The sequence below is a fragment of the Pseudophryne corroboree genome, chromosome 7 (assembly GCF_028390025.1).
Source record: "Pseudophryne corroboree isolate aPseCor3 chromosome 7, aPseCor3.hap2, whole genome shotgun sequence".
NCBI lineage: Eukaryota > Metazoa > Chordata > Amphibia > Anura > Myobatrachidae > Pseudophryne > Pseudophryne corroboree.
This window is the reverse complement of record NC_086450.1, coordinates 27,452,485-27,715,309: the sequence shown is the minus strand read 5'-3', so window position 1 is coordinate 27,715,309 and position 262,825 is coordinate 27,452,485. Positions and strand designations below refer to the sequence as shown.

Genomic DNA, 262,825 nt, shown 5'->3' with positions numbered 1-262,825 from the left:
GGGGTTGTGGCGTGATATGCGGTGGTCAGAATACCGACCAGGTTGGTTTTGCCCTTTAAATGATTGCTGCTTTAAGAAAAATGGGCAGATTTTAGGAAAAATTTAACCTGCTGCTAGAAAAAAAGCGGTTCATTTCTATAGAAATGACTGCGGCTCATTTTCTCGCATGCAGTTGAATAGGAAAAATCCAGCGCTTTGGGGGTTTCCAATTCCATATATAGATAAATACAGGCACAGACACATATAATAATAATAATAATAATAATAATAGTAATAATGTTTATATAGCACTTGTGTTCAAAAGGACTCAAAGAGACGTATTTAGCATAATCTGCATTTAAAATTCGCATTGCAAAATTAGGAAATATCACTTAAAAGTATCAAAAATCACTTGCAGACTCAGGAGGTAATTCCAAGTTGATCGCAGCAGGAATTCTGTTAGCAATTGGGCAAAACCATGTGCACTGCAGGGGGGGGGGGGCATATGTAACATGTGCAGAGAGAGTTAGATTTGGGTGTGGTGTGTTCAATCTGCAATCTAATTTGCAGTGTAAAAATAAAGCAGCCAGAATTTACCCTGCACAGAAACAAAATAACCCACCCAAATCTAACGCTCTCTGCACATGTTATATCTGCCTCCCCTGCAGTGCACATGGTTTTGCCCAACTGCTAAAAAATTTCCTGCTGCGATCAACTCAGAATTACCCCCTCTGTTCCGGTGAATCCCTTCAGCACAATTATCACTGTATTTTTCTCCGCTACCCCACCTGTAGAACAGCCCCACTACCTACCCCTGCTGCACCCTCCCCCCCCCCCGTCCCCCCATACCCCCGTCCCCCCCAAGCACCTACTGCTGCCCAGCTCTATTTCCACTGCAGCCTGGCTACCTGTCCCCGCTGCCCACTCTGCATGCTCTGGCTCTGCCCTAGCCCACCTGCTGCTGCACGGCCTCCTCTCCTATCCCTGGTGTAAAAAAGAAATACAATGATACATATCCACCAGACTGCTGCTGACCGGTGACCTCCTCAGCTGATGTGTGCAGTAAGCTGGGGTGCCTGTCAGCACTTTCACAGCCTCTCAGCTGACCATACACATCAGCTGATCGGGTCACCAATCACCGGTCCCTGCAGGCGAGATTTATTTTATTTATTTTCTATCCTCCACCTGTGTCATCAGCCTGTGGTCTATTTAGATGCACTAGGCTGATCACATGTACTGGGTCCGTCAGATGTCAGGCAGAGTAGAGAAGGAGTCCAGGAACCAGAGGAAGCACTGATAATGCTATCTGAAGATAGTGTTATTATCGCAGGGCTCCCTCCGGTATTTCTTTACTATTCAACATTAGTAAATTCGGGCAGATCACATTTCCCATTACAAGTCTAGGAAATGCAATTTTATTACTAAAAATGGGCCAGATGTACTAAGCTTGAAAAGTGATAAATATCACTGTGATAAAGCACCAGCCAATCGGCTCCTAACTGTCATTTTTCAAACACAGCCTGTGACATGGCAGTTAGGAGCCGATTGGATGGTGCTTTATCACAGTGATATTTATCACTTTTCAGGCTTAGTACATCTCCCCCTCTGGCTGAACTTGTACATTATTTTATAGCAGCAAACATTTACAAGGCAAAATCTGGTTGGTTTTGCCTTGTAAACATTTGCTGCTTTAAAAAAAACGTACGAGTTCAGCCAGAGTCTCAGAGCTCCGGCCGTCTCGCAAGCCATTACATCCCGCCCCATTTGTTGTTTTTCCTACTCACAAGCGTACCAGGCGCGGCAGCCATATTGAACCATACTTATCTTTCTCCGCTTCAGGAGAGGAGATTAGGGCGACCACTCTGGGGATGGGAACTCACTCTTCACGTCAGTCACATCATATTGGCCACGCCCCCTCCTTATAGATCCACGATTCTCTCCTCCCCCCTCTGAGTGTAGTAGGGGCCTTGTTGGTTTGTGTGTGCGTAGTCCCTGACAGTCGGTGTGGACTGTGGAGACACAGGTGTAATAGAGGTGACTGAAGTGATAGTAGGGCATTGGCCAGAGGAGGACATGAGGTCTTCATGCTTAACATAACATACTGAGATACGAATCAAAGGCATGGGGGGAAATGCATCAAACCTTTTAGAGAGATAAAGTACCAACCAATCAGCTTCTGAATGCCAGTTTACAGGCTGCGTTTGAAAAATGATAGGATCAGATTAATTGGTACTGTAGAGGACATGTACTAAGCAGTGGTAAAAGTTCAGTGGAGAAGTTGCCCATGGCAACCAGTCAGCTGCTCTGTAGACTTTTATAGTATGCAAATTATAAATGTTACGTCAATGCTGATTGGTTGCCATGGGCAACTTCTCCACTGACTCACTTCTCCACTTTTATCACTGCTTAGTACATCTCCCCCAATCTCTTGCAACTTTATCTTTCTCCAAGCTTTGATACATCTCTCTTGGTCTTAAATAGGAGACACTGAATCAGCTGGTACGCGGGAGTGTTTGGTCAGTGAATGCGGCAAGCTCATTAACTTTGCATATTAAAGTAAATTGAGTATAAACATCTGTCGTCCCTTATAAAAATCAAATGGGATTCATCTTAGCTGCTCTAATGCAAATATCAATAGAGTAACAGATGGCCCCAAATTCATATAATATACCAGCCACACTTGTTACATATGTACAGAGCCTCCAGACACAATCAGCCAATAAGAAACAGCTGCCAATTATAATCATCGTCCTCAGCGATAGAACAAGGATAGAACTCTAGTAAGGTATACACCTCCTGACAGTATAATCCAGTGACCAGGAAGGAAGGAGGGTTCCAGTTGCCCGGAAACCCCCCTCCTCTTGGCCAGTATGACAATAGCAATAGTATATTACGATTACCACAGCTGCTGCCACAACATGCAGAAGGGACAGTGCATGGCTGCTGCACATGCGCAGTGGTTGCCGCTCCTTATACCATTTGCTGTGTGTGTGGATCTCAATCACTAGAGAGCAGCTGCCTGGAAGAAGAGACAGGAGCCTAACCATGAGGTGGGAGAACGTGTGCTTAGACAATGCGGTTCTGTTTCCTACTAGTTCTCTAATGTTTGTGTAATTTATTCATTATGGGATGGTTAACATTTTCCTGACCAGTTATTTTATTTCTATTAGTTAAATGTATGACACAGCCTATACTATAGACCATCTATAGTGTTAAATATTAATACTGTATTCAATACAGTATCCAGTGTATAAAAAGACCACTGTGTACATTAATGTCCAGGGTCTTCTACCGCTTCAAACTCCCACATACGCTCCAATGTTCTGCAAAGCGGGGTACTGTAGATTGCATTTGGAACCCCCCCCTCCCCCGAAATCCTGCTTTTGCCACTGACCTTGGTTGCATTCCCTGACTGTACTTGCTCTATATTTGCATGCGCTTTTCAATTTCAACCCCTTTATGTCTCTCTAGGGGGTGATGTATTATACCTTGGAGAGGGATAGAGTGGAGTAGTTGCCCAAAACAACCTGGTTCTTTATAACTTTATTATTTTGCAGTGAAAAAAGCTTTTTAGAGGCTGATTCAATTTCGAGTGATGTTAGTAACTTGTTATCAGAACGCTCATATCAGAGGCACGTTGTGGCAGCAGCATTGTTCATTTCAGCATTGTTCATTTCGCCTAGCACCCCCCTAGGGGTGCACAGAAGAAATGAGTTATATTGCTGTTTTGTAATCCCAATTAATGTGCACAACCACACATCGCATCCGCCCGCACGTCACTCAGAATTTAATTGGCCCATAAGAACTATTTTCACTGCAAAAGAATAGTTATGTAAAGTACTCATCAAAAGCACATTTTTGAGATGACTCAAAAGGAAAATAAGTTTTTATTATTACGAAGACAGCACTTTAATATAAACAAATCATCTAGTACCATCTGAAGTGACTATAACACTGACATTTCTGTACACCGCACTCACTGCACCCATTTCTCCTATACTTACCATTCCGGAGTCCATCGCTGACTGTGTGTGGGCCCCTCCTCTCCCGTAGCCGTTGCGCCGCTGCTAGCGCACTGACCACTAGAGACTCTGGCACAGTGCCAGAGTATACAGCGCATGCGCAGGACTCAAAAAAAATGGCGCAGCGGCTACGGGAGAGGAGGGGCCCACACACGGAGTCTGCACATGGGTCTTCTCCTCTCTAGAGATGCTCCTGTTTCTTAGGGTGGTATTTATCAAGGAATGGAGAGATAAAGCACTAACCAGTCAGCTCCTAATTGTCATTTTTCAAACACAGCCTGTAAAGGAGAGTTAGAAGCTGATTGTTTAGTGCATTATCCCTCTCCACGCTTAATAAATACCCACTTTAATATGACGTCATCTTCTCGACGATCCTCAATTGCACGGATGTAACTATTTCCAGTGAGAGGAAGTAGACAGTTTATCAGAACCTCCGACACGCTCGGAGCAACACTGAGTGATCGTGATATTTTACCGACATATTGTAGCCACACTCTTATTTTATTAAATGTACTTTTTACTATTGAAGATAATAAATCTCCTGATTTGTTATGTAACCTGCAGTGGGTAGGGGTAAAAGCTGGGAATCTGCTATATTAGACGCACCCCGCATCTGCGGCGATAATAACATTTACTGATCGACTCTCACAGGGATCGCGCTTTCCACAAGCCGGGTGTTCTCGATAAATAAATGTGCTTCTAGTTTATAGACCTCTTTATCAGTACGGCCTCATCTATAATACTCGGCCGGCAATTCTTTCTTCTTCATTCATTTCCTGTTCATCTAGTTTATAGTTCTGCAGTAAAGGACCTGTATACAGCAATCACCGGAAATTAAGGGAGTTTATAGGAAAGAGCTGCCCTGCTGAGTATTATAGATGAGGCCATACTGATAAAGAAGTCTATAAACTCCAACACAAAATATTATCCCAAAGAGACCGTCCTTTATTTACAGCTATAATAGACACTGATTTTCTATACAGAAACACCAGTTATAGTCAGTTCAGATGACACTAGAAGTATTATTAATATTAAAGTGCTGTCTTTGTCATAATGCAATTTATTTTAATTTTATTCACCTTTAATTATGGAGAACTTATAGAACAGGGGGCCTAATTCTGAGTTGATCGCAGCAGTAAATTTGTTAGCAGTTGGGCAAAACCATGTGCACTGCAGGGGGGGAAGATATAACATGTGCAGAGAGAGTTAGATTTGGGTGTGGTGTATTCAAACTGAAATCTAAATTGCAGTGTAAAAATAAAGCAGCCAGTATTTACCCTGCACAGAAACAAAATAAACCACCCAACTCTAACTCTCTCTACACATGTTACATCTGCCCCCCCCTGCAGTGCACATGGTTTTGCCCAATTGCTAACAAACTTGGTGCTGCGATCAACTCAGAATTACCCCCAGTTTTCGGTGAGCACTTTAAATATATTTCTTTATATCGGTGTAATATCACTTATGCCCTATAGGGGGCATGGACCTTCCATTTAACACCTCCTGTATTATAGGGCTTGGACGTACTAGATTATGGTGATATGTGTACATTATATCATCTCATCCTTATAATTATCCAGCTAGATATTTATACATTCATCTGGAATACAGGATGTTTCAGGTTGATTCTCCAATATTTACAATGCTTGTGACCAAAAATATTTTGGATATCGGATTTTTACATATTTTGTAAAATTTGCATACCACAATGAAATATATATAGATATATACACACACACACACACACACACACACACACACACACACACACACACACACACACACACACACACACACACACACACACACACACACACACACACACACACACACACACACACACACACACACACACACACACACACACACCACTCATACGTCTAGCAAATGAGCACAGGATCCCGGTATGTGGTCAATGTTTCAGAATTTTTACTCCAATTCTTTTTTCAGGATCCTGACATGCGCTCCCGAAAAAGGGGCGTGGCCTATGGAAAAGGGGGCGTGGCCTCACGGGAGGACCCGCGATCGCGAGCCACGCCCCCGATTTCGTCATTGAGGGGGCATGCCCAGCGCTCCGTGAGCTGCTGGCATGCCCTCTCTCCCTCTGTCTGGACTGAATAGATGTCTATTCATCGCTGCTCTGCTAAGCAGAGCAGCGCGTGCAGGAGCCTCCCAACTGCCCCCCCCCCCCCCCACCGCGGGACACTGCGGCCCGCGGGTGGGACAGCGGGACAGTCCCCAAAAAACGGGACTGTCCCGCGAAAATCGGGACAGTTGGGAGGTATGGTATTAGCAGGCCCGGCAACATGCAGATGTGAAGAGTACAGCCATGTTCTGAGGCTCAGGGGCCCCAAAGTTCTGACCCCACCCCTCTGTTCTATGTCTGCTGCAGCATACATGATCTATGAGGAGCAGGAGGAACACTGGGGGTAATTCAGAGTTGATCGTAGATGTGCAAAATGTAGCACAGCTACGATCATTTACTCTGACATTCGGGGGGACCGCCCTGCACAGGCCCTGCCCCCCCCCCCCCCGCACAGGTACAGAACATCGCACGGCGGTGATGCTTTTGTACCTGGCAAGTAGCTCCCTGCCTGTACAACTACGCCTCTCCCCCATTGGCATGCCCCCTTCTGCCCCACGACCGCCTCTGCCTGTCAATCAGGCAAAGGCGTTCGGAGCTAGTGACATGCTAATTAAATTGATTAGGGCCGGCGCTGGGCATAATGTGAATGTTCGGCTCAACGTGGCATAATGTGAATTTCGGCTGATACTGTGTGGCATAATATATATTTTGGCTCATACCTTGTGGCATAATGTTTTTTCGGCTCATACGGTGTGACATAATGTGAATTTGGCTCATACCGTGTGGCACAATGTGAAATATGGGCACTACTGTCAGTAGCTGGTGAGCATGGGGACATGTATGACAAATGCTGATGTCCTGCAGAGGAGGAGTGTGATGGCATATGTGTATATTTTAAACGTTACTTTTGTTATATTTAAACTCAAATGTTCGGCCCCCTAAATCTCCTGTACTTCTCAGAATGTCCCACTCAAGATTAGGGTGTAGGTGCTTAGGGGCGTGGTGTGTGTGCAAGGGGTGGGGGGTGGGGAGGAGAATGCATATGCACCTATGCCCACCACTCTCTAGTTCCGCCACTGGGTCAGGGATAGGTTGGGGAAGTGTAAGCAGCGATAGGCTGCAGCGGCAGCTAGCACTCAGGATTATGCCATAGCGGACAGTCAGTACCGGCCGGTGGTCGCACCATTATATTTCATTTTATTTCTCTGGGGTGTATTATATCTACTTTATTATTAGGAACTAGGGAGAACTAGGGAGAAATTAGATTAAGCCATGTGATTTTACTGCTAGAATGTAACATAGTGCCAGACACGCCCCTCCTGCGGTGCACCCCCTAATAAAATTAGCTGCGCACGCCTCTGGTTGCACTGCAGATGGGGCAGATGCAAGGACGGACTGGGGCCACAAATCGGCCCTGGAATCCGTGAACGCGCATGTGCTGAAGGCACGGGGGGCACGTGCACGGCAGGGGGGGGTCGCATGGGCATGGAGCACGGGGGCGTGCCACGAGTCAGGGAGCGTGGACTCATGGCACGCTCCAAGTTTTATTGAATTTCAAACAATGGGCGGGCGGCTGAGGTGCGCAGAAATGGTGCACGGGGGCGTGTTGCGAGTCAGGGGGCGTGGACCCGCGGAACGCCACCATATTTCAAAGAGAGCCAGGAGCTGAGCTGCGCGTGGCCTTCCCGGTTATCTGTGTGACCAGACCTGCCCACCAGCCCTTCTGTGCCAGATGGGCAGTCCGTCCCCGGGCAGGTGTAACATGTGCAGAGAGAGAGGTAGATTTGGGTGGGGTGTGTTCAAACAGACATCTAAATTGCAGTGTAATGATAAAGCGGACAGTATTTGCCCTGCACAGAAACAATATAACCCACCAAAATCTAACTCTCTCTGCACATGTTACATCTGCAACCCCCCCAACCCCCCCCCCCCCCCCGCAGTGCACATGGTTTTGCCCAATTGCTAACATTTTTGGTTTACTAACAACTCTGAATAACCCCCGTAGTCTGAAGGCAATTTTATACAATATTTGTAATAATCTTGTGCACTAAACAGTCTGCATGCACTGAACCATCAGAAAGTAAATGTGCCGCTATTTCAGTCTCGCTCAAAAATATTCCATATTTCCACATTTTGGATATGGGAGACTCAACCTGTTTTCTTTTCCAGATTTGTTGTAGACACTTAGGCAATGATAACGCAAGCCAGGAGTGATTTTATGAGCTGCTATATCTAAGCAAGACTTGGCACGCTGAATTCTTATGGTCCTTAAAGTCAGATGAAGAAAATGAGGCTTACCAAACGTACCTTTCATTACCCCTTAGCATCTGCTCTACGTCTTGAGGCGTGAGACGGGAACGTTGTTGTGACAGAGGAAACAAATATACGCGGCGTGATAGCTGCTCCACTGTGGTCCTGGATGCGAGGATGCATCAAATCTGAGCTGAAAGGGGTTCTATGAGCGGGATGTAGTCGGTATCCCGACGTACCGGCGCCACAATCCTGACAGCTGTCAGAATGCCGACGCCGGAATCCCAACAGCCAGAATCCCGAACGTAAGTATGCTGGGGAGGGTTAGGTTTAGGTTGCGGGAGGAGAGGGATAGGGGTAGGAGCAGGGTTAGTTGACTTGCGGTCACCTGTCGGGATTTGGCCAGTCAGGATGCCGGGACGGAGGAGGTTGGCTGCCGGTGCCCCGCTCTACAGCATGTATACCATTTTATAACATTTATTAATAGGGGCTGTGGCCAGATATCTAGATGATAGGTCTACTGTGGCTAGGATGACATGCATTAGGTCAGCAGGTGCAAAAGGTCGACGTGACGATGGTCGATACACAAACGGTGTACCTGTCAACCTTTCACCTTTTGTACCCGTCGACATAATGCACGTCGACCATATGGGGTTGACCTATTGACTGTCTAACTAGACACTGTAGATGTGTAGTAGCTCCCCTGTGTGAGCGAGTGCAATCGTACCTGCTTTCTTCAATCGACGCCTGCGGCTCTAAGACTTCTCCCGACTTCTTCTTTGGGAGCCTGTGGCAGAAGAATGATCACCCCCAGGAGGACCCCACCCATAAAAGGAAGGCAAATGGGCGGTAACAACACGTTTATTTAAGCAAAAAGGACAACCACCTTTCAATTAACTCGCGTGTCGGCTAGCGCGTCAATTGTACTTCAGAAGGCGCACTGCGGCACTTCGCATAACATTTGCATAATGAGCATAGGCGTTATCACATATCATTCGCATAATGGGCATAGGTATTATCACATATCATTTGCATAATGAGCAAAGGTATTATCACATATCATTTGCATAATGAGCGTCAGTGCTCTTTAGAACTCAGAATGAAATAAAACCATAACATGATACACAATCCGGAGAAGTCCATCGATATACGTTTAAATGAACCACCAGTCACCTTTTATATAGGGGTCAGTTGTATATACCCAGAGTGGTAGCTGGCATGAGTCAAACAAAACCAACACTGTGGGCGAGTACTGACCGGGTTATTATGTCCCTGTTTGGTCTCCCTTTTAATTGGTCCTGGTGTTTGCTACGGCACTATTTGTGCTGGGTATGCCGGGAGTCCTTGACCTTATTAGGGCCCATGGGCGGGGAATGAGGGCTTAGCCGGCTTGGGTCTCAGTACGTGGGGTATTCCCCTGGTTTACCCCGAGTCTTAGACAGGCAGGTGGCTCTAAGCTTGCGGCTGCAGCGTCCGCCCGGCAGGGCTCCTTGCTGTAGCCTCTCCTGTCTGCTGCGTAGTGATGCCTGACACTGTGGGGAAACCCCTGCTCCTCTGCGTCGTTCCTGAGGGGACCCCGGCTCCTATGACAAGGGGCAGAGGTGGTTCACCTTTCCCTGAGCAGCTAAGTGGCCCTTCAGAATGTGTGTCCCAGCAGCCTCATTGATCCGGACTTCCCCAGTTATAATACAGATTGTGAGGGTACTTTAGGGTAAGGAATGCAGCAGCCTCTCTGGTGTATCAGTCTATTAGAGTGGGGATAGGTGAGGGTACCTGCTGTTACGTCCCCGCACGCTGCCTCCCTGCTCCACGACTCCGTTCTCTTTCCATGCAGCGGCTCCCCGCCGCGCTCGTCACCCCCGTCTCCTTCTCCTCTAGCGGCAGCGGCGGCTCCTGACAGCGCTGGTCCCCGTCGCGTCTCTCCCGCACTCCTGCAGCACAGCGCTCCCGTCTGCGCCTTTCAGCAGTGACTCTCCCCGGCGGCGGCTGGCGGCTCCCGGCACAAAAGCGGTCCTCCTCTCCGTCAGTGCAGCGGGCGGCGTGTGGCAGCGCAGGGCTCTCGGATGGGTCACCTCCCTCACAGCGTCTTGCTACCGCTCTCCACAGTGGCTTCTCCTCACGCAGGTCTGTCCCACTTCACCTGGTAGCGCGGCAACTCTTCTTTTAAAAGACCCCCTCCTCCTCTCTTTGCCGTGTCTCGCCCTCCAATCAGGCGACTCTCAGGCTTTCCCGCTCTGCAGGGACAGGGTCAGTTGTCTCTGGGTCCCAGAGCCATCCTAGTTTCCCCCCGGCGCTGTGGTTGCCTAGCAACCGGGATGAGGAGATTAACCCCCGCAGTCTCTTCCCTGAGGGCGCCTCAGTAGGCTGCTCTGGTGTCCATGGTGGCTCAAATAATTACATTAGGGGTACCCCAAAGGCAGGGTACCACAGATGTTCTATATCACACCCGTGGCCACACCTCCGGATTGGCCACTCTCCGGAGCCCGGAGCCGCTCACGACGGCCCTGCCCACAAGTCTCATTAAATAAGCATGTAATGATCATGGGCCTGTTGCGAGATGGGGAGGAGGTGTGGCCAGTGGTGTGTGGGTGTGGCCAGTGGTGTGTGGGTGTGGCCATTGCCATGTGGGTGTGTCTACATTATCATCCCCAAAGTCTCCCTTCATACATAAAATGTAGAAACATTGAGTCTTTTTGTGAGAAAATAGAAATACAACTGTAATACTTGTGATTGGCCACGTGATCATGTTTATCCTCTCATGGTTATGGGCCTATTTTTATGTGTAGGCCTGGAGCTGTAGTCCTATGCACCCCATTGATAGTCAGCAGTAATCGATGGTCAAAATACAGACAACAACTGACCGATGGTCAAAATCCCGGCAAGGTCAAAATACCGATATTTAAAATACAGACAAGGTCAAAACACCGACATTTAAAATGTTGACAATGTCAAAATGACGACACAAGTTTTTCAATTTTTTTGTGTGCAAGTTGATATTGGTCGGCATGGACACCGTATAAGTGTACCGACATGGTCAAAATACCGACATTTAAAATACCAACAAGGTCAAAATTCCATAATTTAAAATGTCGACAGGCAAAAAAGTCGACACAAGTTTTTCATTGGTTTTTTTGTGTGTGCATGACGACATATGTTGGCATGTACACCCATATAAGTGTACCGCGTCCCCACTGGGATGGTAAACTATAAACACTTCGGTTTCAATGAAAAAATCATGAAAAACTCATGTTGGTATTTTGACCTTGTCTGTATTTTAAATGTCGGTATTTTGACCTTGTCGGGATTTTGATCGACGGTCAATGGTTGTCGTTATTTTAACCGCTGGGATTTTGATTGTAAATTGACCGCATCCCTTTAACTAAATGCAATTGCCCTGCAAGGAAAAGCTCTTCTGCCGGAGGACAGCGGTATAAACACAGCGATTTCACTACATAAATGCCGGTGCAGCAAGTAAATAGCAGTAAATCACGTCTGCAGGAGAGTGTGAAACATCAGCACATAACCCGTCTGTCTCCTCACAGCGGCCTGAGACACCCTGAGCCCGGATTCATTGCACGTACAGATTGGCGATGGACATCGATGGCTGATGTTTTATCACCATCAATGTCTTTCTATCAGTGCTACTGGTTTCACCATTCAATGGTGGCTTTCTAATGACAGCCACAATCGAATGCTGGGGAAGCGTTGGCCATCCGATGTTTAAATACAGCTGCTTAACACCAAGAGCTGTTGCTATTGCCTTTGGGCCTAATTCAGATCTGATCGCAGCAGCAAATTTGTTAGCTAATCGGCAAAACTATGGCCCTCATTCCGAGTTGTTCGCTCGCTAGCTGCTCTTAGCAGCATTGTACACGCTAGGCCGCCGCCCTCTGGGAGTGTATCTTAGCTTAGCAGAATAGCGAACGAAAGATTAGCAGAATTGCGAATAAATAATTCTTAGCAGTTTCTGAGTAGCTCGAGACCTACTCCTACACTGCGATCACCTCAGCCCCTTTCGTTCCTGTTTTGACGTCACAAACACGCTCTGCGTTCGGCCAGCCACTCCCCCGTTTCTCCAGACACTCCCGCGTTTTATCCTGGCACGCCTGCGTTTTTCCGCACACTCCCAGAAAACGGTCAGTTTCCGCCCAAATGACCCCCATGGTTTTGCCCATTAGCTAACAAATTTGCTGCTGCAATCAGGTCTGAATTAGGGCCAATGTCATAACTTGTTTTTCTGCACATAGGCACACACCGGAACTTGCTGCTTCATGCCGCTTCTGATAAGTTACAGCTATGGCTCTGTGCTGTGAGACTTTTGGAACTGCATTGGTGTGCTGGCCTCTGCTTGCCCTTGTGGAGCTGCAGATACAATATGCTATTAATGCCTTATAACCGAGCTCCCTCCTTATATTGCTGAGGTGTGTGCAGCTGCATGCTGCATTTTCTCTCTCTCTCTATGGTGGTCATTCCGAGTTGTTCGCTCGCTAGCAGTTTTTAGCAGCCGTGCAAACTTTATGCCGCCGCCCACTGGGAGTGTATTTTAGCTTAGCAGAAGTGCGAATGAAAAGGATATCAGAGCGGCGGCAAAGTTTTTCTGTGCAGTTTTAGAGTAGCTCAATACATACTCAGCGCTTGCGCTCACTTCAGACTGTTCAGTTCCAGATTTGATGTCACAAACAGGCCCTGCGTTCGCCCAACCACGCCTGCGTTTTCCCTGGCACGCCTGCGTTTTTTCAAACACTCCCTGAAAACGGTCAGTTGACACCCAGAAACGCCCACTTCATGTCAATCACTCTGCAGCCAGCAGTGCGAGTGAAAAGCTTCGCTAGACCCTGTGTGACACTACTTTGTTCGTTGTAATAGTACGTCGCGCGTGTACATTGCGCCGCATACGCATGCGCAGAAGTGCCTTTTTTTGCCTCATCGCTGCACTGCGAACGAATGCAGCTAGCGATCAACTCGGAATGACCCCCTATGTACAGTATATATAAGCAAAGAGGAGAGGTATATTGAAGTGGTTGAAGATAGCAACCAGCTATGACCTCTCCACGGTGCTACCCACACCCCCTGTGGGTAATCCCCCTCACAGTACTGGTCACACCGGCACGTCACTGGTCACACCATCTGCAGCGGCACACAATAGGCTGTTTGTAAATGCCACTTCCATGCCCGTATGGATCTTTACTCATAGCCTCCAACATTGGCTCATGTTGGTGATTTTGATACTGATGTCAGTAAATCGATCAACCTATCGGATATTCTCTTCTATTCAGACAAGCCTTCTTGATTATAATGTCCTGTCAGCAGCCATTGTTATGTATTTTTATGTCAATTAAAGGATCCTTATACGGTTCACACTATGTTGGTCTGTTACGGCTTCGTCCAATGTTAGGCAAGCTTGGAACAGATTGGATCTACAACGGGACATTGGTTAGTATTGGATGATATGCTGTTATGTTACAATATTGCATGTACGTGGGGGGGGGGAATTGTTCTGAATCAACAACATTACACTGAGTGGGCTATCCTATTAGCTGCCATAACGCGTTTTCACGATAAATTCTCGCAAATTCCATCATTCGGTATCTTATTACCGGCAATAAATCTTTATGGGGTTTATGGCGGATTTTTCTTCACCACCTCAGAGCTGGCGGTAAGTAGTGCAAAATCCCCATTTTAAGCTAAAAATGTTGGGGTTTTGCTCAGAACCGCTGGGACACCCCCCTGAATGACTAATTAGGCACTTATACGTTTTAATTATTTTTAATTAGCTAAGAATTTTTGGGGTAAAAAAATGCAAAGTGATGGAAATTGGGGTACAAGGTGTAAGAGTATGGGACAGGTATATTTGGGTGCGTTATGAGTGGGACAAGTGTTTTTAGGCTCGCAGGTGGGAGTAATCGTCCGTTTCCACTTTTTTTTTAACGTCCCCTAAATAATCCAAATATTTACTTATACCCATTTTTATGCACCCCAAATTTAATAAGAGCACTTAATTTTGCTGAAAAAAATTGCTATCATTTCAAAAAAATAAAATGTAAAATGCATATAACAGCCATTTGACCTAATTTAGTTACATCAAATAGTTTTATTATAACCAATAATTCTATAATGTTTTCCTATAAAAGTCTTGCTTTTTGGGGCGTACAGGCAGATTTCCCCATTTTCTCCTATACTTATCTCTGGTTTTGCCGGCTAGAATTATCGTGCAAATCCCGTTATCGCCGTTTTGTAATTGGATATGTGCGATAAACAGGAGCGCGCAGGGTGTGATAACCCCATTTTCCGGGAGGTAGCTGTGAACATAGATTGCACTATCACGGCTAATAGGATACCCCCCCCCCCCTCCCTATATGTACACTCTGGGGGCCGGATGTTTTCTTTAAAGGGGCAATCGTGTACAAGGCAAAACAGCGCCGTGTAAATGATTACCCGTTTAAAAAAAAACTCCTCATTATGGGCCTAATTCAGAGTTGATCGCAGCAGCAAGTTTGTTAGCAGTTGGGTAAAACCATGAGGGGTAATTCCAAGTTGATCGCAGCAGGACATTTTTTAGCAGTTGGGCAAAACCATGTGCACTGCAGGGGGGAGGGGGGGGCAGATATAACATTTGCAGAGAGAGTTAGATTTGAGTGGGTTATTTTGTTTCTGTGCAGGGTAAATACTGGCTGCTTTATTTTTACACTGCAATTTAGATTTCAGTTTGAACACACCCCACCCAAATCGAAGTTTCTCTGCACATGTTACATCTGCCCCACCTGCAGTGCACATGGGGGGTAATTCCAAGTTGATCGCAGCAGGAATTTTTTTAGCAGTTGGGCAAAACCATGTGCACTGCAGGGGAGGCAGATATAACATGTGCAGAGAGAGTTAGATTTGGGTGGGTTATTTTGTTTCTGTGCAGGGTAAATACTGGCTACTTTATTTTTACACTGCAATTTAGATTGCAGATTGAACTCACCACACCCAAATCTAACTCTATCTGCACATGTTATATCTGCCTCCCCTGCAGTGCACATGGTTTTGCCCAACTGCCAATGGTGGGAACTTTGTGGTCAGCGGTTGACCGAAAGTGACCTCACCGCTGACCACAAAGTTCCCACCATTGGTTACAATGGAGCGCATAGGCGCTACATTGTATCACTGCCGTGTGCTGCCTGACAGACACTACAGGAGCACACAGCCAATCAGGAGGGTGACACGACGTGGCACTCCCTGATTGGCTGAAGGAACCCTCTTAGACAGAAGTCAGGGAGGGGGGGGGGGTTCCTGGCAATCGGGGAAAGGGGTCCCATGTGAAAACATGGGGCCCCTTTCAGTGCGTGGTCAGGTGTCCGTTTTTTTATTTTGCAAAGTACGTGGATTACAAAAAGAACAGAAGAGGACCGATCTACACTGGATTATGTGAGTATAATTTTTCCCACAGGTACCCCATGGATTCTACATGGAGAAGAGGACCGACCCTCGTGTGAACATAGGTAAGTATGTATGTTTGGAGGTGTGGATGTATGTAATAAACGTTTACTTTCAAGGTGTGTGTCTCCTGTTTTTATAGGGGTATTTTTTTAGTAGTAGTACTACAGGTACCAGCGGGCCTGGTTTTCCTCCGCATGCTGGTACTTGTGGTTCTCCAAGTACCAGCTTGTGGGGGAGGCTTGCTGGGACTTGTAGTACTGCTACTAAAAACAATATTCACATTTTGACAAAAAGGCTATCAGCCCCCCATCCGCCGCCCTTGGATGGGGGGGGACAGCCTCGGGCTTCACCCCTGGCCCTTGGGTGGCTGGAGGGGGGGGACCCCTTGATTTAAGGGGTTCCCACTCCTCCAGGGTACCCCGGCCAGGGGTGACTAGTTGGGTATGTAATGCCAGGGCTGCAGGGACCAATATAAAAGTGTCCCCCGGCTGTGGCATTATGTACCTGGCTAGTGGAGCCCGGTGCTGGTTTCAAAAATACGGGGGACCCCTATGCTTTTTGTCCCCCGTATTTTTGGAACCAGGACCAGGCGCAGAGCCCGGTGCTGGTTGATTAAATATGGGGGAACCCCTGTCATTTTTCCCCCCATATTTTTTCAACCAGGACCGGCTCAAAGAGCCCGAGGCTGGTTTTACTTAGGAGGGGGGACCCTACGCATTTTTCCCCCACAAATTAAACACTTTCCCACCCCTTCCCACTGATAAACATGCACGGATCTCATGGATCCGTGCATACCTATCAAAACACGGTAAAAAAAAGCAGGTCTGTTTTATTTTAGCACTTTTTTACGATTTGTATTTTTTCACGGCAGTGTTTGGCTATTGCCGGCAGTGTTTGTGAATTACACTTTTTAGTAAATTACCGAGTTCTACCAAATAACAGGCGTATTTGACCGATGGTGTATTCATTCGTAATTTTTTTCTTTGAGTTCCAAAAAAATACGAATGCCCTCATCACTGCCGTGATTTGAGTTTAGTAAATTCCCGAGATGACACTGAAGAAATAACACCATCTCGGTCAAAATCGTGAGCTTAGTAAATTTCCCTATGGGTATAGGCCAAGGCTCTGGTCTGGCAATGGGCACCCAAACGGATCAGTCCGACCGCTCTTTATGGTACAGAGCATGCGCTGTCGGTGTTTGCTTTCTACCCAGCATCCGCAGCTTCAGAACCCCCGGAGTTTCATGTGCCTTTGGAGTAGCGTCCAATTAACCCTCAGTCAGGCGCAGCTGGCCTGACAGGCGCTGTAAAGCTGTTCTCGCTCCCCTCTCCGCCCCAAGGGGTCCAGCGGCCTGTCCCTCCTAGTACCTTCCTATCTCTAGGTGCTGTTCGAATATGTAGGTTTGTCCAGGGTGGCCTCTCAGGGACACTGCGCCCAAACTCCTCCGACTTTAGAAGGTTCGTTTTTCCTTTTATTTTCATCTATTAATTGTTTATTTTGCTAATTTTATGAATGAAAATGACAAAGGTTGTGGATATTTTGCGGAAATGTGTAGGTTTGTCCAGGGTGGCCCCTCAGGCACACTGCGCCCAAACTTATACTCATGTCCCTGTTTTCTCTTTTTTGCTTCAGATTTTCTGCTGAAATGGGCGGTAAAACCTACGATTTCTCTCTTTGTACGTCCTAATGAAGGTCAATGATCACTTTAAGAGCGTTAGAATTGAGTTAATTAGGTGCTAATGACAATTTTCTAACAGGCGCCTGTCAGGACGATTAATAGATAGACAAAACACCACGGCTCCAGATTCAGAGTTCTGCACTATTTTGGGTGAATTGTGTGCTCAGAAATGGATGTGGCTCTTCACCAATCAGAGCTGCACAGATCTATGCGGCTGTACCGCCCCCATCGGCCACCCATGAAAGTAGCTGTCATCACTATCAGCGCCGCACCTTTACACCAGCCCGATACATGGAATCAGATGGATCTCTGCTTATGCTTCCACTCTGATAAGCCCACAACTGCGACTACAGAACACGTATCGTGAGTTGAAACGCTCAGTTGTCCCCCGAGTACACAAGTGGAGGGGAAGCTGACACGCTTAAGACTCTGAATCATCCATAGTTGATCTACGTTGCGTATACAGGCTACGGCACAGCTGTGGGAGGTTCATGGGCCATGATGCAAACCTCCTGCCGCGCATGTGTTGTCAGGCGCTTATATTGCTCCGCTCACTCGCACCTTCAAGCCGCCAATGAGTGACGGTCCTGGAACACAGGTTGGACATGGATATGGAGCAGGAGACAAAATCCTGATTTCCAAACCCTGCAAAGAAAAACAGATGAGCTAAGGCTACATGACATCCACTGGGTTCACTTGGTGGTCATCATTGGCACTTTTGGTCTCAGGATAAAAGCCAGGATGCACTTATTCAAATTGCCTGACAAAGGAAAGGCAAACAGGACACAGATGACGCTCATCGAGGGTACTGTCATCATCAGCTTGCTAGATGGTTGGTCAGGACCTCGGTACCTGCAAATAATAACAAAGGAACAGGCCCCCCACAATACTGTACTACACTGCCGCCCTCAACACTCTGACTACAGCATACATACCAGGGCCTTACAGTACTAAATGACCTGGTGAACCACCAACAATAACCACAGGCTGAGTGTAGTGCATCTCCTAACAAACTGATACTATACTCCCAAATGATACAATCTCACACTTACGCAATGACTAGGGCCTAATGCCCAATATGACTCAGGCTTAGTGCCCACAGGTGGCTTTGGCCTAGTGCCGGAAGGTGCCTCTGACCTAGTGCCTATCAATGGGACCTGCACAGGGGCTCGGGCCTAGTGCCTGCAGGTGCCTCGGGCCTAGTTCCCGCTTATCAATGGGGGTGGTCCCTGGGGTTTTGGGCCTTATGCCCATGGTGTCCTACCACTGGGCTCCTACCAGCTCCTGTGTCTACTGCTGCACCTCTCTTAGTACAGCCAAGGCCTTTCAAGTAGTGTTCACCTCTCTCACTGTATCAAGGCTTCCGGCAGTGTTCACCTCAGGTGGGCCAATCTTCACCACCTCAGGACTTTCAGCATCTGCGGTTTTGGTCTTCACTTGCAGAGTAATGGCTTGCTTAAGCTTTTTAGCAAAGGCCACTACTTCACCAGGACTTCCGGTGACATCGCTGACACTTCTTCTGTCTTCTATCTTCACCTTGGTAGAGGCATGGTTATGGTATTTTACGTGGGCCGCCATTATCCCAGGGCTTTCATCGTCTTCTGCACCTCTTCCATCATCTTCTCTGGCTTCCATGGTCTTAAGGAGCTCTTCACTTTTCCCTCTTCACCGTTGAACTTGCTTGTGCCGGCATAATATAAGCCAACACCAGGGGGGGGGAGGGGGGGGGGCAATAATGCAGCTCACCGTGGCCATCTTGTATTTGGCCCATGGAGAGCCGTAATTGGATTGCTCATGGCACCATTTCAATAAGCACTGCTGTGGTTGGTGGGGCCTGAATTCCTCACCAGCCATCATGCTGAAGGCCTTTGCTGGGCCCTGCTGCATCGGTGGATGGGCCCAGACTAAAATTGCAAGATCTATTGGGAAAGCAGTGTTGCATGCAGTTCTGAATCAAGCCCTATATATGGGACGTGCAAAGCTTTGGCCACCCTTCCACATACTTTGTAAATATTTTTAGGGCGCGCCCAAACTTTAGTGATTTATCAGACCTCAAATGAAACAGTAGCAGAGCTGAATAAACAGTTTCTCCGGATTTTATGTCTACTCTCAACAACCTTCTTAGCGTATCTGACATGGAAATAAATGATAACGGTTATAAAGCATGAAAGGTTATAAAAAGATTTTATAAGCAGCACAGAGTCTCCTCTGTCAGAGACGTGAATAACAAATGGACGTTAAAGGGGAATTGTCAAAGTCAAGGCAGATCTGGAAAAAATAGGATTTTAGTTACCTACCGGTAAAACCTTTTCTCATAGTCCGTAGGGGATACTGGGAATCCATTTAGTACCATGGGGTATAGACAGGTCCACTTGGAGCAATGTGCACTATAGAAGTTTGATAACATGTGCTGGCTCCTCCCTCTATGCCCCTCCTACCAGACTCCGTCTAGGAAACTGTGCCCGAGGCGATGGACATACTTTGAGAGAAGGATATAGATAAGGAAAGTGGTGAGATTTCAAACCAGCACAACCAGAACAAGAAGAAAGCCATGCTAACCAAACTTGAAAACCAAAACAGCAACAGCTGAACCAAACAACAGTAGTTAAACAAGTAACCGTGCAGGAAGAACGAAGCACCGGGCGGGCGCCCAGTATCCCCTACAGACTATGAGAAAAGGATTTACCGGTAGGTAATTAAAATCCTATTTTCTCTTACGTCCTAGGGGATACTGGGAATCCATTTAGTACCATGGGGAAGTACCAAAGCTCCCAAACCGGGTGGGAGAGTGCTGAGGCTCCTCCAGAACTGACTGACCAAACTGAAGGTCTTTAGAGGCCAAGGTATCGAACTTGTAAAACTTAGCAAACGTGTTTGAACCCTACCAAGTAGCTGCTCGGCAGAGCTGTAATGCCGAGACACCCTGGGCAGATGCCCAAGAGAAACCCACGGACCTAGTAGAGTGGGTCTGTACAGATTTTGGAATCGCCAAGCCTGCCGTGGAATTAGCATGCTGGATAGCGAGCCTGATCCAGCGAGCAATTGACTGCTTTGAAGCAGGACACCCAATCTTGTTGGCATCATATCGACCGAACAGGGAGTCCGATTTCCTGTGATGAGCAGTTCGCTTTACATATACCTTCAAAGCCCTTACAACGTCCAAGGACTTTGAAGTAGCAAAGGTGTCAGTAACAACCGGGACCACAATTGGTCGGTTGATGTGAACCGCCAACACCACCTTAGGAAGGAATTGCTGACGAGTCCTGGGTTCAGCTCTGTCCTCATGGAAAATCAAGTAGGGGCTCTTGAAAGACAACGCCCCCAGCTCCGACATCCGCCTTTTCCGAAGCCAAGGCTAACAGCGTGACGGACTTCCATATAAGACACTTGGCGTCTACCTCCTGTAACGGTTCAAACCAGTCCGATTGGAGGAATGTCAGAACCAAATTGAGATCCCATGGTGCCATGGGAGGCACAAAGGGAGGTTGGATGTGCAGAATACCTTTCAAGAACGTCTGGATCTCATGGAGTGAAGCCAATTGTTTCTGAAAGAAAATAGACAAGGCCGAAATATGAACTTTTAAGGAGCCTAGGCTTAGGACCACGTCACCTCCCGACTGCAGAAAAAGCAGGAAACGTCCCAGATGAAATTCCACCGTAGAATATTGTCTGCTCTCACACCAAGAGACATATTTCTTCCAGATAAGATGGTAATATTTTGACGTTACCCCCTTCCTGGCTTGGATCATAGTCGGGATAACCTTGTCAGGAATCCCGCTCCTGGCTAGAATCAGCAGTTCAACTTCCATGCCGTCAAATGTAGCCATGATAAGTCTTGATAGACAAATGGGCCCTGTTGCAGAAGATCCTCTCAAAGAGGCAGAGGCCACGGATCTTCGATTAGCATCTCGAGAAGATCCGCATACCAGGCCCTTCGCGGCCTGTCCGGAGCAATGAGAATTGCTTGAACTCTTTCCCTTTTTATTCTTTTGAGAACTTTTGGGATCAGAGGAATGGGAGGAAACACGCACACCAGCTGGTAGACCCACGGAGTTGTCAGGGCGTCGACCGCTACAGCTTGTGGGTCCCTCGACCTGTAACAATACCGCTTGAGCTTCTTGTTGAGTCGAGAGGCCATCATGTAAATTTTTGGATAACCCCACCAACATGTCAGTCAGTGGAACACCTCCGGGTTGTCTTCTCCCGGAATGAAGATCGCCCACAATGCCACGGCGTGTTTTTCCGCCCAGAGGAAAATTTTTGACACCTCTGACATTGCAGCCCTGCTTTTCGTTCCGCCCTGTTGGTTGATGTAAGACACCGCTGTCACATTGTCTGACTGAACTTGAATGGCCTAATTCTGAAGAAGAGATGAGGCCTGCAGAAGGGCATTATAGATAGCCCTGAGTTCCGGGATGTTTATCGGAAGAATGATTTCCTGACTTGACCATCTTCCTTGGAACTGCACCCCCTGGGTGATGTTTTGTTCATATGTTTGTAAATCCAGTCATAAGGATACAGAGACATGTGAGTTCACTGCTGTGCTGTTTATTCCATCACCAACTCAAGACACACTGCACACTTGACCACCCACTTCCCAGCATCCCCCTGGTCTGAGGGACCATCACTGAAGATTCAGGCTTACACAGATTAGTAAGGGAGTGTCTACAAATATTAAGCATTCTAATACACTAACATCACATCCTCTTTTCTTTAAAGATAAGCCCTATACGCTTCAATGCAACAATTAACAACGTCATATTAAGAACATCATCTAACACGTTTCAATGAGTCTCTCAGGTCTGCGTATTTCCCTTTTGGGTCTTTCATACACAGTCTGTGTTTCATCGACCATGTTGGACTTTTCTAGAATCGTGGTTGGTTCACCATTATCAGGATCATCATACATGTCAGATGAAGGGTATTCTTCAGTCATGTTGTCTTCATTATGGTTAGGTTGAGATCTTAAATCCACCCGATTTCTTCTTACTTCCGTTCCACGCTCTGTACGTATAGTATAAGATCTTGGTGCTACTTGTGCTTGCACAATACCTTTCTGCACCCAAATACCTTTCTCGTGATCTCTGAGATGGACTTGGTCACCCGATTTTAGATCAGATAAGCTTTTTGTTTGTCTGTCATGGAACAGTTTCTGTTTCGCCTGTTGACGTTCCTTACTCAGTCTGACCAACGCTAAATTATGTGTATTAAGCAGTTCATCATGTATCGGGAGATTTGCTCTAATCCTCCTTCCCATCAGCATTTGTGCAGGAGAAAGTCCATTCTGTAAAGGTGTACTGCAGTAGATTAAAAGACTTTTGTAGAAATCTTCTTTACCTTCTTGAGCTTTTTTCATGAGACTCTTTACAGTTTTTACTGAACTTTCCACCAACCCATTTGAGCGTGGATAGTGGGGACTTGACGTAGTATGGACAAATTCCCACTCAGCAAATTGTCTAAATTCAGCACTGGAAAACTGAGGACCATTGTCAGTGAACACTTCCATAGGAACACCATGCCTTGCAAAGATTGACTTCATGCAATTGATTATGGCTATACTAGTAGTTGTATGTAGTGTCTTCACCTCAGGGTAGCTAGAGTAATAATCAGTCACGACAATGTACGTTTTCCCATTACAATCAAACAAATCAGCGCCAACTTTCTGGTACGGTCTCTCTGGCACTGCGTGAGGACTCAGTGGCTCGACTTGTTGTTTCGGTCTATATGTAAGACATTATTCACATGTAGCTGTAGTCTGTGCTATGTCTTGGTTCATTCTTGGCCAATACATAACTTTACGCGCTCTCCGCTTACATTTTTCTTCTCCTAAGTGGCCTTCATCTATCTTGCACAGCATAGTTTTTCTTAGTCGTGCAGGTATGACAAACCTATTGCCTTTGTAAATAATACCATCAACAACTGTAAGGTCACTGCGGTACATCCAATAATCATGGATAGACAGCGGGCACGCATGTTTTTCTGCTGGCCAACCTTTCAGAATGATATCTTTCAACACTTTCATTGTGTCATCTGTCTCAGTTTCTTTCCTAATCTGTTCTTGTCTTGCAAGAGACACTGGTAGAGAAGCTACGATCAAATTAACATAGGCTTCTATCTCTTCATCCATCAGACTTTTGGAACCTTCACTTTTGTCCACAGCACGAGAAAGTGTATCAGCAATGTACATGTATTTGCCGGGACAGTACAGCAAGTGTACATCATATTTCTGTAGTCTGATAAGCATTCGTTGAATTCTCATGGGACAGTCATGTAATGATTTAGTCATGATAGCTACCAATGGCTTGTGGTCAGTTTCCACTGTAAATGTTTGACCATACACAAACTGATGAAATCGCTCACATGCATATGTGATCGCTTGTTACGCACACCAGTGCTAACAGGAGTATACCGGTGTATGAACAGAGAGGGAAGCGAAGCAAACGAACTCACAGACAGTATAACATAACATACACAGGAGGTGATGGAATAACTAATAAACACAAAGTGAACGGAGAAGCCCAAAGGCTCAGGAATTGGGTGTCTCCCTAGTGTCAGGAATGCTCAGATGGAATAGAGCGGACAATGAAGCGATGTGTAGTGATTTAACATGTGGAGCACCTGAAATGATGTTGCTAAGAGCAACAGAAAAAACCCCAAAGGGTTACCAACGGGTGTGGGAATAAACTCCTTGCTCAGAGATAGAAATATAGACACAAGGAGAGTATCCACAATCCTAACCCCCACTTGCAGGGCACAGGTTCAGCTTACTGCCACTAAACTGACACCTGGACGCCCTGCACAGTGAGGGAGGATTAAGCAAGCAGGTATGAGAGTACAGCCGCAAACCTGCTGGGTTCACAGAATAGCAAAAGAACCCCGGCAGGTCAAACAACTGACTCCAGTCTTACTGCTAGGTCCGGATTGGCAGAATGAAGTACCGAATCCCAAGGCCTATTCGCAGTAAGCAACAAGTAAATACAAAGTCACACAGTACTAGCTAACTCTCTGGAACTGAGTAACAAACAAAGATTCAGCAGCATTTGCCTAGCCTGAGAGGATGGTTTATATAGCAGGTGCTGTCCACGCCCCACTCAGACCTCACAGACTGTGAGCACAAAACCAGCGCCGGATTCCCTGCCGTGCACAGAGCCTGTAACCACTACACAGTAAAAACCCGGACCGGAGTATCAGCTGCGCTCAGGTTACTTCGCTAACACTTGCCTCCCGGTTGCCATGGCGACGTGGCAGCACAGAGCAGGAGATCCTAACAGTACCTCCCCCTCTGACGAGGGGTCAAAGAACCCCTACCACCGGGTTTATCGGGGAACTGCGAGAAGAAAGAGCGTATCAGTCTAGGGGCATGAAGATCACAACTGCGCACCCACGACCGCTCCTCTGGGCCATACCCCTTCCAGTGCACCAAAAATGACAGCCGACCCCGAACCATCTTGGAGTCAAGAACCCTTTCAACCACAAACTCCCTCTGACCCCGTATCAGAAGAGGAGAAGGTCTTCCACTGGAAGAAGGATTACTAACCGCCAGTTTTAAAAGGGAACAATGAAATGTTTTATTGATACCCAATGAACGGGGCAGATCTAACTGAAATGCCAATGGATTGATAACCCTGGTGATCTTATAAGGGCCGATGAACCGGGGGCCAAGCTTATGAGATGGCTGTCTCAACTTCAAATTCTTGGTGGACAACCAGACGAAGTCTCCTAATTTGAAGCTGCAGGGTCTTCTCCGCTTATCAAAAACCCTTTTGGTCACTAATGACACAGACACAAGGGCTTTCTTCACTTTCCTCCAAATACCCCTAAGGACCGAAACAACAGAGGAACCACCAGACGTGGACTCCAGGGGGTCAAAAGAATTGGCCTTAGGATGATGCCCATACACACAAAGGAAGGGAGAGATCCCTGTAGCAGAGTGAGCCGCGTTGTTATAGGCAAACTCCGCCATGGACAGATGAGCAACCCAGTCAGTATGACACTTGGAGACATAACACCTGAGGAACTGCTCCAAGGACTGGTTCACCCTCTCAGTCTGCCCATTAGACTGTGGATGGTAGCCTGACGACAAGCTCACAGAAATCTGGAGATCAGAACAAAATGCCCTCCAGAATTTGGCCACAAACTGGGATCCACGGTCAGAGACCACATCAAGTGGCAACCCGTGGAGGCGCACAACATGCTGCATAAATAATTCAGACAGGCGTCTGGCTGATGGCAACCCAACCAGTGGAACGAAATGCGCCATCTTCGAAAACCTGTCAACGACAACCCAAATGGCTGTCATCCCCGAGGATTTGGGCAAGTCCACCACAAAATCCATGGAAATGTGGGTCCATGGCTTAGACGGAATAGAGAGTGGATGTAATGGGCCGACAGGAACCCCTCTAGGAGTTTTATTTCGGGCACAAACGTCACATGCCCGAACCCACTGATCCACATCCCTAGCCACCGAGGGCCACCACACCGCCCTAGACAGCAACTCCCGAGTTCTGGCAATACCCGGATGCCCTGCCGACCTCTTGGCATAGAATTCCAGGAACACTCGCTGTCTTAACCTAGGAGGCACAAACAAGAGACCTACCGGAAGGTCTGGAGGAGCCTGCTCCTATGCTCTAAGGACTAATGACAAGAGGTCCTGGGTAATGCCCACTTTAATACATGAAGGGGACACAATGGGCAATGGCTCCTCGGTGGTCTCTTGAACTGGAGCAAAACTCCGCGAGAGCGCATCAGCCTTGATGTTTTTTGACCCAGGGCGATATGTTATCAAAAAATTAAAGCGAGCAAAAAACAAAGCCCATCGTGCCTGCCTGGCATTGAGCTGCTTCGCTGACTCTAAATATGCCAGATTCTTATGGTCGGTGAGAATTGAGACCACAAACTTAGCCCCCTCAAGCCAGTGTCTCCACTCCCCGAGTGCATCCTTTATAGGCAACAATTCCCGGTTACCCACATCATAATTCATCTCGGCAGACGAAAATTTACGGGAAAAGTAAACACAGGGATGAAGGCGATTATCAGACACCCCCATCTGAGAGAGCACTGCCCCAATACCTATCTCAGAGGCATCCACTTCTACAACAAAAGGACGCTCTGGATCTGGGTGTCGCAGCACCTTGGCCGAGACAAATGCCCTTTTGAGACGGGCAAAGGCCGCTTTGGCCTCACAAGACCAGTGAGCAACATCCGCCCCTTTCTTAGTGAGTGCCACCAAGGGGGCCACTATAGACGAAAATCCAGCGATAAACCGTCTATAAAAATTCGCAAAGCCCAGAAAACGCTGAAGCGCCTTCAAACTAGTGGGCTGCACCCAATCCAGGACTGCCTGTACCTTAGAACCCTCCATTTGGAAACCTTCTGAGGAGATAATATACCCTAGAAATGCGATTTGCTGGACTTCAAACTCGCACTTCTCCAGCTTCGCCCCAAGCTGGTGGTCTCTGAGTTTCTGGAGGACTAAGCGTACATGCTTCCGATGTTCCTCCAGGGAATGAGAGAAGATTAGGATGTCATCTAGATAAACAACTAAGAATCTATCCAAATATTCCCTGAGCACATCGTTCATGAATTCCTGGAAGACTGCCGGGGCATTAGAGAGCCCAAAAGGCATCACCAAATATTCATAATGCCCTGAGTGGGTATTAAAGGCAGTCTTCCATTCATCCCCCTCTCTTATTCGGATTAGATTGTAAGCACCGCGTAGGTCAATCTTAGAAAAAATGGTGGCAGTACGAAGCTGGTCAAACAAAACCGAAATGAGAGGCAGTGGGTACGAGTTTTTAATCGTGATACGGTTCAATTCCCTGAAGTCGATGCAGGGTCGCAACGAACCGTCCTTTTTACCCACGAAAAAGAACCCCGACCCAACTGGGGACTGTGAGGGTCTGATAAATCCCTTAGCCAAGTTCTCCTGAATGTACTCTGCCATAGCCTGAGTCTCAGGACGTGACAGGGAGTACAACCTGCTCTTGGGAAGCTTAGCATCCGGCAACAAATCAATGGCACAGTCATAGGGGCGATGGGGAGGTAGTACCTCCGCAATTTTTTTAGAGAACACATCCGCAAAATCTGCATAACATCCTGTCAATCCTGGCAAACTTAGCTGCGAGAGCCTGACTGGAAGGCTCAAGCAACTCCTGAAACAATCACTACTCCAACTAAGAATCTTCCCAGAGACCCAGTCAAATTGAGGGTTATGGGCCCTTAACCAGGGTAACCCCAAAACCAATGGGGCAAAAGAACAGACAGTCACATAAAAAGACAATTTTTCAGAGTGTGTGGCTCCAATAAACAAAGGAATTTGGCTGGTGCAGGAGGTAATTTTACCCTGGGACAATGGTTCCCCGTTTAACCCACAGATCTCAATCTCTGATGCCAAAGGTACTGAGGGAACAGAGTGTTCCAGGGCGAATTGACGGTCCATGAAAACCCCATCGGCTCCACTGTCAACAAAGGCCTCAGTCTTGACAGTTTGACCGAGGATCTCCAAAGTCACCGGAATGAGAAAAGTCTTTTTAGGAAATTCTGACTTCTGGCCTGACAGGATATTTCCCATCACCCTCAGGCCCTGAAGTTTTCCGGTTTTTCTGGGCATGATACTACAACATGACCTTTATTCCCACTGTACAAACACAAACCCTGCTGTCTCCTCCGCGTCTTCTCACGCGAGGAGAGGCGGGTAGCCCCAATCTGCATAGGCTCCTCGGAATATTCCTCAGAGTCTGAGGTTCCCTTGGGAAAAAAGGAAACTGCGGTCTCCCTTTCAAGCCTACGCTCTCTCAGCCGTCTATCCACCCGGATGGATAACTGCATGAGCTGATCTAAGCTATCAGGCGAGGGATATTGTACCAGTTGGTCCTTTATCTGGTCAGAAAGGCCCCTTCGGTACTGGTTTCTCAGGGCTGGGTCATTCCACTGGGTATCATGAGCCAACCTCCGAAACTCCGTACTATAAACCTCAGCTGGCCGTCGCCCTTGCTTAAGAACCGTAATCTGAGCCTCGGCTGAAGCCATCTTGTCAGGGTCATCATACAAAATGCCCAGTGCCGTAAAAAAAGCATCAACACTTTTAAGCGACGGACAGTCAGGCTGTAACCCATATGCCCAGACCAGTGGGTCTCCTTGTAGCAAGGAAATCACCATGCCCACCCGCTGAATCTCCGACCCAGAAGACTGGGGCCTAAGCCTGAAATATAGCTTACAGCTCTCCTTGAAACAAAAGAACTGCGAGCGATCTCCAGAAAAACGATCCGGGAGATTTACTTTCGGCTCCTTAACCCCTGAACTTGCCGCTGCTGCTGCGGGAGCTCCGCTAGCGGCCTGCGGGGTGTTCATTTTAATGGACATCTCATTAAATTGTCGAGTCAGGACCTGCACCTGATCGACCACCTGTTGCAAAGTATTTTGAGGGGTATGCTCCATATTCCCACAAAATTTCAACAGGAGTAGGGCTGCTGAATATGTTACGCACACCAGTGCTAACAGGAGTATACCGGTGTATGAACAGAGAGGGAAGCGAAGCAAACGAACTCACAGACAGTATAACATAACATACACAGGAGGTGATGGAATAACTAATAAACACAAAGTGAACGGAGAAGCCCAAAGGCTCAGGAATTGGGTGTCTCCCTAGTGTCAGGAATGCTCAGATGGAATAGAGCGGACAATGAAGCGATGTGTAGTGATTTAACATGTGGAGCACCTGAAATGATGTTGCTAAGAGCAACAGAAAAAACCCCAAAGGGTTACCAACGGGTGTGGGTATAAACTCCTTGGTCAGAGATAGAAATATAGACACAAGGAGAGTATCCACAATCCTAACCCCCACTTGCAGGGCACAGGTTCAGCTTACTGCCACTAAACTGACACCTGGACGCCCTGCACAGTGAGGGAGGATTAAGCAAGCAGGTCTGAGAGTACAGCCGCAAACCTGCTGGGTTCACAGAATAGCAAAAGAACCCCGGCAGGTCAAACAACTGACTCCAGTCTTACTGCTATGTCCGGATTGGCAGAATGAAGTACCGAATCCCAAGGCCTATTCGCAGTAAGCAACAAGTAAATACAAAGTCACACAGTACTAGCTAACTCTCTGGAACGGAGTAACAAACAAAGATTCAGCAGCATTTGCCTAGCCTGAGAGGATGGTTTATATAGCAGGTGCTGTCCACGCCCCACTCAGACCTCACAGACTGTGAGCACAAAACCAGCGCCGGATTCCCTGCCGTGCACAGAGCCTGTAACCACTACACAGTAAAAACCCGGACCGGAGTATCAGCTGTGCTCAGGTTACTTCGCTAACACTTGCCTCCCGGTTGCCATGGCGACGTGGCAGCACAGAGCAGGAGATCCTAACATCGCTAGAAGTTCTTTTTCTATCTGAGCATACCTTGTTTCAGCACTTGTCAGTGCTCTTGATGCATAGATTACTGGTTGCCATGTATCCTCATGTTCTTGTAACAGCACTGAGCCTAGGCCAAATTGCGAATCATCTGCTGAAATTCTTATTCTTTTCGCAGGATCAAAGAATTTTAGCACTGGTTGCTCTGTAATGATCTGTTTCAAGTTTTGCCAACTTTCTTCTTGTTCATGTGACCACATCCACTCGTTATCTTTGTCCAACAACCATCTAAGAGAGGCTGTTCGTTCAGAGAGTTGAGAAATAAACTTTCCTAAGTAAGTAATCATTCCTAGGAATCTTTTGACGTCGTCTTTGTTTTTAGGACGTTCCATGTTCACTATGGCTGATATTTTCCTTGGGTCTGGTTTTACACCTTGATCCGAGACCAGGTCGCCCATAAAGGTAAGTGTATTCACGCCAAATTCACATCTGTCCTTGTTTAGCTTTAGATTCACTTTCTTGACAAGTTCCATTACTTGTCTCAATCTAGAATCATGTTCTTCCTTTGTAGATCCCCAGACAATAATGTCATCCATCATTGTTTCAACACCTGGAATATAGTCAAAAATCATGTGTATCTTTTTGTGATATACTTCTGGAGCAGACAATATTCCATATGGTAGTCGAAGAAATCTGTATCGACCTTCTGGTGTATTAAATGTACAAAGCTTTGAGCTGGCCTCATCTAGCTTCATTTGCCAGAATCCTGAAGATGCGTCCAATTTAGTGAAACATTTTGCTCCCACAAATTGCGACATGATTTCATCTCTGGTTGGTAGTTTGAAATGTTCTCGTTTAATAGCTTTGTTTAAATCTCTGGGGTCTAGACATATTCTGAGTTGTCCATTTTTCTTTTCAACAATTACTAAGGAGCTTACCCATTCAGTAGGCTCATCAACTTTCTGTATCACACCCAAGGCTTCCATGCGATTTAACTCTTGTTTTAGTTTTTCTCTCCGTGCAAACGGCACTTTTCTACAGGGGTGTATCACTGAAGAAACTTGCGTGTCTATATTTATTTTATGCTCTCCAGGCAAACAACCTAGACCTTCAAACAAGTCTCTGTATTCTGTAAACATCAATTTGCAGTCATCTTCTACTTGTGATGTCACCATAAAAACTTTCTTTAGCAAGCTTAGTTTCTCACAGGAACTTAATCCTAGAATCGGTTGCACATTTTTATCCACAATCAGTAGAGATGTTTTAAACTGTTGTCCCTTATATTTCAGTGTCACTAAGCATGTACCTTTCACAGGAATTTCCTCCCCAGTGTACCCTGTAACTTTCACTTTGGCTGGATGAATTTTAGGTTTTACTTTAAAAATGTTATAGTATTGAAACGATATTAAATTCACCTGCGCGCCAGTATCAACCTTAAAGGGAATGACAATCTTGTTCACAGTTAAAGGGAATACACAAAATGGAAAGCTGCTCAATCAGACTGTAAAGTCACTCAGGTGCTAAAAGGGAGGGGTAATTATGTGTAGGAAAAAACTGTGTTCCCTAATGCACACCGAGTGAAAAATATTACTACATAATAGTCAGATAATACGGAGATCTTAGTTGCGTATATCTGCAGATATAGGGTTAAGCCCCCAGGCCGATCGATAAGGCTTCTCCGTCACTGGGGGTCCCTAATACTAGGTATGGGTCCGGGGTGCAGGACCCCACGATGTCGGCACAGGTCGGCCACCCCAGGTCAGCACACAGGTGAAAATTAATAGGGGTTAATAAGAAGCACAGAAGTGCTATGTAAGTGGTGTTATTAAAATAATATATACAAAGTGATAGGGAAAATCATAAGTGTTAATAAAGTGTTAGGGTGTGCCGACCTGAAGCAGCCCAGCCATACCGACACAGGGGCCACCGCACCCCACACCCACCCCATGAATAATTACAAATATGTCTGGGTTAAATTCCCAGTGTAAGGCCACATGGTAATGGCTCCTACAGCATCTGAGAGCCAGCTTACCTGGGGATACCCCTGGCTTCCCCTATGGCACTCGGGAGTCAGCAATCCCTCCTAATGCTGACCCATCTATGCCTCTCTAAATACAATACAGAAAATGGAAAGCTGCTCAATCAGACTGTAAATGCACTCAGGTGCTAAAAGGAAGGGGTAATTCTGTGTAGGAAAAAACTGTGTTCCCTAATGCACACCGAGTGAAAAATATTACTACATAATAGTCAGATAATACGGAGATCTTAGTTGCGTATATCTGCAGATATAGGGTTAAGCCCCCAGGCCGATCGACAAGGCTTCTCCGTCACTGGGGGTCCCTAATACTAGGTATGGGTCCGGGGTGCAGGACCCCACGATGTCGGCACAGGTCGGCCACCCCAGATTTTCCCTATCACTTTGTATATATTATTTTCATCACACCACTTACATAGCACTTCTGTGCTTCTTATTAACCCCTATTAATTTTCACCTGTGTGCTGACCTGGGGTGGCCGACCTGTGCCGACATCGTGGGGTCCTGCACCCCGGACCCATACCTAGTATTAGGGACCCCCAGTGACGGAGAAGCCTTGTCGATCGGCCTTGGGGCTTAACCCTATATCTGCAGATATACGCAACTAAGATCTCCGTATTATCTGACTATTATGTAGTAATATTTTTCACTCGGTGTGCATTAGGGAACACAGTTTTTTCCTTCACAGTTAAAGGGACAATCCATTCTTTCTTATCTGCACTGCAAAATTCAATGCAATTCACAAAGAATTCCTCTGTTTGTTTAACAGCATGCACATTGGTTGTTTCCCTTTTCATTTTACAGCATTTGGCAAAGTGATTGTCTACAACATTTCATGCAGGTTTTACCATAAGCAGGGCACATTTTAGGATTGTGAGCATTTCCACATCTACTACACATTTCCTTATTAGACTGTGGCTTAGACTGCTTCATTCTTGAGACTGGAGGTTTGCTTGGCTCTGTTTTCTGTACTACATGGACAGCAGCATCAACTTCCTTGTGTAACTTTTTGGCTTGAAATCTAGTTATTTCTGCAGATCTGCACATAGTCACTGCCCTTTCTAGTGTTAGGTCTTGCTCTCTCAGCAATCTCTCTCTGAGTCCATTATCAGGCATTCCACAGACAATACGATCTCTAATCAGTGAATCCTTTAAATCACCAAACTCACAGGTTTTACTGAGTGATTGCAGCTCTGTAACATACTGATCAAATCCATCTCCAGACTTCTGATCACATGTGAAAAACTTATATCTTTCATATGTCACATTTTTCCTTGGCACAAAGTAATCTTCAAACTTTTGCATTATAGAAGATAGCACCATATTCTGCCCCTCATCAAACTGAAAACTATTATAAATGTCCAGCACATCCTCTCCTATCACATGGAGGAAAATTGATGCCTTCGTTTTGTCAGCCTCTGTATCAGCTCCACATGCAGCAAGATATATATTAAACCTTTGCTTAAATCTTTTCCAGTTTTCAGACAAGTTACCAGACATCAGCATGCCGGTTGGAGGAGCCAGTTTATCCATGGTTACTCACTGTTTGAAGAGAGGAGCACACGGCAGGCTTTGCAGACACTGAGTATCGCAGCCTTACAGACTTCTACAAGACTCTTTCACACTCTGAGAGCACTAGCAGTCCAAGTTAAACTTCTTCTGACACCATGGGGGTAATTCCAAGTTGATCGCAGCAGGATTTTTGATAGCAATTGGGCAAAACTATGTGCACTGCAGGGGAGGCAGATATAACATGTGCAGAAAGAGTTAGATTTGGGTGGGTTATTTTATTTCTGTGCAGGGTAAATACTGGCTGCTTTATTTTTACACTGCAAATTAGATTGCAGATTGAACACACCACACCCAAATCTAACTCTCTCTGCACATGTTATATCTGCCTCCCCTGCAGTGCACATGGTTTTGCCCAATTGCTAACAAAAATCCTGCTGCGATCAACTTGGAATTACCCCCCATGTTTTGTTCATATGTTTGTAAATCCAGTCATAAGTATACAGAGACATGTGAGTTCACTGCTGTGCTGTTTATTCCATCACCAACTCCAGACACACTGCACACTGGACCACCCACTTCCCAGCATCCCCCTGGTCCTAGGGACCATCACTGAAGATTCAGGCTTACACAGATTAGTAAGGGAGTTTCTACAAATATTAAGCATTCTAATACACTAACATCACAGGTGACTGCACCCCAAGCTCTGAGGCTTGCGTCTGTGGTTAGAAGAATCAAATTCTGAATCCCGAACCTTCGACCGTCCACTAGGTGAGAGGTTTGTAACCACCACAGGAGGGATATCCTGGCTTTTGGCGACAGATGAATCCGCTGATGCATGTGAAGATGCGATGCGGACCATTTATCCATCGGATCCAGCTGGAAGGCCCTCACATGAAACCTTCCGTACTTAATTGCTTCGTAAGATGCCACCATTTTCCTAAGAAGGCAGATGCACAGATGTACTGAGATTCGGGTCGGCTTCAAGACTCTGTGTCCAGTATCATTCCCAGGAATTGAAGCTTTTGCCTTGGTTCTAGGTGAGATTTTGGTAAGTTCAGAATCCACCCATGATCCAGGAGTAATCTGGTTGTGAGACCAATGTTCTCCAACAACTGCTCCCTGGACGCAGCCTTTATCAGAAGATCGTCCAGGTAAGGAATTACGTTTACTCCCTGTCTGTGGAGTAACATCATTATCTCTGCCATCACTTTGGTGAACACTCTCGGTGCCGTGGAGAGACCAAATGGCATGGCCTGAAACTGGTAGTGGCAGTCCTGCAGTGCAAATCGTAGATAAGCCTGATAAGGCGGCCAGATCGGAATGTGAAGGTACGCATCTCAATGACTTGAGATTCAGAATCGGCATCACCGAACCGTCCGGTTTTGGAACTACAAACAAGCTGGAATAGTATCCCTTGTTTTGTAGACGAGGTGGAACTGGAACAATGATCTGGGTCTGTAACAGTTTTTGAATAGCTTCTTGTAAAGTTACTCTTGCTTCTTGTGAAACTGGTAAGCCTGATTTGAAGAATCTGTGAGGTGGGAGATCCTGGAACTCCAGCCTGTAGCACTGGGATATAAGGTCTATGACCCAGGGATCCTGGCAAGATCTTGTCAAGGTGTGACTGAAGAATTGTAGCCGGCCTCCCACCTGCCTGTCTCCCAGGCATCGCGGTCCACCGTCATGCGGAAAGTTTTGAGGAGGCAGAGCCTGAGCTCTGTTCCTGTGAACCCGCAGTCGCTGGTTTGCGTGGTTTACCTCTAGCACCCCTGGCGGTGGTAGAAGAACCTCTGGCCCTGCCCCTAAACTTTGCATTCCAAAAGGACTGTAAATTGGGTCCTGAGTAGGCCTTCCTGGCTGGCGGAGCTGCAGAAGGTAGATAAGTGGACTTCTTGGAGTCCGCGTCAGCAGTGCACTGACGTTGCCGTAATCCCCTGCGTGCCGACACTGCCATAGCTGTAGTGCGTGCAGTAAGCAAACCTATCTCCTAAATGGCTTCCACCATAAAGTTCGCAGAGTCCTGTATATGTTACAGGAGTAACACAATTTCCTCTTGAGGTAAGGTGTCTAACCCCTCAATTAAATTCCCACACCATTTAGCAATGGCTCGAGTAATCCACCCATATGCTATCGTGGGTCTCTGGGCCACCACTGCAGCTGTATACAAAGATTTGAGTGTAGTCTCAATCTTACGAACAGCTGTATCCTTTAGGGAGGCTGCACCAGGCACAGGTAGTACTATTTTACGTGAGAGCCTGGAGACTGATGTGTCCACTATTGGTGGATTTTCCTATTTTTTCCTATCCTCAGGAGGAAAAGGAAAAGATGATAATAACCGCCTAGGAATTTGACATTTCTTATCTGGATTAACCCACGGTTCTTCAAACAAATTTAGTTCCTTTGATACGGGAAGTGTGTCTGAGGATTTTTTCTTTATATTAAAGTAAGATTCCTCACACTCCTCTGTCACCTTATCAGGGATATTTAGGATGTCTCTGATAGAATCTATGAGAGCCTCTACACCCTGTGACAGAGTACCCTCCCCGGAAGGCTAAAAGATCTTAACATGTATAGTATGGAGGAGAGAAGGGAAAGGGGAGACATGATAGAAACTTTCAAATATACCAAAGGTTTTAACAAAGTTCAGGAGGGAAACATTCTTCAAAGGTAGATAAGTATTAGAACTCGAGGACATAAACTGAAACTGGAGGGAGGCAGGTTCAGGGGAAATTTAAGGAAAAATTATTTCACAGAAAGGGTAGTGGATAAGTGGAATAGCCTCCCATCAGAGGTGGTAGAGGCTAAGACTGTAGAGCAATTTAAACATTCTTGGGATAGGCATATGAATAGCCTTACAAAGAATTAAGGTTCAAAAAGGGTTGAGATTACCTAAAGGATAAAAAAAGGGTCAGACTAGATGGGCCAAGTGGTTCTTATCTGCCGTCAAATTCTATGTTTCTATGTTTCCACGTTATTTCAATGTCCACCTCACCTTCCCCTATTTCTGACCCTTCATTATCAGAGTCAGAATGCAGGATATGGGCCAAAGTACGTTTTTGCGGACAAATGGTAGAGGACTGAGATGCTGGTCCGAGTACTGAGTCCTTTTGCATAAACTCAGCCATAGACTGTCTTAAGTATTGCGTCTCATTACGAGATAATTTCGTTGAGATGGTAGAAATCATCCCCCTAATGGAGTCCAGCCATGCTGGCTCTGCCCCACTAGCCTGAGAAGGGATACTACACTAGGGAAACCCCTGGAGAAGAGGAACACTGTGCCTTACATGAAACACACTCTTTGCCTGACATACTGCAGCAATAACAGCAAACACACAGGAAAAGGTTCCCGAGAGACACAGAGAGGATAGAACCAGCACAGGGCACCCTTATTGCTAAAGCCAAGCTTAGCCGGGTCGCAGACTAAGTACCTAGATTAGGGAGTTAGTACACTAGCATATAGCTCTCCCCTGCTATGACCCCCTGGTACCGCTGAGGTAATCTGGAGGCTCTCCAGAGGAGTTGCGCGTCCATGTCAGTCAGCATCTGTGTCAGCTGCAGTAGGGTCAAATGGCGCCTGTGAGCTGCTGGATCCGCTCATAGTGAAGCCTCGCCCCTTCAATGGTGCACGGTCTTCCCGCTCTTCTTTATACTGGCTTTATGTGTCTGAGTGCATAAAATGGAGGCAGCCCCATTTTATGGCTGTATTGCCAGTCTGGGTACTGTGTACATTACAGTGTACTAAGTCTGAGGACTCATTCCGCCCCGTGTAGAAGCCGCGCGTCTCCGTACCCTCATGCCGCCATAATGGCCGGCGACACGCTAACCGGGACGCTGGCTTAGTACTCACCACTCTTCTTTCTCCTGGTTCTGTTAGGGGTGGCGGCGTGCTGCGGGAATGTACGCTCGCCGTGGTGGGGCTTGCGAATAGTTCCCTCAGGAGCTCAGTGTCCTGTCAGCGGGGAATGGGACCATTAACCCTTAGTGGGGTTGGGCCGTCCCCCCCCCACACACACACACACGAAGCAGGCAGGCTGGTGCCATCCAGCCCTGCCTAAAAAATAACAAACTTTGAAAATAAATGCAGAAAACTCTTCAGGAGCTTCCAGAGTCGTGCCCGGCTCCTCCGGGCACATGTTCTAAACTAAGTCTGGTAGGAGGGGCGTAGAGGAAGGAGCCAGCACACACATTCAAACTTCTATAGTGCCCAAGGCTCCTAGTGGACCCGTCTATACCCCATGGTACTAAATGGATTCCCAGTATCCCCTAGGACGTAAATAAGAATTTACTCACCGGTAATTCTATTTCTCGTAGACCATAGTGGATGCTGGGCACTCCGTAAGGACCATGGGGAATAGACGAGCTCCGCAGGAGACTGGGCACTCTAAAAGAAAGATTAGGTACTATATCTGGTGTGCACTGGCTCCTCCCTCTATGCCCCTCCTCCAGACCTTAGTTAGGCAAACTGTGCCCGGAAGAGCTGACACAACAAGGAAAGGATTTGGAATCCAGGGTAAGACTCATACCAGCCACACCAATCACACCGTACAACTTGTGATAACTATACCCAGTTAACAGTATGAATAACAACTGAGCCTCACTGAACAGATGGCTCATAACAATAACCCTTTAGTTAAGCAATAACTACATACATGTATTGCAGAGAGTCCGCACTTGGGACGGGCGCCCAGCATCCACTATGGACTACGAGAAATAGAATTACCGGTGAGTAAATTCTTATTTTCTCTGACGTCCTAGTGGATGCTGGGAACTCCGTAAGGACCATGGGGATTATACCAAAGCTCCCAAACGGGCGAAAGAGTGCGGATAACTCTGCAGCACCGCATGAGCAAACTCAAGTTCCTCCCCAACCAGGGTTTCAAACTTGTAGAACTTAGCAAACTTGTTTGACCCCGACCAAGTAGCAGCTCGGCAAAGCTGTAAAGCCGAGACCCCTCGGGCAGCCGCCCAAGAAGAGCCCACCTTCCTTGTGAATGGGCTTTCACCGATTTTGGATGCGGCAATCCAGCCGCAGAGTGAACCAGCTGAATCGTGCTATAGATCCAGCGAGCAATAGTCTGCTTCGAAGCAGGAGCGCCAACCTTGTTGGCTGCATACAGAATAAACAGCGAGTCAGACTTTCTGACTCCCGCCGTTCTGGAAACATACATTTTCAAAGCCCGGACTACGTCCAGCAACTTGGAATCCTCCAAGTCCCTAGTAGCCGCAGGCACCACAATAGGCTGGTTCAAATGAAACGATGATACCACCCTAGGGAGAAATTGGGGACGAGTCCTCAATTCTGCCCTGTCCATATGGAAGATCAGATAAGGGCTTTCACATGACAAAACCGCCAAATCTGACACACGCCTAGCCAAAGCTAAGGCCAATAGCATGACCACTTTCCACGTGAGATATTTTAGCTCCACGGTCTTAAGTGGCTCAAACCAGTGGGATTTCAAGAAATCCAACACAACGTTAAGATCCCAAGGTGCCACCGGTGGCACAAAAGGAGGTTGAATATGCAGCACACCCGGAACAACGTCTGAACTTCAGGCAGTGAAGCCAGTTCTTTTTGAGAGAAAATGGATAGGGCCGAAATCTTGACCTTTATGGATCCTAATTTTAGGCCCATAGTCACTCCTGACTGTAGGAAGTGCAGGAATCGACCCCGCTGGAATTCCTCTGTAGGGCCTTCCCGGCCTCACACCAAGCAACCTATTTTCGCTATATACAGTGAAAAAGTCTTGCTGTCACGTCTTTCCTAGCCTTTATCAGCGTAGGAATAACTGCATCCGGAATGCCCTTTTCCGCTATGATCCGGTGTTCAACCGCCATGCCGTCAAATGCAGCCGCGGTAAGTCTTGGAACAGACAGGGCCCCTGTTGCAACATGTCCTGTCTGAGAGGCAGAAGCCCTGAGTCCTCTGAGAGCATTTCTTGCAGCTCCGGGTACCGAGTCCTTCTTGGCCAATTCGGAGCAAAGAATATTATTCTCACTCCTCCTTTTATTACAATTCTCAGCCCTTGGGTATGAGAGGAAGAGGAGGGAATACATAGACCGACTGGAACACCCACGGTGTTACTAGTGCGACCACAGCTATCACCTGAGGGTCCCTTGACCCGGCGTAAAACCTTTTTTAGCTTTTTATTGAGGTGGGACGCCATCTAGTCCACTTGAGGCAGTTCCTATCAATTTGCAAACTGCGTGAAGACTTCCTGATGAAGTCCCCACTTTCCCGGGTGGAGGTCGTGCCTGCTGAGGAAGTCTGCTTCCCAGTTGTCCACTCCCGGAATGAACACTGCTGACAGTGCGCTTACTTGATTCTCCGCCCAGCGAAGAATTCTGGTGGCTTCTACCCTCGCCACCCTGCTCCTTGTGCCGCCTTGGCGGTTTACATGAACCCCTGCGGTCTGACTGGATCAGAACCGGTTGGTCGCGAAGCAGGATCTCCGCTTGACTTAGGGCGTTGTATATGGCCCTTAGTTCCAGGATTGATGTGAAGGCAAGTCTGTTGACTTGACCACAGACCTTGGAAATTTCTTCCCTGTGTAACTGCCCCCCACCCTCGGAGGCTTGCATCCGTGGTCACCATGATCCAGTCCTGAATGCCGAATCTGCGGCCCTCGAGAAGGTGAGCACTCTGCAGCCACCACAGGAGAGACACCCTGGCCCTGGGGGATAGGGTGATTAACCGATGCATCTGAAGAGGTGATCCGGACCACTTGTCCAGTAAGTCCCATTGGAAGGTCCTCGCATGGAACCTGCCTAAGGGGATGGCCTCGTATGATGCCACCATCCTTCCCAGGACTCGAGTGCAGTGATGCACTGACACCTGTTTTGGTTTTAATAGAATCCTGAACAGTGTCATGAGCTCCTGAGCTCTCTCTATCGGGAGATAAACCCTTTTCTGGTCTGTGTCTAGGATCGTGCCTAGGAGAGGCAGATGAGCTGTAGGAACCAACTGCGACTTTGGAATATATAGAATCCAGCCGTGTTGCCGTTACACTTCCAGAGAAAGTGATACGCTGTTCAGCAACTGCTCTCTTGATCTCGCTTGTATGAGGAGATCGCCCAAGTACGTGATAATAGTGACACCTTGCTTCCGCAGGAGCACAATCATATCCGCCATTACCTTGGTTATGACAATCCCGTACCGCAATTCTGAGGTACGCCTAATGAGGTGGATAAATGGGGACATGAAGGTATGCATCCCTTATGACCCGATTCACGATAAAATCTCCCTCTTTTTAGGCTTGCCCCGACCGCTCTTAGCGATTCCATCTTGAACTTGAACCTTCTCAGGTATATGTTCAGGGATTTTTAATTCAATATGGGTCTGACCGAACCGTCTGGTTTCGGGATTACAACATGGTCGAATAATAACACCCTCTTGTTGAAGGAGGGGACCCTTGACCACCACCTGTTAAAGATACAATTTGTGAATTGCAGTTAACACTGGCTCCCTCTCTTGGGGGGAAGCCCGCAGGGCCGTCGGTGCGGGGGCATCTTCTCACAGTCCAGCTTGTATCCCTGAGACACAATATCTATTGCCCAGGGACCTAACAGGGAGTGAACCCACTTGTGGCTGAACTTACGAAGTCGTGTCCCCACCGGGCCTAGCTCCGCCTGTGGAGCCCCAGCGGCATAGGTGGATTTTTGTAGGGGCCGGGGAGGACTTCTGTTCCTGGGAACTAGCTGTGTTGATCCCGGCTCTGACAAGAAAGGACGCACCTCAGACTTTCTTGTTTCTTTATTCGAAAGGCTGCATTTAATAATGTCGTGCTTTCTTAGGCTGTGCAGGAATATAAGGCAAACTAGCAGAATTACCAGCTATAGCTGTGGAGACCAGGCCCGAGAACCCTTCTCCACACAATCCTCAGCCTTCCATATGCCTCTTAAGTCGGCATCATCTGTCCAATGCATATTCTACAGGACACGTCAAGCAGAGATCGACATAGCTTTGACTCTAGGACCCAGTATACTCATGTCCCTTTGGGCATGCTTTATAACTATATATCTATCACTTAAGACATCATCTTTAATATATTTACTAGGGTCTTAATCTATGCTGATAAGGTACCTGTCCACGCTGCAACAGCGCTATAAACCCATGCCGACACAATCGCCGGTCTGGGTAGTATACTAGAATGTGCATGCTATCTGCAGGATCCCTGAGAATAGCAAGTGCTACCGTCTGTGCAAACAGGACACCCTAGGGGAAGATTCTCAACACATCCTGGCCCTAGTGGGGAAAGGAAACAGCCTGAGAATTCTCTTGTGGGAAGCTGCCGTCTCTTGTCTGGAGATTCCCGCTCTTTTTCCTCATGAGAGGAGGGAAATTTACCTCAGCATTCTTCCCCTTAAACATGTGTACTCTCGTGTCAGGGACAGATGAGTCATCAGTGATATGCAAATCATCTTTTATTTCAATAATCATATATTGAATACTTTCTAGCCATCTTGGCTGTAACTTTGCATTATCGTAGTCGACACTGGAGTTAAACTCCATGTCGACACCAGTGTTTGTTATTTGGATAGTGAGCATTGTGAGACTCTGAAGGTCTCTGTGACAAAGGGACAGACATGGGTAGATTTCCTGTCTGTTCCCTAACCATTTGTGCAATAAATTCACCTTAGCACTTGTACATATCCAAACAGGTGTCGGCGTTGTCGACGGAGACACCATCTCACACACATATCCGCTCTATCACCTCCTTAGAGGAGCCTTTTACCTCAGACATGTCGACACACGCGTACCGACACACCACACACACAGGGGATGCTCTATTTGAGGACAGTTCCCCCACAAGGCCCTTTGGAGAGACAAAGAGAGAGTATGCCAGCACACACCCCAGCGCTATATAACCCAGGGATTACACTACAACTCAGTGTTTACCCAGTAGCTGCTGTATATACAATTTTTGCGCCTAAATTTATGTGCCCCCCCCTTCTCTTTTCACCCTTTGTGTACCAGGATACTGCAGGGGAGAGCCTGGGGAGCTTCCTTCCAGCGGAGCTGTGAAGAGAAAATGGCGCTGGTGTGCTGAGGAAGAAGGACCCGCCCCCTCAGCGGCGGGCTTCTGTCCTGTTTCTGACTAAAAATGGCGGGGGTTTTACACATATACAGTCACAGACTGTATTATGTGTATTTTTATGCCAAAGGTATTTTTATTGCTGCCCAGGGCACCCCCCCCCCCCCCCCCCCAGCGCCCTGCACCCTACAGTGACCGGAGTGTGTGGTGTGCTGTGGGAGCAATGGCGCACAGCTGCGGTGCTGTGCGCTACCTTAATGAAGACAGGAGTCTTCTGCCGCCGATTTCATCGCTTCTCTTCTGTCTTCTGGCTCTGCAAGGGGGACGGCGGCGCGGCTCCGGGATAGGACGATCGAGGTCAGGCCCTGTGTTCGAACCCTCTGGAGCTAATGGTGTCCAGTAGCCTAAGAAGCACAAGCTAGCTGCAAGCAGGTAGGTTTGCTTCTCTCCCCTCAGTCCCACATAGCAGTGAGTCTGTTGCCAGCAGATCTCACTGATAATAAAAAACCTTATAAATACTTTCTTTCTAGCAAGCTCAGGAGAGCCCACTAGGAGCACCCAGCTCTGGCCGGGCACAGATTCTAACTGAGGTCTGGAGGAGGGGCATAGAGGGAGGAGCCAGTGCACACCAGATAGTACCTAATCTTTCTTTTAGAGTGCCCAGTCTCCTGCGGAGCCCGTCTATTCCCCATGGTCCTTACGGAGTTCCCAGCATCCACTAGGACGTCAGAGAAAGAGAAAATAGATTACAGAGTGATTTGCGCATGCGCACTGTAAATGTCCACTGCACGCGGGTCCCCTCCCCTCCCAAAATGCCCCTGCGCACGGCATATTTACGATCAGGAGCTGGTAGTCAGAATTTCCAGCATCGGCATTGAGAGGGATTTTGGGTATTTTAGCGCCGGTGTTCTGGCCGCGGGCCGGGATTCCAGTGCCGGATTTCGAGTGCCGGCATCCCTACTGCAGGTATGTCACCATAATCCCCCCTTATATACCATTATACTTTTTGTATAACATCACCACCATATCACTGTTTTGATAGAGGCGGACCACGCAAATTTGTTGCCCGGGGGCCCACATAGGCCTTAATATGGCCCTGTATACATACGTGAGACATGAATCTCATACATGTATCACATACAGTACTTATGCTGCGTACATGGAAGCAGTAGCGACAGCGCTAATATGATAATGCAACGGGGGGTGTCACACCTCCTGCTGCATTACTGGTCTGAGCTGCTTCCTAGGCTGTAGCATCGGATCAACTGCGACACCATCGGTCAGCTACGTGACCCATGTGATCACGCAAGCCGACCGCTGCAGTTCCAACAAAGAGTCCAGGAAATCTATGTCTTCCGCCGCAGATCCTGGCCTCGTCACTCCCCACAACAGTGTTAGTCCATCGGGACCTAAATCCGGACCCATATGTAACACACAAACAACGCTAACGTCATAGTAAAACTCTGAGATAAATAATTAAAAATTAAAACGTAAGTAAAACGATAAACTATGAATAATGATTCACTGAGTTGGATCTAAAATTGGCTTACGTGGTGATAATAACCTAAATGCTATTCTAAGAACAAAATCTCCTAATACTAAATGCAACGCCTCACAAAGCAGGAAAGAGGTATGGGGGCACAGGTAGGAAGGATGAGGGCACAGGTAGGAGGGGGCACAGGTAGGAAGGATGAGGGCACAGGTAGGAGGGGGCACAGGTAGGAAGGATGAGGGCACAGGTAGGAGGGGGCACAGGTAGGAGTGATGAGGACACAGGTAGGAAGGATAAGGACACAGGTAGGAAGGATGAGGACACAGGTAGGAAGGATGAGGGCACAGGTAGGAAGGATAAGGACACAGGTAGGTAGGATAAAGGCACAGGTAGGAGGGATGAGGGCACAGGTAGGAAGGATGAGGGCACAGATAGGAGGGGGCACAGGTAGGAGGGATAAGGACACAGGTAAAAAGGATGAGGGCACAGGTAGGAGGTATGAGGACACAGGTAGGAAGGATAAGGACACAGGTAGGAGGGATAAGGACACAGGTAGGAGGGATAAGGACACAGGTAGGAGGGATGAGGACACAGGTAGGAAGGATAAGGACACAGGTAGGAGGGATAAGGACACAGGTAGGAAGGATAGGGACACAGGTAGGAGGGATAAGGACACAGGTAGGAGGGATAAGGACACAGGTAGGAAGGATAAGGACACAGGTAGGAGGGATAAGGACACAGGTAGGAGGGATAAGGACACAGGTAGGAGGGATAAGGGCACAGGTAGGAGGGATGAGAGAACAGGTAGGAGGGATAAGGACACAGGTAGGAAGGATGAGGACACAGGTAGGAAGGATGAGGGCACAGGTAGGAGGGATAAGGACACAGGTAGGAAGGATAAGGACACAGGTAGGAAGGATAAGGACACAGGTAGGAGGGATAAGGACACAGGTAGAAAGGATGAGGGCACAGGTAGGAAGGATGAGGACACAGGTAGGTAGGATAAAGGCACAGGTAGAAAGGATGAGGGCACAGGTAGGAAGGATAAGGAAACAGGTAGGAAGGATAAGGACACAGGTAGGAGGGATAAGGACACAGGTAGAAAGGATGAGGGCACAGGTAGGAAGGATGAGGGCACAGGTAGGAAGGATAAGGACACAGGTAGGAGGGATAAGGACACAGGTAGAAAGGATAAGGACACAGGTAGGAAGGATAAGGACACAGGTAGGAGGGATAAGGACACAGGTAGGAAGGATGAGGGCACAGGTAGGAAGGATAAGGAAACAGGTAGGAAGGATAAGGACACAGGTAGGAGGGATAAGGACACAGGTAGAAAGGATGAGGGCACAGGTAGGAAGGATGAGGGCACAGGTAGGAAGGATAAGGACACAGGTAGGAGGGATAAGGACACAGGTAGAAAGAATAAGGACACAGGTAGGAAGGATAAGGACACAGGTAGGAGGGATAAGGACACAGGTAGAAAGGATAAGGACACAGGTAGGAAGGATGAGGACACAGGTAGGTAGGATAAAGGCACAGGTAGAAAGGATGAGGGCACAGGTAGAAAGGATGAGGGCACAGGTAGGAAGGATAAGGAAACAGGTAGGAAGGATGAGGACACAGGTAGGTAGGATAAAGGCACAGGTAGGAGGGATAAGGACACAGGTAGGAGGGATGAGGACACAGGTAGGAAGGATGAGGACACAGGTAGGAAGGATAAGGAAACAGGTAGGAAGGATGAGGGCACAGGTAGGAAGGATGAGGGCACAGGTAGGAAGGATGAGGGCACAGGTAGGAAGGATAAGGACACAGGTAGGAGGGATGAGGACACAGGTAGGAAGGATGAGGACACAGGTAGGAAGGATGAGGGCACAGGTAGGAAGGATAAGGACACAGGTAGGAGGGATAAGGGCACAGGTAGGAGGGATAAGGACACAGGTAGGAAGGATAAGGACACAGGTAGGAGGGATAAGGACACAGGTAGGAGGAATAAGGACACAGGTAGGAAGGATAAGGACACAGGTAGGAGGGATGAGGGCACAGGTAGGAAGGATAAGGACACAGGTAGGAGGGATAAGGACACAGGTAGGAGGAATAAGGACACAGGTAGGAAGGATAAGGACACAGGTAGGAGGGATAAGGACACAGGTAGGAAGGATAAGGACACAGGTAGGAGGGATAAGGACACAGGTAGGAAGGATAAGGACACAGGTAGGAAGGATGAGGACACAGGTAGGAGGGATAAGGGCACAGGTAGGAGGGATAAGGACACAGGTAGGAGGGATAAGGACACAGGTAGGAAGGATAAGGACACAGGTAGGAGGGATAAGGACACAGGTAGGAAGGATAAGGACACAGGTAGGAAGGATAAGGACACAGGTAGGAGGGATAAGGACACAGGTAGGAAGGATAAGGACACAGGTAGGAGGGATAAGGACACAGGTAGGAAGGATAAGGACACAGGTAGGAGGGATAAGGACACAGGTAGGAAGGATAAGGGCACAGGTAGGAAGGATAAGGGCACAGGTAGGAGGGATAAGGACACAGGTTGGAAGGATAAGGACACAGGTAGGAGGGATAAGGACACAGGTAGGAAGGATAAGGACACAGGTAGGAGGGATAAGGACACAGGTAGGAAGGATAAGGACACAGGTAGGAAGGATAAGGACACAGGTAGGAGGGATAAGGACACAGGTAGGAAGGATAAGGGCACAGGTAGGAAGGATGAGAGAACAAGTAGAAAAGATGAGGGCATACGGATGAGGACACAGGTAAGAAGGATGAGGGCACAGGTAGGAAGGATAAGGACACAGGTAGGAGGGATAAGGACACAGGTAGGAGGGATAAGGACACAGGTAGGAGGGATAAGGACACAGGTAGGAGGGATAAGGACACAGGTAGGAAGGATGAGGGCACAGGTAGTAGGGATAAGGACACAGGTAGGAGGGATAAGGACACAGGTAGGAAGGATAAGGGCACAGGTAGGAAGGATGAGAGAACAAGTAGAAAAGATGAGGGCATACGGATGAGGACACAGGTAAGAAGGATGAGGGCACAGGTAGGAAGGATAAGGACACAGGTAGGAGGGATAAGGACACAGGTAGGAGGGATAAGGACACAGGTAGGAAGGATAAGGACACAGGTAGGAGGGATAAGGACACAGGTAGGAAGGATAAGGACACAGGTAGGAGGGATAAGGACACAGGTAGGAGGGATAAGGACACAGGTAGGAAGGATAAGGGCACAGGTAGGAAGGATGAGAGAACAAGTAGAAAAGATGAGGGCATACGGATGAGGACACAGGTAAGAAGGATGAGGGCACAGGTAGGAAGGATAAGGACACAGGTAGGAGGGATAAGGACACAGGTAGGAGGGATAAGGACACAGCTAGGAGGGATAAGGTCACAGGTAGGAGGGATAAGGTCACAGGTAGGAGGGATAAGGACACAGGTAGGAAGGATGAGGGCACAGGTAGTAGGGATAAGGACACAGGTAGGAGGGATAAGGACACAGGTAGGAGGGATAAGGACACAGGTAGAAAGGATGAGGGCACAGGTAGGAAGGATGAGGGCACAGGTAGGAGTGATGAGGGCACAGGTAGGAGGGATAAGGACACAGGTAAGAAGGATAAGAACACAGGTAGGAGGGATAAGGACACAGGTAGGAGGGATAAGGACACAGGATAAGGACACAGGTAGGAGGGATAAGGACACAGGTAGGAAGGATAAGGACACAGGTAGGAAGGATAAGGACACAGGTAGGAAGGATAAGGACACAGGTAGGAGGGATAAGGACACAGGTAGGAGGGATAAGGACACAGGTAGGAGGGATGAGGACACAGGTAGGAAGGATGAGGACACAGGTAGGAAGAATGAGAGAACAGGTAGGAAGGATAAGGACACAGGTAGGAGGGATAAGGGCACAGGTAGGAAGGATAAGGATACAGGTAGGAGGGATAAGGACACAGGTAGGAGGGATAAGGACACAGGTAGGAAGGATAAGGACACAGGTAGGAGGGATAAGGACACAGGTAGGAGGGATAAGGACACAGGTAGGAAGGATAAGGACACAGGTAGGAAGGATAAGGACACAGGTAGGAAGGATAAGGACACAGGTAGGAGGGATAAGGACACAGGTAGGAGGGATAAGGACACAGGTAGGAAGGATGAGGGCATAGGTAGGAGTGATGAGGGCACAGGTAGGAGGGATAAGGACACAGGTAAGAAGGATAAGGACACAGGTAGGAGGGATAAGGACACAGGTAGGAGGGATAAGGACACAGGTAGGAAGGATAAGGACACAGGTAGGAGGGATAAGGACACAGGTAGGAAGGATAAGGGCACAGGTAGGAAGGATAAGGACACAGGTAGGAGGGATAAGGACACAGGTAGGAGGGATAAGGACACAGGTAGGAAGGATAAGGACACAGGTAGGAAGGATAAGGACACAGGTAGGAGTGATGAGGGCACAGGTAGGAGGATGAGGACACAGGTAGGAAGGATAAGGACACAGGTAGGAGGGATAAGGACACAGGTAGGAAGGATAAGGACACAGGTAGGAAGGATAAGGACACAGGTAGGAGGGATAAGGACACAGGTAGGAAGGATAAGGACACAGGTAGGAGGGATAAGGACACAGGTAGGAAGGATAAGGACACAGGTAGGAGGGATAAGGACACAGGTAGGAAGGATAAGGGCACAGGTAGGAAGGATGAGAGAACAAGTAGAAAAGATGAGGGCATACGGATGAGGACACAGGTAAGAAGGATGAGGGCACAGGTAGGAAGGATAAGGACACAGGTAGGAGGGATAAGGACACAGGTAGGAGGGATAAGGACACAGGTAGGAGGGATAAGGACACAGGTAGGAAGGATGAGGGCACAGGTAGTAGGGATAAGGACACAGGTAGGAGGGATAAGGACACAGGTAGAAAGGATGAGGGCACAGGTAGGAAGGATGAGGGCACAGGTAGGAGTGATGAGGGCACAGGTAGGAGGGATAAGGACACAGGTAAGAAGGATAAGAACACAGGTAGGAGGGATAAGGACACAGGTAGGAGGGATAAGGACACAAGATAAGGACACAGGTAGGAGGGATAAGGACACAGGTAGGAAGGATAAGGACACAGGTAGGAGGATAAGGACACAGGTAGGAAGGATAAGGACACAGGTAGGAGGGATAAGGACACAGGTAGGAGGGATAAGGACACAGGTAGGAGGGATGAGGACACAGGTAGGAAGGATGAGGACACAAGTAGGAAGGATGAGAGAACAGGTAGGAAGGATAAGGGCACAGGTAGGAAGGATAAGGACACAGGTAGGAGGGATAAGGACACAGGTAGGAAGGATAAGGGCACAGGTAGGAAGGATAAGGACACAGGTAGGAGGGATAAGGACACAGGTAGGAGGGATAAGGACACAGGTAGGAAGGATAAGGACACAGGTAGGAAGGATGAGGGCACAGGTAGGAGTGATGAGGGCACAGGTAGGAGGGATAAGGACACAGGTAAGAAGGATAAGGACACAGGTAGGAGGGATAAGGACACAGGTAGGAGGGATAAGGACACAGGTAGGAAGGATAAGGACACAGGTAGGAGGGATAAGGACACAGGTAGGAAGGATAAGGGCACAGGTAGGAAGGATAAGGACACAGGTAGGAGGGATAAGGACACAGGTAGGAGGGATAAGGACACAGGTAGGAAGGATAAGGACACAGGTAGGAAGGATAAGGACACAGGTAGGAGGGATAAGGACACAGGTAGGAGGGATAAGGACACAGGTAGGAAGGATAAGGACACAGGTAGGAAGGATGAGGGCACAGGTAGAAAGGATGAGGACACAGGTAGGAGGGATGAGGGCACAGGTAGAAAGGATGAGGGCACAGGTAGAAAGGATGAGGGCACAGGTAGGTAGGATGAGGGCACAGGTAGGTAGGATGAGGGCACAGGTAGTTAGGTAGGTAGGATAAAGACACCGGTAGGAAGGATGAGGGCACAGGTAGGTAGGATGAGGACACAGGTAGGTAGGATGAGGGCACAGGTAGGTAGGATGAGGGCACAGGTATTTAGGTAAGAAGGCTAAAGACACCGGTAGGAAGGATGAGGGCACAGGTAGTTAGGTAGGTAGGAAAAAGACACCGGTAGGTAGGATGAGGGCACAGGTAGTTAGGTAGGTAGGATAAAGACACCGGTAGGTAGGATGAGGGCACAGGTAGTTAGGTAGGTAGGATAAAGACACCGGTAAGAAGGATGAGGACACAGGTAGAAGGGATAAGGACACAGGTAGGTAGGAGGGGGCACAGGTAGGAAGGATGAGGGCACAGGTAGTTAGGTAGGTAGGATAAAGACACCGGTAAGAAGGATGAGGGCACAGGTAGTTAGGTAGGTAGGATAAAGACACCGGTAAGAAGGATGAGGGCACAGGTAGTTAGGTAGGTAGGATAAAGACACCGGTAAGAAGGATGAGGGCACAGGTAGGAAGGATGAGGGCACAGGTAGGAAGGATGAGGGCACAGGTAGGAAGGATGAGGGCACAGGTAGGAAGGATGAGGGCACAGGTAGGTAGGATGAGGGCACAGGTAGGAAGGATGAGGGCACAGGTAGAAAGGATGAGGACACAGGTAGGAGGGATGAGGGCACAGGTAGAAAGGATGAGGGCACAGGTAGGAAGGATGAGGGCACAGGTAGAAAGGATGAGGGCACAGGTAGGTAGGATGAGGGCACAGGTAGTTAGGTAGGTAGGATAAAGACACCGGTAGGAAGGATGAGGGCACAGGTAGGTAGGGTGAGGACACAGGTAGGTAGGATGAGGGCACAGGTAGGTAGGTAAGAAGGATAAAGACACCGGTAGGAAGGATGAGGGCACAGGTAGTTAGGTAGGTAGGATAAAGACACCGGTAGGTAGGATGAGGGCACAGGTAGTTAGGTAGGTAGGATAAAGACACCGGTAGGTAGGATGAGGACACAGGTAGGAAGGTAAGAAGGATAAAGACACAGGTAGGTAGGATGAGGGCACAGGTAGTTAGGTAGGTAGGATAAAGACACCGGTAAGAAGGATGAGGACACAGGTAGGAGGGATAAGGACACAGGTAGGTAGGAGGGGGCACAGGTAGGAAGGATGAGGGCACAGGTAGGAAGGAAGAGGGCACAGGTAGTTAGGTAGGTAGGATAAAGACACCGGTAAGAAGGATGAGGGCACAGGTAGTTAGGTAGGTAGGATAAAGACACCGGTAGGTAGGATGAGGGCACAGGTAGTTAGGTAGGTAGGATAAAGACACCGGTAAGAAGGATGAGGGCACAGGTAGTTAGGTAGGTAGGATAAAGACACCGGTAAGAAGGATGAGGACACAGGTAGGTAGGTAAGAAGGATAAAGACACAGGTAGGTAGGATGAGGGCACAGGTAGGTAGGTAAGAAGGATAAAGACACAGGTAGGTAGGATGAGGGCACAGGTAGTTAGGTAGGCAGGATAAAGACACCGGTAAGAAGGATGAGGACACAGGTAGGAGGGATAAGGACACAGGTAGGTAGGAGGGGGCACAGGTAGGAAGGATGAGGGCACAGGTAGTTAGGTAGGTAGGATAAAGACACCGGTAAGAAGGATGAGGGCACAGGTAGTTAGGTAGGTAGGATAAAGACACCGGTAGGTAGGATGAGGGCACAGGTAGTTAGGTAGGTAGGATAAAGACACCGGTAAGAAGGATGAGGGCACAGGTAGTTAGGTAGGTAGGATAAAGACACCGGTAAGAAGGATGAGGACACAGGTAGGAGGGATAAGGACACAGGTAGGTAGGAGGGGGCACAGGTAGGAAGGATGAGGGCACAGGTAGGAAGGATGAGGGCACAGGTAGTTAGGTAGGTAGGATAAAGACACCGGTAAGAAGGATGAGGGCACAGGTAGTTAGGTAGGTAGGATAAAGACACAGGTAGGTAGGATGAGGGCACAGGTAGTTAGGTAGGTAGGATAAAGACACCGGTAAGAAGGATGAGGGCACAGGTAGTTAGGTAGGTAGGATAAAGACACCGGTAAGAAGGATGAGGACACAGGTAGGAGGGATAAGGACACAGGTAGGTAGGAGGGGGCACAGGTAGGAAGGATGAGGGCACAGGTAGGAAGGATGAGGGCACAGGTAGTTAGGTAGGTAGGATAAAGACACCGGTAAGAAGGATGAGGGCACAGGTAGTTAGGTAGGTAGGATAAAGACACAGGTAGGAAGGATGAGGGCACAGGTAGGTAGGAGGGGGCACAGGTAGGAAGGATGAGGGCACAGGTAGGAAGGATGAGGGCACAGGTAGTTAGGTAGGTAGGATAAAGACACAGGTAGGAGGGATGAGGGCACAGGTAGTTAGGTAGGTAGGATAAAGACACAGGTAGGAAGGATGAGGGCACAGGTAGGTAGGAGGGGGCACAGGTAGGAAGGATGAGGGCACAGGTAGGAAGGATGAGGGCACAGGTAGTTAGGTAGGTAGGATAAAGACACCGGTAAGAAGGATGAGGGCACAGGTAGGTAGGTAAGAAGGATAAAGACACAGGTAGGTAGGATGAGGGCACAGGTAGGTAGGATAAAGACACAGGTAGGAAGGATGAGGGCACAGGTAGGTAGGAGGGGGCACAGGTAGGAAGGATGAGGGCACAGGTAGGTAGGAGGGGGCACAGGTAGGAAGGATGAGGGCACAGGTAGGAAGGATGAGGGCACAGGTAGTTAGGTAGGTAGGATAAAGACACCGGTAAGAAGGATGAGGGCACAGGTAGGTAGGTAAGAAGGATAAAGACACAGGTAGGTAGGATGAGGGCACAGGTAGGTAGGATAAAGACACAGGTAGGTAGGATGAGGGCACAGGTAGGTAGGATAAAGACACAGGTAGGAAGGATGAGGGCACAGGTAGGTAGGATAAAGACACAGGTAGAAGTCATCAGGGTATAGGTAGAAAGGATGGGGGGCACAGGGATGAGGGGGAGGCACAAGGATGGGGGCACTGGGATGAGGGGAGACACAATTATGAGGGAACACAGGTGAGGGGAGGCACAGGGATGGGGGCACTGGGATGAGGGGAGACACGAGGATGAGCTGACAGGGATGAGGGGAGGCAGATGGATGAGGGCACATAGATGAAGGGAAGCAGAATGATGAGGGCACACGGGTGAGGGGAGGCACAGTGATTAGAGGAGGCACAAGGATGCGGTTACAGGGATGTCAGGAGGCACATGAACAAAGGATGTGCAGCTAGTGACTGACGTGTTACAATGTAAGTGTGCTGGGTACAGCTCCGGGCACAGCCCCTTACTATAACTGCTGCCGCCAGAGGTAAGTGCTCCCGCAGCTCCCCCTCTCACATGGTCTCTCCCAGCAGCAGCAGCACTCCCTCCTCCAGCGCGCACTAGGTACAGTCCGACTTCCGCTGTCACCATAGCAACGCGTCCTTATAGGCGCCGAGAAGGGGAGAGGAGACACCCGGAGAATGTCACCCGAATAGTGACCCGCAGCTCCAGTATGTTATATATTTGCTTTATAAACACTGTACACCCGTATACGCAAGACACCCGTATGCACACTGTGTGTTATACACATACACCCATATACACATACATCCATATACACTGTACACCCATATACATTGTATACACATACCCTCCAACATGACCCGCCCCACTAGGTACAAAATGCTCTGTTTCTGGACTTCCCTCTTAATTTATTATTGCCATCACCTGTGAAGAAACAGCTTTCTTATCATTTAACTAGTTCAACACAGGTGATGGAAATCATAAATTAAGAGGGAAGTCCAGAAACAGAGCATTTTGTACCTAGTGGGGCGGGTCATGTTGGAGGGTCTGTATACACTGTACACCCATATACATTGTATACCTGTATACACTGTACACCCATATACATTGTATACCTGTATACACTGTACACCCATATACATTGTATACCTGTATACACTGTACACCCATATACATTGTATACCTGTATACACTGTACACCCATATACATTGTATACCTGTATACACTGTACACCCATATACATTGTATACCTGTATACACTGTACACCCATATACATTTATACCTGTATACACTGTACACTCATATACACATACATCCATATACACTGTACACCTATATACACACACATACACCCATATACACTGTACACCCATATACACTGTACACCCATATACATTGTATACCCGTATACACTGTACACCCATATGCACTGTACACCCATATACATTGTATACCTGTGTACACTGTACACCCATATACACATACATCCATATACACTGTACACCTATATACACACATACACCAATATACACTGTACACCCATATACATTGTATACCTGTATACACTGTACACCCATATACACATACATCCATATACACTGTACACCTATATACACACACATACACCCATATACACTGTACACCCATATACATTGTATACCCGTATACACTGTACACCCATATACATTGTATACCTGTATACACTGTACACCCATATACACATACATCCATATACACTGTACACCCATATACACATCCATCCATATACACTGTACACCTATATACACACATACACCCATATACATTGTATACCTGTATACACTGTACACCCATATACACATACATCCATATACACTGTACACCTATATACACACATGCACCCATATACACTGTACACCCATATACATTGTATACACTGTACACCCATATACACTGTACACCCATATACACATACACCCAGGGGCGTCAGAACGTTTTTCAGTTGGGGGGGGCAAGATAAAATCTCAGTTTGGCGCCCCTAAATTATGGCCACCTTAGACAGGTCACTAGTACCTGTACGAAACTCTATGGAGTAGCAGTGAGTGAGTGACCCTGTATATACATTATGTCTGGTAGCTCCCTTACAATAGGCCCGGTAAAGGGCCTAATTCAGATCTGATCGTAGATGTGCTAAATTTAGCACATCTACGATCAGTTTCTCAGACATGCGGGGGGACGTCCAGCACAGGTCCAGTCCACCCAGCATGTCTGGCTCCCCCCCCCCCCCCCCCCCCCGCACGGGTGTGAAAGCATCGCATAGTAGTGATGATTTTGCACCTGGATAATATCTCCCTTCCAACGCAGCCGCCGCGGCCCGCCCCCGCAACGGACCGGACACACCTGCGTTGTCTGGACCGCACCCAGCCAGCGGTGTTCTTACGCCGTTGGCACGCCCTCTCCTGCCCCGCAACCACCTCTTTCTCTCAATCAGGCAGAGGTGATCGCAGCCCAGAGATGCTGTCAGCATCTCACTGGGCTACCGGGGTGCGTGCGCACTCCACAAAAGGGATTCAGACTGCGATCACTGCCGCTGCAGCAATCCAGTCTGAATTACCCCCAAAGCCCCTTATATACATTATGTCTGGTAGAGCCTCTTACACACATTATGCCTGACAGAGCCCATTCTATACACTGTAGAGTGTCCCCAGTGCCAGATATACATATGCCCCCAGAGCCAGTTATACATATGCCCCCAGAGCCAGATATACATAATCATATATGACCCCAGAGCCAGATATACATATATGACCCCAGTGCCAGATATACATATATGACCCCAGTGCCAGATATACATATATGACCCCAGAGCCAGATATACATATATGCCCCCAGAGCCAGATATACATATGACCCCAGAGCCAGATATACATATATGACCCCAGTGCCAGATATACATATATGCCCCCAGAGCCAGTTATACATATGCCCCCAGAGCCAGATATACATAAATGCCCCCAGAGCCAGATATACATATGCCCCCAGAGCCAGATATACATATGACCCCAGAGCCAGATATACATATATGCCCCCAGAGCCAGATATACATATGACCCCAGAGCCAGATATACATATATGACCCCAGAGCCAGATATACATATATGACCCCAGAGCCAGATATACATATATGCCCCCAGTGCCAGTTATACATATATGCCCTTAGTGCCAGTTATACATATATACCCCCAGAGCCAGATATACATATATGCCCCCAGAGCTAGCTATACATATGTCCCCAGAGCCAGATATACATATATGCGCCCAGTGCCAGTTATACATATTTCCCCAGTGCCAGATATACATATATACCCCAAAGCTAGATATACATACAGTATATGCCCCCAGAGCCAGTTATACATACATGCCCACTGCACACATCACTGATATATGCCCCTATATATATATATATATATATATATATATATATATATATGTCAATAAAATGCTGCGCATCAGACACACTTTCCTTTTGACGTATTAGTCGATTTATAGTGTCCTGTGTCCCGTTCTTTTTGATGTATGCTGCCGCTTCCTCCGTTTAGGAATTAGAGCCACTAATTCCAATGCACATGTAACGAAAGAAGAGTGGAGGGGGCAGGTATGAATAAAAAGTTTACAATTCCATTTATTAAGAACAAATGCTCACATACATCTCAGTTTAAAATGGTGAGTTCCGTCCTCCATATATCAGTCGAGCCTCGGAACCGCTCTCTCCCATAACCGATCGTCCGTCTATTTATCAGGAATCACGGGTGCTGCTCGTTCTTTCACCGGGATCAAGACAAAGGGGGTAATTCCAAGTTGATCGCAGCAGGAAATTTTTTAGCAGTTGTGCAAAACCATGTGCACTGCGGGGGGGGGCAGATATAACATTTGCAGAGAGAGTTAGATTTGGGTGGGTTATTTTACTTCTGTGCAGGGTAAATACTGTCTGCTTTATTTTTACACTGCAATTTAGATTGCAGATTGAACTCACCACACCCAAATCTAACTCTCTCTGCACATGTTATATCTGCCCCCCCTGCAGTGCACATGGTTTTGCCCAACTGCTAAAAAATTTCCTGCTGCGATCAACTTGGAATTACCCCCAAAGTTCTGACAATCTGTCTCTAGCTCCACAAGTCCGTCACTTGATCCACTGTCATCACTGTGTGGGCGCGGCGGAGGTGCGGGCGGCGGAGGTGCGGGTGGCAGAACGCGGCGGAGGTGATAGTATTAGTGGCAGGCAGGGATACGAGATCCCTGCTTGCCATTCTGCAGAATTTCTCCTTCATCCACTAGGGGCCACTGGAGCGTAGTTACAATGGGGAAATAGGCAGTAATTGGGAGCTGGCACTTTAAAAATTCTCACACTGTGGCTAGCTCCTCCCCTACTATCTCCCCTCCAAGCCAGTCTTAGTTAGTGCCCGAGGTAGCTGGTTCACTTGGGTTTAGCTGAAGAAATTTTTTCTTTTTTCTGTATTATTTTATTTTTCTTCACACACACGCACGGACTGGCAGCTCTGCCACTACCAGTCTGCACCGCGGGAGCTGCCGGCGGGGTCCCATCGCAGCTGCGTGCGGCTCGGGATGGGCCCCGGCTGAGGGAGACACTGAGCTCTCCTGAGTTGGCGGACACCGCTGCGTGCGGCGCGTGTCGGGACCACTCCATCCAGCAGAAGATTCCGGCAGCTGGGCAGCAGTAAGTATATGCGGCCGGACACCGCTGCGTGCGGCGCGTGTCGGGGCCGATCCACCAAGAACAGCAGCAGTGGTGAGTGAGCTGTACTTTATTTGTGGTGGATTTATGTGTTTAGAGCAATGCACTGTTTATTGTTGTACAACCCACTCCAGAAGGGCTCTCTGGGGCTGTAATGTACTGAGTGTTTCATTGTATCCTTACCTGTTCCTCCTTATGGAGAAACAGACATGATGAATGGGGGAGGCTGAGTATGTGATATACAGATCCCCTGCAACCCTGACTGACAACGGAGTGTGTGTCATTCTGATACCATGATCATAATGGGGCATTGTCTGTAAATTGGTGCGGCCCCCCCCTCCGCTCCCCCAGCTCCCCACACCCCCCGCATGGATCCCCGCTCAGCGCGACTCACAGAGCCGGCACAGGGATCCCGCTGGAGCGCAAAGCAATTTTTAAATTTGGCGCCTTGTACGGAGGGGGCGGAGCTAAGTCCCGCTCTGTAGAGCGGGCTCAGCGCTCCCTGCTCCCCGGCGGCGACTCGCGCTCTGTACAGCGCAACACTCCCCGGCGGCGGCTCGCAGATACAGGGCTCTACTAGCTCTGTATAGCGGGCTCAACGCTCCCCGCTCCCCGGCGGTGACTCGCAGGTCCAGCGGAGGGTACAGGGCGCTTGCCGCTTCGTTAGATATAGGTTTTCAATAAGGCGCCATAACCGGGGGGCGGAGCTAACTCCCGCTCTGTACAGCGGGCTCAGCGCTCTCCGCTCCCCGGCCACTGTTATAGTGTAGTGGCCATTTATCTGAGTTTAATGCACAGCTCAGACAGGTGGTGCTGGTGAGAGTGTAATATATACTATGCAGTCAGAGTGGCTCAGCACTAATCTCAGGTCTCCGCTGCTCCAGAAAGTTTATTTGAATCGTGTCGGTCACACATTATAGTGCAGACCTTACATAGGGCTGTGTTTATTTAACCCACCTTTTCTCCTTTCATTTGTCTCACCTGGGATAGTCAAAGAATTCCCTCTTAGGTGTAAAGTATGCGGTGGAGCCATCTGCTTAACCCTCCACGCACCTGCAGGACACTCCTGTTTGAACAGCTCAGATTATGCAGGTAATGTCACTCTTAACCAGAGACCTTGTACGTCATTTCACCTCTCCAGGTTTCTAAAGGAACCTTGCTAACCTTCCATGTTACAATACTGATGATGTCTGTTTTCTGTGGAGTCTGAACCAGTGTCTCAGAATATCCAGGTGCATTATACAGCAGTTCGTCTGATACTGCAGGTAAAGGAGGCGGACACGTCAAGTCCATCAGGGTACAACGCCGATGACGAAATGACAGCGACTGGTCCAGTATCGGATGAGCTGGGCAGGCTCCGGTAGACACCCGAATACACAATTTCAGGTATCAAACAATGTTTGTTTTCCTATCCTTTCCCCGCAGACGGCAGGAAATGGTATCAGTACCTCTCCAGGGTATACCCCTCGATGTATCGCCGGTCCAACAAGCTGCCGTTTTTTCCTGAGGCAACCTTGCTCAGGCATCCATCGAACGCACATATACGGCAGCGCGGTTCTACCTTGTCCGGAGCAGGTAGGTTGTGGAACAATTGTCCTCTAGGTTACAGGATGTTTCGCATCAGGATCAATTGATACTTTGGTACGGGTCAGAATCACGATTCTGCTTTATGTTCTTTGGAGGTCTTCACGTCTGCAGACTCGGAACCTGCATCTTCGCTTGGGCTGTCTTAACCCGACGACCTCTGGGGCTGCGACAGTGACAGGTGAACATGAAATCCTACGGGGCAGATGGTTCAGGGGAAGGAATTTTCTGCAGGATTTCTTGAACCATTGGAGGTAAGTCCACTTTGCTTTCTCCTACTACTGCCCCAGCTCCAAGACAGACCTTTACCGGTCTTTCCTTTAGATTTTTCCGTGCCCTTTCAAGCTTTCGACTCCACACGGGCGATATCTCCGTCGCCAGGGGATCTCAGGGCAAAAAGCTGAAGCAGAGGTTCAGCATCCTCGGTCCAGTCTGACTTTAAGTCATCCTATACACCTACTACAGGTCAAACCTTCCTACCACCTGGAGGGTCCCAGGGTAGGCGCATGTCGGGGTCCTACGGAGAGTACTGAGAAGGCTTGGGCGGTTACAGACTAAATTTTGGAGTACAACCGTCTCAGGAGTCAAGAGAGTCATACTGCAGTCGGCGCTCCATATGCTTCTAACCGCAAAGGAGGTTGATCCCTGTTTTTCAGATATCATTTGAATCGGGACAGTTCTCAGGCCTTTGTTTTCTTTTCACGTTCCGAAGCCTGTGGGCTCGGCCAGGCCTATTCTGGCCTTAGAATCCTTTCAGTCTGTGATTGCTAGTTTTGGACAAGATAGGGAGTTTTACGTGTCCCGTGTCTGCAGGGAGGCCTGTTTACTGATTTCCGTTGGGTTTCCTCAACGGGCTTTTCTCAGATTCGCATTACAGGATACTCATTTTCACTGTCAGTCCACTTCCATTCGGTCTCTCTTCCACTCACACAGGGTTCAGGAAGATCACAGAATAAATCTTTCCCAAGGGCAGGAAGTACGTTGGTCCCCTAATGGGACAATCTACTACTACTATCCCACTTTGTACATTAGGTGGCTTCTGAATATCCGGAGGATCCAGGAGCTTCTGGTTCGTCACGGATCCAAAATTATGCTCCTCGTAGACATTTCTCAACACGGTCCGTCGGAGGATTTTTCCTTCCTCGGCAGCAGGTACTCTATTTCTTCAGTCAAGCTGCGACGCAATGAGTGGTCGCCTACATTCCCCTCTGAGCGGGGGGCAACAATCTTCTTTCCAGGTCAAGCCGCCAGGTCAGACTCCCGGGTGAGGGGACATTCCCCGGAGTTTTGTCAACTGGTCCGCTGTTGGCGGAGATTTCGGATCGACCTCAGGGCGTTCTGACTGACTCTTTAACCCTTTCCTACTCTCGAACGTGAGCTCTGGCGGCAGTAGCCGAGGATGCCCTCAGGGCTCCTGGGAGTTTTCTGGTTATTCTATCCTGCCTCCTTTTCTATTTCTACCTCTCTTTCGGTAACACAGGAGGGAAATATGCGTGCTAGTCCTCTCGGTGGCTCCGGTTGGGCCACGCATGACTTGAAGATACAGCTACACCTGTTGTCAGTAGAGGAGCCTTGGCTCCTACCTCGACTGGACTGTCTACTTCAACAGGGCCCTTTTCTTTATTCAATTTTACACTGTTTTCATTTAACCGTGTGACTGTTCACGAGACCTCAGAAGGGACGAGTTCCCTAGTTCGGTTAGGCCTACTGGGCCCCGATTTCAGAAGTCTGTTACCTCTTCTCGCTTTTGCCACTTTTGGAAAACTGTATGGGACATACAAAGGATAAAAGGGGTTTTCCCCTTCTTTCAGTTACCATTCAGCCGTCATCTTTGGTTTCTCTGGGAGTTTTTGCTCCGCTGCGCTTCAAACCACAGTGACCTGAATTTTAGGTCTCTGCCTTTTTCGGTTTTCTTCCAAAAGAGATTAGCCTGGCGGCCGTAAGTTCGGGCTCTCTTTCAGGGAGTTCTCTATTGGCAACTCCCCCGGCTGAGCTTCGGCCTCAGCGGTCGTTTCTTCCAAAGGGGATGTCCGTTTTTCATATAAATCTGACACTAGTGTTTTTCGGTCCTCTTTGACTATTGTCAGGGCTCGCCGACTCTCTCTACAGCGGTCTTAGGCTATTCGACGAAGGGCTTTTCTTCTTTGTTCTGTACGATGCTCCCGTACTAAATAGCCGGGGTCCCAGCATATGCTGGGCTGTTGGATACATCTGACCATCAGACAGTCTTCTTGGCGGTTGCTCAGGAGCCTCCGTTTTCCATTTCAGCGCACTTTACGCGCGTTGTGGGACCTTCGTGGGCAGCTGCCCGTGGGGTCTCCATGAATACTTTATGTCGGGCGGACCGCCATTCGTTTTGTCAAATTCTACAAGTTTGACACTTTTGCGGCCTCTGCATCACAGTTGGCCGAGCGGTTTTACAGGACTCTCAGCGCTCTCCCACCCGTTCTGGGAGCTCTGGGACGTCCCCATTGTAACTACGCTCCAGTGGCCCCTAGTGGATGAAGGAGAAATCAGGATTTTGGTACTTACCGATAAATCCCTTTCTCCGATTCCACAGGGGCCACTGGACGCCCGCCCAGCGCTGTTCCTCCTTGTTTTTTGCTTAACGGTTTGCAGATCACCATATGACTGCTTGTTGAGTTCGGGCTAGCCGGTTGTTTGTTAGGTTCTGTTCCAGGTTTGGTCTGTGTTATCCTGGTTTACAGGGCTTCATTAACCTCCTCTACCTTACGGCTGTTTATTCCAGCTCTCCTCGGGCACAGTTTTACGTAGACTGGCTTGGAGGGGAGATAGTAGGGGAGGAGCTAGCCACAGTGTGAGAATTTTTAAAGTGCCAGCTCCCAATTACTGCCTACTAATTCCCCATTGTAACTACGCTCCAGTGGCCCCTGTGGAATCGGAGAAAGGGATTTATCGGTAAGTACCAAAATCCTGATTTAGCAGCGGAGCGGTACCAGTTTCAAAAATGGCACCTCAGCGTCATTTTTGAAATTCAAGATGGCCACAGCGAGCCAATCACGGCTCGCTGCGTCATCGCCCTGCCCCCTCTGTCTGACTTATACAAGTCAGTGCGAGGCAGCGGCGTCTGTCCGACAGCGGAGGAGGAGCAGTGAAGAGCTCCTGAAGAAAGAAGACGCCGTGGAAGTCCTGGATGGGCGGTGGCTATGCGAAAGAGCTTAACAGCCGCCGCCCACCAGGTGAAGACGCCGGAAGCCCTGGGAAGGTGGTGGCCATGCAAAAGAGCTTAAAGGCCGCCGCCCCCCAGGTGAAGACGCCGGAAGGCCTGGGGAGGCGGCGGCCCCCCAGGTCAAGAAGCCGGAAGCCCTGGGAAGGAGGTGACCATGCAAAAGAGCTTAAAGGCCGCTGCCCCCCAGGTGAAGATGCCGGAAGCCCTTGGAAGGAGGCAGCCATGCAAAAGAGCTTAAAGGTTGCCGCCTTCTAGGTGAAGACGCCGGAGGAAGACGCCGGAAGCCCTGGGGAGGCGGCGGTCCCCCAGGTGAAGACGCCGGAAGCCCTGGGAAGGTGGTGGCCATGCAAAAGAGCTTAAAGGCCACCGCCCCAGGTGAAGACCCTGACTAATAAAACTTTTTTTTTAAGATGGTGTGGTGTTTTAGTTTAATATTTTCTTTACAGGTGGACTACAGGTGCCAGCGGGCCCTTTTTGTCCGAGCATGCTGGCACTTGTGGTTCTCCAAGAGCCAGCATGCTGGGGCAGGCATGCTGGGACCTGTAGGCCACCTGTCAAGAGCAAAATTAACATACAATGAACTCCGCACCCACCGGCACCAGGAGTGCGGGGCATAGCATACACCCATATACACTGCGCATTATACACAGTACACCTGTATACACAGCGCGTTATACACAGTACATTCATATACACTGCGCGTAATACACAGTACACCCATATACACTGCACATTATACACAGTTCACCCATATACACTGCGCGTTATACACAGTACATTCGTATACACTGCGCGTTATACACATACACCCATATACACTGCGCGTTATACACAGTACACCCATATACACTGCGCGTTATACACAGTACACCCATATACACTGCGCGTTATACACAGTACACCCATATACACTGCGCTATATACACATACACCCGTATACAATGCGCTTTATACACCGTACACCCATATACATTGCTTGTTATACACAGTACACCTGTATACACTGCGCGTTATACACAGTACACCCATATACACTGCATGTTATAGACAGTACAACCGTATACACTGCGCGTTATACACAGTACACCCGTATACACTGCGCGTTATACACAGTACACCCGTATACACTGCGCGTTATACACAGTACACCTGTATACACTGCATGTTATAGACAGTACATCCGTATATACTGCATGTTATACACAGTACACTCATATACATTGCTCGCTATACACCGTACACCTGTATACACTGCATGTTATATATACACAGTACACCCATATACACTGAGCGTTATACACAGTACATCCGTATACACTGTGTGTTATACACAGCACACCCATATACACTGTGCGTTATACACATTACACCCGTATACACTGCATGTTATAGACAGTACAACCGTATACACTGCATGTTGGGGGTAATTCCAAGTTGATCGCAGCAGGATTTATTTTAGCAGTTGGGCAAAACCATGTGCACTGCAGGTGTGGCAGATATAACATGTGCAGAGAGAGTTATATTTGGGTGGGTTATTTTGTTTCTGTGCAGGGTAAATACTGGCTGCTTTATTTTTACACTGCAAATTAGATTGCAGATTGAACACACCCCACCCAAATCTAACTCTCTCTGCACATGTTATATCTGCCTCCCCTGCAGTGCACATGGTTTTGCCCAATTGCTAACAAAAATCCTGCTGCGATCAACTTGGAATTACCCCCTTTATACACAGTACACTCATATACACTATGCATTATACACAGTAAACTCATAAACATTGCTCGTTATACACAGTACACCTGTATACACTGCGCGTTATACACAGTACACCTATATACACTGTGCGTTATACACAGTACACCTGTATACACTGCGCGTTATACAGTACACCCGTATACACTGCATGTTATACACAGTACACTCATATACACTGCATGTTATACACAGTACACCTGTATACACTGAGCGTTATACACAGTACACCCATATACACTGCGTGTTATACACAGTACACCCGTATACACTGCGTGTTATACACAGTACACTCATATACACTGCGCATTATACACAGTACACTCATATACACTGCATGTTATACACAGTACACCCATATACACTGCATGTTATACACAGTACACCCATATACACTGAGCGCGTTATACACAGTACACCCATATACACTGCGTGTTATACACAGTACACCCATATACACTGCAGGTTATACACAGTGCACCCATATACACTGCGTGTAATACACAGTACACCCATATACACTGTGCGTTATACACAGTACACCCATATACACTGCATGTTATACACAGTACACCCGTATACACTGCATGTTATACACAGTACACCCATATACACTGCGTGTTATACACAGTACACCCGTATACACTGCGCGTTATACACAGTACACTAATATACACTGCGTGTTATACACAGTACACCCGTATACACTGCAGGTTATACACAGTACACCCATATACACTGTGCGTTATACACAGTACACCCATATACACTGTGCGTTATACACAGTACACCCATATACACTGCATGTTATACACAGTACACCCGTATACACTGCATGTTATACACAGTACACCCATATACACTGCGTGTTATACACAGTACACCCGTATACACTGCGCGTTATACACAGTACACCCATATACACTGCATGTTATAGACAGTACAACCGTATACACTGCGCGTTATACACAGTACACCCGTATACACTGCGCGTTATACACAGTACACCCGTATACACTGCGCGTTATACACAGTACACCTGTATACACTGCATGTTATAGACAGTACATCCGTATATACTGCATGTTATACACAGTACACTCATATACATTGCTCGCTATACACCGTACACCTGTATACACTGCATGTTATATATACACAGTACACCCATATACACTGCGCGTTATACACAGTACATCCGTATACACTGTGTGTTATACACAGCACACCCATATACACTGTGCGTTATACACATTACACCCGTATACACTGCATGTTATAGACAGTACAACCGTATACACTGCATGTTGGGGGTAATTCCAAGTTGATCGCAGCAGGATTTATTTTAGCAGTTGGGCAAAACCATGTGCACTGCAGGTGTGGCAGATATAACATGTGCAGAGAGAGTTATATTTGGGTGGGTTATTTTGTTTCTGTGCAGGGTAAATACTGGCTGCTTTATTTTTACACTGCAAATTAGATTGCAGATTGAACACACCCCACCCAAATCTAACTCTCTCTGCACATGTTATATCTGCCTCCCCTGCAGTGCACATGGTTTTGCCCAATTGCTAACAAAAATCCTGCTGCGATCAACTTGGAATTACCCCCTTTATACACAGTACACTCATATACACTATGCATTATACACAGTAAACTCATAAACATTGCTCGTTATACACAGTACACCTGTATACACTGCGCGTTATACACAGTACACCTATATACACTGTGCGTTATACACAGTACACCTGTATACACTGCGCGTTATACAGTACACCCGTATACACTGCATGTTATACACAGTACACTCATATACACTGCATGTTATACACAGTACACCTGTATACACTGAGCGTTATACACAGTACACCCATATACACTGCGTGTTATACACAGTACACCCGTATACACTGCGTGTTATACACAGTACACTCATATACACTGCGCATTATACACAGTACACTCATATACACTGCATGTTATACACAGTACACCCATATACACTGCATGTTATACACAGTACACCCATATACACTGAGCGCGTTATACACAGTACACCCATATACACTGCGTGTTATACACAGTACACCCATATACACTGCAGGTTATACACAGTGCACCCATATACACTGCGTGTAATACACAGTACACCCATATACACTGTGCGTTATACACAGTACACCCATATACACTGCATGTTATACACAGTACACCCGTATACACTGCATGTTATACACAGTACACCCATATACACTGCGTGTTATACACAGTACACCCGTATACACTGCGCGTTATACACAGTACACTAATATACACTGCGTGTTATACACAGTACACCCGTATACACTGCAGGTTATACACAGTACACCCATATACACTGTGCGTTATACACAGTACACCCATATACACTGTGCGTTATACACAGTACACCCATATACACTGCATGTTATACACAGTACACCCGTATACACTGCATGTTATACACAGTACACCCATATACACTGCGTGTTATACACAGTACACCCGTATACACTGCGCGTTATACACAGTACACTAATATACACTGCGTGTTATACACAGTACACCCGTATACACTGCAGGTTATACACAGTACACCCATATACACTGTGCGTTATACACAGTACACCCATATACACTGCATGTTATACACAGTACACCGTATACACTGCATGTTATACACAGTACACCCAAATACACTGCATGTTATACACAGTACACCCATATACACTGCATGTTATACACAGTACACCCGTATACACTGCATGTTATACACAGTACACCCATATACACTGCAGGTTATACACAGTACATCCGTATACACTGTGCGTTGTACTGTATACCATATATATTCTAACCAGTGACTGATCTCCTGCGCCAATCTAATGTTATAGGATATGTTATAGTACATGTATATCCAGTGTATATTCTAGGCAGTTAATGTATTTTATATAATAAACATTTCTCTGACGTCCTAGTGGATGCTGGGAACTCCGTAAGGACCATGGGGAATAGACGGGCTCCGCAGGAGACTGGGCACTCTAAAAGAAAGATTTGGTACTATCTGGTGTGCACTGGCTCCTCCCTCTATGCCCCTCCTCCAGACCTAAGTTAGATTTCTGTGCCCGGCCGAGCTGGATGCACACTAGGGGCTCACCTGAGCCCCTAGAAAGAAAGTATATGTTAGGTTTTTTATTTTACAGAGACCTGCTGGCAACAGGCTCACTGCAACGAGGGACTAAGGGGAGAAGAAGCGAACCTACCTGCTTGCAGCTAGCTTGGGCTTCTTAGGCTACTGGACACCATTAGCTCCAGAGGGATCGACCGCAGGACCCGTCCTTGGTGTTCGTTCCCGGAGCCGCGCCGCCGTCCCCCTTACAGAGCCAGAAGCATGAAGATGGTCCGGAAAATCGGCGGCAGAAGACTTCAGTCTTCACCAAGGTAGCGCACAGCACTGCAGCTGTGCGCCATTGCTCCTCATACACACTTCACACTCCGGTCACTGAGGGTGCAGGGCGCTGGGGGGGGGCGCCCTGAGCAGCAATAAAAACACCTTGGCTGGCAAAATAACCACAATATATAGCCCCAGAGGCTATATATGTGGTAATTACCCCTGCCAGAATCCATAAAAAGGCGGGAGAAAAGTCAGCCGAAAAAGGGGCGGAGCCATCTCCCTCAGCACACTGGCGCCATTTCTCCCTCACAGTTCCGCTGGAAGGAAGCTCCCTGGCTCTCCCCTGCAGTCTGCACTACAGAAAGGGTAAAAAAGAGAGGGGGGGGCACGAAATTTAGGCGCAGTATAACTTATAGCAGCTATAAGGGGACATAATTCAGTTAGTCTCTGCATTATATAGCGCTCTGGTGTGTGCTGGCATACTCTCTCTCTCTGTCTCCCCAAAGGGCTTTTGTGGGGTCCTGTCTCCTTTAAGAGCATTCCCTGTGTGTGTGCGGTGTGTCGGTACGGCTGTGTCGACATGTTTGATGAGGAGGCTTATGTGGAGGCAGAGCAGATGCCTATAAATGTGATGTCACCCCCTGCGGGGCAGACACCGGAGTGGATGGACTTATGGAAGGAATTACGTGCAAGTGTCGACTCCTTACATAAAAAATTTGACGACATGCCAAATGCGGGACAGCCGGCTTCTCAGCTCGTGCCTGCCCAGACAACTCAAAGGCCATCAGGGGCTCTAAAGCGCCCACTACCTCAGATGGCAGACACAGATGTCGACACGGATACTGATACCAGTGTCGACGACGATGAGTCAAATTTAATGTCCACTAGGGCCATTCGTTGCATGATTGAGGCAATGAAAGAGGTATTACACATTTCTGATATAAACCCAGGTACCTCAAAAAAAGGTATTATGTTTGGGGAGAAAAAACTACCAATAGTTTTTCCCCCATCTGAAGAATTAAATGAAGTGTGTGAAGAAGCGTGGGCTTTCCCCGATAAAAAATTGGTAATTTAAAAAAAATTACTAATGGCGTTCCCTTTCTCGCCAGAGGATAGGTCATGTTGGGAAACTCCCCCTAGGGTGGATAAAGCGCTCACACGTTTGTCAAAAAAGGTGGCACTACCGTCTCCGGATACGGCCGCCCTAAAGGAACCTGCTGGTAGAAAGCAGGAGGCTATCCTGAAGTCTATATATACACACACTGGTGTTATACTGAGACCAGCTATTGCTTCAGCGTGGATGTGCAGTGCTGCTGCTGCATGGTCAGATTCCCTGTCGGAAAATATTGACACCCTAGACAGGGACACTATATTGCTAACCGTAGAGCATATAAAAGACTCAGTCTTATACATGAGAGATGCACAGAGGGAGATCTGCCGGCTGGCATCTAGAATAAGTGCATTGTCCATTTCTGCTAGGAGAGGCTTATGGACTCGGCAGTGGACAGGGGATGCAGATTCAAAAAGGCACATGGAAGTTTTGCCTTATAAGGGTGAGGAGTTATTCGGGGATGGTCTCTCAGACCTTGTTTCCACAGCAACAGCTGGGAAGTCAGCATTTTTGCCCCATGTCCCCTCACAGCCTAAGAAAGCGCCGTATTATCAGGTACAGTCCTTTCGACCCCAGAAAAACAGGCGGGGAAAAGGCGGGTCCTTTCTGTCTAGAGGCAGAGGAAGGGGAAAAAAGCTGCAACAAACAGCAGGTTCCCAGGAACAAAAGTCCTCCCCCGCTTCTTCCAAATCCGCCGCATGACGGTGGGGCTCCACAGGCGGAGCCAGGTACGGTGGGGGGCCGCCTCAAAAATGTCAGCGATCAGTGGGTTCGCTCACGGGTGGATCCCTGGATCCTTCAAGTAGTATCTCAGGGGTACAAGCTGGAATTCGAGGCGTCTCCCCCCCGCCGTTTCCTCAAATCTGCCTTGCCGACAACTCCCTCGGGCAGGGAGGCTGTGCTAGAGGCAATTCACAAGCTGTATTCCCAGCAGGTGATAGTCAAGGTACCCCTACTTCAACAAGGACGGGGTTACTATTCCACACTGTTTGTGGTACCGAAACCGGACGGTTCGGTGAGACCCATTTTAAATTTGAAATCCTTGAACACATACATAAAAAAATTCAAGTTCAAGATGGAATCGCTCAGGGCGGTTATTGCAAGCCTGGACGAGGGGGATTACATGGTATCCCTGGACATCAAGGATGCTTACCTGCATGTCCCCATTTACCTTCCTCACCAGGAGTACCTCAGATTTGTGGGACAGGATTGCCATTACCAATTCCAGACACTGCCGTTTGGACTGTCCACGGCACCGAGGGTGTTTACCAAGGTAATGGCAGAAATGATGATACTCCTTCGAAAAAAGGGAGTTTTAATTATCCCGTACTTGGACGATCTCCTAATAAAGGCGAGGTCCAAGGAGCAGTTGCTGGTCGGAGTAGCACTATCTCGGGAAGTGCTACAACAGCATGGCTGGATTCTAAACATTCCAAAGTCACAGCTGGTTCCTTCCACACGCCTACTGTTCCTGGGGATGGTTCTGGACACAGAACAGAAAAAAGTGTTTCTCCTGCAGGAGAAAGCCAAGGAGCTGTCATCTCTAGTTAGAGACCTCCTGAAACCAAAACGGGTATCGGTGCATCACTGCACACGAGTCCTGGGAAAAATGGTGGCTTCATACGAAGCAATTCCATTCGGCAGGTTCCATGCAAGGACCTTCCAGTGGGACCTCTTGGACAAGTGGTCGGGATCGCATCTTCAGATGCATCGACTGATAACCCTGTCTCCAAGGACCAGGGTGTCTCTACTGTGGTGGCTGCAGAGTGCTCATCTTCTAGAGGGCCGCAGATTCGGCATACAGGACTGGGTCCTGGTGACCATGGATGCCAGCCTTCGAGGCTGGGGGGCAGTCACACAGGGAAGAAATTTCCAGGGACTTTGGTCAAGTCAGGAGTCGTCCCTACACATAAATATTCTGGAACTGAGGGCCATTTACAATGCCCTAAGTCAGGCAAGGCCCCTGCTTCAAAACCAGCCGGTACTGATCCAATCAGACAACATCATGGCAGTCGCCCATGTAAACCGACAGGGCGGCACAAGAAGCAGGATGGCGATGGCAGAAGCCACAAGGATTCTCCGATGGGCGGAAAATCACGTACTAGCACTGTCAGCAGTGTTCATTCCGGGAGTGGACAACTGGGAAGCAGACTTCCTCAGCAGACACGACCTACACCCGGGAGAGTGGGGACTTCATCCAGAAGTCTTCCAACTGTTGGTAAACCGTTGGGAAAGGCCACAGGTGGACATGATGGCGTCCCGCCTCAACAAAAAGCTAAAGAGATATTGCGCCAGGTCAAGGGACCCTCAGGCGATAGCTGTGGACGCTCTAGTGACACCGTGGGTGTACCAGTCGGTTTATGTGTTCCCTCCTCTGCCTCTCATACCAAAGGTACTGAGAATAATAAGAAGGCGAGGAGTAAGAACGATACTCGTGGTTCCGGATTGGCCAAGAAGAGCTTGGTACCCAGAACTTCAAGAAATGATATCAGAGGACCCATGGCCTCTACCGCTCAGACAGGATCTGCTACAGCAGGGGCCCTGTCTGTTCCAAGACTTACCGCGGCTGCGTTTGACGGCATGGCGGTTGAATTCCGGATCCTAAAGGAAAAGGGCATTCCAGAGGAAGTCATTCCTACGCTGATAAAAGCCAGGAAAGAAGTAACCGCAAACCATTATCACCGTATTTGGCGAAAATATGTTGCGTGGTGTGAGGCCAGGAAGGCCCCTACAGAGCAATTTCAGCTGGGTCGTTTTCTGCACTTCCTACAGTCGGGAGTGACTATGGGCCTAAAATTGGGTTGCATTAAGGTCCAGATTTCGGCTCTATCGATTTTCTTCCAGAAAGAACTGGCTTCACTGCCTGAAGTTCAGACTTTTGTAAAGGGAGTGCTTCATATTCAGCCCTCTTTTGTGCCTCCTGTGGCACCTTGGGATCTCAATGTGGTGTTGAGTTTCCTGAAATCACATTGGTTTGAGCCACTTAAAACTGTGGATTTGAAATATCTCACGTGGAAAGTGGTCATGTTATTGGCCTTGGCTTCGGCCAGGCGGGTGTCAGAATTGGCGGCTTTGTCATGTAAAAGCCCTTATCTGATTTTCCATATGGATAGGGCAGAATTGAGGACTCGTCCCCAGTTTCTCCCTAAGGTGGTATCAGCTTTTCACTTGAACCAACCTATTGTAGTGCCTGCGGCTACTAGGGACTTGGAAGATTCCAAGTTACTGGACGTAGTCAGGGCCTTGAAAATTTATGTTTCCAGGACGGCTGGAGTCAGGAAAACTGACTCGTTTTTTATCCTGTATGCACCCAACAAAATCGGTGCTCCTGCTTCTAAGCAGACTATTGCTCGCTGGATTTGTAGCACAATTCAGCTGGCGCATTCTGCGGCTGGATTGCCGCATCCTAAATCAGTAAAAGCCCATTCCACAAGGAAAGTGGGCTCATCTTGGGCGGCTGCCCGAGGGGTCTCGGCTTTACAACTTTGCCGAGCTGCTACTTGGTCAGGGACAAACACGTTTGCAAAATTCTACAAATTTGATACCCTGGTTGAGGAGGACCTTGAGTTCTCTCATTCGGTGCTGCAGAGTCATCCGCACTCTCCCGCCCGTTTGGGAGCTTTGGTATAATCCCCATGGTCCTTACGGAGTTCCCAGCATCCACTAGGACGTCAGAGAAAATAAGATTTTACTCACCGGTAAATCTATTTCTCGCAGTCGGTAGTGGATGCTGGGCGCCCATCCCAAGTGCGGATTGTCTGCAATACTTGTATATAGTTATTGCCTAACTAAAGGGTTATTGTTGAGCCATCTGTTGAGAGGCTCAGTTATATTTCATACTGTTAACTGGGTATAGTATCACGAGTTATACGGTGTGATTGGTGTGGCTGGTATGAGTCTTACCCGGGATTCAAAATCCTTCCTTATTGTGTCAGCTCTTCCGGGCACAGTATCCTAACTGAGGTCTGGAGGAGGGGCATAGAGGGAAGAGCCAGTGCACACCAGATAGTACCAAATCTTTCTTTTAGAGTGCCCAGTCTCCTGCGGAGCCCGTCTATTCCCCATGGTCCTTACGGAGTTCCCAGCATCCACTACGGACTACGAGAAATAGATTTACCGGTGAGTAAAATCTTATTTTTTTATTTCTGTGTAATCTGCTGAGCATTATAGACTGCACCCCCTGATGTTGTGTGTCATGTCACCAGATACCTCTTCCCCATCCGCCGCGCTGACTCCCGCGTTATGGAGGTCGCCCAGCCGCCTGCAATGGACCTAAAGCTTGGGAAGCAGTCGCCTCTTTTCCTGGATAGCCTGGTGCGAGAGCCCCAGAGGAGACCGGTCCCCAACCACCTGCTGGAATCAAGTATGTAGCACCTATGTATGCCTGATAAATGTATGATCAGCCATCCATTGCTTCTGCCTAGGCCTGGCCCACTCAGGAGTAATTATTAGGCATGATTTTATATATTTGCAGAGATTTATGCCAAGCTCGTCAGGAACGGGTCAGTGGAGGCGGAGCCTGGCGTTCTTCACTTTGGGGGATATAAAATTGGCAAATGTCACCAGCAGACCCTAGTAAGTCTCATTTCTGTTGCTGCGGACACCTTGCACTATGAGAGCAGATGCATGATTGTATGTAAGTGTTATTGGCTAAGTGAACGACCAGCATTAGGTACAATATAATGTAACTTGGTTCCTGCCCAGCCATTAGACAGAGATTACAGTGTGTAAGACTGGACTTACACCACTGATAATGGCGACAGAATAACATGAGGGCTGGTAGTGGAAGAGGAGTCTACTTACAATAGTGCAGAGCAATGGGAAAACTTCCAGCACATATGGAATGGGATGAACGGGATGCGTAGTGCATTCCCAGATGTGAAGTCTGGCAGTACTGCCCCTATACAAGACACATCGGAAGGGGAAGATTGTGGTCACGTGTGACTGTACAGTGGTACGCTCTTGTTTCCCATCATCGGGGTCCTCAGTGGTGAAGCCGGATCTAGAAAATGGGTGTTATTACCTGGTGTAACATTGGGAAGTGCAAATAGTGCTAGAAGAGATCAATATGCCTTTGTACAGAATTGCGGTGTCTCTGGTGAATCAGTTCCTGATCCTCTGGGGTAGTAGACAGACACTGGCACACTGTGTAAATGAGGGACACCCAGCCTATTGAAAGTGAGGGTTTCCGCCATGTGTGTCTCAGGCCTTTACCACTTGAATGACGCGTTTTGTTCTTGCCAAAAATGTCATAAAAAATGGTTGTTTTTTTTAATTTACTATTTAATTTAAAAATACATTTTTAAAACTGTCTCCTATATAATAGCCCAGGGTGACTGTGTATAACACTAGGCGTGGCTAGGAGCTCTCATTGGATTAGCGGCAGGTCTATCACACCCAGTCAACAGCTGATTGGGCGAGAAACGCCCTCCCACACAGGTTACATCCAATGGGCGGCTCTGCCCTTTGGCCGTATGTTCCCAGAGCAGGATTAACTATGGGGCTGATGGAGCTGCAGCTCCAGGTCCACACCCCAAAATAGACCCACTGCATCTGCAGCAACATACCCTCCAGTAGCGCACGCAGGGGGGGTTTCTGAGTACCTAGAAACCCCCCCTGACGGACCGTTTTTTTTCTTCAGAGGCAGAGACACCATTGTCTCCGTCTCTGCACCAGCCCAGGGCTCCCAGTCACAAACCGAGCTGCCCGGCGATAGCCGGTTACTGCTATTTGCGCTTCCGCGTCAGGTGGCTTTCTTGTCCATTACCACCTGATGCGAAGCACCCATAACTAAACATGCCGCGGGCAGGCAGCTCCAGCGCGCCGCAATTACAGTGCCTTCCAGCTTGTAGAGAGATAGAGAGGGGACCACGCCACCCGGCAGGGTCATGGAGGATGGAATCTCTGCATATACTGTATGTTGCTTGGTGATTCTACACATTGGGGGTCATTCCGAGTTGTTCGCTCGTTGCCGATTTTCGCTATGCTGCGATTTGTTGCTAATTGCGCATGCGCAAGGCACGCAGGGCGCATGCGCTTAGTTATTTAACTAAAAACTTAGCAGATTTGCTGTGGATCCTGCGGCACTTTTCAGTCGCACTGCTGATTGGTAAATGATTGACAGGAAAGGGGCGTTTCTAGGTGGTAACTGAGCGTTTTCCGGGAGTGTGCTAAAAAACACAGGCGTGTCAGGGAAAAACATGGGAGTGTCTGGAGAAACGGGGGAATGGCTGGCCGAATGCAGGGCGTGTTTGTGACATCAAACTAGGAACTAAACGGACTGAGCTGATCGCAATCTGTGAGTAGGTCCGGAGCTACTCAGAAACTGCAAGAAAATATTTATTAGTAGTTCTGCTAATCTGTCGTTCGCTATTCTGCTAAGCTATGATACACTCCCAGAGGGCGGCGGCCTAGCGTGTGCACTGCTGCTAAAAGCAGCTAGCGAGCGAATAACTCGGAATGAGGGCCACTGTTTGTGCTGATCTTGAAAAAGGTCCTTAGGGACCGAAACGTCAACATAACTACCGACATGCTGCTATTGAGTGCCATCATCTGTTACCTGTAAGGTAAAATAAACGTGTTGAAGCAAACTGGTGAGTGCCTGTACAATTGGATTTTATATATATAAAACACTTTAAAAATAATCAGGTGCGCTCAGGAAGAGAAATTGAATGTATAATAAACAGTCTTTGTCCACAAGACATAAAACCACTGCTCCTGTACACTGAAGGGAGCGGTTGCACTAGTGTCTCTCTTTATACAGGACCGCTGCTCCCCGCCGTCACAAATAGCCCAGAATTCCACGGGAGAAAGACATCTAGGAAAAGATGTCCGTAATGCAGTATCAATTCAATTCATAAAAGCACAACAATCTTGTTAAAATCACAACGCTGATGCTCGTACCATGGAACACTACGCTGTGGGCTTAATACCTCCTGATTTGAAACATGAATCCGTGGCAACACTCCAAACCTCAGGTAGTCGTTCAGGATGGGACCACAAACCCGTCCCGCTGGGCCGCTAACAACAGCCGCCGCACGTCGGGACACTGTCATTGACCGGTACCAGGGAAGGCAGGAGGGGGCTTGATCGCATATGTCAGCAGGCCACGCTCCTACGCGTTTCGTCACAGACTTCGTCAGAGGGCTGACCTGCTGATTGTGCATCACTCCTTTTAAGAACGGCTATCGCCAATCAGCTACATTATTACAAACATCAGTCACATTCCAACAATGGGGTATATTTACTAAAAATCGTATTTTCCCATTTGAGGTCAAAGTTCAATCACGAATGACATCGAAAGTGTAAAGTTGCAACTTTTTGAATTTAGTACGACTAATTTACTAAGCTGCCGTATTCTGCATTTTCGGTTTTACCGATGTCGATGTCATTCGTTTTTTTTGGCAGTGTTTTACGTGAGTGACTTGTAAAACACTGCCGACTTTAATACAATGAATCTCGGCCGGATCTGAGAGATCCGTGCTGGGCTTCATTGTGCACCTTGTAAATAAAAAAAATCAGTGTTAAAATAAAAAAAAAATTGCGTGGGGTCCCCCCTCCTAAGCCAAACCAGCCTCTGGCTCTTTGAGCCGATCCTGGTTGCAAAAATATGGGGGGGAAAATGATAGAGGTTCCCCCATATTTAAACAACCAGCACTGGGCTCTGCGCCTGGTCCTGGTTCAAAAAATACGGGGGACAAAAAGCATAGGGGTCCCCCGTATTTCTGAAACCAGCACCGGGCTCCACTAGCCAGATACATAATGCCACAGCCGGGGGACACTTTTATATAGGTCCCGGTGGCCCTGGCATTACATAACCAATTAGTCACCCCTGGCCGGGGTACCCTGGAGGAGTGAGGACCCCTTCAATCAAGGGGTCCCCCCCCCCAGCCACCCAAGGACCAGGGGTGAAGCCCGAGGCTGTCCCCCCCATCCAAGGGCTGCGGATGGGAGGCTGATAGCCGTTTTGTAAAAAAATGAATATTGTTTTTAGTAGCAGTACTACAAGTCCCAGCAAGCCTCCCCCGCAAGCTGGTACTTGGAGAACCACAAGTACCAGCATGCGGAGGAAAACCGGGCCCGCTGGTACCTGTAGTACTACTACTAAAAAAATACCCCAATAAAAACATAAGACACACACCTTGAAAGTATAACTTTAATGCATACATCCACACCTCCATCTCCTATATAATAGCCCTATTCTGTGACCTTGTGATTCATTTGCTAACGCTGGGCGGAGTCACAACAGTGGGCGGAGTTATTCAAATGAGTCACAGAGATCTGGCCAAATCTACAGGAGACTAGGAGCAGAAGCAGATAGCATGGGCATTGGGCATGTCACAGGCAGGGGTGCATACCTCCCAGCTTTCTGCAGGAGCTTTCTCCAGGCAGAAGGAGGGAAACACACTCGGCGAAAAGGGGGCGTGGCTTCACGGGAGGGCCCCCGTTTTCGTCAGTGAGGGGGCTTGCCCAGCGCTCTGTGAGCTGCTGGCATGCCCCCAGGGGCTGATTATGAGTCCGGGGGGCACAGGGCACTTGAGGCAGGGGAGCCCTATCTCATTGCTGTGCCTGCTGTGAGTTGGGGGCGTGGCCTAATCGCGCCCCGCGCGGCCACGCCCCCTTATGCAAATTCCGATTTTTATTTTTATTTTTTTTATGGGATTTTGGCCCCTCAGCTAGGGCTAAATCCAGAGGAGGTGGTCGCTCCCCCCTACACACCCGCACAGGGAGAAGAAAGCAGGGAGACTGCTGCCTCCCTGCAACACCACAGACCTGCCAATATGCAGCAGCGTGTGCTGACTGTAGCACAATGCTGCCGCTGTTGCTGGCAGGACGGGGGGAGCTTCTGAGCTGGGACAGAGCTACTCCAGCCGGGGGGCCCCCTAAAACTGTGGGGCCAACGGTACGTATCCCCTGGCCACCCCCCCCTTAATCCGGCTCTGCTGCTGGAACCCCCCCCGTAATCCGTACCCCCTGATGCCCCCTCTCCCTCTGTCTCCACTATTCACCGCTGCTCTGCTAAGCAGAACAGCGAGTACAGGAGCTTTCCAACTGCCCCCCCCCCCACCGTCGGACACTGCGACCCGCGAGTGGGACAGCGGGACAGACCCCAAAAAATGGGACTGTCCCGCGAAAATCGGGACATTTGGGAGGTATGGTATGCTTGACCCCCCACATCGGCATACTCAGCAGGGTCTCTCTGGTGCGGAGGAGCGTCACTTTCTGACACACTCCACTCTTCTTAGCTGCAGTTTAGTGGGGCACCTGCCGCTGTGCAGGTTCCATACTGCCTCTGTTATCTCCAGCCCCGGCAACCCCACCGCTAGCTGCAGCGCTGCCACCCGCAGTGGAGTGCGCCCAGCTCATTCACACACTTTAGCTGGCGGGTAGCGCTGCAGAAATCCGAGCTGCTTGCAGGCTCTGACCCACTCCTCCCTCCAGCCGCAGCGTCTCCTGGGAGCTAACCAGTCACTCCCAGTCTCCCCTTACCACAGTGCCCGGAAGCCGTGAGGTCCGCGCCTCGTGCATGCTATGACCCCCTCCTCCCTCCAGCCGCAGCATCTCCTGGGGGCTAACCAGTCATTTCCAGTCTCACCTTACCACAGTGCCCGGCAGCTGCGCGAGGTCTGCGGTGTGTGACTGAGGAGGGGGGGAGGGATGCGGACTGGCAGAGAAAGCAGGACTCCAGCCTGAGAGAGTCAGCCATGCCAAGTCTCCAGCAGCAGCAGATCCCAACAGGTTGGAATGGAACAGCAGCAGCCAGCAGCAGTGACTCCGGTAAGACACATCTGTCTGTCACCACTGTTTTGTCCCTAATACCAATCTGTGGTGTTCTGTCATGTCCCTGTCACCCCTGGCCTTGCCCTGCCACCCTTATTCTGGCCCTTTCACCCTTATCCTGGCCCTTTCACCCTTATCCTGGCCCTGTCACCCTTATCCTGGCCCTGTCACCCCTGTGATTGCCCTGTCAACCCTATACTGGCCCCGTCACCCCTGTCCTGGTCCTGCCGCCCCTACCCTGGCCCTGTCACCCCTATCCTGTCCCTATCATTTCTGTCCTGGCCCTGTCACCCCTGTCCTGGCCCCGTCACCCCTGTCCTGGCCCCGTCACCCCTGTCCTGGCCCCGTCAACCCTTTACTGACCCTGTCACCCCTGTCCTGGCCCTGTTACTGCATACCCTCCAACTACCTTTTATGGCATGTACAGTACCCGCAGCGCCTCCAGACCTCTCCCCAATGCACTACACCTCCGCACCTTCCCCTCCACCACATGCGGCACTCCACCCCTCCCCCACATGCTGTGCCTCCAGACCCCCTACACCACCCGTGGCTCCCACTCCTCCACCCCTTCACCACCCACAGCACCTCCAGGCCCCTTCCACCATTCACCCCCCTTATACGTCTCCCCCCACACCTGCCCCCCTCCACCCGCAGCATCTGCAGACACCCTCCTCCATCAGCGGTCCCCCCTCACCCACCCCTCCCCCACCAATGGCACCCCCGCACCTGCCCCTCCACCACCTGCAGCACCTCCGGACCTCCTTTCCCATCCGCCGCAACACCCGTACCTGCCCCTACCCTACCCATGGTGCCTGCGGTCCCCTACCCAACCCCCGGCACACCCATCCCACAGCACCTCCGGAACCCTTCACCCATCCACAACATCCCCACACCTGCCCCTCTCCCACCCGTGGCACCCCTGCCCCTCCCCCACCTGCAGTGCCTCCGGAACCCTCCCCCATCTGCATCCCCCACTCCTCTGCCCCTCCCCCACGCGCAGCACCTCCCGAACCTTCCCCATCCGGGCCCCACCCCCACTTCTGCCTCCCCTCCACCCGCAGCATCTACAGACACCATCCGCAGTCCCCTCCGCACCCGCTACATTCTGTACATCGTGCCCTGCAGGTGCTGTTCACGCCGTCGCAAGGGGCTGCGCCTCCTTCACCATCGCACGCCCTTTCATTGTGCAATATTTAACCACTAACAAAGGAATGCAGGTAATACTCCATATAATACAAATATTAAACCCCAGAAAGGCATGCAAGGGTTAAGGGGGCGTAGCCCCTTGCGACGGTGTGAAGAGCGCCCGTAGGGCGCGATGAAGCACCTAGTATACACATACTTTCCTTATGTTCACACGAGGGTCGGTCCTCTTCTCCATGTAGAATCCATGGTGTACCTGTTGAAAAAATTATACTCACAAAATCCAGGGTAGAAGGCTCTTCTTGTAATCCATTTGTAATCCAGGTACTTGTCAAAATAAAAAAACGGACACCCGACCTCGCACTGAAAGGGGCCCCATGTTTTCACATGGGACCCCTTTCCCCGAATGCCAAAAAACCCCTCTGACTTATGTCTAAGAGGGTTCCATCAGCCAATCAGGGAGCGCCACATTGTGGCACCCTCCTGATTGGCTGTGTGCTCCTGTAGTGTATGACAGGCAGCACACGGCAGTGTTACAATGTAGCGCCTATGCGCTCCATTGTAACCAATGGTGGGAACTTTGTGGTCAGCGGTTGACCGAAAGTAACCTCACCGCTGACCACAAAGTTCCCACCATTGGTTATAATGGAGCGCATAGGCGCTACATTGTAACACTGCCGGGTGCCGCCTGTCATACAGTACAGGAGCACACAGCCAATCAGGAGGGTGCCACAATGTGGCTCTCCCTGATTGGCTGATGGAACCCTCTTAGACATAAGTCAGAGGGGGTTTCTGGCATTCGGGGAAAGGGGTCCCATGTGAAAACATGGGGCCCCTTTCAGTGCGAGGTCGGGTGTCCGTTTTTTTATTTTGACAAGTACCTGGATTACAAATGGATTACAAGAAGAGCCTTCTACCCTGGATTTTGTGAGTATAATTTTTTCAACAGGTGCACCATGGATTCTACATGGAGAAGAGGACCGACCCTCGTGTGAACATAGGTAAGTATGTGTATATGGAGGTGTGGATGTATGCATTAAAATTTCTCTGACGTCCTAGTGGATGCTGGGACTTCCGTAAGGACCATGGGGAATAGCGGCTCCGCAGGAGACTGGGCACAAAAGTAAAAGCTTTAGACTAGCTGGTGTGCACTGGCTCCTCCCCCTATGACCCTCCTCCAAGCCTCAGTTAGATTTTTGTGCCCGAAGAGAAGGGTGCAATCTAGGTGGCTCTCCTGAGCTGCTTAGAAGTAAAAGTTTAAATAGGTTTTTTATTTTCAGTGAGTCCTGCTGGCAACAGGCTCACTGCATCGTGGGACTAAGGGGAGAAGAAGCGAACTCACCTGCGTGCAGAGTGGATTGGGCTTCTTGGCTACTGGACATTAGCTCCAGAGGGACGATCACAGGTTCAGAGCCAGAAGAGCGAAGAGGTCCGGAGAAATCGGCGGCAGAAGACGTTCCTGTCTTCAGATAAGGTAGCGCACAGCACTGCTGCTGTGCGCCATTGCTCTCAGCACACTTCACACTCCGGTCACTGAGGGTGCAGGGCGCTGGGGGGGAGCGCCCTGAGACGCAATAAAACACTATAAAAACCTTATATGGCTAAAGAAATGCATCACATATAGCTCCTGGGCTATATGGATGCATTTAACCCCTGCCAGTTTTCCTGAAAAAAGCGGGAGAAAAGGCCGCCGTGAAGGGGGCGGAGCCTTTCTCCTCAGCACACAAGCGCCATTTTCTTTCACAGCTCCGCTGGAAGGATGGCTCCCTGACTCTCCCCTGCAGTCCTGCTACAAGAATCAGGGTAAAACAAGAGAGGGGGGGCACTATTGGCAGCTAATATAAAACAGCAGCTATAAAGGGAGTAACACTTACATAAGGTTATCCCTGTATATATATAGCGCTCTGGTGTGTGCTGGCAAACTCTCCCTCTGTCTCCCCAAAGGGCTCGTGGGGTCCTGTCCTCTTTCAGAGCATTCCCTGTGTGTGTGCTGGGTGTCGGTACGATTGTGTCGACATGTATGAGGAGGAAAATGATGTGGAAGCAGAGCAATTGCCTGTGTTAGTGATGTCACCCCCTAGGGAGTCGACACCTGACTGGATGGTCGTATTTAAAGAATTACGTGACAGTGTCAGCACTTTGCAAAAAACTGTTGACGACATGAGACAGCCGGCAAATCAATTAGTGCCTGTTCAGGCGTCTCAGACACCGTCGGGGGCGCTAAAACGCCCGTTACCTCAGATGGTCGACACAGACCCAGACACGGATACTGAATCCAGTGTCGACGGTGAGGAGACAAACGTAATGTCCAGTAGGGCCACACGTTACATGATCACGGCAATGAAGGAGGCATTGAATATTTCTGACACTACAAGTACCACAAAAAAGGGTATTATGTGGGGTGTGAAAAAACTACCAGTAGTTTTTCCTGAATCAGATGAATTAAATGAGGTGTGTGATAAAGCGTGGTTTTCCCCCGATAAAAAACTGCTGATTTCTAATAAATTATTGGCACTATACCCTTTCCCGCCAGAGGTTAGGGCACGTTGGGAAACACCTCCTAGGGTAGATAAGGCGCTCACACGCTTATCAAAACAAGTGGCGTTACCGTCTCCCGATACGGCCGCCCTTAAGGAACCAGCTGATAGAAGGCTGGAAAATATCCTAAAAGGTATATACACACATACTGGTGTTATACTGCGACCAGCAATCGCCTCAGCCTGGATGTGCAGCGCTGGAGTGGCTTGGTCGGATTCCCTGACTGAAAATATTGATACCCTGGATAGGGACAGTATATTATTAACTATAGAGCATTTAAAGGATGCATTACTTTATATGCGAGATGCACAGAGGGATATTTGCACCCTGGTATCTAGAGTGAGTGCGATGTCCATTTCTGCCAGAAGAGCGTTATGGACGCGACAGTGGTCAGGTGATGCGGATTCCAAACGACATATGGAAGTATTGCCGTATAAAGGGGAGGAGTTATTTGGGGTCGGTCTATCGGACCTGGTGGCCACGGCAACGGCTGGAAAATCCACCTTTTTACCCCAGGTCACCTCTCAGCAGAAAAAGACACCGTCTTTTCAAACTCAGTCCTTTCGTTCCCATAAGGGCAAGCGGGCAAAAGGCCACTCATTTCTGCCCCGGGGCAGAGGAAGGGGAAAAAGACTGCACCAGGCAGCCTCTTCCCAGGAGCAGAAGCCCTCCCCCGCTTCTGCCAAGTCTTCAGCATGACGCGGGGGCTCTACAAGCGGACTCAGGCACGGTGGGGGGCCATCTCAAGAATTTCAGCGCGCAGTGGGCTCACTCGCAAGTGGACCCCTGGATCCTGCAGGTAGTATCACAGGGGTACAAATTGGAATTCGAGACGTCTCCCCCTCGCCGGTTCCTGAAGTCTGCTCTACCAACGTCTCCCTCCGACAGGGAGGCGGTAGTGGAAGCTATTCACAAGCTGTATTCCCAGCAGGTGATAATCAAGGTACCCCTCCTACAACAGGGAAAGGGGTATTATTCCACGCTGTTTGTGGTACCGAAGCCGGACGGCTCGGTGAGACCAATTTTAAATCTAAAATCCTTGAACACTTACATAAAAAGGTTCAAATTCAAGATGGAGTCACTCAGAGCAGTGATAGCGAACCTGGAAGAAGGGGACTATATGGTATCTCTAGACATCAAAGATGCTTATCTCCATGTCCCAATCTACCCTTCTCACCAAGGGTACCTCAGGTTTGTGGTACAAAACTGTCATTATCCGTTTCAGACGCTGCCGTTTGGATTGTCCACGGCACCACGGGTCTTTACCAAGGTAATGGCCGAAATGATGATTCTTCTTCGAAGAAAAGGCGTCTTAATTATCCCTTACTTGGACGATCTCCTGATAAGGGCAAGGTCCAGGGAACAGTTAGAGGTCGGAGTAGCACTATCTCAGGTAGTGCTACGTCAGCACGGGTGGATCCTAAATATCCCAAAATCACAGCTGATTCCAACAACACGTATACTGTTCCTGGGGATGATTCTGGACACAGTCCAGAAAAAGGTGTTTCTCCCGGAGGAGAAGGCCAGGGAGTTATCCGAGCTAGTCAGGAAACTCCTAAAACCAGGCCAAGTGTCAGTGCATCAATGCACGAGAGTCCTGGGAAAAATGGTGGCTTCTTACGAAGCGATTCCATTCGGAAGATTCCATGCAAGAACTTTTCAGTGGGATCTGCTGGACAAATGGTCCGGATCGCATCTTCAGATGCATCAGCGGATAACCCTATCTCCAAGGACAAGGGTGTCTCTCCTGTGGTGGTTACAGAGTGCTCATCTTCTAGAGGGCCGCAGATTCGGCATTCAGGATTGGATGCTGGTGACCACAGATGCCAGCCTGAGAGGCTGGGGAGCAGTCACACAGGGAAGAAATTTCCAGGGCTTGTGGTCAAGCATGGAAACGTCTCTTCACATAAATATCCTGGAACTAAGGGCCATTTACAATGCCCTAAGTCAAGCAAGGCCTCTGCTTCAGGGTCAGTCCGTATTGATCCAATCGGACAACATCACGGCAGTCGCCCACGTCAACAGACAGGGCGGCACAAGAAGCAGGAGGGCAATGGCAGAAGCTGCAAGGATTCTTCGCTGGGCGGAAAATCATGTGGTGGCACTGTCAGCAGTGTTCATTCCGGGAGTGGACAACTGGGAAGCAGACTTCCTCAGCAGACACGACCTCCACCCGGGGGAGTGGGGACTTCACCCAGAAGTCTTTCAAGTGATTGTAAACCGTTGGGAAAAACCAAAGGTGGACATGATGGCGTCCCGTCTCAACAAAAAACTGGACAGATATTGCGCCAGGTCAAGGGACCCTCAGGCAATAGCGGTGGACGCTCTGGTAACACCGTGGGTGTACCAGTCGGTGTATGTGTTCCCTCCTCTGCCTCTCATACCAAAAGTACTGAGAATCATAAGAAGGAGAGGAGTAAAGACTATACTCGTGGCTCCGGATTGGCCAAGAAGAACTTGGTACCCGGAACTGCAAGAGATGCTCACGGAGGACCCGTGGCCTCTACCTCTAAGAAAGGACCTGCTCCAGCAGGGACCTTGTCTGTTCCAAGACTTACCGCGGCTGCATTTGACGGCATGGCGGTTGAACGCCGGATCCTGATGGAAAAAGGCATTCCAGATGAAGTCATCCCTACCCTGATCAAAGCCAGGAAGGATGTAACCGCGAAACATTATCACCGCATTTGGCGAAAATATGTTGCCTGGTGTGAGGCCAAAAAGGCCCCCACAGAGGAATTTCAACTGGGTCGTTTCCTGCATTTCCTGCAAGCAGGACTGTCTATGGGCCTAAAATTAGGATCCATTAAGGTTCAAATTTCGACCCTGTCGATCTTCTTCCAGAAAGAACTGGCTTCAGTGCCTGAAGTTCAGACGTTTGTCAAGGGGGTACTGCATATACAGCCTCCTTTTGTGCCACCAGTGGCACCTTGGGATCTCAATGTAGTTTTAGGGTTCCTAAAATCACATTGGTTTGAACCACTCACCACTGTGGAATTAAAATATCTCACATGGAAGGTGGTCATGCTGTTAGCTCTGGCGTCAGCCAGGCGTGTCTCAGAATTGGCGGCTTTGTCATATAAAAGCCCTTACCTAATTTTTCATTCAGACAGGGCAGAATTGAGGACTCATCCTCAATTTCTCCCTAAGGTGGTTTCAGCGTTTCACATGAACCAACCTATTGTGGTGCCTGCGGCTACTAGGGACTTGGAGGACTCCAAGTTGTTGGACGTAGTCAGGGCCCTGAAAATATATGTTTCCAGGACGGCTGGAGTCAGAAAATCTGACTCGCTGTTTATCCTGTATGCACCCAACAAGCTGGGTGCTCCTGCTTCTAAGCAGACGATTGCTCGTTGGATTTGTAGTACAATTCAGCTTGCACATTCTGTGGCAGGACTGCCACAGCCAAAATCTGTTAAAGCCCATTCCACAAGGAAAGTGGGCTCATCTTGGGCGGCTGCCCGAGGGGTCTCGGCTTTACAACTTTGCCGAGCAGCTACTTGGTCAGGGGCAAACACGTTTGCAAAATTTTACAAATTCGATACCCTGGCTGAGGAGGACCTGGAGTTCTCTCATTCGGTGCTGCAGAGTCATCCGCACTCTCCCGCCCGTTTGGGAGCTTTGGTATAATCCCCATGGTCCTTACGGAAGTCCCAGCATCCACTAGGACGTCAGAGAAAATAAGAATTTACTTACCGATAATGCTATTTCTCATAGTCCGTAGTGGATGCTGGGCGCCCATCCCAAGTGCGGATTGTCTGCAATACTTGTATATAGTTATTGTTACAAAAAAATCGGGTTGTTTATTGTTGTGAGCCATCTTTTCAGAGGCTCCTACGTTTATCATACTGTTAACTGGGTTCAGATCACAGGTTGTACAGTGTGATTGGTGTGGCTGGTATGAGTCTTACCCGGGATTCAAAATCCTTCCTTATTATGTACGCTCGTCCGGGCACAGTATAATAACTGAGGCTTGGAGGAGGGTCATAGGGGGAGGAGCCAGTGCACACCAGCTAGTCTAAAGCTTTTACTTTTGTGCCCAGTCTCCTGCGGAGCCGCTATTCCCCATGGTCCTTACGGAAGTCCCAGCATCCACTACGGACTATGAGAAATAGAATTATCGGTAAGTAAATTCTTATTTTTACTTTCAAGGTGTGTGTCTTATGTTTTTATTGGGGTATTTTTTTAGTAGTAGTACTACAGGTACCAGCGGGCCCGGTTTTTCTCCGCATGCTGGTACTTGTGGTTCTCCAAGTACCAGCTTGTGGGAGGCTTGCTGGGACTTGTAGTACTGCTACTAAAAACAATATTCATTTTTTTACAAAACGGCTATCAGCCTCCCATCCGCAGCCCTTGGATGGGGGGGACAGCCTCGGGCTTCACTCCTGGTCCTTGGGTGGCTGGAGGGGGGGGACCCCTTGATTGAAGGGGTCCCCACTCCTCCAGGGTACCCCGGCCAGGGGTGACTAGTTGGTTATGTAATGCCAGGGCCGCCGGGACCTATATAAAAGTGTCCCCCGGCTGTGGCATTATGTATCTGGCTAGTGGAACCCGGTGCTGGTTTCAGAAATACGGGGGACCCCTACGCTTTTTGTCCCCCGTATTTTTGCAACCAGGACCGGCTCAAAGAGCCCGAGGCTGGTTTTGCTTAGGAGGGGGGACCCCACGCAATTTTTTTTCTAAAAATAAACACTTTCCCATCCCCTTCCCACTGATAAACATGCACGGATCTCATGGATCCATGCATGCCTATCCAAACACGGGATAAAAAAGCAGGTCTGTTTTTTTTTAGCACTTTTTCACGAATTGTATTTCAGCACGGCAGTGTTTGGCTATTGTCGGCAGTGTTTGTGATTTGCACTTTTTAGTAAATTACCGATTTCTTCCAAATTGCAGGCGTATTTGACCGATGGTGTATTGATTCGTGATTTTTTCCTAGGACTTCCAAAATATTCCGAATGCCCTCATCACTGCCGAGATTTTTGCTTAGTAAATTACCGAAATGACACTTTGAAGAAAAAACGGCATCTCGGTCAAAATCGGGACCTTAGTAAATATACCCCAATGTATCCATAGTAAACTGCTATTCTTATATTGTTATTTATTTATATTCTGAAGACGTTTGCCTTATCTAGTCCTCGTTTCTTATTCTAATGTCCAGAAAATGGACATTTAATCCATACATATTAAGGATACCTCCCATTAATAATTATTCCGCACTCGCTACATATAATTAGCTCATACGTGCTAAACGAGTATACAAGATAAACAGTCCCGGCACTCCCTCTCTGAAAATCAATGTGCTGCGGTGCCCTCCTTGAGAGACTAAGCAAGTCCTCTATGTAGTAGGTTGAAACAGGCGGCACTCAGGCAGACTCATAAGAGATACAGAGGGAAAAGGTAGCAGGTGCACTATCTCACACCAGCTCAACCTGTAGTAACCAGAGGCACTTAGCATATTCCTGGCCAGGGCTATGAGCTTACCCACCGCATCAAGGTAGCCTCTCATTGGGTAAGTCCCTAACACTAACTATAGGGGTTCAGGTCCGGGGGGCAGGACACCCCAGAGCCACCCAGCCAGACAACCCCAGGGCATTGCAGGAGTGATAAAAAATATAGGGTTAAAGAGGTAGGAGCAGCTGTTGCTGCATGTGTGAATAATGTGAGGAGTAAGAGAAAATTATGTGAAGGTGTTACATATATATAAAACAAACTATAACTGCCATGGAGTGATGAAATAGTGTTAAATTGCGATGCCCCAGGGACACCCAGCCACGGCAGGCACAGGGAGCCCCGCACCCCAGAGAATTCCCCCCATTATGGACTGCCATATTAAACAAAATGTAGGAGTCTTACCTCAGTGTGCTCATTCCAAATGTAAAGGCTAGAGTGTTGGACTATTTAAAATCAGAGGGGTGGGTGGGGCAGGGTGATAAATTAGGGTGAAGGTGTCTCCTACCTTCAAAAATGTATGAATACATCAGTTACAGAGGGAAAAGGGCCCTAATTTGCACACCTTAATTAGGTAGTGAGGTGCTACTCTGCTTGAGACTTAGTAAAGTGTACAGAGGGAAAAGGTAGCAGGTGCACTATCTCACACTAGCTCAACCTGTAGTAACCAGAGGCACTTGGCATATTCCTGGCCAGGGCTATGAGCTTACCCAACGCATCAAGGTAGCCTCTCATTGGGTAAGTCCCTAACACTAACTATAGGGGTTCAGGTCCGGGGGGCAGGACACCTCAGAGCCACCCAGCCTTATCTAGTCCTCGTTTCTTATTCTAACGTCCAGAAAATGGACATTTAATCCATACATATTAAGGATACCTCCCATTAATAATTATTCCGCACTCGCTACATATAATTAGCTCATACGTGCTAAACGAGTATACAAGATAAACAGTCCCGGCACTCCATCTCCGAAAATCAATGTGCTGCGGTGCCCTCCTTGAGAGACAAAGCAAGTCCTCTATGTAGTAGGTTGAAACAGGCGGCACTCAGGCAGACTCATAAGAGATGAAGAAAAGCGGTCCGTTTATTATACCGACATGTTTCGGGGAATACCCCGTCCTCAGGGCCTAACCAGAGTATATATATATATATATATATATATAAATACCATACTCGTTTAGAATAAGACACAAGGACTAGAAAAAGGTCCAGCTGGAGAGTATGCCACTGCATCTGCAGCAAGTCTTTGCACTGTAGATAGGGGGGGGGGGGGGGAATCCTTTTACTGCAGCGTTCTATGTCCTGCTGCCAGTCCGCCTGCCCCCTCCAGCATCAACAATCCCCACTCCCTAGCCGCGTCGCAGGTGGAACAAAAGCTGCTGCGGCCACCGGCATAGATGTGTATGAAAGCGGCGCAGCGGTAGGCTTTCGTGGCCCTCCCTGCGCTGCATACTGTCTGAGCCCCGAAGCCTCCTCTGCGCGTGATATCACAGAAGTGCCTCCTCTCCACAGCCGCGCCCAGATCCCCAGAGGCCCTGACTCCACAACACAGCACCTGGGCTGCCGGCCTGGAAGCCCCGAGATGGCTAATGTAACGGATAGAGAGGGTGATATCGCGGAGGGTAATGTCTGGTCGCTGAATCAATGTAAAAGGTGACAGTGCTGTGCAGTGCAGTGGGTGTGCAGTGTCACTGACACTGCACAGCACTCTCACCTTTTACATTGATTCAGCGAGTCAGTCAGTTCTGCCAGCCAGTCACTATTGTTATCGCCGGTGTCCCAACGCGCCGCATTACAGGGAAGTAGACACTAAATAAACTACAGCTCCCAGCAGCCCTTAGCGTTGAAACATTCCGGCTCCAAGGCCTGCTGGGAGCTGTAGTTTATTGAGTGCATCTTCTTCCCTGTAATGCGGCGCGTTGGGACACCGGCGCTAACAATAGTGACTGGCTGCTGTGCGAGTGTCCGGGAGAGCCACTGCCAAAGGGAGGACAGCAGCGTAGCTGCTTCCAGGAGGAGAAGCAGGAGAAGCATTACCCGCCCCTCCCCCACTTGCAGTACCTCCAGGCCCCATCCGCGGCACCCCCACACCCCCCTCCACCACCCGCAGTGGCTCCGGACCCCTTCCCCACCTGCAGCAAAAACGCATGTGTAGCCGAGCGGTACAAACAGACTTTGTGCACTCTCTGCGCAGCCCAGGACTTACTCAGCCGCTGCGATCACATCAGCCTGTCCGGGACCGGAACTGACGTCAGACACCCTCCCTGCAAACGCTTGGACGCGCCTGCGTTTTTCCAAACACTCCCTGGAAACAGTCAGTTGCCACCCACAAACGCCCTCTTCCTATCAATCTCCTTGCGATCACCCGTGCAAACGGATCCTTCGCACAAACCCAACGCTGAGCGGTGATCCACGTTGTACCCGTGCGACGCACCTGCGCATTGCGGTGCATATGCATGCGCAGTTTAGACCTGATTGCCCGCTGTATGAAAACGCAGCCTAGCGATCAGGTCTGAATTAGCCCCAAAGTAAGAAAGAGCAAGTAACTGCACCTGAACAAGCCATGTTGTAATGCAAGGGGTGCAGATACATACATGTGTTTGCATGCCGGATAAATACTGGCTGCTTCTGCATGTAGCCCACACATGCTGGACACTTTTATGTTTGCACTGCTAACAGTTTGGACACGCCCCTCCCAAATCTAAATCTCCCTGCACATGTTACATCTGCCCCACCTGCAGTGCAGCATGGTGTTACCCAGGTGCACATGTTACACGGCATGGTGTTACCAAGATGCACTGTTACTGGCTCTTTCTTATTTTATACCCAACTCAGAATCAGGTCCATACTGCGGTGTATCCTCAAACAGCACGGGCGATGGACTACTGAGCAGTGGAAGGTGATCTCGGTAGATAAATGATCCTTGTACTTGACAAACAGTGAACAAGAGTTGAGCAGCTCTAGGGACACATTCGATTGTGCGTTCGTTTTTCTTGCAGCCGCAGGGTCTTTCCTATTCAATTAAAGGAGAGAAAATGAGAAAATGCAGGGATTTCTATAGAGCTAGTCTGATTTTGGCCTAAAAATGGTTATTTGCAGGAAAAATTAGCGGTGCTTGCTCTGGCATCTCTGCGGCACACCCCCTAATGACTAATTAAGCTATTGGAAGTGTCCAGTCAGCTTAATTAGTTCTTAATTACTCACCTACCGAAGCAATGTCTTCTTCCTCCGGATTCCGACAGACTGGTCTTCTGCAGCAGAGGTGTGTGTAAGTACAGTGTGTTGTGTGTGTGTGTGTGTGTGTGTGTGTGTGTGTGTGTGTGTGTGTGTGTGTGTGAGACCTCCCCGTGTGGCCGGCGGCAGCAGCATGGATAACTACATCTTCCAGCAGCTCCCTCGTCTTCCAGTAGCCACCTCCCAGCGGAAGTGGAAATTGGAAATATGGAGGGGAGATGACCAGGAGCTGCGGAGCTGCAGCGACCGCCGGACCGGTAAGTGTGTGTTTTTGTTTTTTCTTGTACCGATGGGTTTTCTAAGCAGAAATATTGATAAAATTAGATACCAGCGGTAATCCAAAATTGGGCGCGAGATCCGCTAGTTTTTTGTGAGACAAACCTCGCACCCAGTTGGATACCCCACTAAAGTGCTTGTTTCCAACACTGTAGTGTTTTGGAGCACAATGTCCTGCATCGTTTGGGTGCAGTCATTCCTCTCTGTTATATGGAGGTTTGCTTTGCTGAAATGAGGTTGGCACTTTTGGCATTATAGGGTGGGGACAGCAGCCCTGCTTGTACAGTGGGGAAAGTTCTGTAGCAGAGCTGTACAAACAGATCTTGGCCCTCATTCCGAGTTGTTCGCTCGCTAGCTGCTTTTAGCAGCATTGCACACGCTAGGCCGCCGCCCTCTGGGAGTGTATCTAAGCATAGCAGAATAGCGAATGAAAGATTAGCAGAACTGCTAATAAATAATTCTTAGCAGTTTCTGAGTAGCTCCAGACTTACTCCTACACTGCGATCAGCTCAGTCCGTTTAGTTCCTGGTTTGACGTCACAAACACGCCCTGCGTTCGGCCAGCCACTCCCCCGTTTCTCCAGATACTCCCGCGTTTTTCCCTGACACGCCTGCGTTTTTTAGCACACTCCCGGAAAACGCTCAGTTACCACCCAGAAAACACCCACTTCCTGTCAATCATTCACCGATCAGCAGAGCGCCTGTAAAGCGCCGCAGGATCCACAGCAAAACTGCTAAGTTTTTAGTTAAATAACTAAGCGCATGCGCCCTGCGTGCCTTGCGCATGCGCAATTAGCAACAAATTGCAGCATAGCGAAAATCGGCAACGAGCGAACAACTCGGAATGACCCCCCTTGTGCAGTCTCTGCGCAGCCCAGGACTTACTCAGCCGCTGCGATCACATCAGCCTGTCCAGGATCGGAATTGACGTCAGGAACCCGCCCTGCAAATGCTTGGACGCGCCTGCGTTTCCTCAACCACTCCCAGAAAACGGTCAGTTGCCACCCACAAACGCCCTCTTCCTGTCAATCTCCTTGCGAATACCCGTGCAAAACGGATTCTTCGCACAAACCCATCGCTGAGCGGCGATCCGCTTTGTATCGGTGCGACGCGCCGGCGCATTGCGGTGTATGCGCAGTTTAGACCTGATCGCTCGCTGTACGAAAACGCACCCTAGCGATCAGATCTGCATTAACCCCATAGTGCCACCACTGCAGCAGCTGCTATAGAGTCTATCTATGTGACATGTGTACACAATGTAATGATATCTGTTATGTGTTTTCCAGAGACTGGTGAATATCTCCACTGATGTCAGCAACCTGCACATCATCCCCCCGCAGAGCAAGCACTTCACAATAAGCTACAGGAAGGCCGTGAGTGTCACTTCCCCATTTGTGTCTGTAGTGATTGGTCCCCTCCTTCAGTGGCGTGTCCACACCGCACTACATGCACCAGAGTAGACCCTAAAGTGTGGCGATTTTTACACTTCACCCAACTGAGGGGTCTATTCAATTAGCGTCGGATCCATTCCGACATGTATTTGCCGGAATGGATCCGCCAACCCCTATTCAAATCTCATCTCAATTCGACATTTCAAGTCGAATTGAGATGAGGGACCCAGAGGAGGAGATGGGGGGGAGCCGCAGGTAGACCAGCAAGGACAGCCGCCGGCAGACGGAGGAGATCAGCGCTACAATAGCACACAGCCGCCCGACCTCACGGCAGTGTCCACCCGGCTCCAGCAAGCGTGACCTCACTTGCTGGAGCCGGGTGGACGCTGCTGTGAGCGGCGCGGCTGTGTGTCATCCTGCTGCAGCGCTGTGCCCTGTATGCCCGCGGCTGTCCCCCGTCTCCCTGCGGCTCTCACCACTCTCCTCCTCTGGGTCCCACATCTCAGTCCGACATTTTTTTATGTCGGACTGAGATGGTCGAAAAGGGGGCCAAAACTTGTCGGTTTTGGCCCCATTTTCGACACAAGCACGTGCTTTTCGACAGACGGCAGCTTTCGACTTCAATTGAATATACCCCTGAATGAGAAAGCGTTCCCTGGCAGTATCATGTATACATAGAGAGGGTTCACTTCATGGGGTTATTTTATAGATTGAAATAACAAAAATAATGTAAAGTAGAATGAAGTCTGACAAGACCCTCTATTCATAACTCATCAGTAAAGTGGGATTATTCGGTGCCCTTAATTCCATAGCGCTGGACCGTCATCATACAAATACAATTACACTACATGAATACGAACGAGTGTATGTCATGCCAGAGTAATGACGGGAATCACTAATACAGGCACAAGTTCTGTACGTACAGCCCAGCAATCATCATTTACTGATAGAATCATACAGAAATATCCAGCAGGCCACATCAGGATGGGAACAGTAATCAGAGTATAATAGAACAAATCACATAACCTCCAGAAAGAATGACACTGACAGACGGGGACAACACATGGGAATATGGCGCTCACATAGGCCGTACGCAGACGGAGGAGCTGCTTCTGCCATATGGCTGCTGGCGATGGTGCAACCATTGGTACGTCTAAATACGACCAGGTGGTATCCCATACGTCCAGCACGCCCTGCTTCTTCCCCGTCTGCTATGGAGGAAATGAGGGTGGAGGCTCTGCCACAGGGATCTATTACCGCTGGGGGGCGGGGCTTGATAATGCTGGGGATCCTTTTCCACTGGGGAGGGTTATTTTTGATTGGGTATTTTTTTTTTTAAGTCATTTCACAATGGGGACCTATGGACAAAGGGGATTGAGGGAGGGAATGCAAAACACCCCCTAGGTCTGCGGTTCAGTATGGTATACTGCTTGTTGGGATGCTGGAGGTCACATGACCAACACCGGCATCCCGACATGAAGATTTCGATTTTATTCTAACCTTAACCTTAACTCTTCATGGGTGGCGGCTAGGGCTAACTTCCCCCTAGTGCCTAAACCCCCCCCCCCAGTGCCTAATCCTAATCCTCCCCCCACACATGGGCCCTAACACGGGTATGGGTGACCGGCAGCTGGGATCCCGACCGCCAAATTGCCGGCAGGGGGGAGAGCGCAACGAAGCCCCTTGCAGGCACGCTGCGCTAGCCACGAGTGGGAATAGCCCTCGGCCCCCTGCCGGCATTCTGGTGGACAGGAACCTGGCGTCGGTATGCTGACCACTGGGATTCTGAATTTAACCGAAACGTTCTTTTTCTTTTTTTAAATGATTTCTCATTTTCTATTGTGTATCGGGTGGTTAATAATAAATTCAGGCTGGGTTAAGGGGCTAATCAGCAGAATTTGCTATCCTTTTGGTTGCATGCTGGGGGTTGCCCATCGCTGAGCAAGACCACCCAGCATACTGACCGGCGCCTCCCCCCTGTAACAAGCAGAAATTACCATCGCTTCACAATTTCTGCTTCTCAGCAGAAACTAAAGATGACTCCTGCTGGCGCAGCTTAGCTGCGGCCGCAGGAGTCCCGGCGACATCTTACCTGTCACGGCGGCTGCGTGTGATGTCATGCAACCGCCGTGGCTATGCCTCCGTTCGTGCAGCACCGCCCACCGTTCGGGTCGCCCCGCCCCCGTAATGCTTCGTCTCCTACCTGGTCGCGATTTGCGATCCAACCTGAATTAGCCCCTAAATTCCTTTATAATAATGTAGAAGTTAGAATAGCCGTGCGTGTGACTTTCCCGGATACTGTTTACAGATCAAATGTCAAAGAAAATAAATCGTCTCCGTTAGAAACAAAGTCCCAATATGACGACTGTGATCCAAAAATACATAGTAACCCTTCTGTATGGCAGAATCCAATAGACTTTTATGTGTTTGTCTCATGTATGTTTGGGTAATTGCATTTACATCCTGTCATGTTATATCATACAGAACAGACTGGTTCCAGGCCTGGCCTTTACAATCCATGTTCGATTCATTCCTGATGAGTGGAGGTATTACTACGATTGTATTCGTGTTCACTGCAAGGTAAGGCTATATGGAGGGAGGGTGACTGTATGGGAGATGCATGGGGTATATATGGGTTATATATAGGGGAAGTGTGGCGAATGTATTGGAGGTGTGCAGGTGTATTGGCTACATATGGGGGATTTGTGGAGGATGTATTGAGGGTGTGCAGGTGTATGGGGGATATATGGGCTGTGTGTGGAGGATGTATTGGGGGTGTGCAGGTGTATGGGGGATATATGGGCTGTGTGTGGAGGATGTATTGAGGGTGTGCAGGTGTATGGGGGATATATGGGCTGTGTGTGGAGGATGTATTGGGGGTGTGCAGGTGTATGGGGGATATATGGGCTGTGTGTGGAGGATGTATTGGGGGTGTGCAGGTGTATGGGGGATATATGGGTTGTGTGTGGAGGATGTATTGGGGGTGTGCAGGTGTATGGGGGATATATGGGGGATGTGTGGAGGACGTATTGGGGGTGTGCAGGTGCATGGGGGATATATGGGGGATGTGTGGAGGATGTATTGGGGGTGTGCAGGTGTATGGGGGATATATGGGTTGTGTGTGGAGGATGTATTGGGGGTGTGCAGGTGTATGGGGGATATATGGGGGATGTGTGGAGGACGTATTGGGGGTGTGCAGGTGTATGGGGGATATATGGGCTATGTGTGGAGGACATATTGGGGGGTGTGCAGGTGTATGGGGGATATATGGACTGTGTGTGGAGGATGTATTGGGGGTGTGCAGGTGTATGGGGGATATATGGACTGTGTGTGGAGGATGTATTGGGGGTGTGCAGGTGTATGGGGGATATATGGGCTGTGTGTGGAGGACGTATTGGGGGTGTGCAGGTGTATGGGGGATATATGGGGGATGTGTGGAGGACGTATTGGGGGTGTGCAGGTGTATGGGGGATATATGGGGGATGTGTGGAGGACGTATTGGGGGTATGCAGGTGTATGGGGGATATATGGGCTGTGTGTGGAGGATGTATTGGGGGTGTGCAGGTGTATGGGGGGATATATGGGTTGTGTGTGGAGGACATATTAGGGGTGTGCAGGTGTGTGGGGGATATATGGGGGATGTGTGGAGGATGTATTGGGGGTGTGCAGGTGTATGGGGGATATATGGGCTGTGTGTGGAGGACGTATTGGGGGTGTGCAGGTGTATGGGGGATATATGGGCTGTGTGTGGAGGACATATTGGGGGTGTGCAGGTGTATGGGGGATATATGGGTTGTGTGTGGATGATGTATTGGGGGTGTGCAGGTGTATGGGGGATATATGGGCTGTGTGTGGAGGACGTATTGGGGGTGTGCAGGTGTATGGGGGATATATGGGCTATGTGTGGAGGATGTATTGGGGGTGTGCAGGTGTATGGGGGATATATGGGCTGTGTGTGGAGGACGTATTGGGGGTGTGCAGGTGTATGGGGGATATATGGGCTATGTGTGGAGGACGTATTGGGGGTGTGCAGGTGTATGGGGGATATATGGGGGATGTGTGGAGGACGTATTGGGGGTATGCAGGTGTATGGGGGATATATGGGCTGTGTGTGGAGGATGTATTGGGGGTGTGCAGGTGTATGGGGGGATATATGGGTTGTGTGTGGAGGACATATTAGGGGTGTGCAGGTGTGTGGGGGATATATGGGGGATGTGTGGAGGATGTATTGGGGGTGTGCAGGTGTATGGGGGATATATGGGCTGTGTGTGGAGGACGTATTGGGGGTGTGCAGGTGTATGGGGGATATATGGGCTGTGTGTGGAGGACATATTGGGGGTGTGCAGGTGTATGGGGGATATATGGGTTGTGTGTGGATGATGTATTGGGGGTGTGCAGGTGTATGGGGGATATATGGGCTGTGTGTGGAGGACGTATTGGGGGTGTGCAGGTGTATGGGGGATATATGGGCTATGTGTGGAGGATGTATTGGGGGTGTGCAGGTGTATGGGGGATATATGGGCTGTGTGTGGAGGACATATTGGGGGTGTGCAGGTGTATGGGGGATATATGGGCTATGTGTGGAGGATGTATTGGGGGGGTGCAGGTGTATGGGGGATATATGGGGGATGTGTGGAGGACATATTAGGGGTGTGCAGGTGTATGGGGGATATATGGGCTGTGTGTGGAGGATGTATTGGGGGTGTGCAGGTGTATGGGGGGATATATGGGTTGTGTGTGGAGGACATATTAGGGGTGTGCAGGTGTGTGGGGGATATATGGGGGATGTGTGGAGGATGTATTGGGGGTGTGCAGGTGTATGGGGGATATATGGGCTGTGTGTGGAGGACGTATTGGGGGTGTGCAGGTGTATGGGGGATATATGGGCTGTGTGTGGAGGACATATTGGGGGTGTGCAGGTGTATGGGGGATATATGGGTTGTGTGTGGATGATGTATTGGGGGTGTGCAGGTGTATGGGGGATATATGGGCTGTGTGTGGAGGACGTATTGGGGGTGTGCAGGTGTATGGGGGATATATGGGCTATGTGTGGAGGATGTATTGGGGGTGTGCAGGTGTATGGGGGATATATGGGCTGTGTGTGGAGGACGTATTGGGGGTGTGCAGGTGTATGGGGGATATATGGGCTATGTGTGGAGGACGTATTGGGGGTGTGCAGGTGTATGGGGGATATATGGGGGATGTGTGGAGGACGTATTGGGGGTATGCAGGTGTATGGGGGATATATGGGCTGTGTGTGGAGGATGTATTGGGGGTGTGCAGGTGTATGGGGGGATATATGGGTTGTGTGTGGAGGACATATTAGGGGTGTGCAGGTGTGTGGGGGATATATGGGGGATGTGTGGAGGATGTATTGGGGGTGTGCAGGTGTATGGGGGATATATGGGCTGTGTGTGGAGGACGTATTGGGGGTGTGCAGGTGTATGGGGGATATATGGGCTGTGTGTGGAGGACATATTGGGGGTGTGCAGGTGTATGGGGGATATATGGGTTGTGTGTGGATGATGTATTGGGGGTGTGCAGGTGTATGGGGGATATATGGGCTGTGTGTGGAGGACGTATTGGGGGTGTGCAGGTGTATGGGGGATATATGGGCTATGTGTGGAGGATGTATTGGGGGTGTGCAGGTGTATGGGGGATATATGGGCTGTGTGTGGAGGACATATTGGGGGTGTGCAGGTGTATGGGGGATATATGGGCTATGTGTGGAGGATGTATTGGGGGGGTGCAGGTGTATGGGGGATATATGGGGGATGTGTGGAGGACATATTAGGGGTGTGCAGGTGTATGGGGGATATATGGGCTATGTGTGGAGGACGTATTGGGGGTGTGCAGGTGTATGGGGGATATATGGGCTATGTGTGGAGGACATATTGGGGGTGTGCAGGTGTATGGGGGATATATGGGCTGTGTGTGGAGGACGTATTGGGGGTGTGCAGGTGTATGGGGGGATATATGGGTTGTATGTGGAGGACATATTGGGGGTGTGCAGGTGTGTGGGGGATATATGGGGGATGTGTGGAGGAAGTATTGGGAGTATGCAGGTGTATGGGGAATATATGGGCTGTGTGTGGAGGACATATTGGGGGTGTGCAGGTGTATGGGGGATATATGGGGGATGTGTGGAGGACATATTGGGGGTGTGCAGGTGTATGGGGGATATATGGGGGATGTGTGGAGGACATATTGGGGGTGTGCAGGTGTATGGGGGATATATGGGTTGTGTGTGGATGATGTATTGGGGGTGTGCAGGTGTATGGGGGATATATGGGCTGTGTGTGGAGGACGTATTGGGGGTGTGCAGGTGTATGGGGGATATATGGGCTATGTGTGGAGGATGTATTGGGGGTGTGCAGGTGTATGGGGGATATATGGGCTGTGTGTGGAGGACATATTGGGGGTGTGCAGGTGTATGGGGGATATATGGGCTATGTGTGGAGGATGTATTGGGGGGGTGCAGGTGTATGGGGGATATATGGGGGATGTGTGGAGGACATATTAGGGGTGTGCAGGTGTGTGGGGGATATATGGGGGATGTGTGGAGGACATATTAGGGGTGTGCAGGTGTATGGGGGATATATGGGCTGTGTGTGGAGGACATATTAGGGGTGTGCAGGTGTATGGGGGATATATGGGCTATGTGTGGAGGATGTATTGGGGGGGTGCAGGTGTATGGGGGATATATGGGGGATGTGTGGAGGACATATTGGGGGTGTGCAGGTGTATGGGGGATATATGGGCTATGTGTGGAGGACGTATTGGGGGTGTGCAGGTGTATGGGGGATATATGGGCTATGTGTGGAGGACATATTGGGGGTGTGCAGGTGTATGGGGGATATATGGGCTGTGTGTGGAGGACGTATTGGGGGTGTGCAGGTGTATGGGGGGATATATGGGTTGTGTGTGGAGGACATATTGGGGGTGTGCAGGTGTGTGGGGGATATATGGGGGATGTGTGGAGGAAGTATTGGGAGTATGCAGGTGTATGGGGAATATATGGGCTGTGTGTGGAGGACATATTGGGGGTGTGCAGGTGTATGGGGGATATATGGGGGATGTGTGGAGGACATATTGGGGGTGTGCAGGTGTGTGGGGGATATATGGGCGATGTGTGGAGGACGTATTGGGGGTGTGCAGGTGTGTGGGGGATATATGGGGGATGTGTGGAGGATGTATTGGGGGTGTGCAGGTGTATGGGGGATATATGGGCTATGTGTGGAGGATGTATTGGGGGGGTGCAGGTGTATGGGGGATATATGGGCTATGTGTGGAGGATGTATTGGGGGTGTGCAGGTGTATGGGGGATATATGGGCTATGTGTGGAGGATGTATTGGGGGGGTGCAGGTGTATGGGGGATGTGTGGAGGACGTGTTGGGGGTGTGCAGGTGTGTGGGGGATATATGGGGGATGTGTGGAGGACGTATTGGGGGTGTGCAGGTGTATGGGGATATATTGCAGATGTGTTGGGTATATATGGGCGATGTGTGGAGGACGTGTTGGGCGTGTGCAGTTGTATAGGAGATGCGCTGCAGATCCCTTATGGTGCCATATAAAGGATAATAAGAAAGATAATAGTGTGGTAAGTGCGTGGGGAATGTGAGGCGGACGTGTCGTAGGTGTGCCACTTCCATCTCTCTATATCCTGTCTCACCCCAGTGTTCCTGTTCCCAGGGTGACGAGACTCTGCTGGTTCCCCTGCACGCCTATCCAGCCATAAACCTGACGGACTTTCCATCTCACGTGAACTTATCTGATGTTGCACTCGGGCAGAGGTGAGTTCCAGACTCTGTCACAGGATCAAATTGAATGACAAATATTGATTTTGTGTTTAGTGTTTTCCTGTTTACACAGTACGGAGATGGGAGGTTGCACTGCAGTATGTGCTGCAGGGAGCCGCTATGTACACGTGCGCAGCGGGTAATTGCAGGATGTGCGCTTCGGAGGAAATTCAAGCCTAAAAGCCTCAGACAATAGACCGTTATGGAGGGTCAGTAAACAGATCCTCTCAGGAGGAGATTGGGTTACTTGTGATTACACAAACTTTCTCCTTCTAGAACAGAAATGAGATTTCAGCCCTAAATAATGTGAAATACTGACTGCAATGAGATGACATCGGAGCCTGATAAATCTGCTGTCTGTTTAATAGACTCCTGAGGCCGGGAAGTCAGGCGCAGATGTTGTCTTGTGATTACAGTAATGCTTTTAGGTGTTTAAGAATCCAGGTTGTGAAAGTTATGGGACAAGCGCTGTCTCACAGGCGGGATGAAGCCATTCGTTTTGTCTCTGGAAGGGCTGTTTATAGAGTCCTGAGCATGTTTGAAGCATTGGCCAGAGCCCATGTAGTGACAAGTGCTGGATTTAATGCCATGAAGTGTTTGATGTGTTTATATGTTGACGTAGATCGTCCTTCTAAGTGCACGGAGTTATATACGGATAACTGACCTAAAATACAATCTCTGTCATACTACCGTCTGCCATCTGCAGCCAATCACTGATGGTGTGTGTCATGTAACACCAAATCCTGGTTCTGCTTTCATCCGGCTCAGATTAGGGTTTCTATAAAGTGGGCAATTCATACGTCTTATATCACAGCAGAACCTGGAGCAGTTCTTTCAGAGTGTTGCCAGTTACTGAGGCGCCGGATATTACAGTGACGGGGAGGCTCCAAAAGTGGAAAGTTGGAGACCTCAGGGGATTTTTAGTTTAGTTAAAATGAACATATTGGCAGGGAGCAAGCAGACGGCAACTGGAGATGGAGCAGAGGCCAGAGAGGACCAGTGCATTAGCTGGGAGATGACGTCCGCTGGGAGGGACTATAGGCGAAAGTAAGAGAGGAGTGTAGAGAGCCAGTGTCATCAGGGCTGTAGATGGGGATGGTGAGAATGAGAGTGGGCAGGTAAGTGGATGGGAGGGAAGATAAGCAGGCCGTTAAGTTATGAAGGTATTGGGAGAGTCAGCCTGGCGGGTCGATACGTGATAAGTGGATGGGATGTAGGATATGCAGGCCGCAAAGTTATGAAGATATTGGGCGACTCAGCCTGGCGGGTCGATAAATGATAACTGGATGAGAGGTAAGATAGGCAGGCCGCAATGTAATGAAGGTATTGGGAGACTCAGCCTGGTGGGTTGATAAATGATAAGTGGATGGGAGGTAAGATAGGCAGGCCGCAATGTAATGAAGGTATTGGGAGACTCAGCCTGGTGGGTTGATAAATGATAAGTGGATGGGAGGTAAGATAGGCAGGCCGCAATGTAATGAAGGTATTGGGAGACTCAGCCTGGTGGGTTGATAAATGATAAGTGGATGGGAGGTAAGATAGGCAGGCCGCAATGTAATAAAGGTATTGGAAGACTCAGCCTGGCGGGCCGATAAATGATAAGTGGATGGGAGGTAAGATAGGCAGGCCGCAATGTAATGAAGGTATTGGGAGACTCAGCCTGGTGGGTCGATACATGATAAGTGGATGGGATGTAAGATATGCAGGCCGCAAAGTTATGAAGATATTGGGAGACTCAGCCTGGTGGGTTGATAAATGATAAGTTGATGGGATGTATGATAGGCAGGCCGGGAGACTCAGCCTGGCGGATCGATAAATGATAACTGGATGAGAAGTAAGATAGGCAGGCCGCAATGTAATGAAGGTATTGGGAGACTCAGCCTGGTGGGTCGATACATGATAAGTGGATGGATGTAGGCTATGTAGACCAAACAGTTATGAAGGTATTGGGAGAGTCAGCCTGGTGGGTCGATACATGATAAGTGGATGGGATGTAAGATATGCAGGCCGCAAAGTTATGAAGGGATTGGAAGACTCATTCTGGAGGGTTGGTATATGATAAGTGGATGGGAGGTAAGATATGCAGGCCGCAATGTAATAAAGGTATTGGAAGACTCAGCCTGGCGGGCCGATAAATGATAAGTGGATGGGAGGTAAGATAGGCAGGCCGCAAAGGTAAGGTTACAGAGGTGAAAGGTGGTTTTTTTTTCACCTCTAACACTTTTTAATACATAGCTTTTTGATTATTTCTTAACACTCATTAACACCATAGTTTCTTTTATGTCCTAGAGGATGCTGGGGTCCACATTAGTACCATGGGTCCACCAGGAGCCATTGGCACTTTAAGAGTTTGAGAGTGTGGGCTGGCTCCTCCCTCTATGCCCCTCCTACCAGACTCAGTTTAGAAAATGTGCCCGGAGGAGCCGGTCACAGCTAGGGGAGCTCTACTGAGCTTTTCTAGAAAGGTTTAACTTTAGAGTTGTTGCCAGCAGCCTCCCTGCAGCGTGGGACTAAGGGGGAGAGCAGTGTCCGCCCTGCGGGGTCTGAGCCACTGTCTCCGCTGACTGGACACTGAGCTCCAGAGCGGTTTGATCATTCTCTGCCACAGGGAACCGCTCGCCCCAGCAGCATGCCGCCAACCCCTTACAGAGCTGAAGAAGTGGTGAGTGAGACACCGACCCCCCTAGCAAGCGGGGGGCCGGTGTGAAGATGGCGGCAGCAGGGAGGGAGCGCATGATTAACTGCGCTCCTGGGAAGGCTCAGAGGCACATGGTGCGGCGCTGTGAGGGGCGCCCTGGGCCAGCGCTTACCCCCACACTGGTCCAGAAGCCTGTCGGGGTCCTCGGATCTCAGCCAGTACAATTTCCTCAGGCCAGTATAATCCATGAAGAGTGAGAAGACAGCGCCATTAAGGGGGCGGAGCTTCCCCTCAGAGCGGACCCAGCAGCGTTTCATCACCATTTTCCTGCCTTCACAGCGCTGAGAAAGAGAACTGGTCCCTCCACAGCAACTCCAGCTATCTGTACACGGTACCAGGGGGTTGTAGAAGGGAGGAGGGAGGCTGTAATAAGACTGTGTGTACTATTAAGGTGCACAGTCAGCGCTGACAAGGGGTCTCCCTTTGATAGGAGCGCTGTGTGTGGGTTGGCTCCAATCTCTGTGTCTCTCTTGCCATTCTTGGGGGGGAAACTCTGTCTGCCCTCACCTGTGTGTGTGTGTGGAGTGTTTGGTGGTCTCCTTTAGCTATGTTCAGGGACACTGTGTCATATGCTGCAGAGGAATTATCCTCCCAGGAAGATCCCATTCCATGTAATCAGGATAGCACTGGTTTAGCACAGATTCCAGCAAGGGAACCTGAGTGATTTTCCTCTATCAAATCTTGGATTTCTCAGATTTCTGACAGGGTTGCAAGTAATAAAGCTGCAACCCAGGTATTGCAGAGCTCTATGGCAGTATGGCCAGCTTCTGGTACCTCAGGACGCCCCGCTATATACCCCCACAAACGTACGCTTGTGCATGTCACACAAGACGACACGGATATTGATTCTGACACCACAGACGGTGATGGGGATTTGTTGCGGGGGTCCGCATCTCTTGCAAAGGGGGTGCAATTGTTGATAGAGGCTATCCGGGATGTGTTGAATGTTAATGATACCACACCTGAGCAGGTTGAGGAGGCTTTTTTCACTTAAGATAAAAAAGCCTCGCTAACCTTCCCTGCTCCAAAAGAATTGAATGCTATATTTGAGAAAGCATGGGAAAACCCTAAGAAAAAATTCCAGGTCCCTAAAAGGGCCCAGGTGGCGTTTCCTTTCCTTGAGGAGGATAGGAGAAAATGGGAAAACCCGCCGATTGTTGACGCATCTGTGTCCAGACTCTCAAAGAAGGTGGTGTTGCCTGTTCTAGGATCTACCGCCTTAAAGGAGCCGGCTGATAGGAAAATTGATAACACGCTTAAATCAATGTACACTGCTTCAGGGGCCATATTACGTCCCACTATTGCTTCGGCGTGGATTGCAAAGGCAATAGCAAAGTGGTCGGCTACCTTACTTGAGGATTTGGATATGATGGATAGGGATGATGTTGCATTGTATTTACGCTACATACATGATTCAGCAGGTTTTATGGTAGAATCCATGAAAGACCTGGATTCCATGGCTGCGGGAATATCTTCCATGTCTGTTTCAGCTCGTCGGGGACTGTGGCTGCGCAAGTGGTCGGCCGATGTGGAATCCAGAAAAAGTGTGGAGTCCCTACCCTATACAGGTCAGGCTCTCTTTGGGGAAGCTCTAGACGCGTGGATATCCACGGCTACAGAGGGTAAGTCTCCGTTTCTTCACTTAGCAGCACCTGCTCCGAAGAAATCCTTCTCTTCATCAGCATCACAGTCCTTTCGGCCTAGCAAGCCTAGAAAGGCCAGACCGTCCAATACCTTCTTTAGGGGAGGTCGAGTTAAGTCCAAGAAACTTGCCGCTGCAGGTTCCCAGGAACAAAAGCCTGCTTCGGGTACGCCAAAGTCCTCCACATGACGGTGGACCGCACAGCCTGGAGGTGGGGCCGGTGGGAGCGAGACTCAGACACTTCAGTCACGTCTGGGTATCATCCGGCCTGCATCCCTGGGTGATAGAGATTGTATCCCAGGGATACAGGCTGGAATTTCAAAGTCTCCCTCCTCATCGTTTTTTCAAATCAGGCTTACCAACTCTGTTGGCAGACAGCACTGTACTACAAGAAGCTGTCCAGAAGTTGGTGGAGGCACAGGTTATTGTGCCAGTGCCACCTCACATGCAGAACAAAGGTTACTATTCGAACCTTTTCGTGATACCGAAACCAGATGGTTCGGTCAGGCCCATTCTGAACCTAAAATCATTGAATCCCTTTCTAAAGGAGTTCAAGTTCAAGATGGAGTCGCCCAGGGTGGTGATATCAGGTCAGGAAGAGGGGGAATTCCTGGTATCACTGGATATCAAGGATGCGTACCTCCACATTCCGATATGGCTGCTGCATCAAGCTTATCTCCGTTTCGCATTGCTGGACTGTCATTTCCAGTTCCAGGCCCTGCCAGTCGGCCTCTCCACAGCACCAAGGGTGTTTACCAAGGTGATGGCAGAAATGATGGTTCTCCTCCGCAAACAAGGGGTGAACATCATTCCATATCTGGACGATCTGCTGATAAAGGCATCGTCCAAGGAGAAGCTGATGCAGTCCATTGTTCTCACAACAAGCCTCCTCAGGAGTTATGGTTGGATTCTGAACCTTCCAAAGTTACACTTGGAACCAACCCAGAGGTTGTCCTTCCTGGGAATGATCCTGGACACAGAAGTGTAGAAGGTGTTTCTTCCGCAGGAAAAGGCATTGGTGATACAAACTATGGTCCGGGATGTCCTGAAGCCAGCCCGGGTGTCTGTTCATCAATGCATTCGCCTGTTGGGAAAGATGGTAGCCTCTTACGAGGCTCTCCCGTATGGGAGGTTCAACGCTCAGACCTTTCAACTGGATCTTCTGGACAAGTGGTCGGGATCTCATCTCCACATGCACCAGAGAATTCGTTTGTCGCCGAGGGCCAGGTTTTCGCTCCTCTGGTGGTTACAATTACCTCACCTTCTGGAGGGCCACAGGTTCGGGATTCAGGATTGGGTGCTTCTAACAACGTATGCGAGCTTCGGGGCTGGGGAGCAGTCACTCAAGGAGTAACCTTCCAAGGTTGGTGGTCAAGCCTGGAAGCAGGACTGCCCATCAACATCCTGGAACTAAGAGCCGTCTACAACGGTCTTCTTCAGGCGGCCCCTCTTCTAAGAAATCGGGCCATTCAAGTGCAGTCGGACAATGTAACGACAGTAGCAGAGTGGCAATGTCAGAGGTGACAAGAATACTCCTCTGTACAGAAAAGCACAGGTTGGCGCTGTCAGCCATCTTCATTCCGGGAGTAGACAACTGGGAAGCAGACTTCCTCAGCAGACACGATCTCCATCCAGAGGAGTGGGGTCTCCATCCGGAGGTGTTCAAGTAAATAACAGACCTTTGGGGATTACCCCAAATAGACATGATGGCCTCTCGTCTCAACAAGAAGCTTCAGCGTTATTGTTCCAGGTCGCGGGACCCACAGGCAGTGGCAGTGGACGCTCTGGTGTCTCCGTGGGTGTTCCGGCAGTGTACATGTTCCCACCACTCCCACTCATCCCCAGAGTCCTAAAGCTCGTAAGGAGAACAAGGGTTCAAGCAATTCTCATTGCCCCAGACTGGCCAAGAAGGGCTTGGTACGCGGACCTTCTGAATCTACTGCAAGAAGAGCCGAGGCCTCTTCCTCTTTGGGAGGACCTGCTGCAGCAGGGGCCGTTTGCCTATCAAGACTTACCATGGCTACGTTTGACGGCATGGAAGTTGAGCGCCTGATACTTGCTCGGAAGGGCATTCCGAAGAAGGTCATTCCTACCCTGATACAGGCTAGGAAAGGGGTAATCGTATTTGGAAGAAATATGTCTCTTGGTGTGAAACCAAGAATTTTCCTACGGTGGAGTTTCAACTAGGACGTTTTCTCCTCTTCCTACAAGCAGGTGTGGATATGGGCCTGAGGTTGGGTTCTGTGAAGGTCCAGATTTCGGCCCTATCCATTTTCTTCCAGAAACAATTGGCTGCCCTCCCTGAGGTTCACACTTTTTTGAAGGGAGTTCTGCACATCCAACCTCCCTTTGTACCGCCTACGGTGCCTTGGGACCTTAATGTGGTGTTGCAGTTCCTCCAGTCGGATTGGTTTGAGCCTCTACAGGAGGTTGAGGTCAAATTTCTTACATGGAAGGCAGTCACGGTGTTGGCCTTAGCTTCTGCTAGACGCGTGTCCGAATTGGGGGCTTTATCCTGTAAAGCCCTTACTTGATCTTCCACGAAGATAGAGCTGAGCTCCGGACACGTCAGCAGTTTCTTCCGAAGGTTGTGTCGGCAACCTATTATGGTGCCAGTGGCTACTGACTCCTCAATTACATCAAAGTCCTTGGATGTTGTAAGGGCTCTGAAGATATATGTTAAGAGAACTTCTCGTCACAGAAAGTCGGACTCTCTGTTTGTCCTATATGATCCCAAGAAATTTGGGTGTCCTGCTTCTAAGCAGACTATTTCTCGCTGGATTAGGTTCACTATCCAGCGCGCTTATTCTACGGCAGGACTGCCGTGTCCAAAATCTGTTAAGGCCCACTCTACTCGTAAGGTGGGGTCTTCCTGGGCAGCTGCCCGGGGTGTCTCGGCGTTACAACTTTGCAGAGCGGCAACTTGGTCTGGGTCGAACACGTTTGCTAAGTTCTACGAGTTCGATATTTTGGCCTCTGATGATCTGAAGTTCAGTCAATCAGTTCTGCAGGAGCCTCCGCGCTCTCCCTCCCGTTCTGGGAGCTTTGGTACATGACCATGGTACTAATGTGGACCCCAGCATCCTCTAGGACATAAGAGAAAATAGGATTTTGGTTACCTACCGGTAAATCCTTTTCTCGTAGTCCGTAGAGGATGCTGGGCGCCCGCCCAGTGCTTTGTTTTCCTGCAAATGTTATTTGGTTCAGTACAACTTCGTTTTAGTTGATTACTGCATTGTTACTTGGTAAGTAATGTTTCAGCAGTTGCTGAGTAGTTCAAGCTAGTTAGCTTGACGTGCCTTGTATGTGTGAGCTGGTATGACTCTCGCCACTATCTGTGTATAATCCTTCTCTCGAAGATGTCCGTCTCCTCGGGCACAGTTTCTATACTGAGTCTGGTAGGAGGGTCATAGAGGGAGAAGCCAGCCCACACTCTCAAACTCTTAAAGTGCCAATGGCTCCTGGTGGACCCGTCTATACCCCATGGTACTAATGTGGCCCCAGCATCCTCTACGGACTACGAGAAAAGGATTTACCGGTAGGTAGTCAAAATCCTATTTTTTTCACTGGTGTGCTGTCCTGGTGGTGACTGGCTCTTGCTGTCTTGTTGGAGTCCCGTGCTCAGGATTCAAACTTAGTGTTAGGGACCCACCAGAGGCAAGGTCACCTCAGTGCTGGTTGGTGGACTAATATTTTTTGGGCAAAAAGTATACCAAGAACCTGGAATTTAGACTGCAGAGTTTACTATAATTCTCACTAGCAGTTCTTGGTACGGTGGATTGTATTTTCTTTATTTGAAGAGGAGAAGGAGGAAACTACAGTAAATCCCTCTCTTTGGTTCTGCTGTCAGCTATTTGTCTACAGGACATTGTACAGCTTATGAGACTTACCATGGTGATTATTACTACAGTTAGAAACAAAGGGGTAGGTGTAAGAATGTGCGCTATGTGCATTTAGCACATACCGTACGTTATTTCCAGTTGTTACCGCTTCCCCTGAATGCATGACTGTTGGTTTGGCACTTGCTTATGGGGCGCGCATAACGGCAATTGCATTACAGATTATGCCATCTGCATGTGTAGGGAGCCACTGCTGTACCTTATGTATCATCGGGGACACCGCGATATCCGAGTTATTATGCCTCCCTGCTCTCTTCGTCACCTCCTCTCTGTCATTGCTTGTTTCTCTAACGTCCTAGTGGATGCTGGGGACTCCGTCAGGACCATGGGGATTAGCGGCTCCGCAGGAGACAGGGCACAAAAATAAAGCTTTAGGATCAGGTGGTGTGCACTGGCTCCTCCCCCTATGACCCTCCTCCAAGCCTCAGTTAGGTTTTTGTGCCCGTCCGAGCAGGGTGCAATCTAGGTGGCTCTCCTAAAGAGCTGCTTAGAAAAAGTTTTTTAGGTTTTTTATTTTCAGTGAGTCCTGCTGGCAACAGGCTCACTGCATCGAGGGACTTAGGGGAGAGAAGTGAACTCACCTGCGTGCAGGATGGATTGGCTTCTTAGGCTACTGGACACCATTAGCTCCAGAGGGAGTCGGAACACAGGTCTCACCCTGGGGTTCGTCCCGGAGCCGCGCCGCCGACCCCCCTTACAGATGCCGAAGATGGAAGAGGTCCAGAAGCAGGCGGCAGAAGACTTTTCAGTCTTCCTGAGGTAGCGCACAGCACTGCAGCTGTGCGCCATTGTTGTCAGCACACTTCACACAGCGGTCACGGAGGGTGCAGGGCGTTGGGGGGGGCGCCCTGGGCAGCAATGTATTATACCTTTTTATGGCTAAAAATACATCACATATAGCCCTTTGAGGCTATATGGATGTATTTAACCCCTGCCAGATCTCACAGATTCCGGAGAAGAGCCCGCCGAAATAGGGGGCGGGGCTTATTCTCCTCAGCACACAGCGCCATTTTCCTGCTCAGCTCCGCTGTGAGGAAGGCTCCCAGGACTCTCCCCTGCACTGCACTACAGAAACAGGGTAAAACAGAGAGGGGGGGCACTTTTTTGGCGATATAAATATATTTAAGCTGCTATAAGGATACAACACTTATATAGGGTTGTTCCCATATATATTATAGCGCTTGGGTGTGTGCTGGCAAACTCTCCCTCTGTCTCCCCAAAGGGCTAGTGGGGTCCTGTCCTCTATCAGAGCATTCCCTGTGTGTGTGCTGTGTGTCGGTACGTGTGTGTCGACATGTATGAGGACGATATTGGTGTGGAGGCGGAGCAATTGCCGGTAATGGTGATGTCACCCCCTAGGGAGTCGACACCTGAATGGATGGCTTTGTTTATGGAATTACGTGATAATGTCAGCACATTACAAAAATCAGTTGACGACATGAGACGGCCGTCAAACCAGTTGGTACCTGCCCAGGCGTCTCAGACACCGTCAGGGGCTGTAAAACGCCCTTTACCTCAGTCGGTCGATACAGACCCAGACACGGACACTGAATCTAGTGTCGACGGTGAAGAAACAAACGTATTTTCCAGTAGGGCCACACGTTATATGATCACGGCAATAAAGGAGACTTTGCATATCTCTGATACTACAAGTACCACAAAAAGGGGTATTATGTGGGGGGTGAAAAAACTACCTGTAGTTTTTCCTGAATCAGAGGAATTGAATGATGTATGTGATGAAGCGTGGGTTAACCCAGATAGAAAAGGGCTAATTTCAAAAAAGTTATTGGCATTATACCCTTTCCCGCCAGAGGTTAGGGCGCGCTGGGAAACACCCCCTAGGGTGGATAAGGCGCTCACACGCTTATCAAAACAAGTGGCGTTACCGTCCCCTGATACGGCCGCCCTCAAGGATCCAGCTGATAGGAGGCTGGAAACTACCCTAAAAAGTATATACACACATACTGGTGTTATACTGCGACCAGCCATCGCCTCAGCCTGGATGTGCAGTGCTGGGGTGGTCTGGTCGGATTCCCTGACTGAAAATATTGATACCCTGGATAGGGACAGTATTTTACAGACTTTAGAGCAATTAAAGGATGCTTTTCTTTATATGCGAGATGCTCAGAGGGATATTTGCACTCTGGCATCGAGAGTAAGTGCGATGTCCATATCTGCCAGAAGAAGTTTATGGACACGACAGTGGTCAGGTGATGCGGATTCCAAACGGCATATGGAAGTATTGCCGTATAAAGGGGAGGAATTATTTGGCGTCGGTCTATCGGATCTGGTGGCCACGGCAACGGCCGGGAAATCCACCTTTTTACCTCAGACCCCCTCCCAACAGAAAAAGACACCGTCTTTTCAGCCGCAGTCCTTTCGGTCCTATAAGAACAAGCGGGCAAAAGGACAGTCATATCTGCCCCGAGGCAGAGGAAAGGGTAAGAGAGGGCAGCAAGCAGCTCCTTCCCAGGAACAGAAGCCCTCCGCGGGTTCTGCAAAGCCCTCAGCATGACGCTGGGGCTTTACAAGCGGACTCAGAAACGGTGGGGGGTCGACTCAAGAATTTCAGCGCGCAGTGGGCTTGCTCACAGGTGGACCCCTGGATCCTGCAGATAATATCTCAGGGTTACAGGTTGGAATTCGAGAAGTCTCCCCCTCGCCGGTTCCTAAAGTCTGCTCTGCCAACGTCTCCCTCAGACAGGGCGACGGTATTGGAAGCCATTCACAAGCTGTATTCTCAGCAGGTGATAGTCAAGGTACCCCTCCTACAACAGGGAAAGGGGTATTATTCCACACTATTTGTGGTACCGAAGCCGGACGGCTCGGTAAGACCTATTCTAAATCTGAAATCTTTGAACCTGTACATACAAAAATTCAAGTTCAAGATGGAGTCACTCAGAGCAGTGATAGCGAATCTGGAAGAAGGGGACTTTATGGTGTCCCTGGACATCAAGGATGCTTACCTGCTTATCCCAATTTGCCCTTCACATCAAGGGTACCTCAGGTTCGTGGTGCAAAACTGTCATTATCAGTTTCAGACGCTGCCGTTTGGATTGTCCACGGCACCTCGGGTCTTTACCAAGGTAATGGCCGAAATGATGTTTCTTCTACGAAGAAAAGGCGTATTAATTATCCCTTACTTGGACGATCTCCTGATAAGGGCAAGGTCCAGAGAACAGCTGGAGGACGGAGTAGCACTAACCCAAGTAGTGCTGCAACAACACGGGTGGATTCTGAATTTCCCAAAATCTCAGTTGACCCCGACAACACGTCTGCTGTTCCTGGGAATGATTCTGGACACGGTTAAAAAAAAAGGTGTTTCTTCCGGAGGAGAAAGCCAGGGAGTTATCCGAACTTGTCAGGAACCTCCTAAAACCAGGAAAAGTGTCTGTGCATCAATGCACAAGAGTCCTGGGAAAGATGGTGGCTTCTTACGAAGCAATCCCATTCGGCAGATTCCACGCACGAACTTTTCAGTGGGATCTGCTGGACAAATGGTCCGGATCGCATCTGCAGATGCATCAGCGGATAACCTTATCGCCACGGACAAGGGTGTCTCTTCTGTGGTGGTTACAGAGTGCTCATCTGTTAGAAGGACGCAGATTCGGCATACAGGACTGGGTCCTGGTGACCACGGATGCCAGTCTGAGAGGCTGGGGAGCGGTCACACAGGGAAGAAACTTCCAGGGAGTATGGTCAAGCCTGGAGATGTCTCTTCACATAAATATACTGGAGCTAAGAGCGATTTACAATGCTCTAAGCCTGGCAAAACCCCTGCTTCAGGGTCGGCCGGTGTTGATCCAGTCGGACAACATCACGGCAGTCGCCCACGTAAACAGACAGGGCGGCACAAGAAGCAGGAGAGCAATGGCAGGAGCTGCAAGGATTCTTCGCTGGGCGGAAGATCATGTGATAGCACTGTCAGCAGTGTTCATTCCGGGAGTGGACAACTGGGAAGCAGACTTCCTCAGCAGACACGATCTACACCCGGGAGAGTGGGGACTTCATCCAGAAGTCTTCCACATGATTGTGAACCGTTGGGAAAAACCAAAGGTGGATATGATGGCGTCTCGCCTCAACAAAAAACTGGACAGGTATTGCGCCAGGTCAAGAGACCCTCAGGCAATAGCTGTGGACGCTCTGGTAACACCGTGGGTGTTCCAGTCAGTGTATGTGTTTCCTCCTCTGCCTCTCATACCTAAAGTACTGAGAATTATACGGCGAAGGGGAGTAAGAACGATACTCGTGGCTCCGGATTGGCCAAGAAGAACTTGGTACCCGGAACTTCAGGAGATGCTCACGGAAAATCCGTGGCCTCTACCTCTAAGACGGGACCTGATTCTGCAGGGACCGTGTCTATTCCAAGACTTACCGCGGCTGCGTTTGACGGCGTGGCGGTTGAACGCCGAATTCTAAAGGAAAAAGGCATTCCGGAAGAGGTCATCCCTACACTGGTTAAAGCCAGGAAGGAGGTGACTGCACAACATTATCACCGCATTTGGAGAAAATATGTTGCGTGGTGCGAGGCCAGGAAGGCCCCCACGGAGGAATTTCAATTGGGTCGATTCCTACATTTCCTGCAAACAGGATTGTCTATGGGCCTCAAGTTGGGGTCCATTAAGGTTCAAATTTCGGCCCTGTCGATTTTCTTCCAGAAAGAATTGGCTTCAGTTCCTGAAGTCCAGACTTTTGTAAAAGGAGTACTACATATACAGCCCCCGATTGTGCCCCCAGTGGCTCCGTGGGACCTTAATGTAGTTTTGGATTTTCTCAAATCCCATTGGTTTGAGCCACTCAAATCGGCGGATTTGAAATATCTTACATGGAAAGTAACCATGCTACTGGCCCTGGCTTCAGCCAGGAGAGTGTCAGAATTGGCGGCTTTATCGTATAAAAGCCCATATCTGATTTTCCATTCGGACAGGGCAGAACTGAGGACGCGTGCTCATTTTCTGCCTAAGGTGGTGTCAGCGTTTCACCTGAACCAGCCTATTGTGGTGCCTGCGGCTACTAGCAATTTGGAGGATTCCAAGTTGCTGGACGTTGTCAGGGCATTGAAAATATATATTTCAAGGACGGCTGGAGTCAGAAAATCTGACTCGCTGTTTATACTGTATGCACCCAACAAGCTGGGTGCTCCTGCTTCTAAGCAGACGATTGCTCGTTGGATTTGTAGCACAATTCAACTTGCACATTCTGTGGCAGGCCTGCCACAGCCTAAATCTGTCAAGGCCCATTCCACAAGGAAGGTGGGCTCATCCTGGGCGGCTGCCCGAGGGGTCTCGGCATTACAACTCTGCCGAGCAGCTACGTGGTCGGGGGAGAACACGTTTGTAAAATTTTACAAATTTGATACCCTGGCTAAAGAGGACCTGGAGTTCTCTCATTCGGTGCTGCAGAGTCATCCGCACTCTCCCGCCCGTTTGGGAGCTTTGGTATAATCCCCATGGTCCTGACGGAGTCCCCAGCATCCACTAGGACGTTAGAGAAAATAAGATTTTACTTACCGATAAATCTATTTCTCGTAGTCCGTAGTGGATGCTGGGCGCCCATCCCAAGTGCGGATTGTCTGCAATACTTGTACATAGTTATTGTTACAAAAAAATCGGGTTGTTCTTGTTGTGAGCCGTCTGTTCAGAGGCTCCTACGTTGTCATACTGTTAACTGGGTTCAGATCACAAGTTGTACGGTGTGATTGGTGTGGCTGGTATGAGTCTTACCCGGGATTCAAAATCCTTCCTTATTGTGTACGCTCGTCCGGGCACAGTATCCTAACTGAGGCTTGGAGGAGGGTCATAGGGGGAGGAGCCAGTGCACACCACCTGATCCTAAAGCTTTATTTTTGTGCCCTGTCTCCTGCGGAGCCGCTAATCCCCATGGTCCTGACGGAGTCCCCAGCATCCACTACGGACTACGAGAAATAGATTTATCGGTAAGTAAAATCTTATTTTCTCTGACGTCCTAGTGGATGCTGGGGACTCCGTAAGGACCATGGGGAATAGACGGCTCCGCAGGAGACTGGGCACATCTAAAGAAAGATTTAGGACTATCTGGTGTGCACTGGCTCCTCCCCCTATGACCCTCCTCCAAGCCTCAGTTAGATTTCTGTGCCCGGCCGAGCTGGATGCACACTAGGGGCTCTCCTGAGCTCCTAGAAAGAAAGTATAGTTTAGGTTTTTTATTTTACAGTGAGACCTGCTGGCAACAGGCTCACTGCAGCGAGGGACTAAGGGGAGAAGAAGCGAACCTACCTAAGTGGTGGTAGCTTGGGCTTCTTAGGCTACTGGACACCATTAGCTCCAGAGGGATCGCACACAGGACCCGACCTCGTCGTCCGTTCCCGGAGCCGCGCCGCCGTCCCCCTTACAGAGCCAGAAGCAAGAAGGTCCGGAAAATCGGCGGCTGAAGACTTCTGTCTTCTCCAAGGTAGCGCACAGCACTGCAGCTGTGCGCCATTGCTCCTCATGCACACCACACACTTCGGTCACTGATGGGTGCAGGGCGCTGGGGGGGGGGGGGGGGCGCCCTGAGCAGCAATATTAACACCTTGGCTGGCAAAACTGACACCATTTATAGCCCCAGAGGCTATATAGGTGTAAATTACCCCTGCTAGAATAACACAAAAAGCGGGAGAAAGCCCGCCGAAAAAGGGGCGGAGCCATCTCCCTCAGCACACAGGCGCCATTTTCCCTCACAGCTCCGCTGGAAGGATCGCTCCCTGGCTCTCCCCTGCAGTCCTGCACTACAGAAAGGGTAAAAAAGAGAGGGGGGGCACTAAATTTAGGCGCAGTATATATATAATACAAGCAGCTATAGGGGAAAACACTCTGTATAGTGATATCCCTCTGTTATATAGCGCTCTGGTGTGTGCTGGCATACTCTCCCTCTGTCTCCCCAAAGGGCTTTGTGGGGTCCTGTCCTCTGTCAGAGCATTCCCTGTGTGTGTGCTGTGTGTCGGTACCGCTGTGTCGACATGTATGATGAGGAAAATGATGTGGAGGCAGAGCAAATGCCTGTAAATGTGTTGTCACCCCCTGAGGGGTCGACACCTGTGTTTATGGACTTATGGAAGGAATTACGTGACAGTGTCAGCTCCTTACATAAAAGGTTTGACGACATAGGACAGCCGGCTGCTCAACATGTGACTGTTCCAGCGTCTCAAATGTCATCAGGGGCTTTAAAACGCCCGCTACCTCAGATGGCAGACACAGATGTCGACACGGATACCGACTCCAGTGTCGACGACGATGAGACTAGAGTACCCTCCAATAGGTCCACCCGTTACATGATTGAGGCAATGAAAAATATATTACACATTTCTGATAGTACCCCAGGTACCACAAAAAAGGGTATTATGTTCGGTGAGAAAAAACTACCAGTAGTTTTTCCTGCATCTGAGGAATTAAATGAGGTGTGTGAGGAAGCCTGGACTTCCCCCGATAAGAAATTGATAATTTCTAAACGGTTATTGGCAGCGTACCCTTTCCCGCCAGAGGATAGGTCACGTTGGGAAACATCCCCTAGGGTAGATAAAGCGCTTACACGTTTATTAAAACAGGTGGCACTACCGTCTCAGGATACGGCCGCCCTAAAGGATCCTGCTGATAGAAAGCAGGAGGCTACCCTAAAAGCTATATATACACACACGGGCATTATATTGCGACCAGCGATTGCATCAGCATGGATGTGCAGTGCTGCTGCTGCGTGGTCAGATTCCCTGTTGGATAATATTGATACCCTGGATAGGGACAATATTTTGCTAACAGTAGAGCATATAAAAGACGCTGTCTTATACATGCGCGATGCACAGAGGGATATTTGCCGGCTGGCATCAAAAATAAGCGCAATGTCCATTGCCGCCAGAAGGGGGTTATGGACTCGGCAGTGGTCAGGTGATGCCGATTCAAAAAGGCACATGGAAGTTTTGCCTTATAGGGGGGTGGAACTGTTTGGGGATGGTCTTTCAGACCTCGTTTCCACAGCTACGGCTGGGAAATCGACATTTTTGCCACAGGCTACCCCACAGCAAAAGAAAGCACCGTATTATCAAGTACAGTCCTTTCGGCCCCATAAACACAAGAGGGCTCGAGGCGCATCCTTTCTGCCGAGAGGCAAAGGTAGAGGGAAAAAGCTGCAGCATACAGCCAGTTCCCAAGAGCAAAAGTCCTCCCCCGCGTCCGGTAAGTCCACAGCATTTCACAGGCGGACCCGGGTACGGTGGGGGCCCGTCTCAGAAATTTCAGCACACAGTGGGCTCTCTCACAGGTGGATCCCTGGATCCTTCAAGTAGTATCTCAGGGGTACAGGCTGGAATTCGAGACGTCCCCCCCCCCCCCCCCCCCCCCCCGCCGTTTTCTAAAGTCTGCCTTACCAGCAACTCCCTCTGCCAGGGAGGCAGTGTTGGTGGCTATCCAAAAACTGTATTCACAGCAAGTGATTGTCAAGGTACACCTCCTTCAGCAAGGAAAGGGTTACTATTCCACAATGTTTGTGGTACCGAAACCCCGGACGGTTCGGTGAGACCCATCTTAAATTTAAAATCCTTGAACACGTATATCAGAAAGTTCAAGTTCAAGATGGAATCGCTCAGGGCGGTTATTGCGAGCCTGGACGAGGGGGATTACATGGTCTCTCTGGACATCAAGGATGCCTACCTGCATGTCCCCAGTTACCCTCCTCACCAGGAGTACCTCAGATTTGTGGTACAGGACTGTCACTATCAGTTCCAGACGCTGCCGTTTGGGTTATCCACGGCACCGAGGGTCTTTACCAAGGTAATGGCCGAAATGATGATACTCCTTCGCAAGAAGGGAGTTTTAATTATCCCGTACTTGGACGATCTCCTGATAAAGGCGAGGTCCAAGGAACAGTTGGTAGTGGGGGTAGCACTTTCTCGGGAAGTGCTACAACAGCACGGCTGGATTCTCAATATTCCAAAGTCACAGCTGGTCCCGACGACACGTCTTCTGTTCCTGGGAATGATTCTGGACACAGACCAGAAAAAAGTGTTTCTTCCAGTGGAAAAAGCCGAGGAGTTGTCATCTCTAGTCAGAGACCTCCTAAAACCGGGACAGGTGTCGGTACATCAATGCACACGAGTCCTGGGAAAAATGGTAGCTTCGTACGAAGCAATTCCATTCGGAAGGTTCCACGCAAGGACTTTCCAGTGGGACCTGTTGGACAAATGGTCAAAAGGTACTGAGAATAATACGAAGGCGAGGAGTGAAAACTATACTCGTGGTTCCGGACTGGCCAAGAAGAGCTTGGTACCCGGAACTTCAAGAGATGCTTTCAGAGGACCCTTGGCCTCTGCCGCTCAGACAAGACCTGCTGCAGCAGGGGCCCTGTCTGTTCCAAGACTTACCGCGGCTACGTTTGACGGCATGGCGGTTGAACACCGGATCCTGAAGGAAAAGGGCATTCCGGAGGAAGTCATCCCTACCCTGATCAAAGCCAGGAAGGATGTCACCGCAAAACATTATCACCGCATTTGGCGGAAATATGTTGCTTGGTGTGAGGCCAGGAAGGCCCCAACGGAGGAATTTCAACTGGGTCGATTCCTGCATTTCCTGCAAGCAGGGGTGACGTTGGGCCTCAAATTGGGGTCCATTAAGGTCCAGATTTCAGCCCTGTCGATTTTCTTCCAGAAAGAACTGGCTTCACTGCCTGAAGTTCAGACTTTTGTCAATGGAGTTCTGCATATTCAGCCTCCTTTTGTACCCCCAGTGGCACCTTGGGATCTCAATGTGGTTTTGGAGTTCCTGAAATCACATTGGTTTGAACCACTTAAGACTGTGGATTTGAAATATCTCACGTGGAAAGTGGTCATGCTGTTGGCCCTGGCTTCGGCCAGGCATGTGTCAGAATTGGCGGCTTTGTCATATAAAAGCCCTTATCTGATTTTCCATATGGATAGGGCAGAGTTGAGGACTCGTCCTCAGTTTCTCCCGAAGGTGGTATCAGCGTTTCACTTGAACCAGCCTATTGTGGTGCCTGCGGCTACTAGGAACTTGGAGGATTCCAAGTTACTGGACGTAGTCAGGGCCCTGAAAATTTATGTTTCCAGGACGGCTGGAGTCAGGAAAACTGACTCGCTGTTTATCCTGTATGCACCCAACAAACTGGGTGCTCCTGCTTCTAAGCAGACTATCGCGCGCTGGATTTGTATCACTATTCAGCTGGCGCATTCTGCGGTGGGACTACCGCAGCCTAAATCTGTAAAAGCCCATTCCACAAGGAAGGTGGGCTCATCTTGGGCGGCTGCCCGAGGGGTCTCGGCTTTACAACTTTGCCGAGCTGCTACTTGGTCAGGGGCAAACACGTTTGCAAAATTCTACAAATTTGATACCCTGGCTGAGGAGGACCTGGAGTTCTCTCATTCGGTGTTGCAGAGTCATCCGCACTCTCCCGCCCATTTGGGAGCTTTGGTATAATCCCCATGGTCCTTACGGAGTACCCAGCATCCACTAGGACGTCAGAGAAAATAAGAATTTACTCACTGGTAATTCTATTTCTCGTAGTCCGTAGTGGATGCTGGGCGCCCATCCCAAGTGCGGATTGTCTGCAATACTTGTAAATAGTTATTGTTACACAAATCGGGTTGTTATTGCGAGCCATCTGTTCAGAGGCTCCGTTGTTATCATACTGTTAACCGGGGTTCCTATCACGAGTTATACGGTGTGATTGGTGTGGCTGGTATGAGTCTTACCCGGGATTCAAAATCCTTCCTTATTGTGTCAGCTCTTCCGGGCACAGTGTCCTAACTGAGGCTTGGAGGAGGGTCATAGGGGGAGGAGCCAGTGCACACCAGATAGTCCTAAATCTTTCTTTAGATGTGACCAGTCTCCTGCGGAGCCGTCTATTCCCCATGGTCCTTACGGAGTCCCCAGCATCCACTACGGACTACAAGAAATAGAATTACCGGTGAGTAAATTCTTATTTTTCCTTTTTAAAAAAAAGTAACTTTATTGTCTGGCCACAACGTCCTGAGGGCTCCTCCGCGCATGCGCCGGTTCACACTGCATGGCTCGCTGGGAGCTGGAAAGTCTCAGGTTGAATCAGATGAATCGTGCATGCAGAGGGTGACAGGCACAGCCCCCTGCTGAGTATTATGATTACTGCGCAATTTGCGGCATAAGAGCTAACGGCAAATTCTGCAGAGGATGCAGAACGCCGTGGGGGGGGGGGGGGGGGGGAATAAAGAAGTGGTATAAACAAAGGGCTAATATTCATACATAAGAGTGATGTGTGTGGGCATGTCAACATGATAAAACGGTGATATGCCAAACGTTACATAAAGAACGTTAAGGACATAATAATACATCTGCCCCAAAGTGTCAAGTAACAAATAACTATCCATTAATTCCAGTAATTTGTGCTGCATACAGTTTATCTTGCTTTGTTCATTTGTTATGCCATTTTCTCTAATTAAACAGGACACATTAAATCCCCAAAGAAAACACATGAGAAATAATTGAAACAGGAGAACTGCATCAAATCTAAATCTTTTGTAACTAATAAGACACAGTATAATTAGGATAATTCAGAACAGTCCCTGCTATTCTTTTGGCATACTGGTGGATTGGTGCAGACGTACGTTTCGCCCTTTGGCTGAACTTCGTTACAAAGCCAAAGGCGAAACTGCACCATAGCACTAGAGCGGTCATATCTGCACCAATCCCCTCCAACAAGCCCGGGCGCAGGTAACTGCCCGATTCCCTCTTGGCACCACTGTTAAGGCTGACAGGCAAGCTAGATAGCACAGAGGCCCTCATTCCGAGTTGTTCGCTCGCTAGCTGTTTTTAGCAGCCGTGCAAACGCTAGGCTGCCGCCCTCTGGGAGTGTATCTTAGCTTAGCAGAAGTGCGAACGAAAGGATCGCAACGCTGCTACAAAAAAAATTGTGCAGTTTCTGAGTAGCTCGAGACCTACTCCTAGCTAGCGATCACTTCAGACTGTTCAGTTCCTGTTTTGACGTCACGAACACGCCCTGCGTTCGGCCAGCCACGCCTACGTTTCCCCAGCCACCCCTGCATTTTTATCTGGCACGCCTGCGTTTTTTCACACACTCTCCGAAAATGGTCAGTTACCTCCCAGAAACAACCACTTCCTGTCAATCACTCTGTGGCCAGCAGTGCAACTGAAAAGCGTCGCTAGACCTTGTGTAAAACTACATTGGCTATTGTGAAAGTACTTCGCGCATGCGCACTGCGCCCCATACGCATGTGCAGAAGTGCCGATTTTTTGCCTGATCGCTGCGCTGCGAACGAAAGCAGCTAGCGATCAATTCGGAATGAGGGCCAGAGTTACTTACACTGACATTTTTCTGGGATGACGAGGAATTGAGACTGATGGAGAAGGCGAAGGACAAGAATAATAGCTGCAGCCCCACCAGTTAAAGTAATTTATTCCAGCAATATACCAGTACAATGTAAAATATTTCTAACAAAAATATAGTTTAAATACAAATGATACACTGTGTTGAAAGGAAGCAGTTAGCTTTCCGACGAACGGGATCCCGCCAGTCGATATACCGACATCGGGATCCTGAGGGAAGACACAAACCCGGCGTCAATATACCGACGCCGGGGGGAATGCTAACATCAAAATACAGACAAGTGGTATCCCGATCGTTCGGACAGCGGGATGCGCTGCCGTCCTGCCGCGGGGTGGGGGGGTTAGGTTTAGGCAACAGAAGGATGGTTAGGGTGCAGCAACGGAAAGGTTAGAGACCAGGGACGGTAGGTTAGGCACATAAAAGGTGAGGTTAGAGTTAGGCACGAAGCGGGGAGGGTTAGGGTTAGGCACCCAAAAGGGAAATTTAGGGTTATGGTAGGGAAAAGGAGTTAGGGGGCTTAATGGGGGGCTGTTGGGATTCTGATGGACGGGATGCCGCTGTCGGTATACTGACCTCGGTATCCCGTCCATCGGTAACTCATACTGAACCCGTGTTGGGGACAGTGACATTTTTAGGGTACCAGTTTAGCATTTGTAGAATTATGTGGCACAATAAAGAACAACTGTGTCGGCACACTTCTTATCTCTCTGTCTTTCATCACAGTGCACGGCACGTCATCACCTTACGCTGCAGCTGTCCAATTGATTTTGAGTTTTCCATCATTTCTACGCAGTCTCACAAAGATTTCCACACTGCTCCAGTTTCCGGTATGTATCGCTGTGACCAGTCACGTACTGGTGGGAGACGTGAGATCAGCCATGTTTTATAGGTTTAATGGGAGTAAGAGGAGTCAGGAACAAGAGCTTTCTCATACCCAGTTGCTGCACTGTGTAATACAGAATTAGACGTGCTTTGTCAGTGAGCATTTCCGATGGAAGGAATGAGAAGGTTGCATCTGTCTCATGATGTGTAAATACCAAAATGCAGATAGGAAAATGTAAGTGTCCATACAGTGGCAGGAGAAAGTGTGGAATTATCAGGATAAATTGGTTAAAAAAAATGTTGCCACTGCATTTGCGTATATGCTTATCGCCAGCTTTTACTTTCAGCTTCTGCCAGACCTTATATTTAAATAAGGTCCACGGTTTGGAACGTCTTTACCCAGTGGAGGGCGGCAGAGCCTTTCTCTTCATCCAGAGCTCGGCCTGTACCTATCAGGGCTTGTGTTACAGATTTATTTTCCCAGCGTGAGGGCTGCAATGTTTGCAGCCCTTATGGTTCTTGCCCTGATTTGTAATATGAGTGTAATTACTATGTACAGGCCTGAAAATGAATCTTTAGATATGTGCAGGTTGATATTTAGCGTATAGTGCGGAAATTCTCATCACCTCTGCAACTTGCCACAGGCCGCAGTGCTGCCATCAGAAATTGTGGGGTCCGGTTCAGGTGAAATCAGGCCACCACACAGTACGGTCTGCCGACACCATTGAAACCAGTTTCTGATTGACCACCCGACGCTCGGTGAATCATAAGCGGTTCACAGCCTGATTCGATACCAGCGAGCCATGTCAACAGCTGTGGCGCCTTACTACTGTGCTGTACTCAACTTATACATTAACACCCCTGACTCACAGGTCACCTTCTCCGGCCGCCTCTCCAAGCACAAGCGGACATACCCAACTCAAAATATGGCTGCAAGAACATTTACGTGACTAGCACACATTTCCATTAAGCACTACAGCAAGCCCTGTGTGTTCCCCCTGTGCCTGTAGCACTTTGGTCTGTTTTCACTATGAGCCCCATTAGACGTGGCAATGCCATGTTGTGCTACAGGGTGAGCGGAGAGGGCTACATTAAAAATGTGCAGACAGAGTTGGGAAAGGGAGAGCAGCTTGGCAGAATCGCTACTTGTGTGCTGCATGTAAGAGCAGCCAGTATTTTCTTTGCATGCAAACATTGCACTTTGCTCACGCATCAAAGGTCATTGCTGTAGTCACTTGTAGTGAGGATTTAAGGGTCTATTCATGAAGCAGTGAAAAGTGTGGAGAAATGAGCCTGTGGAGAAGTTGCCCATGGCAACCAATCAGCTGCTCCTTACATTAGTATGCAAATTAGAAATGTTACTTCAATGCTGATTGGTTGCCATGGGCAACTTCTCCACTGGCTCACTTCTCCACACTTTTCACTGCTTCATGAATAGACCCCTCAGTCACAAAGTGATTGAGAGAAAGGACCATTTGGGGGTGGTTTCGGGAAGTTCCGGTGAAAACTCAGGCATGTCGCAGCCGTTTTCAGGGTGTGTCACTGGCCGCATCTGCCAGCCCGCAGTAAAGGTGGCTCCAGCGCCTCATTCCGCATTATCAAAACACCGATTATCAAAGGATCTGGGATTGCGCTGCGTCTTTGTACGCAGTTGCTGAGATTGGCAAAGCCGCCGATGGGCATCTAAATACAAATCCTGCTGGCCGAGACATTTGCATATTCTTGCGCAGTATCTGCGTACGGGATCGCAGCTGCGAATTCATTAGCGTACAGCTATGAATCAGCCCCATGGTGTATCCAGGCGCACATCACACCCTGTAGCTGCACTGACGCCTAACTGTGAATGAGGCACTTAGTTGGGAATAAACCCCAGACGCAGTAAATACGCCAGTCACTATGACAACACTGCGGCACGTCTTGCTGTATTCTCCCTAATGTCGGCTGGGTGCGCAGGATGTGTCATCATTCTTTATCTAAATTCAGTTCGGTGCAATATCATAGTAATTGTCATTTATTTGTGTTAATCATTCTTATGTGCTTGCTCAGTTGTATCATCTGCAGCAGGATGTGTCAATAATTGTCACCATACCCGGATTACTGTAATAACTTGGTCAAATAGTTACCGAATGCCTGTCATGCTCATTCATAATTAGCTTAATGAGCTTTCTGCGGTTCATAAGCGTGGAAGTTCATTATAAAATAAGGCACAATATTAAATTGGTTTATTTATAGCAACAACAATAGCAAAATAAAAATTAAGTAAACTCGCTATATTTATTTTTTCATTATTACAAAGTGATGTATAGGATTTAACCCTTAACGGTCCACATTATATCAGTGGATCCAGTCGGGATCTTGGCATTCGAAATACCGACGCCGGAATCCTGACACTGACTAGGTCCACAATGCCGGTGCCGGAATCCCGACCGAGTGTTTGCCAGGCCGCCGGAGAGGTATGCCGCGGGGATGCGCGCGGGGGTGGTGGTTAGACTTAGGCTGTGGGGGGATGGTTATGGTTAGGCTGAAGAAAGGGGGGCGGGGGGGTTAGTTTTAGGCACCACCGGGGAGGGTTGCGGTTAGGCTTCGGGGGGGGGGGGGGGGGGGGTTAGGTTTTGGACTTTCACCATCGGGATGCCGCGTTTGGTATATCACACCCGACCCCATATAAGAGGGAGGTGCTATATTTAGGGCTACATGGATCTGACACACACACATTTTGTCTTCCGTCTGTTTCAGGAATTATTCCCGCGGACGGAGTAATCGATGTGATTGTGACATATACGCCTACGAGCTACGGAACAGCTCAGATCAGCCTGGAGTTACTGATCTCTGAGTTCAACGCTAAGCCTCGCCGATGCGTCATTACCGGCACCTGCTCCCCAAATCTGGCTGCAACAGATACACAGTAGGTGCCCCCTATACTTTTCTGTCGCCAGTCTACCGGTGGGTCAGAGTTCCGTCCTAATGAGTCTAATTTACTAATGTGGAATAAAGGTGCAAAATCCACAGCGGCCAATCGTGCGCTTGTGCTGTTTAAAGGTGATTGCAGATTGGTAGATGTGAGTTTGACCTTAGTGACTTGGCGTGTGCCATTGTTCTTTATTGGTCCTGTTGGTGAGTGCGCTCATGTCTGTCTTAGTGAACATGTAAAGAGGGAATTACTATAAATGTTTGATAGTACTTGTCCCACATCTGTCCTGCATGGTTCCGCTCTTTAGTTTGCTTCTATTGGAGGTAATATAGGAAGCCAGTGGGCATGCCTGTAAAACGCCAGAATGGTCCCTCCAGGTGCACTCCAGACTGTCCGCTCTCACAAGACATCTCCCAATACAAAGAGGCTGACAGTCTCCAGTGGTGCGTTGTACAATTGACGTCACATGAAATTCCACCCTCATACAACTTTATATCCATCCCTTCCATTAAATAAAGCTGAAATACTGCTCGGCGAAATCTCATTTAAGGCTTTGATTAATGGGGTGTGAGTACCCAGAAACCCCCCCTGATGGACCAAATTATTTTTCTCTTACGTCCTAGAGGATGCTGGGGACTCCGTAAGGACCACGGGGATAGACGGGCTCCGCAGGAGACATGGGCACTTTAAGAAAGACTTTGGATCTGGGTGTGCACTGGCTCCTCCCTCTATGCCCCTCCTCCAGACCTCAGTTTGATACTGTGCCCAGTGGAGACTGGGTGCTTACAGGGAGCTCTCCTGAGTTTCCTGTCAGAAAGTATTTTAGTTAGGTTTTTTATTTTCAGGGAGCCTGCTGGCAACAGACTTCCTGCATCGAGGGACTGAGGAGAGAGAAACAGACCTACTTCTGTGAGTTTCAAGGCTCTGTTTCTTAGGCTACTGGACACCATTAGCTCCAGAGGGATCGGTACGCAGGTCTCACCCTCGCCGTCCGTCCCAGAGCCGCGCCGCCGTCCTCCTCGCAGAGCCGGAAGATAGAAGCCGGGTGAGTATGAGAAGAAAAGAAGATTTTAGAGGTGGCAGAAGACTTCTTGATCTTCACAGAGGTAACGCACAGCAGTAAAGCTGTGCGCCATTGCTCCCATACACCTCACACACGACAGTCACTGTAAGGGTGCAGGGCTCAGGGGGGGCGCCCTGGGCAGCATATAAACCTCTCCTTTGGCAAAAATACATATATACTTGTACAGCTGGGCACTGTACATGTATATAAAGAGCCCCCAACAGTTTTTTAAGATTTTTGAGCGGGACAGAAGCCCGCCGCCGAGGGGGCGGGGCTTCTCCCTCAGCACTCACCAGCGCCATTTTCTCCACAGCACACCGCTGAGAGGAAGCTCCCCGGACTCTCCCCTGCTTACTCACGGTTACAGAGGGTTTTCAAGAGGGGGGAGGGGCATATACATATAAAAGGCGCTACTGGGTAAACATTTTGTGTTTCTTCCTGGGTCATATAGCGCTGGGGTGTGTGCTGGCATACTCTCTCTCTGTCTCTCCTAAGGGCCTGGTGGGGAAGCTGTCTTCAGATAAGAGTTTCCCTGTGTGTGTGGTGTGTCGGTACGCGTGTGTCGACATGTCTGAGGTAGAAGGCTCGCCTAGGGAGGAGGGGGAGCGTATGAATGTGAGGTCTCCGTCGGCAGCGCCGACACCTGACTGGATGGATATGTGGAATGTTTTAAGTGCTAATGTAAATTTCTCTGACGTCCTAAGTGGATGCTGGGGACTCCGTCAGGACCATGGGGATTAGCGGCTCCGCAGGAGACAGGGCACAAAAGTAAAAGCTTTAGGATCAGGTGGTGTGCACTGGCTCCTCCCCCTATGACCCTCCTCCAAGCCTCAGTTAGGTTTTTGTGCCCGGCCGAGAAGGGTGCAATCTAGGTGGCTCTCCTAAAGAGCTGCTTAGAGTAAAAGTTTTGTTAGGTTTTTTTATTTTCAGTGAGTCCTGCTGGCAACAGGCTCACTGCAACGAGGGACTTAGGGGAGAAGAAGTGAACTCACCTGCGTGCAGGATGGATTGGCTTCTTAGGCTACTGGACACTAGCTCCAGAGGGACGATCACAGGTACAGCCTGGATGGGTCACCGGAGCCGCGCCGCCGACCCCCTTGCAGATGCTGAAGAGAGAAGAGGTCCAGAAATCGGCGGCTGAAGACTTCTCAGTCTTCATGAGGTAGCGCACAGCACTGCAGCTGTGCGCCATTGCTCTCAGCACACTTCACACCAACGGTCACTGAGGGTGCAGGGCGCTGGGGGGGGCGCCCTGGGCAGCAATGAAAGTACCTATGCTGGCTAAAAATACATCACATATAGCCTCTGGGGCTATATGGATGTATTTAACCCCTGCCAGGTTGTCAGAAAAACGGGAGAAGAAGCCCGCCGAAAAGGGGGCGGGGCCTATTCTCCTCAGCACACAGCGCCATTTTCCTACACAGCTCCGCTGCTAGGAAGGCTCCCAGGCTCTCCCCTGCACTGCACTACAGAAACAGGGTTAAAACAGAGAGGGGGGGCACTTATTTGGCGATATTATTATATATTAAGATGCTATAAGGGAAAACACTTATATAAGGTTGTCCCTGTATAATTATAGCGTTTTGGTGTGTGCTGGCAAACTCTCCCTCTGTCTCCCCAAAGGGCTAGTGGGGTCCTGTCCTCTATCAGAGCATTCCCTGTGTGTGTGCTGTGTGTCGGTACGTGTGTGTCGACATGTATGAGGACGATGTTGGTGAGGAGGCGGAGCAATTGCCTGTAATGGTGATGTCACTCTCTAGGGAGTCGACACCGGAATGGATGGCTTATTTAGGGAATTACGTGATAATGTCAACACGCTGCAAGGTCGGTTGACGACATGAGACGGCCGGCAAACCAATTAGTACCTGTCCAGGCGTCTCAAACACCGTCAGGGGCTTTAAAACGCCCATTTACCTCAGTCGGTCGACACAGACACGGACACTGACTCCAGTGTCGACGGTGAAGAAACAAACGTATTTTCCATTAGGGCCACACGTTACATGTTAAGGGCAATGAAGGAGGTGTTACATATTTCTGATACTACAAGTACCACAAAAAAGGGTATTATGTGGGGTGTGAAAAAACTACCTGTAGTTTTTCCTGAATCAGATAAATTAAATGAAGTGTGTGATGATGCGTGGGTTTCCCCCGATAGAAAATTATTGGCGTTATACCCTTTCCCGCCAGAAGTTAGGGCGCGTTGGGAAACACCCCTTAGGGTGGATAAGGCGCTCACACGCTTATCAAAACAAGTGGCGTTACCGTCTCCAGATACGGCCGCCCTCAAGGAGCCAGCTGATAGGAGGCTGGAAAATATCCTAAAAAGTATATACACACATACTGGTGTTATACTGCGACCAGCGATCGCCTCAGCCTGGATGTGCAGCGCTGGGGTGGCTTGGTCGGATTCCCTGACTGAAAATATTGATACCCTTGAGCCAGAAGATGTTTATGGACACGACAGTGGTCAGGTGATGCAGATTCCAAACGGCACATGGAAGTATTGCCGTATAAAGAAAAAGACACCGTCTTTTCAGCCTCAGTCCTTTCGTCCCCATAAGGGCAAGCGGGCAAAAGGCCAGTCATATCTGCCCAGGGATAGAGGAAAGGGAAGAAGACTGCAGCAGGCAGCCCCTTCCCAGGAACAGAAGCCCTCCACCGCTTCTGCCAAGTCCTCAGCATGACGCTGGGGCCGTACAAGCGGACTCAGGTGCGGTGGGGGGTCGTCTCAAGAGTTTCAGCGCGCAGTGGGCTCACTCGCAAGTGGACCCCTGGATCCTACAAGTAGTATCCCAGGGGTACAGATTGGAAGTTCGAGACGTCTCCCCCTCGCAGGTTCCTGAAGTCTGCTTTACCAACGTCTCCCTCCGACAGGGAGGCAGTATTGGAAAAATTCACAAGCTGTATTCCCAGCAGGTGATAATCAAAGTACCCCTCCTACAACAAGGAAAGGAGTATTATTCCACACTATATTGTGGTACTGAAGCCAGACGGCTCGGTGAGACCTATTCTAAATCTGAAATCTTTGAACACGAGCAGTGATAGAGAACCAGGAAGAAGGGGACTATATGGTGTCCCTGGACTTCAAGGATGCTTACCTCCATGTCCCAATTTGCCCTTCTCACCAAGGGTACCTCAGGTTCGTGGTACAGAACTGTCACTATCAGTTTCAGACGCTGCCGTTTGGATTGTCCACGGCACCCCGGGTCTTTACCAAGGTAATGGCCGAAATGATGATCCTTCTTCAAAGAAAAGGCGTCTTATTTATCCCTTACTTGGACGATATCCTGATAAGGGCAAGGTCCAGAGAACAGTTGGAGGTCGGAGTAGCACTATCTCAAGTAGTTCTACGACAGCACGGGTGGATTCTAAATATTCCAAAATCGCAGCTGTTTCCGACGACACGTCTGCTGTTCCTAGGGATGATTCTGGACACAGTCCAGAAAAAGGTGTTTCTCCCGGAGGAGAAAGCCAGGGAGTTATCCGAGCTAGTCAGAAACCTCCTAAAACCAGGCCAAGTGTCAGTGCATCAATGCACAAGAGTCCTGGGAAAAATGGTGGCTTCTTACGAAGCGATTCCATTCGGCAGATTTCACGCAAGAATTTTTCAGTGGGATCTGCTGGACGAATGGTCCGGATCGCATCTTCAGATGCATCAGCGGATAATCCTGTCTCCAAGGACAAGGGTGTCTCTTCTGTGGTGGCTGCAGAGTGCTCATCTACTAGAGGGCAGCACATTCGGCATTCAGGACTGGGTTCTGGTGACCACGGATGCCAGCCTGAGAGGCTGGGGAGCAGTCACACAGGGAAGAAATTTCCAAGGAGTGTGGTCAAGTCTGGAGACTTCTCTCCACATAAATATACTGGAGCTAAGGGCAATTTACAATGCTCTGAGCCTAGGAAGACCTCTGCTTCAAAGTCAACCGGTGCTGATCCAGTCGGACAACATCACGGCAGTCGCCCACGTAAACAGACAGGGCGGCACAAGAAGCAGGAGGGCAATGGCAGCAAGGATTCTTCGCTGGGCGAAAAATCATGTGATAACACTGTCAGCGGTGTTCATTCCGGGAGTGGACAACTGGGAAGCAGACTTCCTCAGCAGGAACGACCTCCACCCGGGAGAGTGGGGACTTCATCTGGAAGTCTTCCACATGATTGTGAACCATTGGGAAAGACCAAAGGTGGACATGATGGCGTCCCGTCTGAACAAAAAACTGGACAGGTATTGCGCCAGGTCAAGAGACCCTCAGGCAATAGCTGGGACGCTCTGGTAACACCGTGGGTGTACCAGTCGGTGTATGTGTTCCCTCCTCTGCCTCTCATACCCAAGGTACTGAGAATTATAAGACGGAGAGGAGTAAGAACTATACTCGTGGCTCCGGATTGGCCAAGAAGGACTTGGTACCCGGAACTTCAAGAGATACTAAGAAGGGACTTGCTTCAGCAAGGATCATGTCTGTTCCAAGACTTACCGCGGCTGCGTTTGACGGCATGGCGGTTGAACGCCGGATCCTAAGGGAAAAAGGCATTCCGGAAGAGGTCATCCCTACCCTGGTCAGAGCCAGGAAGGAGGTGACCGCACAACATTATCACCGCATTTGGCGAAAATATGTTGCATGGTGTGAGGCCAGGAAGGCCCCCACGGAGGAATTTCAACTCGGTCGATTCCTGCATTTCCTACAAACAGGAGTGTCTATGGGCTTCAAATTGGGGTCCATTAAGGTTCAAATTTCGGCCCTGTCGATTTTCTTCCAGAAAGAATTGGCTTCAGTTCCTGAAGTCCAGAAGTTTGTCAAGGGAGTACTGCATATACAACCCCCTTTTGTGCCTCCAGTGGCACTGTGGGATCTCAACGTAGTTCTGGGATTCCTCAAATCACATTGGTTTAAACCGCTCAAATCTGTGGATTTGAAATATCTCACATGGAAAGTGACCATGCTGTTGGCCCTGGCCTCGGCCAGGCGAGTGTCAGAATTGGCGGCTTTGTCTCACAAAAGCCCATATCTGATTGTCCATTCGGACAGGGCAGAGCTGCGGACTCGTCCCCAGTTTCTCCCTAAGGTGGTGTCAGCGTTTCACCTGAACCAGCTTATTGTGGTACCTGCGGCTACTAGGGACTTGGAGGACTCCAAGTTGCTAGATGTTGTCAGGGCCCTGAAAATATAGGTTTCCAGGACGGCTGGAGTCAGGAAAACTGACTTGCTGTTATCCTGTATGCACCCAACAAACTGGGTGCTCTTGCTTCTAAGCAGACGATTGCTAGTTGGATGTGTAGTACAATTCAGCTTGCACATTCTGTGGCAGGCCTGCCACAGCCAAAATATGTAAATGCCCATTCCACAAGGAAGGTGGGCTCATCTTGGGCGGCTGCCCGAGGGGTCTCGGCTTTACAACTTTGCCGAGCTGCTACTTGGTCAGGGGCAAACACGTTTGAAAAATTCTACAAATTTGATACCCTGGCTGAGGAGGACCTGGAGTTCTCTCATTCGGTGCTGCAGAGTCATCCGCACTCTCCCGCCCGTTTGGGAGCTTTGGTATAATCCCCATGGTCCTGACGGAGTCCCCAGCATCCACTTAGGACGTCAGAGAAAATAAGAATTTACTTACCGATAATTCTATTTCTCGTAGTCCGTAGTGGATGCTGGGCGCCCATCCCAAGTGCGGATTGTCTGCAATACTTGTACATAGTTATTGTTACAAAAATCGGGTTATTATTGTTGTGAGCCATCTTTTCAGAGGCTCCGCTGTTATCATGCTGTTAACTGGGTTCAGATCACAGGTTGTACAGTGTGATTGGTGTGGCTGGTATGAGTCTTACCCGGGATTCAAAATCCTTCCTTATTGTGTACGCTCGTCCGGGCACAGTATCCTAACTGAGGCTTGGAGGAGGGTCATAGGGGGAGGAGCCAGTGCACACCACCTGATCCTAAAGCTTTTACTTTTGTGCCCTGTCTCCTGCGGAGCCGCTAATCCCCATGGTCCTGACGGAGTCCCCAGCATCCACTACGGACTACGAGAAATAGAATTATCGGTAAGTAAATTCTTACTTTATTGCACAAAAGATTAGACAAGGCTGAAGCTAGGGAACAGTCTGGGAGTCAACCCATGTCTGTCCCTATGTCGCCGGGACCTTCCGGGTCTCAAAAGCGCCCACTATCCCAAATAGGAGACACAGATACCGACACGGATTCGGACTCCAGTGTCGACTACGATGATGCAAAGTTACAGCCAAAAGTGGCTAAATGTATTCGTTATATGATTATTGCAATAAAAGATGTTTTGCATATCACAGAGGAACCCCCTGTCCCTGACACGAGGGTACACATGTATAAGGGAAAGAAACCTGAGGTAACTTTTCCCTCCTCACATGAGTTGAACGAATTATGTGAAAAAGCTTGGGAATCTCCAGACAAAAAACTGCAGATTCCCAAAAGGATTCTTATGGCGTATCCTTTCCAGCCAACAGACAGTATACGGTGGGAATCCTCTCCTAAGGTAGACAAAGCATTGACACGCTTATCAAAAAAGATAGCGCTGCCATCCCAAGATACAGCTACCCTCAAGGAAACTGCTGACCGCAAGCAGGAGGTTACCTTGAAGTCCATTTACACACATTCTGGTACATTACTCAGACCGGCAATTGCGTCGGCCTGGGTTTGTAGCGCTGTAGCAGCATGGACAGATTAATTATCAACGGTAATTGAGACCCTAGATAAGGATACCATTTTGTTGACCCTAGGACATATAAAAGATGCTGTCTTATATATGAGAGATGCTCAAAGAGACATTAGTCTACTGGGTTCCAGAATAAACGCTATGTCTATTTCTGCTAGGCGAGTCTTATGGACCCGGCAGTGGACAGGTGATGCCGACTCAAAGAGGCATATGGAGGTTTTGCCTTACAAGGGTGAGGAATTGTTTGGGGAAGGTCTCTCGGACCTCGTCTCCACAGCTACAGCAGGTAAATCAAATTTTTTGCCTTATGTTCCCTCACAGCCTAAGAAAGCGCCACATTATCAAATGCAGTCCTTTCGTTCAAATAAAAGCAAAAGAGTACGTGGATCGTCCTTTCTTGGCAGAGGAAAAAAGCTGCACAACACAGCTAGTTCCCAGGAACAGAATCCTCCCCGGCCTCTGCAAAATCCACCGTATGACGCTGGGGCTCCGCTGAGGGAGTCCGCCCCAGTGGGGACACGTCTTCGACTTTTCAGCCACATCTGGGTTCACTCACAGGTGGATCCCTGGGCAATGGAAATTGTTTCTCAGGGATACAAGCTGGAATTCGAAGAGGTGCCTCCTCGCCGGTTTCTCAAATCGGCTCTACCGACTTCTCCCCTAGAAAGGGAGATAGTGTTAAATGCTATTCACAAATTGTGTCTTCAACAAGTGGTGGTCGAGGTTCCCCTGCATCAAAGAGGGAAGGTGGTCGAGGTTCCCCTGCTTCAAAGAGGGAAGGGTTACTACTCAACTCTGTTTGTAGTCCCAAAACCGGACGGTTCGGTCAGACCCATTTTGAATTTAAAATCCCTGAACCTATACTTAAAACGGTTCAAGTTCAAGATGGAATCGCTCAGAGCGGTCATCGCCAGCCTGGAAGGGGGGGATTTTATGGTGTCTCTGGACATAAAGGATGCATACCTGCATGTCCCCATATATCCTCCTCATCAGGCGTACCTGAGATTTGCGGAACAGGATTGTCATTACCAATTTCAGACGTTGCCGTTTGGGCTTTCCACGGCCCCGAGGATTTTCACCAAGGTAATGGCGGAAATGATGGTGCTCCTGCGCAAGCAGGGTGTCACAATTATCCCATACTTGGACGATCTCCTCATAAAAGCGAGATCACGAGAGAAGTTACTGAACAGCGTGTCACTTTCACTGAAGGTGTTACAGCAACACGGCTGGATTCTTAATATCCCAAAGTCGCAGCTGGTTCCTACGACTCGTCTGACTTTCTTGGGCATGATTCTGGACACAGACCAGAAAAGGTTTTTCTTCCGATAGAAAAAGCTCAGGAACTTATGACTCTAGTCAAGAACCTATTGAAACCAAAACAAGTGCCAGTACATCATTGCACTCAAGTCCTGGGAAAGATGGTGGCAACATACGAAGCCATTCCCTTCGGCAGATTCCATGCAAGGACTTTCCAATGTGACCTATTGAACAAGTGGTCCGGGTCACATCTACAAATTCATCAGCTGATCACCCTGTCCCCCAGAGCCAGGGTATCTCTCCTGTGGGGGCTGCAGAGTGCTCACCTTTTAGAAGGCCGCAGGTTCGGCTTTCAAGACTGGATCCTGGTGACCACGGACGCGAGCCTCAGAGGGTGGGGAGCAGTCACACAGGGAAGAAACCTCCAAGGACTTTGGTCAAGTCAAGAGACTTGTCATCACATCAACATCCTGGAACTGAGGGCCATATACAAAGCCCTACGTCAAGCGGAGAACTTACTTCGCGACCAACCAGTTCTGATCCAGTCAGACAACATCACCGCAGTGGCTCATGTAAACCGCCAAGGCGGCACAAGGAGCAGAGTGGCAATGGCGGAAGCCACCAGGATTCTTCGCTGGGCGGAAAATCATGTAAGCGCACTGTCTGCAGTGTTCATTCCGGGAGTGGACAACTGGGAAGCAGACTTCCTCAGCAGACACGACCTGTATCCAGGAGAGTTCATCAGGAAGTCTTTGCGCAGATTGCAAGTCAGTGGGGACTGCCCCAGATAGACATGATGGCGTCCCGCCTCAACAAAAAGCTACAGAGGTATTGCGCCAGATCAAAAGACCCTCAGGCGGTAGCTGTAGACGCCCTAGTGACACCGTGGGTGTTCCAGTCGGTCTATGTGTTTCCTCCTCTTCCTCTCATACCCAAGGTGTTGAGAATAATAAGAAAAAGAGGAGTGAGAACAATTCTCATTGTTCCAGATTGGCCACGAAGGACCTGGTATCCGGATCTGCTGGAAATGCTCACAGAAGATCCGTGGCCTCTTCCTCTACGACAGGACCTGTTGCAACAGGGGCCCTGTCTGTTCCAAGACTTACCGCGGCTGCGTTTGACGGCATGGCGGTTGAACGCAGGATCCTAGCGGAAAAAGGCATTCCGGATGAGGTCATTGCTACACTGATAAAGGCTAGGAAGGACGTGACAGCTAAACATTATCACCGTATATGGCGAAAATATGTTTCTTGGTGTGAGGCCAGGAATGCTCCTACGGAAGAATTCGATCTGGGCCGTTTCCTTCACTTCCTACAGACTGGAGTGAATTTGGGCCTAAAATTGGGCTCTATTAAGGTTCAGTTTTCGGCCGTATCCATTTTCTTTCAAAAAGAATTGGCTTCTCTCCCAGAAGTACAGACTTTTGTGAAGGGAGTGCTACATATTCAGCCTCCTTTTATACCTCCGGTGGCACCTTGGGACCTTAACGTGGTGTTGAGTTTCCTTAAGTCGCACTGGTTTGAACCACTTCAAACGGTGGAGTTGAAATATCTCACTTGGAAGGTGGTCATGTTATTAGCCTTGGCTTCGGCTAGGCGAGTGTCGGAATTGGCGGCTTTGTCTCATAAAAGCCCCTATCTGGTTTTCCATATGGATAGGGCGGAATTGCGGACCCGTCCTCAGTTCTTGCCTAAGGTGGTGTCATCTTTTCATATGAACCAAACTATTGTGGTGCCTGTGGCTATGCGAGACTTGGAGGATTCCGAGTCCCTTGATGTAGTCAGGGCTTTGAAAATTTACGTGGCCAGAACGGCTAGAGTCAGGAAAACAGAGGCACTGTTTGTCCTATATGCAGCCAACAAGGTTGGCGCCCCTGCTTCAAAGCAGACTATTGCTCGCTGGATCTGTAACACGATTCAGCAGGCGCATTCTACGGCTGGATTGCCGTTGCCAAAATCGGTCAAGGCCCATTCCACGAGGAAGGTGGGCTCGTCTTGGGCGGCTGCCCGAGGGGTCTCGGCACTACAACTGTACCATGCTGCTACTTGGTCGGGTTCAAACACCTTTGCAAAGTTCTATAAGTTTGATACCCTGGCTGAGGAGGACCTAATGTTTGCTCATTCGGTGCTGCAGAGTCATCCGCACTCTCCCGCCCGTTTGGGAGCTTTGGTATAATCCCCATGGTCCTTACGGAGTCCCCAGCATCCTCTAGGACGTAAGAGAAAATAAGATTTTAAACCTACCGGTAAATCTTTTTCTCGTAGTCCGTAGAGGATGCTGGGCGCCCGTCCCTAGTGCGGACTACTTCTGCGAGACTTGTATATAGTTTTGCTTACATAAGGGTTATGTTATAGTTTCATCAGTTTTGGACTGATGCTACGTTGTTTTTCATACTGTTAACTGTTTAATAAATACACAAGTTATACGGTGTGATTGGTGTGGCTGGTATGAATCTTGCCCTTGGATTAACAAAAATCCTTTCCTCGTACTGTCCGTCTCCTCTGGGCACAGTTTCTCTAACTGAGGTCTGGAGGAGGGGCATAGAGGGAGGAGCCAGTGCACACCCATACCTAAAGTCTTTCTTAAAGTGCCCATGTCTCCTGCGGAGCCCGTCTATCCCCATGGTCCTTACGGAGTCCCCAGCATCCTCTACGAACTACGAGAAAAAGATTTACCGGTAGGTTTAAAATCTTATTTCTCTGACGTCCTAGTGGATGCTGGGAACTCCCTAAGGACCATGGGGAACAGCGGCTCCGCAGGAGACTGGGCACAAAAGTAAAGCTTTAGGACTACCTGGTGTGCACTGGCTCCTCCCCCGATGACCCCCCTCCAAGCCTCTGTTAGATTTTTGTGCCCGACCGAGCAGGGTGCAATCTAGGGGGCTCTCCTCAGCTTCTTAGAAAAAGTTAGTTTTAGGTTTCTTATTTTCAGTGAGACCTGCTGGCAACAGGCTCACTGCATCGAGGGACTAAGGGGAGAAGAAGCGAACCTGCCTGCTTGCAGCCTGCTTGGGCTTCTTAGGCTACTGGACACCATTAGCTCCAGAGGGACCGAACACAGGCCCAGCCTCGGAGTCCGGTCCCAGAGCCGCGCCGCCGGCCCCCTTACAGAGCCAGAAGCAAGAAGAGGTCCGGAAAATCGGCGGCAGAAGACATCAGTCTTCAACAAGGTAGCGCACAGCACTGCAGCTGTGCGCCATTGCTCCTCAGGCACACTTCACACTCCGGTCACTGAGGGTGCAGGGCGCTAGGGGGGGGCGCCCTGAGCAGCAATGAAAACACCTTGGCTGGCGAAAATACATCACATATAACCCCCAGGGCTATATGGATGTATTTTAACCCCTGCCAGAATATACCAAAACGCGGGAGAAAAGTCCGCCGAGAAGGGGGCGGAGCCTATCTCCTCAGCACACGGGCGCCATTTTCCCTCACAGCTCCGCTGGAAGGACGTCTCCCTGACTCTCCCCTGCAGTCCTGCACTACAGAAAAGGGTAAAAAAGAGAGGGGGGGCACTAATTTGGCGCAGTTTGATAATATCAGCAGCTATAAGGGGAAAACACATTATATAGTGATATCCCTATATATATATATAGCGCTCTGGTGTGTGCTGGCATACTCTCCCTCTGTCTCCCCAAAGGGCTAGTGGTGTCCTGTCCTCTATCAGAGCATTCCCTGTGTGTGTGCTGTGTGTCGGTACGATTGTGTCGACATGTTTGAGGAGGAAAATGATGTGGAGGCGGAGCAATTGCCTGTAATAGAGATGTCACCCCCTAGGGAGTCGACACCTGAGTGGATGGGCTTATGGAAGGAATTACGTGACAGTGTCAGCTCTTTACAAAAGACGGTTGATGACATGAGGCAGCCGGCTACTCAGCTTGTGCCTGTCCAGGCGTCTCAAAGGCCATCAGGGGCTCTAAAACGCCCGCTACCTCAGATGGCAGACACAGACGCCGACACGGATACTGACTCCAGTGTCGACGAGGAAGTGACGAATGTGACTTCCAGTAGGGCCACACGTTACATGATTGAGGCAATGAAAAATGTTTTACATATTTCTGATAATACAAGTACCACTAAAAAGGGTATTATGTTTGGTGAGAAAAAACTGCCTGTAGTTTTTCCTGCATCTGAGGAATTAAATGAAGTGTGTGATGAAGCGTGGGCTTCCCCCGATAAAAAACTGATAATTCCTAAAAGGTTATTGGCATCATACCCTTTCCCGCCAGAGGATAGGGCACGTTGGGAAACACCCCCTAGGGTGGATAAAGCGCTCACACGCTTGTCTAAACAGGTGGCACTACCCTCTCCTGAGACGGCCGCCCTTAAGGAACCTGCTGACAGAAAGCAGGAGAATATCCTAAAATGTATATACACTCACACGGGAGTTATACTGCGACCAGCAATCGCCTCAGCATGGATGTGCAGTGCTGGGGTGGCTTGGTCGGATTCCCTGACGGACAATATTGATACCCTAGACAGGGACAGTATATTACTGACTATAGAGCATTTAAAAGATGCATTTCTATATATGCGTGATGCACAGAGGGATATCTGCCGACTGGCATCAAGAGTAAGTGCGCTGTCCATTTCTGCCAGAAGAGGGTTATGGACGCGGCAGTGGTCAGGTGATGCGGATTCCAAAAGGCATATGGAAGTATTGCCTTATAAAGGGGAGGAGTTATTTGGGGTAGGTCTATCAGACCTAGTGGCCACGGCAACTGCTGGGAAATCCACATTTTTACCCCAGGTAGCCTCTCAACATAAGAAGACGCCGTATTATCAGGCGCAATCCTTTCGGCCCCATAAGGGCAAGCGAGCAAAAGGCTCCTCATTTCTGCCCCGTGGCAGAGGGAGAGGGAAAAGGCTGCAGCAAACAGCCAGTTCCCAGGAACAGAAGCCCTCTCCCGCCTCTGCCAAGTCCTCAGCATGACGCTGGGGCTTTACAAGCGGACTCAGGCACAGTGGGGGCCCGTCTCAAGAGTTTCAGCGCGCAGTGGGCTCACTCACAAGTGGACCCCTGGATCCCTCAGGTGGTATCTCAGGGGTACAAATTGGAATTCGAGACGTCTCCCCCTCGCCGTTTCCTAAAGTCTGCTTTACCGACGTCTCCCTCCGACAGGGAGGCGGTATTGGAAGCCATTCACAAGCTGTATTCCCAGCAGGTGATAATCAGGGTACCCCTCCTGCAACAGGGAAAGGGGTATTATTCCACGCTGTTTGTGGTACCGAAGCCGGACGGCTCGGTGAGACCTATTTTAAATCTAAAATCCTTTAACACTTACATACAGAGGTTCAAATTCAAGATGGAGTCACTCAGAGCAGTGATTGTGAACCTGGAAGAAGGGGATTATATGGTGTCTCTGGACATCAAGGATGCTTACCTCCATGTCCCAATTTACCCTTCTCACCAAGGGTACCTCAGGTTTGTGGTACAGAACTGTCACTATCCGTTTCAGACGCTGCCGTTTGGATTGTCCACGGCACCCCGGGTCTTTACCAAAGTAATGGCCGAAATGATGATACTCCTTCGAAGGAAGGGAGTTTTAGTTATCCCTTACTTGGACGATCTCCTGATAAGGGCAAGATCCAGGGAACAGTTGGAAGTCGGGGTAGCACTATCTCAGGTAGTGTTGCGGCAGCACGGTTGGATTCTCAATATTCCAAAATCGCAGCTGATCCCGACGACGCGTCTTCTATTCCTAGGGATGATCCTGGACACAGTCCAGAAAAAGGTGTTTCTCCCGGAGGAGAAAGCCAGGGAGTTATCCGAGCTAGTCAGAAACCTCCTAAAACCAGGCCAAGTCTCAGTGCATCAATGCACAAGGGTCCTGGGAAAAATGGTGGCTTCCTACGAAGCAATCCCATTCGGCAGATTCCACGCAAGAACTTTCCAGTGGGACCTGCTGGACAAATGGTCCGGATCGCATCTTCAGATGCATCAGCGGATAACCCTGTCACCAAAGACAAGGGTGTCTCTCCTGTGGTGGTTACAGAGTGCTCATCTTCTAGAGGGCCGCAGATTCGGCATTCAGGACTGGGTCCTGGTGACCACGGATGCCAGCCTGCGAGGCTGGGGAGCAGTCACACAGGGAAGGAATTTCCAGGGCTTGTGGTCAAGCCTGGAGACATCACTTCACATAAATATCCTGGAGCTAAGGGCCATTTACAATACTCTAAGCCTAGCAAGACCGCTGCTTCAAGGTCAGCCGGTGCTGATCCAGTCAGACAACATCACGGCAGTCGCCCACGTAAACAGACAGGGCGGCACAAGAAGCAGGAGGGCTATGGCAGAAGCTGCAAGGATTCTTCGCTGGGCGGAAAATCATGTGATAGCACTGTCAGCAGTGTTCATTCCGGGAGTGGACAACTGGGAAGCAGACTTCCTCAGCAGGCACGACCATCCACCCGGGAGAGTGGGGACTTCACCCAGAAGTCTTCCACATGATTGTGAACCGTTGGGAAAAACCAAAGGTGGACATGATGGCGTCCCGCCTCAACAAAAAACTAGACAGGTATTGCGCCAGGTCACGGGACCCTCAGGCAATAGCTGTGGACGCTCTGGTAACGCCGTGGGTGTACCAGTCAGTGTATGTGTTCCCTCCTCTGCCTCTCATACCCAAGGTACTGAGAATTATAAGACGGAGAGGAGTAAGAACTATACTCGTGGCTTCGGATTGGCCAAGAAGGACTTGGTACCCGGAACTTCAAGAGATGCTCACAGAGGACCCGTGGCCTCTACCTCTAAGAAGGGACCTGCTCCAGCAAGGACCCTGTCTGTTCCAAGACTTACCGCGGCTGCGTTTGACGGCATGGCGATTGAACGCCGGATCCTGAAGGAAAAAGGCATTCCGGATGAAGTCATCCCTACCCTGATCAAAGCCAGGAAGGATGTAACCGCAAAGCATTATCACCGAATTTGGCGTAAATATGTTGCGTGGTGCGAGGCCAGGAAGGCCCCTACAGAGGAATTTCAACTGGGTCGATTCCTGCATTTCCTGCAAACAGGAGTGTCTATGGGCCTAAAATTGGGGTCCATTAAGGTTCAAATTTCGGCCCTGTCGATTTTCTTCCAGAAAGAACTGGCTTCAGTTCCTGAAGTTCAGACGTTTGTCAAGGGGGTACTGCATATACAGCCTCCTTTTGTGCCTCCAGTGGCACCTTGGGATCTCAATGTAGTTTTGGGGTTCCTAAAATCACATTGGTTTGAACCACTCACCACTGTGGACTTAAAATATCTCACATGGAAAGTGGTAATGCTGTTGGCCTTGGCTTCGGCCAGGCGTGTGTCAGAATTGGCGGCTTTATCCTATAAAAGCCCTTACCTGATTTTTCATACGGACAGGGCAGAATTGAGGACTCGTCCTCAATTTCTCCCTAAAGTGGTTTCAGCGTTTCACCTGAACCAACCTATTGTGGTACCTGTGGCTACTAGGGACTTGGAGGACTCCAAGTTGCTGGACGTAGTCAGGGCCCTGAAAATATATGTTTCCAGGACGGCTGGAGTCAGAAAATCTGACTCGCTGTTTATCCTGTATGCACCCAACAAGCTGGGTGCTCCTGCTTCTAAGCAGACTATTGCTCGTTGGATTTGTAGTACAATTCAGCTTGCACATTCTGTGGCAGGCCTGCCACAGCCAAAATCTGTAAAAGCCCATTCCACAAGGAAGGTGGGCTCATCTTGGGCGGCTGCCCGAGGGGTCTCGGCTTTACAACTTTGCCGAGCAGCTACTTGGTCAGGGGCAAACACGTTTGCTAAATTCTACAAATTTGATACCCTGGCTGAGGAGGACCTGGAGTTCTCTCATTCGGTGCTGCAGAGTCATCCGCACTCTCCCGCCTGTTTGGGAGCTTTGGTATAATCCCCATGGTCCTTACGGAGTTCCCAGCATCCACTAGGACGTCAGAGAAAATAAGAATTTACTTACCGATAATTCTATTTCTCGTAGTCCGTAGTGGATGCTGGGCGCCCATCCCAAGTGCGGATTGTCTGCAATACTTGTACATAGTTATTGTTAACGAAATCGGGTTATTGTTGTTGTGAGCCATCTTCCAGAGGCTCCTCTGTTATCATGCTGTTAACTGGGTTCAGATCACAGGTTGTACGGTGTGATTGGTGTGGCTGGTATGAGTCTTACCCGGGATTCATGAATCCTTCCTTATTGTGTACGCTCGTCCGGGCACAGTGTCCTAACTGAGGCTTGGAGGGGGGTCATGGGGGGAGGAGCCAGTGCACACCAGGTAGTCCTAAAGCTTTACTTTTGTGCCCAGTCTCCTGCGGAGCCGCTGTTCCCCATGGTCCTTACGGAGTTCCCAGCATCCACTACGGACTACGAGAAATAGAATTATCGGTAAGTAAATTCTTATTTTTTTCCAGAGACGGAGACAGCTATGTCTCCGTCTCAGAATAAACCGCGACCGCAATCGCGACCGCAGCAGCACGGACGGGAGAGCTGGGGAGTTGCTGTGCGTGCTCATCCCACAGCTGCTCCTTCATCCGACTTGTCACATTCTGAAACGAATGGGCCGGCTGCTGCCATTCTCCTCCTCTCAGCAATAGGTTTGTGTTTAACTGTGTACATAAGTACAGTGTATGTGTGTGTGTGTGTGTGTGTGTGTGTGTGTGTGTGTGTGTGTGATTTTGCAATGTATATGTGATTGCAGTGCACCTGTGTGTGGTATGATATGTATGTTTGTGTATTGTACTATGTATGTGTGTGCAATGTTTGTGGTGAGCTATATATATGTGTGTGTGGTATGCTATGTATGATCATTTTGTACTATGTATGTGTGTGCAATGTGTGTGGTGATCTATGTGTGTATTTGTGTGGGATACTATGTATATATGTATATGTTTTGTACTATGTATATGCGTGTGTGGTGTGCTATGTATAGTGTGGCCGTTGCGATGTGTGTATTTGTGTGGTGTGCCATGTAATGTATATGTGTGTGTGCTATGTATGTGTATGCATTGTGTGTTGTGAGCTACAGTATGTATGTATGTATGTATGTATGTGTGGTGTGCTATGTACACAGTATGTGTGTGTGCGCATGTGTGTGTTATGCTATTTATGTGTATGCAATGTGAATATGAATGTGTGTGTGTGATGTTCTACTGTATGTATATATATATATATATATATATAACCTCCTCAAACAGGCGGCACTCGGAGGCTGTATAAATGGTGAAAACGTCCAGTGCTTTATTTCAACGTTTCGGGGGTCAAGCCCCCGTCTTCAGGAAAACACACTACAACAGTGACAATACATGTGACAACCTTTAAATAACTCACCCCTCCAAGAAACGCCAGCCTCCGGGGCGAAGGCGCCGCCCGCGACTCCGGGTCCCGCACTTCCGGCTCTCTCTCGTCACAGGAAGTCGTCCTGCAGGAAGCCGCGTCACCACGCTGCCCGGCGGCGCCCCGCAACGGCTGTTGGCAAGACAACAGTATACACGTCACTATGGTAACCCAATACAAATATCAAACATCAATCTAACAAACAACGGGTTCCCGCCTGCGGGCGTTCCCGATACAAATTAAGACAAATGTAGAATAAAACACATTTGAATATGGATACAGTGCTAATTAATCGTTAAGACACACCTGTACCTACTTTGTTTCTAGCTAACAGGTGTGATGCATAGTGAATAAAACGTGAACATACATGAAAGTGCATCCAGTTGCAAGACCTACCTATAAATATATATCATCTAATATTATTATGTAAGCCACTTAAGCTCACAACTAATTGTTGTATTAAATTCAAAAAGAGATTTAGTTATCATTATTAATACAGTACATATTAACTTTTATGGAACCACATTATGGGACCCTCCTCATCAAGCAGTATGTCATCCTTTATACAAATAACATGCTGTAGTGAACTGCCAAGTTATCTGGGTGTGTCGTTTAAACTGCATGTGTGTCACATCTTATAGAAAGCAGTTCAACCCTAAGCTATCATTAAGACCTTTCTCCTTCATCCACTGTTTGTAAATCCACCTACATTCCAATTGTAGAAGCTTCTTAGCTCTGTTGCCTCTGCGAAGTGATGCTGGGACCTGATCCACTATTTTGTACCGCAGAGAGGACACCGCATGCTTGTTCAGGGCAAAATGGCGTGCAACCGGTTGCTCACTATTGCCCGATTGCAACGCCGCTCGGATGGCCGAACGGTGTTGGGCCATCCTCTCTTTGAACTGACATTGTGTTTTTCCAATGTAGTAAAGACTACATGGACAAATGAGCACGTAAATTACATATGTCGAATGACAAGTAAGGGGCCATCTAATAGGAATCTTCTTCCCTGTATGCGGGTGGGAAATATAATTTCCTGACAGCATAAAGCTGCAGGTCGTACAGCTGAGGCATTTAAAACACCCCGGCTTACGGCTCAAGAAATGTGAGGTTGCTGGACCGCTTTTAAATCCCGTAATGTCACTTTTAACCAAAAGATCTTTTAAATTGGCACTACGGGTGTAGCATGGCCTGATTTTACTCTGGCACAAGGTGGGTAGACTGGAGTCAGAAGAAATCAACGGCCACCAATGTTTCATCTGTGTGCATGTTCTCTTGCTAGAGGTATTGAATTCATTAATTCAAGGGACTCTGTTCTCTCTAGATTTACCAGACTCGCTCTCCAGTAGTTCTAACCTACTTTTCATTAAAGCCTTTTTCTTAGCTATCTGCAAAAGCTTAAGAGGGTACCCACGTTGTAGGAATTTTTCAGTCATGTCATTAAATTGTGCTTCCAATTCATCAGGTTCGCTCGTGATTCTGCAAACCCTGAGAAATTGTGAATATGGTAAACCCCTGGTGGTAGCCGGGGGATGGAAACTGTAAACCGCAGCAACGTGTTGCGGTCTGTGGGTTTTGTATAGAGAGTTGTCTGGATATTACCATTTTTAATCATGATTTTAATATCCAGGAAACATATTTCCTGTGGCTGAATAGATAAAGATAACTTAACGGGACTATTTGAGCTATTGTGTTTCTCAATCAGCATATTAAGGGCCTGAGGTTCACTATCCCAAAATAATAGGAGGTCGTCTATGTATCGGTAATATAACCTTATGTTAGAGGACACCGCTGAATCTGAAAAAAACAGTTGTCGCTCTACCTCCCACATGTAAGCGTTTGCCAATGATGGGGCCACAGCGGACCCCATGGCACACCCTGATATTTGTCTATAGAACCGCCCGTTAAACAAGAAATAATTCCTAGTTAATGTGAACTCAAGTAATCTCAAAAATAACTCAACGTCTGGTCCCTCATAAGCTGCGTTATTCAAAATGAGGTGTCTGACCGCTATGATCCCCGCTTGATGGGGGATACATGTATATAGACTCGTGACGTCTAGAGTCGCCATAGACATACCCACTGGAATCTCTTCTACTGTCAACAGTTTTCTTAGGAGCATGGGGCTTGACCGGATCAGTATGAGGAGTATATAGATACGGGTGTGTGCAGTTGTGGACCAAGCAACACCTTGTTTATCAGGGCACCTCCCCATTTTTCTCATTCTATACCAAGTTCAGGCACACAGCCATCCGCACCGCACGGGGAATTTTGGTATTGTGAACCTGCATCCAATAGCATTTAGCACCTACAGTCTCGTGAGCCGTGCCATAAGCACATAGACCGGGTGTCGGGCGTATCGACGCCGGTTAGGCATGGCTACTAGTGAGACGGATCCGGGTGACCCCCTATCATATGTCTTGCAGTGTGAAAATTATGACACGCTTAGCTTCTCTGACTTGGGGGCTGAGCATATTTTGATCAAAGAGCCAATGTTCAACGATGACACGGTGTTGTCTAATGATGAGCTGTACCGTGAACTGTTCAAATTACGGAAGCGGAAAATAGACTTCATGTACCACGGACGGACATTGTCCGATTATTACAGAAACAAACAAATACCGCGGGGGTTTCGTGTGCAGAATACCCCGACGATAGGGCGGTATAATGCTGTATTCTGCAAACGATGGATCTCTGTGTTAAATAAATGCGCAATGGACTAAATGTTGCTTGTAATTGAGTAGTCCACCCGAGAGGTCAACCTCACGAAAGAAAAGTTGGCCAAATTTGAGGAGCAACATCTATGTACACTAACGGAGGACAAGGCAACCAATTGGCTTGACAAGCTTAAAACGCAAATAGAAGCGTACCGCATCGAACTGACTAAGTTCAAGAAAGAGAAGCTTCGCAAGGTACAAGCCGACTATGATCAACATCGGGTTTACACATGGCTCTCGCACAATTCCTCCAGCCAAGGGGGGTCACACCCAATAAGAGGACGCAGATATAGGCTCCCAAAACCGCAACACAGCACATCAGCTAGTGATACTGACGAGGTCACATCATCTGAAGTAGCGTCCTCATCTAAGCGTGCCCCTTTAGGGGTAACCACCCGAGCTGTGGCCTCAGGGAAAAAAAGAAATACACCAGACGGGGGGGGGGGGCCAAGCGAGGAGGCAAGCGGGGAGGCAGGCCACCTCGTTCGACGCGGAATTAATTTTTAACCTCTCGTCTACACCGCTGACTGAGGCAGAGACGTCAGTACTATGCAAAGGCCTATCTTTTATTCCCACAAACTTACCCGATAAATTTGGATGGAAAGTAGAGGCGTACAAGTTTCACAGGACGCTTAAATTGATGGAACATTTTGGCAAAGTTCCAGATAAACCAGGCCCCAGTGAGATGAAGCCTCAGATTCGGAAATTGGGCCCCACGTCCCAATTTGAGCCGGTGTCTCATCATCCGTCAATTAGGACATTTGCCCGTATGATAGACACTTTGCAAGATGAGCCAGCCCTCTTTGCACCGAAGAACCTGTCTAAAGAAGAGCAATTGGCGTTAAGGTCCTTACGGGACAGACAGGACATTATAATCAGGGGAGCGGACAAAGGGGGCTCAATAGTTGTGTTGGATACCACTGATTACATCTCAGAATGTGATCGACTATTATCTGATCAACAGACATATTGTTTGTTGGAAAGTGATCCTACACTGTTGTTTAAGTCTGAATTAGATGAGATTTTGTCTGAAGCCAAACTTGAGGGTTTAATTTCTACAGAAGTGCAGTATAAATTGTCTTGCTCACACCCGGTGGTACCGTTTTTTTACATCATTCCAAAAGTCCATAAGGATGCAAAGAAGCCCCCTGGCTGCCCTATCATATCGGCCAGGGGCTCTCTTTGTGAGCCTGTATCTATTTTTTTGGACACGTTTTTACAGCCATGTGTGCAAGCCACATTTACGCACTTGAAAGATTCTAACATGCTCCTAAGAAAACTGTTGACAGTAGAAGAGATTCCAGTGGGTATGTCTATGGCGACTCTAGACGTCACGAGTCTATATACATGTATCCCCCATCAAGCGGGTATCATGGCGGTCAGACACCTCATTTTGAATAACGCAGCTTATGAGGGACCAGACGTTGAGTTATTTTTGAGATTACTTGAGTTCACATTAACTAGGAATTATTTCTTGTTTAACGGGCGGTTCTATAGACAAATATCAGGGTGTGCCATGGGGTCCGCTGTGGCCCCATCATTGGCAAACGCTTACATGTGGGAGGTAGAGCGACAACTGTTTTTTTCAGATTCAGCGGTGTCCTCTAACATAAGGTTATATTACCGATACATAGACGACCTCCTATTATTTTGGGATAGTGAACCTCAGGCCCTTAATATGCTGATTGAGAAACACAATAGCTCAAATAGTCCCGTTAAGTTATCTTTATCTATTCAGCCACAGGAAATATGTTTCCTGGATATTAAAATCATGATTAAAGATGGTAATATCCAGACAACTCTCTATACAAAACCCACAGACCGCAACACGTTGCTGCGGTTTACAGTTTCCATCCCCCGGCTACTACCAGGGGTTTACCATATTCACAATTTCTCAGGGTTCGCAGAATCACGAGCGAACCTGATGAATTGGAAGCACAATTTAATGACATGACTGAAAAATTCCTACAACGTGGGTACCCTCTTAAGCTTTTGCAGATAGCTAAGAAAAAGGCTTTAATGAAAAGTAGGTTAGAACTACTGGAGAGCGAGTCTGGTAAATCTAGAGAGAACAGAGTCCCTTGGATTAATGAATTCAATACCTCTAGCAAGAGAACATGCACACAGATGAAACATTGGTGGCCGTTGATTTCTTCTGACTCCAGTCTACCCACCTTGTGCCAGAGTAAAATCAGGCCATGCTACACCCGTAGTGCCAATTTAAAAGATCTTTTGGTTAAAAGTGACATTACGGGATTTAAAAGCGGTCCAGCAACCTCACATTTCTTGAGCCGTAAGCCGGGGTGTTTTAAATGCCTCGGCTGTACGACCTGCAGCTTTATGCTGACAGGAAATTATATTTCCCACCCGCATACAGGGAAGAAGATTCCTATTAGATGGCCCCTTACTTGTCATTCGACATATGTAATTTACGTGCTCATTTGTCCATGTAGTCTTTACTACATTGGAAAAACACAATGTCAGTTCAAAGAGAGGATGGCCCAACACCGTTCGGCCATCCGGGCGGCGTTGCAATCGGGCAATAGTGAGCAACCGGTTGCACGCCATTCTGCCCTGAACAAGCATGCGGTGTCCTCTCTGCGGTACAAATAGTGGATCAGGTCCCAGCATCACTTCGCAGGGGCAACAGAGCCAAGAAGCTTCTACAATTGGTATCCAGGTGGATTTACAAACTAAACACTATTCACAAGAAAGGTCTTAATGATAGCTTAGGGTTGAACTGCTTTTTATAAGATGTGACACACATGCATTAAACGACACACCCAGATAACTTGGCAGTTCACTACAGCATGTTATTTGTATAAAGGATGACATACTGCTTGATGAGGAGGGTCCCATAATGTGGTTCCATAAAAGTTAATATGTACTGTATTAATAATGATAACTAAATCTCTTTTTGAATTTAATACAACAATTAGTTGTGAGCTTAAGTGGCTTACATAATAATATTAGATGATATATATTTATAGGTAGGTCTTGCAACTGGATGCACTTTCATGTATGTTCACGTTTTATTCACTATGCATCACACCTGTTAGCTAGAAACAAAGTAGGTACAGGTGTGTCTTAACGATTAATTAGCACTGTATCCATATTCAAATGTGTTTTATTCTACATTTGTCTTAATTTGTATCGGGAACGCCCGCAGGCGGGAACCCGTTGTTTGTTAGATTGATGTTTGATATTTGTATTGGGTTACCATAGTAACGTGTATACTGTTGTCTTGCCAACAGCCGTTGCGGGGCGCCGCCGGGCTGCGTGGTGACGCGGCTTCCTGCAGGACGACTTCCTGTGACGAGAGGGAGCCGGAAGTGCGGGACCCAAAGTCGCGGGCGGCGCCTTCGCCCCGGAGGCTGGCGTTTCTTGGAGGGGTGAGTTATTTAAAGGTTGTCACATGTATTGTCACTGTTGTAGTGTGTTTTCCTGAAGACGGGGGCTTGACCCCCGAAACGTTGAAATATAGCACTGGACGTTTTCACCATTTATACAGCCTCTGAGTGCCGCCTGTTTGAGGAGGTTATAGAAGGGTACCCATTCCCTGAGGAGGGCACCGGAGCCAGGACCCAGTGGGAGAGGAGAGTGCCGGATCAGTATGAGGAGTATATATATATATATATATATATATATATATATATATATATATATGGATCTGCATCTCTGAAGGAGCACACTGAAACTGGATTGATACCTCCTGTGATATAAACCCAATCTCTTATGTGATTTCTACCCATGTGTGTTTATAATGCTGTCTGTCTGTGAAGCATTTTATACGTTTTCAGCTTTTAATATAGTTATATTTTCAGGGGGAAAATGGTGGCAATTGTAGTGTTTTTGGTTGCAGTAAAATAACAACTTGAAAACAATGTGTTAGTGGCCCTTGTATGGCTGGACATTGGCGTTTGTGGGCCTCGGTGTGAGGGGATATTGGTGTCGGTGAATATTATTGTAGGTGGTCCCTAATGTGACGTAATTGTGATGTGCGTGGGCCTTAGTAACAGACTCGTATCCACAGACAGTAGAACTGATGCCATTGCCACGTTATGGTTTTGTTTTAACGTCTATACTGTTAATTGTAGCAGATGTCTGCTTACATGGGGGTAATTCAGACATGGTCGCTGCTGTGCGTTTTCTCACAGGCTGCGATCAGGTCTGAACTGCGCATGCACCGCAATGCGCAGGCGCGACGGGGAGCGCCGATCAGCGACGAGATGGTGCGAAAAATCCGAACGCACTGGCAATTGCAAGGAGATTGACAGGAGGAGGGCGTTTGTGGGTGGCAACTGACCGTTTTTAAGGAGTGTCCGGAAAACGCAGGAGGGACCCGGTGTTTTGTGGGAGGATTCCTGACGTCCGCTCCGGCCCCGATCATCGCAGCGGCTGAGTGAGTCCTGGGCTGTGCAGAGACTGCATAAATCGCACATCACGATCGCACACTTGCACACACACAATACCCTCCGCCTGTATGCGGCGACTACCTGATCGCAGAGTTTCAAAAAACGCACCCTAGCGATCAGGTCTGAATTACCCCCTTGGTGTGTATACTCCATTTTGTCCATAGTGCATTTCCGCAACGTGTATTAAATGGGTTCACTACGATATGCCGGCGGTCGGGCTCCCGGCGACCAGCATACCGGCGCCGGGAGCCCGACCGCCGGCTTACCGACAGTGTGGCGAGCGCAAATGAGCCCCTTGCGGGCTCGCTGCGCTCGCCATGCTGCGCTCGCCACGCTATTTTATTCTCCCTCCAGGGGGGTCGTGGACCCCCACGAGGGAGAATAAGTGTCGGTATGCCGGCTGTCGGGATCCCGGCGCCGGTATACTGTGCGCCGGGATCCCGTCAGTCGGCATACTGAAGAACACCCGTATTAAATATCTCTTTTTAACTAAACAAAGCCAAATTCTATTCCCCTTGCCCCAGCGATCCCTATAACCCCTACTTGATCCGGCCAGTGTGTTTGATTTATTAAAATCTTTAATTATCCATTACTTTGCTTTATCTGACAAAGTATTCTGTACCTAATGGCCCTGCTGTGTCTTCTCTGAAGGAAAGAAAGCTCAGAGAAAGTCTTGGCTTTTTCCAAGGAGAGACCAAAGGACCTCGAGAAAGTGACCTTTGGGGTGTCCCGAAAGAAGAGACACTTAAAGACTCTCCAACAGAATGCATCTCAGGTAAGTTACTAACGCTTGTCCTGAGCGGCCGAGTTCCATTGTGTCTGTATCTGGTCTGCTGCTGTCTCTAGGTGTGTAATAATAATTTCTCTAACGTCCTAGTGGATGCTGGGGACTCCGTAAGGACCATGGGGAATAGACGGGCTCCGCAGGAGACTGGGCACTCTATAAGAAAGATTTGGTACTATCTGGTGTGCACTGGCTCCTCCCTCTATGCCCCTCCTCCAGACCTCAGTTAGATTTCTGTGCCCGGCCCGAGCTGGTTGCACACTATGAGCTCTCCTGAGCTGCTAGAAAGAAAGTTTAAATTAGGTTTTTTTATTTTACAGTGAGACCTGCTGGCAACAGGCTCACTGCATCGAGGGACTAAGGGGAGAAGAAGCGAACCTACCTGCTTGCAGCTAGCTTGGGCTTCTTAGGCTACTGGACACCATTAGCTCCAGAGGGATCGACCGCAGGACTCGTCCTTGGTGTTCGTTCCCGGAGCCGCGCCGCCGTCCCCCTTACAGAGCCAGAAGCATGAAGATGGTCCGGAAAATCGGCGGCAGAAGACTTCAGTCTTCACCAAGGTAGCGCACAGCACTGCAGCTGTGCGCCATTGCTCCTCATACACACTTCACACTCCGGTCACTGAGGGTGCAGGGCGCTGGGGGGGGGGCGCCCTGAGCAGCAATAATATCACCTTGGCTGGCAAAATAACCACAATATATAGCCCCAGAGGCTATATATGTGGTAATTACCCCTGCCAGAATACAGAAAAAAGCGGGAGAAAAGGCAGCCGAAAAAGGGGCGGAGCCATCTCCCTCAGCACACTGGCGCCATTATTCCCTCACAGTTCCGCTGGAAGGAAGCTCCCTGACTCTCCCCTGCAGTCTACACTACAGAAAGGGTAAAAAAGAGAGGGGGGCACTAAATTTGGGCGCAGTTTAATACAATAAGCAGCTATAAAGGGTCATAATTCAGTTAGTCCCTGTATTATTATAGCGCTCTGGTGTGTGCTGGCATACTCTCTCTCTGTCTCCCCAAAGGGCTTTTGTGGGGTCCTGTCTCCTTTAAGAGCATTCCCTGTGTGTGTGTGTGCGGTGTGTCGGTACGGCTGTGTCGACATGTTTGATGAGGAGACTTATGTGGAGGCGGAGCAGATGCCTATAAATGTGATGTCACCCCCTGCGGGGCAGACACCTGAGTGGATGGATTTATGGAAGGAATTACGTGCAAGTGTCGACTCCTTACATAAAAAATTTGACGACATGCCAAATGCGGGACAGCCGGCTTCTCAGCTCGTGCCTGCCCAGACGATTCAAAGGCCGTCAGGGGCCCTGAAACGACCACTACCTCAGATGGCAGACACAGATGTCGACACGGATACTGATGCAAGTGTCGACGACGATGAGTCAAATTTAATGTCCACTAGGGCCATTTGTGGCATGATTGAGGCAATGAAAGAGGTATTACACCTTGCTGATATAAACCCAGGTACCTCAAAAAAGGGTATTATGTTTGGGGAGAAAAAACTACCTATAGTTTTTCCCCCATCTGAGGAATTGAATGAGGTGTGTGAAGAAGCGTGGGCTTTCCCCGATAAAAAATTGGTGATTTCAAAAAAATTACTAATGGCGTTTCCTTTCTCGCCAGAGGATAGGTCACGTTGGGAAACTCCCCCTAGGGTGGATAAAGCGCTCACACGTTTGTCTAAAAAGGTGGCACTACCGTCTCCGGATACGGCCGCCCTAAAGGAACCTGCTGATAGAAAGCAGGAGGCTATCCTAAAATCTATATACACACACACTGGTGTTATACTGAGACCAGCTATTGCTTCAGCCTGGATGTGCAGTGCTGCTGCTGCTTGGTCAGATTCCCTGTCGGAAAATATTGACACCCTAGACAGAGACACTATATTGCTAACCATAGAGCTTATAAAAGACTCGGTCTTATACATGAGAGATGCACAGAGGGAGATCTGCCGGCTGGCATCTAGAATAAGTGCTTTGTCCATTTCTGCTAGGAGAGGCTTATGGACTCGGCAGTGGACAGGAGATGCAGATTCTAAAAGGCACATGGAAGTTTTGCCTTATAAGGGTGAGGAGTTATTCGGGGACGGTCTCTCAGACCTTGTTTCCACAGCAACAGCTGGGAAGTCTGCATTTTTGCCCCATGTCCCCTCACAGCCTAAGAAAGCACCGTATTACCAAGTACAGTCCTTTCGACCCCAGAAAAACAGGCGGGGAAAAGGCGGGTCCTTTCTGTCTAGAGGCAGAGGAAGGGGGAAAAAGCTGCAACACACAGCAGGTTCCCAGGACCAAAAGTCCTCCCCCGCTTCTTCCAAATCCGCCGCATGACGGTGGGGCTCCACAGGCGGAGCCAGGTACGGTGGGGGGCCGCCTCAAGAATTTCAGCGATCAGTGGGCTCGCTCACGGGTGGATCCCTGGATCCTTCAAGTAGTATCTCAGGGGTACAAGCTGGAATTCGAGGCGCCTCCCCCCCGCCGTTTCCTCAAATCAGCCTTACCGACGACTCCATCGGGCAGGGAGGCTGTGCTAGAGGCCATTCACAAGCAGTATTCCCAGCAGGTGATAGTCAAGGTACCCCTACTTCAACAAGGCCGGGGCTACTATTCCACACTGTTTGTGGTACCGAAACCAGACGGTTCGGTGAGACCCATTTTAAATTTGAAATCCTTGAACACTTACATAACAAAATTCAAGTTCAAGATGGAATCGCTCAGGGCGGTTATTGCAAGCCTGGACGACGGGGATTACATGGTATCCCTGGACATCAAGGATGCTTACCTGCATGTCCCTATTTACCTTCCTCACCAGGAGTACCTCAGATTTGTGGTACAGGATTGCCATTACCAATTCCAGACACTACCGTTTGGACTGTCCACGGCACCGAGGGTGTTTACCAAAGTAATGGCAGAAATGATGATACTCCTTCGAAAAAAGGGAGTTTTAATTATCCCGTACTTGGACGATCTCCTTATAAAGGCGAGGTCCAGGGAGCAGTTACTGGTCGGAGTAGCACTATCTCGGGAAGTGCTACAACAGCATGGCTGGATTCTGAACATTCCAAAGTCACAACTGGTTCCTTCCACTCGCTTACTGTTCCTGGGGAGGATTTTGGATACAGAACTGAAAAAAGTGTTTCTCCCGCAGGAGAAAGCCAAGGAGCTGTCATCTCTAGTCAGAGACCTCCTAAAACCAAAATGGGTATCGGTGCATCGCTGCACACGAGTCCTGGGAAAAATGGTGGCTTCATACGAAGCAATTCCATTCGGCAGGTTCCATGCGAGGACCTTCCAGTGGGACCTCTTGGACAAGTGGTCAGGATCGCATCTTCAGATGCATCAACTGATAACCCTGTCTCCAAGGACCAGGGTGTCTCTACTGTGGTGGCTACAGAGTGCTCATCTTCTAGAGGGCCGCAGATTCGGCATACAGGACTGGGTCCTGGTGACCACGGATGCCAGCCTTCGAGGCTGGGGAGCAGTCACACAGGGAAGAAACTTCCAAGGACTATGGTCAAGTCAGGAGACTTCCCTACACATAAATATTCTGGAACTGAGGGCCATTTACAATGCCCTAAGTCAGGCAAGACCCCTGCTTCAAAACCAGCCGGTACTGATCCAGTCAGACAACATCACGGCAGTCGCCCATGTGAACCGACAGGGCGGCACAAGAAGCAGGATGGCAATGGCAGAAGCCACAAGGATTCTCCGATGGGCGGAAAATCACGTACTAGCACTGTCAGCAGTGTTCATTCCGGGAGTGGACAACTGGGAAGCAGACTTCCTCAGCAGACACGACCTACACCCGGGAGAGTGGGGACTTCATCCAGAAGTCTTGCTACTGTTGGTAAACCGTTGGGAAAGGCCACAGGTGGACATGATGGCGTCCCGCCTCAACAAAAAGCTAAAGAGATATTGCGCCAGGTCAAGGGACCCTCAGGCGATAGCTGTGGACGCTCTAGTGACACCGTGGGTGTACCAGTCGGTTTATGTGTTCCCTCCTCTGCCTCTCATACCAAAGGTACTGAGAATAATAAGAAGGCGAGGAGTAAGAACGATACTCGTGGTTCCGGATTGGCCAAGAAGGGCTTGGTACCCGGAACTTCAAGAAATGATATCAGAGGACCCATGGCCTCTACCGCTCAGACAGGATCTGCTGCAGCAGGGGCCCTGTCTGTTCCAAGACTTACCGCGGCTGCGTTTGACGGCATGGCGGTTGAATTCCGGATCCTAAAGGAAAAGGGCATTCCGGAGGAAGTCATTCCTACGCTGATAAAAGCCAGGAAAGAAGTAACCGCGAACCATTATCACCGTATTTGGCGAAAATATGTTGCGTGGTGTGAGGCCAGGAAGGCCCCAACAGAGGAATTTCAGCTGGGTCGCTTTCTACACTTCCTACAGTCGGGAGTGACTATGGGCCTAAAATTGGGTTCCATTAAGGTCCAGATTTCGGCCCTGTCGATTTTCTTCCAGAAAGAACTGGCTTCACTGCCTGAAGTTCAGACTTTTGTAAAGGGAGTGCTTCATATTCAGCCCCCTTTTGTGCCTCCCGTGGCACCTTGGGATCTCAATGTGGTGTTGAGTTTCCTAAAATCACATTGGTTTGAACCACTTAAAACTGTGGATCTGAAATATCTCACGTGGAAAGTGGTCATGTTATTGGCCTTGGCTTCGGCCAGGCGTGTGTCAGAATTGGCGGCTTTGTCTTGTAAAAGCCCTTATCTGATTTTTCATATGGATAGGGCAGAATTGAGGACTCGTCCCCAGTTTCTCCCTAAGGTGGTATCTGCTTTTCACTTGAACCAACCTATTGTGGTGCCTGCGGCTACTAGGGACTTGGAGGATTCCAAGTTACTGGATGTAGTCAGGGCCTTGAAACTTTGTTTCCAGGACGGCTGGAGTCAGGAAGACTGACTCGCTTTTTGTCCTGTATGCACCCAACAAGATAGGTGCTCCTGCTTCTAAGCAGACTATTGCTCGCTGGATTTGTAGCACAATTCAGCTGGCGCATTCTGCGGCTGGATTGCCGCATCCTAAATCAGTGAAAGCCCATTCCACGAGGAAAGTGGGCTCATCTTGGGCGGCTGCCCGAGGGGTCTCGGCTTTACAACTTTGCCGAGCTGCAACTTGGTCAGGGGCAAACACGTTTGCTAAATTCTACACATTTGATACCCTGGCTGAGGAGGACCTTGAGTTCTCTCATTCGGTGCTGCAGAGTCATCCGCACTCTCCCGCCCGTTTGGGAGCTTTGGTATAATCCCCATGGTCCTTACGGAGTCCCCAGCATCCACTAGGACGTTAGAGAAAATAAGATTTTACTCACCGGTAAATCTATTTCTCGTAGTCCGTAGTGGATGCTGGGCGCCCATCCCAAGTGCGGATTGTCTGCAATACTTGTATATAGTTATTGCCTAACTAAAGGGTTATTGTTGAGCCATCTGTTGAGAGGCTCAGTTATATTTCATACTGTTAACTGGGTATAGTATCACGAGTTATACGGTGTGATTGGTGTGGCTGGTATGAGTCTTACCCGGGATTCAAAATCCTTCCTTATTGTGTCAGCTCTTCCGGGCACAGTATCCTAACTGAGGTCTGGAGGAGGGGCATAGAGGGAGGAGCCAGTGCACACCAGATAGTACCAAATCTTTCTTATAGAGTGCCCAGTCTCCTGCGGAGCCCGTCTATTCCCCAGCATCCACTACGGACTACGAGAAATAGATTTACCGGTGAGTAAAATCTTATTATTATCTCATTTCATGACAATTACAGGTCATCGAGTACCACGATCTGAAATTCCCAGTGAATTTGTCCAACCCCCATTCTGTGGCCACCGTCTTGAACCAGCAGCCGGGCAAGCTGAGCGTGAAGGACCTGCGTGACGGTGAGGATTCCCCCGGAGTGGTGAGGAGCCCTCCGGAGTGGTGTTGAGGTTATAGTGTAAGGGGTCTGGATCACTCTGTATAATCTCTCCCTGTGTTTCTGCTCCGCAGGTCTTACCTTCCCCAGCATAGTAAAAGGCCGCCAGGAGAAGGAGAGACTATTCCAGCAGCTGGTGCAGCACAACGTCACAGAGGAGGAGACAAATCAGCTGCGATGGTGAATAAACTCCACTCTGGACACCATAAAGGCACAGTCATGACCCATGCTCGTGTTCTGATATCAGTCTAAGAGGCACTGCTATGTTTATGGCTGTCAGTGCACCCCATGGATAGTGTCTGCATTTCCCGCTAGATCAGAGCTCATGGTATTTTTGGCAGGTTTTACTGTAATTACTTTGAGAATACACAATACTTCAGTATTATAAATAAAGGCCATATTAGCAGGATTTTCACTAAGCCTGTTATGACTTTGCTAAGTAAACTCTTGTAAAGCATTGCAAACTATGACAGAGATGCAGAATAGCGTTCCTTTGGGTTTTCCCCAATTATTACAGAGCCGCGGTCTTATAAACATTGCTGTAGCGCCAAGTTCCGTCTCCTGATAGCAGGCATCCAGCAGAGACCCTCTAGGTCAGCTGGAGGTTGTATGCAGGTTCTCTCCCTGTCACCTCACCAACAGCCTGAGGACGCGTGGTCACTGACATGTGACAGCTGGAATCCCACGTCTGTCTGGTCATGTAATACAAGTACGTCTACTGGCAAATAATCAGATATGAATTAATCACAAATCTCAATGTCCTGGTATGTAACATACTTGTCTATGAAATGTGGGATTAAAATACACCTATTAATATTTGTTATGGAAAGGTCACTGTCCTCCGTTCACAGCTGGTCCAGTGAGCCATCGTTCACTTGACAAATTATGTTCCTGATTGTGCAGCAATGGAACTGTTATCTCACACATGAGAAGGTCAGTCTGTGGGTCTAGTGTATGAGGTGGCCGTGAGGTCCTCAGTGATCCCGACGTGCTGGCTGCCCTAGACTTTCACACTGTCAAATCCCTGAACAGAAGCCAATCTGGAACGGTCTGTTATCAATACTAAATCCTGATGGGCAGATTTCCAATATCCTGGCAGGTTAATATATAATAATCTGTAAACCCTGCAAACGGGCATGAACAAATAACACTTGTAGTAAGTTAGATATCACAGATAGGAGCTTTTATGTGACATGATTGAGTTTAATGGTCCTTGTTTCCTTATAATTAGTCTTTATGTAGAGTGTGTTAGATAACAGATCTTTTGGATGTGACTTTTGTCTTGTAATATCATTGCCGGGCTCTAGTCTGAAGCTGCTCTGTGTGTGGCTAATGTTCTCAATGCTTAGGTCCCATAAAGCTGCAGAGGACTAACCCTCCCAATTCCTCACATCTCCACCTTCTCAGCTCATGTTCCTGCATAGAAGAAGGTATCTGGTATCTCACGTACACGTGGGCATCAGAAATGACGCACAGTGCAATGGGGTTACATTTGGGAACAGTAGGTCTCCAAACAAGTTGGGACGTGAGGGTCTCCATACAAGTGGTCCATGCGGTAAGAGATTGTCTCAGAGCTGGTGTCTACGTGGATGATGAGATATGGGGCTCTATTGCTGGGGTGGATGAGTCTCGGTACTGGTGTCTACATGGATGATGAGACATGGGGCTCTACTGCTAAGGTGGATGGGTCTCACTGCAGGTAATCATATGGATCGACAGATGGGGCTCAGTACTGCTGGAGTGGATGAGTCTCTGTACTGGTGTCCATATGGATGATGAGACATGGGGCTCTACTGCGGTGGTGGATGAGTCTCAGTACATGTATTTATACAGGTGGATAGGTCTTGGTACTGGCGCCTATATGGATGGACAGATGCGGCTCAGTAATGCTGGGGTGGATGGGTCTCAGTACTGGCGCCTATATGGATGGACAGATGCGGCTCAGTAATGCTGGGGTGGATGGGTCTCAGTACTGGCGCCTATATGGATGGACAGATGCGGCTCCGTAATGCTGGGGTGGATGGGTCTCAGTACTGGCGCCTATATGGATAGACAGCTGTGGCTCAGTAATGCTGGGGTGGATGGGTCTCAGTACTGGTGCCTATATGGATGGAAAGATGCGGCTCAGTAATGCTGTGGTGGATGGGTCTCAGTACTGGTGCCTATATGGATGGAAAGATGCGGCTCAGTAATGCTGGGGTGGATGGGTCTCAGTACTGGCGCCTATATGGATGGAAAGATGCGGCTCAGTAATGCTGTGGTGGATGGGTCTCAGTACTGGTGCCTATATGGATGGACAGATGGGGCTCAGTAATGCTGGGGTGGATGGGTCTCAGTACTGGCGCCTATATGGATGGATAGATGTGGCTCAGTAATGCTGGGGTTGATGGGTCTCAGTACTGGCGCCTATATGGATGGACAGATGCGGCTCAGTAATGCTGGGGTGGATTGGTCTCAGTACTGGTGCCTATATGGATAGACAGATGGGGCTCAGTAATGCTGGGGTGGATGGGTCTCAGTACTGGTGCCTATATGGATGGACAGATGGGGCTCAGTAATGCTGGGGTGGATGGGTCTCAGTACTGGTGCCTATATGGATGGACAGATGGGGCTCAGTAATGCTGGGGTGGATGGGTCTCAGTACTCGTGCCTATATGGATGGACAGATTCGGCTCAGTAATGCTGGGGTGGATGGGTCTCAGTACTGGTGCCTATATGGATGGACAGATGGGGCTCAGTAATGCTGGGGTGGATGGGTCTCAGTACTGGTGCCTATATGGATGGACAGATGGGGCTCAGTAATGCTGGGGTGGATGGGTCTCAGTACTGGTGCCTATATGGATGGACAGATGGGGCTCAGTAATGCTGGGGTGGATGGGTCTCAGTACTGGTGCCTATATGGATGGACAGATGGGGCTCAGTAATGCTGGGGTGGATGGGTCTCAGTACTGGTGCCTATATGGATAGACAGATGTGGCTCAGTAATGCTGGGGTGGATGGGTCTCAGTACTGGCGCCTATATGGATAGACAGATGCGGCTCAGTAATGCTGGGGTGGATTGGTCTCAGTACTGGTGCCTATATGGATGGACAGATGGGGCTCAGTAATGCTGGGGTGGATGGGTCTCAGTACTGGTGCCTATATGGATGGACAGATGGGGCTCAGTAATGCTGGGGTGGATGGGTCTCAGTACTCGTGCCTATATGGATGGACAGATTCGGCTCAGTAATGCTGGGGTGGATGGGTCTCAGTACTGGTGCCTATATGGATGGACAGATGGGGCTCAGTAATGCTGGGGTGGATGGGTCTCAGTACTGGTGCCTATATGGATGGACAGATGGGGCTCAGTAATGCTGGGGTGGATGGGTCTCGGTACTGGTGCCTATATGGATGGACAGATGGGGCTCAGTAATGCTGGGGTGGATGGGTCTCAGTACTCGTGCCTATATGGATGGACAGATGGGGCTCAGTAATGCTGGGGTGGATGGGTCTCAGTACTGGTGCCTATATGGATGGACAGATGGGGCTCAGTGATAGAATGCAGGAAATTCCTCTTTATGACTATTTTGTTTATGGGATATCTTACCCGTCACATACATGAGAATACATACCAGGCCAGAATCAGACTGATTATATATTATTTCTGTGTAACCCACCAGGCAGGTACACCTCGGCAGTGGCCCCATTTCTCCCAAACAACGTAAAAGAATAACTGATGATCGACAAAGAGCTGAGGCAGAATATCAGGTTGGTAATGTTCACACACTGCTAACCTGCACTGAGTGCCAGTCTTGCAGTCTCCTTACTAACATCAGGTGGTGGACTTACACTAAGGGTCTGAGTCAGAGTCGAGCAAATTGCTCCTGGACAAATCACTTTGCAATGCAAGGGAATATATTGGCTATTTGCATGTAGGGCACAAACAGCGGGCAGCTTTATTTTACAGTGAAATTAGAATGAAGCTAGGACGTACCCATTCCAATCTCTCTGCTGTGCGTTGCTTTTACCAAGGTGCAACTTGTTCCTACTTCTGAATCAGGCCTAGGTGTAGTCTCTGTGATACTGATTCAGATGTGGATGCAGGCACGGCTGCCTCTATCGCAGGTCTCCCGTATGAGACTTTATGCACATGCCTCAGCAAAGTCCTTCCCTGGTATACAGCCATGCACCTGAATGCTTAAGGATTGAGACGTTCACTATGAGCATCTGTAGATGCTGTGATAGCGCTGGGTGCGTCTTTAGACGCTACCATCGGTCGCACTGCCAAAACTTATACCAGCGCTAGGGCAGGTGCACAGTTTCTGTCTGAGTGGCCTGCTTGACCCAATGGCTTGTGTACAAATACAATGTTTGGGGGTCTGCCCAGGCGCTAGACCCGTTCTGCGCATGTGCAAAATGGGTTTTACAATGTCACTTGCAGCTCCCTGTCAGCCAATGCGTGATGGACATGCTGCGACGTTTGGGAGGCAGAGCTGGGGCGGCACCTGCCACCATTCTTCAAAGCGTGACGTCCCCCGTTTTGAAGGCTTGACAGGTCCAGAGTATGCGTTGTTGGACGCAGACTTCCTGGACCCGGATGTCCGGATCCTACAGTCAGCCTGAGTAAGCTTCAGCTTATGCAGGCTGGCTGGTGACTACAGACATCTCAATGGTGATCCGAGGCTGCGTCCGCACTCGGAACCTTGCTAATGCATGCAAGAGGCGACTATCTCCTACAGGTGCCTCCTGCTGCCTTTGCATTTTAATTATACAGAATAGCACAGCCGCTTCCTTGCGGGTGGTAATGTAAGCCTAGTCTGGGTGCATCTGTTTGCTATTTGAAAAGGAATTGGGAGGTCATGGGCGCGCTGGAAGCAGGTCACTCAAATATATACAAAATATCAGCAAACAAATACAGAAAGAGCAGATTTTCACCATCTAGGTAGTATACAGTTGCAAGAAAAAGTGTGTGAACACTTTGGAATTTCCTGGATTTGTGCATAAATTGGTCATAAAATGTGTTCTGATCTTCATCTAAGTCACAACAATAGACAAACACAGCTTGCTGAAACTAATACCACACAAACAATTATATGTTCTCATGTTTTTATTGAACACACCATGTAAACATTCACAGTGCAGGGTGGACAAAGTATGTGAACCCCTAGGCTAATGACTTCTCCAAGAGCTAATTTGAGTCAGGAGTCAGCCAACCTGGAGTCCAATCAATGAGACGAGATTGGAGGTGTTGGTTAAAGCTGCCCTGCCCTATAAAAAACACACCAGTTTTGAATTTGCAATTCTCAAGAAGCATTGCCTGATGTGAACCATGCCTCGCAGAAAAGAGCTCTCAGAAGACCTACGATTAAGAATTGTTGACTTGCATAAAGCTGGAAAGGGTTACAAAAGTATCTCTAAAAGCCTTGATGTTCATCAGTCCACGGTAAGACAAATTGTCTATAAATGGAGAAAGTTCAGCACTGTTGCTACTCTCCCTAGGAGTGGGCGTCCTGTAAAGATGACTGCAAGAGCACAGCGCAGAATGCTCAATGAGGTGAAGAAGAATCCTAGAGTGTCAGCTAAAGACTTACAGAAATCTCTGGAACATGCTAACATCTCTGTTGACAAATCTACCATACGTAAAACACTGAACAAGATTGGAGTTCATGGGAGGATACCACGGAGGAAGCCACTGCTGTCCAAAAAAAACATTGCTGCACGTTTGAAGTTTGCAAAAGAGCACCTGAATGTTCCACAGCACTACTGGCAAAATATTCTGTGGACAGATGAAATCAAAGTTGAGTTGTTTGGAAGGAACACACAACACTATGGGGTAAATTTACTAAGATTCGTGTTTTCCCGTTTGAGGTCAAAGTTCAATCACGAATGACATCGAAAGTGTAAATATGCAACTTTTTGAATTGATTACGACTAATTTACTAAGCTGCCGTATTCTGCATTTTCGGGTTTTCCGATGTCGATGTCATTCGTTTTTTTAGGCAGTGTTTTACGTGAGTGACTTGTAAAACACTGCCGACTTTAATACAATGAATCTCGGCCGGATCTGAGAGATCCGTGCTGGGCTTCATTGTGCACTTTGTAAAAAAATAAAATAAAGTTTAAATGTAAAAAAAAAATTGCGTGGGGTCCCCCCTCCTAAGGCAAACCAGCCTCGGGCTCTTTGAGCCGATCCTGGTTGCAGAAATATGGGGAAAAAATGGACAGGGGTTCCCCCATATTTAAGCAACCAGCATCGGGCTCTGCGCCTGGTCCTGGTTCCAAAAATACTGGGGACAAAAAGAGTAGGGGTCCCCCGTATTTTTGAAACCAGCACCGGGCTCCACTAGCTGGACAGATAATGCCACAGCCGGGGGTCACTTTTATACAGTGCCTTGCGGCCGTGGCATCAAATATCCAACTAGTCACCCCTGGCCGGGGTACCCTGGGGGAGTGGGGACCCCTTCAATCAAGGGGTCCCCCCCCCAGCCACCCAAGGGCCAGGGGTGAAGCCCGAGGCTGTCCCCCCAATCCAATGGGCTGCGGATGGGGGGCTGATAGCCTTTGTGACAAGTGATTGATATTGTTTTTAGTAGCAGTACTACAAGGCCCAGCAAGCCTCCCCCGCAAGCTGGTACTTGGAGAACCACAAGTACCAGCATGCGGCGGAAAAATGGGCCCGCTGGTACCTGTAGTACTACTACTAAAAAAATACCCCAATAAAGACAACACACACACACCTTGAAAGTATAACTTTAATACATCCATCCACACCTCCATATACACATACTTACCTTATGTTCCCACGCAGGTCGGTCCTCTTCTCCAGTAGAATCCATGGTGTACCTGTAGAAAAAATTATACTCACATAATCCAGTGTTTTAGGCTCCTCGGTAAATCCTTTTGTAATCCACGTACTTGAAAAATAAAAAAACGGATACCCGACCACGAACTGAAAGGGGACCCATGTTTTCACATGGGCCCCCTTTCCCCGAATGCCAGAAACTCACTCTGACTGATGTCTAAGTGGGTTTCCTCAGCCAATCAGGGAGCGCCACGTTGTAGCACCCTCCTGATCGGCTGTGTGCTCCTGTACTGTATGACAGGCGGCACACGGCAGTGTTACAATGTAGCGCCTATGCGCTCCATTGTAACCAATGGTGGGAACTTTCAGGTCAGCGGTTGACCGAAAGTGACCTCACCGCTGACCTGAAAGTTCCCACCATTGGTTACAATGGAGCGCATAGGCGCTACATTGTAACACTGCCGTGTGCCGCCTGTCATACAGTACAGGAGCACACAGCCGATCAGGAGGGTGCTACAACGTGGCGCTCCCTGATTGGCTGAAGAAACCCACTTAGACATCAGTCAGAGTGGGTTTCTGGCATTCGGGGAAAGGGGGCCCATGTGAAAACATGGGTCCCCTTTCAGTTCGTGGTCGGGTATTCGTTTTTTTATTTTTTCAAGTACGTGGATTACAAAAGGATTTACCGAGGAGCCTAAGACACTGGATTATGTGAGTATAATTTTTTTCTACAGGTACACCATGGATTCTACTGGAGAAGAGGACCGACCTGCGTGGGAACATAAGGTAAGTATGTGTATATGGAGGTGTGGATGGATGTATTAAAGTTATACTTTCAAGGTGTGTGTGTGTTGTCTTTATTGGGGTATTTTTTTAGTAGTAGTACTACAGGTACCAGCGGGCCCGTTTTTCCGCCGCATGCTGGTACTTGTGGTTCTCCAAGTACCAGCTTGCGGGGGAGGCTTGCTGGGCCTTGTAGTACTGCTACTAAAAACAATATCAATCACTTGTCACAAAGGCTATCAGCCCCCCATCCGCAGCCCACTGGATGGGGGGGACAGCCTCGGGCTTCACCCCTGGCCCTTGGGTGGCTGGGGGGGGGGGGGGGACCCCTTGATTGAAGGGGTCCCCACTCCCCCAGGGTACCCCGGCCAGGGGTGACTAGTTGGATATTTGATGCCACGGCCGCAAAGGCACTGTATAAAAGTGACCCCCGGCTGTGGCATTATCTGTCCAGCTAGTGGAGCCCGGTGCTGGTTTCAAAAATACGGGGGACCCCTACTCTTTTTGTCCCCCGTATTTTTGGAACCAGGACCAGGCGCAGAGCCCGATGCTGGTTGCTTAAATATGGGGGAACCCCTGTCCATTTTTTTCCCATATTTCTGCAACCAGGATCGGCTCAAAGAGCCCGAGGCTGGTTTGCCTTAGGAGGGGGGACCCCACGCAATTTTTTTTCTGTAAATTTAGAACATTTCACCCCCCTTCCCACTGAAAAACATGCACGGATCTCATGGATCCGTGCATGCCTATACAAACACGGGATAAAAAAGCAGGTCTGTTTTTTTTTAGCACTTTTTCACGATTTGTATTTCATCACGGCAGTGTTTGGCTATTGTCGGCAGTGTTTGTGTTTTGCACTTTTTAGTAAATTCCCGATTTCTAGCAAGTTGCAGGCGTATTTGACCGATGGTGTATTGATTCGTGATTTTTTCCTAGGACTTCCAAAATATTACGAATGCCCTCATCACTGCCGTGATTTATGCTTAGTAAATTACCGAGATGACACTTTGATGAAAAAACGGCATCTCGGTCAAAATCGGGACCTTAGTAAATATACCCCTATGTGTGGAGAAAAAGAGGCACAGCACACCAACATCAAAACCTCATCCCAACTGTGAAGTATGGTGGAGGAGGCATCATGGTTTGGGGCTGCTTTGCTGCCTCAGGGCCTGGACAGATTGCTATCATCGATGGAAAAATGTATTCCCAAGTTTATCAAGACATTTTTCAGGAGAACTTAAGACCATGTGTCCACCAAGTGAAGCTCAACAGAAGATGGGTGATGCAACAGGACAACGACCCAAAGCACAGAAGTAGATCAACAACAGAATGGCTTCAACAGAAGAAAATACGCCTTCTGGAGTGGCCCAGTCAGAGTCCTGACCTCAACCCAATTGAGTTGCTGTGGCATGACGATTCACACCAGACAACCCAAGAATATTGCTGAACTGAAACAGTTTTGTAATGAGGAATAGTCCAAAATTCCCCCTGACCGTTGTGCAGGTCTGATATGCAGCTATAGGAAACGTTTGGTTGAGGTTATTGCTGCCAAAGGAGGGTTAACCAGTTATTAAATCCAAGGGTTCACATACTTTGTCCACCCTGCACTGTGACTGTTTACATAGTGTGTTCAATAAAAACATGAGAACATATAATTGTTTGTGTGGTATAAATTTCAGCAGACTGTGTTTGTCTATTGTTGTGACTTAGAAGATCAGAACACATTTTATGACCAATTTATGCACAAATCCAGGAAATTCCAAAGGGTTCACATACTTTTTCTTGCAACTGTATATATTCAGCTCTGTCCATTTGTTTTATCATTGCAGCTTTTCAGGTTGTTACCCTTGTGTTAGTTTCCATAGACATTGTCGAAGTCAAAAATATTACATAAAAAGAACATACAAACTGTACACATTATAAGTCGCTATACTTGCAAATACGCGCAGCGAGCACAGCAATATATGGTAACACACGCATTTACACAGACATGCCACAGAGATGGATTCGACACTTATTTCATACAGTACATAACTATAATAATATCAAGCGCCAGACATCATGATGATTTAAACTTATATAATGAAGTAATGTCATGTATGTGTATTATTTGAACGAAACCAGATACACCTGTCATATTTGGTATTAAAGCAAGCAGATTAATGTGTAGATTCATTTGATACTTGTTATTAAGTTGTAGGACATTGCAACAAATAATTATGATTAAATGTATAAAAGCTAAAATCACTTTTATTAGAACAATAGATATTCCAAATAGGTAGTGGACAGGAAGCTCAGGCCAGCCCTTTGGATGTCTTCAAGGCTGAACCTGATTAGCATATACAAAAAGACTTGTGACTCATCATGAATGAGTAAGTTCCCTCCCCCAAACTAGATAACACATTGCTGATCACACAGGAGGTCAATTGCTGTTTGGTCTCAGAGGATGATGGACTTGCTGGCAGACCAGTTCCTGTATTTATTTACAGAGAGAGAGAGACATAAGATGTTTCGAAGGGAATGGTATTGTATTGCTTGCCTGTAACTGTATGTAACTGTATTTAACTACTGCTTACTGTGTGAGTGTAACCATGTAATATATATTGAATCCATATCCTTTTAATAACAAATATATACATCAATGAGCTTTGGAACTCAGATAATGTGTGGGTGTATTGTTTTCTCTTATGGGATGCAGTGTTTTGCGATGTATAGCGCACATTCATGGGATATGGTAATAAGAGGTGCAGGCGTTTACAATATATATTAGAGCGGGCATTTTAAATATTTGTGAGAAAGCAATTTGGCATTCACAACATAAATGATTTATTAAGAATACAATATATACTGTAAGTCCTTAGCGCTTTCTCCGGTTGTCACACTATAAAGGGTATTTTATAACCTCATGCAGAGTGAAAAAAGAGGGAGACAGAAAGAAATATGCAATTAAATATAATTCTGTGGCAAATGCTTTGTGTCAGAATGTAGCACCAATAGTGACACTTCACTCCAGAGTCTTTAGACAGTTGTGTTATTTTCTCCAAGAAAGGGACAGAATTCCCAAATCCCCAACAATAAGGAATTAATGGGCCTTTATATTCTGTGGCTCCTTTTGAGGTATGTATTCGGGCTCTGAGAAACGACTGACACCTTTTTGGATTAGCTAATAGTTTTTACGGATTCAGTATGATCTCTCGACAGTCGGGATCCCAGCGGTCGAAACCCTGACGCCGAAATCCCGACAGTCAAAATCCCAAAATTGAGCGCAGCGTGTCCCCTCGCTTTGCTCACCACATGATTATATTCCCCCTCGGGTGGTGGCGTGGATCTCCACCCTAGTGGGAATACCGGGCGGCGGTCGGGATTTTGACCACCGACGTTTTGAATGCTGTTGAGATCCTGACTGTCAGGAACTTAACTGCATCCTGTTTTTACATTTGCTGTTGTGTATCTCTGCTATGGTGGTATTTTATTTGTCTAAGCTAATGGTTCCCAAACGCGGTCCTCAAGGCATCCCAACAGACCAGGTTTTAGGGATATCCCTGCTAGTGCACAGATGGTATAATCAGACTGACCGAGGTACTAATTAAGAGCCTGATTCAGCGTTCGGCACAGCTTCTGTGCCGCACACAGATTCCCGCACTTGCGCAGAACAGTCCTTGCGATCTCGCCCGCACTTCCCCTCTGCCGCTGCCTAACAGGCAGCAGCAATATTGAGGAGTTGGGCGGCGGGAAGGCCTGCGTTCCCAGAAACGGGGAAGTGTCGCCCTTGTTTTCTGGGAGGGGAGAGGCCCAGGTCCTGGCCTTCGCAGCCACTGCTTACTTTGGTCAGCTGAGTAAGCTGGAGCTTACTCAGCTGGCCATCTGCACGGATGTAGGATGCCAGCTGGTGAAATCGGTCGCAGTGCTGGGATCACAGCAACATGCAGGAGGCGTCTCGTCTGCTGAGACTTCTTCTGCATGCCCCTCCTGGAGATCGCTGCTTGCATGCACCATTGTATTTCTGTCCATTTCTGAATCACCTGTGCCTAAGCATGGATATCCTTAAAACCTGGACTGTTGGGGTACCTTGAGGACCACGTCTGGTCTAAGCGAATTCTCACCAGCGCAACTTTTGGTTCAAAAATATGACTCTTTCTATAAATGATATGTCACTAGCCTCCAGTGGTCGTTATTCACGCAACACCACAATTCTGTGCAATGCAGGTAAAGAGAGGTCGCACTGACCTTGGGCGAGAGTATAAGAGGGAGACGCTCAGCGCTGTGTCTCAGCGGGTGTTACGGACTGTAGCTCAGGTGAGTACAGCTAATAATGTAAATGGTACGTGATAATGTCTGCAATGAAATATAAGTAACGTGATGGATGTTGTGTTCAGGGTCCCACATTCCAGCCACAGTTTGACCTCTATCTGAATGACCTGTGGGCCAACAGGAACCAGGCACTGAGATGCTTCCAGCAAGCCGCCCGCAAGGTGAGAGCTGCACGCGCCAACGGATGGTACACAGTGCCCGCAAGCTACTCTTTGTATAACAGATGTGTAACCTGCACATACAGCCACACAGAAGACATTGCGCACTACACCTAACTACATAGCATAATGTCCTTCCCCTGCGGGAACAATCCTGGGGTATAAACATGGGCTATGGGGGTAAGGGGGGGGGGGGGGGGGGGGCACAGAGCACCCTAATACTGATTCTGTTGCAGGTTCTCATACAATGCAGAGTAAATCTCAGATTGTTGTCTTTGAGGAAACTGCTGGAAGGCCGGAGCTCTGTGCCGGAAGGAGACCCTGTGTTTGGTAAGAAGTATGCATATTATCAGTGTAATACTAACTGTACAGCTATATATCCTATTACATCCAAACATTGTCTTGTACAGACAGCAGCGATGAGGAAATGATCCACATGTTCCCATTTTCCACTGATCAGATTCTGTTTTATGAGTTTCCTCCATACCCTGCTGAGCCAGATGGATCAGTGAGTACAGATCAATTACTGGAAAGTTTATATTATGTGTAGAGACAATTTCTCTTACGTCCTAGAGGATGCTGGGGACTCCAAAAGGACCATGGGGTATAGACGGGATCCGCAGGAGCTTGGGCACACTGAAAAGACTTAATCTGGGTGTGAACTGGCTCCTCCCTCTATGCCCCTCCTCCAGACCTCAGTTAGACTTTGTGCCCAGGAGTGACTGGACACACACTAGGGGAGCTCTACTGAGTTTCTCTGGAAAATACTTTTTGTTAGGTTTTTTATTTTCAGGGAGACCTGCTGGCTGCAGGCTCCCTGCATCGTGGGACTGAGGGGAGAGAAGTCAGACCTACTTCTTCTTAGTTAAGGGCTCTGCTTCTCGGCTACTGGACACCATTAGCTCCAGAGGGTTTGATCACTTGGTGCGCCTAGCTGCTTGTTCCCGGAGCCACGCCGTCAACCCCCTCACAGAAGCCAGAAGAAAGAAGTCGGGTGAGTATGAGAAGATCAGAAGACTTCAGGACGGCAGAAGACTTCAGTAACGGAAGGTACAGCACAGTGGTAACGCTGTGCTCCATGCTCCCACACACATCACCAACGGTAGTTACAGGGTGCAGGGCGCTGGGGGGGGGCGCCCTGGACGGCATGTTACTGAGGTCGGGGACCGGCAGAAGGCTTTCGGTGCGTCGGCACCGTTTCTTAAACCCCCGCCGGCATCTTTTTTATTTTCAAATTTGGCGGGCCAAAGCGTGCCGGGAAGGGGGCGGAGCTTCGTCCTGCGGCTCACAGGCGCCATCTTCTCCTTCAACACGCGGCTGAAGGAGACGCAGCCCGGACCTCCACATTCCTCTCACAAGTAACGGGGAGATATTCAGAAGGGGGGGGCTGCAGTGTGGTGCTTCTTATCATTATAAATTAAGCAGCGCTGGGTACATATATCTTTTGTCGGGATATATGGGTGCTGGGGTGTGAGCTGGCATACTCCCTCTGTGTCCTCTATCTGGGCTTCATTGTGGGCCTGTCACCTAGCTGGGACGTTCTGTGTGTATCTGTATGTCGGTACTACGTGTCGGCATGTCTGAGGCTGAATGTTATTCACCAGAGGAAGTTATTGGGGGAGCGGATGCGGGGCTAGATTTGGGACTGTCGACGCAGCCGACACCTGATTTGCTCGCATTGCTCAGTACGATAAATTTGAATGTAGCTTCTTTATCAAAGAGGTTGGATAAGTCTGAGTCACAGACACAGGTGTGGAAAAAGTCCATGGAAGAGGCTTGGTCTCAGGTACAGACCCCATCTGGGTCGCAAAAGCGGCCATTTACTCAAGTGGTAGATACGGATACCGACACGGACTCTGATTCCGAGGTCGATTTCAATGAGGCTGCTTTACATCCACGATTAGTTAAGAGTATTCAGTACATGATTGTGGCTATAAAAGATGTTTTACACATTTCTGATGAACCTGCGGTACAGGAAACAAGGATTTGCTTGTTTAAGGGAAAAAAACCTGAGGTGAAGTTTCCTCCCTCTCATCAAATGAATACTCTTTGTGAAAAGGCTTGGTAGTCGCCGGATAAGAGGTGGCAGATTCCCAAGAGGATTTACATGGCATATCCGTTCCCCTCGGATGACAGGGAAAAATGGGAGGCGTCTCCAAATGTTGACAAAGCTCTATCTCACTTGTCTAAGAAAGTGGCGCTTCCGTCTCCTGACACGGCAGCTCTCAAAGATCTGGCGGATCGCAAGCTGGAGACGTCTCTGAAGTCCATTTTCGCTAATTCGGGTGCATTGCTCAGACCTGCTGTGGCGTCGGTATGGGTGAGTAGTGCTATTGCTAAATGGGCTGAGAATTTAGCTAATGATATGGATACCCTTGATAAAGATAATGTTCTCTTGACTCTTGGTTATATCAAGGACGCTGCAGATTACCTGAAGGAAGTGGCGAGGCATGTCTGTCTCTTGGGATCAAGAGCCAATGCCATGTCGATATCAGCCAGGAGGGCGTTGTGGATCCATCAATGAAATGCTGATGCCAACTCCAAGAGGGCTATGGAAGCGTTACCCTTCAAAGGTACTGTCTTGTTTGGGGACGGCTTGGCTGACCTGGTCTCGACCGCGACTGCGGGTAAGTCCTCTTTTCTTCCTTATGTTCCCACACAACAGAAAAAGGCACCACATCAGCAGATGCAGTCCTTTCGTCACAATAAATACAGGCGTGGAAAAGGTACGTCCTTCCTCGCTTCAAAAGGTAGAGGAAGGGGAAGGACACCACCTGCAGTGTCAGGCGCCCAGGACCAAAAGTCCTCCCCTGCTTCTACCAAGTCCACCGCATGACGCTGGGGCTTCCCTGGGGGAGTCCGAACCGGTGGGGGGCCGTCTACAAATATTCAGTCAGGTCTGGATTCAATTAGACCTGGATCCTTGGGTCCTAGAGATTGTGTCTCAGGGATACAAGCTGGAGTTTCGGGAGATACCCCCTCACCGGTTCTTCATTTCGGCGTTACCAGTAGCTCTTCCGGACAGGAAGGTGGTGCTGGCAGCGAACAAAAATTGTGTCTACAAAGGGTCATTGTTTCCGTTCCCTCGTCCCAACGGGGGGAGGGGTTCTACTCGAGCCTCTTTGTTGTGCCGAAACCGGACGGTTCGGTCTGACCAATTCTAAATCTAAAATACCTCAATCCATACTTGAAAGTTTTCAAGTTCAAGATGGAATCTCTTTGAGTGGTAATTGCCAGCCTGGAAGGGGGGGATTTTATGGCGTCAGTCGACATAAAGGATGCCTACTTACATGTCCCGATATGTCCTTCACATCAGGCCTTCCTCAGGTTTGCGATACAGGATTGTCATTACCAATTTCAGACGTTGGCGTTTGGGCTTTCCACGGCTCCGAGGATTTTCACCAAAGTCATGGCGGAAATGATGGTTCTCCTTCGCAAACAAGGGGTTACAATTATCCCGTACTTGGACAATCTCCTGATAAAGGCGAGGTCCAAGGAACGGCTGCTGAGAAATGTAAATTTGTCACTGTCGGTTCTGCGACAGCACGGTTGGGTACTCAATTTGCCAAAATCTCAGTTGATTCCGACCACTCGGCTGCCTTTTCTGGGCATGATTCTGGACACGGATTTACAGAAAGTATTTCTTCCAGAAGAAAAAGCTCTGGAACTGCAAACGATGGTCAGGGAACTTCTGAGGCCGACGAGTGTGTCGAACCATCACTGTACTCGGGTTCTGGGGAAAATGGTTGCGGCGTACGAAGCCATTCCATTTGGCAGGTTTCATGCCCGGGTGTTTCAGTGGGACTTGCTGAGCAAATGGTCCGGGTCTCACCTGCACATGCACCGGAAGATAAGTCTATCTCCCAGAGCCAGAATTTCTCTCCTGTGGTGGCTACAAAGTCCTCACCTCCTAGGGTGATGCTGGTTCGGTATCCAGGATTGGGTACTTCTGACAACAGATGCAAGTCTCCGGGGCTGGGGCGCAGTCACCCAAGGAAGGAACTTCTAGGGGAAATGGTCGCTCCAGGAAGCTTGTCTCCACATAAATGTTCTCGAGTTAAGAGCCATTTACAACAGCCTGCTGCAAGCAAGAAGCCTTCTACAGGGCCGACCTGTCCTGGTACAGTCAGACAACATCACAGCGGTGGCACATATAAACCGTCAAGGCGGAACAAGGAGCAGAGCGGCAATGGCGGAGGCCACAAGAATCCTTCGCTGGGCGGAACAACACGTGAGCGCCCTGTCAGCAGACAACTGGGAAGCAGACTTCCTCAGCAGACATGATCTCCATCCGGGAGAGTGGGCTCTTCACCAAGAGGTATTTGCAGAGGTGACAAAACGTTGGGGAATTCCGTTTATCGACATGATGGCGTCTCGTCTCAACAAGAAGCTCCCGAGGTATTGTTCCAGGTCAAGGGACCCCCAAGCCAGTGCAGTGGACGCCCTGGTGTCTCCGTGGGTGTTCCAGTCGGTGTATGTGTTCCCTCCACTTCCTCTCATTCCAAAGGTACTGGGGATCATTCGACGAGCAAGGGTTCAGGCGATTCTCGTTGTTCCAGATTGGCCAAGAAGGGCCTGGTACCCGGATCTTCAGGAATTACTGGTGGAAGATCCTTGGCCGCTTCCTCTAAGAGAGGACCTGTTGTTGCAGGGTCCATGCGTGTTTCCAGACTTACCGCGGCTGCGTTTGACGGCATGGAGGTTGAGTGCCAGATCTTAGCTCGTAAGGGTATCCCCAGGGAGGTCATTCCAACTCTCATTAAGGCTAGGAAGGAGGTAACGACGAAACATTATCACCGAATTTGGAGAAAGTATGTTTCCTGGTGTGAGTCTAAAATGGCTCCTGCGGAAGATTTTCACTTGGGGCGCTTTCTCCACTTTTTACAGGCGGGAGTGGACGCAGGCCTGAAATTAGGTTCCATCAAAGTGCAGATTTCGGCTTTGTCTATTTTCTTTCAAAAATAATTAGCGGTCCTCCCAGAGGTTCAGACTTTTGTGAAAGGAGTAATGCATATCAATCCTCCGTTTGTGCCTCCTGTAGCTCCATGGGAGCTTGATGTGGTCTTACGGTTTCTCATGTCTTCCTGGTTTGAACCTTTGCGTAAGGTTGAATTGAAATTTTTCACTTGGAAGGTAGTTATGCTGTTGGCGCTGGCGTCTGCCAGGCGGGTGTCAGAGTTGGCGGCCTTATCTCATAAGAGCCCGTACTTGATTTTTCATTCGGATAGGGCGGAATTGAGGACTCGTCAACAATTTCTGCCGAAGGTGGTTTCTTCATTTCACATTAACCAACCTATTGTGGTCCCGGTGGCTACGGAGGCTGTGGCGATTCCAAAATCTCTGGATGTTGTAAGAGCGTTAAAGATCTACGTCACTAGGACAGCTGTTGCCAGAAAAACTGAGGCGTTTTTTGTCTTGTATGCTTCTAACAAAATTGGTCATCCTGCTTCAAAACAGACTATTGCACGCTGGATTTGTAGTACGATTCAGCAGGCTCATTCTTCGGCCGGACTACCGGTGCCGAAGTCAGTAAAAGCCCATTCTACCAGAAAAGTGGGCTCATCTTGGGCGGCTGCCCGAGGCGTCTCGGCGTTACAGCTTTGCCGAGCAGCTACTTGGTCGGGTTCAAACACTTTTGCTAAGTTCTATAAGTTTGATACCCTGGCTGATGAGGACCTTGCATTTGCTCAGTCGGTGCTGCAGAGTCGTCCGCACTCTCCCGCCCGTTCTGGAGCTTTGGTATAAACCCCATGGTCCTTTTGGAGTCCCCAGCATCCTCTAGGACGTAAGAGAAAATAGGATTTTGGTACTTACCGATAAATCCTTTTCTCCTAGTCCGTAGAGGATGCTGGGCGCCCATCCCAGTGCGGACTGTTACTTGCAGTGTTTTCTTGCTAGTTAAATTAGTTTATACACGGGTTGTGTACTTATTGTTTCAGCTTGTTGCTGTTGTTAATTCATACTGTTATCTGGTTTAATGTTACTCCGGTTGTACGGTATGTTTGTGGTGTGGGCTGGTATGTTGGTAGCCCTTAGTTTAAACAAAAATCTTTCCTCGAAATGTCCGTCTCTCCTGGGCACAGTTCCTATAACTGGGGTCTGGAGGAGGGGCATAGAGGGAGGAGCCAGTTCACACCCAGATTAAGTCTTTTCAGTGTGCCCAAGCTCCTGCATATTCCGTCTATACCCCATGGTCCTTTTGGAGGACCCAGCATCCTCTACGGACTAGGAGAAAAGGATTTATCGGTAAGTACCAAAATCCTATTTTCCATTGTCATCTCAGCTGTGCCCAGTCTTTGCTGTACTGCAGAGGTTCCCAAACGTGGTCCTCAAGGCACCCCAACAGTCCAGGTTTTAAGGATATCCATGCTTAGGTGACTTAGTACCTCAGTCAGTTTGAGTGTACAGTCTGTGCACAAGCATGAATATCCCTAAAAGCCTGACTGTTGTGGTGCCCTGAGGGCCGCGTTTGGAAACCACTGCAGTGCTGTTTGCTGTATCCGGACTGTGTGTTGTGTGTGGTTTCTGTTATAATGTCTGATGTGATCTGTCACTGCTGTTATAATGTCTGCCTGGTGTGCAAAGTATCTGCTGTGCTGTCTCCTGTGCTCCGTCACCCCCTGCACCCTCCCCTGTTCTATCATCCTCTGCTGCACCGCTGTCTGTACTGTGCACCTTATGCAGTATGAGTTGTAGATGTGCAAGAAAACGCACACCTACAACTCTTTACTCTGACATGTGGGCGGATGCCCAGCACAGGGCAAGAGTCCGCCCTGCATGCCGGGTCCTGCCCCCCCCCCCCTTCGCTAATATGCGAGCGCATCACACTACGTCTCTGCTGTGCTCTATCTCTGCTGTGCTGCGATCTGTCTCTGCTGTGCTCTGTCTGTTGTGCTTTCTCTGCTGTGCTGCGATCTGTCTCTGCTGTGTGCTTTCTCTGCTGTGCTCTATCTCTGCTGTGCTGCAATCTGTCTCTGCTGTGTTCTATCTCTGTTATGCTGCAATCTATCTCTGCTGTGTGCTTTTTCTGCTGTACTCTATCTCTGCTGTGTGCTTTCTCTGCTGTGCTGCGATCTGTCTCTGCTGTGCTCTCTCTCTATGTGCTTTCTCTGCTGTGCTCTATCTCTGCTGTGTGCTTTCTCTGCTGTGCTGCGATCTGTCTCTGCTGTGCTCTCTCTCTCTATGTGCTTTCTCTGCTGTGCTCTATCTCTGCTGTGTGCTTTCTCTGCTGTGCTGCGATCTGTCTCTGCTGTGCTCTCTCTCTATGTGCTTTCTCTGCTGTGCTCTATCTCTGCTGTGTGCTTTCTCTGCTGTGCTGCGATCTGTCTCTGCTGTGCTCTCTCTCTATGTGCTTTCTCTGCTGTGCTCTATCTCTGCTGTGTGCTTTCTCTGCTGTGCTGCGATCTGTCTCTGCTGTGCTCTCTCTCTCTATGTGCTTTCTCTGCTGTGCTCTATCTCTGCTGTGTGCTTTCTCTGCTGTGCTGCGATCTGTCTCTGCTGTGCTCTCTCTCTATGTGCTTTCTCTGCTGTGCTCTATCTCTGCTGTGTGCTTTCTCTGCTGTGCTGCGATCTGTCTCTGCTGTGCTCTCTCTCTATGTGCTTTCTCTGCTGTGCTCTATCTCTGCTGTGTGCTTTCTCTGCTGTGCTGTGATCTGTCTCTGCTGTGCTCTCTATGTGCTTTCTCTGCTGTGCTCTATCTCTGCTGTGTGCTTTCTCTGCTGTGCTGCGACCTGTCTCTGCTGTGCTCTCTCTCTGTGCTTTCTCTGCTGTGCTGCAATCTGTCTCTGCTGTGCTCTATCTCTATGTGCTTTCTCTGATGTGCTGCTATGCTGCATGCTTTCTCTGTTGTGCTCTATCTCTGCTGTGTGCTTTCTCTGCTGTGTTGCGATCTGTCTCTGCTGAGCTCTCTCTCTATGTGCTTTCTCTGCTGTGTTCTATCTCTGCTGTGTGCTTTCTCTGCTGTGCACTATCTCTGCTGTGTGCTTTCTCTGCTGTGCTGCGATCTGTCTCTGCTGTGCTCTCTATGTGCTTTCTCTGCTGTGCTCTATCTCTGCTGTGTGCTTTCTCAGCTGTGTTGCTATCTGTCTCTGCTGTGCTCTCTCTCTATGTGCTTACTCTGCTGTGCTCTATCTCTGCTGTGTGCTTTCTCTGCTGTGCTGTGATCTGTCTCTGCTGTGCTCTCCATGTGCTTTCTCTGCTGTGCTCTATCTCTGCTGTGTGCTTTCTCTGCTGTGCTGCGACCTGTCTCTGCTGTGCTCTCTCTCTGTGCTTTCTCTGCTGTGCTCTACCTCTGCTGTGTGCTTTCTCTGCTGTGCTGCAATCTGTCCCTGCTGTGCTCTATCTCTATGTGCTTTCTCTGCTGTGCTCTATCTCTGCTGTGCTGCGATCTGTCTCTGCTGTGCTCTATCTCTGCTGTGTGCTTTCTCTGCTGTGCTGCGATTTGTCTCTATGTGCTTTCTCTGCTGTGCTCTATCTCTGCTGTGTGCTTTCTCTGCTGTGCTGCGATCTGTCTCTGCTGTGTGCTTTCTCTGCTGTGCTGCAATCTGTCTCTGCTGTGTTCTATCTCTGTTGTGCTGCAATCTATCTCTGCTGTGTGCTTTCTCTGCTGTGCTGCGATCTGTCTCTGCTGTGCTCTCTCTCTATGTGCTTTCTCTGCTGTGCTCTATCTCTGCTGTGTGCTTTCTCTGCTGTGCTGCGATCTGTCTCTGCTGTGCTCTCTCTCTATGTGCTTTCTCTGCTGTGCTCTATCTCTGCTGTGTGCTTTCTCTGTTGTGCTCTATCTCTGCTGTGCTGCGATCTGTCTCTGCTGAGCTCTCTCTCTATGTGCTTTCTCTGCTGTGCTCTATCTCTGCTGTGTGCTTTCTCAGCTGTGCTGCTATCTGTCTCTGCTGTGCTCTCTCTCTATGTGCTTTCTCTGCTGTGCTCTATCTCTGCTGTGTGCTTTCTCTGCTGTGCTGTGATCTGTCTCTGCTGTGCTCTCTATGTGCTTTCTCTGCTGTGCTCTATCTCTGCTGTGTGCTTTCTCTGCTGTGCTGCGACCTGTCTCTGCTGTGCTCTCTCTCTGTGCTTTCTCTGCTGTGCTCTACCTCTGCTGTGTGCTTTCTCTGCTGTGCTGCAATCTGTCTCTGCTGTGCTCTATCTCTATGTGCTTTCTCTGTTGTGCTGCTATGCTGCATGCTTTCTCTGTTGTGCTCTATCTCTGCTGTGTGCTTTCTCTGCTGTGCTGCGATCTGTCTCTGCTGAGCTCTCTCTCTATGTGCTTTCTCTGCTGTGTTCTATCTCTGCTGTGTGCTTTCTCTGCTGTGCACTATCTCTGCTGTGTGCTTTCTCTGCTGTGCTGCGATCTGTCTCTGCTGTGCTCTCTATGTGCTTTCTCTGCTGTGCTCTATCTCTGCTGTGTGCTTTCTCAGCTGTGCTGCTATCTGTCTCTGCTGTGCTCTCTCTCTATGTGCTTACTCTGCTGTGCTCTATCTCTGCTGTGTGCTTTCTCTGCTGTGCTGCGATCTGTCTCTGCTGTGCTCTCTATGTGCTGTGATCTGTCTCTGCTGTGCTCTCTATGTGCTTTCTCTGCTGTGCTCTATCTCTGCTGTGTGCTTTCTCTGCTGTGCTGCGACCTGTCTCTGCTGTGCTCTCTCTCTATGTGCTTTCTCTGCTGTGCTCTATCTCTGCTGTGCTGCGACCTGTCTCTGCTGTGCTCTCTGTCTATGTGCTTTATCTGCTGTACTCTATCTCTGCTGTGTGCTTTCTCTGCTGTGCTGCGATCTGTCTCTGCTGTGCTCTCTCTCTATGTGCTTTCTCTGCTGTGCTCTATCTCTGCTGTGTGCTTTCTCTGCTGTGCTGCGATCTGTCTCTGCTGTGCTCTCTCTCTATGTGCTTTCTCTGCTGTGCTCTATCTCTGCTGTGTGCTTTCTCTGTTGTGCTCTATCTCTGCTGTGCTGCGATCTGTCTCTGCTGAGCTCTCTCTCTATGTGCTTTCTCTGCTGTGCTCTATCTCTGCTGTGTGCTTTCTCAGCTGTGCTGCTATCTGTCTCTGCTGTGCTCTCTCTCTATGTGCTTTCTCTGCTGTGCTCTATCTCTGCTGTGTGCTTTCTCTGCTGTGCTGCGATCTGTCTCTGCTGAGCTCTCTCTCTATGTGCTTTCTCTGCTGTGTTCTATCTCTGCTGTGTGCTTTCTCTGCTGTGCACTATCTCTGCTGTGTGCTTTCTCTGCTGTGCTGCGACCTGTCTCTGCTGTGCTCTCTCTCTGTGCTTTCTCTGCTGTGCTCTACCTCTGCTGTGTGCTTTCTCTGCTGTGCTGCAATCTGTCTCTGCTGTGCTCTATCTCTATGTGCTTTCTCTGTTGTGCTGCTATGCTGCATGCTTTCTCTGTTGTGCTCTATCTCTGCTGTGTGCTTTCTCTGCTGTGCTGCGATCTGTCTCTGCTGAGCTCTCTCTCTATGTGCTTTCTCTGCTGTGTTCTATCTCTGCTGTGTGCTTTCTCTGCTGTGCACTATCTCTGCTGTGTGCTTTCTCTGCTGTGCTGCGACCTGTCTCTGCTGTGCTCTCTCTCTGTGCTTTCTCTGCTGTGCTCTACCTCTGCTGTGTGCTTTCTCTGCTGTGCTGCAATCTGTCTCTGCTGTGCTCTATCTCTATGTGCTTTCTCTGTTGTGCTGCTATGCTGCATGCTTTCTCTGTTGTGCTCTATCTCTGCTGTGTGCTTTCTCTGCTGTGCTGCGATCTGTCTCTGCTGAGCTCTCTCTCTATGTGCTTTCTCTGCTGTGTTCTATCTCTGCTGTGTGCTTTGTCTGCTGTGCACTATCTCTGCTGTGTGCTTTCTCTGCTGTGCTGCGATCTGTCTCTGCTGTGCTCTCTATGTGCTTTCTCTGCTGTGCTCTATCTCTGCTGTGTGCTTTCTCAGCTGTGCTGCTATCTGTCTCTGCTGTGCTCTCTCTCTATGTGCTTACTCTGCTGTGCTCTATCTCTGCTGTGTGCTTTCTCTGCTGTGCTGTGATCTGTCTCTGCTGTGCTCTCTATGTGCTGTGATCTGTCTCTGCTGTGCTCTCTATGTGCTTTCTCTGCTGTGCTCTATCTCTGCTGTGTGCTTTCTCTGCTGTGCTGCGACCTGTCTCTGCTGTGCTCTCTCTCTATGTGCTTTCTCTGCTGTGCTCTATCTCTGCTGTGCTGCGACCTGTCTCTGCTGTGCTCTCTGTCTATGTGCTTTCTCTGCTGTACTCTATCTCTGCTGCGATCTGTCTCTGCTGTGCTCTCTCTCTATGTGCTTTCTCTGCTGTGCTCTATCTGCTGTGTGCTTTCTCTGCTGTGCTGCGATCTGTCTCTGCTGTGCTCTCTCTCTATGTGCTTTCTCTGCTGTGCTCTATCTCTGCTGTGTGCTTTCTCTGTTGTGCTCTATCTCTGCTGTGCTGCGATCTGTCTCTGCTGAGCTCTCTCTCTATGTGCTTTCTCTGCTGTGCTCTATCTCTGCTGTGTGCTTTCTCAGCTGTGCTGCTATCTGTCTCTGCTGTGCTCTCTCTCTATGTGCTTTCTCTGCTGTGCTCTATCTCTGCTGTGTGCTTTCTCTGCTGTGCTGTGATCTGTCTCTGCTGTGCTCTCTATGTGCTTTCTCTGCTGTGCTCTATCTCTGCTGTGTGCTTTCTCTGCTGTGCTGCGACCTGTCTCTGCTGTGCTCTCTCTCTGTGCTTTCTCTGCTGTGCTCTACCTCTGCTGTGTGCTTTCTCTGCTGTGCTGCAATCTGTCTCTGCTGTGCTCTATCTCTATGTGCTTTCTCTGTTGTGCTGCTATGCTGCATGCTTTCTCTGTTGTGCTCTATCTCTGCTGTGTGCTTTCTCTGCTGTGCTGCGATCTGTCTCTGCTGAGCTCTCTCTCTATGTGCTTTCTCTGCTGTGTTCTATCTCTGCTGTGTGCTTTCTCTGCTGTGCACTATCTCTGCTGTGCTGCGATCTGTCTCTGCTGTGCTCTCTATGTGCTTTCTCTGCTGTGCACTATCTCTGCTGTGTGCTTTCTCTGCTGTGCTGCTATCTGTCTCTGCTGTGCTCTCTCTCTATGTGCTTACTCTGCTGTGCTCTATCTCTGCTGTGTGCTTTCTCTGCTGTGCTGTGATCTGTCTCTGCTGTGCTCTCTATGTGCTGTGATCTGTCTCTGCTGTGCTCTCTATGTGCTTTCTCTGTTGTGCTCTATCTCTGCTGTGTGCTTTCTCTGCTGTGCTGCGATCTGTCTCTGCTGAGCTCTCTCTCTATGTGCTTTCTCTGCTGTGTTCTATCTCTGCTGTGTGCTTTCTCTGCTGTGCACTATCTCTGCTGTGTGCTTTCTCTGCTGTGCTGCGATCTGTCTCTGCTGTGCTCTCTATGTGCTTTCTCTGCTGTGCACTATCTCTGCTGTGTGCTTTCTCAGCTATGCTGCTATCTGTCTCTGCTGTGCTCTCTCTCTATGTGCTTACTCTGCTGTGCTCTATCTCTGCTGTGTGCTTTCTCTGCTGTGCTGCGACCTGTCTCTGCTGTGCTCTCTCTCTATGTGCTTTCTCTGCTGTGCTCTATCTCTGCTGTGCTGCGATCTGTCTCTGCTGTGCTCTATCTCTGCTGTGTGCTTTCTCTGCTGTGCTGCGATGTGTCTGTGCTTTCTCTGCTGTGCTCTATCTCTGCTGTGTGCTTTCTATGCTGTGCTGCAATCTGTCTCTGCTGTGCTCTTTCTCTATGTGCTTTCTCTGCTGTGCTCTATCTCTGCTATGCTGCAATCTGTCTCTGCTGTGCTGTGCTCTATCTCTGCTGTGTGCTTTTTCTGCTGTTCTCTATCTTTGCTGTATGCTTTCCCTGCTCTGCTCTATCTCTGCTGTTTGCTTTCTCTGCTGTGCTCTATCTCTACTGTGCTGTGCTCTATCTCTGCTGTTCTCTATCTCTACTGTGCTGTGCTCTATCTCTGCTGTGCTGCAATCTATCTCTAATGTGTGCTTTTTCTGCTGTACTCTTATTTTTGCTGTGATCTGCCTCTGCTACATGCTTTATCTGTTGTGCTGTCTGCTATGCTGTGATCTGCCTCTGTTCTCCCTTCTCTGCTGTGCACTTTCTCTGCTATGCTCTGTCTCTGCTGTGTGCTTTCTCTGCTATGTTCTGTCTCTGCTGTGTGCTTTCTCTGCTGTGCTCTGTCTCTGCTGTGTGCTTTCTCTGCTGTGCTCTGTCTCTGCTGTGTGCTTTCTCTGCTATGTTCTGTCTCTGCTGTGTGCTTTCTCTGCTGTGCTCTGTCTCTGCTGTGTGCTTTCTCTGCTGTGCTCTGTCTCTGCTGTGTGCTTTCTCTGCTGTGTTCTGTCTCTGCTGTGTGCTTTCTCTGCTGTGCTCTGTCTCTGCTGTGTGCTTTCTCTGCTGTGCTCTGTCTCTGCTGTGTGCTTTCTCTGCTATGTTCTGTCTCTGCTGTGTGCTTTCTCTGCTGTGCTCTGTCTCTGCTGTGTGCTTTCTCTGCTGTGCTCTGTCTCTGCTGTGTGCTTTCTCTGCTGTGCTCTGTCTCTGCTGTGTGCTTTCTCTGCTATGTTCTGTCTCTGCTGTGTGCTTTCTCTGCTGTGCTCTGTCTCTGCTGTGTGCTTTCTCTGCTGTGCTCTGTCTCTGCTCTGTGCTTTCTCTGCTATGTTCTGTCTCTGCTGTGTGCTTTCTCTGCTGTGCTCTGTCTCTGCTGTGTGCTTTCTCTGCTATGTTCTGTCTCTGCTGTGTGCTTTCTCTGCTGTTCTCTGTCTCTGCTGTGCTCTATCTCTGCTGTGCTGCTATCTGTCTCTGCTGTGTGCTTTCTCTGCTGTGCTCTGTCTCTGCTGTGTGCTTTCTCTGCTGTGCTCTGTCTCTGCTGTGCTCTGTCTCTGCTGTGTGCTTTCTCTGCTGTGCTCTGTCTCTGCTGTGCTCTGTCTCTGCTGTGCTCTGTCTCTGCTGTGCTCTGTCTCTGCTGTGTGCTTTCTCTGCTGTGCTCTGTCTCTGCTGTGTGCTTTCTCTGCTGTGCTCTGTCTCTGCTGTGTGCTTTCTCTGCTGTGCTCTGTCTCTGCTGTGCTCTGTCTCTGCTGTGTGCTTTCTCTGCTGTGCTCTGTCTCTGCTGTGCTCTGTCTCTGCTGTGTGCTTTCTCTGCTGTGCTCTGTCTCTGCTGTGTGCTTTCTCTGCTGTGCTCTGTCTCTGCTGTGTGCTTTCTCTGCTGTGCTCTGTCTCTGCTGTGTGCTTTCTCTGCTATGTTCTGTCTCTGCTGTGTGCTTTCTCTGCTGTGCTCTGTCTCTGCTGTGCTCTATCTCTGCTGTGCTGCTATCTGTCTCTGCTGTGTGCTTTCTCTGCTGTGCTCTGTCTCTGCTGTGCTCTGTCTCTGCTGTGCTCTGTCTCTGCTGTGTGCTTTCTCTGCTATGTTCTGTCTCTGCTGTGTGCTTTCTCTGCTGTGCTCTGTCTCTGCTGTGTGCTTTCTCTGCTGTGCTCTGTCTCTGCTGTGTGCTTTCTCTGCTATGTTCTGTCTCTGCTGTGTGCTTTCTCTGCTGTGCTCTGTCTCTGCTGTGTGCTTTCTCTGCTGTGCTCTGTCTCTGCTGTGTGCTTTCTCTGCTGTGCTCTGTCTCTGCTGTGTGCTTTCTCTGCTATGTTCTGTCTCTGCTGTGTGCTTTCTCTGCTGTGCTCTGTCTCTGCTGTGCTCTATCTCTGCTGTGCTGCTATCTGTCTCTGCTGTGTGCTTTCTCTGCTGTGCTCTGTCTCTGCTGTGCTCTGTCTCTGCTGTGCTCTGTCTCTGCTGTGTGCTTTCTCTGCTATGTTCTGTCTCTGCTGTGTGCTTTCTCTGCTGTGCTCTGTCTCTGCTGTGTGCTTTCTCTGCTGTGCTCTGTCTCTGCTGTGTGCTTTCTCTGCTATGTTCTGTCTCTGCTGTGTGCTTTCTCTGCTGTGCTCTGTCTCTGCTGTGTGCTTTCTCTGCTGTGCTCTGTCTCTGCTGTGTGCTTTCTCTGCTATGTTCTGTCTCTGCTGTGTGCTTTCTCTGCTGTGCTCTGTCTCTGCTGTGTGCTTTCTCTGCTGTGTTCTGTCTCTGCTGTGTGCTTTCTCTGCTATGTTCTGTCTCTGCTGTGTGCTTTCTCTGCTGTGCTCTGTCTCTGCTGTGTGCTTTCTCTGCTATGTTCTGTCTCTGCTGTGTGCTTTCTCTGCTGTGCTCTGTCTCTGCTGTGCTCTATCTCTGCTGTGCTGCTATCTGTCTCTGCTGTGTGCTTTCTCTGCTGTGCTCTGTCTCTGCTGTGTGCTTTCTCTGCTGTGCTCTGTCTCTGCTGTGCTCTGTCTCTGCTGTGTGCTTTCTCTGCTGTGCTCTCTCTTCTGTGCTCTGTCTCTGCTGTGCTCTGTCTCTGCTGTGCTCTGTCTGCTGTGCTCTGTCTCTGCTGTGCTCTGTCTCTGCTGTGCTCTGTCTCTGCTGTGTGCTTTCTCTGCTATGTTCTGTCTCTGCTGTGTGCTTTCTCTGCTGTGCTCTGTCTCTGCTGTGTGCTTTCTCTGCTGTGCTCTGTCTCTGCTGTGCTCTGTCTCTGCTGTGTGCTTTCTCTGTTGTGCTCTGTCTCTGCTGTGCTCTGTCTCTGCTGTGCTATGTCTCTGCTGTGCTCTGTCTCTGCTGTGTGCTTTCTCTGCTGTGCTCTGTCTCTGCTGTGCTCTGTCTCTGCTGTGCTCTGTCTCTGCTGTGTGCTTTCTCTGCTGTGCTCTGTCTCTGCTGTGTGCTTTCTCTGCTGTGCTCTGTCTCTGCTGTGTGCTTTCTCTGCTGTGCTCTGTCTCTGCTGTGTGCTTTCTCTGCTGTGCTCTGTCTCTGCTGTGCTCTGTCTCTGCTGTGCTCTGTCTCTGCTGTGTGCTTTCTCTGCTATGTTCTGTCTCTGCTGTGTGCTTTCTCTGCTGTGCTCTGTCTCTGCTGTGTGCTTTCTCTGCTGTGCTCTGTCTCTGTTGTGTGCTTTCTCTGCTATGTTCTGTCTCTGCTGTGTGCTTTCTCTGCTGTGCTCTGTCTCTGCTGTGCTCTGTCTCTGCTGTGTGCTTTCTCTGCTATGTTCTGTCTCTGCTGTGTGCTTTCTCTGCTATGTTCTGTCTCTGCTGTGTGCTTTCTCTGCTGTGCTCTGTCTCTGCTGTGCTCTGTCTCTGCTGTGTGCTTTCTCTGCTATGTTCTGTCTCTGCTGTGTGCTTTCTCTGCTGTGCTCTGTCTCTGCTGTGCTCTATCTCTGCTGTGCTGCTATCTGTCTCTGCTGTGTGCTTTCTCTGCTGTGCTCTGTCTCTGCTGTGTGCTTTCTCTGCTGTGCTCTGTCTCTGCTGTGCTCTGTCTCTGCTCTGTCTCTGCTGTGTGCTTTCTCTGCTATGTTCTGTCTCTGCTGTGTGCTTTCTCTACTGTGCTCTGTCTCTGCTGTGCTCTGTCTCTGCTGTGCTCTGTCTCTGCTGTGTGCTTTCTCTGCTATGTTCTGTCTCTGCTGTGTGCTTTCTCTGCTGTGCTCTGTCTCTGCTGTGCTCTGTCTCTGCTGTGTGCTTTCTCTGCTGTGCTCTGTCTCTGCTGTGTGCTTTCTCTGCTATGTTCTGTCTGCTGTGTGCTTTCTCTGCTGTGCTCTGTCTCTGCTGTGTGCTTTCTCTGCTGTGCTCTGTCTCTGCTGTGTGCTTTCTCTGCTGTGCTGCGATCTGTCTCTGCTGTGCTCTCTATGTGCTTTCTCTGCTGTGCTCTCTCTGCTGTGTGCTTTCTCTGCTGTGCTCTGCCTCTGCTGTTTTCTTTCTCTGCTGTGCTCTCTCTCTCTCTGCTGTGTTGCGATCTGTCTCTGCATTGTGCATTCTCTGTTGTGCTGCTATGCTGCATGCTTTCTCTGCTGTGCTGTGCTCTGTCTCTGCTGTGTGCATTCTCTGCTGTGCTCTGTCTCTGCTGTGTGCATTCTCTGTGTCTCCCCTGCGTGCTTCCTCCACTGTTTTGTCTCTGCTGTAATATTTGAACTCAAAGTGCTTTGACAAAATGAAAGCGTCATATATCTATATGTGTGCTCGCTATAAGCATGATTGTGCTGCCCGTACACTGCTGTACATCGTAGGCGATGATTTTATCACCCAGAGATAAAGCAGAAATAAATGTCTTTACTTTGTGTATTATCTTCTGTATGCAGGTCCCAGGAGATGTTGGGTCAGGTCCTCCCAAACCGGCAGCCGTACAGCTCAAACAGAGATTTCCATTCTATGACTTACAGGTGATTCGCACAAATTCTGTGCTCCCTGACTTGTGTACACTCTGCTGATACACAATCTACCACTTACTGACTTATATACACAGCACTGTACATAATCTGCCTCTTGCTCAGTGCGCATTGTGCATCGCTATCGCTGGGGGGGGCGTACACACAAGAGATCCGTGCTTAACTTCTAAGCAGTCTAGTCATTATACATGTACGCTATGTTGAAGATGCTACATAAGTTTTCTATGTGTTATACTCACCATGTACACGTTACAATTATTTTATGCTGCACATGGTACATGTGTTCTACGCTGTACATTCAGCTTCTGCTTTATGCTGTTCATGCTACATATGTGTTCTACGGTTTATGTGCTTCATATATGTTCTGTGCTGTACACACTTCATACAATATCAGATACTACAAATACAAGACGTACAGTGGAAACGGGGTCTTTATCCGGGCACATGTATAACACAGGGCACATGTATAACACAGGGCACATGTATAATATAGGGTACATGTATAACACAGGGTACATGTATAACACAGGGCACATGTATAACATAGGGTACATGTATAACACAGGGCACATGTATAACATAGGGTACATGTATAACACAGGCACATGTATAACACAGGGCACATGTGTATTATAAGGTAGCATGAATACCCCCTGAAGCATGTTTGTTAATAAACTTCTCTGTTCTCAGGTTCCCCAACATTTCAAGCTGATGGGATATCAGCCGGTTAGTTTTCATGGGGAGTCTTCCACGTACCAAACCCGACATCTGGCGCGGCCACTGAGGAGGGGGGCAGAGGTAACCGCTACACTCCTCTTACTGCCCGAACACTATATATAGAGTGGGGGGACTGTCTGTATTACATGTGTCCTTAGAGTGAGGGGACACCGGGACTGTCTGTATTACATGTGTCCTGAGAGTGAGGGGACACCGGGACTGTCTGTATTACATGTGTCCTGAGAGTGAGGGGATACCGGGACTGTCTGTATTACATGTGTCCTAAGAGTGAGGGGACACTGGAACTGTCTGTATTACATGTGTGCTGAGAGTGAGTGGACACCGGGACTGTCTGTATTACATGTGTCCTGAGAGTGAGGGGATACCGGGACTGTCTGTATTACATGTGTCCTGAGAGTGAGGGGACACCGGAACTGTCTGTATTACATGTGTGCTGAGAGTGAGGGGACACCGGGACTGTCTGTATTACATGTGTTCTGAGAGTGAGGATACACCAGGACTGTCTGTATTACATGTGTCCTGAGAATGAGGGGACAGCGGGACTGTCTGTATTACATGTGTCCTGAGAGTGATAGGACACAGGGACTGTCTGTATTACATGTGTCCTGAGAGTGAGGGGACACCGGGACTGTCTGTATTACATGTGTCCTAAGAGTGAGGGGACACAGGGACTGTCTGTATTACATGTTTACTGAGAGTGAGCAGACACCGGGACTGTCTGTATTACATGTATCCTGAGACTGAGGGGACACCGGGACTGTCTGTATCACATGTGTCCTGAGAGTGAGGGGACACCGGGACTATCTGTATTACATGTGTCCTGAGAGTGAGTGGACACCGGGACTGTCTGTATTACATGTGTCCTGAGAGTGAGGGGACACCGGGACTGTCTGTATCACATGTGTCCTCAGAGTGAGGGGACACTGGGACTGTCTGTATTACACGTGTCCTGAGAGTGAGGGGACTCTGGGACTGTCTGTATTACATGTGTCCTGAGAGTGAGGGGACACTGGGACTGTCTGTACTACATGTGTCCTGAGAGTGAGGGGACACAGGGACTGTCTGTATTACATGTGTCCTGAGAGTGAGCAGACACCGGGACTATCTGTATTACATGTGTCCTGAGAGTGAGGGGACACCGGGACTGTCTGTATTACATGTGTCCTGAGAGTGAGGGGAAACCGGGACTGTCTGTATTACATGACATGTGTCCTGAGTGTGAGGGGACACCGGGACTGTCTGTATGATATGTGTCCTGAGAGTGAGGGGACACTGGGACTGTCTGTATTATATGTGTCCTGAGAGTGAGGGGACACCGGGACTATCTGTATTACATGTGTCCTGAGAGTGAGTGGACACCGGGACTGTCTGTATTACATGTGTCCTGAGAGTGAGGGGACACCGGGACTGTCTGTATTACATGTGTGCTGAGAGTGAGGGGATACCGGGACTGTCTGTATTACATGTGTGCTGAGAGTGAGGGTACACCAGGACTGTCTGTATTACATGTGTCCTGAGTGTGAGGGGACAGCGGGACTGTCTGTATTACATGTGTCCTGAGAGTGATAGAACACAGGGACTGTCTGTATTACATGTGTCCTGAGAGTGAGGGGACACCGGGACTGTCTGTATTACATGTGTCCTGAGAGTGAGGGGACACAGGGACTGTCTGTATTACATGTTTACAGAGAGTGAGCAGACACCGGGACTGTCTGTATTACATGTATCCTGAGAGTGAGGGGACACCGGGACTGTCTGTATCACATGTGTCCTGAGAGTGAGTGGACACCGGGACTGTCTGTGTTACATGTGTCCTGAGAGTGAGGGGACACCGGGACTGTCTGTATTACATGTTTACTGAGAGTGAGCAGACACCGGGACTGTCTGTGTTACATGTATCCTGAGAGTGAGGGGACACCGGGACTATCTGTATTACATGTGTCCTGAGAGTGAGTGGACACCGGGACTGTCTGTATTACATGTGTCCTGAGAGTGAGGAGACACCAGGACTGTCTGTATCACATGTGTCCTGAGAGTGAGGGGACACCGCGACTGTCTGTATTACACGTGTCCTGAGAGTGAGGGGACTCTGGGACTGTTTGTATTACATGTGTCCTGAGAGTGAGGGGACACAGGGACTGTCTGTATTACATGTGTCCTGAGAGTGAGCAGACACCGGGACTATCTGTATTACATGTGTCCTGAGAGTGAGGGGACACCGGGACTGTCTGTATTACATGTGTCCTGAGAGTGAGGGGACACCGCGACTGTCTGTATTACACGTGTCCTGAGAGTGAGGGGACTCTGGGACTATCTGTATTACATGTGTCCTGAGAGTGAGGGGACACAGGGACTGTCTGTATTACATGTGTCCTGAGAGTGAGCAGACACCGGGACTATCTGTATTACATGTGTCCTGAGAGTGAGGGGACACCGGGACTGTCTGTATTACATGTGTCCTGAGAGTGAGGGGACACAGGGACTGTCTGTATTACATGTTTACAGAGAGTGAGCAGACACCGGGACTGTCTGTATTACATGTATCCTGAGAGTGAGGGGACACCGGGACTGTCTGTATCACATGTGTCCTGAGAGTGAGTGGACACCGGGACTGTCTGTGTTACATGTGTCCTGAGAGTGAGGGGACACCGGGACTGTCTGTATTACATGTTTACTGAGAGTGAGCAGACACCGGGACTGTCTGTGTTACATGTATCCTGAGAGTGAGGGGACACCGGGACTATCTGTATTACATGTGTCCTGAGAGTGAGTGGACACCGGGACTGTCTGTATTACATGTGTCCTGAGAGTGAGGAGACACCAGGACTGTCTGTATCACATGTGTCCTGAGAGTGAGGGGACACCGCGACTGTCTGTATTACACGTGTCCTGAGAGTGAGGGGACTCTGGGACTGTTTGTATTACATGTGTCCTGAGAGTGAGGGGACACAGGGACTGTCTGTATTACATGTGTCCTGAGAGTGAGCAGACACCGGGACTATCTGTATTACATGTGTCCTGAGAGTGAGGGGACACCGGGACTGTCTGTATTACATGTGTCCTGAGAGTGAGGGGACACCGCGACTGTCTGTATTACACGTGTCCTGAGAGTGAGGGGACTCTGGGACTATCTGTATTACATGTGTCCTGAGAGTGAGGGGACACAGGGACTATCTGTATTACATGTGTCCTGAGAGTGAGCAGACACCGGGACTATCTGTATTACATGTGTCCTGAGAGTGAGGGGACACCGGGACTGTCTGTATTACATGTGTCCTGAGAGTGTGGGGAAACCGGGACTGTCTGTATTACATGACATGTGTCCTGAGTGTGAGGGGACACCGGGACTGTCTGTATGACATGTGTCCTGAGAGTGAGGGGACACCGGGACTGTCTGTATTACATGTGTCCTGAGAGTGAGGGGACACCGGGACTATCTGTATTACATGTGTCCTGAGAGTGAGTGGACACCGGGACTGTCTGTATTTCATGTGTCCTGAGAGTGAGGGGACACCGGGACTGTCTGTATTACATGTGTCCTGAGAGTGAGGGGATACCGGGACTGTCTGTATTACATGTGTCCTGAGAGTGATAGGACACAGGGACTGTCTGTATTACATGTGTCCTGAGAGTGAGGGGACACCGGGACTGTCTGTATTACATGTGTCCTGAGAGTGAGGGGACACAGGGACTGTCTGTATTACATGTTTACTGAGAGTGAGCAGACACCGGGACTGTCTGTATTACATGTATCCTGAGAGTGAGGGGACACCGGGACTGTCTGTATTACATGTGTCCTGAGAGTGAGGGGACACCGGGACTGTCTGTATTACATGTTTACTGAGAGTGAGCAGACACCGGGACGGTCTGTGTTACATGTATCCTGAGAGTGAGGGGACACCGGGACTATCTGTATTACATGTGTCCTGAGAGTGAGTGGACACTGGGACTGTCTGTATTACATGTGTCCTGAGAGTGAGGAGACACCGGGACTGTCTGTATCACATGTGTCCTGAGAGTGAGGGGACACCGCGACTGTCTGTATTACACGTGTCCTGAGAGTGAGGGGACTCTGGGACTGTCTGTATTACATGTGTCCTGAGAGTGAGGGGACACTGGGACTGTCTGTACTACATGTGTCCTGAGAGTGAGGGGACACAGGGACTGTCTGTATTACATGTGTCCTGAGAGTGAGCAGACACCGGGACTATCTGTATTACATGTGTCCTGAGAGTGAGGGGACACCGGGACTGTCTGTATTACATGTGTCCTGAGAGTGAGGGGAAACCGGGACTGTCTGTATTACATGACATGTGTCCTTAGTGTGAGGGGACACCGGGACTGTCTGTATGACATGTGTCCTGAGAGTGAGGGGACACCGGGACTGTCTGTATTACATGTGTCCTGAGAGTGAGGGGACACCGGGACTATCTGTATTACATGTGTCCTGAGAGTGAGTGGACACCGGGACTGTCTGTATTACATGTGTCCTGAGAGTAAGGGGACACCGGGACTGTCTGTATTACATGTGTGCTGAAAGTGAGGGTACACCAGGACTGTCTGTATTACATGTGTCCTGAGAGTGAGGGGACAGCGGGACTGTCTGTATTACATGTGTCCTGAGAGTGATAGGACACAGGGACTGTCTGTATTACATGTGTCCTGAGAGTGAGGGGACACCGGGACTGTCTGTATTACATGTGTCCTGAGAGTGAGGGGACACAGGGACTGTCTGTATTACATGTTTACTGAGAGTGAGCAGACACCGGGACTGTCTGTATTACATGTGTCCTGAGAGTGAGGGGACACCGGGACTATCTGTATTACATGTGTCCTGAGAGTGAGTGAACACCGGGACTGTCTGTATTACATATGTCCTGAGAGTGAGTGGACACCGGGACTGTCTGTATCACATGTGTCATGAGAGTGAGGGGACACCGGGACTGTCTGTATTACACGTGTCCTGAGAGTGAGGGGACTCTGGGACTGTCTGTATTACATGTGTCCTGAGAGTGAGGGGACACAGGGACTGTCTGTATTACATGTGTCCTGAGAGTGAGCAGACACCGGGACTATCTGTATTACATGTGTCCTGAGAGTGAGGGGACACCGGGACTGTCTGTGTTACATGTGTCCTGAGAGTGAGGGGAAACCGGGTCTGTCTGTATTACATGACATGTGTCCTGAGTGTGAGGGGACACCGGGACTGTCTGTATGACATGTGTCCTGAGAGTGAGGGGAAACCGGGACTGTCTGTATTATATGTGTCCTGAGAGTGAGGGGACACCGGGACTGTCCGTATTACATGTGTCCTGAGAGTGAGGGGACACCAAGACTGTCTGTATTACATGTGTCCTGAGAGTGAGGGGACAGCGGGACTGTCTGTATTACATGCATCCTGGGAGTGACGGGACACTGGGACTGTCTGTATTACATGTGTCCTGAGAGTGATAGGACATAGGGACTGTCTGTATTACATGTGTCCTGAGAGTGAGGGGACACCAGGACTGTCTGTATTACATGTGTCCTGAGAGTGAGGGGACACCGGGACTGTCTGTATTACATGTGTCCTGAGAGTGAGGGGAAAACCGGGACTGTCTGTATTACATGTGTCCTGAGAGTGAGGGGAAAACCGGGACTGTCTGTATTACGTGTCCTGAGAGTGAGGGGACACTGGGACTGTCTGTATTACATGTGTCCTGAGAGTGAGGGGAAACCGGGACTGTCTGTATTACATGTGTCCTGAGAGTGAGGGGACTCCGGGACTGTCTGTATTACATGTGTCCTGAGAGTGAGGGGACGCCGGGACTATCTGTATTACATGTATCCTGAGAGTGAGGGGACACCGGGACTGTCTGTATTACATGTGTCCTGAGAGTGAGGGGACACCGGGACTGTCTGTATTACATGTGTCCTGAGAGTGAGGGGAAACCGGGACTGTCTGTATTACATGACATGTGTCCTGAGTGTGAGGGGACACCGGGACTGTCTGTATGATATGTGTCCTGAGAGTGAGGGGACACCGGGACTGTCTGTATTATATGTGTCCTGAGAGTGAGGGGACACCGGGACTATCTGTATTACATGTGTCCTGAGAGTGAGGGGACACCGGGACTGTCTGTATTACATGTTTACTGAGAGTGAGCAGACACCGGGACGGTCTGTGTTACATGTATCCTGAGAGTGAGGGGACACCGGGACTATCTGTATTACATGTGTCCTGAGAGTGAGTGGACACTGGGACTGTCTGTATTACATGTGTCCTGAGAGTGAGGAGACACCGGGACTGTCTGTATCACATGTGTCCTGAGAGTGAGGGGACACTGCGACTGTCTGTATTACACGTGTCCTGAGAGTGAGGGGACTCCGGGACTGTCTGTATCACATGTGTCCTGAGAGTGAGGGGACACCGCGACTGTCTGTATTACACGTGTCCTTAGAGTGAGGGGACTCTGGGACTGTCTGTATTACATGTGTCCTGAGAGTGAGGGGACACTGGGACTGTCTGTACTACATGTGTCCTGAGAGTGAGGGGACACAGGGACTGTCTGTATTACATGTGTCCTGAGAGTGAGCAGACACCGGGACTATCTGTATTACATGTGTCCTGAGAGTGAGGGGACACCGGGACTGTCTGTATTACATGTGTCCTGAGAGTGAGGGGAAACCGGGACTGTCTGTATTACATGACATGTGTCCTTAGTGTGAGGGGACACCGGGACTGTCTGTATGACATGTGTCCTGAGAGTGAGGGGACACCGGGACTGTCTGTATTACATGTGTCCTGAGAGTGAGGGGACACCGGGACTATCTGTATTACATGTGTCCTGAGAGTGAGTGGACACCGGGACTCTCTGTATTACATGTGTCCTGAGAGTAAGGGGACACCGGGACTGTCTGTATTACATGTGTGCTGAAAGTGAGGGGACACCAGGACTGTCTGTATTACATGTGTCCTGAGAGTGAGGGGACAGCGGGACTGTCTGTATTACATGTGTCCTGAGAGTGATAGGACACAGGGACTGTCTGTATTACATGTGTCCTGAGAGTGAGGGGACACCGGGACTGTCTGTATTACATGTGTCCTGAGAGTGAGGGGACACAGGGACTGTCTGTATTACATGTTTACTGAGAGTGAGCAGACACCGGGACTGTCTGTATTACATGTGTCCTGAGAGTGAGGGGACACCGGGACTATCTGTATTACATGTGTCCTGAGAGTGAGTGAACACCGGGACTGTCTGTATTACATATGTCCTGAGAGTGAGTGGACACCGGGACTGTCTGTATCACATGTGTCATGAGAGTGAGGGGACACAGGGACTGTCTGTATTACATGTGTCCTGAGAGTGAGCAGACACCGGGACTATCTGTATTACATGTGTCCTGAGAGTGAGGGGACACCAAGACTGTCTGTATTACATGTGTCCTGAGAGTGAGGGGACAGCGGGACTGTCTGTATTACATGCATCCTGGGAGTGACGGGACACTGGGACTGTCTGTATTACATGTGTCCTGAGAGTGATAGGACATAGGGACTGTCTGTATTACATGTGTCCTGAGAGTGAGGGGACACAGGGACTGTCTGTATTACATGTTTACTGAGAGTGAGCAGACACCGGGACTGTCTGTATTACATGTATCCTGAGAGTGAGGGGACACCGGGACTGTCTGTATCACATGTGTCCTGAGAGTGAGTGGACAGGGACTGTCTGTGTTACATGTGTCCTGAGAGTGAGGGGACACCGGGACTGTCTGTATTACATGTTTACTGAGAGTGAGCAGACACCGGGACTGTCTGTGTTACATGTATCCTGAGAGTGAGGGGACACCGGGACTATCTGTATTACATGTGTCCTGAGAGTGAGTGGACACCGGGACTGTCTGTATTACATGTGTCCTGAGAGTGAGGAGACACCAGGACTGTCTGTATCACATGTGTCCTGAGTGTGAGGGGACACCGCGACTGTCTGTATTACACGTGTCCTGAGAGTGAGGGGACTCTGGGACTGTCTGTATTACATGTGTCCTGAGAGTGAGGGGACACAGGGACTGTCTGTATTACATGTGTCCTGAGAGTGAGCAGACACCGGGACTATCTGTATTACATGTGTCCTGAGAGTGAGGGGACACCGGGACTGTCTGTATTACATGTGTCCTGAGAGTGAGGGGAAACCGGGACTGTCTGTATTACATGACATGTGTCCTCTGTGTGAGGGGACACCGGGACTGTCTGTATGACATGTGTCCTGAGAGTGAGGGGACACCGGGACTGTCTGTATTACATGTGTCCTGAGAGTGAGGGGACACCGCGACTGTCTGTATTACACGTGTCCTGAGAGTGAGGGGACTCTGGGACTGTCTGTATTACATGTGTCCTGAGAGTGAGGGGACACAGGGACTGTCTGTATTACATGTGTCCTGAGAGTGAGCAGACACCGGGACTATCTGTATTACATGTGTCCTGAGAGTGAGGGGACACCGGGACTGTCTGTATTACATGTGTCCTGAGAGTGTGGGGAAACCGGGACTGTCTGTATTACATGACATGTGTCCTGAGTGTGAGGGGACACCGGGACTGTCTGTATGACATGTGTCCTGAGAGTGAGGGGACACCGGGACTGTCTGTATTACATGTGTCCTGAGAGTGAGGGGACACCGGGACTATCTGTATTACATGTGTCCTGAGAGTGAGTGGACACCGGGACTGTCTGTATTTCATGTGTCCTGAGAGTGAGGGGACACCGGGACTGTATGTATTACATGTGTCCTGAGAGTGAGGGGATACCGGGACTGTCTGTATTACATGTGTCCTGAGAGTGATAGGACACAGGGACTGTCTGTATTACATGTGTCCTGAGAGTGAGGGGACACCGGGACTGTCTGTATTACATGTGTCCTGAGAGTGAGGGGACACAGGGACTGTCTGTATTACATGTTTACTGAGAGTGAGCAGACACCGGGACTGTCTGTATTACATGTATCCTGAGAGTGAGGGGACACCGGGACTGTCTGTATTACATGTGTCCTGAGAGTGAGGGGACACCGGGACTGTCTGTATTACATGTTTACTGAGAGTGAGCAGACACCGGGACTGTCTGTATTACATGTATCCTGAGAGTGAGGGGACACCGGGACGGTCTGTGTTACATGTGTCCTGAGAGTGAGGGGACACCGGGACTATCTGTATTACATGTGTCCTGAGAGTGAGTGGACACTGGGACTGTCTGTATTACATGTGTCTTGAGAGTGAGGAGACACCGGGACTGTCTGTATCACATGTGTCCTGAGAGTGAGGGGACACCGCGACTGTCTGTATTACACGTGTCCTGAGAGTGAGGGGACTCTGGGACTGTCTGTATTACATGTGTCCTGAGAGTGAGGGGACACTGGGACTGTCTGTACTACATGTGTCCTGAGAGTGAGGGGACACAGGGACTGTCTGTATTACATGTGTCCTGAGAGTGAGCAGACACCGGGACTATCTGTATTACATGTGTCCTGAGAGTGAGGGGACACCGGGACTGTCTGTATTACATGTGTCCTGAGAGTGAGGGGAAACCGGGACTGTCTGTATTACATGACATGTGTCCTTAGTGTGAGGGGACACCGGGACTGTCTGTATGACATGTGTCCTGAGAGTGAGGGGACACCGGGACTGTCTGTATTACATGTGTCCTGAGAGTGAGGGGACACCGGGACTATCTGTATTACATGTGTCCTGAGAGTGAGTGGACACCGGGACTGTCTGTATTACATGTGTCCTGAGAGTAAGGGGACACCGGGACTGTCTGTATTACATGTGTGCTGAAAGTGAGGGTACACCAGGACTGTCTGTATTACATGTGTCCTGAGAGTGAGGGGACAGCGGGACTGTCTGTATTACATGTGTCCTGAGAGTGATAGGACACAGGGACTGTCTGTATTACATGTGTCCTGAGAGTGAGGGGACACCGGGACTGTCTGTATTACATGTGTCCTGAGAGTGAGGGGACACAGGGACTGTCTGTATTACATGTTTACTGAGAGTGAGCAGACACCGGGACTGTCTGTATTACATGTGTCCTGAGAGTGAGGGGACACCGGGACTATCTGTATTACATGTGTCCTGAGAGTGATTGAACACCGGGACTGTCTGTATTACATATGTCCTGAGAGTGAGTGGACACCGGGACTGTCTGTATCACATGTGTCATGAGAGTTAGGGGACACCGGGACTGTCTGTATTACACGTGTCCTGAGAGTGAGGGGACTCTGGGACTGTCTGTATTACATGTGTCCTGAGAGTGAGGGGACACAGGGACTGTCTGTATTACATGTGTCCTGAGAGTGAGGGGACACCGGGACTGTCTGTGTTACATGTGTCCTGAGAGTGAGGGGAAACCGGGACTGTCTGTATTACATGACATGTGTCCTGAGTGTGAGGGGACACCGGGACTGTCTGTATGACATGTGTCCTGAGAGTGAGGGGAAACCGGGACTGTCTGTATTATATGTGTCCTGAGAGTGAGGGGACACCGGGACTGTCTGTATTACATGTGTCCTGAGAGTGAGGGGACACCAAGACTGTCTGTATTACATGTGTCCTGAGAGTGAGGGGACAGCGGGACTGTCTGTATTACATGCATCCTGGGAGTGACGGGACACTGGGACTTTCTGTATTACATGTGTCCTGAGAGTGATAGGACATAGGGACTGTCTGTATTACATGTGTCCTGAGAGTGAGGGGACACCAGGACTGTCTGTATTACATGTGTCCTGAGAGTGAGGGGACACCGGGACTGTCTGTATTACATGTGTCCTGAGAGTGAGGGGAAAACCGGGACTGTCTGTATTACGTGTCCTGAGAGTGAGGGGACACTGGGACTGTCTGTATTACATGTGTCCTGAGAGTGAGGGGAAACCGGGACTGTCTGTATTACATGTGTCCTGAGAGTGAGGGGACTCCGGGACTGTCTGTATTACATGTGTCCTGAGAGTGAGGGGACGCCGGGACTATCTGTATTACATGTATCCTGAGAGTGAGGGGACACCGGGACTGTCTGTATTACATGTGTCCTGAGAGTGAGGGGACACCGGGACTGTCTGTATTACATGTGTCCTGAGAGTGAGGGGACACCGGGACTGTCTGTATTACATGTGTCCTGAGAGTGAGGCGACACAGGGACTGTCTGTATTACATGTTTACTGAGAGTGAGGGGACTCCGGGACTGTCTGTATTACATGTATCCTGAAAGTGAGGGGACACCGGGACTGTCTGTATTACATGTGTCCTGAGAGTGAGGGGACACCGGGACTATCTGTATTACATGTGTCCTGAGAGTGAGTGGACACCGGGACTGTCTGTATTACATGTGTCCTGAGAGTGAGGGGACACCGGGACTGTCTGTATCACATGTGTCCTGAGAGTGAGGGGACACCGGGACTGTCTGTATTACACGTGTCCTGAGAGTGAGGGGACTCTGGGACTGTCTGTATTACATGTGTCCTGAGAGTGAGGGGACACTGGGACTGTATGTACTACATGTGTCCTGAGAGTGAGGGGACACAGGGACTGTCTGTATTACATGTGTTCTGAGAGTGAGCAGACACTGGGACTATCTGTATTACATGTGTCCTGAGAGTGAGGGGACACCGGGACTGTCTGTATCACATGTGTCCTGAGAGTGAGGGGAAACCGGGACTGTCTGTATTACATGACATGTGTCCTGAGTGTGAGGGGACACCGGGACTGTCTGTATGACGTGTCCTGAGAGTGATGGGAAACCGGAACTGTGTGTATTACATGTGTCCTGAGAGTGAGGGGACACGGGACTGTCTGTATTACATGTGTCCTGAGAGTGAGGGGAAACCAGGACTGCCTGTATTACGTGTGTCCTGAGAGTGAGGAGACACCGGGACTGTCTGTATTACATGTGCCCTGAGAGTGAGGAGACACCGGGACTGTCTGTACTACATGTGTCCTGAGAGTGAGGGGAAACCGGGACTGTCTGTATTACATGTGTCCTGAGAGTGAGGGGACACCGGGACTGTCTGTATTACATGTGTCCTGAGAGTTAGGGGACACCGGGACTGTCTGTATTACATGTGTCCTGAGAGTGAGGTGATAATGTCAATTATTACCATTAAACATAAAGCTATATACTAATACCGTTGAGCCGTTATGGCCGCTAGACCAGGTGCACGTGCTACGCACTTTGTACGCTATTTGCGTACAGAGTCCCGCACGTGGTACGCACTTGGCGTACACACGCTGCGCTGAGGGTACGGATTACACACAGCGGGCGCACACACAGTGGATAACCTTTAAACCTTGCTAATAAAACACAGTGAGAATATACTTATACTCTAAACCTTAGTAGTCAAATACTATAATGATGTAATGCTTAAAAACCTTAACTATGTGTATGCTGTTTGAGCGATTGAGACGCTAAGAAAAGCCCTTTGCAGTAAACAGTGAAAACACAAGACCTAGTTTGGATTTAAAACCGCAGCAGTTCTAACACTGCCGTGGATTGTTTAGAGAAAAGGGGAAAAACACAATACAAGTTTTCTCTAACGTCCTAAGTGGATGCTGGGGACTCCGTAAGGACCATGGGGAATAGCGGCTCCGCAGGAGACTGGGCACATCTAAAGAAAGCTTTAGGATTATCTGGTGTGCACTGGCTCCTCCCCCCATGACCCTCCTCCAAGCCTCAGTTAGATCTTTGTGCCCGAACGAGAAGGGTGCACACTAGGGGCTCTCCTGAGCTTCTTAGTGAAAGTTTTAGTTTAGGTTTTTTATTTTCAGCGAGACCTGCTGGCAACAGGCTCACTGCATCGAGGGACTAAGGGGAGAAGAAGCGAACTCACCTGCGTGCAGAGTGGATTGGGCTTCTTAGGCTACTGGACATTAGCTCCAGAGGGACGATCACAGGCCCAGCCTGGATGGGTCCCAGAGCCGCGCCGCCGGCCCCCTTACAGAGCCAGAAGGCAGAAGAGGTCCGGAAAATCGGCGGCAGAAGACGTCCTGTCTTCAACAAGGTAGCGCACAGCACTGCAGCTGTGCGCCATTGCTCTCAGCACACTTCACACTCCGGTCACTGAGGGTGCAGGGCGCTGGGGGGGGGCGCCCTGAGACGCAATAAAAAACACCTTGGATGGCAAAAAATGCATCACATATAGCTCCTGGGCTATATGGATGCATTTAACCCCTGCCAAAATACATAAAAAAACGGGAGATAAGGCCGCCGATAAGGGGGCAGAGCCTATCTCCTCAGCACACTGGCGCCATTTTCCCTCACAGCTCCGTTGGAGGGAAGCTCCCTGTCTCTCCCCTGCAGTCACTACACTACAGAAAGGGTTAAAAAAGAGAGGGGGGGCACTAATTACGCGCAGTATTAAAGATACAGCAGCTATAAGGGGAAAAACACTTATATAAGGTTATCCCTGTATATATATACTATAGCGCTCTGGTGTGTGCTGGCAAACTCTCCCTCTGTCTCCCCAAAGGGCTAGTGGGGTCCTGTCCTCTATCAGAGCATTCCCTGTGTGTGTGCTGTATGTCGGTACGTTTGTGTCGACATGTATGAGGAGAAAAATGATGTGGAGACGGAGCAGATTGCCTGTAATAGTGATGTCACCCTCTAGGGGGTCGACACCTGAGTGGATGAACTGTTGGAAGGAATTACGTGACAGTGTCAGCTCTGTATAAAAGACAGTGGTTGACATGAGACAGCCGGCTACTCAGCTTGTGCCTGTCCAGACGTCTCATAGGCCGTCAGGGGCTCTAAAGCGCCCGTTACCTCAGATGGCAGATATAGACGCCGACACGGATACTGACTCCAGTGTCGACGGTGAAGAGACAAATGTGCTTCCAATAGGGCCACACGTTACATGATTGAGGCAATGAAAAATGTTTTACACATTTCTGATAATACGAGTACCACCAAAAAAAGGGGTATTATGTTCGGTGAGGAAAAACTACCTGTAGTTTTCCTGAATCTGAGAAATTAAATGAGGTGTGTGATGATGCGTGGTTTTCCCCCGATAACAACTGATAATTTCTAAAATGTTATTGGCATTATATCCTTTCCCGCCAGAGGTTAGGGTGCGTTGGGAAACACCCCCTAGGGTGGATAAAGCGCTCACACGCTTGTAAGGGCTCTACCCTCTCCTGAGATGGCCGCCCTTAAGGATCCTGCTGATAGAAAGCAGGAGGGTATCCTAAAATGTATTTACACACATACTGGTGTTATACTGCGACCAGCAATCGCCTCAGCCTGGATGTGCAGTGCTGGGTTGGCGTGGTCGGATTCCCTGACTGAAAATATTGATACCCTAGATAGGGACAGTATATTTTTGCCTATAGAGCATTTAAAAGATGCATTTCTATATATGCGTGATGCACAGCGTAATATTTGCCGACTGGCATCAAGTCTAAGTGCGTTGTCCATTTCTACCAGTAGAGGGTTATGGACACGTCAGTGGTCAGGTGAGGCGTATTACAAACGGCATTTGGTAGTATTGCCTTATTAAAGGGAGGAGTTATTTGGGGTCGGTCTTTCAGACCTGGTGGCCACGGCAACAGCTGGGAAATCCACGTTTGTACCCCAGGTCGCCTCTCAACATGAGAAGACGCCGTATTATCAGGCGCAGTCTTTTCGTGGACAAGCGGGCAAAAGGTTCCTCATTTCTGCCCCGTGACAGAGGGAGAGGAAAAAAGGCTGCAGAAATCAGCCAGTTCCCAGGAACAGAAACCCTCTCCCGCCTCTGCCAAGCCCTCAGTATGACGCTGGGGCTTTACAAGCAGAATCAGGCACGGTGGGGGGCCCGTCTCAATGAATTTCAGCGCGCAGTGGGCTCACTCGCAAGTAGACCCCTGGATCCTTCAGGTGATATCTCAGGGGTACAAATTAGAATTCGAGACGTCTCCCCCTCGCCGTTTCCTAAAGTCGGCTTTACCGATGTCTTCTTCTGACAGGGAGACAGTTTTGGAAGCCATTCACAAGCTGTATTCCCAGCAGGTGATAATCAAGGTACCCCTCCTGCAACAGGGAACGGGGTATTATTCCACACTGTTGTGGTACCGAAGCCGGACGGCTCGGTGAGACCGATTCTAAATCTAAAATCTTTGAACACTTACATACAGAGGTTCAAATTCAAGATTGAGTCACTCAGAGCAGTGATTGCGAACCTGGAAGAAGGGGACTACATGATGTCTCGGTACATCAAGGATGCTTACCTTCATGTCAAAATTTACCCTTCTCATCAAGGGTACCTCAGGTTTATGGTACAGAACTGTCACTATCAGTTCAGACGCTGCCGTATGGATGGTCCACGGCACCCCGGGTCTTTACCAAGGTAATGGCCGAAATGATGATATTCCTTCGAAGGAAGGGAATTTTAGTTATCCTTTACTTGGACGATTCCCTGATAAGGGTAAGATCCAGGGAACAGTTGGAGGTCGGTGTAGCACTATCTCAGGTAGTGTTGCGGCAGCACGATTGGATTCTCAATATTCCAAAATCGCAGCTGGTTCCGACGACTTGTCTTCTGTTCCTAGGGATGATCCTGGACACAGTCCAGAAAAAGGTGTTTCTCCCGGAGGAGAAAGCCAGGGAGTTATCCGAGCTAGTCAGGAACCTCCTAAAACCGAGCCAAGTCTCAGTGCATCAATGCACAAGGGTTCTGGGTAAAATGGTGGCTTCCTACGAAGCAATCCCATTCGGCAGATTCCACGCAAGAACTTTCCAGTGGGACCTGCTGGACAAATGGTCCGGGTCGCATCTTCAGATGCATCAGCGGATAACCCTGTCACCAAGGACAAGGGTGTCCCTGCTGTGGTGGTTGCAGAGTGCTCATCTTCTAGAGGGCCGCAGATTCGGCATTCAGGACTGGGTCCTGGTGACCACGGATGCCAGCCTGCGAGGCTGGGGAGCAGTCACACAGGGAAGGAATATCCAGGGCTTATGGTCAAGCCTGGAGACATCACTTCACATAAATATCCTGAAGCTAAGGGCCATTTACAATGCTCTAAGCTTAGCAAGACCTCTGCTTCAAGGTCAGCCGGTGTTGATCCAGTCGGACAACATCACGGCAGTCACCCACGTAAACAGACAGGGTAACACAAGAAGCAGGAGGGCAATGGCAGAAGCTGCAAGGATTCTTCGCTGGTCGGAAAATCATGTGATAGCACTGTCAGCAGTATTCATTCCGGGAGTGGACAACTGGGAAGCAGACTTCCTCAGCACGACCTCCACCCGGGAGAGTGGGGACTTCACCCAGAAGTCTTCCACATGATTATAAACCGTTGGGAAAAACTCGACAGGTATTGCGCCAGGTCAAGGGACCCTCAGGCAATAGCTGTAGACGCTCTGGTAACACCGTGGGTGTACCAGTCAGTGTATGTGTTCCCTCCTCTGCCTCTCATACCCAAGGTACTGAGATTGATAAGATGGAGAGGAGTAAGCACTATATTCGTGGCTCCGGATTGGCCAAGAAGGACTTGGTAACCGGAACTTCAAGAGATGCTCACGGAGGATCCGTGGCCTCTACCTCTAAGAAGGGACCTGCTCCAGCAGGGACCCTGTCTGTTCCAAGACTTACCGCGGCTGCGTTTGACGGCATGGCGGTTGAACGCCGGATCCTGAAGGAAAAAAGGCATTCCGGATGAAGTCATCCCTATCCTGATCAAAGCCAGGAAGGATGTAACCGCAAAACATTATCACCGCATTTGGCGAAAATATGTTGCGTGGTGCGAGGCCAGTAAGGCCCGACGGAGGAAATTCAACTGGGTCGATTCCTACATTTCCTGCAAACAGGAGTGTCTATGGGCCTGAAATTGGGGTCCATTAAGGTTCAAATTTCGGCCCTGTCAATTTTCTTCCAAAAAGAACTAGCTTCAGTCCCTGAAGTTCAGACGTTTGTAAAAGGGGTACTGCATATACAGCCTCCTTTTGTGCCTCCAGTGGCACTTTGGGATCTCAATGTAGTTTTTGGGTTCCAAAAGTCACATTGGTTTGAACCACTTAAATCTGTGGAGTTAAAATATCTCACAGGGAAAGTGGTCATGCTGTTGGCCCTGGCCTGGGCCAGGCGCGTGTCAGAATTGGCGGCTTTATCCTGTAAAAGCCCTTATCTGATTTTCCATTCGGACAGGGCGGAATTGAGGACTCGTCCTCAGTTTCTCCCTAAGGTGGTTTCAGCGTTTCACCTGAACCAACCTATTGTGGTGCCTGCGGCTACTAGGGACTTGGAGGACTCCAAGTTGCTAGACCAGTGGTGGCCAACGCGTGGCTCTTGAGCCACATGCGGCTCTTTCTTTATTCAAATGTGGCTCCCAACACTCAAAGTCACGTGACCACAAGAGATCTGTAAACCGCTGCACTCCAGCCAGACATGCAGCAGCACTATGTAGACTGAGAACTGAGGGAGCCAAATACACACGGGGGAGCTGGCTGGAGTGACACAGGCGGGTGCTGGCTGGAGTGACACAGGCGGGTGCTGGCTGGAGTGACACAGGCGGGTGCTGGCTGGAGTGACACAGGCGGGTGCTGGCTGGAGTGACACAGGCGGGTGCTGGCTGGAGTGACACAGGCGGGTGCTGGCTGGAGTGACACATGCGGGTGCTGGCTGGAGTGACACATGCGGGTGCTGGCTGGAGTGACACATGCGGGTGCTGGCTGGAGTGACACAGGCGGGTGCTGGCTGGAGTGACACAGGCGGGTGCTGGCTGGAGTGACACATGCGGGTGCTGGCTGGAGTGACACACGGGGGGAGCTGGCTGGAGTGACACAGGCGGGTGCTGGCTGGAGTGACACAAGCGGGTGCTGGCTGGAGTGACACAGGCGGGTGCTGGCTGGAGTGACACATGCGGGTGCTGGCTGGAGTGACACATGGGGGAACTAAAGTGTATTATGTGATTGTTAGCTCTTCAGAGCAGGGCCCTCTTTCCTCTTGTCTAAGCCCTCTTCCTGACACATTTCACTCAGCGACCATCTTTACCTGCTTTTTCTCGTGCTGGTAAATGGCCCCTCTCTATCTATGGCCGCCAGCCCCAAGTAGTACAATGATTACTCCTTCGCTACTTACATCTAAGCTGTATTATGTTTTGAGAATTGTGGTGCTCTTTGTTACCTGCACTCCATTTTTGTTATTTATTTACTGTTAACGCTAAGTTTTGTCTCCCTGTACTGTCCTTTGTACGGCGCTGCGAAACACTTGTGGCGCCCTATAAATAACTGTAATAATAATGTGAATCTGGCTTTTCAATATATTTTATGCGGATCTGGCCTTTTCAATTATTTGATGTAGAAGTGGCTTTTTCATTGTATTTTATGTTGGATTTGGCTTTTTCTATGTATTTTATACCAGGGGCGTGGCCTAGCAGGCACAAGGTCACACCCCATTTTTGCAAGTGCGTCTTCGGCTTAAAGTCGGCTCTTTGATGTACCTAACAAGATATCTTGGCTCTTTGTCTCTGACTGGTTGGCCACCCCTGTGCTAGACGTTGTCAGGGCCCTGAAAATATATGTTTCCAGGATGGCTGGAGTCAGGAAAACTGACTCGCTGTTTATCCTGTATGCACCCAACAAGCTGGGTGCTCCTGCTTCTAAGCAGACTATTGCTCGTTGGATTTGTAGTACAATTCAGCTTGCACATTCGGTGGCAGGCCTGCCACAGCCAAAAATCTGTAAATGCCCACTCCACAAGGAAGGTGGGCTCATCTTGGGCGGCTGCCCGAGGGGTCTCGGCTTTACAACTTTGCCGAGCAGCTACTTGGTCAGGAGCAAATACGTTTGTAAAATTCTACAAAATTGATACCCTGGCTGAGGAGGACCTGGAGTTCTCTCATTTGGTGCTGCAGAGTCATCCGCACTCTCCCGCCCGTTTGGGAGCTTTGGTATAATCCCCATGGTCCTTACGGAGTCCCCAGCATCCACTTAGGACGTTAGAGAAAATAAGAATTTACTTACCGATAATTCTATTTCTCGTAGTCCGTAGTGGATGCTGGGCGCCCATCCCAAGTGCGGATTGTCTGCAATACTGGTACATAGTTATTGTTACCAAAAAATCGGGTTATTGCTGTAGTGAGCCATCTTTTCTAGAGGCTCCTATGTTATCATGCTGTTAACTGGGTTCAGATCACAAGTTGTACGGTGTGATTGGTGTGGCTGGTATGAGTCTTACCCGGGATTCAAGATCCTTCCTTATTGTGTACGCTCGTCCGGGCACAGTATCCTAACTGAGGCTTGGAGGAGGGTCATGGGGGGAGGAGCCAGTGCACACCAGATAATCCTAAAGCTTTCTTTAGATGTGCCCAGTCTCCTGCGGAGCCGCTATTCCCCATGGTCCTTACGGAGTCCCCAGCATCCACTACGGACTACGAGAAATAGAATTATCGGTAAGTAAATTCTTATTATACACTACAAACTAACATCAAAATCTAACACAATAACAGAGAATATTATGAACAATAACAAACAAAAAAGAGAATCACTTATGTGAGAGAGCGCAAAAAGATTTTAAACATTTTTATTTCATATTAAAAACTATAAAATATTATTATACCATGAACATATGCATAATATCGCTATGGGCTTTTGAAACATATAATTATTATTGCTGCACAATGAAGACTAACATAGATGGAAGCCCAAGTCAGTCCACAGTGGAATGTTTACCACCAGCTGCCACTAATTTGCAGAAGTATCCTCACAATTCCTTTTATTTCCAATTTGTGGCTAGAATACAACTCAATGTCCCGCATCAACAGATTCTAGATTCTTTATCCACAGGATTGATATATGGATATTGCTTGAGCAAGCAATATCCATATATCAATCCTGTGGATAAAGAATCTAGTATCTAGAATCTGTTGATGCGGGACATTGAGTTGTATTCTAGCCACAAATTGGAAATAAAAGGAATTGTGAGGATACTTCTGCAAATTAGTGGCAGCTGGTGGTAAACATTCCACTGTGGACTGACTTGGGCTTCCATTTATGTTAGTCTTCATTGTGCAGCAATAATAATTATATGTTTCAAAAGCCCATAGCGATATTATGCATATGTTCATGGTATAATAATATTTTATAGTTTTTAATATGAAATAAAAATGTTTAAAATCTTTTCTCTGACGTCCTAGTGGATGCTGGGAACTCCGTAAGGACCATGGGGAATAGCGGCTCCGCAGGAGACTGGGCACAATTAAAGAAAGCTTTAGGTCACCTGGTGTGCACTGGCTCCTCCCACTATGACCCTCCTCCTCGCCTCAGTTAGATTTTGTGCCCGGCCGAGGTTGGATGCACACTAGGGGCTCTCCTGAGCTTCTAGAAAGAAAGTATATATTTAGGTTTTTTATTTTACAGTGAGACCTGCTGGCAACAGGCTCACTGCAGCGAGGGACTAAGGGGAGAAGAAGCGAACCTACCTGCTTGCAGCTAGCTTGGGCTTCTTAGGCTACTGGACACCATTAGCTCCAGAGGGACCGACCGCATGGAACTGGCCTTGGTGTTCGGTCCCGGAGTCGCGCCGCCGTCCCCCTTACAGAGCCAGAAGCAAGAAGAGGTCCGGAAAATCGGCGGCAGAAGACATCAGTCTTCACCAAGGTAGCGCACAGCACTGCAGCTGTGCGCCATTGCTCCTCATACACACTTCACACTCCGGTCACTGAGGGTGCAGGGCGCTAGGGGGGGGCGCCCTGAGCAGCAATAAAAAGACCTTGGCTGGCAAAAATACCACAATATATAGCCCCAGAGGCTATATATGTGATAATTACCCCTGCCAGAATCCAGAAAAAAGCGGGAGAATAGTCCGCGAAAAAGGGGCGGAGCTATCTCCTTCAGCACACTGGCGCCATTTCTCCCTCACAGCTCCGCTGGAAGGAAGCTCGTTGGCTCTCCCCTGCAGTCTACACTACAGAAAAGGGTAAAAAAAGAGAGGGGGGGCACTAAATTTAGGCGCAGTATATATAACAGCAGCTATAGGGGACATAATTTAGTTAGTCCCTGCATTATATAGCGCTCTGGTGTGTGCTGGCATACTCTCACTCTGTCTCCCCAAAGGGCTTTTGTGGGTCCTGTCCTCTGTTAGAGCATTCCCTGTGTGTATGCGGTGTGTCGGTACGGCTGTGTCGACATGTTTGATGAGGATAATGAGGTGGAGGCGGAGCAGTTGCATATAGAAGGGATGTCACCCCCTGCGGGGCAGACACCTGAGTGGATGGACTTATGGAAGGAATTGCGTGCACGCGTCGACTCCTTACACAAAAAATTTGACGACATGCCAAATGCGGGACAGCCGGCTTCTCAGCTCGTGCCTGTCCAGGCGTCTCAAAGGCCATCGGGGGCTCTAAAACGCCCGCTACCTCAGATGGCAGACGCGGATGTCGACACGGATACTGACACCAGTGTCGATGACGATGAGTCTAGTCTAATGTCCACTAAGGCCATTTGTTGCATGATTGAAGCAATGAAAGAGGTGTTACACATTTCTGATATAAACCCAGGTACCACTAAAAAGGGTATTATGTTTGGGGAGAAAAAACTACCCGTAGTCTTTCCCCCATCAGAAGAATTAAATGAAGTGTGTGAAGAAGCGTGGGCTTTCCCTGATAAAAGATTGGTAATCTCTAAGAAGTTACTTATGGCGTTCCCTTTCCCGCCAGAGGATAGGTCATGTTGGGAAACACCACCTAGGGTGGATAAAGCGCTCACACGTTTGTCTAAAAAGGTGGCACTACCGTCTCCGGATACGGCTGCCCTCAAGGAGCCTGCTGATAGAAAGCAGGAGGCTATCCTGAAGTCTGTATATACACACTCAGGCATTATACTTAGACCTGCTATTGCGTCAGCGTGGATGTGCAGTGCTGCCGCTGCGTGGTCAGATTCCCTGTCAGAAAATATTGACACCCTAGACAGGGACACTATTCTGCTAACCATAGAGCATATTAAAGACTCAGTCTTATACATGAGAGATGCACAGAGGGAGATCTGCCGGCTGGCATCTAAAATAAGTGCACTGTCCATTTCTGCTAGGAGAGGCTTATGGACTCGCCAGTGGACAGGGGATGCAGATTCAAAAAGGCACATGGAAGTTTTGCCTTATAAGGGTGAGGAGTTATTCGGGGATGGTCTCTCGGACCTAGTTTCCACAGCAACTGCTGGGAAGTCAGCATTTTTACCCCATGTTCCCTCACAGCCTAAAAAGGCGCCGTTTTATCAAGTACAGTCCTTTCGGACTCAGAAAAACAGGCGTGGAAAAGGCGGGTCCTTTCTGTCCAGAGGCAGAGGTAGGGGAAAAAGGCTGCAACAAACAGCAGGTTCCCAGGAGCAAAAGTCCTCCCCCGCTTCTTCCAAGTCCGCCGCATGACGGTGGGGCTCCACAGACGGAGCCAGGTACGGTGGGGGGCCGCCTCAAAAATGTCAGCGATCAGTGGGCTCGCTCACAGGTGGATCCCTGGATCCTGCAAATAGTATCTCAAGGGTACAAACTGGAATTCGAGGCGTCTCCACCCCACCGGTTCCTAAAATCTGCCTTACCGACAACTCCCTCAGGCAGGGAGGCTGTGCTAGAGGCAATTCACAAGCTGTATTCCCAGCAGGTGATAGTCAAGGTGCCCCTACTTCAACAAGGACGGGGTTACTATTCCACACTGTTTGTGGTACCGAAACCGGACGGTTCGGTGAGACCCATTTTAAATTTGAAATCCTTGAACACATACATAAAAAAATTCAAGTTCAAGATGGAATCGCTCAGGGCGGTTATTGCAAGCCTGGACGAGGGGGATTACATGGTATCCCTGGACATCAAGGATGCTTACCTGCATGTCCCCATTTACTATCCTCACCAGGAGTACCTCAGATTTGTGGTACAGGATTGCCATTACCAATTCCAGACGCTGCCGTTCGGACTTTCCACGGCACCGAGGGTGTTTACCAAAGTAATGGCGGAAATGATGATACTCCTTCGAAGAAAGGGAGTTTTAATTATCCCGTACTTGGACGATCTCCTAATAAAGGCGAGGTCCAAGGAGCAGTTGTTGGTGGGAGTAGCACTATCTCAGGAGGTGCTACACCAGCACGGTTGGATTCTGAATATTCCAAAATCACAGCTGGTTCCGACGACACGTCTACTGTTCCTGGGTATGATCCTGGACACAGTCCAGAAAAAAGTGTTTCTCCCGGAGGAGAAAGCCAAGGAGCTGTCATCTCTAGTCAGAGACCTCCCGAAACCGAAACAGGTATCGGTGCATCACTGCACGCGGGTCCTGGGAAAGATGGTGGCTTCTTACGAAGCAATTCCTTTCGGCAGGTTCCATGCCAGAATCTTTCAGTGGGACCTGTTGGACCAGTGGTCCGGATCGCATCTTCAGATGCATCGCCTGATAACCCTGTCTCCAAGAACCAGGGTGTCTCTGCTGTGGTGGCTGCAGAGGGCCCATCTTCTAGAGGGCCGCAGATTCGGCATACAGGACTGGGTCCTGGTGACCACGGATGCCAGCCTTCGGGGCTGGGGGGCAGTCACACAGGGAAGAAACTTCCAAGGACTATGGTCGAGTCAGGAGACTTCCCTACACATAAATATTCTGGAACTAAGGGCCATTTACAACGCCCTAAGTCAGGCAAGGCCTCTGCTTCAAAACCAGCCGGTACTGATCCAGTCAGACAACATCACGGCAGTCGCCCATGTAAATCGACAGGGCGGCACGAGAAGCAGGATGGCAATGGCAGAAGCCACAAGGATTCTCCGATGGGCGGAAAATCACGTACTAGCACTGTCAGCAGTGTTCATTCCGGGAGTGGACAACTGGGAAGCAGACTTTCTCAGCAGGCACGACCTCCACCCGGGAGAGTGGGGACTTCATCCAGAAGTCTTCACGCTGATTGTAAATCGATGGGAACGTCCACAAGTGGACATGATGGCGTCCCGCCTAAACAAAAAACTAGAGAGATATTGCGCCAGGTCAAGGGACCCTCAGGCGATAGCTGTGGACGCTCTGGTGACACCGTGGGTGTACCAGTCAGTTTATGTGTTCCCTCCTCTGCCTCTCATACCAAGAGTACTGAGAATAATAAGAAAACGAGGAGTAAGAACAATACTCGTGGTTCCAGACTGGCCAAGGCGAGCGTGGTACCCGGAACTCCAAGAGATGATCTCAGAGGACCCATGGCCTCTGCCGCTCAGACAGTACCTGCTGCAGCAGGGGCCCTGTCTGTTCCAAGACTTACCGCGGCTGCGTTTGACGGCATGGCGGTTGAACGCCGGATCCTGAAGGAAAAGGGCATTCCGGAGGAAGTCATTCCTACGCTGATTAAAGCCAGGAAAGATGTAACTGCAAAGCATTATCACCGCATATGGCGGAAATATGTTGCTTGGTGTGAGGCCGAAAAGGCCCCAACAGAGGAATTTCAACTAGGTCGATTTCTGCATTTCCTACAAACAGGAGTGACTATGGGCCTGAAATTAGGCTCCATTAAGGTACAGATCTCGGCTCTGTCGATTTTTTTCCAGAAAGAACTGGCTTCATTGCCTGAAGTTCAGACGTTTGTGAAGGGAGTGCTGCATATTCAGCCCCCGTTTGTGCCTCCAGTGGCACCTTGGGATCTCAACGTGGTGTTGAGTTTCTTAAAATCACATTGGTTTGAGCCACTTAAGACCGTGGATCTAAAATATCTCACGTGGAAAGTGGTCATGTTATTGGCCTTGGCTTCGGCCAGGCGTGTGTCAGAATTGGCGGCTTTGTCATGTAAAAGCCCTTATCTGATTTTCCATATGGATAGGGCAGAATTGAGGACTCGTCCCCAGTTTCTTCCTAAGGTGGTATCAGCTTTTCACTTGAACCAACCTATCGTGGTGCCTGCGGCTACTAGGGACTTGGAGGACTCCAAGTTACTGGACGTAGTCAGGGCCTTGAAAATTTATGTTTCCAGGACGGCTGGAGTCAGGAAAACTGACTCGCTATTTATCCTGTATGCACCCAACAAGCTGGGTGCTCCTGCTTCTAAGCAGACTATTGCTCGCTGGATTTGTAGCACAATTCAGCAGGCGCATTCTGCGGCTGGACTGCCGCATCCTAAATCAGTAAAAGCCCATTCCACAAGGAAGGTGGGCTCATCTTGGGCGGCTGCCCGAGGGGTCTCGGCTTTACAACTTTGCCAAGCTGCTACTTGGTCAGGGGCAAACACGTTTGCAAAATTCTACAAATTTGATACCCTGGCTGAGGAGGACCTGGAGTTCTCTCATTCGGTGCTGCAGAGTCATCCGCACTCTCCCGCCCGTTTGGGAGCTTTGGTATAATCCCCATGGTCCTTACGGAGTTCCCAGCATCCACTAGGACGTCAGAGAAAATAAGATTTTACTCACCGGTAAATCTATTTCTCGTAGTCCGTAGTGGATGCTGGGCGCCCGTCCCAAGTGCGGATTGTTTGCAATACTTGTACATAGTTACTGTTAACTAAAGGGTTATTGTTGAGCCATCTGTTGAGAGGCTCAGTTGTTTTCATACTGTTAAACTGGGTATTGTATCACGAGTTGTACAGTGTGATTGGTGTGGCTGGTAAGAGTCTTACCCGGGATTCAAAATCCTTCCTTATTATGTCAGCTCGTCCGGGCACAATGTCCTAACTGAGGCTTGGAGGAGGGTCATAGTGGGAGGAGCCAGTGCACACCAGGTGACCTAAAGCTTTCTTTAATTGTGCCCAGTCTCCTGCGGAGCCGCTATTCCCCATGGTCCTTACGGAGTTCCCAGCATCCACTACGGACTACGAGAAATAGATTTACCGGTGAGTAAAATCTTATTTTTGCGCTCTCTCACATAAGTGATTCTCTTTTTTGTTTAGAATTTAGTATACACTTCAGAATACTGAGTGGGAGCTGCATTTAGATTTTAAGATGTGGTGAATAGCAAAAGTTTATAGGATATTACATTTAAATTTATATCTGCGCCTGAATCTATATCCACACACAGACGCGGGTGGGCCTATAAATAAGGTTGGTCCTGGGTGCCTGTGTGTTTATATAATTGTATTGCAATAACAAACAAGAGTGAACAAATTGAAACGAATGGCGAACAGAATGGCTACAGAGAAATATACATACGTGGGGATGATTCGCAAGCGCGTCCTGGATCCAGCCCTCAGCATTCAGAGAGAAAGCCTTCAGAGAGAGTGAGTGTCTGGCCAGGCAATGGTGGTCTTTATATACACAACATACATTCACAATACAATGGTCTCTATAATCTCATTGTTCATTGGACACAGGAATGTGTCTCCACATTATAGCAAAGGTCATAGGTGGATTTGAACAGGTGGGCTGTGTCTTTCCCCAACTGCTCTGGTGGGAGGTATCCTCAGGATTCCAGCCGCATGTGTAATAAACAGCAATACAGTCAAGGTTCATAAACTACTTTTTTACATAACTATATGCAGGAGCGAGCGATCCTTTCCTAACCAACACCGAAATGTTACCCTTAAAATACCTTACAGCTGGATACTAGACACCACCTTTCAACCTTTATCTGACCCTTCCTATCATGCAAAGAGGAATCTCTCTGTCCAGGAACCGTTTAAACTAAACATACTTGCTGACATTGTCTAGGGGAATATTTACTACAAAACACACTATATGGGTTAAATATGCTACGATCGAGTCGCCCGCTACACGCTCACAAACCCTACCGTAAATGCGCATACCACGCGCCAAGGCACACGGCCGTAGAAGCTCCATTACGCAAAGTGCGAATATGCGCACACACGACAGAGCGAGTGCGCGCGCATCGGGCATGTGCATGGGGTTAGTACAAGGCATATGCATCATGATATTTTTCGACTTTGACAGTCCACCCTTTGGCAGTCAACAATAACTGCCACTTATCTAAATAACTAAGCAGAAAAATATATAATACCGTGAAATACCTATATATGATTGGGTGTAGGGAGGAGAGGAGAAGGTGGGAAATGTATGACCTAGTGGGATAGTAAAAGCATGTATGTATGAAATTCATGTCTGAGGGTCCATGTATCATCGTGCCGTACATGTTCTAAATAAGCTTCGAGGTATTGCGAAGTATACATTGAATCCTTCTTATCCCGTATTAAGGGTCTGTAAGTGGGCTAACAAACTCTACCGAGCTCTTTTCGGCTTTTAGTTCCAACAAATGGGGTGCACATTAGTTGATGATACATGATGGGGGAAAATATGTGAGTGCTACTATATGTGCCTATATTACCTGTCGACTATGTGTGTCACTACCTGAAGATCGTAGAGATGAAGATAAGAAACTTGCGTTATAAATGCATTCTTATGATAACGTATGTGATTGTCCTTGGATGTCTTGTTGGTGTCTTGTCCGGGTTGCTGTATCTTTGCTGTAAGTGGCAAGCAAAGTTTTTCAAGTGTCCATAGAAAGTTCAAATGTCTGTGAAAAAGTTCATCAATGGTCTGTATAAAAGGTCATCAAAATCTTCTTCCGAGTGGATGTCTTTTTACCTTGGAGAAAAACAAAGGAGAAACGGGTGAAAGAAACGGACCGTGGAATCACATCTTATCACAGCATTGTCTCGATTGATGGGTCATAAATGAAACCAGTTGTTGTTACAATGCCCTTGCTCCTCAAACTCATCAATTTGGTACTACGCTTGCAATTCATTAAAATCCGAACACATCTAAATATCAAACCAATCATTATGACAACTCCTAGGATACACAAGAGGAATTTCCCTACATTAACGATAACATTTTGGGCCCATTCTCCTAAACCTGAGAACCAATTGCGTGGGTTCAACCATGATACCCAGCCGGTCAGTTCATTACTCACAGAAGTAAGGGTAAGGTTGTGCCTCCTTCGGAACTCCCACTTCAATTGCAAGATATCGTCCATCTTTTGATCTATGACCTCGGTTGGGTCATCAGTGCTGTTTGTGATATACGTACAGCACTTTACACCATACTGAGTTGCTAGGGTGACACAATACCCGCCTGTCACCGCTGTGATGTAATTGAGAACCATCCTGTGCTGGATCAGTTCCGTTTTGTAAGCTTGCACTTCTCTCCCAGTATACCTGAAGGTGTCATCATACATCTCGGTGATATTGTCTATCAGGTTCGCTAGCGCAGTTATATACCTAAAATTTATAACTCCTCTGGCGGTACGGGTGATATCTAGCGCGAGTAGGAGTTGAATCCCGGTGGATTCGTGGATCAAATCAGAGGCTGCGTGCTCTGTCCTATCTATAAGGTGTCTCTTTACAATGTGTTCCTAATGGGTGTGAGTGTAAGGAGCTTGAGCATTGCGGTGAACGTCTTTCATTTTCTCATGGGTAATGGTCATTACTTCTGGCAACACTCTTCCAATGTAACACAATCCCTCTGAGTTTGGGGCAAGCCACTTATACGCCTTCCTCCCACATATGAAATATGCATCATCGGGGAGGACATATGGGACAGAATATGACATCACCATATTACAAACCTTCCAGGTGCAAAATCATATACCTAACTCTCTCATTTGTCTAGTACACGTATCAGGCTGTATGATATGCGCACAGTATCCTGGTGATACTTCTCCAACTCGCATGGTCCTACTTCCTAGAGTGTACCTATACTGAAAATATCTCCCACCGTTGGCTATTTGGCGTATAAGCTCTGAGTCTATGGGCATTCTTTCGGCTCTGTGTGAGAATGTCATGGTTTGGTTGTTCCATGTCACTTCCCAATTTCCCGGCTTTCGGGGATTGGAAATGTTAAAACATATTAAGGACCTATCCACATGATATTGGTGGAGCTTCAAACTAGGAGGCCTAGAAATATTAAATTTCTTGTCCACCGGTCTCCCACCCCTTAATTAAAGTACCTCATCTATCGTTAAAGCGTATGGCACTAGTCCTGACTTTCTATGACCTTGAGGTACTTGTGAGCACACCCAGCATTCCGTTTGGTTTAAAACCTTACCCACTAATGAGTGATAGTTACTCAATGGATGACGGTCCATGTTGATATTAATGCTGGACTGACATCTCTGGATGCACCCGTCCTCAACTATGTTTTCACAATTCCTACAGATACATTTCTCTTCAGCTAACAATCCTTCACAATGTCTCTTAGTGTCATGGCTACCAGATCGTTTTCTGATACTCGCCTTTGCTCTGTGATTGTGTTGCTCTCGGAATTCTACGAATCCATCCTTGTCACCAGAACCCATTCCAGATCCTTTCTCGACCTCTCTCGTACTCTCACCGAAATAGACTGCTCTGGTCAACAACAGGGTCAACAGGAAAACACGGAATGCAGTCTCTTGGGGCAAGTCCATCTTGCAGGAGGAGAAAGAAAGAGTTGTAATGGGGGAAAGAAAATAATTAGGAGGGAAAGAAAATTGTTACGATAATTCGTCTCTAGTCTTGTTGTTCTTCTTGCTCAGATGCCGTCTCAACAGTGCTGCCTCTCATTCTTCCCAAAAACGAACACTTCAGTGATACGATATTCTTTCTGAATCAGCGATCTTTCTGTAAGGAGCATAAATCTTGCATTACCATTTGTTTAACTGTTGTGTGACATACCATCCGTAAAACATGAAAGAACAAAAAGAGAAAGAATAATAGAAAAAGATAAAAATTGTCAGATTTCCGTTCACCATCAGGCTGTCACACCAACATGTCTATCGGTATCTCTGCACAGTCTCCCCCACCAGTATTTCCACCCTCTGTGCGTGGCCAGGCACAATGATGCTGGTAAGATATACTGGGGTTGGGCAGACCTCTGAAAAGACCAAGTAGACATGTGACGTTTGAGCTGTAGTTCTGCTGGTGAACGTCAGAGATGAAGAGGAAACATTTAAAGATGAATCACAGGGTTTACCTGGCCGCCCTTGTGTCTACAAGGAATGACCTACCAATTACACCGACTGTAACCTCAGGCTTACTATCAAGGCTAACAATCAACTTCACTGGCTGCAGACTATAGGTGCAGCCCAAAATTTTTCCTATATGATCCCTGATTACAATTACGTGTGTCATAACTTTGCTCGTGTTCTTGTCTAGGAGGTCGATATACCTTATGTGGGTCTCTAAATCTGCAACTCCGTGCATAATGTCCTTCCCTCTGGCAGTTATAACATCTTACCACATCCGACTTACCAACAGGGGTCTGGGGTTTAGGCTGATGTGGCTTCGTTGTCAGGGCTTTTATACTTCTTGTCATCAGCTTACCCCCCTGTGACTCCCTGTGTTTACTGATGTTCCGATCGTGCTTAACAGCGGACTTTCTTAATGCAGCCACCGAGATACCTCTCCAGTTAGGTTGAGTGGTCTGTACCCTTGTTCTCAACACTTCTTTTAAACCTTCCATTAATACGGACACCACTACCTCTCTATGATGTACACTTTCCTCAATGTCCGCGATCCCAGTAGATCTAGCCATTACCTGCAGTGCTCGATTGAAATAATCAGAAGCAGTTTCACCTTCTTTTTGTCTAATGGAGAAAATTCTGCTCCACTTGACAACAGTTGGGAAATATATTCCTAACTGCAGATTGATCCGTTTTACATTGTCCTGATTGTATTCCTCGGTGAGAGGTACTTCTGCGTCTAACTTACAATCAGTGATGAATTTTGCAGGGTCAATATTGGAGGGTAGACATACCCTCAGCAATGTCCGCCAATCTATATTATGGGGTTCGGCGGCGTTTCCTACTTCTTTAATAAACCTTTGACATGCAACTAGATCTCTCCTGGGATCAGGAAATTCAGACATAATTGTCCTTAATTCTGTCCGGGACCAGGGGCAATACATTGCAATGTTCCTGACGGGAGTGACTCCCAGAGCGTCAGTCTTTCCATTTGGGACTGTAATCACCCTGACAGGATCAAGTTCAACTACATCATCTTGTGTTGACTCTACAATGTGAGGTGCAATTGTCTGTGCATAATATACATTACCGTACTTACCTGTGGACACGACCTCACCTGACCCTCCGTTAGGGGGCTTTACTACTGCCTTTACCGATTGGGCCGTGCCCACCTGGGTGTCTTGTATGGTGGCTGCTGGAGAAAGTGCCGACATCGTGCTGGGCTCACTTTCTTGCTTGTAATCCTGAGGGAAGTTTAACATGGGGTGCAACTTGCACGGGTTAGAATTTGTACATTTATCAGTTTTACTCCTATCGTCATTAACACATTTATTACGTTTACTCTTATTGTTATTACTACATTTATTAAGTGCACTATTATCATCATATCCCAGTATGCCATTCTCTGTAGCCATTGTTTCTCCAGTTGCCATCAGTTTCCTGCTAGTGTTGGAACCAGCTGTGTAAGCTAATTCCCTCTGTATATCACTCTCTCGTTGCCATAAATGTAAACAGTTTGTGTGTCTGACCCTTTGTTTTGGGGATTTTATGAGACAGAGCCTAAGCCTTAGATTATGTAATACCTCTGAGTCAAAACTACCTATCCCAGGAAATGGTGCTTTATCCCCCACAGTCATTCGTGTCCATTCATCACAAAAGGTCTCAGTGTGGGGACCATACTTCCCCCACATTACTAACCGAGCAGACCCCCGGGTCTGCAAATCTCTGCAGTCTGAACCCTGACTGCTAAACGTCCCTGTGTTGTGCACTTGGCTTCCATTGTGGACCTTTTTAACACAGAGAAACTTCCTAAAATGCACCAAACACAGAAGTCTACGGTGGAAATCCTTCAAGCTCTTCCACTGAACTTCTTCTGCTCCGGGTATCCCCGGTCCGCCTTTTAGCAGACTCGTGTAGCCGTTGCAGGCCCTACCTCTATTTTACACAAATCACGATTGCATGTGCTCACTACAACGCGTATGAGGATAAGATTTACGCACGAATATGCAACCTCATATCATGTTGCGTTAATTGTTTACACATACAACCGTGCGGTCCAATCGTACCACTTATAGACACTTGTTATCTATAAATGGTAGGATCATTGGAGTCTCTTCCGTCTGTGCTCCACAACAGCCGGAGCGTAATACCACGAAAACTTTATCACACTCCGTCGCACGTGTTCACCAAAACCGTGCTCGCACGTTTTCACCTAGACCGTGCTTCACCAAGATCACCAAGCTTCACCAAGACCACCAAGCGGGATTCAATACACTCATACCTTTTTCAGCCCACACTATCATTCTATAGTTTTCTGATCAGAAAAATCATTTCTTGTTAACTGATAGCTTTCCCCAGAGGTAATACAGAAAAAAAGGTGTTTTTAAACTAAATATTGGATACTGATCAATTTGTGCTATTATCGCGTGGCTACCGTCTCGCCTAAAGTAAAACAATGCTATCGTGTGATTTGTATTTAGTGGGCGTATCTGTACGCACGTTGCGTAATATACGCCACGTGTGTAGGCCTTTGCGTTGCATACGCAATCTCGCACGTTGCCCGAGACACGTGTACACAGGCCGGATGCGTCCGCCGCAATACAAATAACACGCTTCTATAAATGTAAACGATATTCAACTATAATCGCTTACCCACACCACACAGTATCTCCTGTATAAACCTTTATAACTGGGCCAGGCTGCGTGTGTGTTTTACATGTACTCCCTTAAATAGTACTTTATATTTTTAACTAAATAGCAACAAATTTCTCAGCACGGGTCAAAATGTATCTAATAATCAATGCTAATGGCAACAAGCGAGTAGATATGCAGAATACACAAAATACAATTCTAAATGAATCTAGTAATCAATGCTTCCAATAGTATGATTCATATTGGATAGCTATCTTGCAGAACATACATTGATATAAACACACACACATAATTATAATATTATATCTATGTACCATTCACTGGTCTCCTGAGACTCATTTACTCATTTAGTGCTTCTAATTTGCATATGAATGTGCTTTTGACTGTCTGTGAAGGTGTTTTTTTCACTGCCAGGAAAAAGCAGCCACACAGGTTAATTTGCATTTCAATGGCTATTTTACAACAAGCAGAGTTTAACTGAATCCTAGAGGTAAAGAGAAAAAAAAACTTTGTTTATCTGTATGTGGTTCTTACATCAAATATTCATCTTACTATTAACTTTTATTAAGCCCCATCTGAATCTATTTGTAATTGACTATGGCATGGGTTAAATAAATGCATTGGTAACTCATAAATGGTGATTTCTTTTTGACCAAGGACGGCTGATTATTCCTGAGCAGATTGAAAATCAGCCATTTAGAAAAAATAAATAAATGACCTTCCCAAAATGGCCGCTGCTCCTCCCCCTTCCACATCCATGAGGGTTACACAAAATGGAGGACAGACCATGCGGCTTCCTTTGTCACAAAAAAAATCACCATGCAAGCCCCTGAAGTTATTTTAGGCCTGAGTTAAAAAAAAAACAACAACACTATATCAAGGCTTTTGCAGCAACTTTTAAATATACTTTTACACCTACTTAAACAGATAAGCAATCCAATCTGAATCAAACACAATATGACTCATTTGAACCTTGTTTTGCAACAATATAATCAGATATGCAGAATACAGGTGTATGCTTGTATTCAGAAATTCACAGACTTTAAAAATAGCTTTACGTTCTTACCTTCCGGATCCCACCAGCATCCCTACAAACCTTGCAGAGCAGACGCTTATCTAATCAGCACCAATATATCCCCGACCACAAAACGGCTAACAGGGAATACTACCTTCCCGGCCTTTGCTGATAGATAAAAGTCTGCCTTGTCCTGCTAGGCTGCGGATATGAGGAGAACCGGACGAGCTCCCCAATTGATAATGTCAATTATTACCATTAAACATAAAGCTATATACTAATACCGTTGAGCCGTTATGGCCGCTAGACCACGTGCACGTGCTACGCACTTTGTACGCTATTTGCGTACAGAGTCCCGCACGTGGTACGCACTTGGCATACACACGCTGCGCTGAGGGTACGGATTACACACAGCGGGCGCACACACAGTGGATAACCTTTAAACCTTGCTAATAAAACACAGTGAGAATATACTTATACTCTAAACCTTAGTAGTCAAATACTATAATGATGTAACGCTTAAAAACCTTAACTATGTGTATGCTGTTTGAGCGATTGAGACGCTAAGAAAAGCCCTTTGCAGTAAACAGTGAAAACACAAGACCTAGTTTGGATTTAAAACCGCAGCAGTTCTAACACTGCCGTGGATTGTTTAGAGAAAAGGGGAAAAACACAATACAAGTTATACACTACAAACTAACATCAAAATCTAACACAATAACAGAGAATAATATGAACAATAACAAACAAGAGTGAACAAATTGAAACGAATGGCGAACAGAATGGAAAACAAAATGGCTACAGAGAAATATACATACGTGGGGATGATTCGCAAGCGCGTCCTGGATCCAGCCCTCAGCATTCAGAGAGAAAGCCTTCAGAGAGAGTGAGTGTCTGGCCAGGCAATGGTGGTCTTTATATACACAACATACATTCACAATACAATGGTCCCTATAATCTCATTGTTCATTGGACACAGGAATGTGTCTCCACATTATAGCAAAGGTCATAGGTGGATTTGAACAGGTGGGCTGTGTCTTTTCCCAACTGCTCTGGTGGGAGGTATCCTCAGGATTCCAGCCGCATGTGTAATAAACAGCAAATACAGTGAAGGTTCATAAACTACTTTTGTACATAACTATACGCAGGAGCGAGCGATCCTTTCCTAACCAACACCGAAATGTTACCCTTAAAATACCCTACAGCTGGATACTAGACACCACCTTTCAACCTTTATCTGGCCCTTCCGATCATGCAAAGAGGAATCTCTCTGTCCAGGAGCCGTTTAAACTAAACATACTTGCTGACATTGTCTAGGGGAATATTTACTACAAAACACACTATATGGGTTAAATATGCTACGATCGAGTCGCCCGCTACACGCTCACAAACCCTACCGTAAATGCGCATACCACGCGCCAAGGCGCACGGCCGTAGAAGCTCCATTACGCAAAGTGCGAATATGCGCACACACGACAGAGCGAGTGCGCGCGCATCGGGCATGTGCATGGGGTTAGTACAAGGCATATGCATCATGATATTTTTCGACTTTGACAGAGGGGACACCGGGACTGTCTGTATTACCTGTGTCCTGAGAGTGAGGGGACACCGGGACTGTCTGTATTACATGTATCCTGAGAGTGAGGGGACACCGGGACTGTCTGTATTACATGTGTCCTGAGAGTGAGGGGACACCGGGACTGTCTGTATTACATGTATCCTGAGAGTGAGGGGACACCGGGACTGTCTGTATTACCTGTGTCCTGAGAGTGAGGGGACACCGGGACTGTCTGTATTACATGTGTCCTGAGAGTGAGGGGACACCGGGACTGTCTGTATTACATGTATCCTGAGAGTGAGGGGACACCGGGACTGTCTGTATTACCTGTGTCCTGAGAGTGAGGGGACACCGGGACTGTCTGTATTACATGTGTCCTGAGAGTGAGGGGACACCGGGACTGTCTGTATTACATGTATCCTGAGAGTGAGGGGACACCGGGACTGTCTGTATTACATGTGTCCTGAGAGTGAGGGGACACTGGGACTGTCTGTATTACATGTGTCCTGAGAGTGAGGGGACAGCGGGACTGTCTGTATTACATGTGTCCTGAGAGTGAGGAGACACTGGGACTGTCTGTATTACATGTGTCCTGAGAGTGAGGGGACACCGGGACTGTCTGTATTACATGTGTCCTGAGAGTGAGGGGACAGCGGGACTGTCTGTATTACATGCGTCCTGGGAGTGACGGGACACTGGGACTGTCTGTATTACATGTGTCCTGAGAGTGAGGGGACAGCGGGACTGTCTGTATTACATGCGTCCTGGGAGTGACGGGACACTGGGACTGTCTGTATTACATGCGTCCTCAGAGTGAGGGGACACCGGGACTGTCTGTATTACATGTGTCCTGAGAGTGAGGGGACACCGGGACTGTCTGTATTATATGTGTCCTGAGAGTGAGGGGACACCGGGACTGTCTGTATTACGTGTCCTGAGAGTGAGGGGACACTGGGACTGTCTGTATTACATGTGTCCTGAGAGTGAGGGGACACCGGGACTGTCTGTATTACATGTGTCCTGAGAGTGAGGGGAAACCGGGGCTGTCTGTATTACATGTGTCCTGAGAGTGAGGGGACACAGGGACTGTCTGTATTACATGTGTCCTGAGAGTGAGGGGAAACTGGGACTGTCTGTATTACATGTGTCCTGAGAGTGAGGGGAAACCGGGACTGTCTGTATTACATGTGTCCTGAGAGTGAGGGGAAACCGCGGCTGTCTGTATTACTGGTGTCCTGAGAGTGAGGGGACACTGGGACTGTCTGTATTACATGTGTCCTGAGAGTGAGGGGACACCGGGACTGTCTGTATTACATGTGTCCTGAGAGTGAGGGGACACCGGGACTGTCTGTATTACTGGTGTCCTAAAAGTGAGGGGAAACCGGGACTGTCTGTATTACATGTGTCCTGAGAGTGAGGGGAAACCGGGACTGTCTGTATTACATGTGTCCTGAGAGTGAGGGGAAACCGGGGCTGTCTGTATTACGTGTCCTGAGAGTGAGGAGACACTGGGACTGTCTGTACAGGTTGAGTATCCCTTATCCAAAATGCTTGGGACCAGAAGTATTTTGGATATGGGATTTTTCCGTATTTTGGAATAATTGCATCTCATAATGAGATATCATGGCGATGGGACCTAAGTCTAAGCACAGAATGTATTTATGTTTCATTTACACCTTCTACACATGGCCTGAAGGTAATTTTAGCCAATATTTTTAAAAACTTTGTGCATTAAACAAAGTGTGTGTACATTCACACAAATCATTTATATTTCATATGCACCTTATACACACAGCCTGAAGGTAATTTAATACAATATTTTTTAATAACTTTGTATATTAAACAAAGTTTGGGTACATTGAGCCATCAGAAAACAAAGATTCCACTATCTCACTCTCACTCGAAAAATTCCGTATTTCGGAATATTCCATATTTCGGAATATTTGGATATGGGATACTCAACCTGTATTACATGTGTCCTGAGAGTGAGGGGACACCGGGACTGTCTGTATTACATGTATCCTGAGAGTGAGGGGACACAGGGACTGTCTGTATTACATGTGGCCTGAGAGTGAGGGGACACCGGGACTGTCTGTATTACATGTGTCCTGAGAGTGAGGGACACCGGGACTGTCTGTATTACACGTGTCCTGAGAGTGAGAAGACACCGGAACTGTCTGTATTACATGTGTCCTGAGAGTGAGGGGACACCGGGACTGTCTGTATTACATGTTTACTGAGAGTGACAGGACACCTGGACTGTCTGTATTACATGTGGCCTGAGAGTGAGGGGACACTGGGACTGTCTGTATTACATGTGTCCTGAGAGTGAGGGGACACCGGGACTGTCTGTATTACATGTGTCCTGAGAGTGAGGGGACACCGGGACTGTCTGTATTACATGTGTCCTGAGAGTGAGGGGAAACCGGGACTGTCTGTATTACTTGTGTCCTGAGAAAATGGTTTTAATGTTCTTTCTGATTTTTTTTACTCCATAATTACAATCCCACATACAGTAAGTCCCTACTGTGTTGTACAATATGTACTATGTTATAGGTATAATATATACATATTTGATTAGAGGTTTGTTCTGTCTATGTAATACATAAATAGTGCCTTTATTGACCTGATTTTTTTATATTATTATTATTATTATTATTATTATTATTATTTTTATTATTATTTGGGTAGTTTTTGCTACTGGGATAAATAAACAAATACAATAGAATTATAGTTTTTAATGAAAAGAGCATGTGTTATGTAAACTTATTTTCTGTGTCCGTCGCACTCTGCGGCTTCCTGCATGGGGACACGGATGGGGGCGTCACACCCGACACGGATGGGGGCGTTACACCGGATACAGAGTTCTGTACTAAATGTGATGGTGTGGGGACAGGGATTGCGGAAGCGAGGTTATGTGTGACAGTGATATACGGCTCATGATGTATGTCATACTGTAGGTTATATATACGCACTTAGCCCCACAGCGGGCAGTAGCCTATGGGTATAATCATGCAATATCTGTACATTTGCTGGGAATCAAACATTTCATAACGTATACTTTAAGTTTATATCTCTTCTCGTTGCCTGAAGGATGAGCTGACGCCGGACATGGCCTCACAGATTGATGTCCCTGGTTCAGCGGCCAGTCACCGACCGAGTATCCACTTTCAGGGAGACCAGGAGAAGGGAACACTCACACTGACACCCCCAGAGCAGCTACTCAACCCCCCAGATTTCCATCCGTTGCACGTGTTCGTGAGTATTATACAATATTGAGCCAAATTGCTGATAAATAAGCGTCTTTATATTGCTAACTCTCTCTGCACATGTTACATCTGCCCGACTAGCAGTGCTGTATGGTTTTGCCCAGTTACTTCATAATTTGCTTTGCTTACAAACAGGAATCAGGCCCAATATGTGATGCTCATATTTTTAAAATATTATTATTATCATTTGTTTATTAATTTAGCCCCACTGAGTGTCTGTTGTGCCGTACAGGGACAGTGTGAATATGTGTTGGTGACAGTGTGTGAATATGTGTTGGTGACAGTGTGTATTTATGTATTGGTGACAGAGTGTGAATATGTGTTGGTGACAGTGTGTAAATGTGTGTTGGTGACAGTGTGTGATTATGTATTGGTGACAGTGTGTGAATATGTGTTGGTGACAGTATGTGAATGTGTATCTGTGACAATGTGTGAATATGTGTTTGTGACAGATTGTGAATACATGTTGGTGACAGTATGGGATTATGTATTGGTGACAGTGTGTGAATACGTGTTGGTGAAAGTGTGTGAATACGTGTTGGTGAAAGTGTGTGAATTTGTATCTGTGTTGGTGTGATTATGTATCGGTGACAGGATGTGAATGTGTATCTGTGACAGTGTGTGAATATATGTTGGTGTCAGTGTGTGAATATGTGTTGGTGACAGTATGTGAATGTGTATCTGTGACAATGTGTGAATGTGTGTTGGTGACAGTGTGTGAATATGTGTTGGTGGCAGTGTGTGAATATGTATTGGTGACAGTGTGTGAATATGTGTTGGTGACAGTGTGTGAATATGTGTTGGTGACAGTGTGAGATTATGTATTGGTGACAGTGTGTGAATATGTGTTGGTGACAGTGTGTGAATTTGTATCTGTGTTGGTGTGATTATGTATCGGTGACAGTATGTGAATGTGTATCTGTGACAGTGTGTGAATATGTGTTGGTGTCAGTGTGTGAATATGTGTTGGTGACAGTGTGTGAATGTGTATCGGTGACAATATGTAAATATGTGTTGGTGACAGTGTGTGAATATGTATTGGTGACAGTGTGTGAATGTGTATCGGTGACAATGTGTGAATATGTGTTGGTGACAGTATGTGAATGTGTATCTGTGACAATGTGTGAATATGTGTTTGTGACAGATTGTGAATACATGTTGGTGACAGTATGGGATTATGTATTGGTGACAGTGTGTGAATACGTGTTGGTGAAAGTGTGTGAATTTGTATCTGTGTTGGTGTGATTATGTATCGGTGACAGGATGTGAATGTGTATCTGTGACAGTGTGTGAATATGTGTTGGTGTCAGTGTGTGAATATTGGTTGGTGACAGTGTGTGAATGTGTATTGGTGACAATATGTGAATATGTGTTGGTGACAGTGTGTGAATACATGGTGACAGTGTGTGACAATGTATTGGTGACAGTGTGTGAATATGTGTTGATGACAGTGTGTGAATATATATCGGTAACAGTGTAAGAATGTGTATCGGTGACAGTGTGTGAATTTGTTGGTGGCAGTGTGTGAATATGTGTTGGTGACAGTGTGTGAATACATGGTGACAGTGTGTGAATGTGTATCTATGACAGTGTGTAAATATGTGTTGGTGACAGTGTGTGAATTTGTATCTGTGTTGGTGTGATTATGTATCGGTGACAGTATGTGAATGTGTATCTGTGACAGTGTGTGAATATGTGTTGGTGTCAGTGTGTGAATATGTGTTGGTGACAGTGTGTGAATGTGTATCGGTGACAATATGTAAATATGTGTTGGTGACAGTGTGTGAATATGTATTGGTGACAGTGTGTGAATGTGTATCGGTGACAATGTGTGAATATGTGTTGGTGACAGTATGTGAATGTGTATCTGTGACAATGTGTGAATATGTGTTTGTGACAGATTGTGAATACATGTTGGTGACAGTATGGGATTATGTATTGGTGACAGTGTGTGAATACGTGTTGGTGAAAGTGTGTGAATACGTGTTGGTGAAAGTGTGTGAATTTGTATCTGTGTTGGTGTGATTATGTATCGGTGACAGGATGTGAATGTGTATCTGTGACAGTGTGTGAATATATGTTGGTGTCAGTGTGTGAATATGTGTTGGTGACAGTGTGTGAATGTGTATTGGTGACAATATGTGAATATGTGTTGGTGACAGTGTGTGAATATGTGTTGATGACAGTGTGTGAATATATATCGGTAACAGTGTAAGAATGTGTATCGGTGATAGTGTGTGAATATGTGCTGGAGGCAGTGTGTGAATATGTGTTGGTGACAGTGTGTGAATATGTGTTGGTGACAGTTTGTGAATATGTATTGGTGACAGTGTGTGAATGTGTATCGGTGACAATGTGTGATTATGTATCGGTGACAGGATGTGAATGTGTATCTGTGACAGTGTGTGAATATGTGTTGGTGTCAGTGTGTGAATATGTGTTGGTGACAGTGTGTGAATGTGTATTGGTGACAATATGTGAATATGTGTTGGTGACAGTGTGTGAATATGTGTTGGTGGCAGTGTGTGAATATGTATTGGTGACAGTGTGTGAATATGTGTTGGTGACAGTGTGTGAATATGTGTTGGTGACAGTGTGAGATTATGTATTGGTGACAGTGTGTGAATATGTGTTGGTGACAGTGTATGAATTTGTATCTGTGTTGGTGTGATTATGTATCGGTGACAGTATGTGAATGTGTATCTGTGACAGTGTGTGAATATGTGTTGGTGTCAGTGTGTGAATATGTGTTGGTGACAGTGTGTGAATGTGTATCGGTGACAATATGTAAATATGTGTTGGTGACAGTGTGTGAATATGTATTGGTGACAGTGTGTGAATGTGTATCGGTGACAATGTGTGAATATGTGTTGGTGACAGTATGTGAATGTGTATCTGTGACAATGTGTGAATATCTGTTTGTGACAGATTGTGAATACATGTTGGTGACAGTATGGGATTATGTATTGGTGACAGTGTGTGAATACGTGTTGGTGAAAGTGTGTGAATTTGTATCTGTGTTGGTGTGATTATGTATCGGTGACAGGATGTGAATGTGTATCTGTGACAGTGTGTGAATATGTGTTGGTGTCAGTGTGTGAATATGTGTTGGTGACAGTGTGTGAATGTGTATTGGTGACAATATGTGAATATGTGTTGGTGACAGTGTGTGACAATGTATTGGTGACAGTGTGTGAATATGTGTTGATGACAGTGTGTGAATATATATCGGTAACAGTGTAAGAATGTGTATCGGTGACAGTGTGTGAATTTGTTGGTGGCAGTGTGTGAATATGTGTTGGTGACAGTGTGTGAATACATGGTGACAGTGTGTGAATGTGTATCTATGACAGTGTGTAAATATGTGTTGGTGACAGTGTGTGAATTTGTATCTGTGTTGGTGTGATTATGTATCGGTGACAGTATGTGAATGTGTATCTGTGACAGTGTGTGAATATGTGTTGGTGTCAGTGTGTGAATATGTGTTGGTGACAGTGTGTGAATGTGTATCGGTGACAATATGTAAATATGTGTTGGTGACAGTGTGTGAATATGTATTGGTGACAGTGTGTGAATGTGTATCGGTGACAATGTGTGAATATGTGTTGGTGACAGTATGTGAATGTGTATCTGTGACAATGTGTGAATATGTGTTTGTGACAGATTGTGAATACATGTTGGTGACAGTATGGGATTATGTATTGGTGACAGTGTGTGAATACGTGTTGGTGAAAGTGTGTGAATTTGTATCTGTGTTGGTGTGATTATGTATCGGTGACAGGATGTGAATGTGTATCTGTGACAGTGTGTGAATATGTGTTGGTGTCAGTGTGTGAATATGTGTTGGTGACAGTGTGTGAATGTGTATTGGTGACAATATGTGAATATGTGTTGGTGACAGTGTGTGAATATGTGTTGATGACAGTGTGTGAATATATATCGGTAACAGTGTAAGAATGTGTATCGGTGATAGTGTGTGAATATGTGCTGGAGGCAGTGTGTGAATATGTGTTGGTGACAGTGTGTGAATATGTGTTGGTGACAGTTTGTGAATATGTATTGGTGACAGTGTGTGAATGTGTATCGGTGACAATGTGTGATTATGTATCGGTGACAGGATGTGAATGTGTATCTGTGACAGTGTGTGAATATGTGTTGGTGTCAGTGTGTGAATATGTGTTGGTGACAGTGTGTGAATGTGTATTGGTGACAATATGTGAATATGTGTTGGTGACAGTGTGTGAATATGTGTTGGTGGCAGTGTGTGAATATGTATTGGTGACAGTGTGTGAATATGTGTTGGTGACAGTGTGTGAATATGTGTTGGTGACAGTGTGAGATTATGTATTGGTGACAGTGTGTGAATATGTGTTGGTGACAGTGTGTGAATTTGTATCTGTGTTGGTGTGATTATGTATCGGTGACAGGATGTGAATGTGTATCTGTGACAGTGTGTGAATATGTGTTGGTGTCAGTGTGTGAATATGTGTTGGTGACAGTGTGTGAATGTGTATTGGTGACAATATGTGAATATGTGTTGGTGACAGTGTGTGAATATGTGTTGATGACAGTGTGTGAATATATATCGGTAACAGTGTAAGAATGTGTATCGGTGATAGTGTGTGAATATGTGCTGGAGGCAGTGTGTGAATATGTGTTGGTGACAGTTTGTGAATATGTATTGGTGACAGTGTGTGAATGTGTATCGGTGACAATATGTGAATATGTGTTGGTGACAGTATGTGAATGTGAATATGTGTTGGTGACAGTGTGTGACTACATGGTGACAGTGTGTGAAAATGTATTGGTAACAGTGTGTGAATATGTGTTGATGACAGTGTGTGAATATATATCGGTAACAGTGTTAGAATGTGTATCGGTGACAGTGTGTGAATGTGTTGGTGGCAGTGTGTGAATATGTGTTGGTGACAGTGTGTGAATACATGGTGACAGTGTGTGACAATGTATTGGTGACAGTGTGTGAATATGTGTTGATGACAGTGTGTGAATTTGTATCTGTGTTGGTGTGATTATGTATCGGTGACAGTATGTGAATGTGTATCTGTGACAGTGTATGAATATGTGTTGGTGTCAGTGTGTGAATATGTGTTGGTGACAGTGTGTGAATGTGTATTGGTGACAATATGTGAATATGTGTTGGTGACAGTATGTGAATGTGTGCTGGTGGCAGTGTGTGAATATGTGTTGGTGACAGTGTGTGAATATGTGTTGGTGACAGTTTGTGAATATGTATTGGTGACAGTGTGTGAATGTGTATCGGTGACAATGTGTAAATATGTGTTGGTGACAGTATGTGAATGTGTATCTGTGACAATGTGTGAATATGTGTTGGTGACAGTGTGTGACTACATGGTGACAGTGTGTGAAAATGTATTGGTAACAGTGTGTGAATATGTGTTGATGACAGTGTGTGAATATATATCGGTAACAGTGTTAGAATGTGTATCGGTGACAGTGTGTGAATGTGTTGGTGGCAGTGTGTGAATATGTGTTGGTGACAGTGTGTGAATACATGGTGACAGTGTGTGACAATGTATTGGTGACAGTGTGTGAATATGTGTTGGTGACAGTGTGTGAATTTGTATCTGTGTTGGTGTGATTATGTATCGGTGACAGTATGTGAATGTGTATCTGTGACAGTGTATGAATATGTGTTGGTGTCAGTGTGTGAATATGTGTTGGTGACAGTGTGTGAATGTGTATTGGTGACATTATGTGAATATGTGCTGGTGACAGTATGTGAATGTGTATCTGTGGCAATGTGTGAATATGTGTTGGTGACAGTGTGTGAATACATGGTGACAGTGTGTGACAATGTATTGCTGACAGTGTGTGAATATGTGTTGATGACAGTGTGTGAATATATATCGGTAACAGTGTAAGAATGTGTATCGGTGATAGTGTGTGAATATGTGCTGGTGGCAGTGTGTGATTATGTATTGGTGACAGTGTGTGAATATGTGTTGGTGACAATGTGTGAATATGTGTTGGTGACAGTATGAATGCGTATCTGTGACAATGTGTGTTTGTGACAGTGTGTGAATACATGTTGGTGACAGTGTGTGGTTATGTATTGGTGACAGTGTGTGAATATGTGTTGGTGACAGTGTGTGAATTTGTATCTGTGTTGGTGTGATTATGTATCGGTGACAGTATGTGAATGTGTATCTGTGACAGTGTATGAATATGTGTTGGTGACAGTGTGTGAATGTGTATTGGTGACAATATGTGAATATGTGTTGGTGACAGTATGTGAATGTGTATCTGTGGCAATGTGTGAACATGTGTTGGTGACAGTGTGTGAATACATGGTGACAGTGTGTGACAATGTATTGCTGACAGTGTGTGAATATATATCGGTAACAGTGTAAGAATGTGTATCGGTGATAGTGTGTGAATATGTGCTGGTGGCAGTGTGTGAATATGTGCTGGTGGCAGTGTGTGAATATATGTTGGTGACAGTGTGTGAATATGTGTTGGTGACAGTGTGTGAATATGTATTGGTGACAGTGCGTGAATGTGTATTGGTGACAGTGTGTGAATATGTGTTGGTGACAGTATGTGAATGTGTATCTGTGACAATGTGTGAATATGTGTTGGTGACAGTGTGTGAATATGTGTTGGTGACAGTGTGTGAATATGTGTTGAGGACAGTTTGTGAATATATATCGTTAACAGTGTTAGAATGTGTATCCGTGACAGTGTGGGAATATGTGTTGGTGGCAGTGTGTGAATATGTGTTGGTGACAGTGTGTGAATATGTGTTGGTGACAGTGTGTATTTATGTATTGGTGACAGTGTGTGAATATGTGTTGGTGACAGTGTGTGATTATGTATTGGTGACAGTGTGTGAATATGTGTTGGTGACAGTGTGTAAATTTGTATCTGTGTTGGTGTGATTATGTATCGGTGACAGTATGTGAATGTGTATCTGTGACAGTGTGTGAATATGTGTTGGTGACAATGTGTGAATATGTGTTGGTGACAGTATGAATGCGTATCTGTGACAATGTGTGTTTGTGACAGTGTGTGAATACATGTTGGTGACAGTGTGTGGTTATGTATTGGTGACAGTGTGTGAATATGTGTTGGTGACAGTGTGTGAATTTGTATCTGTGTTGGTGTGATTATGTAGCGATGACAGTATGTGAATGTGTATCTGTGACAGTGTGTGAATATGTGTTGGTGACAGTGTGTGAATATGAGTTGGTGACAGTGTGTGAATATGTATTGGTGACAGTGTGTGAATGTGTATCGGTGACAATATGTGAATATGTGTTGGTGACAGTATGTGAATGTGTATCTGTGAAAATGTGTTGGTGACAGTGTGTGAATACATGGTGACAGTGTGTGACAATGTATTGGTGACAGTGTGTGAATATGTGTTGATGACAGTGTGTGAATATATATCGGTAACAGTGTAAGAATGTGTATCGGTGGCAGTGTGTGAATATGTGCTGGTGGCAGTGTGTGAATATGTATTGGTGACAGTGTGTGAATATGTGTTGGTGACAGTGTGTGTGAATATGTATTGGTGACAGTGTGTGAATGTGTATCGGTGACAATATGTGAATATGTGTTGGTGACAGTATGTGAATGTGTATCTGTGACAATGTGTGAATATGTGTTGGTGACAGTGTGTGAATACATGGTGACAGTGTGTGACAATGTATTGGTGACAGTGTGAGAATATGTGTTGATGACAGTGTGTGAATATGTGTTGGTGACAGTGTGTGAATGTGTATCGGTGACAGTGTGTGAATATGTGTTGGTGACAGTGTGTGAATATGTGTTGGTGACAGTGTGTGAATATGTGTTGGTGACAGTGTGTGAATATGTGTTGGCGACAGTATGTGAATGTGACAGTGTGTGAATGTGTATCGGTCACAGTGTGTGAATATGTGTTGGTGACAGTGTGTGAATGTGTATCGGTGACAGTGTGTGAATATGTGTTGGTGACAGTGTGTGAATATGTGTTGGTGGCAGTGTGTGAATATGTATTGGTGACAGTGTGTGAATATGTGTTGGTGACAGTGTGTGAATATGTGTTGGTGACAGTGTGAGATTATGTATTGGTGACAGTGTGTGAATATGTGTTGGTGACAGTGTGTAATATGTGTTGGTGACAGTGTGTGAATATGTGTTGGCGACAGTATGTGAATGTGACAGTGTGTGAATGTGTATCGGTCACAGTGTGTGAATATGTGTTGGTGACAGTGTGTGAATGTGTATCGGTGACAGTGTGTGAATATGTGTTGGTGACAGTGTGTGAATATGTATTGGTGACAGTGTGTGAATGTGTATCGGTGACAATATGTGAATATGTGTTGGTGACAGTATGTGAATGTGTATCTGTGAAAATGTGTGAATATGTGTTGGTGACAGTGTGTGACAATGTATTGGTGACAGTGTGTGAATATGTGTTGATGACAGTGTGTGAATATATATCGGTAACAGTGTAAGAATGTGTATCGGTGACAGTGTGTGAATATGTGCTGGTGGCAGTGTGTGAATATGTGTTGGTGACAGTGTGTGTGAATATGTATTGGTGACAGTGTGTGAATGTGTATCGGTGACAATGTGTGAATATGGGTTGGTGACAGTATGTGAATGTGTATCTGTGACAATGTGTGAATATGTGTTGGTGACAGTGTGTGAATACATGGTGACAGTGTGAGACAATGTATTGGTGACAGTGTGTGAATAAGTGTTGATGACAGTGTGTGAATATGTGTTGGTGACAGTGTGTGAATGTGTATCGGTGACAGTGTGTGAATATGTGTTGGTGACAGTGTGTGAATATGTGTTGGAATATGTGTTGGTGACAGTGTGTGAATATGTGTTGGTGACAGTATGTGAATATGACAGTGTGTGAATGTGTATCGGTGACAGTGTGTGAATATGTGTTGGTGACAGTGTGTGAATGTGTATCGGTGACAGTGTGTGAATATGTGTTGATGACAGTGTGTGAATGTGTATCGGTGACAGTGTGTGAATATGTGTTGGTGACAGTGTGCGAATGTGTCTCGGTGACAGTGTGTGAATATGTGTTGGTGACAGTGTGTGAATATGTGTTGGAATATGTGTTGGTGACAGTGTGTGAATATGTGTTGGTGACAGTATGTGAATATGACAGTGTGTGAATGTGTATCGGTGACAGTGTGTGAATATGTGTTGGTGACAGTGTGTGAATGTGTATCGGTGACAGTGTGTGAATATGTGTTGATGACAGTGTGTGAATGTGTATCGGTGACAGTGTGTGATTATGTGTTGGTGACAGTGTGTGAATGTGTATCGGTGACAGTGTGTGAATATGTGTTGGTGTCAGTGTGTGAATGTGTCTCGGTGACAGTGTGTGAATATGTGTTGGTGACTGTGTGAATGTGTATCTATGACAGTGTGTGAATATGTGTTGGTGACAGTGTGTGAATGTGTCTCGGTGACAGTGTGTGAATGTGTATCGGTGACAGTGTGTAAATATGTGTTGGTGACAGTGTGTGAATGTGTATCGGTGACAGTGTGAGATTATGTGTTGGTGACAGTGTGTGAATGTGTATCGGTGACAGTGTGTGAATATGTGTTGGTGACAGTATGTGACTGTGACAGTGTGTGAATGTGTATCGGTGACAGTGTGTGAATATGTGTTGGTGACAGTATGTGACTGTGACAGTGTGTGAATATGTGTTGGTGACAGTGTGTGAATGTGTCTCGGTGACAGTGTGTGAATATGTGTTGGTGACAGTGTGTGAATGTGTATCGGTGACAGTGTGTGATTATGTGTTGGTGACAGTGTGTAAATGTGTATCGGTGACAGTGTGTGAATATGTGTTGGTGACAGTATGTGACTGTGACAGTGTGTGAATATGTGTTGGTGACAGTGTGTGAATGTGTATCGGTGACAGTGTGTGAATATGTGTTGGTGACAGTGTGTGAATGTGTATCGGTGACAGTGTGAGATTATGTGTTGGTGACAGTGTGTGAATGTGTATCGGTGACAGTGTGTGAATATGTGTTGGTGACAGTATGTGACTGTGACAGTGTGTGAATGTGGATTGGCGACAGACAGAAGTATCTCTGTAGGTCTCTGAGATGAGGAACGCCCCCTGAGAGACACTGAACAGTTCGGGATCAATCACTAGAACATAGATGACGTTACCGGGAAGATGAAGCTGCAATAATATAAATGTAAATGTTTACTGGATCTCAGAATGACTTAGAGAACTTATTTCCTTCCCCTGAGACCTTTCTCCCTAGGTAATACTCTGTGATTTATCCATATCCTCGCCCCACTGGTCATTACTGGAGCCACAGAGGCCTCTTCCTCTCCTATTTATCACAGATTGTCCTACACATCAAAACCTTGTGACAAACCCGTCAGCAGACTTGTTATACACGGACTCATTCTCTGTATTATGCGGTTTCCCCGTTCCCTTCTCACTGCGTCTTACTGACATTGCATTGTACTGCGGATATACGACGTGCTGTTAGTATGTGTATGCTATTAAATTCAAAATATAGTCTATAAGTAACGTGTAAAACATATGGATGAACCAAGTTCAAGTTATGTTTCTGTGTCCTCTGTGGTCTCTAGAATCCAGCACCGGGGCTTCTGGCCTTTAAGACGCCTCTTTCATACTCCGAAACAGACATAGAGTATCATCTCTGCCCGCTGCCAAAGTACCCGATCCAGAGCGAGACAGCTGGGAACACGCAGAGGAAGTTCCTCAGCCGACAGGTGAGGACTGTGTCATGTAGTACATGTGTGTTACGGAGAGAGTCGCGTGTGGGAGCGTGTATAGGAAGCTTCTCAGCCGAGAGGTGAGGACTGTGTCATGTAGTGCATGTGTGTTACGGAGAGGGTCACGTGTGGGAGCATGTATAGGAAGTTCCTCAGCTGAGAGGTGAGGACTGTGTCATGTAGTGCATGTGTGTTACGGAGAGAGTCACGTGTGGGAGCGTGTATAGGAAGCTTCTCAGCCGAGAGGTGAGGACTGTGTCATGTAGTGCATGTGTGTTACGGAGAGGGTCACGTGTGGGAGCATGTATAGGAAGTTCCTCAGCTGAGAGGTGAGGACTGTGTCATGTAGTGCATGTGTGTTACGGAGAGAGTCACGTGTGGGACCGTGTATAGGAAGCTTCTCAGCTGAGAGGTGAGGACTGTGTCATGTAGTGCATGTGTGTTCCGGAGAGTGTCACGTGTGGGAGCGTGTATAGGAAGTTCCTCAGCTGAGAGGTGAGGACTGTGTCATGTAGTGCATCTGTGTTACGGAGAGAGTCACGTGTGGGTGCGTGTATAGGAAGTTCCTCAGCTGAGAGGTGAGGACTGAGTCATGTAGTGCATCTGTGTTACGGAGAGAGTCACGTGTGGGAGCGTGTATAGGAAGTTCCTCAGCTGAGAGGTGAGGACTGTGTCATGTAGTGCATGTGTGTTCCGGAGAGAGTCACGTGTGGGAGCGTGTATAGGAAGTTCCTCAGCTGAGAGGTGAGGACTGTGTCATGTAGTGCATCTGTGTTCCGGAGAGAGTCATGTGTGGGAGCGTGTATAGGAAGTTCCTCAGCCGAGAGGTGAGGACTGTGTCATGTATTGCATGTGTGTTACGGAGAGAGTCACGTGTGGGAGCGTGTATAGGAAGCTTCTCAGCCAGGTGGTAAGGACAGTATCCAATAATGCATGCGTGTTCTAGTGCATGTGTGTTCCGGAGAGGGTCACGTATGGGAGCGTGTATAGGAAGTTCCTCAGCTGAGAGGTGAGGACTGTGTCATGTAGTGCATGTGTGTTCCGGAGAGTGTCACGTGTGGGAGCGTGTATAGGAAGTTCCTCAGCTGAGAGGTGAGGACTGTGTCATGTAGTGCATGTGTGTTCCGGAGAGTGTCACGTGTGGGAGCGTGTATAGGAAGTTCCTCAGCTGAGAGGTGAGGACTGAGTCATGTAGTGCATGTGTGTTACGGAGAGAGTCACGTGTGGGAGCGTGTATAGGAAGTTCCTCAGCCGAGAGGTGAGGACTGTGTCATGTAGTGCATGTGTGTTCCGGAGAGTGTCACGTGTTGGAGCGTGTATAGGAAGTTCCTCAGCTGAGAGGTGAGGACTGTGTCATGTAGTGCATGTGTGTTCCGGAGAGTGTCACGTGTGGGAGCGTGTATAGGAAGTTCCTCAGCTGAGAGGTGAGGACTGAGTCATGTAGTGCATGTGTGTTACGGAGAGAGTCACGTGTGGGAGCGTGTATAGGAAGTTCCTCAGCTGAGAGGTGAGGACTGAGTCATGTAGTGCATGTGTGTTACGGAGAGAGTCACGTGTGGGAGCGTGTATAGGAATTTCCTCAGCCGAGAGGTGAGGACTGTGTCATGTAGTGCATGTGTGTTCCGGAGAGTGTCACGTGTGGGAGCGTGTATAGGAAGCTTCTCAGCCGGGAGGGGTGAGGACTGTGTCATGTAGTGCATGTGTGTTCCGGAGAGAGTCACGTGTGGGAGGGTGTATAGGAAGTTCCTCAGCCAGGTGGTGAGGACGGTATCAGGTAATGCATGCGTTTTCTAGTGCATGTGTGTTCCGGAGAGGGTCACGTCTGGACTGCTGGTTCCTGCACAAATATCAATATGTCCTTGTAGGAAATTATTAAAGGACTGATGACCTGGAAGAAGTTTCCAAGTTCCAGCCTGTCTGTTCCTCTCCCGGGACCCGGTGCCCACAGCCCCCGCTGGTAAGGGCCGGTATATTACTGATGTAGTATATGGTGTACATGGAATAATGATATACACACTGAATTCATAGTAAAAGTTGAAGCGGCCATTACTGCTAAAGTTCCTGTACAGAGGTACATTGTGCCGATGGTCTCTGTAACATCACGGTGACAGACGCCTGGTGCTGTTATTACATCTTTGCTTTCATTAGCCAGTGTCTTCATTACCTGCGTTGGGTATCAGTGATACATTGTATCTGCCGTCTTCATATACTGTACATACACGGGTGGTATACGTCATGAAGAAGCCCCATCGACTTGTTTGTCCAACTCCCTTCTTGTTAATGTCCTCAGGTGTGACCCGTTTAATGCGGATTTGCTTCCATTGAACACCCCACCAAAGCTTCGTGACTTACCGGAGGAGGAGAAGGAAAACCTTGTAGTACGGTGAGTCCTCCATTCCCCAGTGCCTCCACACTCACCTCTGCTGCCCAGCCAGTGTACGACAGCAGAACTCTCACTGGTACGCAGGGAATCTCCTGCACTGGATCCAGGAATTGCAGGGAAAAGCCACAGAGGACCAGAAAACATCCTGTGTTGTCCTATGTCCCTCAGTCCCCCTCCTGACAGCGGCAATCCAGCGATGACAGAGTGTATATATAGATATATATATATGTATATACACTATCTCTATGTAGACCTTTTGTATGATAGATTCCATCAGTGCAGTATGGTAAGAGCCAGGGGGTTGCGATGTGGGACTATAGTTACACTGACTCTATCCGCTGTATCTCCGATTTACACGTTCCTGTGTTTGTGCTTTGTACAGAGAAGGTGATGGCGCAGATTCCGCAGTGTCGCTGACACCGGGCATGGTGAGAGCGGAGTTTGCTCACAATGAAGGCGATAAGATGTGAGTATCTATACGGAATATATTACTTATCGTCTGGCTTCTGTCTCCCCAGATCACAGGGGTTGGGAACAGACACAACACCCCTGTAACTCACCCCTAAAACTACTAATCCCTACTCTTATAAAACAACAAACAAAAAAGAAGGCACAACAAAGTGACCCCCTGGCGCTGATTAGTAATTTACAATTAATGCGTATATATGTCTTAAAGTGTTTTTAACCCTTTAAACTTCATTTGCTTTAAAGAATCTAAAATCAGCTCACTGTAAATAAAGGGGGCTTCTCTACCCCCTTACCACAATACTCTTAGAAAAAAGACAAAAGAACAAAAGCGCTAATAGATTCCTTGTTAAAAGAATTTTTATTTTTATTTTTTATAGCTATTACTAAATAGCTCCTTGGCTTACCTATATATCTAATTACACATTAAAAAGTTTTACTTTCTCTTTCATCCATCTGGGGGACGCTGCGCCATTACTTGTGGGTTAGAGGTGTGTGGTTGTGGAGTTTGGCACAGAACTATTAAAATCTGACTCCTCCCCCCTCTAACCCCTCCCATCTCCTTCCTGCCTAGCCAGCACCTCAGTTTTTGTTTTGTGCCTGTGGAGTACAGACACAGATTTTTTTCTCTCTGAAGATCTTAGTTAGGTATTTTCTTATTTTATTATTTAAGTGCCTAGTCCCTGTATACAGGTGACAGGTACTACTAGAGTGGGGTTAGATAAGAGTTCCCACTCTATAATCTGCCGCTGGAAGGTCACCACACTTCGGTCACTGGGGCTGGATTCCTATTTCTAAGAAGTCGGCAGTGAGAAGGTACAGGATAGACACAATCTGTCTCTGACAGTATTGGTCTATCCTTCCTATATCTTCCTATATCTTTCTATATATACAATTTGCACAAATATATATAATATTTATTACTTGATTCCCCCCCCCCCCCCCCCCTTCCCAAAACACACTCTGCTCTCTCTCCGGTGGTGAACCGTGGAGCGCAGTACCAAGGATTTATTTATTCCTGCTACTGTTGTTAGCTGAGTAGCCCGGGAGAGTGGTGAGTCACTCCCCGGGGGATCAATAGATGCTGCCGAACAGAGCCGCTGTAAGTAGCGGCGCGCGGGAGCCACTGCCAATCAGAGCCGCTGTACATAGCGGCGCGCGGGAGCCACTGCTCGAACAGAGCCGCTGTAAGTAGCGACACCCGGGAGCCGCTGCCCGAACAGAGCCGCTGTATGTAGCGGTGTGCGGGAGCCGCTACCCGAACACGGGAACTGTAGACTTCCGGTTATAGCGCGCCTACGCTGAGCTACCCGGCGCTTACTTGCTTCAGAGAAAGGACGGATTCCCGCCCTGCACTACCTGGCGCACTCCCGTCCAGCGTCTACAAAGCTCCAGGCGCCATCTTCTCCAGAGGCAGTACGGGGGACGCAGTGCAACACACAGCACACAGCTTGGACACTTTTTCAGTACTACTCACCCTGTTTATTCAGAGGAGGTCACCTAACAGCAAGTATACTTTGGGGGCATTGTGTTATTCTATACTTTAATGAGTGTTATTCTATACTTTAATGAGAGTTATCAGACTTTGTTTTCAATATAAATTACACAGTATGCTTCACAGTACTGACCACTACTCTACTGAGTTTATAGTTCATTGGTAGTGCATTTGTTTTAAAAAATTTCATTATGAACATAAGGTGGTCAGTGATGGCATAGTGGTTACAGTCTCCTCCTGTAATGCGTGCATCCCGTGTTCAAATCCTGGCGAGACCAGAATTTTCCAGACAGATCTACACGGGGGAAGACACCCTCGGGGGTTTTAAATTGCCTGCTTGCAATGTGAGTCAAAGCTCGCTAAGGGTAGAACGGCCGCGGGTACCCTCTGTGCTTTATGCTCTGGTGCATCTGTGGTGGACCAACAGGGAGGTTCTGCGGACCTGTCTCTGCCTCCGTGGGCTCAAAATATGGGCAGATGTCTTGCTAATTTAACAATCCCTAAACAAGTTTGTAAACTCTGCCGGCAGTTTTTCTGCTACAACAAGGTCACAACCGTTGCCCGCTATAACTTTATGGGGGAGGAGTTAGAGTCATTCCCATTGGAGAATGGGGACGAAGACCCAGAGTGGGACGAAGTTTCGGTCTGGAAACATTATTGTTTTACTAGCTCAGGTGTTAGATTGCTGTTAGACACCATCCGTCAGACTCTTAATAACAGGGATATTTTAAAGGATCCCTGACTTAAGCCGGATTCTCGTTCCAAGTCCCTAAGAAATTAAAATTTCTATATCCTTTTACAGAAAACAGCCCAAAGGTAGACGCTCCGATTTCACTTTTAGCAAGAGCTACGGCTATTCCTTCGGTACAGTCGGTGACATTGAAAGATCCTACAGATAGGACGATTGAAGCAATGCCTAAATCTGTTTTCTTTACCACGATTCTAGCTGGCGTTTGGGTCCTCAGGGCCGCGGATGACTGACTAGCACAGGTCATATCTGGAATGCAGTCTGACGATCCATCGGAAGCCATTCAATTAGCAGAACATTTTTTGGAGGCTCTTACTTATGTGACTGAGGCCTTAATTGGTTCTGCTACGCTACACTCCCGTATTTCTGCCTTGACCGTGACAGCAAGACGGTCTCTTTGGCTTCGGGTTTGGAATGCCGATTTTGACTCTAAACAGACCATGTCGGCGGTACCCTTTGAAGGTGAGTTCTCTTTGGGTCGGAATCAAAGAAGATTATTCAGCTACTACAGGAGGGCAGGAGCCCCTTTCTTCCGGCTGTTCCTCCGAAACCGAATACTACAAGGGATTCGTTCCTTTCATATACAGGACAGAGGTAGTTCCATTCCTTTCGTGCTGTCTCCACGTATCCACGAAGACAGTTTCAGAGGTAGAAGTAAACCTACCGACAAACCTACTGCATGATGCCGGAGGGAGCAGTGACGGTTGGGACTCGGTTACTACAGTTCAAAGAAGTGTGGCTCCTGTCAAAACCAGATAGGTGGGTGACGGAGGTCATATCCAGAGGATATACGTTAGAGCTCGAGGAACCAGTCCCATATCGTGTGTTCTTCACTTCTCTTCCAAACGGTCCCTCCAGCCGTCGAGTTCTTCGTCATGCAACAGCCACTCTTCTACGAAATGAAGTAACATTTTTCTAGTTCCCGCTCAGCAGAGAGGTCGGGGATTTTACTCGTGGACAAACTGGACGGTTAGTTTCAACAAAAAAGCTCAAAATGGACGCTCTATTATCGTCGCCATGGAACCAGGGGGATATTTGGCTTCATTAGACATAAGACGCCTATCTGCTTGTTCCTATGTGTACGGGTCATCAATCTCTTAGATTTGCAGTCGGCCTTGACATTTTCAGTTTCAGGCTCTTCCCTTTGACCTAGCCACGGCTCCTCGGGTATTCACAAAGATCATAGACCATGCGGTGGCAGTTTTGCAGTGTCAGGGAGTCAACATTACTCTGTATTTGGATGATCTGTTGATCAGGGCACCGTCAGAGTTGATTCTTCACCAGAACTTGCGTCTCACAATAGAGACTCTACAGTCATTCGGATCAATAATAGATTGTCCAAAGTCATCTTGGCTTCCTTCCCAGAAGATAATGTTTATGGGACTCTTATTCGATACCAACAACAGAAAGTGTTTCTTTCTCATTCAGGACATACAGTCCAGAATTTGAACACTGCTGCATTTACAGTTCACAATTTGGCCTTGGGTGAGGGTCACCACAGACGTCAACCTCATAGGTCGGAGTACGGTTTTCAGACTCATCACTTTCAGGGACTCGGGGCCAGTCAAAGAGTCAAAGTTGCAGATCAACATCTTTGAGTTGAGGACGATCCGGTAGGCACTACTCCGGATTCAAACCAGAGTACAGGGTCATCCAGTGCGGATTCAGTCCGACACCGTCATGGCGGTTGCTTACATAAACAAGCAAGGAGACACTCGAAGCTGATCCGCCTTGACACGTTCAGATCTCATATGGGTTCCGGCCAGATCCGCGATTCACATGCCAGGAATCGAGACCTGGAAAGCGGATTTCTTAAGCCGTCACACGGTGCATCCGGGAGAGTAGGAACTTCACCGGGTGGTGTTTCTGACTCTAGTAGCCGGTCGGTGATACCCGATGTAGATCTGATGGCGTCTCGTCTCAACAATAAACTTCCTCTCTACGGGTCACGTACTCAGGACCCTCAAGCAATTCTAATAGATGCACTGACGGCACTGTGGCACTCTCAACTGGGATATATGCCAACATTTCCACTGGCTCCAGGTCTGCTTCAACGCATTCAGATTGAAGGTCTTCCAATCATTCTGGTGGCCCCAGATTGGCCAGGCTGACAGTGGTGCGCTCTTCTGCGCACTATGGTCATCAAGGAACCATTCCGACTCCCTCTGCATCCACATCTTATGATTCACGGACCATCTCACTACCCAGGTTGGATTGGCTGGTTTTCATTTAAAAAAAAAAAAAAAGTTTTATTCTCGTACTGTTGTGTAAATAATGATTCAGACTAGCAAGCAGCTGGCTTCTGAATTTGACCACAGAGTGTGACGTATTTACATTGCTTGGTGTAAACAGCGGGGTTTAACACCGGATTTGTTTAGAGTTCCTCGTCTGTTATTCTTCCTTCAGGAGAGTCTCAATAAGGGTCAGAGATTTTTTTTCATTAATGGGTCAGGTTTCTGCCTTGTCGGTTCTTTTTTCAAAAGAGACTGGATATCATTCCAGAGGTTCGGACGTTCCTTCAGGGGTTTCTGCGGATTTAGCCACCTTTTGTTCCTCCGGTTCTTCCCTGGGACTTTACCTTGGTCCTTATGTCTCTTCAAAAATCACCATTGAGCCTTTGGAATCTGTAGAATTGCGGTATCTAACGTTACTCTGTTGTCTTCCTATTAAAAATTACCTCCGCTAGATGAGTATCTGTATTGGCAGCTATTTTCTTGCAGACCACCCTTGTTGGTGTTTCATGATAATCGGGTGGTTCTGCGAACAAAACATTCCTTCAGAAGGTTGTGTCAGCGTTTCATCTAAATCAGGACATTGTCCACCCAGCGTTACTCTTTCTCCTTCCAGGGAGGATTCCCAGTTGACTTTTAGATGTGCTTAGGGCCTTACGGTTTTCTTTATCTTGTGCGGATTCTATCCGTCATACGGATGCTTTGTTGGTTTTTAATTGATGCATCCAAACAAGATTGGCCGACTTCCAAGTACACAGTGGCTCGTTGGGTAACTTCGACCAGCATATCAGTCTTCTGATGTTTCAGTTCCTGAATCAATCCGAGCTCCTTCGCCTCGAGCTGTTGGAGTTTCTTGGGCTGCTCGCAGGGGTGCACCTATTGAGCAGCTGTCAGACAGACAGCGACATGGTCGTCTGTGCATTCGTTTAAAAAGTTTTACCGTTTTCATACTTTCGGTTTGTAGACTGCCTTTGTTGGGCGTCACATTTTGCGGACGGCTATGCCATCTCCGTCTCCATCCTCTTATTTGCTTGCTTTGGGAAATCCCACAAGTAATGGCGCAGCGTCCCCCATATGGATGAAAGAGAAATAGGGATTTTTGTTTACTTACCGTAAAATCTCTTTCTCTGATTCCATCTGGGGGACGCTGCGATCCCTCCCAGATGTTTGTCTGGTTTAACCAGTTAATTTTTTTTGGTCTATCTCCTTTGGCTTGGCTAAACGTTAACTGAGGTACTAGCTAGGCAGGAAGGAGATGGGAGGGGTTAGAGGGGGGAGGAGTCAGGTTTTAATAGTTCTGTGCCAAACTCCACAACCACACACCTCTAACCCACAAGTAATGGCGCAGCGTCCCCCAGATGGAATCAGAGAAAGAGATTTTACGGTAAGTAAACAAAAATCCCTATTTCTATATGTTTTAAAAAATCTGGCCAGTTTAAAAAAACAACAATAACAAAAACAATAATAACACATTCACAATTAGATACTCTGCTCAGTGCGATGAGATAAACAGTTAAATACAGATGGATCACACTTTTTCCTTTTGATGTTGCAAGGAAACCAGCCTCAGGATTGATACATAATTACTCATTCAGCTTATGCTTAGAGCCTTTCAGGTTTTGTAACTGTGTTGAGAAATAATTTTTATACACAGTTTCTTATTCAGAATGTAGACTAATATTCACAAGTCCACGCTCTTATAGATTGCAAAAAAAACTTAACTTTCAGATGCATTGATCCATGTGTACTATCTCAGTAGCTGTTCCTTTTCACTTGGAAAGTATGGATGATTTTAATACACAGCAGCGATGAATAGGTTGCTTGTAAGTTAACGTGCAAAGCCAAAGTATGAGCTTCATTCACGGCAATAAAGAGTTTTTACAGCTCAGCTGATGTTTTTAAAGCTGATTAAATACATAGCATCGACCACTTAATTGCTCATAGATTAGCAAATGGACATATGGGAGCTTTACTCCAAACGGTGATAGAAACTTTTTCTGCACCTCAGCTGATTTTATAACATGGCCATGTTTTATAAAGATAGTTACCACATAACCTCCTGGGTTCAAGTCCTTTTCACTCCCGGCTCTGGTGCTCGAATGCCTTTATAAGAGCCTTATCCGGAGGTCTTTGGATGTTTCCCAGCGTAATGAGGCAGATTCGTGGTGTAGTTCTCATAGGTAAGTAGGAACCAAACGATGAGACGCGTTTCTCCGCCTACAACACTCAGCGGCTTCCTCAGTCAGATATTTTAAACTCTGCCGCTCTGCTCGTTTTTATCCCTGGCATCTCTCGAGTGCGCCTGCGTGCACTGCCTGCGCTCCAAGCCTCATTTGCCGTCTCACGGCTGTGGATCGTTTGGCTGGGCTAGCACAGTGTGCTCAATCACGCTCCAGATTCCATTTGCTATACGGACATTTATCAGCTGTTAGTAGGACTCATTTGTGTCCTCACGCGTATTTCAGTCCATAGAACTTATAATAAGGCTTTTGCTCATAACGGGTTGTAGTATTTATAAACATCTCATATAGACAATTAAATGCCGGTACTCAGAGCAGAGTCTTGATAAATTTTAAACCAAAAAATTAAAAGATATATATATAAAAATATACATAGAAATAACTATAAGACCCATTCTCTAGCTAAACTCATATACACTAGAGAGTTAAAATTAAAAAAGGAGGGGGGCACGACATATACCAATATAGTACTATTTATTATTGATTTATTTATTATCAGTATATATATTTCGTTTTATCAATCATTTTCTAGTATTGGATGCATTATTTTAAGACACTCTTTGCAACATATTTTTCATCTAGATCTTCATACTGTATTCAATACCATATACACTGTATTATAATATTTAGATCTATTTAACAAATCCAGAGTAAATATAACTAATATCAGGGATATTTCTCATCTATATAGATCTCTGTCTAGCATAACACACTAGGAACACTACATTTACATATACATATAGGATAGACACACACATAACATGTGTATAATACATCAGTACTACCCTTCTATCATAATTGGTACTACCACATATAGCCTGCCTACTGCTTATTTCATGGGCTCTATCCCCCCATTTAACAGATGTTACATAATAAATCATATCACCATGTTCTAACTGATATGATTCAACTCAACCGTAACATTTAGGCCATCAGGGACTAACGTGGCTAATCTAAATATCCAATATGCTTCTCTACGACATAGGGTATTAAACCTGTCTCCCCCACGTGCAGTGCATCTAATATGTTCAATACCCAGTACTTTAATATTGCTGGGTGTATAGAGATCACAGTGTGCAGTGTGGTTGGACAGAGGGTGTGTTCGCACGTTTTTGTTTATATTTCTCCAGTGCTCCATAAATCTAGTATGGAGCATCCTGGTTGTGCGCCCCACATATTGTTTGCCACAACCACACTAGACAACATAAATCACAAACTTAGATCTACAGTTTATGAAACTTTTTATTTGAAATTTTTCCCCACTCTGGTTTGAAGCAAATTCGGTAGTTTTTCTATCCGTATGTATACACGTATTACACGTGGAGCTCCCACATTTGTGAAAGCCTGAGGGTCTAATGGGTATCCAAGTATTCCCTACCTGTGTATGCTCTAACTTCCTCTGATTAAAATGACTAGTAGTTAATCTTTGTTTCAGATTGTCCGACTTCCTAAAGACTATTTTCCCCTCAAGGTTAACTGTCTTTCTAAGTACTATATCCAGCTTCAAAAGTTCAGAGTTCTTTTTGATTATTTTTTTAATATCATGTGAATAATTATTAAACTTTGTTATGAATAAAGATGATCTATCTTCCTTAACCCCATTTACTATATCCATCTTTTTATGTATAGGTTTTAAGTTCTTTCTCTCCATACTCAGCAATGCACTTCTTTCCATTCCTTCCACTTCCCTCAAGGCCTTAATTAGAACTTCTTTGGGATAACCTTGTTCTAAAAATGAATCAAACAATTGATCCACTTGCTTTTTGTATAGTTCTTGTGTTGAGCAGTTACGCCGGATTCTAATAAATTGCCCCTTCGGAATATTTACTTTCCATGTTTTTGCATGAGAACTTTTAAAGTTCAAATATCTGCTTTGATCTACCGGCTTAATGAAGGTTTCCGTTATAATTTCTCCTCCCACCGTTGACAATGCAATATCCAGAAAACTAATTCTGGTCCTATTTTGACTACATGTGAATTTCAGACCATATTTATTTTGGTTTAGTCTGTGAAATAACGTGTCAATTGATTGTGAGTCCCCATCCCAAATAATAAATAAATCATCAATAAATCTGCCGTAGAGGACGAGACTCACGCCGAACCCTCCCCCCCACACATGCTCCTCCTCAAACCTCCCCATGTATAGGTTGGCAAAGCTCGGCGCGAATCTCGTCCCCATCGCAGTCCCCCATGTCTGCAAATAAACCTTGGTGTCAAACAAAAAATAGTTGTGTTTCAAAATAAAATCAATAGAATCTAAGACAAAACCACGTAGGGAGACAGGCATCTCCAAATCTCCATCCAAATAAAATTTCACTGCCTCTATTCCCTGATCGTGTGGAATATTGGAATAGAGGGCCTCTACATCACAAGTTATAAATGAGTACCCCTCTTTCCATTCAACACCTCTAATTAAGTTTAAGAAATGCTTAGTATCTTTAATATACGACTTCAGCTTCCCCACGTGGCTTTGTAAATAACTATCAACAAAAAAAGATAAATTATTCGTAAGTGACCCAACACCAGAAATTATGGGACGACCTGGGGGTGAGGTAAGTGACTTGTGAATTTTGGGTAAATAATAAAAGGTGGGAGTGACAGGATGTGTATTATAAAGAAACTTAAACGTGTCATTTGATATTACACCTCCACACAGAGCATCGTCAAGCAGATTTCTAAGTTCCCTTTGATATTGGGCGGAGGGATTGTGATCCAAACGGACATAGAACAGACTATTGCCCAGCTGTTTATGGGCTTCAATTAAATAGTCCTCCACGTCTAGGATCACAATTCCCCCGCCCTTATCAGCCGGCTTAATTATTATATTTACATCAGAATAGAGAGTTTTAAGGGCTTTTCTCTCTCCCATCTGTAAATTATCCCTCAGATTCCCTTTGTCCGCCTTCTCACATAGTTTCCTGAATTGTTCCAAGGTACTGTTATAGAAGCTCTCGATATAAGGACCCTTATATTGGAGAGGATAAAATTCTGATTTTTCTTTAAATTTGTTTAACCTCCCTATATCATATAATTTTAATTCAGAATGTGCTCGTTCGCCACAATCATCTTGGAGATCTTCCAATATATCCAATGCCTCTTGATCCTCCACATCTAGTACAATAGGAGTACCACAGGTGTTGGATTTTTTTCAAGGCTTTTAGGGCAAAATACCGTTTACAGCTTAAAGTTCGAACATATTTGTTCAAATCTACAAAGAGGGTAAACAAATTTGGCCTGCTTGCAGGAGCAAAATTCAAACCTTTCTCCAGGAGTCTCAATTCCTCCCCAGTTAATTTCCTTGAGGATAGATTAAAGACCCCTTTATTTCTCTCCTGGGTCTCATCTACCGAATACATTTATTTTTTTGTGGGATTTTCCCCTCCCTCCTCTCGATCCCCTTGATCTTTTTCTCTTGTTCTTTTTAGTTGGCCCCTTGTATTTTCCCAAAATGACACTTGGCGCTTCTCTAAAAAAGATCTATTATAGGGAGATTCTACATCATCATCTGTCTCTGATTTCCTATACATATTTCTATTTCTATTTCTCCACCTTGGAGTCTCTTGATCTTGATCTGATTCCTGGGAGAGGGGTTCGAATCTGTTTCTGTTCTCATATCTCCCTTCAAATCTATTTCTATTTTCATATCTCACTTCCTGTCTAGGATTCCTTGTTTTCTGAAAATGGGGTTTACTTTCTCTGAACCTGTTTTTGACATACCTATTTGATGTATTCTGCTGTCTACCAGTATTCCTTTGCGGGGTATTGAAGCCTTTATTTTTCTTATTATATCGATAGACCTCTCCTTTTTCATAATCTATTCTATCTCTATTAATTTTCTGCTCTTTTCTGTATATAAGAGTCTGTTCAAACTCCTCAATTTTTTTGTTTACTTTTAGATCTCTATTTTTATACTCTGGATGTGCCTCAAAATCCTTCAACAAGTTTTGTGTCTGTTCTATTTCGACCTGTAGGTTCTGGACTTTTTCCTCTCTATATTTAATCAACAATTTCATAAGGTTCTTAGAACATGCATCCAAGATTTGATTCCAGTCATTGGTGAATTTAGGATCCTCTCCAAAGGTTGAATTTTTTAGAATTCTCAAGCCTCTTGGGATTATGGGGGTCATTCCGAGTTGTTCGCTCGGTATTTTTTTCTCGCAACGGAGCGATTAGTCGCTAATGCGCATGCGCAATGCCCGCAGTGCGACTGCGCCAAGTAAATTTGCTATGCAGTTAGGTATTTTACTCACGGTATTACGAGGTTTTTTCTTAGTTCTGGTGATCGTAATGTGATTGACAGGAAGTGGGTGTTTCTGGGCGGAAACAGGCCGTTTTACGGGTGTGTGCGAAAAAACGCTACCGTTTCTGGGAAAAACGCGGGAGTGGCTGGAGAAACGGAGGAGTGTCTGGGCGAACGCTGGGTGTGTTTGTGACGTCAAACCAGGAACGACAAGCACTGAACTGATCGCAGATGCCGAGTAAGTGTGGAGCTACTCAGAAACTGCTAAGAAGTGTCTATTCGCTATTTTGCTAATCTTTCGTTCGCAATTTTGATAAGCTAAGATTCACTCCCAGTAGGCGGCGGCTTAGCGTGTGCAAAGCTGCTAAAAGCAGCTTGCGAGCGAACAACTCGGAATGACCCCCCATATCACCATCTAAATATTTTTGGAGAGTCACCTGATCCCACCAATGCCTAGTTTCAGCAGTGCACAGGTTCTCTAATTTATTAAATAACCTATGTATATCACCGCCTTCATTATCTTTAATGATCTCACTTGGTCTGTTTCCTGCCCCTTTAAGGTACATGTTTCTCCTCTCCATTCTATCAGTTAAACATTTCAATGTCGTCATCTTAAATTACCAATACACTGCCTGGGATGAGAACGTTTTCTTATAAAACAACAAACAAAAAAGAAGGCACAACAAAGTGACCCCCTGGCGCTGATTAGTAATTTACAATTAATGCGTATATATGTCTTATAGTGTTTTTAACCCTTTAAACTTCATTCGCTTTAAAGAATCTAAAAGCAGCTCACTGTAAATAAAGGGGGCTTCTCTACCCCCTTACCACAATACTCTTAGAAAAAAGAACAGAAGCGCTAATAGATTCCTTGTTAAAAGAATTTTTATTTTTATTTTTTATAGCTATTACTAAATAGCTCCTTGGCTTACCTATATATCTAATTACACATTAAAAAGTTTTACTTTCTGTATGTTTTAAAAAATCTGGCCAGTTTAAAAAAACAACAATAACAAAAACAATAATAACACATTCACAATTAGATACTCTGCTCAGTGCGATGAGATAAACAGTTAAATACAGATGGATCACACTTTTTCCTTTTGATGTTGCAAGGTAACCAGCCTCAGGATTGATACATAATTACTCATTCAGCTTATGCTTAGAGCCTTTCAGGTTTTGTAACTGTGTTGAGAAATAATTTTTATACACAGTTTCTTATCCAGAATGTAGACTAATATTCACAAGTCCACGCTCTTATAGATTGCAAAAAAATCTTAACTTTCAGATGCATTGATCCATGTGTACAATCTCAGTAGCTGTTCCTTTTCACTTGGAAAGTATGGATGATTTTAATACACAGCAGCGATGAATAGGTTGCTTGTAAGTTAACGTGCAAAGCCAAAGTATGAGCTTCATTCACGGCAATAAAGAGTTTTTACAGCTCAGCTGATGTTTTTAAAGCTGTTTAAATACATAGCATCGACCACTTAATTGCTCATAGATTAGCAAATGGACATATGGGAGCTTTACTCCAAACGGTGATAGAAACTTTTTCTGCACCTCAGCTGATTTTATAACATGGCCATGTTTTATAAAGATAGTTACCACATAACCTCCTGGGTTCAAGTCCTTTTCACTCCCGGCTCTGGTGCTCGAATGCCTTTGTTAGAGCCTTATCCGGAGGTCTTTGGATGTTTCCCAGCGTAATGAGGCAGATTCGTGGTGTAGTTCTCATAGGTAAGTAGGAACCAAACGATGAGACGCGTTTCTCCGCCTACAACACTCAGCGGTTTCCTCAGTCAGATATTTTAAACTATGCCGCTCTGCTCGTTTTTATCCCCGGCATCTCTCGAGTGCGCCTGCGTGCACTGCCTGCGCTCCAAGCCTCATTTGCCGTCTCACGGCTGTGGATCGTTTGGCTGGGCTAGCACAGTGTGCTCAATCACGCTCCAGATTCCATTGCTATACGGACATTTATCAGCTGTTAGTAGGACTCATTTGTGTCCTCACACGTATTTCAGTCCATAGAACTTCTAATAAGGCTTTTGCTCATAACGGGTTGTAGTATTTATAAACATCTCATATAGACAATTAAATGCCGGTACTCAGAGCAGAGTCTTGATAAATTTTAAACCAAAAAATGAAAAGATATATATATATAAAAATATACATAGAAATAACTATAAGACCCATTCTCTAGCTAAACTCATATACACTAGAGAGTTCAAATTAAAAAAGGAGGAGGGCACGACATATACCAATATAGTACTATTTATTATTGATTTATTTATTATCAGTATATATATTTTGTTTTATCAATAATTTTCTAGTATTGGATGCATTATTTTAAGACACTCTTTGCAACATATTTTTCATCTAGATCTTCATACTGTATTCAATACCATATACACTGCATTATAATATTTAGATCTATTTAACAAATCCAGAGTAAATATATATACAAACTAATATCAGGGTTATTTCTCATCTATATAGATCTCTGTCTAGCATAACACACTAGGAACACTACATTTACATATACATATAGGATAGACACACACATAACATGTGTATAATACATCAGTACTACCCTTCTATGATAATTGGTGCTACCACATATAGCCTGCTTACTGCTTATTTCATGGGCTCTATCCCCCCATTTAACAGATGTTACATAATAAATCATATCACCATGTTCTAACTGATATGATTCAACTCAACCGTATCATTTAGGCCATCAGGGACTAACGTGGCTAATCTAAATATCCAATATGCTTCTCTACGACATAGGGTATTAAACCTGTCTCCCCCACGTGCAGTGCATCTAATATGTTCAATACCCAGTACTTTAATATTGCTGGGTGTATAGAGATCACAATGTGCAGTGTGGTTGGACAGAGGGTGTGTTCGCACGTTTTTGTTTATATTTCTCCAGTGCTCCATAAATCTAGTATGGAGCATCCTGGTTGTGCGCCCCACATATTGTTTGCCACAACCACACTGGACAACATAAATCACAAACTTAGATCTACAGTTTATGAAACTTTTTATTTGAACTTTTTCCCCACTCTGGTTTGAAGCAAATTCGGTAGTTTTTCTATCCGTATGTATAGTATACACGTATTACACGTGGAGCTCCCACATTTGTGAAAGCCTGAGGGTCTAATGGGTATCCAAGTATTCCCTACCTGTGTATGCTCTAACTTCCTCTGATTAAAATGACTAGTAGTTAATCTTTGTTTCAGATTGTCCAACTTCCTAAAGACTACTTTCCCCTCAAGGTTAACTGTCTTTCTAAGTACTATATCCAGCTTCAAAAGTTCAGAGTTCTTTTTGATTATTTTTTTAATATCATGTGAATAATTATTAAACTTTGTTATGAATAAAGATGATCTATCTTCCTTAACCCCATTTACTATATCCATCTTTTTATGTATAGGTTTTAAGTTCTTTCTCTCCATACTCAGCAATGCACTTCTTTCCATTCCTTCCACTTCCCTCAAGGCCTTAATTAGAACTTCTTTGGGATAACCTTGTTCTAAAAATGAATCAAACAATTGATCCACTTGCTTTTTGTATAGTTCTTGTGTTGAGCATTTTAAAATTAACTCTCTAGTGTATATGAGTTTAGCTAGAGAATGGGTCTTATAGTTATTTCTATGTATATTTTTAGATATATATCTTTTCATTTTTTGGTTTAAAATTTATCAAGACTCTGCTCTGAGTACCGGCATTTAATTGTCTATATGAGATGTTTATAAATACTACAACCCGTTATGAGCAAAAGCCTTATTATAAGTTCTATGGACTGAAATACGTGTGAGGACACAAATGAGTCCTACTAACAGCTGATAAATGTCCGTATAGCAATGGAATCTGGAGCGTGATTGAGCACACTGTGCTAGCCCAGCCAAACGATCCACAGCCGTGAGACGGCAAATGAGGCTTGGAGCGCAGGCAGTGCACGCAGGCGCACTCGAGAGATGCCGGGGATAAAAACGAGCAGAGCGGCAGAGTTTAAAATATCTGACTGAGGAAGCCGCTGAGTGTTGTAGGCGGAGAAACGCGTCTCATCGTTTGGTTCCTACTTACCTATGAGAACTACACCACGAATCTGCCTCATTACGCTGGGAAACATCCAAAGACCTCCGGATAAGGCTCTTATAAAGGCATTCGAGCACCAGAGTCGGGAGTGAAAAGGACTTGAACCCAGGAGGTTATGTGGTAACTATCTTTATAAAACATGGCCATGTTATAAAATCAGCTGAGGTGCAGAAAAAGTTTCTATCACCGTTTGGAGTAAAGCTCCAATATGTCCATTTGCTAATCTATGAGCAATTAAGTGGTCGATGCTATGTATTTAATCAGCTTTAAAAACATCAGCTGAGCTGTAAAAACTCTTTATTGCCGTGAATGAAGCTCATACTTTGGCTTTGCACGTTAACTTACAAGCAACCTATTCATTGCTGCTGTGTATTAAAATCATCCATACTTTCCAAGTGAAAAGGAACAGCTACTGAGATTGTACACATGGATCAATGCATCTGAAAGTTAAGATTTTTTTGCAGTCTATAAGAGCGTGGACTTGTGAATATTAGTCTACATTCTGGATAAGAAACTGTGTATAAAAATTATTTCTCAACACAGTTACAAAACCTGAAAGGCTCTAAGCATAAACTGAATGAGTAATTATGTATCAATCCTGAGGCTGGTTACCTTGCAACATCAAAAGGAAAAAGTGTGATCCATCTGTATTTAACTGTTTATCTCATCGCACTGAGCAGAGTATCTAATTGTGAATGTGTTATTATTGTTTTTGTTATTGTTGTTTTTTTAAACTGGACAGATTTTTTAAAACATATAGAAAGTAAAACTTTTTAATGTATAATTAGATATATAGGTAAGCCAAGGAGCTATTTAGTAATAGCTATAAAAAATAAAAATAAAAATTCTTTTAACAAGGAATCTATTAGCGCTTCTGTTCTTTTTTCTAATCTCTACTCTGCTTCACGTCTCTGCATTGTAGTGACATACAGTAGTTCCCAGATCCAGCCATAGGACAGAAAGAGCACCTACACACCCCACGTTCCATTACACACAGGCGGCATCCCCCCAGTAACGGCAGCCACTGATGAGTTTGGGGGGGGGGGGGGGGGGGGGAGGCTTTTATAATGCTAGAATTCCATGGAATTGGAGCAGAATTTGCTATATGATATTACACTGGGCCTGATTATTCAGCGATGTTCATTAATGCATTCGCAGCTGGCAATGTGTATGCAGCGGATGTGCAAAACTACACTAATCCCCTGCAGCCGCCTGGAAGTTTATTGAGGTGCCCACCGGCGGCTTTGCAGATCCAAGCAGCTGCATACAAACACGCAGTGGCGGTTGCAGATCCTTCCATAATGGCCCTATGGTCGCGCAGAATGGTCACGCAGATCTGAGACGCTGGTGCCGTATTTTCTGCATACGGGATCGCAGTTGTAGAGGCACGTCCTGAAAATAGTTGCATTTTTGACGCCACTCCCCATTTCCTCCCCAAAATGCTCCCTAACGGTCTAATCACTTTGCAAAGAATTCCTCGCCATGGATGACTTCAATAATGTATATTGGCGCATGCGCAGTCAGCCGGTAATCGTGCATGCGCTGTGAATATTGGCATTTATACTTCTCTGAATCAGGCCCACTGCTTGGATCAAGGATTTTGGGGAAAAAGAAACAGTGTATAAATCTCGGAAGCAACGCGGTAGATACGGAATTGTCCTCCTCCAGGTCACTTAGCTACAGTTTGTGCTGAGATCCCCGTAATCTACGCTGCAGGTTCCTCTCTGCGGCATTTGTCATCACTCCGATCGGTAGCCCACTGTATTGTTGTGAGGCTGAGCGTTGTGAGCCATTGTAATGGTGTTTGTACATGATATATATTATATATACAGTAGGTTGCCTCCATCAGCATCACTCACAGTATGTAGAGGCCATTCCCACCGTTGTATCACCTCATACACTATAATCTCACTTGCTGCAAATCTGGATGTTGGTGATCACGAATATAAATGATTCCCATTTGTCCCACGGTGTATGACAGCACAAGGCCACCGTACCTCCGCTCAGTTACATATTAATCACATGGTGAAATACCAGGAAAGGGAACTCTGGACAGGCGACAGGTTATTGATCATTTATTATCAATGTCACACTGAGACGTGTTTATCGTGACGCAGTGGGTGGGAGCGGTACAGTAAGTACATTAAGGTGTCACATGAACAATGAAACAAGGCCACCGGGGCTAGACTACTAAATTATGCTTAGATAAGGGTCACAGTGGCATGGGATTAAAGGGTTAACACCTTATTAGCGCTCAGGGCCGCCTCACAGGGCCTGGGACACAGAACTTAAATATTTACTACTTTTGTGTCCTCTATAGTTCCCCCAGCGAGAAGCTGACGGAGTCGCCTGTTCCGGCCGAGGGTAACACACTGGCGGATAAGGTGCTGGGGCACCTGGAACAGATGAAGCTCCTGTTACATAATAAGAAGCTGATATTAAACTGAGAGATACATTATATCTAATATAGAATTATGTTTGTGCCAGTAACGTCTCTATATACTTAAAGGTGAACAATTACAATACAAGAATGTTATGTAAATTATAAATTACATTTCTTTATAACAGTGTATCAGTTTGTTTATATTTCCCACCTACGTTCCGTTGGGTTCAGTATATTTTATTGACATTAATAATGTCTGCATTTTCGCAACGTGACATGCCTGCAGTGTTCACATTGACCACGTCAACGTTCATCGACACTGATGAAATGTCGACATAAAATGTCAGCATAATTAGATTGTCAACAGAACAATCCTGGTAACGGTCTAGTGTTAGTTCACCTGGCTCCAGCGGTGTATCCCAGGTCTGGCGGTCAGATGATGGTGACTTCTGGTTGTTCCTGCGGCAGTGTCGGCACGGAGTATCACTAATGGCTAACTCTAACCCCCCCCCCCTTCTGTAGCTTAAGCCTAACCCTCCAGTCCATGCTGTATGGCGACATGTTGGCATTGTGATGTCGACAAGATTGTAAATGTCGACACAGTCCCACTCACCAACCCCCCTCATTTCTCCTTCATCCACTAGGGGACACTGGAGCGCAGTTACAATGGGGAGATAGTAGGCAGTAACTGGGAGCTGGCACTTAAAAACTCAAACACTGTGGCTAGCTCCTCCCCTACTATGTCCCCCCTCCAAACCAGTCTTATTTTAGTGCCCAAGGGAGATGGTCACTCTTGGGTTTTCTCTTAAGAATTATTTTTTTTTCTTCTTCTTCTTTCTTCACAGAGTGGCAGCTCTGCCACCGCCAGTCTGCACCGCGGGAGGCTGCCAGCGGGGTCCCATCACAGCTGCGTGCGGCTCGGGGTGGGCCCCGGCTGAAGGAGACACTGAGCTCTCCGGAGCTGGCCGGACACCGCTGCGTGCGGCACATCGGGGCCGCTCCGTCGGCAGAAGATTCCGGCAGCACGGCAGCGGTAAGCATGAGCGGCCGGACAACGCTGCATGCTGCGCGTGTCGGGGCCGCCCCACGGAGAGCAGCACAGCAGCGCTGTACTTTATTTGAGGTGGCTATTATTTTATTTTTTTATATTTTTATTTAACATGTGGCTCACACAGTAAGTTATTTTTTTTCTAACAAGCTGCTCCCCCTGCTCTTAGGTTGGTCCCAGCAGCCGCGGCTCGCTCCCCCCGCTCGGATCCCCGCTCAGCGCGGCTCACAGAGCCGGCACGGGCATCCCGCTGGAGGCGCACAGCAAGTTTGAATTTGGCGCCTTTACGGAGGGGGCGGAGCTTAGTCCCGCTCTGCTCCGCCGGGCACAGCGCTCGCTGGCGGCCATTTTCCGAGTAGCTTGCAGGAGACCGTAGGGCTGCTGTGGCTGCGCTCCTTCCTGCTTCCTCCTCCCTCCCTCCCTTTCTGCCTATTGCTGTGTTTGTGTGGGGGAGGGTGACAGGTGCTTGGTGCTTCTATGGCAGGCAAAGGCTCCAAGGCAGCACAAAAACAGGGACACCTTTTATGCGAGGATGGTGGGTCAGAGCCATCTGCTCAGCCCTCATCAGAACCCCAGAGCACCCCTGCATGGGCAGCACAGCTCACAGAGGTTATGTCCCTGCTGACTAGGGAACTGAAGGCCTCTCGGGAAGATAGAGAGGCGACCCGGTACCGACAGCTTGTCCCGGTACTGGAGCAAGAACCAGCATGGGCTGTTTCCCTGGCAAAATCAGTTGAAGGGCTCTCTAGGGCTGTAATCCCTTCCCAGCCCCGTCCTTTAGTCCCCCCACACAGGCTTCTAAAAAGAGATTGCTAGCCTCTGTGTTGCAGGAATCTGACGATGATATGCCTCAGTTAGATGAGGCGGTGGTAGATCTACAAGATACTGATGACGATCAGGTGTACGAGGACTCTGAACCAGTAGATCAGGGTATTGAGGCTCTTATTACTGCTATTCGCTCAGTATTACAGGTGGAGGAGATGGAGCAGGACGCCTTACGCCCTTCAAGGTTTGGCACCAACCAATGCTTGCCGGTGACTTTTCCAGTTTCGGAGGAGCTAGATGCACTCATAACGGCAGCCTGGAAACATCCAGACGCAAAGTTTCAGGTATCAAGAAAAATGTTGTCTTCCTATCCTTTTCCCGCAGATAGCAGGACGCATTATGAGACCTCTCCGATTGTGGATCCTTCGGTGTCTCATCTGTCCAAGAAGACGGTTCTACCGGTTCCTGGAGCGACTTCGCTTAAGGAGGCGTCGGACAGGAAGTTGGAATCCACCTTGAAGACTATTTACTCGGCGGCGGGGGTATTACATCGCCCGGCGCAGGTAGATTGTTGGGTTAACAAGGCGATGGAAGCTTGGGCGGAGCAATTGTCCTCTGGTATTCGGGACGATTTGCCGGCAGATCAGCTGATACAGTTGGCAGAACACATCCGTGAATCAGCCCTTTATCTTGGCGAGGCTTCCAAGGACATCTGTATTCTCGGTGCTAGGATTTCCGCTTTAGCAATTTCGGCCCGCAGAGCTTTCTGGCTGCGGCAGTGGCAAGCAGATACGGAGTCCAAACGAGCAGCAGAAGCGTTGCCCTTTACGGGAGAGGTCCTGTTCAGTAAGGGTCTGGATGCCTGGATTTCTCAGGCCACCGGAGGTAAGTCGACTTATCTTCCTTCTGCTGCTGCAGCCCCTCGCAGGCCAAATAGGGGTCCCTCCTTTCGATCCTTTCATGCCCCTTCCAGGTTTCGAGGCCAGGCCAGGGGAGGAGCTTCCGTCTCGCGTGGCCATAGGGGTAGAGGCAGAAGCAGAGGTTCCACAGCCTCAACCCAGTCAGAGGTTAAGTCCTCCACCACTACCACCGCATGACGGGCTTCCCTCCCACCTGGGAGACCATAGGGTGGGAGCTCGTCTGTGGGACTTCAGGGAAGTCTGGGTACAGTCCTGTCCAGATGCTTGGGTCAGGGATCTCATCACTTGCGGTTACAAGCTCGATTTTCAAACCCAACCGCCCCAGCGTTTTTTTACCACGGGTTTACCAGTTTCCGACGACAGAAGAGTTGCCTTACAGGCAGCGGTCCAGAAGCTTCTATCCGCAAAGGTACTGATCCCTGTTCCCGCTCATCATCGGAAACAGGGCTATTACTCACGATCTGCTCATGAAGGCGCGCTCGGCAGAGCTGTTACTTCAGAATATCCGGATAACGCAGGACCTTCTGATTCGGCATGGGTGGATCCTGAACTTCCCAAAGTCTCACTTATGCCCCTCACAACAGTTGCTGTTTTTGGGGATGATTCTTAACACGGTCCGTCAGAAGGTTTTCCTTCCTCGGACAAGATCCTGTCTCTGCAGTCGCTGGTAAGGTCGGTACTTCGACACTGCCGGGTGTCAGTGTATCTGTGCATTCGTCTTCTAGGAAAGATGGTAGCAGCGTTCGAAGCTCTTCCGTACGGTCGCTTCCACTCTCGACCGTTTCAGCTGTGTCTTCTACATCAGTGGTCAGGATCTCATCTGTTCCTTCATCAGCGGGTGATGCTATCTCCAAAGGCAAGGTCGTCGCTTCTCTGGTGGCTCCAGTCAGCTCATCTATTGGAAGGAAGGCGGTTCGGAGTGTGGGATTGGACTCTCCTCACCACGGACGCAAGTCTGTGAGGCTGGGGGGCAGTGACCCTCGAACATCGGTTTCAGGGGCGCTGGTCGATCCACGAATCTGCTCTCCCCATAAACATTCTCGAATTACGGTATAAAACGCCCTACTTCAGGCACATCACCTGTTGCACGGTCGAGCGGTCAGAGTTCAGTCCGACAACGCCACGACGGTAGCGTACATCAACCGTCAAGGCGGCACTCGCAGCCGTGCGGCAATGAGGGAGGTCACCAACATACTTCTCTGGGCGGAGGAGTATGCTCTGTCCTTCTCGGCGATATTCATTCCAGGAGTGGACAATTGGGAAGCCGATTATCTCAGCCGACAGGACATGCACCCGGGAGAGTGGTCACTCCATTCCCAGGTGTTTTGGCAGTTGGTCCGCCGGTGGGGAAAACCACAGATCGACCTCATGGCGTCCCGCCTGAACCATTAGCTGCCTTTTTATTACTCTCGAATGAGGGACCCGGCGGCGGCGGGTGTGGATTCCCTCACGGCTCCTTGGAATTTCCAGTTCGTTTACCTCTTTCATCCTTTCCCGCTGTTGCCTCGGTTCTGCAACACATCAAGAGAGAAAACGCTCTGGTCCTCCTGGTGGCTCCGGATTGGCCACGCAGGGCTTGGTACTCCACCCTACACCTGTTGTCCGTGGCCGAGCCTTGGTCCCTGCCAGTACGGGAAGATCTACTACAACAGGGTCCTTTTCTTTATCCAGACTTACGCAGGCTACGTTTGACGGCGTGGCTGTTGAGAAGGCCATCTTGAAAAGGAAGGGGATTCCTTGTACGGCTATACCCACTATGCTTCGGGCTAGAAAGTCAGTCACATCATCTCACTACTACCGTATTTGGAAGGCCTATGTGGCCTGGTGTGAACGTCGAGAGTATTCTACTTCAGTTTTTCGCTTAGCCCGCCTTCTCAGTTTTTTGCAGGCGGGTTTCTCGGCAGGCTTAAGACTGGATTCACTAAAGGTGCAGGTCTCTGCTCTATCTGTTTTCTTCCAGAAGAAGTTAGCCTTGCTGCCGGAAGTTCAAACTTTCTTTCAGGGGGATCTACAAATACAGCCTCCCTTTCGCCCTCTGACAGCACCATGGGATCTAAATCTGGTCCTCTCTTTTCTGCAATCTTCGTTGTTTGAGCCTCTGGAGTCAGTGGAGATAAAATATCTCACCTGGAAGGTGATTCTTCTCCTGGCTCTCGCTTTGGCCAGACGGGTGTCGGAACTTGGGGCTCTCTCTTGTCGACCTCCTTACCTGGTGTTTCATGCTGATAGGGCCGAGCTCCGTACTCGCATGTCTTTTTTGTCTAAGGTGGTGTCCTATTTTTACATCAATCAGCCACTTGTGGTTCTGGCCCTCTCGGTGGACTCTCCAGATTTGAGATCATTGGACGTGGTTAGGGCGCTCAAGATCTATGTGGATAGGACTTCGGCTATTCGGAAGTCCGACTCCTTATTTGTTCTATACGATGTTGCCCGCCGTGGTTGGCCGGGCTTCTAAGCAGACTTTGTCACGATGGATTCGGCTGACCATCAGATAAGCTTATTTGACAGCTTCTCTGGAACCTCCGTCTTCAATTTCAGCGCACTCTACGCGCTCTGTGGGGCCTTCGTGGGTGGCTGCCCGCGGGGTCTCCATGACTACTTTGTCGGGCGGCTACTTGGTCGGGCCGACATACTTTTGTCAAATTCTACAGGTTTGACGCTCTTGCGGCCTCTGCATCACAGTTTGGCCGAGCAGTTTTACAGGACTCTCAGCACTCTCCCGCCCGTCTTGGGAGCTCTGGGACGTCCCCATTGTAACTGCTGTCCAGTGCCCCCTAGTGGATGAAGGAGAAATCAGGATTTTGGTACTTACCAATAAATCCCTTTCTCCGATTCCACAGGGGCCACTGGACGCCCACCCAGCGCTGTTTTCTCCTTTTTTCGCTTAACGGTTTGCAGATCACTATGTGACTGCTTGTTTGGTTCAGGTTAACCTTTTGTTAGGATAGGTTCCAAGTTTGTTTCATGTTATCCTGGTTTACATGGCTTTGTTAACCTCCTCTACTTTAATGTTAGTTTATTCCAGCTCTCCTCGGGCACAGTTTTACGTAGACTGGCTTGGAGGGGGGAGGAGCTAGCCACAGTGTTTGAGTTTTAAAGTGCCAGCTCCCAGTTACTGCCTACTATCTCCCCATTGTAACTGCGCTCCAGTGTCCCCTGTGGAATCTGAGAAAGGGATTTATCGGTAAGTACCAAAATCCTGATTCGTGTCACTGACCATGTCTCCGCATGTAGGAGCAGTGACCCCATCCAGGTAGATAATACCAACGTCATAGGGTGGAAAACTGCCAGTACTTCTTCTGCCACACTGCAGAGACGTTAAACAATGGAAATCTATACTGGCATTCGGCAAACACAGATACAGGACCAGTGGTCACAGTCACACACAATAAGGTTCAAGTTGCTGATAAGAGTGAGAATCTCTGCAGTCACTAGTTACAGTTCTCACCTGCGGAGACCGATGGGAGCTTTCTTCTAGTTACTGATCACTCACTGCTACTGCAACTTCCAAATCCGCGCAGATACGTTTAACCCCTTCCCGTGTACCAGCACGACTCTCTGTAGGTGGGGCAGGGGAATACTCTGTCATTTTAGGCTGCTGTTGAAATGATAAAACAGGTTAATTTGCAATATTGAATAAAAGCTACGTTTGACAATATGAAACTGTAATGTACAATATTAAGAAAGAAGCAACAGAACCAACCAAAAGAAAACAATTTTCTTGTTACATTAAATACGGTAACAACTGAAATGACAGAGCAGCAGCATATCGGAATATAATTATACAGTGCATCCGGAAAGTATTCACAGCGCTTCACTTTTTCCATATTTTGTTATGTTACAGCCTTATTCCAACATGGAATAAATTCATTTTTGTCCTCAAAATTCTACGCACAATGGTGGTCATTCCGAGTTGATTGCTCGCTGCTAATTTTAGCAGAATTGATTATAGGCTAAAATACGGCAGTTCTGCGCATGCGTATGCACAGCAGGGCGCACGCGCTAAGCAATTTTACACAAAACTATGCTATTTTACGCACGGGCGAACAAAGCTTTTCAATCACTCGAGTGATCGTAGTGTGATTGACAGGAAGTGGGTGTTTCTGGGCGGAAACTGGACGTTTTCAGGGAGTGTGCTAAAAAACGCAGGCGTGCCAGGATAAAACGCGGGAGTGTCTGGAGAAACGGAGGAGTGGCTGGCCGAACGCAGGGCGTGTTTGTGACGTCAAACCAGGAACTAAACGGACTGAGGTGATCGCAATCTAGGAGTAGGACTGGAGCTACTCAGAAACTGCAAAGAAATACTTAGTAGCAGAATTGCTAAACTTT

The 262,825-nt window shown here is 48.0% G+C and overlaps 1 protein-coding gene and 1 pseudogene across 2 annotated transcripts; both read left to right on the top strand.

The window, feature by feature from the left end:
• Window positions 1-53,234: 53,234 nt before the first annotated feature.
• Window positions 53,235-255,945, top strand: CFAP221 (cilia and flagella associated protein 221). 2 transcript variants are annotated; one of them, XM_063932818.1, is made up of 24 exons: window positions 53,235-53,342; window positions 72,630-72,787; window positions 72,899-72,999; window positions 92,127-92,213; window positions 94,716-94,811; window positions 99,925-100,025; window positions 121,333-121,436; window positions 124,168-124,336; window positions 150,416-150,539; window positions 156,317-156,428; window positions 156,538-156,643; window positions 160,123-160,210; window positions 168,231-168,320; window positions 168,401-168,496; window positions 168,730-168,823; window positions 168,904-169,001; window positions 185,570-185,650; window positions 186,347-186,454; window positions 224,537-224,701; window positions 235,325-235,468; window positions 237,337-237,428; window positions 237,762-237,854; window positions 238,237-238,320; window positions 255,701-255,945. In XM_063932818.1, the coding sequence occupies exons 2-24, from the start codon at window positions 72,667-72,669 to the stop codon at window positions 255,825-255,827; spliced, it is 2,481 nt and encodes an 826-aa protein (XP_063788888.1). In that variant the 5' UTR covers window positions 53,235-53,342; window positions 72,630-72,666; the 3' UTR covers window positions 255,828-255,945. The 2 variants fall into 2 exon arrangements, with proteins under 2 accessions (XP_063788888.1, XP_063788887.1); XM_063932817.1 differs by having other exon boundaries at window positions 99,910-100,025.
• On the top strand, window positions 57,538-57,662 carry LOC134946959 (U8 small nucleolar RNA; annotated as a pseudogene).
• Window positions 255,946-262,825: the final 6,880 nt, after the last annotated feature.

Excerpts from the sequence above, each read along its gene's own strand:
- CFAP221 (XM_063932817.1), top strand. The coding sequence starts at position 72,667 with ATGGAGGTCGCCCAGCCGCCTGCAATGGACCTAAAGCTTGGGAAGCAG. Across the intron at positions 124,337-150,415 it reads CTGGCTGCAACAGATACACA|GAAAGAAAGCTCAGAGAAAG; the intron begins GTAGGTGCCCCC and ends TCTTCTCTGAAG. Across the intron at positions 238,321-255,700 it reads CACAATGAAGGCGATAAGAT|TTCCCCCAGCGAGAAGCTGA; the intron begins GTGAGTATCTAT and ends TGTCCTCTATAG.